Genomic DNA, 288,358 nt, shown 5'->3' with positions numbered 1-288,358 from the left:
GGCTTTATGATATTCTGAGAGCTGGGACAGACTTCTCCTTGGCAATTTTTAAGGTGAAAGGATTACTGCTCATTTTCCTCTGTGTAATAAATATCGTAACTATCCAGCAAAACACAAGGCTTCATGGGCCACATACATAGGGTTACTGATATGATTCCATTTCTTGCACCTGTGCATTAAAGCCACTGAAAAATAATAGAAAAATCCCATCGTGAAAAATGCATGCAAGGTGAAAAATAATGTTTAAGCAACCTTTTAACCCATGCAATGATAGCTTTGAGGAAAATCATCAAAAAATAAAATTTAAAAATTTAAATGATCTGTCTCTGCTGAGACACATATCATAAAATTCTGTCATATTAGTGCAAGTTTCTTCTGAAGTGAGTTTGTTATTAATTTTATTTTTGATAATTCCTGTCACTGGATCAACAGTAGAACATTCTCGGTCCAAATTAAAACTAATTAAAAGTTATTTAGGGAACACAAGTGAATAACAATGTTTAACAGTTAGCACCTCTCAGAATAGAAACTCAAGCAGCTGACAAAATGGAAGCTGAGAAACATTCATGGCTTTGACTCTTCTGGATCACAGCAGAAACTGGTTTGCTTATATAACCGATGTAAACCCGGGATCCAGCATGGTCTAGTCTTGGCACTGGTTCAGACCTGCAGAAAGATATACTTGAAAGCAATTGGAATCTTTCTGTCTCTTGAGAAAATGCCAAAGGTAGGAGCGTGTTTTAAATATCCAGCAAACTCCTGAAAAATACTGTTTGTGCTTTTCTCTCAGTCTCTGACCAGCTCTCCCGCTTCGGTTTCCCCTCGTGCTCCAGAGACCCAGCCTAAGGCTTCTCTCCTACCTCCCTCTTTTTCTCTGCCTCGACTCTTGGTCTGTCATTCAGCCCGGCCTCCCAGGCTTCTTTGGTTTTCCTTCTGGTTGCTATCACCCAGTATCTGTGTGAGGTGTATCCCAGACACTTTTCTTGGGTCTGTCCCAGAGACCATGAGAAGCCGGCTGCAGAAGAATTTTGTCACCAGAGCGTTTCCTGAGTCAGTTAAGTGGTTAGTCAGGTGGGTAGACCCTGGAGCTGCAGGGGCCAAGGTCCTGCTTCAGTTCCTGTGAACTTTGCTTTGTCTTTTAGCTACAGCTCACACTTCTCCGTGACTCAGCCGTGTCATAATGTACCAGGCAACATATACTGTGAGAGGACGCTCAGATATTTTTTCTTCTTGTGCTTTATATATTTATAAGATATTTCACTTAAGCTTTCCTTTTATTTTTTAAGCTTTCATTTTACAAGTAGGATACACACACATCCATATATATTTTTTTTCTTTTTCTTTTTTTAGTTTCTTTCTTTATTTTGAGGTGGGGGGCCAGGAGAGAATCCTAAGCAGGTTCTGTGCTGTTAGTGCTGAGGTTTGAACTCATGAACCATGAGCTCATGACCCGAGCTGAAACCAAGAGTCAGATGCTTAAGTGACTGAGCTACCCAGATGCCTCTTTATATTTTTTTTCCTTGAAGTCAAAGTGCAGTTGCTCTAGATGAAGCAAGGGTGGGGACCAAGAAGCACCACCCTAGGGCACGTGTCACCTTCCCACCTTCTCCCCTCCTTCCCTTCTCTTGTGGCCACCTCCGAGGGGCTTCTTGAGGCACAGTTTGGACTATTAAGAACCAGGCATAGTAGACTCATGTCCTGACAAGCTCTGCTACTTAGGACCTAAATGAGTTCGGCCACCATAACACGACACCCACATACCGGGTCTCTGTGAGTGAACTGGTAGACAGTGGGGTCTCAGCAAATGGTGATTTCCTCCCTACAGTCAGTCTCAAGGGAACAGAGGAGAGATTAAGGGTGGATGATGGCAAATCCATGCCCTCGACTGGAAGAAAAGCACCAAGATGGGGTGAGCCCATGGTGAGTGGGCCACCATCTGGATGGTATGTCCAAAGAAGCAATTATGTAATCCAATGATCACAGATCCAGTACAGCTGTAGGAAAGTATCAGCCTGTCTGCATGGCACTGAGCTGGGCTGGAAACAACAACAACAACAACAGAATTAAAAGAAATTGATTATTTCAGACAGACTGAGACAACAACAGAGGTAGCTCAGTGGGTATGAACTGGATAAAATCTCAGAGCCTGAAAGGGCGCCTGGGTGGCTCATCGGTTGAGTGTCCGACTCTTGACTTCAGCTCAGGTTATGATCCCAGGGTCGTGGGATCAAGCCCTGTGTTGGGCTCTACGCTGAGTTTAGGATTCTCTCTCTCTCCCCCTCTGCCCCTCTCTCCCACTTGCGCTTTCTCTTTAAAATAAAATAAAATAAAATTAAATTAAATTATTAAATTAAAAAGTTTAAAAAATCTCAGAGCCTGAAGAAGTCTAGATTTTCAAATGAATTTCATTTGGCTCTTGAGCTGTCCAGTACGGAGTCCTTGGAAATGTAAACCCTGTAACATGGAAAAGCAGAGCTGGGGCTGAGAACTGACCCCTCTTTCTTGACACTTCTGAGGGAATACCAGGGCTCCAGGGGCCCCCGAGAATGCATCCGAGCAGCCTGTCTCCCAGGAAAGAGACTGCTGGGCCGGCATGCAGGGCATTTTCGGGTGGACAGTGCCCTGCCAGAGCCCAGGGACAACAGGTTACGCTCCAGCCCACATAGCCTCCACCCGGTGGGCCTCTGGTGCTCTGCTGTCTCTTCAATAACCGGCTGTCGCCACCTGCTGGCCACTGGAATAAGGCACTCAGAGCTGGAAAAGAGAGGATTTGTTTGGCTAAGGGGTGGCCAGGCTACTGAGAGCTGCACCAAAATAGAGACACAGACTGAGTGTTTTCCCCAAAGAGACCTTGGGAGGATCCATTACTATTTCATTAAGTTACACAAGAAGGTGGACTTTTATAAAAGTGATAACCTCATTCATGCATTATTTAGTCAATTACAAACACTTTTATAGCTATACACCAGGTATCCAGCAAGGCAGTGGGGATGATTGGTAATCACACCTCATTCTACCCCAGCATGACATTATCCAGTGCGATCTTCTACCCTATTCATTGAATTAGCCTTTACATTCATTCATTCATTCATTCACTCACGAACCCTTATTGACTGAATGCCTACTCTAATGGCAGCCTCTGCGCCAGAAGCTGAGGAGACAGCCAAGAGCAAAAACAGGTACTGTCTCCCCACCCACTGGTCTGCCGTCTAGCAGAAGAGGCAGACATTAATCACATAATCACACAAATAAATGTAACGGTACGGAAGAGGCGTAGTAGAAAAATATAACTGTGACGAAGGGTGGCCTAAATGACTTGATCAATCCTAAAATGGAAATCTGGGCTATTTGATATGCATTAAAATTATTTAAAATGTTCCATTCTTAGACCCAGCACTTCCAATTTCAGGAGCTCATCCTAAGGCAATAATCAGAAAAATAGGACTGATGTTTCCCTGCATGACTGTTTGTAAAAATGAAAAAGTGAAAATAAAAAAGGAAACCATCCAAAGGGCCAATGATAAGGGGTTGGTTAAACAAATTATGGCACCATCAAAAACCAGAATATCCCAGAGCCGTTAAAAATGCCAATGTAGGGACACCTGGGTGGCTCAGTCTGTTAAGCGACCTCCTCTTGATTTCGGCTCAGGTCAGGATCTCAGTCATCAGGCTCCGTGCTGGGCATGAAGCCTGCTTAAGATTCTCTCTCCCTATGTTCCCCACACCCACTCATGTGCATGTACTCTCTCTCTCTCTCTCTCTCTCTCTAAAAAAATTGAAAATGTACAGCTACACTATTTGACTAGGAACATATTTACTATATATGTTGGAAGTTATAGAAAAGTACGTATAGTAAATCTCATTTTTGAAAACGTTTTATGGGTGTTTTTTTTCCAGCTCCCTACTACATAATCAATTTATTTATTTGATTGTTACTGTTGGATCATTATGATCATCATGCAAATATGCTGTTACTTTTCCCAACCAAAAAAAGAAAAAAAAGGCACACAATTTCTGTTGGCCCTATCTCCCCACCACCTCATTTCTCTGTCACCCTTTGCAATAAAGCCACTCCGATTCCTCCCCTTGTAAACCTACTCTAGCCAGGTTTGGTATGCGTCAAGGTCACCAGCGGCCTCCATATTGCTAAACCCATAGACATTCCCGTCCTCCTGTCATGGACTCCATCAGCAGCATTTAACACAGAAGTCACTCCCTCCTCCTTGTAGAGTTCTGCCTCTGGCTTCCAGAACCCCACCCCTGGGGTCTCCCGTCTCACTGCTTCTGCCTCCTCAGGCTTGTCTGCGTTCCTCCTCTTCCCAGATTGTTAATGTTAGCTCTCTTCTCTTTCCTGCCCATCCTCACTCTTTTGACGGTATCCAGCCGTGGCTGTACACACCATCTGCCTTAGCCTAGACCTCTCCCCTAAACGCCTAGCTCCTAAATCCAACTGTCTACTCAGGTTTCTCGAGGACCTGTCAAACTCAGCATGTCCGTAGCAGAACTCACGACCCTCCTCCCCATTTAACCAGCTCCAGCCATAGCCTTCCTTCATCCACTTGTTGGCACCTTAGCACCTAAATCCTTCCTAATGCTCAAGCCAGACCCCTGCAAATCATCTGCAACCATCATCCTCTCTTCCCTTTGCATCCAGATCCACTCCTTCAGGAAATCTTCTGTTAGCCTTGTATCAAAATGGGTTTCCCAAATCCAGCGACTTCTCGTCACCCTCACTGCAACCACTGTGGTCCTGTCTGCCACCACCTCCCACCTGGGTTACTGCAGTAGCACCTCACTTGTTTCCCCTACAGTCTCTTGCCACCACCGGAGCCAGAGTTGTCCTTTAACAACGTATGTCACATGACATCACTCCTGGTCAAAACCCTGCAGAGGCTCCCCATCTTGCAAAGAGTAGACATCTGAAAGACATGCTGGGTCCCTTCTTTCCCGGCTGCTCTCAGACATCATCTCTTAGCCATCTCCCTGTCGCTCACTCTGCTCCAGCCTGGCTGGCTTCCTTGCTAAGTTGTGAGCACACCAGGTCCACTCCCCTTCGGGGCTTTTATTGCTGTTCACCCCACAGATATCTGCACCTCCTTCAAGTCTTTGCTCAAATGCCTCACCCTTGCTGAAGCCTGTCATGTTTGCCGCTACAATCCCCTCTCCAGCCATCCTAGTTCCCCTCACCCTGCTCTACCTTTCTCGTTTTTAATTTATTATTTTATTTGTTTTAGAGACAGCGAAAGAGAGAGCACTCTAGCAGGGGGAGAGGGGCAGGGGAAGAGAGAGAGAATCTTAAGCAGGCTCCACACTCAGCATGGAGCCCAACTCAGGGCTTGATCCCATGACTCTGGGATCATGATCTAAACTGAAATCAAGAGTCAGATATTCAACCAACTGAGTCACCCAGGTGCCCCTACCTTTCTTTTTTCCATAGCATTTTCACAATAAGATACTACAAATTTTATTTTTTAAATATACATATATTTTTTATTGTTCATTTTCACTAACTGTAATTCATTTTCCCCGAGGAACAGAAATCTTTGTTTCATTTACTGATGTATCTCAAGTACTTAAAACTGTGCTTTGTACAAAGCAATGCCCAAGAAAAAAAATTGTTTTTAATTATTTTTATAAAAAGTAATCCCTCCACCCAATGTGGAACTTGAACTCATGATTCTGAGGTCAAGAGTGCACAATATACCAACGGAACCAGCCAGGTGCCCCAGAAAAAAAGTTTTAATAAATGAATTTCACAAAGTATATGTATGTCAAATCATCACATTGTATATTTTATTTGTCCATTGTACCTCAATAAAGCTGAACAAAAGTTTAATATTCTCCTGAAAGTAGTATTTCCTTAACAGTAGCTAATCCATGAAAGCCTAAAAATTAAAGAAGCTCTTGACTTTAAGTGACATGAAGCAAGGATTTGGGATAGTGAAAAATGAATGGATAAATAAATGAATGCATGCATGCAAAGATAAACATAAAAATTAACCCACAAACCATGAAAATTTCTAGGTAAAGGAATAACAAGGCAAACATTTTTCTTTTTGTTCATCTGGCTTTAATTTTCCATAATAAATGTGAATTACTTAAATAAACATCTTGAGAAAATAGGCTGACTACTGAGGATAATAGCAGTTTTAATAATTTTCTTCTTTTGGTCTACAGTTTCCACTGTTCATCTATAGACAAGAGTTGGCAAGATGGTAGAAATGTGGGAAAGGCACCCATTTACATGACTGTGAAGCCACTGGGGAAGCCCCTGCCCAGACAGTGGGAGAAACTCTGTCTTGATTTGAGGTCCCCCCAAAAGCAGACCCTACAAGGGGTTTATGTGAGAGGTGTAGCATGAACAAAGTGAGGCAGAGAGGAGAAGGAAGCCAATGAAGGAAGGGCTGTCAAGCCATTTCTACCACAGGCAGGAACTCAATCCCATGGATGAACTCTGAGTCACAGCATAGAGCGTGCCTCAGTTACCCCATCTGAAGGGTGAGGAAGCTGGGGTATTTCTCCACCTACGGCAGCTGAGGGCTGTTTCTGGGGCCATTAACTCTCTTGCACTTCCTGCTTGTCCCATGCATTCCTATAGCCAGAAAACAAATCGCTCGGGCAAGTGTGGGCAGTAGGCAGAGTTTTCGGAGTAGAGGTGAGAGACGACGGGATATGGGGCAGGGGAGGGGGCCCTGAGAGGGTCTGCTACAGTTCCTTGATTCAACCCTGATTTTGCTCTCTGGGAGGAGCTCCCTCGTCTATTGTTCTCTGTGGCCCCTCGCTATGCCCCTGCGAGGTTCTCACCTGTCCATTCACCTCCACGGCCACATCTGAAGTGGGCAGTGGGGAGAGTGCCCTCCTTGGGAGCCTGTGCAGATATTGTAGCCTGCTTTCTGTCAGTGCATGTTCCAGCAGCCAAGGACTATTTTAAGGCTTGCACAACCTAAGTTTTTGTAGTCTGAGTTCAAAAACTCTTTGGTAATACAATTCCTTCCAACTTAGTAAGCTTCTGAAATACAGCAAAACCTTGGGTTGTGGGTAACTTGTTCTGCGAAGGTTCCACAAGACAAGCAAACATTTCTAACAAATTTTAACTTGATAAACAAGCCTTGTCTTGCAATACGAGTAGTATGTGATGCTGAATGTCACATGATCACACTGAGCCAATGGTTCTTCTCTCTCCCTCCCTCTCTCTCTACGGGATTGTGGGTGATTGTCTCCCATGCTCCCGTGGTGTTTGGCAGAAATCAGTGATTTTTCAGAACACTGGAAGGTGCCCACAACTGGAACTAGTCTATTTTTTTTTTTTTGTCACTTCAAAGCACCTATGGACAGTCCTTTGCTTTTCCATACAAGAGTAAGCTTAGGAATGCTTTGCTTCATTCTAGGTCAGGCTGCCTGCGGATATAGACCCTTTCCTCTGCTGCCTTACTGCCAGTTACATTAAATACAGTATATAGCAAGTACAGTTTATTAATACTGTACTATAGTCAACATCTGTGTGAGCATGTACAATGACCCCCATGCAGACAAAGATTCCATTGAGCCAACGGATGGCAGTGATTCCATTATGGTGAAAGTCGTCCTACACAATAATCCTCCTCTCTCTTGTCTCCCTCACACCCACCATGAAGGTTTTCAAAGGTAAGTGAAAGTTAATTTATTTTTCTTTATACTTTGTATTTTTTAATTATTTTGTATTATATCACAGTATTGTAACCATTTATATAAGAATATTTTTGGGTTGTGTAACCAATCATCTGAGTTTCCATGATTTCTTAGAGGGAAATCCACTTTGACATACACGTGCTTTGGATTACAAGTGTGTTTTTGGAATGAATTATGCTCGCAAACCAATGTTTTGCTACTTGTTTGCAGTCATTTTTTATGTGCTAGTATGCGCACATAGGGTTCTTTACTAGATTTAACTCTCAAACCTGATTTACTTCTCTGCATCCCAAACCCCATATCTCTCTCCTTCAACTTAATGGCAACCATCTTGAAGCTATCTGGAAAAGAAGAGTCCTGAGTGTGAAGAAAACATCCTTTAATGGCAGTGGTGAAACTATCTGCTTAATAAGAAGTCTTCATGAGTTTTGTTGCTCAAAGCCTTTTTTCTATGTTATCACTTATATTTGGGGGTTCAAAGCAGAAGACTCCAAATTTCTGGACTCATTCTATTTCCTTTCACTTGTCCTCTTGAAACAGCCAATTCTTGCCCGAGCTTGACTCTTATACTGACACACTAAGCAAGGCAAATAACTGATGGGGGCTATCTTTGGGTTTTCTAAGCTCTTTTAGAGCCACAGGCTCAGTAGACATTTTGCTCACCAAGTAATTGAGGGCAACAGTTTTATTAAATAATTCGCTATTTTATAACATGGGTTTTCATCTTTTCAGCCTCCAATACCAATCGTCTTGCTTTCCTCTGCAGTGCTATATATTTTAGGGTTCATTCTTAACCACAAGACCTCAATGGAGGGGAGTAAATTTTGTATTAATACTAATAACGCTAGCTGCTGTATAAATAAACCCAAGAATTTCAATGGCTTAACTCAATGAAAGTTTTGTTCTTACTCATGAAATAGAGCCGAGTGATGACCAGGTCAATGGGGTACCCTCCTCCATGAAGTCATTCAAGGATGCAGGATGTCAAAAGTAAAGTCACCTCCAACATGTGGTTTCCAAGGGGGTCATGTCCATTCTGGCTAGTCAAAAGACTAAAGAGCGTGAGGTTTGAAGACGGCAGAACAGGAGGAGCCTGAGCTCACCTCATCCCATGGATATAACTAGATGACACCCGCATCAGTGTAAATAAATTGGAAAGTGACCCGAAGACTGGCAGAACAGACTCCACGGCTAAATGTAGAGAGGAGGCCGCATCAAAGAGGATAGGAAGGGCAGAGATGTGTTGAGAGCCAAAGGGACCCTTGGGAGTACCCACAGGAGGTAAAGATGCTGCTGGTGTGGAGAGAGGAGAGAAACAGACTCTCACACCAGGGACCTCAGGCAAGGAACGGGGAAGACAAATCCTCATAACATTTGGCTTTGAAGGCCAAAGGGGACTGGCTTCATGAGTTTTTTACAGTCAGTGGGACTTAACACCTGGAACTCTGGGCCAAGCCAAGAGTGGGCTTGGCTCTGGCAGAGCCAGGAAAGTGATAGGAAACTGAGTCTCCACCCTCAAAGAGGCAACAAAACCAACAGCCCTGAGGAGACACAGTACAGGAGCAGCAGTTTGAAAATGCCTGGGGTACACAGAAAGGAGATTTGTTTATAATCTCATAGCATGTGCTGGAGGGGCAGGAAACTTAGGGAGACTTCTCCAAGAACAAAAGAGCTGATGGGCACCATTTCCCTCCCCACGCCCCCCAGCCTAGATACACAGACACCTGTGGGAGCCAGTGCAGTGCCAACACTTTCCACCTAGCTTGCTAATGACACGCCCCTGCACCCCACACTTTCCCAAAGACCTGCCCCTCCACCCCAGCTGGGCACTTTTCCCAGGCAGTTGCAGCTCCCCTCACAAGGGGATCAGGCAAACCTTCTGGCACTGCCTGCCCTGCCCCGAGTTCTCCTGGGGACCTGCATCCTCCAGCATGGCCATAGCCCATGCAAAGCAGTGCCACAAGCCTGGAAGTGAGCAAGCAGCCACACCAGGGGCTGGCTCCACTGCAAAGGGACTCCTGCCCTTGGCAGAGGGGAAGATAACTACACACACCAGTCATACTGTGGCCCCAGCAGTGGGCTGTGGGCAGACCATTGCTCTGATTGCAGGCCTGGTCCACCAACAGAAGCTTCTCAGGGGACAATACAGGGAGAGTTCCCTGCAGTTTGGTGCTACTGCATCTCTGGAAAAGAGTTGGTCTGGCAACTCAAGCCGAAGGTGGCCCCAGACTGACCCACTAGCAATATAGGGACCAAACTCTACCCACAATAGGCAAAGAGCCATTGCAGATGATTGGACTAAAGGCAAATACAGCTCAACCACAACAGGAGGGTGCACACAGCACATATGGGAGAAGCCCCTGAAGTGCCAGGTTCTGGTGAAGAGGGGACACTGCACTGCAGGGCACTGCAAGACCTCTTCTTCATAAGGCCATACTTTCAAGAGCAGGAGACACAGGTGACTTTCCTAACACACAGAAATAGATACAGAAAGTTAGACAAAATGAGGAAACAAAAGAATATGTCCCAAATGAAAGAACAGGCCGAAACACAGCAAAAGAGCTAAATGGAATGGAGATAAGTACTATTCTTGACAGATAATTTTTTAAAAAAGATTTTATTTTTGAATAATCTCTACCCCCAACATGGGGCTCGAACAAGAGTATCAAGACTATCAAGAATAACATGCTCTTCTGACTGAGCCAGCTAGGCGACCCAGACAGATACTTTAAATTAATGGTCATAAAGACACTCACTGGACTTGGAAAAAGAGTGGAGGACTCAGACCCTCAACAAAGAGAAATAAAACATAAAGAAGAACCTATCAGAGATGAATGACTCAATACCTGAAATTAAAAATACACTAGAGGGAAAAGCAGACTAAAGGAAGCAGGAGAATGCCCCAACAACCTGGAGGACAGACTAATGGAAAGCAATCAAGCTGAACAGGAGAGAGAAAAATGAATAATAAAAATAAAAATAGATTTAGGGAACTCAGTTACACCATCAAGTGTAATAACATTCACTTACAGGGATCCCAGAAAGAGAAAAGAGAGAAAAGGGGGCAGAAAATTCATTTGAAGAAATAATAGCTGAAATCCTACCAAATCTGGGGAAGGAAACAGAAATCCAAAGCCGGGAAGCACAGAGAGCCCCCAACAAAATCACTCCAAGGAGATCCACACCAAAACAAATAGTAATTAAAATGGCAAAAAGTACTAATAAAGAGAGAGAATTTTAAATGAAGTAAAAGAAAAGAAAACAGTTATATAAGGGAAAATCCAATAATGCTATTGGCTGATTTTTCAGCAGAAATTTTGCAGGCCAGAAGGGAGTGGCATGATATACTCAAAATGCTAAAACAGAACAAAAACAAAAACAAAAACACCACCAAAACACAGAAACAAACAAAACCCCTGCAGCCAAGACTACTCTATCCTTGCAAGGCTATCATTCAGAATAGAGGTAGAGGTCAAGAGTTTCCCAGATAAACAAAAGTTAAAGGAATTCATCACATCAACAAGAGAAAGGACAGGGATGGCTGGCTGGCTTAGTTGGTACAGCATGTGACTCTTGATCTCGGGTCATAAGTTCAACCCCATGTTGGGTGTAGAGATTACTTAAAAATGAAATCTTAAAGAAAAAAGAAAAAAGAAAAAAAAGAGAAATGATTAAAACAATATGATATACCAGCCCTACAAGAAATGTTAAAGAAGACTCTGTGAGTATAAAGGAAAGACCATAAGCAGGATTAAGAAACGTAGGAAACACAAAAGTAGTAAAATTAATTATATCTATAAAAATCAGTCAAGAGATTAACAAAATAAAAGGATATAAAGTATGACACCATATACCTAAAACATGATGGGGGGAAAGAGTGAAAACTTAGTGCTTTTAGAATGGGTTCAAACGTAAGCAACCATCAACTTAATGTAGACTGCTACAGGCATAAGATGTTATATATAAACCAAATGGTAACAAAAAGTAAACCCGTAATAGATATGCAAACAATAAAGATAAAGGAAACCAAGTGTATCACTAGTAAAAGCCTACAAACCATGAGAGAAAAGAGCAAAAGAAGAAAAGAACAGAGATCTATAAAAACAATCATAAAACAAGTAACACAATGGCATTAAGTACATACCTATCAATAATTACTTTGAATGTAAATGGACTAAATGCTCCAATCAAAAGACACAGGAAAGGATAAAAAAAGCAAGACCCATCTATATGCTGCCTAAAAGAGACTTATTTCAGACCTAAAGATACATACAGGTTGGAAGTGAAGGGATAGGCAAGCATTTATCATATAAATAGGAGTGAAAAGGAAGCTGGGGTAGCAATACTTATATGGACAAAATAGACTTTAAAACAAAGACCATAACAAGGGACATAATCATAAAAGGAACAATCCATTAAGAATATATAACAATTGTAAATACTTATGCACCCAACATAGGAATGCCCATATACATAAAGTAGTTAAAAACAAACATAAAGGAAGTAATTGACAGTAATACAATAATAGTACAGGAGTTTAATACTCCACTTACATCAATGGATAGATCATCCAGACAGAAAATTGATTAAAAACAACAACAACAACAACCACACAGTAGCTTTGAACCAGATGGATTTAACTGATATTTCAGAACATTCCATCTTAAAACAGCAGGACACATTCTTTTCAAGGGTACATGGAATAGTCTACAGAATAGATCAGATCTTCGGCCACAAAACCAATGTCAACAAATTCAGAAAGACTGAAGTCATACCATGCATCTTTTCTGACCACAACACTATGAAATTAGAAATCAACCATAAGAAAAAATCTGCAAAGAACACAAATACATGGAGGTTAAATAATATGCTACTAAACAATAAATGGGTCAATCAAGAAACAAAAGAAGAAATCAAAGAATACGTGGAGACAAATAAAAATGAAAACACAACAGTTCAAAATCTTTGGGATGCAGTAAAAGCTGTTCTAAGAGGAAAATTTACAGCAATACAAACCTACCTCAAGAACCAAGAAAAATCTCAAATAAACAACCTAACCTTATACCTAAAAGAGCTAGAGAAAGAAGAACAAACAAAACCCCAAACCAGTAGAAGGAAGAAAATAATAAAGATTAGAGCAGAAATAGATGAAATAGAAATGGAGAAGAAGAAAAAGAAGGAGGAGGAAGAGGAGGAGGAGGGAGAGGAGGAGAAAAGTAAGAAAAGACTGATGAAACCAGGAGTAGATTCTTTGAAAAGATCAACAAAATTGATAAACCTGTAGACAGATTCATAAGAAAGACAGACAGACAGACAGACAGAAAGAAAGAAAGAAAGAAAGACTAGCTAGCTCAAATAAAATCAGAAATGAAAGAAAAATAATAACCAACACCACAGACATACAAAGGATTATGAGAAAATATTATGAAAAATTACATGCCAACAAATTGGACAACCTAGAAGACCTAGAAGAAATGTATAAGTTCCTAGAAACATATAACCTGCCAAAACTGAATCAGGAAGAACTAGAAAATTTGAACAGACCAATTACTAGCAATGAAATAGAATCCATATTCAAAACATTCCCAAGAAACAAAAGTCTAGGACCACAAGGCTTCACAGGTGAATTCTAACAAACACTTAAAAAGTTAATTCCTATTTTTCTCAAACTATTCCAAAAAATAAAAGAGAAAGGAAAGTTTCCAAAGTCATTCCAGGAGGCCAGCAGCACTCTGATAAATACACTGCAAAAAAAAAGAGAACTATAGGCCAGTATCGCTGATGAACATAGATTAAAATACTCACAAAATATTAGCAAATTGAATCTAACCATACATTAAAAAAATCATTCACTACAATCAAGTGGGATTTATTCCCAGCATATAAGTGTGGTTCAATGTTTGCAAATCAACCAATGTGATTCATCACATCAACAAGAGAAAGGATAGGGGGGCCTGGCTGGCTCAGTTGGTAGAAAATGTGACTCTTAATCTCGGGTCATAAGTTAAAGCCCCATGTTGGGTGTAGAGATTACTTAAAAATCAAGTCTTAAAAGAAAAATAAACACAAGACAAAGGATTAAAATGATATATCATTTCAATAGATCCAGAAAAAGCATTTGACCAAGTACAATATCCATTCTTAATAAAATCCCTTAACAGAGTAGGTTTAGAGGGAACATACCTCAACATAATAAAGGGCATTTATAAAAAAACCCACAGTTAACATCAAACTCAATGGTGAAAAGCTGAGAGCTTTTCCCCTAAGAACAGGAAAAAGACAAGGATATCTACTCTCACCACTTTTATTCAACATTGTACCAGAAGTCCTAGCCACAGCAATCAGATAATAAAAAGGAATAAAAGGCATCCAAATTGATAAGGAAGAGGTAAAACTTTCTCTATTTGCAGACAGCATGATATTATCTAAGGACCGAAAAACTACTAGAACTGATAAAGGAATTCAGTAAGGTCACAGGATACAAAATCAACATACAGAAATCTGTTGATTTCCATACACTGATAATAAAAGAGCAGAAAGAAAAAATAAGAAAACAATCTCATTTACAATTGCACCAAAACTAATAAAATATCTAGGAATAAAATTAACCGAGGAGGTGAAAGATCTGTACTCTGAAAACTATAAAACATTGATGAAAGAAATTGAAGTTGACACAAACAAATGGAAAGATATCCCATGCTCATGGATTAGAAGAACAAACATGTTAAAATGTCCATACTTCCCAAAAGTCATCTACCAAGTCGATGCAACCCCAATCAAAATACCAACAGCATTGTTCACAGAATTAGAATAATACTAAAATTTGTATGGAACCACAAAAGACCCCAAGTAGCCAAAGCAATCTTGAAAAAGAAGAACAAAACTGTAGGTATCACAATCCCAAGTATCAAGATACACTACAAAGCTACAATAATCAAAACAGTATGGTACTGGCACAAAAGGAGACACATACAACAATAGAACAGAACAGAGAGCAGTAAACCCATGGTTATATGATCAATTAATCTTCAACGAAGAAGGCAGGAATATGCAGTGGGAAAAAAAAATCTCTTCAAAAAATGGTGTTGGAAAAACTGGACAGCTCCATGCAAAAGAATGAAACTGGACCACTTTCTTACACCATACACAAAAATAAACTCAAAATGGATTAAAGACCTAGATGGGAGACTTGAAACCACAAAAATCCTACAAGAGAGCACAAGCAGTAATTTCTCTGACATGAGCCACAGCAACATTCTTCTAGATATATCTCCTGAGGCCAGGGAAACAAAAGCAAAAATAAACTATTAGAACTACATCAAAGTAAAAAGTTTCTGCACAGTAAAGGAAACTATCAGCAAAACTAAAAGACAAGCCAATAAATGGGAGAAGATATTTGCAAATGACATATCCAATAAAGAGTTAGCATCTAGAAAATATAAAGAATTTATACTCAACACCAAGAAAACAAATAATCTAACCAAAAAATGGGCAGAAGACATGAACAGACATTTCTCCAAAGAAGTCATACAGATGGCCAACACACACATGAAAAGATGCTCAACATCACTCATCACCAGGGAAATGCAAATCAAAACCACAATGAGATATCGCCTCACACCTGTCAGAATGGCTAAAATCAAAAACACTGAAAAGAAAGAGTTGGCGAGGATGTGGAGAAAAAGGAACCCTCTTGCTCTGTCAGTGGGAATGCAAACTGATGCAGCTGCTGTGGAAAAGACATGAAGGTTCCTCAAAAAGTTAAAAACAGAACTACCCTACAATCCAGTAATTCCACAAAAACACCAATTCAAAAAGATATATGCACCCCTGTGTTAATCACAGCATTATTTACAATGGCCAAATTATGGAAGCAGCCCAAGTGTCCATCAATTGATGAATGGATAAAGAATATGTGGTATATTTAAACAATGGAATATTAGTCAGTAAAAAAAAGACTGAGATCTTGCCATTTGCAACAAAATGGATGGATCTAGAGGGCATAATACTAAGTGAAATAAGCTAGCCAAAGAAAGACAAATACCATATCAGTTCACTTATATGTGGAATTAAACAAGCAAAACAAAGCATCTGGCTGGCTCAGTCAGAAAAGCATGTGACTCTTGATCTTGGGGTCATGGGTTTGAGCCCCATGTTGGTGTTGGATTACTTAAATAAATAAATAAGCTTAGGGGCTCCTCGGTAGCTCAGTCAGTTGAGCGTCCAACTTGATCTTAGCTCAGGTCTTGATCTTGGGGTCATGAGTTCAAGCCCCAAGCTGGGCTCACACTAGACCTGGAGCCTACCTAAAAAAAACAAAACAAAAAAACCCAGAAACACATGGCTCCTTCTAGAGACAAGAATTCAGTAGAAGGATGTATTTTCTGGCTAGGCAGTCACAATGCTATACTCCGGAAAGGAGAGAACCAAGTTTTTAGTGGATAGAGAGCTGACCTCCCACAAATTAAACAGAAAAAAAATATATATAAATAATGTGAATTTGCAGCTATCTCCTGTACCTTCCAAGCCTTTTCCCTAATTATTCGTTTTGACTCACCAGAATGGGTGGGTGTGTCAGGATACTGTCCTTGGACTTGAGACGAGGGACCTTCCTCACCTGATTCTATCTGGGAAAAAGGAAAGGAGCAGGCAGGGTCTCCTTTTAAATAACTGCTTCCTTCCCTGTTTTGGTAAAAATACTTTTCAGACTGAGCAGTCACTAACTGCTGGCTTCTAGGGTTGTTGTTGTTTTTTAACAAGGAAATTGAAAAGCTGAACCACTCTGCTCTTTGCTTGCCTGAGTGAGAGTCCGCTCCAGGGGGGGCAATAAAACCAGTTTTATGGAAGAAGCCATCTTTGTTAAAAACCAAACCCAACCAAACATGGAAGTCTCCACCAGCAGATTCAGCACCAACCACACTCTTCTCAAAGTCATTCAGCACAAGAGCCCCATGCACTCTCAGCCCAGAACGAGCCACAGCAACTCAAACTGTCCTACGTGTAGAATGTGGACTTCTGTGACTCAGGATGATCAGTGTTTTACACTAACAGCTGACTATCTACTCAGACCTAGTGACCCTGATCAAATCAATCCACATAGATGGGGGTCTGGTTTACACAAAAAGGAGGGGATTGCTCACCATTCAAAAGAATTCATTCCCTACCATAAATTATTTTAACTGAACCTGACTCATGGTGCATTTAAATATACAGTGCGGTTCACAGTCAACTTGTCAAGGGTATAGCAATTATGTAAAGTGAGGCACCCTGTAATACTGTTAGGCCCTTAGCAACTCCTTGGGCTCCCAGGGCTCTGGGCAGCCCAGCTGTCACTTGCCACAAACAGGTGGTATGAAACAATAGCTCCACTGAGCCGACTCACTTTCCAAGCCCTCTAACGGCCAAGCTTCCAGCCAGACAGTCCCCACGAGCAGCACCCATCCACACCAGCACCCACAGCCCATGGAGCCCTGGCCGCTCCTCCTGCTCCTTGGGCTCTGCTCAGGTAAGTGCCAGGGTCGAGGGGCTCTCCTGTGACGCTGAAGCATTGGAAGCCCCCAGACCAGTACGTTGCTTGTCTGAGGGGAATACGGGGTGGTAGGGCTTTGTCAGCCTGAGGCAGTATACTCTGTCAGTTTCTCACTCCTGTTGGCTTGATTCGGTTTGTGGATAAAGATTTCTAATTTGTGTTATCCAATTAAAATAGGAGCTGCGGGCTCAAAGCCTGCAAAGTAGATGTGCGGGTCTCTGCCTCCATCAGTGCCTGGCATCGGACTTGCCCTTATGATCAGATTCAGCAGCCTTACCACCCTCCCGGAGCAGCTTTCATATCTGAACAACTGTAAGCACTTAGGGTGGCATCTTATAATTACAGACAATTTGGTTAACAAGTCCTTTTACTGCTCTGGGAGAATTCTGATAATGAAGAGATTGATTGACAGCTCCATGTGCTGGAAAGAGAATCCTATTAATAATTGTAACTAAACTCTTTCCGTGAGAGATTACATATTTGGTCTTTCTTTCTTTTTTTTTTTTAACTTCCAAAGTTAAAAACCAAAAGGCCCTATGAATGCGTTTCTGCCTACTTTTTTACCATATGTAAGTTTGGGTTTGAAATGAAACTATAAAACCTTGCACAGCCCTTGACCTGCATTCACCTCTGGAATGTGTCACAACACAGCAGCTGAAACCTTAGCCTTGATCCCAAACTTCCGGTAGGGGGAAGTAGGAGATGCTTGCTGATTGCTTCACATAAAAGTTTACTGGTGATATCATCCCAGTGGAGAAACGAGACGGCTGACATTCTGTGATTTCTCTTTTCTAATATTGCTCCGACAAACGCAGGCCTTCTGGGCAACAATGGTGAAAAGCTTTATTATTCATGTTTTTCAACAGCAGAATTCAGGGAAATTGCCTGAGCTCTGATAAATTCCAGTCTGCGGGACTTGGACTTGATCCAACCCAAACTGGCCTGGTGGTGATAGCGTTGGTGATAGCGTTGGCGACGGTGGTGCAGTGGGTGTGCCACATGCGTGTGTGTGTGTGTGTGTGTGTGTGTGTAAGCATGTATGTGCCTGCAAACGCTACACTCAATGAAAATTCTTAAGTGATATGCTTACATGTGAAAATCCTCAGGTGATCTCTTAGGATACCAAAGACCCCTGAAAATGCGTGTTTACCCATCTAAAACAGCATGTGATATATATTTAGATCAAACCTAGAATTTCCTGGTATCAGTTCACATAGGACTTCAGAGAAATTCAGAGCTAGATGAGGCAAGGCCCACAACTTAAATTTGTTATTGTAGGGAAACTGAGGCTGAAAGACATGAACTGACCTGCCTGAGGTCACCTAATTTATAAAGGTTGGAATGAGATCAGTCGGAGACTGTTTATTGTGGGCCTCATTAGAAAACACAGCCTGCAAGCGTCAAAGGTAGCAGGAGATACGGCACCACGTTGAGACAAGAATTACCTAAAGTGACTAGTAACATTTCAGAACTCCTTTTGCCCAATCCACCATACTGTTCCTCCATAAAAACTGCAAATTGAGGGGCGCCTGGGTGGCTTAGTCGGTTGTCTGACTTCAGCTGAGGTCATCATGATCTCACAGTTCCCGGGTTTGAATCCTGCATCCGGCTCTGTGCGGACAGCCTTGAGCCTGTTTCAGATTCTGTCTCCCTCTCTCTCTGCCCCTCCTCTGCTCATGCTCTGTCTCTCTCTCTCAAAAATAAATAAGCATTAAAAATTTTTTTTAAAAAATGCAAATCGACCCAGTAGAGTACAAAAAGAACACTTGGAAATTGTGGCTGGGTTCCCCTAGTTAGAATCAGTTCTTTGTGGCCAAAATTCTCATTCACATCAGGGACATAATGATCTCTGTTCTACTTACATAGCACCTTTCATCACAACCTTTTCCTCTCTTCCATCTCCAGAATCCCAAGTACTTCACTGCCACTTTTCTTACGCCGTATTACTTTGCAACTTGTTCCTAGCTCTTTGGGTAAATGACAAATGTCAATCTTCATGAGGGTAGAAAGACAAGATTCGTATAATTCATCTCTGAATATCTCAAAGCTCTTAAAACAATGCTTTGCATATAGTAAGTGCTCAACAAATAATGAATTAATGTTACTACCATCTGAATACAGATTACCCCTATGATTTTGCTGAAAAGAAAGACTTTGACATTATTTCTGTGTGTGTGTTTATTAATTTATACCCTGTCTTTTTAAGAAAGTATCTGCTGTGATTCATTGATTCCATGAAGAGCTGGTCCAATTAATTACACGGACCACATTGGAGCTGGGAACAGAATCACAGAATTCTGACTTCAAGTCCTGTATGTTTTCTATTACTCCACCCTGCTTTGGGCAGGAAAAAAAGAAACAAACAATGAACCCAATCTAAGAAATGGAGACCTCCTTAGAAATTCCTTAGGAATGCATTACGGAAAGAACAAGGTTCCTTGTTATTAGTGAGACTGAGAGAGGAGGAAGCGAATGTCACTGGAATGCTGACCGGGCCTGTCTCCCAGTCCTTGCCTTCTCCCCAGTGGACCATAGAGTTGGCCTGCATAGTTTTCCTGCTACATAATGTAGACCATCTGCTCTATCTGTTGCTTTCTAGTATGGTCTTCCTGTCAAAGGGGAATAAACAGTCACTTAAAGATAAGCAGCCCAGCCAGTGCCAAAGCAATAGCTTCACACTCTGTAGCCAAGGCACTCAGTGACCCATGACAGTGCCCTGCCCATGAGCCAGGAGGGGCCCAGGAGAGACAGGTGTGGAAGACAGGGCATTGCTGTGTCCCAGGTGCTCAATGGGGTGACAGCAAAAACTGGGTCTTTGGACAACACGCTCCCTTGAAGCATCCTTGAATGCAAGTGGTTTGGGTGAGGCGTGGTGTTTAAGTGCTGCATGGACGCTTTGGGATTCAGAAAATTGGGGAAACTAGAAATGAGGTAGGCTAGGTCAGGGGTTCCATACATAGAATCCAGGAAGGTCATAATGAAGACATTTAACAAGCTACGCGGAAAGCTTCAAAAATCCAAATGGAAAAGATACATTCACCCTAAGGGAGGTGACAAAGAGCACAGACCCTGGGGTCAGATTGCCTGCATTTATAATCCCACTTCCAACTACCTGGGAACCATGAACACATGCTTCGACTGTCCGAATGTCCATTTTCTCACTTGTAAACTAGGGGTAAAGACTTATCTCATAGGATTATTATAAGGATTCAATAAGGTAATACAAATACAGGGCCTTCAATGAAGCTCTCCTAACAAAATACACATTTTTGTGGGGATGAACGTGTTTCGACTCATTGTGTGACACTGGTTATTCCAAGCTGGTCCAAAGTTCTGGGTGAGAAATAGTGGTGGAGAGCATGGTCGCTGGGCTTGAGTCCTGGCTCCACCGTTTACGAAATCTGGACAACTCACTCAACCTGCCTATGGTTCAATTTCCTCCTCTGTAAAGTGAAGACAAGAACCGTGCCTACCCCACCCAGTTACGAGAAAAGAAAGAGTCAATACGTATAAAGCGTGTCTGCCACATAACAGATTGGATACGCTAGTTATTTTTATTAATAAAAATAGAAAGGTAATTGGTTAACTTAACAGTTATTTGGTTGACAAACTCTTTCAAACCTAGGATTCAAGGAGAAAAACAGTAAAGAAAAATAATAACCTGTCTTAGAGGCAAGAGGTTAACATTACTGGGGACAAGGGAAAGGATCTCACTCATGCGATTTTTGAAGTTGTCACGGCCCAGGGAAAAGGTATGGTGGCTTCAGGAATAACCTGCGGAAAGGGGAGATCTGCTTACATGGATTAGGGCAAATGGATCATGTGTCTGCTTCCTCTCCTGACCCTGAACAGGCAATCCCCAATCCACGTAAGGCTGGAGTTACAAAGATCCTTCATAAGGCACTTGATGGAATTTGGAACGCTTTTTCTCACTGTTAGAACGGTGGGTGCATTCGTGCACTTTCTAAGACAGCCCACGGCACACTCGTGACCTCACGAGTCAGTGCAGGAGCACAGCGCAGAATGACAGGGCTCCTCCCAAGCCCCGCCCCAGCCTCTCAGATCTCACGTGAGAATGACCGTCTGCCTGCCTTGTCGCAGGCTGGTGAGAACTGCATAACATTGGATATAGAAAAGCTGTGGGGTCCAAGAGTAGTAGATACTATTTTTCATCCACCTGAGGGAAAATGCAGTAAAGATTCCTAAGAAGTCACTCGTGCTCCAGACAGGAGGAGCTCCAAACCCAGGTCAGAAAAGCACGTGGTGTTTACTTAATGTTAAGTTAACAGGGACATGGACCCACCAGCAGTACTTTTTTTTAATTACAAGAAAAAACACTATGTAGAATTTGCCACAGGAAAATACACATCACATAAATCTACCATTTGGAGTGCGTGATTTAGTGACATTTAGTACATTCACGGTGTTGTGCAACCATCACTGCTATCTAGTTCCAGAACGTTTTCGTCACCCCAAAAGGAAACCCTGTACCCATCGGCAGTTACTCTCGCTTCCCCTGTCTCCTCAGCCCCTGCTAACCACTGATCTGCTAGCTCTATGGATTTACCTCTTCTGAATATTTCATATCAATGGAATCATACACTATGTGCCCCTTTGTGTCCAATTTCTTTCACTTAGCACGTTTTCAGGGCCTAACCATGTTGCACCGTGAGTCAACTCTTCATTCATTTTTATGGGTGAATAATATTCCACCGCATGTATATGGCGCAATTTGTTCATCCGCTTATCTGCTGATGGGCATTCAGGTTGTTTCCATCTTTTGGCTATTATGTATAATGCTGCCGTGAACACTGGTGCACGAGTTTTTGTGTGGCCAGTTCTTTGAGGGGATACACCTAGGAGTGGCATCACTAGGTCACAGGGTCACTCTGCACGCACCTCGTGTGAAGAACCGCCAAACGCTCTCCCACGGTGGCTGCACCATGCCCCAATCTCACCAACACTCGCCGTCTTCAGTTCTGTGAATGGCGGCCATCCCAGCGGGTATGAACCGGCATCAATTTTCGGCTGTTCAGCGCATCATGAGATCTGACGCCAGCCAACCTGAGATTTCATCGCCCCATGAGTAGACTCTGAAATACAAAGACGGGCTTTTGTGTGGACTTGTCTTCTTGTGTGTGCGCAACGACAAGCCTGATTCAGCCAGAGGCTGTATTAAGGAATGTCATCTGTTCAGAGCACAAGTGTCAGGATAATCTGGCACACCCCGCCAGGCAAGGGACCGCACCGGCAGCTGCGATTGGAAAAGAACTTAGGGCAATAGAAGCTGCACTGGGAGCCCTTCAACAAGGGGGCCTGTGTGCCTTCCATTAGCTGGTCACGCCTCAGTTACTTATGCGAGTGTTTGTAGAGGGCGGGGAGCAGAATCTGACAGTGTGTGTGTCATTTGCTGTCTCAGCTGGCCTCGTCCTAGGCTCCGAACATGAGACCCGCCTGGTGGCAAAGCTGTTTGAAGATTACAACAGTGTGGTTCGGCCCGTGGAAGACCACCGCCAGGTTGTGGAGGTCACCGTGGGTCTGCAGCTGATACAGCTCATCAATGTGGTGAGACAGCGGCACTCTGGGCTCCCCACCCCTCTCACCCTGCAGCACCCTCCCCCCTCCTCCCGTCCTTACTCCTAAAGATGGGGTCTTCTCTTTTTTCAGGATGAAGTAAATCAGATTGTGACAACGAATGTGCGACTGAAACAGGTATTCAGCTAGATAACTGCATTGATGCTGCCGGTATTCACCCCGGAATTTAACCTGAGCCCAAAGGGAATCAATCTGGGTAACACGGTTTACATACCAACATCGTGGAAGTATAAATATTTTGGTGTAGTGAGATTGTGGGTCATATTTGTTGGTATGTGTGTGTTTGTTTTTTACTTCGTGTTTTGTGCTTGTATATTAGTTTGCTAGGCCACCTGTCATAAACAAAGCCACAAACTAGGTGGCTCAAACAAGAGACATTTATTCTCTTGCAGCTCTTCAGGCCAAACGTCCAAAGTCAAGGTATCGGCAGAACTGGTTCCGTCTGAGGGCTGTGAGGGACGAACTGCTCCAGGCCTGTCTCTTTTTGCGTGTAGTTGGCCAACGTCATGTTCACATGGCATTCTTCTTGAAAATGTTTGCCTTCCCATGTCCCCTTCTTTAAGGACACCAGTTGTGTTCCATTAGAGCCTCTCTTAAGCGCCTAATTCTAACCTAATTAGGCCCTATCTCCAAATGAAGTTATATTATGAGGTACTGGAAACTGGGGTTTCAACACGCGAATTCCGGGGGAGACGCAGTTCAGGTCATAACACTGTGTCATCTGAATTTGCTACGTTGGGCATTTATTTCTTTTATAAGGTAGGAAAGAAATATACCACTTTTATAAAATGATGTTGCCTGCTTGGGAGAAATGTTTACCAGAAGGTCATGCTCCTTTCCTGGGGTGGGCAGGATGGCATGGGAGACGGGCTACCCTGAAGTACCTTTGTTTTCTCATCTGTAAAATGGGGTCAATAATTGCTCTTCCCTCATAGGACTATTGTGAAGACCACGAGATGAATATGGGTAAAATGCTTGTAATAGTGTCTACATGTAGTCAGTACCATAGAGGCGTTTGGTGTTATCGTTTGCTAGCGTGCAAGCTGAATTCTGAATCAAACCTCTTTTACTGGAGCACAACTCCCGTCCACATCTGAACTATCATACCCATCAGAACTCTTAGGTTTTTGAAAAATGTGTTTAGCTCTTTTTATTAGCAAAATGTCGTCTCCATGTTTTAGCAATGGGTAGACTACAACCTAAAATGGAATCCAGAGGACTATGGTGGCGTGAAAAAAATTCACATTCCTTCGGAAAAGATCTGGCGCCCAGACCTCGTTCTCTATAACAAGTAAGCAAAACAGACAGGCTGGGGAGGGCGACATTCCTGGGGCAGGTGGAGCCCAAGCCCTATAGGAAGGGCTGCTACTCTCAGTACGCTTCTCACCACCGTTCACATTAAATAACCCTTAAAAACCAAGAGCCAAGTTGACATGCTAGGGGTGCCATATGGTGTCTCATGTTATGAATAGAAACAATTATCAGAGCCAAATTGAATCAGGGCTGTGGGGTGGGGGACATTTAATCCCTGAGAGCTCCTGAAGGGTGGAGGGCAACCATCCAAGGAACCCAAATTCATATAATTGAGTTCCTTGGAATTAAACGTCCTTCCTACCAATAGGTCTGAACCTCCCGGGGTTGTTATCCATCACGTCGTCACGGCTTCCCAGGGCGTCGCGTGCTGCTGATGGCCTGGGATGCCTGCGTAGCCCATCCACCGGGCTCCGTGACAGACTGCATGTTGTGAAATTATAATGTGATTCAAGACACTCCGGTTTAATGACAGGTTCATTATCATACGCCCTTCATTTGTCAGGGAACGTTCGTTTCAAAGAGCATCCTTCCCAGGCAGGAGCATTCGCCATCGGCCGAGAGGATGTGTGGCCTGACATTCTACAGCATGTGTCTGTGTGAGCAGGCTGTGCCTTCTCGCAGATTGACCAGGGAGGGCGGCAGGGGCTTGTGAATGGAAATGACACCCTCATTTAAGGCTGGCCCTCCTCCTTTGATTTTCTACTACATATTTCCCAGTGGCACCTGAGATTCAAGCTTGAGCCAAATTATCCAATCATTTGTGTAACCTTTTCGGACAAATACGCTGATGGAGTGTCTTGTGTTAGTTTTCTCGTTCAGCAAGAATTTAAGAGAAGAGCCATTAAAATCCGCTCCTCCTTTTGACAAACTCACTCGGGAACATCCTGGTGGGGGGAGAACCCTGTTTTACTTATCTCTATCTATAGAGATGGACCCAGATGACCCTGTGGCCCTCTGCTCTTTGGGTCTCTTTTGGGAAGGTCCAAAACTGCATAGTTTTCTGGATAGAGCTCTACCTCCATCCCAAGGAAAAATCAGTGGGAAGAAAATCTCTTGGTTAATGAAGTGAGACTCCAATATATGCCATATGTCCCCGAAAGCCCACCAAGGCAGACCCCCCCCCCCACTTGTTCAACATCTATTCTAAATGCCTTTGGCCAAGGCCCCCAGGACACAGGCCATTTGGGGTCATGTGGACTGCCCACTGAATGAGGCCTGCAGAAGTGGCTTGTTATTTTTTAATATCTACCATGTTGGATTTTTGTAGTGAGAAATCAGTGCCAACTTTCGGAAATTTAAAAATATCACATTAAACTCTGGAGTTTTAGTCCCTCTAGAAAAATCCAACATTCAAAAATATGGAAACTTTGTATTAAAAAATCTAGATTTCCCGCTTCCGAGGAAAAATCCAAATATCTGGCAGTTTGGGGCCTTCACTCACACAAGGAAGCCACAGCAAAGCGGAGGGTCACCTTCTTTAGAGGAGAGAGGGCTCTCCCCTGCCCTTACCGCCTTCCTCACCTGCCTGGCCATGGAGGCATCTGGGTTTGTAGCCCCACCCTATCGAGTTCTAAATAGTTCTGAAAGAGGTAACAGAGCCTTTCTTAACCTGCTTACCACAGTAACGAGCCACTGGACCTGTTTTTATTTTAAATTCCTGTTTTTTTCCCCCAGTTAACTTTCAAGGTATATTGGGGGAGGAATAGATGGAAATTAACATTACAAATACTACTGAGGACTGGGAAGGAAAAAAAAATCTGGTATACAGTGTTACCTGTTATTTCCTTAAAATTAGATTCCTAGGTTCTTCCCCAGATATTCTGATTTAGTGCTTCAGATGGTGCTCGGAAACCTGTATTTTAAACAAGCACCCCAGCGTTTCTATTATCAGACAAACCTGGGAAACACTGCTATGGATAAAAAGTGACACTGTCCCAGTGAAAGCGTCTATAATTAGCACCTGAATAATTAACAGCTGTCTCCTGCTAACATCCCCGAGCAGAACTGAAGGCTCATCCGTCACTTGGAGTCATGTTCCTCTTTGATCCCAATTGCAGTGCAGATGGTGACTTTGCCATTGTCAAGTTCACCAAAGTGCTCCTGGACTACACTGGCCACATCACGTGGACGCCTCCAGCCATCTTCAAAAGCTACTGTGAGATCATCGTCACCCACTTTCCCTTTGATGAACAGAACTGCAGCATGAAGCTGGGTACCTGGACCTACGATGGCTCTGTGGTGGCCATCAACCCGGTAGGTGCTGCCCTCGTGTGATGCGGCTGGTCTCAGGAAACGCGTAATTCAGGTGTCCAACTCTGCGCCTCCAGAGTCACAGGCTCTCAGCGCCCATTTGAACTTTGGGATCGTCCAGTTCAGTGGTTCTCGATATGGGGACGGTTCTTGATGTGTGCCCATGAGTACCACCTGGAAGCTTATGTAAATTCCTATGCCCAGGCTCCGTCCTAGGAATTTTGGCTTAATCGGTCTGGGGTGGGACTAAGGCACCAATATGTTTTGAAGTTCCCAGGTGACTCGAATGTGTAGTCAACATGGAGGATCCCAATAGTCCCAGCCCCCTTATTTTACAGGAAAGGACTCTATGGCCCCAAACCGGAAGTGGCCCTCGTGGGTCCTGTCCCGGGTACACGACAGCACCGCCTCCTGTTGCTTTACTACAGCTGATTTTGAAACCCACCCCTCCTCAGGGTGATGTGGCTGGGTTTTCAATGTTTCATTTCATCTTCTCAGGAAAGCGACCAACCAGACCTCAGCAACTTCATGGAAAGCGGAGAATGGGTGATCAAGGAGTCCCGAGGCTGGAAGCACTGGGTGTTCTACGCCTGCTGCCCCTCCACCCCCTACCTGGACATCACCTACCACTTCGTCATGCAGCGCCTGCCCCTCTACTTCATCGTCAACGTCATCATTCCCTGCCTGCTCTTCTCCTTCCTAACCGGCCTGGTGTTCTACCTGCCCACGGACTCAGGTGGGTGCAGGGGCCATGGCTGCTGATGCAGGCAGATCTTGTGCCGTATTTTGGGGAAAACCAGAAATAATTATGGGCTAACAAACAAGGATGAGCAGACAGGCCCACATCATCATCGCTGGGAGGATGCATTTACTGAGCGGCCATGTTAAGTGGTGAGTCACTGTTGGGGGAGCTCACAGCTAGAGCAGACTACGGAGCAGGCAGAGAGTTGACCGTGACCCTGGAGGTGCACAGACACAGCTCAGTGTAGTTAAAGCGAATAACCATCAATGCTTACTTGCTGAATACCTACTGTGTGCCCAGAGACATGCTGGGTAAGGCTTGGGTCACCCCTCATGCCACTTCCCCTATGAAGCCACTTGCTATATCCTGACCAAGCCAGGTCTTGCCTCTTTTAAAAAAAAAAAAAAAATTATGTTTATTTTTATTTTTGAGAGAGAGACAGAGTATGAGCGGGCAGGGGCAGAGAGAGAGGGAGACAGAATCGGAAGCAGGCTCCAGGCTCCAAGCTGTCAGCACAGAGCCCAACGCGGGGCTTGAACTCATGAACCGTGAGATTGTGACCTAAGCCGAAGTTGGACGCTCAACCAACCGAGCCACCCAGGCGCTCCCAGGTCTTGCCTCTTTTGCTCACTGCTTGCCATTTGAAAATCGCTTTTGCATGTCTGTTTTCCAGGTGGCACAATCTTTACACACAAGACCATACTTCCCAAGTGGCAATTCTTTCTCACATATCAGCCTGGGCAACTTCCTTACTTCCTACTGAGTGATCACATCTGTGACATAATTTCAACAAACACCAACAATCCCCAGAAAAGGGGAAGAGGGCACACAAGTGCCTGTGACAAGTCACTGCTCATAAACAATCTAGGGCCGACAAGTGGGGACAAAGAAAGGATACAGACAGTCCTCAAACTTGTGACAGGGAACAATTATATCAAAATGATAAACACAAATAAACACACACACACACACACACACAAAGTCTAAGTCTAACTTTATAACAAGGGGAAAAAAAGATTATGAATTCACTCATTTGACACGTATTTGTTGAACAATTGTTATGTGGCACGGATACAGTAGAGAATAAGGCAGAACTTGCCCCACAGAATGCCCGTTGTTCTTATGACTGTACTTATTTTTAAACAAATGATCACAAACACAATTTGTTTTTGACTTTCTGACAAATTAAGCTTCTTAAAGTGAAGAGACTACTAGTTAGGGCAATATGGAAACTAGCCAGAATCTCTATAAATGTGCGATGGTTTATGCTTGAAAAGCATGCAGAACAGTGAAAATGCTTGATAAATGTTAGCTATTATCATTATTACTCAAGGAATATGATGTAATTTGATCAATGTTTCACATTTACATCTTATTTTTCACAAAAAATTACCTATCTTTATTTTAGTTTATTTATTTTAAGAGAGAGAAAGAGTGAGCATGAGCAGGGGAGGGGCAGAGAGAGGGAAAGAGAGGATTCCCAGAAAGCTCAGTGCTATCAGCTCACAAACTGTGAGATTATGACCGGAGCCGAAACCAAGAGTCAAATGTTCTACCGACGGAGCCACCCAGGTGCCCCCTCTTTTTCACTTTTAAAGACTTTCCTACCCACCCGGTAGACTTCTTCTCACTAGGTGGAATTGATCATTTCTTGTTTGCATCCACTCCATATCCTGTATACACTCCTAGCATCTGGAAGCATCCAGTACGGGAAAAAGCTCCATACTGGAGAACGGGACAACACAAGGGTCTCCCGAGACAAACAGCAAGACCAGCCCGAGGGAAATCCCTTCCAAAGGCTCTCGAGCTGCCTCCGAGGCCGTCAGTCCCCACAAAAATATTCCAGGGCCATTCAGTCCCCCACCCTCCTGGCTTGCCATACCAAGACTCGAACGGGGAGTTATCCACCCTGAAATGATAGGATCTGGTGAGAAGATGTCAGGGCAGGGGAACCCCTGGTCCCTTGATATGAAAGACAAAACAAGAAGAAAACCAAACTGTCCTCTAAATGAATGTGCAAAGTTCACTGGTTTTGTCCTTTTCTCAGTTTTGGTCTTGCAGCCCCCTCCCATACCGAGAAAAGTACGCATGCGCTCCTGGGTTGCCCATCCACCTGCTGGGTCACGAGCAGCTTTGTGAGGTTGATGATAGTCTGTTGCAGACAGAAAAACTGCCACCTGGAGGCTAGCTTGTCACTCAGCTTGGTGTACCTGGCTCCCTGAGTTCCACCAAGCAGTGGAATGCTGGGACAGGAGACAAAGCAGCCCTTGGCTGCTTGGTGGCCTCTAGTGGAAGTGTCTGTCACTTGCCATGGTCAGTAGAGCTAAGGTGCTAAGGTCCCAGAGGACGAAATCCTGCCCCCCAAATGTCCCCAGCTGTATGCGGGTCACATGGTTCTCACCCCCTGGGTTTTGTGGCGTATTAGTCTGCTACAGCTGCCCTAATAAAGTGCCACAGACCGGGTGGCTGAAACAACAGGAATTTTGTCCACACAGTCCTGGAGGTCACGGTGTCGGCAGGTCTGGTTTCCTCTAGGCTTCTCTCCTTGGCTTGTGGATGGCCGTCTCCTCCCTGTGGCTTCCCCTGGTCTTTCCCCTCTGTGTGTGTCCGTGCCCTAATCTCCTTCTTTTTTTTTTTTTTTTTAAAGTTTATTTTGAGAGTGATAGCACAAGTGGGGGAGGGGCAGAGAGAGAAAGAGAGGGAGAGAGAGGGGATCCCAAGCAGGCTCCACACCGTCAGCGCAGAGCCAGATGCGGGGCTCGAACTCACGCATCACGAGATCGTGACCTGAGCAGGAGTCAGACGCTTCACCGGCGGAGACACCCAGGCGCTCCCCAATCTCCCTTTCTTCTCAGGACACCAGTCATTGGAGGATCGCCCTCCCTGATGAACTCATGTTGACTTAATTGCCTCTTTACAGGCCTCATCGACAAATACTGTCACTGAGGCCATGAGGCTTAGGACTTCCATGCAGAAAACCGAAGAGAACAATTCAGCCCATAAAACCAGTGAACGGGTTGTATTTCTTTTTCATTCCGTGCAGGAGAGAAGATGACTCTGAGCATCTCTGTCCTGCTGTCCTTGACCGTGTTCCTCCTGGTCATCGTGGAGCTAATCCCTTCCACCTCCAGTGCCGTGCCCTTGATTGGGAAATACATGCTGTTCACCATGGTGTTTGTCATCGCGTCCATCATCATCACAGTCATTGTCATCAACACACACCACCGTTCCCCCAGCACCCACGTCATGCCCAACTGGGTACGCAAGGTGAGCGAGCGAGGGCCCTGCCACCTGCCCCCCCCCCCCCCCCCCGCGTGGGGCAGCACTGCCCTCATGAAGGTCTCTCCCTCCCCTTGGCTTGTGGAATTCTGGCTGATGCATGTGGGCCCTTAGGAACTGTCCTTTCCGGGGATTTTTAGAGGATTTCCGGAAGAAACTTTCTTTTAGCCTCTTGCTAGGGATAAGTAATTCCTATAGCCTTCCCAGACACAGAAGAAAAACAGAATTAACAAAGCCCACTCCAGATTCACGTTTAAAGAGTCTCTTTGATTAGAGAAGGTGAATATATCACTTTTTATTCAGAATCTGTGAAATTCCTGAGGTCTCTGTTTGTATGTCTCCCAATCTGTGAACAGACTGCTTATTTTTTGCTGGTAAAATCATCTGCTGAGAATAGAATAAGGGCTAGAGATAGAGAGGATGCTTGACGAGAAATTGTCAAAAAGTGAGTTTTCGTGAGGAACTTGGTCTCAGATATTTGCATTATTGAAATTTAAAAAGTGTTAGCATTTCAAATATGTCAGTTTTTAGGTAAAACTTCACAGAGACACCGACGTCAGGGTGTTTTCTGCAGAATGCAAAAGATTTGTCATGAATTAACAGAGAAACTACTGCTTGCAATGTATTCTTTTGGGAGGATAATCAGTCCCTGTATCTTAAAGACTTACGTGACTCCTGGCAACGCCCATGTTGCATTTCTTCAGGAATAAGAAATGGGGAGAAAAAAACACTGTGGCTGTTTTAGAGGCTGGACCCTCATATATTTTTTTAGCCAGAAGGGCTTTTCCTTTAATCATATTATCCAACTAACACAAGGCTTTGAAGGAAGCCGGTTCCTTGAAGGCTGGAAGCTTAAACTTCATTGGTTTCTCGAGCCCAACAGCTGCGCACGGGCTCCCTCCCGTGGTGAACTGTTCACATGACAAAATCAGCTCTATTAACCATAGTAATTTGACAGGCCACGGGGTAAGTCTGGAGGAAATTTTGAGAAAATCTAGTATCGTCCTTGTGTTTTAAGGACAAAGACCCTAAGGTCCAGCGAAGCTGACTGATTTGCCTAAAGTCACATGGCTAATTCAAAGTCAGAGTTTGATACTTGCATTACTGGCGTTAATTCATGCATGGATTTCTTTTTCGTGTTAGGTTTTTATCGACACTATCCCAAATATCATGTTCTTCTCCACCATGAAAAGACCATCCAGAGAAAAACAAGACAAAAAGATTTTTACAGAAGACATTGATATTTCTGACATTTCTGGGAAGCCGGGGCCTCCACCCATGGGCTTCCACTCTCCCCTGATCAAACACCCGGAGGTAAAAAGTGCCATTGAAGGAGTCAAATACATCGCAGAGACCATGAAGTCAGACCAGGAGTCCAATAACGTAAGCTTCGTGACTTGAAACCCACACCTCCGGGTTTAAATGATCCAATACGTGAACACAGATGGATGGGTTTGTCCTGAGGAGTAGGCTGGCATTCAAGAGGCAGCATTGGTGACCACCTCTAAGCCACCTTAGTGAGCCAACACATTGTGAATAATCTATTCGAATAATAAAGACCACAATGCCAGCCAAGGGATGTTACGGGCTTTGAGTGGGTCATAATTGATGCATAGCATGAACATGGTGAGTCCAAAAACCATCGTAAGGAAATTCTAACACTTTTCTCTCTCCCAGGCGGCTGAGGAATGGAAGTATGTTGCAATGGTGATGGACCACATTCTCCTTGGAGTCTTCATGCTTGTCTGTATCATTGGAACCCTGGCTGTGTTTGCAGGTCGGCTCATTGAATTAAATCAGCAAGGATGAGCAGAGCTGAGGCCACCTCTGCTCCCAGCACCAGGCAGAGCAGGGAAAGGCAGGGAAGACAGGAAGACTTGGCTATTTTGATACAGCTCACTTATCAAACATCTCATTTTCTGTATTTATGATTAATGATAATGATTCGTATTTACATAAGGTGATGGCCTCAAGTATTTTCACATCATTTCTCCCTTTAATCCTGCTCTGGCTGCCTGGAGAGTGAAACCATTTTTAGTAAATGAAATGGGGTCACTAACGAGACATATTCACATCCAAAGGCGTCTGGAAGAGTTTTGCCCAGAATAACTGAGGTTTTCTGTTGGTTTGTTTTTATTTTTTTTTTTTAAGCAAAGAATGTATCCCTTGTTTAAAGTCAGTTTTGTACCTACAAGTAAAACCCACCTGCCAGTCCCCAAAAGACGAAGCGTTTGATTTGGAGAGAAAGGAAGCCGTAGAAAGGCAACATGTAAGTTCTGGAAATGGCCACCAAAATGCAAAGCGCATCAAAAAACCCATGCTTTAAAGCAGATTTCTAGAACTGGGAGGTGAGGGAAGGGCTTCCCACTCTGACACAGCGCCTGAGTAGTCGGGGCTTGAGGAACACAGCCAGCTGGTTTCCTAAGCTGTACTGAGTGTGAGGGCCGGCACTGTGCGAATGGCGCCCCATATGTGGTTTTGTTTTATCTTCATAACTTTATGACGTCCCTATTTTACAAATGAGAAAGCTGAACTTGAGAAGCTCAAGTTCACTGCCCACACTAGCAAGCAGAAGAACTGAGATGTGAACCAAGACCCAGTCTGAGTTCAGCAGCTCGGGGCTGGGTGGGATCTCCTGCTCCCTTGCTCCCCTGGACACGCCCCACGTGATCTAGGCCATCCTGTAACTCCCATCAGGGTTTTGAGAGCTTCAGTCTTAGTGCCAACCCCCTTCCTGCCTTCCCAATTAGGTCTTCTGCCCTCTTCCCCAGTCCTCGTCCAGTCAGGTGTGGGGGGCTTAGTTCTAGCAATGAAATCAGAAATGTATGCACATATCCTCACTGTTTCTGAAATTCCAGGCAAGTGAACAGGACAGAAACTTATTTCCCTTCGGAGCCACTTTCCAGCCACAATGTAGTTAGTTCACCTCAGAAGGAGAAAGCGTGCAGCCTGGGCTCGTTGTGGCCTTCGGAGCATTGGAACACGCCTGACCCATATGAGTACTGGGGAGAGTGGTAAACTGCACTGCTGGGCAGCCTCTCTGAACCCAGCTGGTTTCAACCTACTTCCCGAAGTAATTCATCAGCACAGACCCGTGGCACGGCAGAGTGCCCTCACTTTAGAGAAAACCCAAGGGAAAACAGTCTGGTGGTTCCTCAAAAAGCTAAACACAGGATTGCCATAGGATCTAGTAATTCTGCTGCCAGGTATATACCCCAAAAGAACTGAAAGCAGGGACTTAAACAGAGAGCTTACACGCCAGTGTTCACAGCAGCAATAATCACAACAGCCAAAAGATGAACAACCAAAAGTGTCCATCAGTGGAACAGCAGTGTGTACATATGATATTACTGAGCCTTAAAGAGGAAAGCAGTTCTGATGTGTGTTACAGTATGTGTCAACCCCGAAAACATGTTTGATGAAATAAGCCAGACGCAAAAGGACAAATCTTGTGATCCCAGTTAAACGAAGTACTTAGAATAGGCAAATTCATAGAGACAGAAAGTAGGATAGAGATTGCCGAGGTTTGGAGGGAGGGGTGAGTTATTGCTCAATGGGTAGAATTTCGGATCGGGATGATGGGAAAGTTCTAGAAATGGACAGTGGTGATGGTTGCACAACACTGTGAATGTACTTAATGCCACTACGCTTAAAAATGGCTACGACGGTACATTCTGTGCATATTTTACCACAATTAAAAATAAAGAATGAAAACAATGGTAAAAATGTAAGTTTCGTGTTATATATACATTTTACCACAATTAGAAGGACAAAAAAGAATCTGCTGCTTGCCTAATCTCCCAGGACTGATTATTGACTCAGGGAAGGAACTTAAAAGTCATTTCCATTCTCATTTTAAGGATAAGGAAACTAAGGCTTAGAGAAATGACCTCCCTCTGGTCACAGGGCAATTTAGCGACAAGCCGGACCTCCTCACTCTGCTCTTGTGGTATTGCCATTACCTCAAATAACGACCCCAGCCCCGCAAAGCAAGGCCCTGTGTGTGACACATTCCCTCCTCGCCCAGCAGAACTAGTGTGACTGGACACCACAGTGTTACTGCGTGTAGCTCCATCGGCCCTTAAATATCTGTTCCATCAATCTGTCACCAAGTCGAAGGTTTCCGCCTTTGGAATCTCTTCCCTTAGTTCCGGCCCGCTCTCCAGAAGACCGCTGACTAGTGGGAGGAAAGGCAGGGGGTGCTGGGATCTGTCTCCCCACCTCCAGGTGTTTGCTGAGGGCTCGACCCGCCTGCCCCATGTAGCCCCATCCATGAGATGGGCGTGTCTGCACAGCAGGAGGACTTCTTGGGATGTCAGGAGCATCCTGGAACCACAACACAGGCAGGTAAATGTGGATGGGGGTGCATTTATGACTGCCGGTGCAAACAGAAACGCTTCAGAATTCAGATCTCTAAGCGGTCTCTTTTTCTGCCCCTGGTTGTCACAACCGGGAGTTTTGTTTTGTGTAGAACCGCAAGTTTTGAAAAATTAGAAATTATGTTAACGTTTAAACCAATCAGACGGGGTCATCCAGGAGAGTTTTTGAGTCTGTCGGGAGGTAGCTGTGCTGGCTCCAGCCACTGGGGACCATGATGCCACCCTTGCCCGCTGCCCAACTTTTTCCGCCAGTCTTGCCTTCAAGCCTGAGTTCCCTGCTCCTGGTTCTCAAACCACCATGTTCAAGGTCGTTTCTCACCACAGCTGCTGCTTGAGCTCTAGCCCCATGACAGTTCTTGGGCAGCCACAGCCACCTGCGGTCTCTCCCTCCCCACCCCCGCATCTACTTAAATTCCTCAAGCCCCATCACTCAATGCTGTCCTTTGCCCAAGGGAGTGTCTCTGCTTCCTGGGTTTTCCACTCAAACCTCCTCCCTGCTAGCTAAGGTCTTTCCCCACCAACATCCATGGTCTGATCACTGCTGCCGAGGTTATCTTCCTACAGCCCGGGTTCTCCAATTCTTGACCCCCAAGGTCACCCCACACTGCCTCCTCCCACTGCTTGTGTTTACCAGTCACCACAACCATGCTCTTTTCTACACTTCTGCCTGGGTCCCAGCTCTGCCATTGCCTTAATTTCTTCCCACTACCCCTGCCTAGGTCTGTCTTGACTGCAGCCCGAGTGCTGCAACTGTGGCAGCCCAAGGTCAGTCTCAACGCTCTGCCCCAGAGCTCTTCTCCCCTTTCCTGCCTGCTGGTCTACCCTGACCCCCCAGCCGGGCCACCCCATCTTTCCTCCTGACTCACACCCTCATCCCCACTGTCACTGTCGCTGTTGTCACTGCTGCAGGAGCCAGGCTTGCTGCCCTCCTCCTCGGGCTCAGGGGCTCTGCGTGTGCAGAGGAGGCCGGAGAGGATGGGGTGGCACCAGACAGTGGTGCCGCCCCATGGCATACAGCCACGGACATGGCGACAGCGGGGTCTGAGCCTGCCCTCAGGAGACTCTCCAGCAAGTCAGCCGCGTGGACCTCCACTGCCAAGGGCAGGCTGCACCCAGGCTCTGGTTTGCTGAGGTCAGCTGGGGCCTCCTGGAACAGCCAGACCAAGTCTGCCTCTTCCAGGATGGTGGCCACGTGGAGTGGGCGGGGGTCCTGGTAATTTCCAACCCGCAACTGCAGCTTCCGGTCCTCCTCAGTTTCCTCTAACTTCTCTGGGCTGGTTCTTGGGTCGGTGTTGGGGGTGTGTTTGGGGCCCGCGGGTCAGGGGCTCCTTGGGGCACCCAGTGGGGGCTGGACCGGCACCGTGCGGCCCACGCTCTGCCATGCAACCCAGTGCGTGCCACACACAACCTCTGCACCGTGGAGCCTCCCTAGGCTGTCTGCCAAGTGCCGGGCTGCTTGGCCCAGCTCATCCTGCAGGTGCAGGGACTCGGTGCCAGCTGCAAAGCCCAGCAGGAAATCCGGGAAAGGCTCGTGGTGATGAATCACCTCCGAGCGCGGTGCCGGTCCCCATCTTCAGGGGCACAGCCAAGGGTGAGCAGTGCCCACAACAGCCCCGGCCCGCCTCCGCCCCGCGCTGGTGCTCCCAGAGTCACAGAGTTCGACCCCGACAGCCGAGGCCGCTGTCACACCATTCATGGGCATCCACAGCCTTCCTGAACTGGTGCCCCGGCCGTAGTCCCCCAACCGTGGCCTCTAAGTCTTCTTTTGGATTGGTGTTTCAGCGAGGAGGCGGCCTAGAGGAGCGGGGAAGAGCCTTGCCTCAGTGCCCCAAGGCTGCACAAACACGTGCCGCAAGCTGGGTGGCTTCAAACAACAGAAACTTATTCTCTCCCAGTTCTGGAGGCCTGTCGTGAACTGAAGCGTGTCCCCCTAAAATTTATACACTGAAGCCCTGAACCCCAATGGGATGGTATTTGAAGGTGGGGCTTTTGGGAGTTTAGGTTTAGGTGAAGTCATGAGAGTGGGATCCCCACAACAGGATTAGTGCCTTTTTTTTTAAAAGAATAATATTGATTTTTTAAACTTTATTTATTATTTACTTTTTATTTCAGAGAGAGAGAGAGAGAGAGAGCACATGAGCAGGGGAGGGGGCAGAGAGACAGGGGGAGAGAGAATCCTAAGCAGGCTCCACGGTCAGCACAGAGCTTGACAGGGAGCTCGATCTCACGACCCTGGGATCACGGAGCTGAGCCAAAAATCAAGAGTCGGGCACTCAGCAGACTGAGCTGCCCTGGTGCCCCAAGATGAGTACTTTCTAAGGAGAAACACTTGCTGTCTCTCTGCTCGCTGCCTTGTGAGGACACGGTGAGAAGATGGCCGTCGGCAAGTCAGGAAGAGGGCCCTCACCCAAACCCGGCCATGCCAGAATCCAGATTTCCAGCCTCCAGGACTGTGAGAAGATAAATTTCTGTTGGTTAAGCCACCCATTCTGTGGTATCTAGTTATGACAGCCTGAGCTCAGACAAGGCCAGAAGTCCAAAATTAGGGTGTTAACAGGCTGATTCCTTCTGGAGGTTCTGAGGGCGATTGGTTCCGTGCCTCACTTGTAGCTTCTGCTGGCTGCTGGCAGCCCTTGGTGACCCTTGGCTTGTGGCAGCATAACTCCACCCTGTGCTTCTGTCTTCACATGCCTTCTTCTCAGCGTCCTCTCCTTTTCTGTCCTTTATAAGAATACCTGGAGTGGCACCTGGGTGGCTCAGTCGGTTAAGTGTCCAACTCTTGGTTTTGGCTCAGGTCATGATCTCACGGTTCATGAGTTCAAGCCCCGTGTCAGGCTTTGTGCTGACAGCACAGATCCCGTCTGGGATTCTCTCTCTTCCTCTCTCTCTCTCTCTCTGCCCCTTCCCTGCTCGCGTTCTCTTCATCTCTCAAAATAAATAAATAAAAACTTTATAAGAACACCTGTCATTGGATTTAGGGCCTACCCTAAACCCAGAATAATCTTATTATAAGGTCCTTAACGTAGTTACAACTGCAAAGACCCTATTTCCAAATAACGTCACATTCACAGGTATTAGGGATTAGGACTTAGACACAGCTTTGGGGGCCACTAGTCAGCTATAAGCACAAACCAGGAAGCAGTGCGGCAGAGAGAGGCTGTGGGCAGATGGGAAATCCTTCCAGGAAACCCCAGAGGAAGCTACGAGTGGAGAGGACAAGGCGAGCTAGACTCCCGCCACCTCCCAAAAGAGACTCGACGCTACACCCCTGCACCTCAACCCGCCACCCCTCCCCTACTCCAACCAGGAGAGAATCGAAAGCAGCTGAGCCAACCCATGGTTTGTCCTGCCTCTGTGGCCTGCTGAAACTGCACTGGTCATTTCAAATGCCCGGGAGAGAGCAGCATCTATAACTTCCAGCCTCCTCCCCCCCAAAAGCTTGAAGCTACCGGCACCCAGGGGAGCTTCCGGAACACACGGGAAGCACTCGTGGGAGGAACCCCATCAAAGCCCTTGGTCAGCCAGGCAATGTCCGCTCCCCCCCAATCAGCCTACAGGGCCTGGAGCACCAGGAGTGCCCCGGCCAGGGCAGGCCTAGTGGGAAAGCCTCCTCCCCACAGCCCATGGCAGGGAGTCAGCAAGAGTCCCAGATCTAGTGCAGGCCGCAGGGTGGCCAGTGGAGAGGAGAGGACACTGCAGGCTTCAGTAACGACCCTTTACATTGGCAGGAAGCTGCACGGCCCACAAACACCCTCGCCTCCCCTACCCCCTCCAATCCTCACTGCACCCTGTGAGGTAGAGGTCACACTAAAGTTGTCCCCGCTGGACACGTGAGAAAACTGAGGCTCAGAGAGGAAAGTGTCTCAGCAAATACAAAGCAGAGCGGCTCACTGCAGTGTAGCACGTTCTGGACTTGAGTTCTGGAACAGGAAAAGGACCTTAGTGGAAAGGAGGTGAAATCTGAATAAAGTCTAGTATTTAGTTAAGAGCGTCGTACCAGTCTTCACGTACCGTGGCTACGTGAACATTGAGGGGTGCTGGGTGAAGGGCATTTGGGAGCTTTCAGTTCTATTGCTATGGTCTGAATGTTCGCGTCTCGCACAAACTCATGTTGGAAACCTAATCCCCAATGTGATGGTATGAGGAGGTGGGGCCTTTGGGAGGTGCTCAGTCACCAGCGTGGAGCGCTTCTGAATGACACTAATGACCTTGTGAAAGAGGCCCCAGGGAGCCAGCCCACCCCTTCTACCACGGTAACGCAGCAGGAAGCCTGCAGTCCGCAACTCTAACGAGGGTCCTCCCTGGGACCCAGGGACGCCAGCACCCTGATCTTGGACTCCCAGCCTCCAGAATTGTGAGGAACAAATTTCTGTAGTTTATAAGCCACCCAGTCTGTGGTATTTTGTTACAGCAGCTTGAACAGACTCAGACATCTATCTTTGCAACTTTTCTGGAAATCCAAAATTGCTCCAAGATAAGTTTTGTTAAAAAGCAAAGCTGGGAAGGGAGTGGAGTAAAAAACCAGAAACAAAACAGAAACGGTACTTGACTTTTTTCATCTCGAGTTCAGGAGTTCACACTCTTCTGTGGTGGCTGTTGACAAGGACATGAAGAAATTGGAACCCTTGGGGCCCTTGAGTGGCTTAGTCGGTTAGCGGTTAGCATCTGACTTCAGCTCAGGACATGATCTCGCTTTGGGAGTTCAAGCCCCATATCAGGCTGCCTGCTGTCAGCAGAGAGCCTGGATCCTGCTTCAGATCTTCTGTCTCCCTCTCTCTCTGCCCCTCCCCTACTCACAGATGCGCTCTCGCTCTCTCAAAAATAAAAATAAAACATTAAAAAAAATTGGGACCCTTGCACATTGCTACATTGCTATTGATAATGTAAAATGGTGCAGCTGCTGTGGAAAGCAGTTTGGTGGTTCCCCAAAAAGCTAAATCGAATTACCATATTACCCAGCAATTCCACGAAGGAATTCCACCTGAAGGAATTTCAAGCTGGGACCTGTACACCAATGTTCACTATTCCCAATAGTCAAAAGGTGGAAACAACTCAAATGTCCATCAATGATGAACGGATAAGCAAAATGTATATACACACAATGGAATACTACTCAGCCTTGAAAAGGAATGAAATTCTGACACATGCTTCAACGTACATGAGCCTTGATAACATGGTGCTAAGTGAAATAAGCAAGATGCAAACAAACAAATATTGTAGGATTCCATTTATATGAGATGCTTAGAATAGGCAAATCTATAGTGACAGAAAGTAGACCAGTGGTTAGAACAGGGGCAGGGGGGGAAGGGTGAGTTATTATCTAATGGTACAAAGTTTCAGTTTGGCATAATGGAAAGTTTGGGAAATGGAGAGGAGGGATGATTGCACAGCCTTGCAGACATACTTAGGGCTGAATTGTATACTGTATGGTGGTTAAAGTGATACATTTTGTGCAGATTTCACCACAATAAAAAGTGTTTGTTTTTTTTTTTAATCACAAACTGCCCCTTTCTTAACCTTGAAAATGGTCCCTGGGTGAGGACTGGGTGAAAACAGGGCACTGACAGAGAAATGAGTTGCCTCTTGGAGGAATGTTAACACCTCTCTCCACCAACATCCTTAAGGCTCCTAGCTCCCTCCTTGAACCAACCCCCAGCACATTTGCCTTCAGGAAGGAAGGACAGGGTAGAACAGGGGAATTGCCCCACTTCAAATTTAAACCACTTTGAGGCAAGTGGCCACTCAGCACCCAGGGAGCCTACCGTGAGGGGAGAGTGCTCTTTGAGCACCTCTTCCCCAAATCTTTCTTCTCGCTTTATCAGCCAGCAAAGACCCTCCTACAGTACTTTGTAACAGAGTGTATTTTTTAGTCGGGAAAATAAACCTCTTGAACAACATTTGTATATATATATATATATATATATATATATATATATATATATATATATATTTATATGTATTTATATATATATATTTATATATATTTATATATATTTATATATATATATATAAATATATATATCTTATTTATTTTAGTTTGAGAGAGACCGTGAGTGGGGAGGAGCAGAGAGAGAGGGAGAGAGACAGAATCCCAAGCAGGCTCCATGCTGTCAGTGAGGAGCCCGACTTGGGGCTTGAACTCATGAACTGTAAGATCATGACCCAAGCCCAGATGAAGAGTCAGATGCTTAACCGACTGAGCCACTCAGGCGCCCCACACGACCTTTATTTCTTGAACATCCGTTTGATAAAGGGCTTTTAAGCCTATGGTTCCATTCCCTTTCCTAGCTTTTTGCTAGATAACCACTTACCACTTTATAGTATTTTCTTGCATACCTGTCTGCTATCAACTCCTACCTTGGAATCCTCCCAAACAAAATACCAAAAGGTATTTTATTTATGTTTATATTCTCAGGCATTGGGTACGTGCTCAAAAAATTTGATTAATCAATTAGGAGATAAGGGAGTGAAAGGGTTAGCAACCTAAATTGTCTTTAGATTGCCCTCACTCTCTAACATCCTGCCCTGGTATAACTAGCCCACACAATGCCTATGAATTTCTATATATATGCATGTTTGTGAATATGCACACCATAAGACTTTTCGGCATGAGCATATACATTAGTTCCAGGAAAAACAGATCTATGAGCCCTTCCTACACATCTCTAAGGACATCTACCCGCACTGCAACTGATCTGCATCACTAACACCAAATCCACCTGTAAAGGCCCTTTCTCAAAGCCCTTTGCTTCCAGGAACCTACACCCCCCACCCCACCACCCCCGTCTTCCAGCTGGTCAAGACCTATGCTCTCCTTTATTTTCCTCATCACATATAAGGGGCCTGATGATCTCCTGTGATGTCTGTTTCCCTAATTACTTTATGGATGTAAATCATCTGTCCTCAATAAGACTGCCCCTACCTGAAGAAGGTAGTTGGGTTCCTGCTACCCATACTTCCTGTGGGACCTTGGGCAAGTTACTTAACCCTTCTGAGTCTCAGAGTAAAATCTGTGGATAGCAACGTCTTCTCCAGGGTGCTAGGAAAAGTGGCCAATGCTCTGGAGGTGCCCCTGAAGTAACACCCTCCGGGGCAGAGGCTATGTCCTGAAATGCGGTATTTCCTCCACCAAACCCAGGAGACGGTTGAGTACAAATATTTATTGAATTTGTCTTTATTACATTTTTTTACTGAGCTATAATTCACATACGATAAAATTCACTATTTGAAAGTGTACAATTCAGTGGTTTTTAGTATATTCATGAGGCTCTGCGACCATCAATTCCAGATATACAATTGCAGAACATTCTCATCAACCCATCTCCTTGGCTTTTAATAAATCAAAGTATATCTTGACTATTTGTCAGTAAATATAATTATTCTACTTTATAATTACTAATAGTGTTTATGACATTACTATGTGCCAGTCACTGTTTGGAATCCTTTATACACAATAAGTCCAACGTGGTAAATTTACAGCAGCGGCATCATGCCACGTTACTCATGAAGAAGCGGAGACGCTGAAGGGCAGGAATCTTGCCCACGGCCACCGAGCTGCCACTTGAACCCAAGGTGCCTGAGTCCAGGTTCCTCACCATTCCTGCTACCTCTTCGCTGGAGCATTAAGATTTAACAACCAACCAACCAACCAAAAACAAGCAACAGACACAACCTTTAAGTATGAAGACCCCGTTTCTTCCTCCTTTATCAATCACCCATGGCTGTGATTTTTTTTCTAAACACAAATGAATTGTCCCCTGCTGACCTTGGACCTTTGTGTCGCTGCGTCGGCGACACAAAAGTCTGGAAGCCCTGATCCTCACCCCCCAGAAGTGAACAGTGTGGACCCACAGTACAGGGAGAAGGGGACACATAAACACGGCATTCAGAGATGGGAGAGTCTGGCTATTGGTGATGGCGGAAAGCTGGGACTTTCTGTTCCAAAAAGAACCATAAGCAATGAAATAGTTCTGGAAAGACCAATGGCTTGTTTTCTTTCTTTAAGATGAAATTCAGCAGCGGGAAAACCCGCTCATGAATTGAGCAAATGCTCCTTCCCTTTAAGTCATTTTATTCTCTGACAGCTAAAAACACACTGATCTCTGTTCACCTTCATAATACCACCTCCCACATTAAACTATCTATGCCCTGTCATTTACAGAGGGGCTGTTTTCAGATAACAGCACACACTGTATTTGATAGAAATGCTGTCTCTGAAAAGTACCATGTGGATTCGGTTTTGGTAATTCAAGTTTTTTGGTTTTTGTTTTTTAAATGTGCCATGGGGAAAATTCTGTAGAGCATCCTGTAGCAAAAACTCCTTCAAAATCGTCATTACTTGCTAGCTGTCCCCTAAGTTCTGATAACTCTCAATATCATGTGTTCTTATTCAAGATATACACCTGGATTTAGGCTACCTCATAGTCTGTCCTTTGCACCTCTTGGCAACAGAAAATGTACATATCAAGTTTGAAGGCCAGGACTCAGCCAACATCTCAGCTAGACTTTGACCCTCAGGAAAACTTGGGCACCTGCAAATATCTGTTACCTCAGATTTGTGGTCTACATATGGGGCCCTCAGGCATGATTATAAGCATAACTGCCGATACCGGAAAGTGCTGAGTTTACTTAGGGTTCTGAAGAAACTTCCAGCTTGGTCTGAGGTATCTTGTTCATAACACATTTTAAATGTTACTTTTTTCCCCCCTACTAATCATGTAATTTAGGAGAAATTCCTTTCAGAAAATAACGCACCATTGATAATAACTGTATTGTATTGTGATAGGATTTTTTGGTTGGTAGGGTATTTGGGGGAGGGTGGTTAAATGGCACAATATACTACACGGTTAAGAAGATAGGGGCAAATCTAGAGAAATGCTATTTCAGTTAAATAAACTAGGCAGCAGCTCCCTCTTGTGCTGAAAAGTAAGTACTGCAGCCACTGAATTAAAACCTGGAAAATCATCCCTCAATACACATAAAACTTGCTTAAACAAAGAGCTGTTCCCAAATATTTTAAGTCTGAGAAAAGCACGGTACTTAGTAACTCTTTATTTTAGCCAGAACACCCACTGCCATTAATATTTAATTAATTCTTCAAACATTTATTGAGTACTTACTGGGTGCCAGTTACTAGGGATGCTAGGGTAATTAACAGTTACTGCCCCCAAATTGCTCACAAGGGCTGGTCCATCAAGATGCCACATTTCTCATCATGCTTTTTCTGGTCCCCTGTCAACTATGACCTCTGTCTCCTCTGAACTTCCCCCGATTCCCACCCTAAGATTGAGTCTTCTCATGCCTCTCCCCTCTTCTTCCCATTATCAAGCAGTTTCTTTTCTTATCATGCTACTGGATTGGAACTTCTTTGAAAGAGCAGCCACATCTGATCCACTCGGTTTTCCTCATTCTGCACGGGTCCAGTTAGTATCCAAATGCATATCTGTTCAATTTAATTCAATTCAACAGAACCAGGAAGCAATAGAGATCCACAGCTAATTAAAAACAGGTTCTAATGGAGAAGTGTATTTCAGCTGCTCTATGCACATAACTCTCACAAATGGAAATGTAGCCATTGTTTCATTGCTGCCAAAATCATGTTGATTTTTTCTAATCATTTTTCTGTGGTGCAAGGATGCCAATGGAAAATAAGACTTATATTATCCTAGAATCCATGATGTCAGAAAGAGTTTGCTCCATCACTTTCCTACCTGTCACGAAAAGATGCTGGATGGCGCAGGTGTTCCCTGTGGGCACCGTGTCAGAAATGTGAAAGGTCGCTCTGGCCAAGCCATCTGGGGTGGACAATGTTCTAAACCAGTGGTTCCCAGACTTTGGGATGTCACATAAAAACTTAAAACAATTTTTTTCCTTGGGACTGACTGACATGAGGTTGCCAATATCTTATTTTGCTAACTATGAATAGTTTTTAAAATCACTTATCATCTTCATTTTATGGGGGAAAAAATGAACTTTAACACCAAGAAGCAAAAAAGTCATAATCTCAGAATAAAGAATTTTCCAAGATTTCATTTTTAAGCAATCTCTGCACCCAACATGGGGCTTGAACTCACAACTGCGAGATCAAGAGCCGCACTATGGACGGAGCCAGCCAGGCACCCCCCCCCAAATTTTTTTGTATTGAATACTTTTAACTCTAGATTTGGACCAGGCACTTGGATCAAGGAGTTGGAGAATGTGGAGGGTGGACTTGAAGCCACGTCCCTGACACCCCTCCTCTGCCCACCTTTTTCCTCTCTTGGATTCAAGAGCTTCTTTTCATTTGACCATTCTCTCACTCAGGTTTGCCTTGCAGTATGTGAGAATGAGCACGAAATCATATTCCTGAAGAACAGGAACTAGAATGGAAACCAGCTGGTGCCAAAACCCAAACGAGGGAAAAGGGCAGACGATGGGGTCGGGCACGTGCCCTTACGTCCACCCCCACCCCACCCCCCCACCCCCCCCCCGCCTTCCCTCGTGTCTGGGTCCAAGGCTGGCTGGGCGGAAGGGGAGTTTGTGGGATGGCCTCATGTGGGTTAAGGGGAAGATGGGGAAAGAGAGACAAAGAGATCGGCCCTGCTTTTGGGAGCGGCATTTCTGTCTTCTCCTGACCACAAGGTAAACAGCAGAGTAGAAGCGTGCAGCAGTCTCATGCTTCGGTTTTTCAAAGCCTTTCAGATAGCTGTTCCATCTGATCACCTCCACACGACCCAGCGGGCTGATTTCAGGAAGGGGCTGAGATTGGCTTTGTCTCCCTCCCACTCCAGGACTCAGATGAAAGAAGGAAGGGCTCTCAGGGGCTCGTCTCAGACCCAGACTGAGGGGATGCTTGCATCTGTGTGTGCGTGTGTGTGTGTGTGTGTGTGTGTGTGTGTGCGTGCGCAGGAACTTAACCCAGGTTGAAAGTCTGTGGGCAGCAGCAGGAAAGAAACCCACTGAGAAGCACTAAATGACCTTAAATAGCTTGCACCCTTCAGGTCACTCCTTAAATCGCCTTGCATACACTACCTCCTCCCCAAGAGAGGGAGTCCCTCTGGGAGGCGGTCAGAAGGGGCTGACAGCCCCAGCACCCCCCGCCCCCAGGGCCCTTCTCCTGACAAAACGACAGTCTTGGCACTCACATTAGTCTCGGCTCTGCTGTGTCCCAGAAAGGACAGGTGTCCCTCTGACTCAGAAAGACAGGCCTTGGAGCAGCGGCCCCTCCCCAGGGTCCACTCCTTCCCGCAGCCTGCTTCGCAGATGTGCGCGGCCGAGGGTGTGGGTGGCCGTGGCTCATCTCCCTCCTTTTCTCACCATCTTTTCTCACGCCAACAGGAGAGAGAAAACTCTTAAATCACCTTTGAGCTGACAAAAAGAGAAGATGAAGAAAAAGGACTGCCAGTCTTCTCTGCCCACCTCTGATGCGTAACTTCTGCTGAGAATGTCGGGTTTCGGAGAGACAACACCCAAACTTTGGTACCAGTTACCAGTCTATACCTTCCCGCCTCCAGGGCACTGAAAATGCAACTCATCGCCTTGACCCTCAGCCTTCCAATCTCCTCTTCATCCTTCCCCCCAAAGGGATCATTCTCTCCTCAATCTAAATAAACTTCCAGGCCCCGAGGAGGTCTAAGCGGGTCCTCATTTGCTCCTCAGCAGGACCTTAGCCACCTTTCCCTCAGTTTTCCCAGGCCCTCCCTTCCTTCCACCATCCTCCCTCACCCTCATGGGCTGCTCTTCCCCTTCTCCAAAGACCAGCCTCAAAATAGCACCCGCGACTATTGTGGAGAAAAACACCAAGGCCAACAGTTTGTTACCAGGAGGCCATCCTTTGGTGGCATTAGTTGTAACAGAGTTTTACCTTTATCATTTCACTTCCTGTGACCCAGTGCTCTTAAAGTACAGCATATCCACTTAAATTGGATAACTTCACGAGTTATGGTCCCTTCAGGACTTGGAACCAAACTTAAGCACAAGATTCTTCTCCAAGCAATGGATTCTGCCCACCCACCACTCAAATTTAGCTGAAACAGATGAGGGATTGTCCACTAACCTCACAGAAAAAACCCCGCTGGGGACTGGGCAGACTGTTCCTACCTTTAAAGCACATGCTTCTCATGGCGACAGCAGAGTCACCATGAGGATCTGTAAGAGGGTGTTAGATAGAGGCAGCAATGAGATGCTTGTCTTCCCGTCAGTCTTAATATGGCAGCTTGGCTGCCCAGGAAAGACAGAGGACAGGGAAGGGGTTCCCCTTGGCCACCACACTTATAACTATAGTATTCTTATTTTAATTACTTACACAACATCTAGCATATGCACCTATTATGTGGCAGGCAAAACACTAGACACTCCATAAACTTGATGGTGAGCCAGACAGAAGTGGCCCTATCCTCACAGGGCTAAGGTCTAGCGGGGAATCAGGTGAGTGTCCTGGGGAGGGGTTAGGCTGGTTTACTCCCATGGCCCAGCCTGCCTTCAATCCCTCCTTTGCCTCTAAGGGTGTACATCCCATCCTCCTTGGTACTTGAGTTCTAGCCCAGGGAGGTCCCGCACCTGTTGGTTGGACAGAAGGCACAGACCTCCCGCAGGACAGGGACACACTTGAGCCTGAAGTGTGGCCTCTAATCAATGCACACCCATCGATAAAGCCGAGATGTGCTTGCAGCACTAGCCTTGGCCTGGCCCCTTGGGGCACACCTTGCTCAATGCTTCAGCGTCCCCAAGAGCTAAGGCACAGTCATTGTTACAATGTTAACACACAGGAAACGGAGACTTTGAACAGCGAAGTGACCACCTAGGCTGCACAGGCAGAACTTGCTCCGGGTGTGGGAGCTGGTGACTGAGCCTGGCAGTCTGGCTCCTGCTGAATCCTGGCTCACGGGGCCCCGTGAGAGGCCAAGGTGGCACAACCCCGGGGCTGGGGAGCAGGGACAGCAAACCCTGAAGAGCACTTACAAAGCGCAGGAGCCATCCTGGGCTCTGGGCACAGACTGTCTTGCGAGCACCACCTCGACCCTACAAGGTAGGGATTTGCAGATGACAAACACAAGGAAGAAAAGGAACATGCCCAAAAGACACAATGAGCAAGTGGCAGAAATGTCCATGCTTCTGCCTCAGCTCTTCCAGAGTCTTAACCTGCATGTGAGTCACCTGGGGAATCTGGTTAAACTGCAGGTTCAGACTCTGGGGCAGGGCCCCAAACTCTGCATTGCTAATGAGCTCCCCGTGATGCTGATGCTGCTGGTCCATGGCTTCAAGTAACAAGGCTGTATGACACCTTGCCTCTTGGTAGTTCAGCTGTTTTGTCCTCAATTAAGCGTTTCCAAAGGACTCCGTGTTAGCAGTAATCATTTTAGCTAATTTTCATTGAGTGCTTACTCAATCAGGCCCTGTATTAAGAGCTTTTTCTGTGGATTATCTCCTTAATTAAATGAAGTAGGATAGGGACGCCTGGGTGGCTGTTGGTTGGGCATCCAACTTCAGCTCAGGTCATGATCTCACGGTTCGTGGCTTCGAGCCCCGCGTTGGACTCTGTGCTGACAGCTCAGAGCCCGGAGCCTGCTTTGGATTTTGTGTCTCCCTCTCTCTCTGCTTCTCCCCTGCTCACGCTCTGTCTCTCAAAAACAAAGATTAAAAAAACATTTTTTTAATAGAAGTAGGATCCAATTAGTGTCCCCATTTTATACATGAGGAAAACTGAGGCCCAGAAAGTTTAAAGACCTCGCTCAAGGTCACAGAGCCAGCAAGTACCAGAGCCGGTTCCACCTGTTCCTGAAGTGTGTCTGTGAAGGAAAGAAGGCAGGCATTTCGGGCTCCTTTTGTCTGTGGAGAACACCCAGGTGGAGAGTGTTCAATGTTTTAAAACGAGGCCTAGAATCCATCTGGTTCTCGTAATACAAGTTCCATCTTTCCTTCCTTAACCACGAGCAAATGATTCTAATAAGACATTTCTTCCTTCAGACAGAACTGAAGGAGTCCTTAACCAAGCCATCATCATCCCCCAGGGACTTGAACTAACTTTCCTGGCTCAGCTGTCCCCCTTTTCAAAGGCCATTATGTTGGTTAGAGTCCCTGGAGACCCGAAGCATCTCAGGAGTAATCAGAAGCCTCCAGGGCTCCTGGAGAGGCCCTGCTATCCACGCAGGCCAGGGGACATCTAACCAGCTACCCACCACTAATTCAACCCAGCAGCAGTGGGGCCAAGGCCTGATATCAACTGTCAGCGACTCTGAGGTGTTCCTGACCCGACCCCCCTCGACTCCCTCCCTCGGTCCCCAGCTACTGTCTTCTCTCCTCTCGGGTATCAGCTCCCTCCCTTTATTAAGAACTCCTCCCTTCTTTTCTGAAACTGGCTTTTTAGAAAGGATCCTTTGAATTCTAAACCGATGCCTGATAAAGTTCAAACAATTGCATCAGTTAAGCCAGGAGCTGGGAGAGGGGAATGGGGACAGAGGTTTCAGAGATTGCAAAGATTCCTGCCCTTGGGAAGTTTACAGCTTGGCGGGGGTAACAGATACAGGAGGAATTTCAGCAGAGAGAGGGAATGTCTCAGATGTAGGCACATCAAGGGCACTGTGGGGGCCCAGAGGCATCAGAGGAGATGCCATCACAGGTGAATTCTGAAGACTGGGTCAGAGGCAGCTGGTGCAAAGGTATTCCACGCACAAGCAACAGCATGAGCAGAGAGAGCTCAGGTATTTTAGACTTTGGGGCATGAAATATAAAGCAAGGAGTGGCCAGAAATAAGATGGGAGAATAAAATAAGGGCAATGTCAAGGAAGTCCCCAAATGCCCCATCAAGGGGGCTTGGACTTGCTTCTCCAGGCAGTGGTCCTGTAATCATGCCCCAGGGCCCATTTTTGGAAGGCCAAGCACGGACAGACCTCTGGGCGCCCACCCTTCAGACCCCATGTCTGCTTTACATATTCAGTGCTCGGCACAATGTTGTGCGAAGAAAAAGTTTCGTTGCCAAGAGACCCATGCGTGACATCTGTTCCTGATGGGACACCGACTCAGAGAACTCAGGATTTCAGGAATTAGGAAGAGGATGCCTTTGGGGTTTTGTCTAATTGGTGGACGCCCCGGAAACATCCTCTTTCCACAGGCCAGGAAGTGGCTGTTTCATTTTCTAATTCCATTCTGTCGTGAGTAAGGAAGCGGGAGCTGCTTCCTTCCTTCCTCGCTGGACCCCACAGGCGTCAGTCCCCAACAGCCCTCCACGTCCATCCTCTCCACGCCAGCCTGCAGGGTCTTACCACTCCAGGGACCTTTGATACGAAGCTGGTGATTACAGGAATTGTCAGGCCCCACCGTGCTGCCAGCACTGACCTTGCTGACAAAGTCTACCCATGTTAAAGCTTTGCTGGGCCTCCCGGTCGCCCAGGAGCTTTGCGCCCTGGTCGCCCGTTGCTTACCTCCTGTATTAACAGCAAGCTTCAGCCAGTCTTGCCGGAGGACCTGGCTCTTCCGGGCTCCAGCCCCGCTCCCCAGCTGTCTGTCACTCCGTCAGGTCATGAGCATTCCAATTCTTTTAATCTGGCCACATAAACCAAGTCCCGCAGCCCCTAATCATGGCCGCTGCTTGGCCAGACTTCCCCCAGTCATGCTGCCTGGTTGGTGCTGCCTGGGCCCCGGGAAGGCAGCCGCAGTAAATCACCCCCCAGCACCACCCTCTGAGGGTGCCTATCAAGCCTCCACCAGGGATTCACTGCGCCAGCTGACGCTTACTTTCTCTGTGGGAAAGCATCGTCCAGACGGCAACACACATTCTGAATGTGCACAGTTATCAATAAAAGTGTCTGAGAAGGCAACCCTCCCCACAGACTGAGATTGATTTACTTACAAATTATAATTAGGTATTACTGGAATAATCTGTTACGGACATTATTAAATATACACAAATATAAATGAAAGCAAATGAATTAAACAATATTTTTACACTTTTATTTATGGTACCTTTCTGCTGTCACTAAAAGATGGAAATGTCCTTAGAGGTCTATAATTAAATATGCCTCATTAAAAAAAAAAAAATTAACAGACGTTAGCTTGGGGAGCAGTTTTAGGTTTATAGAAAATTTGAGCAGAAAGTATACAGAGTTCAGATGTACCTGCTCAGCGCTTTCCCCTCCCCAGTGGCCCCTATTAATAACGTCTCATATTAGGGTGATGCATTTTCTATAAAACTTGAGCCAATGTTGATACATTATCATTAACTGAAGTCCACAGTTTCCTTTAGGGTTTCCTCTTTATGTTGCACATTCCACGGACTTTGATAAATGCCCATTACAGTCTCCTTACATTACAGCATCATATAAAATAATTTCATACCCTAAAAATTCCCTGGGTTCCGTCTAGTCATCCCTCTTCCCGCCTCCCACCCACTCATCATTTGCTCCATTAAAAAACCTTGGTTAACCCTTTATGGAAAAAGTGGATTTAAAGGTCCAATTCTAAGTTCATGCCTTGCTTTTGTTTAAGTTTGTTTGTTTGTTTGTTTGTTTGTTTGTTTGTTTGTTTAGAGAGAGCAAACACAAGCTTCAGCAGGGGAGGGGGAGAGAGAGAATCCCAAGCAGTTTCCTCACTAGCAGGGGCAGAGCCTGATGCATAGCTGGAATTCATGAACTGTGAGATCACGACCTGAGCTGAAATCAAGAGTCAGGTGCTGAACTGACTGAGCCACCCAGGCGCCCCACACGCCTTGCTTACGAGCCACCTGACTGGCATTATAGAAGATGTGGCCTCACAAAGGTTAGTGACTACAGGTGGGGAAGGGCAGCAATGGGTGCATTTAGCAAATCACAGTAATTGTTTCCGTGCCGTTCATCTGTTATATAAAGGTCTTTATGAAATTTGGCTGGTAAATTTCTCTCCTCCTGAAGTCAATCATTTACTCATACAGGCTTATTAGAAGCTGATACATTTTACAATTTTAATAAAGGGCCTAGGTGCCCCCCATTCTAAAATACTTGGGACGATTTCAAGCAGATTCAAAATTCCTCTCCAACTTTTTAAAGTAGTACAGATATAGGAGTTTTTATAAATAGTAAAACTTGTTTTCTTTAAAACTAAACCACTGGCTGATACATTTCTAAACATTTCTAAAGTATTTTCAACAATACTTTTTCCATAGTACAAATTTCTTTTCAAAGTCTGTTTCTCTCTCACATTAAAATATCACTGTACGTTAGAGTGACAGATTAAGGGAATTTATTCTTTTCTAAACTATTGGATAGGTAGCACAGTGCTAACTGCCACTCATCACAGAAAAGATGAGCAAATTTAGAACACGTGCCTTTCCGAAAAAGAAGAGTATACATTGGAAGGTTTTTTGTTTTTTGTTTTTTTTTTAATGTTTATTGTTGAGAGAAACAAAGGGCACACAAGTGGGGAAGGGAAAGAGACGGAGGGAGACAGAATCTGCAAAGCAGGCTCCAGGTTCTGAGCTATCAGTGCAGAGCCTGACATGGGGCTCGAAACCACGAACTGTGATATCACAACCTAAGCCAAAGTTGGACACTTAACTGACTGAGCCACCCAGGTGCCCGTGAAGGTTTTTTTTTTATTAAAGATTTTATTTTTAAGTCATCTCTACCCCCAGCATGGAGATGGAACCCACAACCTGGAGATCAAGAGTCATACACTCCGTGGGGCACCTGGGTGGGTCAGTCAGTTGAGCGTCCGACTTCAGCTCAGGTCATGATCTCATAGTTCATGGGTTCGAGCCCTGTGTCAGGCTCTGTGCTGGCAGCTCAGAGCCTGGAGCCTGCTTTGGATTCTGTGTCTCCCCCTCTCTCTTATCCTCCCCCGCTTGCACTCTGTCTCTGTCTCTCAAAAATAAATGAATTAAAAAAAAAAAGTCACACACTGAGCCAGCCAGGCATACCTATATGTTCAATGTTTTAAAAAGCTTTAAGTTTAGTGATATCTTTAAGTACTTTAACACAGATAATAAACAAGTCTTTGCAAATTAAAGATTTTCAGAGTCTTCCCCATCTCCTAGATTCTGTTTATGAATTTTATTATTGTTTTGACATATTTTACATTTTATATATATTTAACTTTTGTCATTTAAAAAATTTTTTTAATGTTTTATTTATTTTTGAGAGAGAGACAGAGTGGTGGGGGGAGGGGCAGAGAGAGAGACAGAGAGAGAGAGAGAGAGAGAGAGAGAGAGAGTGGGGGAGGGGCAGAGAGAGAGGGAGTCACAGAATCTGAAGCAGGCTCCAGGCTCCAAGTTGTCAGCACAGAGCCTGATGCCAGGCTTGAACTCACAAACCGTGAGATCATGACCTGAGCTGAAGTAGGACACTTAACTGACAGAGCCACCCCAGGCACCCCGACTTTTGTCATTTTTAAGACCATACTGCAGAATGTTGAATTCGTGACTCGTTAGGGTCTATGACACATCATCAGTTTTCAAAAACACTCTTGGGATATTTTAGCAAGTACCCCTGTCAACTTTTAAAGAACGGTCTTCCAAAAAATAAAATAAAGAGTAGTCTTCCAATTCAATCATGTATGTATTTTTAAAGTTTGTTTATTTTTGGAAACACAGAGAGACAGAGCGCAAGCAGGGGGAGGGGCAGAGAGAGCTGGAGACAGAATCTGAAGCAGGCTCCAGGCTCTGAGCTGTCAGCACAGAGCCAGACACGGGGCTCGAACCCATGAACCACGAGATCATGACCTGAGCTGAAGTCAGATGCTTAACCGACTGAGCCACCCACGTGCCCCCAGTTCAATCATATTTTTAACAGCATCTTCATAAAGTACTTATTTTAAAACTAAAGAAATTAATCAGGAAATGTAGCCTTTCCTGCCCCCTTCCAGTGTCCTCCACTTCCGCAGGCTGAAAGCATGGACACATTCACAATTAACCAGATCCCACAGGGGTTTCCTGTGGGTGCAGAGACTAGACAGGGTCAGGACCACCTGAGTCTTTGGGTTTACCCCACTTCCTGGTTATGGCATTAGGGTCTCACTTCTCCAGCTGTACTGCCTTGTCTCACTGAAGTGAAATTCCTGGATCTCTTTTATAGGAGGGGAATGATGTTTGGAAAACCATTTGCCTTTGGAAGCACCTAAGGTCTTCACAAGGTAACCGAACTGGTACCTGACCAATAAAGCAAGGTTTAATCATCAGTCAGAGCCATCAGACAGAGTGAGCAGAGCAAACACCTTCCATGTCATTAAGTTCATTCCCTGAATAAATAAAACCTACAGCCCACATGAACTTCCCCGAGACACTTACTCTGAGCTCACCTGCCAGCTATGAATTTAAACTGCTGTGCCTTCTTCACTCGCCCAAATGAAAGCTCCTTAGGGGCACCATAAACCAACAATTACATCAAACTCCTCTGGAACTGTGTTCCCTTCCACCACCTCTCTCTGACAGTTATCCTGGAAACTCATGATTAACTGACTGCCTTTCAGTTCCTCCTTTATATGAAGAGAACACAGCGTCATGTTCCCAGGAAGTATCCCAACGGAGAATAGCTGTGCCTGCCCATATTGGATATTTTCCATTCACCCCTCTAGTCCCGGGGGCTGACCTGTATGGGCAGGAGGGTGGGTTTCCTTGTCCTATGGCTCCTGACTGGGCTCAGATGATGGGTGGTACTGGAGGGAGAGGAGTAAAATCAGGATATTCATTCTTCACCCCACTGGGTCACCACGGCTTCGCATCATTCTGCCTCTGAAGGTCACAACTCCTGCCAGAGGTCTCTCCTGGAACCAAAGCTACCCTGCCCTGGTTCTGGCTCATATTCCTTCACCTTCAGGCTCAGAAGCAGTAATAACTCCGTGCTGTTTCAGCCTTGGGGCATGGCACCATTCCTTGTTCCTCTTCCTAAACACCTTTGCAAATAATTCCTTTTTTGGGCTTTCCTATATGATCTCATTTGAGAAGATATGTCTCCTGATGAAACTGCCTGATATCCTGGCCAAACAGCAGCTATGGTGTGAATGCCACTCTTTGGAAGTTGATATGACACTAAAACCAAAGAGGAAAATGCATGTGAGTAACGGACGCGCTGCCGCTGCTGCCGCCAATAATGACAATGAGCTTTTCTCGAGTTAAGAGTCCGATACCATGTGCGTTATTTTACACAAATGAATTCACTTTAACCTAGAACACCTTCATGAAAGTGGTGGGTTAAGATGATCCAAAGATGAGCCCAATGACCCCTGCCTACTGATATTAACACCCTACGTGACCCTCACACTGGATGGACTTAGTGACTTGCTTCTAATGATGAGAATATGGCAAAGTAATGGAATGTCACCTCAAATAACAAAGGCCATATATGATAAACCTAAAGCTAACATCATACTCAAAGGCTAAAGCTTTTCCTCTAAGACCGGGAACAGGATAAGGATGCCCACTCTGGCCACTTTTATTCAACACAGTCCTGGAAGTCCTAGCTGCAGCAATCACATGAGAAAAAGAAATCAAAGGCATCCAAATTGCTTCGGAAAAAGCAAAACTGTCATTACTTGCAAGTGACCTAACACTATACATAGAAAACCTGGAAGACTTCACCAAAAAACTATCAGAACTAATAAATGAAACCCACCAAGTTGCAGGACACAAAGTTAATATACAGAAACCTGTTGTATTACTATACCCTAATAATGAACTAGGACGAAGGGAAACTTAGAAAACAATCCTATTTACAATTGCATCAGTAAAAACAAAATACTTAAGAATGGATTTAACCGAGGAAATGAAAGACTTGTACTTTGAAAAATACAAGACACTGATAAAAGAAATTGAAAATGACACAAACGGAAAGACATCCTGTGTTCATGGATCAGAAGAATTAATAATGTTAAAATGTCCATACTGCTCAAAGCAATCTACAGATTCAATGCAAACCCTATCAAAATACCAACAGCAATTTTCATAGAACTAGAACAAATAATACTAAAATTTATATGGAACCACAAACAACCCCAAGTAGCCATGGCAATCCTGAGAAAGAAAAACAAAGTTAAGGTATCACAATCCCAGATTTTAAACTATACTGCAAAGCTACAGTAATCACAACAGCATGGGACTAAACCAAAAATAGACACATAGATCAATACAACAAAACAGACAGCCCAGAAATAAACCCAAGCTTATGGATGATCAATTACTCTATGACAAGGGAGGCAAGGATACACAATGGGGAAAAGACAGTATTATTAGTAAACGGTGTTGAGAAAACTGGACAGCTACATGGAAAAGAATGAAACTGGACCACTTTCTTACACCATACACAATACTCAAAATAGATTAAAGACCTAAATGTGAGACCTAAAACCATAAAACTCCTAAAAGAAAACATGGCAGTAAACTCTTAGATATCAGAGTATTGCTAACAGCAATATTTTTTGGATCTGTCTCCTCAGGCAAGGGCAACAAAAGCAAAAATAAACAAATGAGACTATGTCAAACTAACAAGGTTTTGCACAGTAAAGGAAACCATCAACGAAACGGAAAGGCAATGTACTGAATAGGAGAAGATATTTGCAAATGACGTATCTGATAAGGGGTTAGTATCCAAAATATATAAAGAACTTACACAACTCAACACCAAAAAAACAATCCAATTTAAAAAATGGGCAGAGGACCTAAATAGACATTTTTTCAAAGAAGACATACAGATGGCCAACCTACACATGAAAACATGCTCTACACCACTAGTCATCAGGGAAATTCACATCAAAACCACAAGGGGCGCATGGGTGGCTCAGTCGGTTAAGCATCCGACTTCGGCTCAGGTCATGATCTTGAGGTTTGTGGGTTCGAGCCCTGCATTGGGCTCTGTGCTAACAGCTCAGAGCCTGGAGCCTGTTTCAGATTCTGTGTCTCCCTCTCTCTGCCCACCCCTCCCCGACTCATGCTCTGTCTCTCTCTCTCAATAATAAATAAGCATTAAAAAAAATTAAAAAAAAAACCACACAATGAAATATCACTTCACACCTGTCAGAATGGCTATTATCAAAAAGATAAGAAATAACAAGTGTTGGCAAGGAAGTGGAGAAAAGGGAACCCTTGTGCACTATTGATGAGAATATAAATTGGTGCAGCCAGTGTGGAAAATAGCATGGAGGTTCCTCAAAAACTTAAAAAGAGAACTACGGGGGTTACTGGCTGGCTCAATCAGCAGAGCATGGGACTCTTGATCTCAGAGTTGTAAGTTCAAGCCCCACGATGGGTGTAGAGAGTACTTAAAACAAAAATCTTGAAAACAAAACAAAACAAAACAAACAAAAACCCCCAGAACTATGGTATGATCCAGAAATTGCACTTCAGGGTGTTTACCCGAAGAAAACAAAACACTAATTCAAAAAGATATATGCACCCTTATGTTCATTGCAGTGTTATTTACAATGGCTAAGATATGGAAGCAACCTAAGTGTCCACTGAGAGTTGAATGGATAAAGCGATGTGGTATGTATATATGTGTGTGTATATATATATACATAAACATACACATACACACACATACACATGCACTGAAATATTATTCAGCCATAAAAAGAATGGATCTTGCTACTTGTGACAACATGGATGGACCTAGAAGGAATTATGCCAGGTAAAATAAGTCAAACAGAGAAAAACAAATACCATATACTTTCACTTATTTGTGGATTCTAAAAAACAAAACAGAACAGAAGCAGATTCATAAATACAGAAAACATACTGGTAGTTGCCAGAGGGTTGAGAGGCAGGGGGATGGGCAAAATAGGTGAAGGGGATTAAGAGATACAAACTTCCAGTTTTAAAACAAATAAATACAGGGATGTAAAGTACAACAAAGGAAATGTAGTTAATAATGTTGTAACAACTTCATATGGTGACAGATGGTAACTATACTTATCGTGATCATTTTGTAATGTGTATAAAAGTCAAATCACTACCTTGTACATCTGAAGCTAATAACCTATGTTAACTATATTTCAATTAAAAATAAAGATCAAAAACATTCTAGTAAATCTGCAGCCCCAGATGTAAATTTCATCATATTCAACTTTTACTATTTTAAGTTGTTTTCGGATAAGGTGTGGTACAAATAAGTAAAATATTCAGCTTTTAAGAGCTGAATCCTTTCAGGGGTGCCTGGGTGACTCAGTCAGTTGAGCGGCCTTGACTCTTGATTTTGGCTCAGGTCATGATCTCACTGTTCTGTTCAAGGGATCAAGCCCCACCTCAGGCTCCACCCTGACAGTGCAGAGCCTGTTTGGGATTCCGTCTCCCTTGATCTCCGTGCCGCCGGCCGCCAGTCCCCAACCCTTTCAAAAATAGACAAACAACAAAAAAAGCTGAGTCCTTCAGTTCTGGAAGCCAGTAAATCCACTAACTATGCACTGACCACCCACTGAGTGCAAAGCTGTGGACCAGATTTTTTCCTCCCCACATACACCCTAATTTCCAGTACAATCCCCTGGCCAATCATGTTATCCTACATAGCATTCCCTTTCCTCCCTGCATTAATTCAGAAGAGAGAACCCAAATCATTCAAGGTAACATACAGCCTTTAACCAGATCTACCTGAACTTCAAAAATTCTCTACAAAGGTAAGTATAATATTTTCTTCTTTTGCTATTTGGCACCACGGAGTCCGGATGCTAGTTAATTGAGGCCATTCACACCAGCAGAAGCTCAGGGGTGGAGTCAACTCGGGAACAAGTCAAGAGACGGCATGCACACCAGAGCAAGGGTGTCAGTGTCAGGATAATCTGGGTTCTGGGATTCCCCAGCTGAGTGATCTTGGGGCAGGTTTCCTAAGCTCTCCAAGTCACAGCTCCCTCACCTATAAAATGGGGACAATTATCTATTTCGCAAAGTTGCTGTGAGAATTAAACGAGATTCTATATGTGCAAGGGCCCAGCCTAGTCATGGCATTCACTTTATCACGTGGTAATCAGTACGAAGAATGTGCCAACACGGTGGTGAAGCAAGCAGTTCCTGCCACGTGCCTCTCCCTCTAAACTGGGGCTACTACAGTCTACGGGCCAAGACAGGTGTTAAACGAGTGCTTAAGGTACATAACTAATCGTTATAACAAGGGAAGTTCTAAGCCACCATAGCCTAGTTTCGAGTTCCCAGCACGGTAGCTAAGAAATGGTAAGCAGATATATGGATTAAACAATATTCTGCTCTGCTAAACTTGTCTTTATCTAGTCAATCTCCATGTCCTTCTACCTCCCTCCCTTCTCCTTACTTCCCGCATCATGACATTTCTAGACCACCTTCATCTTCAAACAAAATTCAACGAACCATTTTCTCCTATTAACGCATTTATATCAAAGCATACATGACGGCAAAGGTTTATTAGCAGAGTACCTTTGCCTACGACTAACACCAGTATCTTCATTTTAAGCTACACCTTGGCATTACCCAAGGAAGAGGGTATCTCTTGTAGAATTTTAGGTTTTCTTTTTTTTTTCTTCTTTTTTGTTTTGTTTTGGTTTTTGGAGAGACAGAGTGCTCGAGGAGGGTAAGGGGCAGAGAGAGAGAGAGAGAGAGAGAGAGAGAGAGAGAGAGAGAGAATCCTAAGCAGGCTCCACGCTGAACACAGAGCCTGACACAGGCTTGATCCCACTACCCTGGGATCACCACCCCAGCCAAAATCAAGAGTCATACGCTCAGGCAACCAAGCTACCTAGGCACTCAGGTTCGTTCGTTCTTTCTTTCTTTCTTTCATTTTTATTTATTTATTTGTTTATTTATTTTTGAGACAGAAAGAGCACACACGAGCAGGGAAGGGGCAGAGAGAGAGGGAGGCAGAGGATCTAAAGCAGGCTCTGTGCTTACAGCAGACAGCCCAACGTGGGGCTCGAACTCACAAACTGTGAGATCATTACACGAGTTGAAGTTGGACACTTAACCACTGAGCCACTCAGGTGCCCCCATTGTTTTTAAGTTTATTTATTTATTTTGAGAGAGAGAGAGAAAGCACAAGGGGGGGGGGTGGAGGAAGCCAGAGAAAGAGAGAGAGGGAGGGAGGGAGGGAGAGGAAGAGAGAGACAGAGAGAGAGAATCCCAAGCAGGCTCTGCATTGTTGGTGCAGACCCAACATGGGGCTCGAACTCACTAACAGTGAGATCATGACCTGAGCCAAAGTCAGATGCTTAACTGACTGTGCACCAAAGCGCCCCATCATTTTTTTTTTAATTAAAAAATATTAGGAAGTTTTTCAGCTTCAAAGTATTTCAAATTTACAACTAAGTTGCAAAAATTAAAAAAGAATGTTTCCAGATACAGTTCACTCGTCTTTCCCAAATGTTAACATTGTACACAATTATAGCCCACTTACTGAATCTAGAAAATTACCACTGATGAAATATTATTCAGGTTTTGACTATTGAGAGAAGTATTGGTGACCGAGAGAGAGCCAGACGCATTCTGGACACTGGCCTCAAGGGCGATTTAAACCAGTGGACAATTCAGGATATCATTAATTTTGGGTTTCCAATGATGAAATAATGGGTGGGGGCATGTATGTTACCTTCATAATTTCCTTTTGTGTATACCAATGCTAAAATTTACGTGGATCTCTAAAAGATGCAAACTGAAGAGAGTTCTTTTTCTGGCAAGTATTGGTCCCAGGGCACAGGTACTCTGCTGAACTTCTCGAAGTCAAAGATAAGATTCCTGTTCTACTCGTGTGCCACTACTCTGCTCATCTTTAGAGGGATTATCACATTTAATCTTTACAACAACCCTAGGAGGTAAGAATTCTCGTTATGCCTATTCGAAGCAAAAAAAAAAAAAAAAAAAAGAGGCTTTAGAGAGCTTGCAAGGAAACCAGGCAGCTCCTCGGTTTAACTTCCATGCCACACTGTGATAACTGCTCTTGGTATGTTTTCAAGTCTGGAATAATATATTGATATAGGAAATCACTGGTCCCTGTTTTATATAAAACATAACCCGTGCATATTACCATAGAAATGGCTTAAAAAGAAAGACAAATATATAATAAACCTTCAAAAGACGGGTATACTTAGGAACCAAAGTTTGTCAATAGGACGGGTTTACACGTTACTTCACCTTTTTCCAGAAGCACTGTTGTCCCTGTTAAGAGTATGTCAAGATACAAATGTGTGTATGGGAACGGTGGAGGAACAGAAACAGCCTAAAGTCAAGGAGGAACGACTTCCTCAGCCTAGGACATCAATCCCTGAGAGTGCATATTCCCACCCTTTTTGCTTTTATTCAGAGGGATACACAACCTTGATATTTTAACCTATGGTCAAGTGGTTATTACATTGATCATACCTTGTGGTTGTTTTCAAATGCACACATTCTAGTACCTGGGGCGTCTGGGTGTGTGTTAACTTTTCTTTAAGAGTCCTGGCGCTTTCTCAGCTGGTCCAAGCCTGGTAAAGAGAGTTAGCCTTGGCGATGGAGTAGAACCTTCTTCACTTTCTCCAAATGTTTACTGTGATCCTACTGTGTCTGAGGATGTGGGTACCTGATAAGCCCATCCCCTCTCGAGGCGAAACTACTGAAAGGACCCCACCCGTGTGGAGGGGCGGAACGGCATCTCCCCACGGGAAGAGCCGCACCGTTGTCCCCACACAGGGGACGGGGAGACGGATGCACTTGCACGTGGGCCCCTGTGGGTTCCACTCTCTTTTGAAATTCATTTTTAACATGAATTTTAATTTAAGGTGTCTCAAAGCTGGACCCCCTCTTTTGAGAACAGAGGAGAGGGCGATGGGAGAAGGCTTTCCTTCGGACCCCCAGCGGCGGGGAGCTGGCGAGCGAGGATGCGGGGTCCCGGGGAAAGGGCCCTCTGTCGTACACACCTTCTAGTTCCCGCTCCTCTGCAGCAGCCCGTCCTGGACCCCACCGCCGCGTGCCTTCACTGCTCAGGGAGCGGACACAGGGACCCACGAGCCCCAGCCACCTAGCACCCCACTCTCGCCACGCTCCTCTGGGCGACCGGGGGCGGAGAGGGGCGCAGAGCTCGGGAGAAAGGCGGGGCGGGCGCGGCGCCCGGAGGAGAGGGCGAAGGGCCGGCGGCGGCCTCGCGGCGCGTCCACATGTGGCGGGGCCGCAGGAGGCGGGGGGGACGGGGAGTCGAGGGGGAGGGTTTACATCTCCGCGAAGTTCCCGGATGGTCGCAGCCTCCCGGCGCTGAGCACTTTTCCTGCCCGGCCGGCTCAGCCCTACGGACCGGGGAGAAGTTTCCCGGAAAAAAATGCCCCGCGCGCCGCGGGGCCCTGGAGCCGCCCGGAGCCGCTGCGCGGTAAGGGACGCGCGACCGGGGCGCGGGGTCTCAAGGCGGCTCCCGGGGAGACGCCCGCGGCCGCCGGGGAGGGCAGGGCTGGACGGCGGGGTGGGGAGCGCCGCGCGGCAGCGGCCGGGGGCGGCCGGAGGCGTCGGGGCTGCGTCCGCGGCGGGCGGTGGGCGCGGGCGCGCGGCCTCGGGAGGGGCCGGGCCGGGAAGGAAGGGGCCGCGGACGGCGGGGCCGCGGGCGCGGGGCGCCTCCCGCCTGGGCGCGCGCGTTCCTGGGCTCCCCCGACCCCGGGGCCGCGGCGGGGAGGAGTGGGGTGGGGGCTCGGGACCCGCGGCGGCCGTAGTTCCCCGCGGCAGGGGCTTGACGGGGATGCGCTGGGGCCGCATCTACACCCCCAGCTCGGGCGGATGGGGACTTTCGGGTATCCCCGGGCCGGTTCGTGCCCAGGAACCGCCTCGCCTTCTCCGCTGGTGGAATCGAGCTCATCTCGCAACGCGGCTCCCCAAACTGGGCTCCCGCCTGCAGCCCGCTGCTCGCTCTGTGGTCGGTATAGACGCGCGGGTTAGATGTGCGCATTGACCTTAGAGGCGCTTCCAGTCCCCGTCAGCGCCTTTCCCCTTGCCCGGGGCCTCTCCCGGACTTTCCGGACAGCCTGACTTCAGTCTCACTCCCCCTACCTCTTTCTGCGAACACATTTTTCTCTCTAAAAAAGAACCGTTGAAGAACGTTGCAAGCGTAAAAGAAACCAGCTGACCCAGTCGGAGGCGACTTCGACTGGTGGTTAGACTTTGAAATTAACAAAGGGTGTGTCTGTGCCCGCTCTTGGTCCTGCGTTATCCCAGAGGAATATTCCTTCCTGGGCCTCTGGCTTCTGGCCTTATCTCCGTTCTGGTGAACGCTCTCAAGTTGTTAGCAGTGACCGGGTAGACTTTGTCCCTTTTTCTTAAAGTTGCATGTAACGGCTGTCCCCCGGATAGTCCCTGGACCCCACCCTCAATCGCTGGCCCTGCGTGTCGAGGCAGTGCTGCCGCGGAGTCCCTGGACACAGTCCCACCCTGGGTGGGTTTTCTTCTGCCAGTCTCCCAAGGCAATTTCAAAACAATACTTTAGCTTCACTTTGAGTCATTGGCATATTTTTCCTCCTCAAAAATGCCTTTTCCTAGAACGGATGAAGTAACTCCAAGGAGGTTTTGTTTGGTTTGGTTTGTAGTTTGTATAAATTACCCTTTGACTTTCTGAGTTGAGAGAGCCCCGTACGCCATCAGCATTTTGCGTCTTGCCTCTTCTTCTGGTGCTCACAACACTGCCTTCTGCTCTTGCTCTGTGTCTTTACCTGCCTGTTATCCCCTCAAGGGAGAGGTTCTCGGGAACCAAAAAACCCCCATCTATCTGTAGGAGCCCATTAGCTGTTACGGAAGTGTGCAGGCTAGACTTTGCAGATTTTTAAAAAAATTTATTTAACTCCAAGTTAGTTAACATATAGCGCGGTATTGGTTTCAGGAGTAGAATTTAGTGATTCATCACTTACATATAACACCCAGTGCTCATCCCAGCAAGTGTCCTCCTTAATGCCCCTCGCCCATTTAGCCCATCCCCTGACCCTACACCCTGCCAGCAACCCTCAGTTTGTTCTCTGTATTTTTTTTATTTTTTTTTTAAATGTTTATTTATTTCTGAGACAGAGAGAGACAGAGCACAAGTCGGGGAGGGGCAGAGAGAGAGGGGGACACAGAATCCGAAGCAGGTTCCAGGCTCTGAGCTGTCAGCACAGAGCCTGACTCGGGGCTGGAACTCACAGACCGCGAGATCATGACCTGAGCCGAAGCTGGACGCTCAACCGACTGAGCCAACCAGGTGCCCCTGTTCTCTGTATTTAAGAACCTCTTATGGTTTGTCTCCTGGTTTGTTTTTATCTTATTTTTCCTTCCCTTCCCCTATGTTCATCTGTTCTGTTTCTTAAATTCCACATGAGTAAACTATGATATTTGTGTTTTTCTGACTTATTTCACATAGCATAATACACTCTAGTTCCATGCATCTTATTGCATATGGCAAGATTTCATTCTTTTTGATCGCTGAGTAATATTTCAGTGTGTGTGTGTGTGTGTGTGTGTGTGTGTGTATGTGTGTGTGTGTATACCATGTATATATGTGTGTATATACCACATCTTCTGTCTCCATTTATCAGTCATTGGAAGATGTTATTGAACATTTTAGTCATGTCATCTTCTTCCTTGGGACCTACCCAACCCTGCCATCACTTTGGCTCCCTGGCGAGCACATGAACTCTTTTGGGTTTGGTAATATAGAGCAAAGTGATTTGTAAGCAAGGTCAGATAAAATTCTGGGACGTTTACAGACAAGGAAATTACTTACAACTGGAGACATTCGTGCCTTCTTCCATTTGTTTATTTCCCCAATTAAATCTCTTGTGGGGGTTCAGCCACTTTCGTGTGCCCTTGGCATATCATGCAACTTGAGACTCAACTTACCTCATCCAAGAAATGGGGTTGATAAACTTTGCTCTTTGTCCATCACATGGTGTGAGGATCAGGTAGGGTGATGAAGTAAGAAACAGCAAAAGGCAGCACAGCACAAGGCATCAGAGGGACACCATGCAGTGTATAGCACCAAGATAAAAGAGTGATAAAGAGCTCAAGTGGTAAGGGGGGGAGAGAAGTTGGTATGCTCTTACCTTTCAAATGTACTGTCTCAGGTGCTCTGGCCAGGGATGAGCTTACTTTTGTGGGAAGTATTCATTCCTGGGTCCATGTCACTGTCTGATATTTCAGGGTGTTCCTAACTATGGTTGTAATTTTAGGAAACATATGGTTTCTGCAGTGCACAGCAGGAGAACAAAACGAAAGAAAAGCACCTTTTATTTGTTGGCTATAATCCCTTTGTTTTTAAGCATCTCGTATTCAGGATTCTGTCTCCCAGAGTTATGGTCTTCCTGAAGCCTGCCCTCCGGTGAGGCCCACCAAATTCCTCATGATTCCCATACAGAGGTCTCTCCACCAGTGTGTCCCAGCAGTCCACAGTTACACCAAGTGTTGGAAGGTTGGGAGGCATAGCCTGGAGAATAGCCAGGACCCACATCAGTGAAGATTCCAATCTCAGTTGGAATCCAGCCAGATACTCATTTAGCATTGAGGGTCCCTGCTAGGGGTCGCCGCTGTGCCATAGGGCACAGCAGTGGAGTGGGAGACATTGCTCAGAAAGAGATGGAGTTTGCCCCTGGACCCTTACCTTCTGGTAGAGATGAGGCAGCTTTCAAACAGTGAAATGCAAGTCAGAATGTGGTAAATAAGGTAAAAAAAAAAAAAAAAAAAAAAAAAGATACAGGTCAAATACAAGGAATTTTGAGGAGAGTGAAATTGCTTCCAGCTGGGGGGAGTCCATCCTTCACTGATTTGCCCATTTAACAAATACTGCTGGGCCAGGCATAGGAAGGCTAATGGGCCCGTCGCCATTGCGGTCCCCCTTCCCTGCCCCAGTGAGGAACAGTTCTGGTTCCACTTCGCTGTGACAAATTAATGCTTCATCCCTCAGCCTCATTGTATCACCCAGCCCAACATTTGTCACTTGTTCCTACCCTGTAGGGATTACTGTCAGGTCAGAATAATTCTGTCTCTTGAATACTTTGTAATAATACAGTTATTTGATACAGTCATACAGTTAGTTAAGTCATGCTGTTCTGCTTAACACACATGGACTAGTATTGAAATATTCTGGTCCTTCGCCATGGGTGTCACTAGAAGCTTATAAAAACTTGATTCTGTAAATCTGGGTGAGGCCCAGAATCTGTTTGCTGAGAGCCGCCTCCCCTAGGTTGTGCTGATACGCTGTCACGTGCAAGGTTAAAGCATGGGTCTGGAGGTTGGGTCGATCTTGCTTCTGGTGCCAGCTCTGTCTTCTGCAAGTTCTTTGACCTCTGTTTCTTTGCCTTTAAAATGAGAGTAACCACCTCATCCTGTAGGGCTGCGAGGGTCCAGTGAAGTCATGGTCGTGGATTGTTTAGCAGATTGTCCGGGACTGTGCTGCTGCTGCCGCTTGGTATTTGTGAGCCATTATCATCACTATTACCAGTGTTAGTATATGCAAAACACTGTTGGCATTCCTTTTGTCAAATGGAAATACAAAAACAGCCTAAACATGGCAACAGCCTTTTGTATAAATTAACATATAATAATCCCTTAACAGTCTGTAATTTGTTGAGTGTTTTCACCCCAATCACCTCGTGTATTCTCTTAACAGCTGGAGAAGGAGGAATCTCACAGAGCAGAATCTCAGTGTTTGGGGGCCAGCAGCCTGTGATCTGCTTACCCAGTCAAGCCTACTCTGCTGAAGTTATTTGGGCAGATAAAGGGTGGGAAAGCAAAGACAAGACGCACTATACCCTGGTCCCTTGGCACTAGGAAGTGGCACATAGTAACAATCATGGTGGCCATCACCAGTGTGAGGGTGACCAGTGGATTAGACTGCCTGCCCAAGGCTGGGCTGCTTAGGTCACAGGAATAGCACCTAAAACCGTGGGGTGGCCCCTGTGTGGATTCCTGGGATGCATGCGTAGCATTACAGTCCTCAGATCAGTCGTAAATACTTGCTGAGAAGTCAAAAAATAGGCTTTGCTAATACTCAATAAAAGAACTTAGCTAAGATAGACAGGAGACACAGTCACCTACAATTTTAGTTTAGAAGCTTCAGTAAGCATGGCTCACATTGTAAAAACATGTCACTGTGGTGTTATGTTATTTAACATTTTAGCATTACTCACTATGGATGTATTTTTTTTCCTCTTCTAGTAAGCCATCTTTCCAGTATAACACAGTTTCTTCTTTTCAATTTTCTTGTATGTCTTAGTTACATTAAGACAATCAAATTCTTTAAATTTGGCCTAAGCTTTAAAAAAATCTCTCCTTCCTTCCTTTCTTCCTCCCTGTCTTCCTTCCATTCTCCCTCCTTCTTCCACTTGCTTTCTTTAATGTTACCACTTACTGTGTGTCATTTAATTGAATCATTTAGTAGCTACACAACCCTGTGATGTAGATTCTGCTCATATACATGGAACCTGAGGCTGAGAGAAGTTAGGTAATGTGCCCAAGGTCACATAGCTAGTGAGAGAGCTAGTATGTAAACCCACGCCATTCTGATTCCAAACTCTGCACCCTTGACCCTCAATTTCACCTTCATCCATATTATATACTGCTTTGCATGTGGTGGGCTCCATCTAAACTATTATGTTCCATTCCCATCTGGATGCCTTTGCATTGCCTTTTCTTCTCCACACTGCCCCTTCTCTTCACCTGATGTTGAATCCTGTAGATTCCTCAACTTGGCCACAAATACTTGTTAAGAAGAAAAATAATAGACTTTGCTAATAGTCAATAAAAGGAGAGTATTCTAAAATAAAGAAGAGACCACTACAACTTAAAAGTTTATTTTTATTTATTTTCTATTTTCTTACCTACACAATACATACTCCACTTAGTATATATCTATATATGTTTATATTATTTAAATATATAAATTGTTCTTTCATAATACTTGACTACTTTAAATATGTGTAATATGTACACCTTACCTCGTTACAACAACTAAATGCAGTTGGTTACATTTCTCCTATTCTCCCTCTTCTGCCTCCCCCCCCCCACCATCTACTTGCATATTTGAGACTGTGTTACATGGATATTGTTTGCATTTTGTTTGTTTTACCTTTTTAGTATTTCTTGGACATAGTACTACTATGTTTTAAGTTTATTTATTTAGTTTGAGATGGAGAGAGCACCATCAGGAGAGGGGCAGAGAGAGAGGGAAAGAGAGAGAATTCCAAGCATGCTGTGTACCATCAGTTTAGAGCCCAATGCAGGGCTCAGACTCACGAACCGTGAGAGCATGACCTGAACTGAAATCAAGAGTCAGATGCTTAACCAACTGAGCCATCCAAGTGCCTCTAGGACTACTGTATTCTCACAGCTGCATAGAATTCTACTGTAGCAATAATGTATATATCATATATATACATTTTATGTATTCTATATGTATATATTATGTATATATAAAACATAATATATATACTGTATGTATATATATATTATGTATACATATAGCATATATATATATGATTGGTGCATTATTGGTGTCCACAGTCACTCATTAGAGTTTGCACTCTTATTGCACAGTTCAGTGACCATCAGCTCACCTGCTGGCTTTTGCTAATGATGCCCAAATAATTAATCCATTGAGTCAAGTCCAACAACCATTCATTCACTAACAGAATAACTATAGTCATTTAATTGGCGTACACAGACCAAATGGGCAGTTGGTTGAATTTCTTGCTTTTCAACCACTTGTGTCTCCCCAACCCATTTCTGAAACCCTCCATGCATTTTTCTATAGACATATGCAGGAGATTATGTCTGTTGACTGGAGAATTTAGGCCTGAGAAGGACCACACGAGAAATGTGGCCACATCCCAGAGTGACGCAATGTTGAAATGTTAAACATGTTACCAAGTAATATTTCAAGAAATGCTGAGACTTCCCTGCTCCCACCCTCACAGCAGAATAGATTTAAAAGTAGAGAACCTTTAGACCTTGGAGAAGATCTTGAGAAAACATGTACCCTAGCTATTTTTTTTCCTGAAAATGTAAACAGTGAGATCAGTGTCTTAACCACAGTAGTCTTGTGTTGTGGGGATGGATATTTAGATAATGGAGACAGTCAGATCAGCCTGAGATAAAAGAGGGAAAAAATGGGCTCTTCTTGAACAGGCCCCTGTCATAAGCAGCACATGTAGGTGGTGAGGGAGGGACTTTCTGGAAGGACTGTGGTATGGATTTGAGAGAAAAAGGGGTGGAGAGGGAGAATGAGAGAAGTCTAAGCTGTTTGCTTTCCCAGATCCCAGAAGGCAGGCTGAGAGACACTAAGACAGGATTTCAGATGCTACTGAAATTTCCAATTCAGTTTTTGAGGGTCTGGAAAAAAGGCAGAGTAGTTGAAGACCTTTTAAAAACCTTTTTAGGAAGTAGTATAGCAATTTATGTTGAGCAGTGCCTATTCTTATCTATGAGAGCCAAGATTTGATTGCCATGCATGGGTTAAGAAATAACCCACAGAGTCAATTTAAAATATCTCAGGTTTTTTTGAGTAAAATTTCATACTGTTCTTTTCCCTAGAGTTTTAAGCACTGTTTTAAAAAAAAAATTTTTTTTTTGTGATTTGAGACACATTCAGAAATTAGATTATTGTTAAAACTAGGGCAAGTCTTGAGTGACATTTTATAAGATGTTGGAACTAAAACCTCTATATTTAAACATCTCTCTCCTTTAATTTTCTTTCTTTCTTTCTTTCTTTCTTTCTTTCTTTCTTTCTTTCTTTCTTTCTTCCTTCCTTCCTTCCTTCCTTCCTTCCTTCCTTCCTTTCTTGATAAGAAAGTGGGAGAAGCAAAGGAAAAAAATTCTCAACTGGTTAAAGGACAATGTGTTACTGTGGTATTATTTAAATCATAAAACCCCTTTCTGTACAGAAGTTCTGTGTGCATCACCTCTACGTTGCTGTGATGAAGTGGTGTGTGTCCTGGAGCTCAGAAAGCCACCAGACCAAATGCTCAGTCTCTGGCTCAGTTAAGCATCCGACTTTGGCTCAGGTCATGATCTCCATGGTTCACGAGTTCGAGCCCTGCATCGGGCTCTGCACTAACAGCTCAGAGACTGGAGCCTGCTTTGGGTCTGTGTCTCCCTCTCTCTCTCTGCCCCTCCCCTGCTTGTGCTCTCTCTCTCTCTCTCAAAAAATAAACATCAAAAAAAAATTTTAAGACAAAAATGGAAGAACTATATGAAGAAAAGGCTAATAGTTTTTCTCTTATCTCACTCAGATTCTAACTCCTCAAGGTAGTATTATCTGTTCACGATGTGTCCTTCCTCTGTCTCTGCTTATATAACTATATACAAATGCATGTGCACATATATTTTTTTTCTATTAAAAATAGGAACATACACATTAGGCTACAAGATTTTTTTGTTGAGATGCAGTTGACATATAACATTGTGTAAGTGTAAGGGTACAGTGTGCTGATTTGATACAGTTATATATGGCAATATGATCACCACCATAGCTTTAACACCTCCATCACTGTCACATAATTATCATTTCTCTTTTGTGGGGAGAGCATGTATGATTGCAAATATATACTTTCAAGTACGCAGTTTCACTATTGCTAACTATAATCGCAATGCTGTGCATTAGATCCCTAGGACTTACTCATCTAATCACAAGTTTGTACCCTTTGACCAACATTTCCCCATTCCCCCCCACCCCCAACAGCTCCTAGTAACCACCACTCTACTTTCTGTTTCTACAGGTTTGGCTCTTTAGATTCCACTAAGCCAGATCATATGGCATTTTGTCTTCCCCTGTCTGACTTGTTTCACCTAGCATAATACCCTCAAGGTCCTTCCATGTTGTCACAAATGGTAGGATGTCTTTCTCTCGGCTGAGTAATACTCCATGGTGTGTATATAGTACATCGTCTTTATGCATTCACCTACCAGTGGACACGTAGGTGGTTTCTCTCTCTTGGCTATTGTGAATAATGCTGCAATGAATATGGGAGTGCGGATATCTTTTTGAGGTCCGCAGATTTTTTTTTAACATACCAAAGCATCATAGACATTCTCTCCAAATCAAAAAACTCATTAAAAAAAAAATTTAAAAAAATTAAAAAACTCATTTATTTATATCATGGCTGCTTCACATGCCACAATTTAACCATTCAGGTTGTTTCAAGTTTTGTGCTATATATAGCAACAGTTCTTCTCTGAACATCCATGTGTGTAAATTTGAACGAGCTAACATACAGAAGCTTTTATCTTTGTCTGTCAGAGTCCCCAAAGTGGTATTACTTTCCAAAAGTTGTAGTAATTCACGGTCCCACTAACACTACTTGAAAATATCTGTTTCCCCCATATCCTTGCCAGCATAATTTATTTTAGAAGGATAAGCTTTCTAATCTGTTTCCTGTTTTGTTTCAAATGATTTCTGCAGGGAGCACTTGTCACTATCTTTACTTTAAAAAATCCCATTCATTTGAATTATTCATGTCTTGTCTTTTCCTTAATTTTCTAATGTTCGTGTGATTTGTCTTCTAGAACTGGAGGAGAAAAATTTGAGCCTAACCTCACTGAGCCTAATCGTTCTGTATTGAAGTGAAACAAAACACTTGATTTCTCTTTATAATAAAGTCAATGTAGACTCTTCAGTCCCAATTTTCTCCTCGTAAAAGTATATTATTTAAGAAATTGTCTCCGGAAATATAAATGTTTTAATAAAAACAGAAATTTATGAAATACAAAAGATGGGAAATTTTAAAGGAGTTTTGAGCTCGCAGAGCTAACGGAGTTTCCCTTTCGAGTCCAGAAATCTGAAGACAAAGGTTCTTTGAGAGCATTCGTTCTAAGTTATAGCGGATTACATCAAGAGGAAAAAGTGAATCACAGCAGATAGGAATTTAAACCTGGAACATTGCTGAAAAGCCCCTGCACCGTTGCTCTTGCTTGTTTTTCTGGGAGGTGGGACTAGATCCCACGTCTCCTGTTCTGCTAGTCGCTGAGTTCATTAGAAAATTATTTGTATATAACTCCAGCAGTACATTGGTTAATCAGAAACATCTGCACAACTGGGGTCGTTTATAGGAACAGAATAACTAAATCAATCAGCACAATTTCTTGTATTCGGGGAGGTCGGGCCAGCATTGTGTAGCCCAGAATAATGACAGGGCTTTGTAGCTAACCTGATGCAGATGCAGAAAGATTGTGTCTGGGCAGCAGAAGTCCGAACTGAAAATGAAGAAATCCTGTGAGTCCTTGATGTTTGCCTTCATTAAGTTTTACTCTGTTTCTAATGTTAGTGTTTTAAAGGCTCAGATGCTTCAGAAAGGGATGTCCTGTTCAGAAAAAGAACACATCCGAGTCATACCTTCGAAGGACGGAGTCTCCTGAACGAGTCTGAATTGTCCAGATCAGAGTCCCCTGAAAGATAAGTCTGTATGTTCTGCCCAAACTGCCAGAGCTGCGACAAGCCAAGGGCCTCATGCTGGGAAAGCGGCCCCAGACCAGACAGGCGAACTGACATGTCTGACTAGAGGGAGCTAAATCGGGCAGAGGACGTGAGTTCCCAAGAGAGGCAGACGCTGGAGTCCTGACCTGATGTAGCCAGAGCAGTTCCTCAGGGTGGGTGTCCTTGTGCAGAGCCCCAAAGGTCCATGAAAGTTGAGTGGGTTCAGAGAACGCAGTCCCGTGTTCTGGCTCTCGCAGTCAGCCTTGCTGGAGACTTTGCTATAGGAAGACAGGGCGTCTGAGGAGAACGGGGAAGTCTCTAGACCCAGTGTCTCCCCGCGTGGCCCAATCTGAGGGACCCTGAACTCTCCCTCCACCACTTAAAAATACAAGTCGTGCTCAAGGCCAGAAGTCCACTGGTCCAGACTCCCAGAATCCTGAGGTGGGATTGGGTTCCTGTTGCCTGGGTGGCTTCAGGTAGGGCTAACCTTGGTAGGCAGCTGCCATTAGGTTTTAGCTGGTGAGTGGTCAATGGGGAGGGAGAGTAGTTCCCCCCCACCTCCCCCGGGGAATTGGCAGCTTTTCTCTCGAGATCTACCATAGTCTCAGCGCTGGGATTTGCGAACGCTCGCATCTTCTGAGGGCCCCCATGTACTGATACACGTGGCCCCTGTGCTCTCCTTTCCTTTCGCTCTGCCTCTGCCTTTAGATGCCTTTCAAGCCTCAGAGGCAGTGTGGACTCTTGAAAATTAAGCCACTTTCAGGTGAAGTCCTGCTATCAACCAGCTCATTTATTTGATGTCTTTTACATTGGATCCTCTGGTCAAAGTAGAGTGGGAAGGTGGACAGAGCAGAAAGATAGGAGCTCAACACTTCCAGTTCCGGCTTGAATGCCAGTGGTCCTGTGACCTTGACAACAATAAAACACTATGTGGAAGTTGAGTGGAGAAAGCTGTAGGGATGGGGAGACTGAGGCTCGGAGGATGTCTGGGATGCCTGTTCAGGGGCTTACAGCGGCTCCCCATTGGGCACCGTCTATAAACAGTGCACTCAGAAACATTTTAACTTATCAGTCAGAGGCCCAATGACTCTGAAATTTCACCTTGCCTGTTTTTGACTAAATGTTTGATAAACAAGTGGCATCTCTCATTTAGCTAAAATAGTGTATGTATGTTATGTGTAATATATAAAATCGAGTTATATTTCTGCAAACTCCCTGAGTTCTTATGCTTGAATCTCATTGTGTACTTGCTGAAGAAAGACCATTAGCTATTACCCTGAGATTTTCTTTGTAATGTCATTGGTGGAGGTGGGATTTCCGCTAGACGCTGTCCAGGTATGCCTAGCAGATCTTGTTTTATTTACATCCAGTGAAAATCACACTACCTCACTATATGCGTATACACATCCACTATACTGACCCTTATTTTCTATTAGGACACACACGGTCATAACCCTGAAACCGCCTGTCCTCACCATCTACTATACACGTGTGTATGCATCATTTGCTTACCCTTTTTTAAAAAAAATTTTTTTAACCTTTATTTTTGAGAGGGAGGGAGACAGAGCGCAAGCAGGGGAGGAACAGAGAGAAGGGAGATACAGAATCCAAAGCAGGCTTCAGGCTCCGAGCTGTCAGCACAGAGCCCGGCGCAGGGCTCGAACTCACGAACTGTGAGATCATGACGTGAGCCGAAGTCAGACGCTCAACCCACTGAGCCACCCAGGCACCCCCATCTGTTTACTCCTTTTATGGAGCACTTCAGATATAACCACAAGGCACCAGTTCCAAACTTCATTAGGAAAGTCCACTGCTGGGGCTTAAATTTTTAAATATTTATTTATTTTGAGAGAGAGAGAGAGCATGCATGCATGTGCCCAAGCCGGGCAGGGGCAGAGACAGGGAGAAAGAATCCCAAGCAGGCTACACACTGTCAGTGTGCAGCCCAGTGCGGGGCTCAAACCCAGGAACCGTGAGATCATGTGACCTGAGTGGAAATCAAGAGTCAGATGCTTAACCAACTGAGCCGTCCAGGCGCCCCCATTGCTGGGATGGTACACGCATCAGCCTTTGTGGCTTTTTAGAAGGCAGAGGTCATTGCTCACTCAGGTGCTTTTTGTATAGGCTCAGACAAAAACACCATACGCAGGTGACTGTGTGTTGCTTCACTGTGATGGTGGTGATTCCTGGGAACGGATAAAAATACCCAGATGGGGCTTCACCTTAAGAGTTCTGTCATATGCTCATTGGTTGGTGGTTGTGAGCATTGCTGGTTGAGTCTCTTGTTTGCATTTCTTACTCGTGGCCTGAGGAACAACACGTTGCTATTTTGGCTCGGAGGCAGACCATCTTGGATATCTTCCAAGAAACTGTGTGCTGCTTTTGCTTCTTGAGATTGGTGCTAACGTTACAGGATCTCCAGTTATGCATGGAAAGATCCTGGGCCAACAGGCTGGCCAACGGTGCCCCTGTGGACTTTCTGCTTTACAGAGAGGTTAGACAAACTTGTCTACCCAGGAAACTGAACCTTAGGACTGGTGCCCAAGAGAGCCTAACCACCATCTTAGATAAGGTTGTGACTAGGAGAAAGTGTTTTTGAGTTTCAGCCCCGAGGCCCAAGAGAGGATGAAGTCCTAGTGGAAACTTCCCCTGTGCTCCGCTTCAGCTCTGGCTCCAGCAACACAGAGGGGGAGAGGAAAAGGGAAGAGGCTTCTGGTGGTGGACAGAGTGCAGAGGTCAGCAGTGACAGCAGGGAAAAGAATCTGGTGGTTTCAAGCTGCAGGGAGAAGCCTCAGCTTGGGGCCGGGAGCCATGGAGTGAAAGGAGTGAGATCCTTAACCTCCCCCACCCGTCCAAGAAGGTCCCCTGTTAATGAGGTTTCTGGGCAGGGGGCTGCAAGTATAGGGACTCTTGGTGAGCTGGCCTAAGCGATGGTCTGCTCTTCGAAAGAACTCCTTAGGAAACAGAAACAGAAATAAGAGGTTGCCTGCTTTTCGCATGCTTACTCGCAGAAGTAAAAAATGAATTATTCCTCCAGATTTCCAGTCATCATTTTTACAAGTGATAATCATAATAGTATCTAACATAGATATTGCTTACTATGTACCAGGTAATGTTCTAAACGCTCTAATAAATTAGCCCACTGAATCCATATGATGATGCTATGAGGCAGGCACTGTTGTCTTCATTTAGCAGATGAGGAATTTGTGGGGAACAAACTTGCCCAAGTTCACACCATTCACTTAGCAGAGTCCAGATTCGGTCCAGTTCATGTGGCTTCAGAGCCCGCTCTGAACTGTGATGCCCACCCCGCCCTCTGGCTCTTCAGCGAGGGGCAGAAAATTGGAAAGGACCTAAATGGCCCCAGCTTTTTTCAAGCAGATGACTGATCACTGGTACAGTGTTCTGGGAAAATGACCCGAGCTTTCTGTTCCTCTGTTTTCCCTCATGTGTCTGGGTTAGGGGCACCAGCCCACTGGGAAAGGACAGCCTGAAGCAGTGAAGACCAACCTCCTCTTCAGTGGTGTTTTGGGTCCAGCAGTAACTTCTCTCTGAATCATCCACTTTGACACCTGACTCCCGTCACAGACATACATTCTAAATGACCCTCTAAGACTGCAGTGTCTCTAGTGAGGAAGAAAATCTTCATAGAGTGTCACAAGTGCTGCCTAAGACTGGTGTCATTGACTAGCATCACATTATTTTCTCAAGAATAAAATGAATAACACAGGTTATATTTAGCTGAGGGGAAAGGAGTGTAATACTCAACTGTAGGGGCACCTGGATGGCTCAGTCGGTTAAGCGTCCAACTTCAGCTCAGGTCATGATCTCGCGGTTTGTGGGTGCGAGCCCCGAGTGGGGATCTGTGCTGAGAGCTTGGAGCCGGAAGCCGGCTTCAGATTCTGTGTCTCCCCCTACCCCTGCCCCTCCTCCACTGCTCATGCTCTGTTTCTCTCTCCCTCAAAAGTAAACATTAAAAAACATTAATACTCAACTGTAAAACATAGAACCTCTTATAAAATAACAGAATATTGGAGTTAGGAAACAAAGTGAAGATAAAGATCTTTTTGCCCGTCCTCCCACTTCACAGGTGAAGAAACAGAACCCCAGAGAAGTTAGGTGGCTTTCCCAAGGCCAAGGCTGGTTGGTAGCAGAGTTGACGCGAGAACACAGGCCTGCCGAGTTCCAGCCCAGTGCTTTTTTCCCTGCCCAAGATTGGATAAAATAGTCCCTAAGTGATTTTCTTTTTAAGTTACAGGTGGAACATAGAATGGTCCATTTCCTTATTGGACAAGGCCAAAGCTAACACTGCCCTAAAGTGTGAGGGGTGCAGCTGGAAACCTCCTTCAGGTCCAAACCACAGTAAAGCCCAGCTGAGGAAAGGCAAGGCAGTGTTCAGGGCAGGGACTTGTGTGGAGTTCACAGGGCCAAGCCTCTGCCTTCTAGACTGTCCTGGCCAGGAGAGCAGTTATCTGTCCCCACTACTCTGCTCAAGTCTGTTGTTTTGAAGGTGAAGGAATTGAACTGGCTCAGTTTATAGCAGAGTTCAGTGAGAGGGATGGGGAAGAAGAGGGAAATGGTCACTTCTTTACCATAAAGGAAGATGTATCTCAAAACCCTTCTGCTGAGAGTGACTGTCAGGCAGTCAGGTCTCTACCAGGCTTTGGGTCCCAGAGGCCTGCAGGCTGCAGGGCTCTTGCTACATTACTGAGATGGAGAATTTTAAGCCCTTCCTGGAAGAAGGGCTTCCTTGGGCAGCCTGTGGTGGCCTCCCTGCGGACCTCTGCACCACTGGCAACCTGGACAAGACTGCTGACGTCTGGGGTCAGAAGCACAGGGGCCCAACAGACACTTCTGCTGACAAGGACAACTATAGGTAACCTTCGTACCTGTGGAGCAGTGGCCTGGGAATCCCCACAGGCAAGAATGGAGAGGAAGTCAGCTCTGCATCAGGGAGAGACAGAAACCTGAGACTCAGAGGGCATCCAGAGCTGTGTTTCCCACTTCTGGGCTCTTCTGCCTCAAAATGGGCCCAAAGGGAGCTGTAAAGTAACTTTGTCTGGGGCTGATTTCATCCCTGGTCTTGTGTGATCCCACCCACAACAAGAGCATTTGGGGGGAATTAAAACTACCTTGACCAGCAGTTCTCAAAAGCACCCTCTTGGTGGACCGCCAAGGGGTGTGGGACAAATTATTCCTTCCCTCCCTTCAAGCAGTTCTGTCAGTCCCCTTGGGGACTTCTGTGGCAATTTATCTGGCCATCTTTTCAAGCCCAGGAAAGACAAAATAAAAAAAGCTGTCCCCAGAAACAGATAAAACAAAACCAAGTTCATTCTTTTCTCTTCTTTCTTTCTTTCTTTCTTTCTTTCTTTCTTTCTTTCTTTCTTTCTCTTTCTTTCTTTCTTTCTTTCTTTCGAGGTGGGGGAATAGGGATGGGCAGAGAGAGGAGGACAGAGGATGCAAAGTGGGTTCCATGCTGACAGCAGACAGCCTGATGTGGGGCTCAAACTCACGAACTATGAGATCCTGACCAGAGCTGAAGTCAGACACTTAACCTACTGAGCCACCCAGGTGCCCCCAAAACCAAGTTCATTCTTAAGCTGGATGTGATCTGGAAGGTTTTCAGGGAGGGGCACAGCTTACCAGCCCCATGGGGCCTTTCTAGCCTCAAATCTGTAGGTCCTTGTTCTTGGCCAGAGGATAACAGGATCTTTTGTTTATCTGGTATGACCTGGAACCCCCCTTCTAGAATTAAGCAAGAAACCAGAGGCAGAGATAGGATTCAAAGTTAGAAGTTTTGGGGGCACCTGGGTGGCTCAGTCAGTTAAGTGTCCGACTCTTGATTTTGGCTCAGGTCATGACCTCACGGTTGTGAGATTGAACCCTGCGTCGGGCTCCATGCTGAATGTGGAGCCTCCTTAAGATTTCTCCCCACCCCCAATAAATAAATAAACATTTTAAAAAAATGAAACAGGGGCATCTGAGTGGCTCAGTCAGTTAAGTGTTCAATTCTTGATTTTGGCTCAGGTCATCATCCTAGGCCCACGGGATCCAGCCCCGCATTGGGCTCCATGCTGAGTGTGGAGCCTGTTTGGGATTCTCTCTCTCTTTCTGCTCCTCTCCCCTGCTCGCATGCTGTCTCTAAAAATAAAAATAAATTTAAAAAATACCAAGTTATAAGTGTCTGCTCCCATGTCTGTGGTTTCCCTGCCTTGTGCTTGATTAGAATGACACTTTTGGTGACACGTCCCGCCTTTGTGCCGTGCCAGTGTCAGCCAGCCTCCTGTGATGCCGGACCCCTCTGGCTACTCCTGCCCCCTTGCTGTTCGTCTGCCTCTGTAAGCCTAGATGGTGCAGAAAGTGGTTTCCAGCTCTCCTCCGAGGGGTCGGGGGGTCCTGAGGGGGCTGCTGTGGGCAAGCGCCAGGCCAGGTGCAAAGCGGGCCCCACTTTCTCCTGACCTTACTCTCCCAGCAGCAGTGTGAAGGGATGAACTCTCATGAGACCAGTATCGGCCTGCTTGCTTGGAGGAACTAGGGGGCAGAGTGTGCCGTAACTAGCCCTATTGCATAAATCGGCCCAGCCAGTTCCTCCTTTCGTCCCCCACAAGGTGCAACACAAGGGCCCAAAGCTGAAGAACTTCACGAATGAACTCAGTTCTAATACAGAAGCCACAGGTGACGAAACTTCCCCGTATAGATCCAGGGGTCTGGTGGGTCCCTTCTTTCCAGACTCAAAATATTTCCAAACGGTAAAATTTCAGAGGCAACAAGTGGTGTTGAGTTTGAAGAACAACAAGAGACATGCTCAGAGGGTAGCCCTGTTCCTATACTTGAATAACAGACGTGAAGGGATGTGGCATCTGGGCAGTATTTGAAAAGCAATCTCTCTCTCTGTGAACAGTGAGTACACCACATAAAGAAGTGTTGTCCGAGCCAGCGTTTTGAAACCTTGTTTGACCATGACTCACAGTAAGAAGTACATTTTTCATTGAGATCTAGTACACGTAGATAGATAGATAAGAGAAACAAATGTTTTATAAAACAATTCCCATTCGTACTAAATGCGATACATTGTGTGTGTGTGTGTGTGTGTGTGTGTGTGTGTGTGTATGATATGTGTTTTAAAAAGCACATTTCGACCCACTCAATTGACTCGTCTGTCCGAGAATAGGCAACAGCCGGCAGTTTGAAAAATACTGATTTGAACAGAAACATGTCAGACATGTAGAAACTGGTCTCATTGGCTTCCTGGCCCCAGAAGAGGTTTCCCTCACTTTTCTGATCACTAGAAGCTGGTGGAGAAGTGATGGCGAGGCAGGAGCAAGGAAGGGAGAGGAGGTCATGGCTGAGGGAGGGGCCGGAGGCAGAGTTGTGCCCCGCTCACACCGCAAGCGCTTGAGTGCATGTGATGTGGTGTCCTGGCACGGAGAGGACCGGCCGTGCTCACAGTGCACGGGTCCTCGTGGAAGGATTTCTGTCCACTAAGGTTTGTAGTGAAAAGTGGAAGCATAAACTGACACACAGGAGCCTGAGACACCCCTTCGTCCCGCGTTCCCTGAAGGAACTATGTTACAGGACTGTGTTCAGCGTTACATCCCTAGTTCTGGGTCTCATTTATATTAAGTATTCAATGTTTCTTCAGAGACCGTGTTATCTCATTAGTACTTGCAACTAGGCTAGTAAAAATCCTAATTATGTATGGTAGTATTTAAAAAAAACGTGATTTGGGGGCACCTGGGTGGCTCAGTCGGTTAAGCATTCGACTTGATTTCGGCTTAGGTCGCGATCTCACGCTTCGTAAGATCAAGCCCCATGTCGGGCTCCATGCTGAGGATGGAGCCTGCTTAAGATTTTCTCTCTCTCTCTCTCTCCCCCACTGTCTTTCTCTGCCCCTCCCCCTGCTCTCAAAAAAAAAAAAAAAGGTAAAAATAAAAAAGCAAACCCACAACATTATTTGGTATATGTGCTGCCGAAGCGAGCACCCCACAACATTATTTGAAGGGCACTTTAACACACTTGAGTCATAATGTCATATAAATGGGACAGGACAGGTAAGAAAGGCCCAGAAAAGTTTGGGCTGTGTAGCAGAACTGCTAAACCCCATCTGAGTTTCAGGTCCTCCACACAGCAAGCCTTTAAAAAGTTGAGGTTTGTCTGGTTTGACTCTTAGGCAGGCCTTGGGACGAATTGCTCTGGCTCTTGGCTTTGAGAGAAGTTCAAGTGGCGTGGAGCAAGCTGACCCTGGCCGACCAGGGAACAGGAGAGAGGGCACTCAGACTTTCCACGGCTGCGAATCTGAGCCTGCCCTTAGTTTACCTCTTGGGTCAGGCAGTCCAGGAAGATGTGACTTAGGCTTAAATCACCCAAGTTTCTGTAGAGAGGAGGGTGCTCGGGGACCACTCTTTATTGGATCCTCCGTGGAGTCTGTTTTAAGTTCCAGAGCAACCCAGCACTAATGGAGCACGGAGCTAAGTAGTGGTCTGGGGCTGTGGAGACCCTGACGTGGGTCCTGATGCAGCGAGTGAAAGGAGCCCCCTGAGCTGGGTTCCGTGTAAGCTTCCAGCCCCGGGTGGGGGCCTTCAGGACCTGAGTCTGTTGGTCCACATCCCAACTTCTTGCCATTCCTGCTGCTGTACTAAATCAGCTACAGTTCTGGGAGGGAGGAGGGGAGTAGGCATGGAAGCAGGAATTCGCTTCCTGAGAGAAGAGGCAAAGACATGATATGATTTGGGAAAGATACTCTAAAAGGGTGGCTTCCCTCCTAAAAGTGAGCAAATACAACAAATATAACCCCAAGATGACTGCTGTCAATTTTAGACATGTGCTCAAGTTTCACATAGCCCAACCCCAGAGGAAATAGCTAGGAATGGCTGGGAACTGAGGATAATTTGCACTTTTCAAAAGATCCCCTGGGATTCTGCCTTAAACAGGTAGCTCTTTGGCTCTGGGACATGGACATAGGCTTTGGGACCTTGGAGATGTGTCTTCACAGACTGGCGGGCCCACCTAGCAGACTCTGTCTGTGTTTTTAATACATTGCTCAGTTATTTACTCCTATTTAACGCAAAGAATTCTCTTGGATAAGACCAAATGTAAATGCAAAAGAGCATTCAAATCACAAGGCAGGCAGGGAGCCCCAGATTCTAGTTTTAGCTCCATCATTGGTCGCTATGAACTTGGGCCTCAGTTTCCTCATCCATTATTTGGGGAGGTTGGAGATGCTCCCTCTGACCTCCTTCAGCTCAAACACCCTGTGGCTCTCTTCAGCCTGAGAAACATTTTCTGGCAGGAAAGAGAGGCTGTCCAGAGCTTCCTTCTCAGGCAGCCAGTGAGTACATTCTTTCCTGTGCCCACATATGGAAGCAATTTCTAGATTATCCAAGGCACTTGTGCTGCTGAGCTCAACCGAAACAGAGGAGCTCGGTGGTGGAAAGTGGAAAAAAGAAAAAAACCTGCACATGTTTTCTTACCACCGTGCCCTGTCCTATCTGCAACGGTCCCTGCAGTTTGCCCTTCCCTGATATCTCAGGGGTGTGCCAGTGGGATTGGGGAATTTCACAGATAAAACCCTGATAAAAACAAAATGAGTGTTGAGCTCACTGCTTCTCCTCGGAAGCCAAAGGCCACTCTCTGCCCTTCTCCCCTGGAAACGGTAAGGCTGGGGGCTGGGGAGGAGCGTGAATTCCTGAGTTTTGTTCCCACATTTCTTGTAATCTTTCTCTCTGGTCTGGTAAAATGACGACTATTAATGGCTGCCTTCAAGGTTCTTTGTAAAGTTGAAGTGGGAAACATTAGCCAAGTGCTTTGAAGGGGAAAATGTTTTATTAGTTCCTCTTCTGAACTCCTGGGGGTTTTGGTAGCAGTTGAGTGGTAACTCTTACAAACTGGAGGCACTGGGGCATTTACTCCTAGATTCAGGTCAGGAAAATGATTTTTCCTAGAGCATTACCTTATTCACAAAGCCTCATCTGTGGCCCTGGTCCCCATAAATGGTCCTAAGGACCTTAGTTCCTCCCTCCCTCTTTTCACTCCTGACCGTAATTCTTGGGGAAGGAGATTACTGAAAAGGACATGTTTATATGAGAAATGCTTTTTGTTCCCCTTTCAGTCAGCCCCTAACTTCTCTACTGCCTAACCCCCCCACTGACACAAACATTTAAAAATTCATTTGTAAAACGGAAATGCTCTTCCTAGAAATGAGGTCTGAGTGATTAGGGATCTATGAATGTACATACTGACCTTTAGTAAAGCTGTTGTGTCTGTGTTCTCATAAAGATCTGAGGTATCCCTTCCAAATACTTGCTGGAAAAATCTCTCAAAATCAAGACAGTAGGCTGAGAAATGCCAAAAGACACTTAGCAGAGACCACATTTTGTTTTGTTGCCGGGTCTCCAGTGCAGAGCCTTCTCTGGTTAAAGCATACCTCTCATTCCCGGAGAGCGCCTGTGCACCACTGGTTTGCTTCGTCTCGGGTTGCCGCCGTGGAGGGCTAGAAATCAAACATGACACGAAGATAGAAACACTTATCGGAAACTCGCTTGTCTGCTCGCCCTATTTCAGGACACCCAGATTAGCTCCACCGGCTACAAATATGATTATAATTCCATACATACATTTCCCCCCTCGTGGGTTTCTTGCCCGTTTCAAAGTGGCTAAACTCCGTGGAACCATAGTCGAGAATGTTTGAGCCCCATCTCTGTAGGACTCTGTGCTAGCTGTTCTTCAGTGCTGGTCAAAGAAAGTTCAACTGACCTGCCTCCTGTCTGCTAGATGCTGACGGTCTGAAGCACCAATCCAGGAGATGAGTGACAGCATGTGGGCCTGTTCCTGCCACGGGTATCACTTGGGGCCAGGTTGGGTGCTCTGCACCAGGCAGGGTAATTCAGCTCCCGGCTCCCCAAGAAGACGAAGACCATTCATGTCGCAGCCACATCCGCACCCATCCAGACACCAGGCTCCCACTGGCCCAGGAGAGTTGAACTCCCCCCTCCTAGGCAGTTGCCCCCAAACCTCACTCCTCTGCAGCCTTCACTCTGGGAACACCCACCACCTGCCAAATAACAGTCAGTGATGATAGTAGTAATAATGGTAGGAGCAAATGTTTATGGAGCATTTCCTGTGTATCTGGCTCTCTTTTTATTATTCTTGTTTTACCAACGAGGAAACTAGAGCACAAAATGTTAGTCAGCCTGCCTACCATCCCAGAGCCAGTAAGTGGCAGAATCAGGATTTGAACCCAGGCAGTCTGACTCCAGAGACTATTTAAAGTACACTTCTTTTGGGACGCCTGGGTGGCTCGATTGGTTAAACGTCTGACTCTTTGTTTCGGCTCAGGTCACCATCTCATGGTTTATGAGTTCGAGCCCCACATCGGGCTCACGCTGACAGTGCAGAGCCTGCTTGAGACTCTCTCTCTCCTTCTCTCTCTCTGCCCCTCCCCCTCTCACTCTCTCTGTCTCTCTCTCAAAAATAAATAAACTTAAAAAAAAATTAAAATAAATAAATAAAGTATACTTCTTTCTACTGAAGAAGAATTCCACCCCCGTGGTTTCCATGTGGTGGTTCACGTTCTAGTCCTGATAGTCACAGAACTATGTAATTTTATTAATATAGGACAGACATGTAATATTTGAAGACAGTTATCATATCTCTCTTGGTTCTAAACCACCACACCAAGCTCTTAGGGCCAGTTCTACCCTGGGTCTCCTTCTTGCTCCCAGAAAAGCACAAAGAGTGCTTTATAATTTTCCATCCAAATCAGACACTTGTGAGAGGCAAGGGAGCACTATTAATAATTATGCTGGGACAACAGGCATCAATGGGGACTGTCCTAGGCAAACCAGGATGTGGTTCACCCTACCCCCGGGCCACGGTAGAGATGCCACCACTTGGAATGCCTTCTGAAGCCTGTCCAAGTGGATTATGGGAACGTTGAGCTAATGGTATACAGATATATTATTGATGAGAGATTAGGTTTTAGGAGTCTGCCATGATCAGTCAAACTTCCTGCAGTGGAAAAGTGCTGGATGTCAGGTTGTGTCCCACAACTGCTAATGTGTGTGATCTTGGAGGAGTCATTTCCCCTCCCAAGTTCTTAGTTTTCGCAGCTGTAAATAGAGGTTGGTAATCTGGAAGTCCCTTCCAGTGCTAAGCCTCTGATCCTGTGTCAGCCTTCCTGATGCAAGCAATGCTGTCCATCCTCGCTTGAAAGCCACAAACACGGAGCATGAGGTTTTTCATCCATTCTCTGTCAGTTTAACTGTTCTCCTGCCGGCATTATTTGTCAAGCCCTAGAGGTAGATTATTAGAGTGCCAGAAAGATCCCTTTAGCTAGCTTACTTGCAGATAGTCAGTGAAATTGTGCCAAGCACCAAGAATCTTCTTTAAATAATGCTTTTCTTCTCAGACAGCCCTAGATTTTGTGAGTGTAAATATAGGAAACAGAAAATGGCCCCCATTAAATGTACCTGTTGACTTAGAACTTTCTTTAAAAAAAAAAAACAAAAAACTTAGGGGCTGCTGGGTGGCTCAGTCGGTTAAGCTGCTGACTTCAGCTCAGGTCATGATCTTGTGGTTTGTGGGTTTGAGCCCCAACATTGGGCTCTGTACTCACAGCTCAGAACCTGGAGCCTGCTTCAGACTCTGTCTCCCTCTCTCTGTCTCTGCCCCTCCCCCGCTTGTGCTCTGTCTCTGTCTCTCTCTCTCAAAAATAATAAAATAAACATAAAAAAAATTTACCGGGGCACCTGGGCGGCTGAGTTGACTGAACGTCTGACTCCTGATTTAGGCGCAGGTGGTGGCCCCTGGGTCGTGGGGTCGAGCCCTGTGTCGGACTCCACACTGAGCATGGAGCCTGCTTCAGATTCTCAATCTCTCTCTCTCTCTCTCTCTCTCTCTCTCTCTCTCTCTCTCTCTCTCTCAAATAACAATTTTTTAAAATATTTTTTTAATTTACCTTTTATATTTCACAGTCCATTGCATCTGTGAAATAATTTCGAAGTATTTTTCCACAATGTATCTCATTAAATCCTCAGAATGGCTGCGTAAGATGGGTATTGTCTTCGTTTTGCAGATATTGAAACAGAGGCCCAAGGAGACGAAGCGCCTCGTGGGAGGACCCACAGCTAGTTAGCGGTGGGGCTGCGGCTCTGACTCCTGTCTGCAGGATCCTTGTCCAAATGTCCTCGTGCTGCACCGGTAGTTTGTGTTTGTTAAGCAGAGGACTCTTTTTTTCCAAACAGAAGCAAAGCTTTTCTAGGTGAAGTGGAGTGGACCGCCCTATGTGGTGCCCTGTGAAGGGCTCCGTGAACCTCCCCCAGAACGGGGTTCGAACAACCGCGCGCTTCTCAGAGGTGCCTCACGCTGTCTTTGCCCCTTTCAAGGATACAGGTTGCTCGCAGGATTCTGCAGAAGCTCATTCTACTTAACGGGTTGCATTTAATAAACTTCTTGGTGATTCTCAGTCGCTTGGTCTAACCGTCACGGGGCCTGTGTCGGTTGTATGAACACGGTTGTCTCTAGCAGCGTCGTCTCCCTCCTTCTCCCTTCTCTCCTCTGACTCCCGTGGCTCAGTCAGGACCCTCTCCACCTTGTCCTCCCACCTTGCCCTGCTCCTCCCAGCCCCACCTCTACCACCAACAGAACCGTGTGTCCTTTCTGGATATTCCTTCATCATTCAGCCCCTTACCCGCTAAACACTAAATACCTATGAAACAAAATCATGTGAGAAGGCTCAGCCTAGTGACTGATGAGCCCACATCATTACTGCAAAGTATGGTGCCCCTTCCTTGTGTCTGAGATGTTTGGCTTCACCAAGATAATCTCCCAGGTTTCTTCTATTGCAAAATCCTATTGTTTCTATGCCAGCCTTTTCTCTTCCCTGGGTTGCTTGGCTCATTTTCACTGCCTGTGTATCCTTTACTCTCCCTCAAATCGAAGCACAGTCCATTGCCTCCGCCAGGAGTTACCCCCTGGAAGAGGAAAAGTTAAAAGAACAAGATTTTCCATTCTCCGGGGGCGCTGGGTCCCATCGAGCTGCCGAGTGCCATCTATTCAAAGAGCACCCTTACCTAGGGAAGAAAAAAAAGAATGGGAAATATTTCCATTTTTTAGTTCTTTATTTTGTTCTCATCAGTGTCGTGGTTTTTTTTTTCTTTTTTTTTTTTAAGTTTAAGAGACAGCACACTTGAGCATGTGAGTGGGGGAGGAGCAAAGAGAGTTGGGGGAGAGAGAATCCCAAGGAGGCTCAGAGCTATCCACAGTGAGCCAGACAAGGAGCTTGATCTCACCAACCATGAGATCATGACCTGAGCTGAAATCAAGAGTTGGACGCTTAACCGACTGAGCCACCCAGATACCCCTCTCAGCAGTGTTTAAAAGGGGTTCATGGTCAGATGCTGGGGTGGCTCAGTCGGTTAAGCGTCAGACTTCAGCTCAGGTCATGATCTCACCGTTTGTGAGTTCAGGCCCCACATCAGGCTCTGTGCTGACAGCTCAGAGCCTGGAGCCTGCTTTGGATTCTGTGTCTCCCTCTCTCTCTGCCCCTCCCCTGCTTGTGCTCTGTCTCTCTCTGTTTCTCAAAAATAAATACAAAATGTTTAGAATTTTTTTTTTAAAAAAAGGGGGTTCATGGTCAGTGTCACCAGCTGACAGGACAGTGACGTTTATGCTTCAGGTTCTGTTTCTCTCTGCTTAGTGTCTGGAGCTCTGTAAACACTGAGAACAGCTCCTTCTCTTTCTAAACATATATCATTCACACTGCCAGATTTTTCCTAAATCTTTACTCTCCATCACGTAAGGTTTCTTTTTTTTAAAATTTTTTTTCAATATATGAAGTTTATTGTCAAATTGGTTTCCATACAACACCCAGTGCTCATCCCAAAAGGTGCCCTCCTCAATACCCATCACCCACCCTCCCCTCCCTCCCACCCCCCATCAACCCTCAGTTTGTTCTCAGTTTTTAACAGTCTCTTATGCTTTGGCTCTCTCCCACTCTAACCTCTTTTTTTTTTTTCTTCCCCTCCCCCATGGGTTTCTGTTCATCACGTAAGGTTTCTTAATTAGGTATCGTTTTAAAAGAAATGATACATTCCAACCAATACATTGGCAGTTTTACCTACTAAAAACCATTCAGAAAATTCAAAGTATTAGTGCAGTATAAACTGTTAGAAAAGATAATTGGCATTCCATTTTGTATTTTCACAAGAGACATACTTTGCTAAGGCCATAGTTCTTATATAATGTTTTTTTTTTCTTTCTGAAAGAGCAGCAATTATTAGAAGTAGCAATCCAAAATTCCACTAAGCCAGTATAAATTTAGTAGTCTTTCTCCTCATTCTGCAAATGTACATGGGTTTATTATTTTTTTAAATAATCTTGCCATATCCTGGATTATGTAACAGTGTGTGTCAGCTGTCTCCATGGGGCATCAATATTGTGTGTGTGTGTGTGTGTGTGTGTGTGTGTAATTGATTAGATGCCTACAGCTAAAGGCATGAGTAGCTATTTACTTCAACTAATTATATTAGCCTACCAGTAAAAATTGGCCATTCTGTTCTTTGGGTGATTTTTCACAGTGAACATTTGATGCCCAGTCTGATGCCAGGAGCCCCCACAGCATTCCAGTGCCCCCTAAACACAGCAGCCCCCCTGTACTCATCCACAGCTGTGGATCTGCCCTGCTGGTGACTAAGAGGAAATGGAACAGCGGGATGGGTTGGCCATGGGCTACTTTCCATTCATGTGGTAACGTTCACATTGCATCCTTGGTTGGACTCCTTAACTTTAATGTCAGACCAGGAATCCTTTAAAAAAAAAAAAAAAGTAGGAAAATCTTTTCATTGGAAAATATCTTAAAACCAAAGAAAATGGCAGAGGAAAATTGTGATGTGCTGTAAATGGAAGCTGGTGATATGAGTTCCTCTATATCCTTTAAACTCTATTGCTATAGTCTTGGATCTACCGGTTAGAAACATTGACTTGCCTTCACATGAAATGTATTTGTGAAATCATTCTTTATTCCCCTTTACTTATATATTTAGTTTATTATAATTACATGCTGTTATGTAATAAACCACCCCAACCATAGCTGCTTAAAGCAATAGGCATTTAATTGCTTACAAAGCTGCAGTGTGGGCTGAGCTCAGCTGGGGAGCCTTTCTGCTGGTTTTGGCTGTGGTCAGACTGAGGCTGCTCTCAGGTGGCAGGTGAGCTGGGTCAGGACCTAGCTGGAAAGCAGAGATGGCTTTCCATAGTATAGTATCGGAACCTCTCTTTCTCCAAGTGGCCTCTCCATGTGATCTTTCCATATGGTCTCTTTAGCAGAGTCTCCGGACTTTTTATATGGTGGTTAGGATCACAGAAGTGGAAGCTGCCAGGCCTTCTTAAGGCTCAGGCCCAGAACTACCAGGGTGTCACTTCCGCAGCCTTTCTTTGGTTAAAGCAAGTCACAGGTACAGCCCGACTCAAGGGGAATACAACATGTGAATACCAGGAGGCATGCTTCATTGGAGGCCACCAGTGGAACAGACCACGCGAGTCATTCTTCAGACACATGATACTTCTCGGGTGCGTGCTATGTGCCAGGCAGTGAGTATACAGTGGTGAACAAACAAAGCATGGTGCCTGCCCTTATGGAGTTCATAGTCTGTGGGGAGCACAGGAAAGTAAGCATCAGAGCTGTGAGTGCAGGATGGGAGGCAGGCTGGGCACCTCGGGAGCCACACCGAGGGTTTGCAAAATAAAAGGCCTGGGAATTAAGCAGGAACCTCATCACATATTGAAGGCCTGGTAAGCCGTGTTAAGAAGATTAGACTTGATCTCAGTCATGACGGGAAGAGGATTTGAAGCAGATCTGCCTTCCAGAGAGATCACAGCTACAGCAGGCTGAGAATAAAGGGGCCTGAGCTGGAGATCCCCAGAAAACTGGGGGTCAGGCAAGAGAGAATGGTGGGTGCACAAGGGTATGGAGCTCAGGGCATGGATTCCAGAGATACTAGAAGGTAGAATCTCCATGTCTTGGTGATTGATTGGTTACCGGAGTGAGTGAGAGGGAAGAGGCAAGGGTGACCCTCAGGATTTTGACTTTGGCAGCTCGTGATGGTCTCCTCCACTCCAGTAGGGAACCTTGGAAGAGGGGCAGGGTTGGGTCCCCTTGGGATATGCAGGAAGTACCAAGGGGAGCCAAGTGGAACATACCAAGTTTGATTCCTTTGGGTCCTAGTTCCCTGCGGACCTTTTTCAGACTAATATATAATGATATCCTAGGTGCTTCTTAATTTCTCAACTTCCACATCTCTGTGACACACTTTGTTCCTTTCTACTTCTCCTCTGCATCCCATGGACTTGGTCTCAGGCAGGAGTGTCCCGGGATGTCACCTTCTTGAATCTTTTACTTTGAGGGTGGTGGGTTGGAGACACTGGTGTTGGAGAGTTACAGGATTTGGGGTTGAGGGCTTACAGAGAGCAATTCGGGTCACAGGGTTGAGAAGTGCAAAGGCAAGGGATTTGGGAAGAAATTGGGAAAAGGAGAAGAGAGAAAGACCCAGGCCAACTAGAAGAAAGTTAAGAAGTGACTAACAACATAATAAAGGCAAGGAAAATGAGTCATACAAGAAGGGGGGAAAAAAGGAGCAAAATTAAAAAGGAAAGAGAAAAAGATGGCTCCACAGGCTGTGATCTCTATCACGGAAGATTCTGGAATCTTTTTTTTTTTTCATGCCTCCTTTGTACATCTGCATTCTAAAAGCTAGGAAAGTAAAGTAAACCTTTTTTATGAAAGCCTCAGCGGGCCTTCAGATAAGCTTTCTTGCTATATAAAAAAGGAAATGAGCAGTTAATACACTAAGGTAGTCCTTTTGTGGAAGAAAAGGAACCCTAAGAAAAGAAAGGGACATACAATTGTTAAAGTGAATTTTTTAAAAAATTGTCTATTCACAAGTGATCTGACAAAGAAATATCTGTAGCCTGAGAGAATGGAGAGAGAGCATGTCCCCATGATCAATTTTTAATAAACATAAATGGTATAATAAATTATGCATGGAGGAATGGTATAAAGCATTAAACAATGAAGGATAAATAATTTAAATGATTAAAAACTGCCTCTGTCATATGTTTGATGTATGAGAACTCTATCTGAATTTTCTCTGCAAGGAAATGGAGGGTTTTTTAAAGGGGATTTTTCAAAACCAATTTTTAAAAGAAAAAGTCGTGTCGTGGTCTGCCAGAAGAGGTTGTTAAGCACAGAAACGTCAACTTCCGTGATCCTGTATCTTGAGCTTCTCTGATTAATGCATGAGTAGTGCCTTGTTGGTAGATGATATTCTATCAGGCTATCAATGGTGCAGGCACTGCCCATGTTCTAGAAGGCTGAGACTCAAGGTGTCTTTTCAGGTATCCAGAGGAACTTTGTCAGGGCGCAGGAGTACAGTGATCTCTGTTTCTTATATACTCTTAAACTTCTCGTATTTCTGGGTAAGAAGTACTGTCCCTGCATATCCATTGCTTCAGGCAAACTGCCATCTCCATCCCCAAATTAGAGTAGCTAGATGGGTTACAACCAAAGAAGCATCTGCAAAGGCACGCCTCCTTCTTGTGGGCCACCCCTCTATAGTTGAGGGGAGCCATCTTCATCAAAACCAGCACATTATAACATGCAGTGAGGGGTCAAACCTATCCAGGTATGAACCCACTCTACCATTTACTAGCTTTATCACCTTTGTGCCTGAAGCTCTGTTTCCTTATTGGTAAAATGCGTTCAGTAATACCCCAAAAGACTGTTGAGCATTAATTAAGATACAGATGTCATTAGCTTAGTTCAGTGTCTGGAACATAGTAAATGCTTAATAAATGCTTATTATTAACTACAGAAATATATACTGAGTGTGTATTTTCCAGTCTCGGAGGAGTGCAAAATAAACCAGTGGGACCAGGGCAAAAAACCATAAACCTAGGAAATAGCCATCACGTAACTAAATCAAAGATCATAAGCTGTGGTCTAAGAGCCAATTCTAGAAAATTCAGTATTAAAAAAAAAAAAAAACAAATTCAGATACCTTAAGGCAAGGACACATGTGCTCTAGTTAATCCCAGTCCCCAATATTTCCATTGTCTTACCCCAGCCTGCTTTCATTTCTCTACCTTCCTAACCCTGACAGGAATTTGAGTTTATCACCTCAAGCTGAAGAGTTCGTTCTATGAAGTTAAATTGTTTCCCCCTAAGTTTCCTAGCTTCTTAAAAGTTTTAATTTAACTGGGGCATCAGATTGCTATATAAACTTAATGGAGATGGGGGAAAAAAGTCTTTAGTTTTTTTGCACCACTGAATAATTTTCATAAAATTAAGAGCCAAACACGCCAACAAATCTTCCCCCAGTTGTTTACTTTGCTGTTATCCCAAATTAATATTTACCTAACACCCACATAGGCATTTTATTGCCCTGGAACTATGACCTCTCACGATTCAGAAGCTGATTATCTACAGAAATAATTTCAGCCATTTATGGTTGACACTCTGTCAACATACATGCTTATCAGTAAAAGTTCAAGTTCAAACTGTTGGTGCACCAGACAGTGGGAAACTGAAGACTCACTGTAGGTGTTTGAAAACATGACCGCAAATACATTGGTACTTCTCCCAATGAGAGGTGAACCTGTGTCTTGCTCCTTTAAATCTGATAGGAGTAAGGGATTGTGACTACTCCGAGAGACAGTGTGACGAGGGTGGCCCCATGCAACTTCCAAGGCGGGGCCCGAAAAGGCCATACCTCTGCCTTGTTCATTGGGAATGCTTGCTTTTGGAGGCTTGAGCCACCAAGCAAGAAGTCCAACACATAAGTGCTCTGGTTGACCCTTTCCTTTAGCCTTCCCAGCCTTGTATCAGAAATAAAGGAAGAAACCATCTTGGAAGTAGATTTTCCAGCCCCAGTGTTCTAGCCTCTAGTTTATCAAGGATCCCAGCTAAGATAAGACCACAGGTGTTGAGGAACATGTCTCCATCATGACATTTCTGAATTCTTGACCTACAGAATCCATGAGGATAATGAAATGGTTGTTTCACGCCAGTAGGTTTTGGGATCATTTGTTACACAACAATGGGTAACTATTGTACTCACCCAACAAGTCAGCTGGCTTTGTATCTTGGGTAGTCACCGTATGACACATCATATTGTTTGTGAGATCTTGACTGTAAGAACCACCTGGTTCCCATCAAAATGTGTCGTATTACTGCTAGGTTTTTTTTTTTTTTCATACAGGATAAACATGGGAGAGTTAATGACTTAGCAGATACTTACTGACTGAAGGTGAAAGATGACAAACTGAGCTCCTCTTGATTTTATAGTTTGCTTGGAAGGGTGTGTTCCTGTTGTTTTTCATTTAGCAGTAACTCTGTGTCACCACCGCCAAAGTAGAAATAACAGCTCTCCTCGATGATGAATTAGACGTTGCATTAAAAAGCACTTAGGTGTTGTTTTTTTTTAAAGATAACACTGTTGATACATGCAAGCGTTTAATGTAGTAATTATTTTAGGTTAATGGGTAACACTAATAGTTTCTGCTATTAAGAATATTTGCAAAGCACGGGGCGCCTGGGTGGCTCAGTCGGTTCAGCGTCCGACTTCGGCTCAGGTCATGATCTCACAGTCCGTGGGTTCGGGCCCGCGTTGGGCTCTGTGCTGACAGCTCGGAGCCTGGAGCCCGCTTCAGACTCTGTATCTCCTTCTCTCTCCGCCCCTCCCCTGCTCATGCTCTGTCTCTCTCTGTCTCAAAAAAAAACAAAAAACAAAAAAACATTTAAAAAGAATATTTACAAAGCAATCTGAGCAAATACAGAAAGGTTAGATTATTAGGGCCTGAGGTAGCTAGTGCTGTAGAAGCAACTGAACTGTAAGTAGTCTTCGTACTTCCATTCCAACTGATTCCATTTGGAATCAGTTTAGTGGTCTTTTAATGAACAGATAATTCAGTCTGAATTTTGAAAATCAAGGAGTGGCAGTTCACAGGGCAGATCCCTTCTGACAGGGTGTATGGAGAAATCTTTATTCTTTCCAATTGCTGCCTTTTCAGCCCAGCCAGCAACATTGAAAGCCAGCCCCCTGTGGTCAGAAGTCAAGTTCCTGGGTTAAGGGTAACAAATCCACAGCACATACGACACCAGTTAATTAGGCTGCCTCTGTACACATAAGTTCACCAAGGTTTTGGTTTCTTCCAAGTTGTGTAGTAGTCACACATGAGTTCCCACAGCAGATACCTGCTTGGGGATTTCTCACTTACCCATCCTTCTAAAGAGAGCCCATGGGCATGTTAAACCAGAACAAAAGACCCCACAGCCCGGGTATGACTGAAGATAGATTGGGTGCTTTCTGTTTGTCAAAGACTTTCTCTCTTGTCTGGGTACCTAGCTCTCTGTTAAAAATATTGTCAGGAGGTGTGCTGTGTGTGCTTAATCCTACAAAGAAAACTGAAAAAATAGAGAGAGTCCATGCATTTTGAGAAGAGCAGTCAGGATGGCGTCATGATTCAGTGGACGTAGAAAGGCCCGGAAACACCTCTGTTGTAGGAGATTGTAGATGTAGGGACAACAGGAGTTTCAGATCCAGTTTCAGCCTGAAGATCGTCTTTATAGATTATATAAATTACTAGACTAGTTAATTTGGAGTCGGAATAGCATTTTTGTATTTTGAAGCTCTTCTACTTTGTGCATACACAGTGAACCCTTTATAAAGCTGGTGAGCTGGACTATGAATTTGAGACAGAGGGATTCCCCTGCTCTTTATTGTTGGGAGGCTGTAATCTCTCATTCATTCGGTAAACACCCACATGGTGCCAAGCCCCTTTCTCCAGGAGGAAATGGGCGCGTGAAGGTGTATGTAGTAGGCAGTTGGTACAGTGGAGTTGATGGGGCATGGCTCCATCTGGGAGAGTCTGGAAGGGAGAGGCTGACCCCTGACCCAGGGCCAAGATTGGCATCACAGGAGACAATGCCCTAGGCGTCAGTCTTTACTTCAGAGATGTACCAAAAGATGGAATGCGATGTATTTGTTTTGCTACATATTGTTCTCTACTTTTTAAAAGAGATGACAAAGCAGACTGTGGTGGGGAGCATGTCAAACTCTGCCAACATGCTGCCATACTCCGCGCCAATAATGCTTCAACTTCCTGTCTCCTTTAGAGAGACTTGAAACTGTCACAGGTGTGGACAACAATAAAAGAGTTTTGTTCCACCCCCCCCCCCCCCAAAAAAAAATCTGTTTCAAATCTTGACCTCATCAACTTGGCAGGAGAGCATGGCGGGGGAGGGACTGCGCAGAAGGAACGGTGGTTTATAACTGAGCCTTAAAGTCACTCCAGCAGCAGAGTTTCTGAGCTACTGTTGTCAGAGCTGGAGCAGCCATGTGGAGACAAAGACTTATCTGGTACAGTGCGGTTGAGTAAGGTTAGGATTTACAGTTGTGACTAAGGTAGAAATTGCAGCTGTTCAGAATTACTCCTGATCGCTGTTTCCTTGCCTGACGTCCAGATGAAGTGGCTGGCTGCCATTTATGGGCCCTGGCGAATGAAAAATACGTGTTTTTAAAGACTGGAATCACACCCACTGTGACATGCTGGTGACAGCCACAGATCCATGCCTCTCATCTGAGGATACTCTGGGGGCGCACTGGTGCAGAATGCTGGAAGAAATGGCTGCCGCTATGTAGATAATTTTATAAGTCTGTTTCCCCTTCAAGCATTAAGACTTGGATTCACGTAAGATGTGCCTGCTATGCAACCACACAAATGAGAGACGTAATCCCAAGGTGTGCCAGGCCACAGTTTGCAGTCTGGTTGGGAGCGCCTGGGTTTTGTTGTTGTTGTTGTTGTTGTTGTTGTTGTTTGTTTTTTGTTTTTTTTTACAATTTGGATAATATAAGGCATTTATCATTAATGAGAACCCAGGGCGGTGGTGGTGTTGCTTTGCTCGCTTGTTTGTTTTTGTTTTTGTAACCTTAAATCCTTGTCTTGTATCAAGCCAGGTGAATTTTTTTTAAGCTGAATTTATATATTTAGCTGTACAATAAGTAGCACACTACTTATCACAACCCCTCTTCCCCCTGCATAATCCTTATTGCTTAGGAAGGCGTCACGCCTATGAAGTCTAGTTACTAAGAATTTCAGCCATGCTTTGATGAATTTTACAGTTTTGGGTGGTAATTTTTCAATAAAAAGGGAAGTATATTTTTAAAAAATCAACTTATTGTAATATACCATTAATTCCTATTTAGCCTACACTTTCAGTAGTGTTCTTAATGATCCCCAGTGCCCCTAAGGTTAAATCACAGTTTATATAAGATGTTAAGGAAACCTATGTCAATAAACACATGTATTATTAAACACAGAGAGATTTGATCATTTTTGTACATAAATTTTTCTTGGAAGTTAATTGGTGGATATCACGTTGCTTTCAGCACTGTAAGTCAGTATATCATTGAGAGATACGCAACGGTAGTTTAGTAAATAGCACCTTGTTTTAGTTTAGGTACCTCCCAGAGCACCAACTTTATTTCTAGAAGTTGCTCAAAGGCAAAGAAAGTAATAGATACTGAAATACAAAATGTAGAGTTACCTGTTCAGAATGACTGTGAGTAATTAATCAATAAATCTTGAGAGATGTTTATCTTTTGAAAGTTTGCCTCCTTTACAGAATCCTGTAATTCATCGTGTCTCCAGGCACTTCAAAATCCAAATCATAATCCAGAAAATATATGATAAGCACATGTGGTTGAGTTTGATGTTGCTCAGCTGGGTATTACCAACACTCTAATTATAACCTGAATAAATCTTAAGACCCCACTTGGTCCAGATTCTGCCCAGAGTCTCATTGAAAGAAAACATCAGAAATCCAGAAAGCCTTGAAGAGTAACATCTCTTTCACTGAAATTTTTCTAAAAGGCACAGCGTAAAGGTTTTACACTTCATACCACATAAATAGCTTCTCCAAAATTCCATATGGACTAGTCTTCACCTGCACTCATGGCTGCTGCAAAAACCCTTTTGTCTCTCTCATCCACATCATTTTTCACTGGCCATGAAACTTTCCTTGTTTTTAAAAAAAATGATGGAGATAAAATTCACATCCCCTTTTCCTCCTTATTTTTGATCAGACACAAATACATCCCACTCTTCCAAATTTAGAAGCATACGTGCTATCCCATGTCCAGGCTCAAAGTAATCATCTAGATTTTCTGCTCTGCTTCCTGGATGGACTGTGCCTCTTTAGGATGACTGGATGACCTGTAGCTCTACTCCCTGAATCCTGAATTTTATTTCCTGCCTGCACAGCACCCTCAGAGATAAAGCTCATTGCTTGACTCCAGTTGCATTCCTTATGAGAAATTCTGATATAGAATTTCCTAATAATAAAATTTCCACATACTGACAGCAATAGAAGCCACCATTTACGTCCCTCACTGGCTAAGCTCTTTGAGTGCAGCATCACATTTAATGCTCATAAAATTATCCCCATGTTACAGATGAGAAAACTGGGTCCTGAAAGCATAATTCACTGCAACTAGTAAGTAATGGATCTGGGATTTGAACCCAGGTAGTTTGATTCCAGAATCCCTCCTTTTAGGAGTGACATGATCTTGTTTGCCAATTCTCCCCTATTCTCTGTGCTCTTAACTGTACAAGGGAGGGATGCGTCTGAATAGGAAGATTGTGCAAATAGCCAATTAATTAGGTGTTCTCTTGGTCCCATGTTATGTGTGTGTGAGAGGGAAATGCAGATCCTGAATCACAGCCACAAATCTGCATAATACCCATTCGTGATCTCTCCCAATACGCTTAGTACACTTTTGAATTGTTTACATAGCCTTGTATTCTTCTATTTTCTATTTGGCCTAGAAGGAAGGAGCAACAAATGTGTGAGAGTATCTTGGTTCTGTCCACTACCTCTGGAGTTCTGTATTTATGAGGCTTCTTCATATTTATCCTGGGTGGGGGCGCCTGGGTGGCTCAGTCAGTTGAGCGTCCGACTTCAGCTCAGATCACGATCTCGCGGTCTGTGAGTTCGAGTCCCGCGTCGGGCTCTGTGCTGATAGATCGGAGCCTGGAGCCTGCTTCGGATTCTGTGTCTCCCTCTCTCTCTGCCCCTCTACTGCTCATGCTCTGTCTCTCTCTGTCAAAAATAAATAAACTTTAAAAAAATAAAAAAAAATTCATCCTGGGTGAATGGCAAGGCTTCCTATGTGTCCCTAGCCAGTTCTTTTTATGAACAAGGGAATTTTCCAGATCCTTTCAATGTTTTGATCAACAAAAAGATGAGCGAGGAGTTATTTGGAATTTAACTGCATGATGTTGGAAAGGGCCAGTTTGGTTGTTGGCATCAGTCCCTGAGGTATGCCAGAGAAGAGTCACTATGCTGGGCAGGGCTTTGGCTTTGAAGACACATCTTCAGGGGTCTTGATCATTCTGCCTTAGGTTACATTACAGTGGCATAAACAAACGTACCAAAGTGCAGTGCTTCCGCAAGAGAACTTTCTTGACCTTTCATCTCCCTTTAGCTGCTCCAATGGCTCAGAAACATGGTGCATGGTATCTTTTTGCATGATTGCTAATGAGGAGAGCCTTTGGCATGACATAATGCTCCCCACATCCCCCAGGGTCAGTGTAGAAACAATTGCTCTGGGGTCTGGCTGGACTGCTTGACCTACATTGTGAAACACCTACTGCCAAGGGCGTGCCTCACTGCAGTTCCTCCCTGGACAACACACGTGTGGTGTGCATGTGTTACGTTTCTTTCAGAGACAGAGCAATAAGGAGACGGTTTTGGTGGATGCTGGAAATGACACTGGACTTGCAGTCATAAGCTTTGGGTTTAAATCCCAGTTCTATCACTTATTTACTCGTTTGAACAAATCCTTTCAACTCTTGGGAACTTAGTCTCCCCTTTGATTTATGAGAATAATTACAAACAATATTTAACTCATAAACTGTTTATGAAGCTAAATTAATTTTTTAAAATATGTTACGTTAGAACAGAAACACTTTGGGATGCCTGGGTGGCTCAGTAGGTTAAACATCTGACTTCAGCTCGGCTCATGATCTTGAGGTCTGTGGGTTCAGGCCCTGTGTCAGGCTCTGTGCTGACAGCCCAGAGCCTGGAGCCTGCTACGTATTCTGTGTCTCCCTCTCTCTCTGTCTCTACCCCACTCATGCTTTTGTCTCTGTCTCCAAATAATAGCTAAGCATTTTTTTAAAATAACAAATTCAGCCAAGTAAATTTTTAAAAAAAGAACAGAAATACTTCGATATTTTATCACTTTTTTGTAGTCCAAACCAGGATCTTAGTCTAGTAAACTGAGAGTCACGGGCAGATTTTGAAACAGTTGCTACAGCTTTATGCCTGTTCCCTCCTTCACGCTATCCTGCGTTTCTCCATGAGAAATTAAATATGGAACTTTATTTTTTTTTAATGTTTATTTATTTTTGACAGAGAGAGAGACAGAACATGGCGGGGGAGGGGCAGAGAGAGAGGGAGACACAGAATCCGAAGCAGGCTCCAGGTTCTGAGCCGTCAGCCCAGAGCCCGACACAGGGCTCGAACTCACGAACCGCGAGATCATGACCCGAGCTGAAGTCGGATGCTCAACCGACTGAGCTACCCAGGTGCCCCAAATATGGAATTTTAATGTTAACCTTCATTCAAACACATACACATATACAAATACATAAAAACAATGCCAACTTAGATATTTTGTGGACAGAATTTCCCCATCAGCCCTGCACTGACATCAAGGCTTTAAAAAAGTAGAAACTACCTAATTTTCAAAAGAAGGAAAGATGTAGATTCTTGTTGATTTCTGTGCTTTGTAACTAGACATTAGGAAACAGAATTATTGCCTCTAAGCATATCTAGCAACGTTATTTTCTCCTTTGAATTCCTCACTTCTTTAGAGGATATCTTTACATTCTTGTGATCTTACTGTTGGACTCTTACCTAATTCTAGGATAGATTCCTTAGCTAATGATGAAGTCCAGTGCTTGGAAGTGAGGTTGCTGGAAACCCACACTGACAGCCTCCCTTCTATAGATAGGTTCTACAGATCTCCAAAATGCCTGCATGTCTCAGATCCCTGCATTTGCAGAAGCATTCCCTGGGATATTCCTAGCTGTCTCCCAGACACTGGGTTCTTGGCTGCCCCACCACCCCACATTTACCCACATGATTTGTGAGAGCTATGGCTAGCTAGTCCTTCTTATAGGAAGGGTGGGAGGAAAATGAATGGACACCTGGCAACATACTCTTTTAGAAGGGTTTCTGATATCTGTGTAATGTTATCTCCCTCCCATACACACAAATTGCTATTATTAACATGAAACTCCCTCCCATACACACAAATTGCTATTATTAACATGAAACTACCATTAAATTTCCCAGAACAATGGACTGACCTTGCCAATTAACAGGGTTCTACTATGGAGTTCTCTGATGTTTACCGGGAAAGGTCATCTATACTTGATTTTTAGAGCAAAGTTTATAGGTAGGATTTTTCAACCATTACACATTAAAACACACACATATGTAGCCAGGAGTAGAGGGTACTGTAATAATAAAAAGCATGGTCAATCAAGGAAAGTCAAGAAAAGAGGAAAAAACAAGAAGAAAACAATGTAACAGAATATAAATGATAAAATGGCAACAATAAGACAAACATACAACAGTAAAAGTGCCTAGCTTAAATTCCTCTATCAGTGGCTCTCACATTGATTAAAAAGATAACCTAGCTATATGCTGTCTCCAAGAGTCACATGTATAGCAAAATTACACAGAAAGGAAGAAGATAAAGGGATACAGGCTGGTGAATGCTAAGTAACAAAACAAAAATAGGGATGATAGCATTAATATTAAAAAGTGTAGGATTGGAGCACCTGGGTGGCTCAGTCGGTTAAGCGTCCGACTTCAGCTTAGGTCATGATCTCACGGTTTGTGAGTTCCAGCCACGCTTCTGGCTCTCTGCTGTCAGCGCAGAGCCTGCTTCGGATCCTCTCTGCCCTTCCCCCTGCTTGTGCACACGGGCGCGTTTTCACTCTCTCTCCCTCTCTCTCAAATAAGTAAACTTAAAAAAAAAAATCTTAAAAAAATGTGTAGGATTAAATGTAAAAAGCAATACTAAACAAGACATAGAAGAATAAGAGATACAAATCAGAGTCCATAATAATGAACCTTTATGCACTGAACATCTTAGCACAGAGTTAGAGAAAACAAAATCTGTTAAAAAAAATAAATAATGCAAATAAAACAATTAACAGATAAAAATTTCAAAACGTAAACTTTTCCATGATCATAGTGGGAGACTTTAACAAAATGCTTTCAGAATTTAATCAAGTAGGCAAAAATAAGTAGGAAAAGAAGATTTTAATAACATCATTATCATTATCAACCTAAACCAACAAGTAGGAAAGACACACAAATATTTAGAAGGACATGAACCATTTACAAAAATAGATGAAATATTAGACCACAAAGAAACTTTTTAATTAACCAAAGAGTAGATGTACTAGCCACATATAACAAAAAACATAGCATCGAAAATTAACACAAGATGGCTTCTGCCCTCACCTCCATCCAAGCACTTGGAAACTAAAATAGGACCCTTTTAACTAACTCTTGGGTCGAAAAGGATATCACTACTGAAACTATAGGCTATTCTAAAATTAACGGTAAGAATATGATGCCTTGAAATGTGTGAGATAAGATTAAAAATATACTTAGATTAAAAGTTAAGGATTTTATTTAAAAGGACTGGAAATAGACAAGCTTGTATTTTAGAAGTTAATAAGTGAAACATAAAGTAAAACAAAGTAGTGGAGGGAAATAGAGAAGGTAAATTATTTACCTTTATTAGAAAAAGTCTAGCGGTGCCTGGGTGGCTCATTCGGTGGAGCGTCTGACTCTTGAATTCAGCTCAGGTCATGATCCCAGGGGTCGTGGGATTGAGCCCTGCATTGGGCTCCGTGCTGAGCATGGAGCCTGCTTAGGATTCTCTGTCTCTCTCTGTCTCTGTCTCTCTCTCTCTTCTCTCTCCTCTCTCTTTCCCTCCCTCTGCCCCTCTCCCCCCCCACCTCTCTCTCTTCCTCAAAAAAATCAAAATTCAAAAAAGAAAAAGTCTGAATTTTCTGATAAATTAGAAAAAAAAAAAAAGATTGGCAGGACAGCAAAAGTACAGGATTAACAGGAAAGCTACTGGGCTAAGGCTGGAAAGCTGAGTTAATAGAAGACCCTGTCCCTGCCCTCATTGCCACTTCAGTTTAGTCAAGGTGAAAAGCATGTGCAGAAAATAATTAGGAAACAGGACTATGTTGAGTAACGTGCCTACTTATGAGTTATTATAAGTGGTACACCTGTCTATGGCAGAGTAGCATTAGTCCCTGAGTCTCTGGCTTCAGGCAGAGCTGAATTTACATGTTGGCTTCAAAGTTATCAAGGGGCCCTGGACAGGCTATTTAGCCTTTCTAACTTGGTTAGCTTGTCTGTAAAGTGGGGATCTGGGAAGTGGCTGGTGGCAAGGGCTTAGTCTATGGCTGACTAAAAAAAGTCAGTATAGCATCTCTTCCAGTCTCTTATGGAAGCTACTGAGATCACTAGGGCACCATCAGTTTCTTAGTACGTGGTACCCAGGAGTGGGACGGAACCTAGTGTTTAGAGTGGCCAAGTTCTGCCTACCTGGATGGAGAGATGGGACATTTCACCTGTGACTATTTGGGAACTATGCCCATGGTGAATGGTTGAACAAGTCTCCATCCATTAAAAGGAAAAAAACAAATCTGTTAAGAATGGTACTGCTAATGCAGTAGTGGTTCTTGAGCTGGAGAGAAGATCCTAGGCACAGAGAAAGAAATGGTCAGTTCTCCATTCTGCAGTTGGTTGGCTCCCCTGAGTAGGAAAGGCAGAATCACAGCATCCTTCCTGACCTGCCTCTGACCGGTAAGCACCATTACCCATCATCACCATGAATGTGAAACCTCATCCTTCCCACCCCTCGGCATCAACATTGGGCTCCTCGGGAACGATGATGGATTTGAGAAGTCTTGAAAAAGTGACATGGTAAACACAAAGGGGGTCAGAGAGTAAACCCAGAGAAAAAAATGGGAACAACCCCCCCCCCTTTTGTCTGTATTTAGGACTTGATGAGATTTTGTGGTTTGATGTAAAGTTAGAATGCGTCCAGGAGTAGATAAAAATCTTGGGTTTTTTAAAAATATCTTTAGATGCCAAAATCAAACCACTTTAATCAGAATATTTGTTCAGTGGGGGGAAGAATCTGTGAAAGTCATTAAATGATGTCTGTGGTCCAAACAAGAACTACTTGATGGCTCTGCTTCCTCCATTCCCAAGACACCATCAACTATAAGGTGTACCATCAAATTAATGACAGGTGAGGAGGCAGGGAAAGAAGACATGATATTAATGTACACTTGGATTCCAGGAATGTTAAAATCTGAAGGAAAAAAGCCACTACCAACACAAACATGCATCTTGGAATTAAGGAAATGCAGAATTTCACTCAGTTGGTGTTTTGGTGTTTTCTTGGCTGGTAGAGGCGAGGATTAATTTTATGAAAGCAGTTAAAAGATTTTTACTAATACATGGGGCAGAACTAAGGAAAATTGAAGGCAAAAAAAGCTTTTCAGGGCCATAGATGTATTTTCTTTCATTCTCTTGTCAAGACAAGAACAAAATTCAAAAAACACTGATAGGAGTATGTCAGAGGAGCCCAGTATGCGACTGAAAGAGCTCCCAGTGGTCAAGAGTAGAACGCTTTGAACAACAAAATAAATAAAGTGGTGCTGAATTGTAACCCAAAGTATAAAATCAGTATCTCTGAGTCCATACTTATATAAATAAATGATTGAATAAATTAGTAAATGGGGAGAAGAGACAAATCTTCCATGCAGAAGAATTCCAAATAATTTATGTAGATACTCCTCAAGATTTTCCTTGCAGAGCATCCAGTAAGGAAGGAGGAGAAACCCAACAAGTAATCTGTAAGTACGTTCTTATCGTGAGAAAGACATCAGATAAAACCCAATTGTGGGACATTCTACAAACTACTTAATCAGTACTCCTCAAAACTGTCAAGGTCATCAAAAATAAAGAAAGTCTAAGAAACGGTCTCAACCAAGAATAGCCTAAGGAGATGTGATGAGTAAATGTAATGTGATGTCTTGGATGGGATCCTAGAACAGAAAAAGGACATTAGGGAAAAAAAAAAACTAAAGAAATCTAAATAAACTGTGGGCTTCAGTTAATAACACTGTATCGGGGTGCCTGGGTGGCTCAGTCAGTTGAGTGTCCAACTCTTGATTTTGGCTTGGGTCATGATCTCCGGGTCGTGGGATGGAGTCCCACTTCAGGGCTGAGTGTGGAGCCTGCTTGGGATTCTCTCTCTCTCCCTGTCTCTTTGCCCCTCCCCTGAACACTATCTCTCTCTCTCTCTTTCTCAAAACAAAAGTGACCCACATAAAAAAAAAATTCAGTACTGTTTTATTGTTACTTATATACCATACTAAATATAAGATTTTAATAGTGGGGAGACTGGGTGCAGATGAGTGGGAACTCTGTATTTTTCTGTAAATTCACACCTGTTCTAAAAAACAAAGTCTGCTAAAATTTGTTAAATGCCAAAACAAATGAAAAAAAAGAAATTCACAGACAGGAGGCCAGGTTAGGGATTTTAAAGGAATATTATAAAGCATTTTGTTAAGACCTTTAAAAATTCCACACAGCATGGCTTAAGTAGAACATATGTCACTGCTTAGTTGAAAAATGGAACTGGCAGTTTAACGCACAATGCGACACTTCTAAATATGACACTTCTGAATACTTCAAATGAAGTCATCGTTGTTTATCATCTGTGTAGTATTTTGTTTTTTCTAAGATAGCAAAATTGTACCATCATTCCCATTTTAAAACCACTGTCATGCTTATAGCCGTCTTGACTCAACTGGCTACTCTAACTGCACAGTTCAATCAGAAAACCAGCCATCAGCTGTCAGACCGGTGGGCCAGTTAATGCGCGTTTTCAGAGCCAGAAATGCAATCAAGTGGTGAGACATAAGAGCTTTGCAGTTGTCCAGAGTCCTGATCCCAGGACTCGTTTCCTTACTCTGTGTTCTCACATCAAAAACTTCACTGGGGAATTAGAGGGTAATATTTTCAAGACTTGGAACAGTGAGGTTTTCTACAATTACCTTTCTAAAAAACAAAAAATCCTCTTAAAAGCATTTTAAAGAAAAGAATTATGCTAGGGTAGCCAAATAGAAACAACTTTGGGGTTTCTGTACTGAGTCAGGTTGTACAAATTGCAGAATATTCCGCTCGGTCCAGGACATGGTTTTAACTCCCACACACCACTTCCTACATCCACAAATTCCATGTGTGTGGACCTCCACAGAGCTAGAGGAATCATGGAAGGAGAAAGGAAGGCACTGACCACAGGAACAAGAAAGCTAGAAACGGCACCCTGGCTTCTGGCACCGTCCTGCCTCAGCTCTTCTCCAGTCGCCCCTCTGCTGGGGGCACAGAGGTTCACACCAGGGCACTCGCCTGGTGCTCTTGCCTGGCCAGCATCAAGGCCCCCCCACTGCCGGGACTCACATACCTGCAGGAACCCACCACCATCCCACAGGGAAGCCAAAACCCTGGCATATTTTGGAGACAATCGGGGGGGAGTGGGGGATGTCTGCCAGTTAGTTCGCCTGGGAGGCAGAGAGGACCGTGGCTTTGTTTGCTGAACCAAGAATTAGGGCACACCGCCTGACAGCAGGACTGAAAAGACTGGATGTGAACTTGAGACTGGCTGGGGAGATTCAGGGTGAGTGGGTCTTGTCACTGCAGGATCCAGAAGTGTGAACTGAGCCCTGGGTGTGCTTCTCCGTGGTGGTGCCCTCCGGAGAGGAGCCTGGGGACCTCCTGGGCTCAGCACCATGGCCCAAAGCTGGCCCTTCCTGGGGAGTCCTGAGGGCAGCCACAGCGGGGCCCTGTCCAGATGACTGGAGAGCCCCCCGGGGCTGTGCTGTGAGCAGTCTGCCTCTTCTCAGCTGCTGCCCCAACCCCGCGACTCTGGGGCTCCAGACTCCCCGTCTCTCCCTTACCCCTGATCCTTGCCAGATCACAAGTGCCAGGAGTCCAGACATTATTCTTCTCTGCCTTTCTTCCAAGCTTATCTCCTCTTTACCTGTGTCCTAGGGATGCCTCAAGCAAGCTGGGGGACCCCTTTGGAGTGACAAAGTCTCCTTTAGAAGCAGGGTTACCCCAGTGTGAAGCAAGCAACGAGACGATCTTATCACATGCCTCTGACCACTTAGAGAGGCAGGCAGAGACGGTGCAGTGAGGAAGTATAATGTCACATGCGACATTTACAGGAAACTGGCTAGAAGATTGCAGGGGAACTTGAGAACTTGTCGTTTTCGGCGGATTAAAACAACACAGGTTAGTGCTTTTTACCCCCCCTGAAAAATCTTCCATAGCCACTCTAAACTACCTAACTTGTTCTCTTTCCTTAAACTGTCTTTCTGTAATGCGAAGAAATTGCTCTGGCTTTGAATGTGAGAGCCAGGGCATAGCTGAAAGCCACACTTTGTTAGAGGAACAAACATCGAGCCATTACTGTGAAAATGAAATTCTCAGAGTCTCTTGCTTCCCTCTTTACCTTTAAAAAACAACCTTCAGATGTTCATGCAATAACTTATTTCATGGAATTCAGCTATAAGCCTCTCCTCACGTTTACCTATTAGCATAAAGCTGAAACAGGACAAATCAGCTTGTGTTTGCGGGCACTCGTGGGGTGTTCAAAGGGCGGTGGAAAATACTGAAATATTATGTGTGGAAACATGCTGCGAGTCTGAATACAAAAATGTTGTTTTTATGTACTTTTCATCTGGTAAAATGAATCTTTTGGCTTGTATTTCCTGTTACAATGCATTTCTCATATTTTTATACATCTTAGTTCCCTTTTGTATTTTTTCTGCCCTCTTCTTTTCTTCCTTCCCTTTTTTTTCTTCCTTTCTTTCTTCTATTAACTTTAAGCAAGGGTAGAGAAGAGGGGGTCGGGGACAGCCTGAATGTGAGGTGAGGAAGTCCCCTGCCTGCGCGCGCATGGCCCCAGGCTCCCACCGCGCGGTGCCCGAAGAAGCCATGCGGTGGGGACCATCACTAGAGCTGTGTGTCTTCACAAGCCATGCTACTTGTACGAAGGAGGACTTGAAGAGTCTAGAGCCGAGCCAGAGGGACAGTTAAAGCACTGGAAATTAGAGCCTAGAAACAGCTCAGTGGTCCAAGGTTATTCATCCTCTGGCCGGTGTGGGACAGTTTAATGAAGAGCGTCAGGTCAATAAAAGGCTCTTCCGCAAGGGCCTGATACTTTCAGACCTGTACGAAAAAGGAGAGTGTCTCGAATCTGAGTTAGAGGGAGGAAGTTGCTGCATTCTTGGATTGTTATCAAGCACTAGAACAGGTTGGCCAGAGAGGGTGCTGAGTCTTTTTCTGGATGTTTTTGAAAACCTACTAGATTTCTTCCGTGGCTGCGTTAACGTGTTGATAGAGGTGGGGAGAGTAATGAAGAGAGGTTGAGTTGGGAGCTTCTTGGTTCCTCTTGTCGTTCTAGCCCACGGTGTTCTCCAGAGTGTCTGCACTGAAAAAACAACAAAGGGGTGAGGGGTTAGAGGACTCACGTGTTGTTTACATCCCAGTAGTGCAAAATAACCAGAACAGTGATGAAAGAGAAAAATCATTGTTGATTATGTCCTCAGACAGCCACATTTTTTTCATTTTTTACTACCATGTTGTGCAAGAAAATGGAGGGGAGGCTCACAGAATAGGGCTGGATTCCAAGTTGGAGATCTCGGCCCCAGTGGCTTCAGAACCCCTGCACTCGCTCGGAGAGGCAGCCCACCTTTCCATCGGGGTTGGGGGTGGAGGGGAGGTTGGACGCCATTGGTGTTTGGAGCCCTGTGCACAAATCAGTGCCTGAAGGAGACGTACACACACCAGAGGGGAACTGCACACACACCAGGAAGGTCTCTTGCACACGGCACTAGGAGTGCCCCTGAGATCAAAAAGAGGCTCACGACTTCGTGGTGGCTGGACATCCCTAGAAGGAGCTCTTCTTTCAGTTTTGCTTTGCTTTTTCAGTTGGTCATAGAGCTTTGTTGCTCAGGGACTTTTGCATTCTGCTAATCTGCCGCACATAGTAGAAAAGGGCTTTTTTTTTTGTTAGAATATTTTCCAGATGGACCTAATGTCTCTTTTATTAATGCATCCTTCCAAAAGCTGTTTCCATTTATTCTGGGGGTGTCTGTTCTCTCCCTAGCCAATTTCTCACCCCCTTCTCCAGCTTTCCACCTTTGGGGTGTTCCTTTGTGCTGTAAATGCAAGAAAAGGTTTATGATGTTATGATGTAGTGCCTCTGAGCCCCAAACCTGGAAGTGGTTCTGGAAAAAAAGGACATGGAACAGCACAGGGTGGTAGATCATGTCAGATGGTGGAGAGCACCTGGACTATTATTCTAGCTTGTCATTTTTAGACAGGAATTACTGCCAAGTTGAACACTGAGTTCAGTTTGAAGGTCAAAAGCAGGAAGAGATAAATAGTCACCTTTTATCTGGAGAGAAAATTGTGAATTTTATGAGGAAGGAGGACTGTATAGGCATGTTACTGAATTCTCTAAATAAGAAGAAGGGGACTGACTTTGCAAATTCCTCTTCTCCTAGACCCTGACATATAGGCAGGCTTCTTCTCCCCAGGATGCCGGGTAGTAGTAGAGTAACACTTCAGAGCCAGCCTCCACGGATAATGGGGTTGCCTGGGTTCCAGAAGGAAAGCTGGTGAGCTATACAAAACATTCATGCTGGAAGGGAAAAGAAAAGAAAAAATAAAACTTTGATGAGTGCAGCTTTCACAGTTGAATTCATCATTGGTCATCTTTTTGAGTTGTCACCACCAAGTCTGGAGGCCCAGCCCCCCGGGCTTCTCAGAGAGATGTTTCTGGATGTGGGTAAAGTATCACAGTTTTGTCATCACCATTATGCTGGGAAATATTGGGAGCCACAGGTGGTGGGTTTTTTTAATTGTGTTAAAACAGACATCACCTAAAATTTTCCATCTTAATCATTAAGTGTGTAGATGGAAATTCTGTAAACCGTTAAACCGTTAACCGTTAAACCGTTAAACCGTTAAACAACTTCCCATTTCCTTCTCCCCCAGCCCCTGGCAACCACCATTCTCCTTGGTGTTTCTGAGTTTGGCTACTCCGAGGACCTTGTAGAAGTGGAATCATACAGAATTTGTCTTCTTGTGACTGCTTTATTTCACTTAGCGTAATGCCCTCCAGGTTCACCCGTGTTGTAGCATGTGTCAGAACCCCCGCCCTTTTTTGAGACTGAGTAATACTCTATGATGTGTATACACCACATTTTCTTTACCCATTCATCTGTGGAGGACATTTGTGTTGCTGCCGCCTTTGGCCTTTGTCGATCACGCTGCCGTGAACCGGGTATACAAACATCTCTTTAAGACCCTGCTTTCAATTTGTTTGTATACATACCCAGAAGTGGTATTGAAGGATCATCTGGTAATTCTGTCTTAAATTTTTTGATGAACTGCTATGCAGTTTTCCATAGCGGCTATACCATTTTACCGTCCCCCTGACAGTGCACGGGGGTTCCAATTTCTCCACATCCTAGTCAGTACTGGTTGCTGGTTTTTTTCATAGCAGCCATCCTAATGGGTGTACGATGATATCTTGTAGTTTTGATCCACATTTCCGTAACAATTAGCGACATTGAGCATCTTTTTATGTGCTTGTTGACCATTTGTGTATCTTCTTTGGGGAAATGTTTGTTCAGTCCCTTGCCCATTTTTTAAATGGGGTTGTTTGGTTTTTGTTGTTGAGTGATAGGAGTTCTTTACATATTGTAGCCATTAGGGAACTATAAAGTATAAATAGTTCTTTAAAGTATTGTAAGTGCTCTAATGTTCACATCATCTGCTACAAGCCAGTTGCTCTCGTGGTATACACTCTTGAAAAAGACCAGGAGGTTCAATAATGCGATTTTTTTCAACACCATTGATTTTTATCTTGACTCTGGAATGCTTGACAAAATCTCTGTGATTTTCAGCTTATAAGCAGTTCAGTTTTCAAGAGCTGACAAGGATGAAGGCAAGGAAAATAAAGGAAACAGAAGAGATAGCATGGGGTAATGCTTTTTATTCTTTCCATAATTTATACTTTTTGACTACGTAATCTTCAGGAAAAAGCCTTTTCCTCAGTTCTGTTGACTAAAACCAGACTTCATGCAGGAATAAACACACTTCCTGAGAATCATCCAGTAATTATGTCTTCTTATACCACCCTCCCTCTAAACCCACAGGCTTGAAGATACCTCAGATTACAAGATCAGTATCATTTTCCTTCATGAATGCCTCAAACAAAATGTTGTATTTTTCTTCTGGGTCATAAGGACCCAAAGACGACTTGGCCTGTTGTCCCAGAAAAGAAGCAAGGCAGTAAGACTATTCTGGAGCCATGGCCATGCTGTTTGTTTAGATTATAGATTTTCTGGAAGGAAATGGTAGGGAAGTTATGATGGACAGCCTCATGCACTGCTCTGTGGTCTTCTTTGGCTGAAGGTGCTGTCTTCTAAATACAACATCATTAACACTTATGTGTACTCTGATGTTTCTGAGGAAGGGATTGCCCACATGCTTGGTTGATTTTTCACTGTGCCCTTTCAGTTTCCCATTTTCTTCACCAGTTGGAAAGTTGGTGCTGTTTCCCCCCCCCCAAAAAAAAAGCCTCTAAGTGTCCCCTCCCCACCAAAAAGGCATCAGAAAATGACAAGAATGGGTTGCATTTATTTGTTTATGAAAGGACAGAGAAGGCTTTTCCTCAAAAATAATAAACTACCGGGTGGGGCGCCTGGGTGGCTCCATCGGTTAAGCATCGATCGACTCTTGATTTCGGCTCAGGTTGTGATCTTGCAGTTCATGAGTTCGAGCCCAACATCAGGCTCCACACTATCAGTGGGATTCTCTCTCTCTCTCTCTCTCTCTCTCTCTCTCTCTCTCTCCCTGCCCCTCCCCTACTCATGCTCTTTCTCATTCTCTCTCTTGCACACTCTCTCTCTTTCTCAAAATAAATAAATAAACTTCAGAAATTAATAATAATAAACTGGGAAAAGATGAGTCCTTGAATGGAACCTTGTATGGTGCACTCCACACAATTTAAGAGGCACCTATTCCTGGCTTACAGGACTCTGCCGGTTCCACTACCAGGTACTTACATATCACTAACACTGTAATTTCTCAATACTAATTAGAAGTGACTTACCAGAGTCTGTTTTGATGCTTTCTGGTAGGAATTAGGCTTCCTTTCTACTTTTGTTTGTGTCTGGATTTTAATAATATGTCATGTTTTAAGCTCTCGCATTGTACTGTTTTGTAATCCTAGTGTGGCTTAAAAACAAAGAGGTTTTTCTTTGCAGTAGGACACATGTTTGCACACACACATGCACAGGTACATACAAATATATATATATTTGCACACATGCACAGGTACATACAAATATATATATATATGTATATATATATGCACAGGTACATACAAATATATATATCTATATATATATATTTTTTTTTTTTTTTTAACAGGGCAAAAATTCTTTAGGGCATATATTTCCTCAACCAAAAGTCATTAGATGATATCGTGGGACCTACAATTATTTGGAATATGCAGCTAATCTTAGACCAGGAGGTTGTGCATATATTATACCTATAGGTTCATTTGGAGGTTTGCTAATGAACTGCTACTCTTTGGGTAAATCACTGATTTACCCAAAATGGTGATTACATGGTGATTTGGAAGCCACTTCTTTGATTTCCAGGCCAGCTGTAGAAAGACTTGGTCTTTCTTATAGGCTTTAAAGGCCTGTAGAATGATCCAGAGTCCTGAAAACGGGGTGTGGGGTCAGTAGAGGGGCTGCGTTGCACCTCGCCAGCTTGCCATGCAGAAGGCTACACAGGGAGGAAGGGAATTGGAGTTCCAACTCTGCCTTCTAACTGCGGTGTGGCTTCTTAGGAAAGTCCCAGTTCCAGAAGTCATTTAACTAAATGAACATTCTTGATGAACTGCCACGAGGGCTTCGCCTAAAACCTCTTTCAAAGCCAGCAATGTGTGCCTTCACTCTCTCTCTCTCCTTCCTTCTGCCTTTCCTCTTCTTTCTCCTCTCACTCTCCTGCCATTCCCTGTCCCTCACCTCGTGAAAATTCAGGCCAGCACTTACCTGTATGGACAGCTTGCTTCCTTCTCTAGCCCGGTCTCTCAGCTTTTTGTTCCTCGTCCCCAGAGCATTCAATAACCTTCCTGCAAAACAGGGACAAATTGGGGCTGAGGCACACAGTTACTGGACTAACAATGTTGGAGAGGTTTTATATAGGAATACTAAAGTGGAAAAAAAAATAATGCTGTTACAAGATAAACCCTGACAAATCAGGAAGAGTAGATAGTTTACTTTTTTAAAACTTCTGTTAAAGATTCATACAGAGGGAGCAGTAGGGGAAAAAGAATTGAAAAGGCCAGAGGATAATTTGCTCTGAAAGACAAAAATGTTAGGTTATTCAAAAACTATTTTTTTCTCCTAAGTCAGTGCCAGGAACATCTGGCCTTGGGAAAAGTTTAGGAAAAGAGGCTTTCAGATGCCGTTGTCATTACTTAAAACTTAAAGAGGTAGGTCAGAAATAGAACCCTGGGTTTTTCGAAATAGAAGGGACCTTCAAGAGTTCAATCTTCTTGTTTTCAGATTTGGAAGCTGAAGCCCAGAAAGGTTAGAGGTGATTTATCTTGGTCAAAATAGCTAATTAGTGAGAGTAGTGAGCATAGACCAAGGTTCCTGACTGCAGCATGGGTCCACCCGCTGCAGGGTTGAGAGGCCCCAAGGACGGGGAGTCTGGATGTCGGTGCCCTTCTGGGACACCATCTACAGGGACCACACTCCTGCCAAGTAGGAGTGGACCAAGAGACTGAGGAGTTAATGAACTCCCAAAACTCCAGTTAAGTGACCTTTATGTAATTCCTGGAAAACAGCAGAGCAACATGGATAATGTATAGATAAGCATAATATAAGTATTATAGTACAGATGAGATATATATATATATATATATATATATATATATATATGTAAACAACTAATCCAGCCTACCCAGAGAAAGTTTGTGCCCAGTGAACAGTGAAAATCCTCATAGAGCAAAATCCATAGAGGAAAAATTCCCAGTGGTTGCCCACGATTGACCAGGAGGAGGGATTCTGAGTCATGTGGACATGAATATGGATTGAGAGGGGTTGTCCATTGTGAAGCGTAGATGAAGACCATGGCTTACCGTGGCCCAAACTGAGTAGCCCTCGGGAGGCTTACCCGTCCTTAGCCCTGATTCCAAAATCCGTAAACCGCCTTCTTCACACTGAATTAGTTTCCTGGGTACCATCACCTCAGAAGAGTATATTCTGGAGAGTGGACATAGCCACTGGGAAGAAATGCCATTATTTATAAATTCCAGTGTGCCCGGCAGCCTCCTGTGAATTTGTAATGTGGGTCAGTCATTTTGGGTCTGATCCCTCTAGCTCTCAGATAAAAGAGAGGTTTTAGGGGGCACCTGGGTGGCTCAGTCGGTTAAGCGTCCGACTTAGGCTCAGGTCACGATCTCACAGTTCATGGGTTCGAGCCCCGTGTCGGGCTCTGTGCTGACAGCTCAGAGCCTGGAGCCTGTTTCAGATTCTGTGTCTCCCTCTCTCTCTGCTCCTCCCCTGTTCACACGCTGTCTCTGTCTCAAGAATAAATAAACATTAAAAAAAAGAAAAGCGAGGTTTTAGGACTTCTGTGACAAAGTCCCTGTGCTCAAAGTGTGGTGCTCTCCCCCTCCCCTGTAATGCCCCTCTTAAGGGTCTTTCCTGAGCAAACCAGCAACCTCTTCCCAGTGCCGGTCCTACTTCTTCATTCCTCCTCCTAAAGCCACAAGCATTATAAAAAGAAAATGATATATAATATGTGGGTCCTATTGGACATTGTAAGACCCTTTTTGGATACTGGTTGTTTTATGGGTTTGTTGTTGTTGTTGTTTTCTTTTGGCCTTTTTTGTGAGGAGGGCATTTTCCCTTAATTCGGAAATATTTACTGAATGACTTCCATGTGGATCTTTTGTTCTCGTTGGAAACGTGGGCAATAACAATACATTTAATGAAATAGTATGTTATGTTAGGAAGTAATGAGCACAGTGGGAAGAGAAGTACAGCAGGGCGAGGAGAAGCAGGAATGCCGTGGTGCATGCGGATCAAAGTGTGGTGGTTAGGGGTGGCACTTAGCAGAGGTGAGAGAATTCGCCTTGCAGATACCTGGGGGAAACACAAGGGCCTCGAGGCGGGAGCGCGCCTGGCATATTCCAGGAATCACAGAAGCCAGTGTGATGAGGACAGAGTAAGTGAGGCGGGGAGAAGAGGACGGTGAGATTCTGGAAAGCCTTGTGGCCTTTGTAGGAGGGAGCTTTGGGAGGACTTCAGCAAAGGAGGGCAATGATCTGGCTTTTACCCTCCAGCTACTATATTGAGAATAAACTGTAGGAGAGCAAGAAGAGAAGGTACAGACCAGTTAGGAGGCTGTTGCAATCTTCCCATGAGAGATGATGGTGCCTTGGACCAGGGTGGCAGCATTAGCTGTGGTGAGGAGTAATTAGAGTCTGGTTATTTTGTGTTTTTTCAATTTTTTCACTAAAAGTTTTTTTTAGAGAGTGTACAAGAGGGGGAGGGGATGAGAGAGAGAGAGAGAGAGAGAGAGAGAGAGAATCTCAAGCAGGCTGCATGCTCATCACGGAGCCCAACACAGGGCTCAATCCCATGACCCTGGGATCATGACCTGAGCTGAAATCAAAAGTAGGTCGCCCAACCAACTGAGCCACCCAGGTGCCTTGAGTTTGATTATTTTGAAGGTAGAACCAACAAGATTAATTGTTAAATTGAACAATAATAAGCATGAGAGAGGAGTCAAGAAAGACTACAAAGAAGCAAAGGAAGAAAGGAAATGCCACCCGACTGGGGGAGGCTGTGAGTAGAGCAGGTAGGGGTAGGGGAGAGATATATGGAGTTTATTTGGGGATTTGTTGGGTCCGAGTGGTTTGCTAAACAGACATCGCGTGGAGATGTTGAGTAGGCAGTTGGATATACATGTATGAACGTAGGCGTTAGAATCCTAGAAGAATTCATCTTTCTTAATGGTCTTAATGGTTTCATTTTACTCCTGAATACATCTGTAGCTTCTAAAACTCCTATTAAAAATGCAGAATGGGGGGCACCTGGGTGGCTCAGTCTGACTTTAGCTCAGGTCATGATCTCACAGCTCGTGGGTTCAAGCCCCGCCTCGGGCTCTGTGCTGACAGCTCAGCCTGCTTCGGATTCTGTGTCTCCATCTCTCTCTGCCCAACCACTACCACCCCCCCCCGCCCCCGCTCACACTCTGTCTGTCTGTCAAAAATAAACATTAAAAACAATTTTTTAATTAAAAAAAAACACAGAATGAGACTCTGCAGAAGGACTTATTCAGTGACTGATTTCTGGGACTGAAATCAGACAATGTTCACTTGGGTAAACAAGAGTGGAAGGGTCAGTTTTGTTTCAGGCCTTGCATTTCGCTGCGTAAGCCCCAGTGATTTCATAATTACTTTAAGAAAAAAAAGTTAGCAAAGTGGGCAAAAGCAAGGTTTATTTTTTCAGATGCTCAATATCTAAACAAATCAAGCTTTTCTTTGCATATATGTCAAGACAATTAGAGAATGGTTTTCATCTTTTTACATTTACGTAAATATCTTGATAATTGAAATTGCATTTATTGTCATTGAGACAGATGTTAGATCGTTATGTAAGTATTAATGAATTAACCTATGCTAGCTATTTTCCTGGGGGAAAAGAAGGTATGTTATCTTCATTCAATAGGAGGAATTCTGAGTTCTTATGAGTTGGCTGTAAGTCTGCGCAGAACTTCCATTTTAATCTCTAAATTCACTTTTTGTCTGCTTTTTAGTCAGCTTGAGTGAACAAAAAGGATCTATTTTTAATTTACGTTTTGTTTTTTTTTTAACGTTTATTTATTTTTGAGACAGAGAGAGACAGAGCATGAACGGGGGAGGGGCAGAGAGAAAGGGAGACACAGAATCGGAAGCAGGCTCCAGGCTCTGAGCCATCAGCCCAGAGCCCGACGCGGGGCTCGAACTCACGGACCGCGAGATCGTGACCTGAGCTGAAGTCAGATGCCCAACCGACTGAGCCACCCAGGTGCCCCAAGGATCTATTTTTAAAGTACCTAGATTGGTACACTGGCATTTCCTACCCCAAATACACGCTAAATGTTTTTATTCTTGATCTTGTGCTCGGTTTATAAGAAGAGCATCTATCAAATATGTCTTCATCTTATTAGACTTTTGACCAGCCTATGAGGGAGGCACTGTATGAAGTGGACATTGCCTCAGAGAGGTGAAGTGACCAGACCACAGCCCACAGAGCCAGAATGCAGACCCAAACCTGTCTGTATCTAAAGCCTTCCCTAATCCACTTTCCAGAAGCATGGAGCAAAGTAGAACAAACCAGAGCGTTTTAGTAAAATAATGTAGACCAAGAGACAATGCAGAATGACCTCTTAGGTGTATCCAAATACACCTAAAACACTGGGGCTCCAATCAGGAATTTCAGGTAGCTGTTAAACTAATCCTTGCAATGAGAGGATACATGGAAAAAAAAAAAAAAAAAGAAGTCTCTTTTTTTTTTTTGCCCTATACTCCATACAGTGGTGGGACTTCTTGGGTGGTATGAAACCTGTGGACAGAGAACATGCCCCTCCATCAAACCTGCAGGGAAACACCCAACTTGCACAGAAGTCTTTTGGTGCCAGCTTGACACAGCTGTCCCAGGCTGTTCCTAGCAGGTGCCTGAGAGCTGGGATACTACAGCCAGCGAGCCTTGAGGAGACCTGAGTGGGGGACTCCAAGAGACTCCAAGACCTCAGCTCAAGGCTCAGAAAGCAGGGTTGGGCTCTGTCCCCACAGTAGAAGCCACATGGAGTGCTGAAAGGTGACAGAGTCAACTCCCACACTAGTAACCCTCCACGGGAACCCGGGGGGAGGAACAGTTCCCACCCACCTCAGCAGTTGATACTCTTTGCAGTGGTACAGCCATGCTGGTTATTAAAATATTGACAAGCTTCAGTACCAGTTGATGAATCATCACTGATCTCAGAAACTTGAGTGCACCCTTCAACCCCTAAGACCTGTCTCATAATTCAGTAGTTAAGCATTAGTGCCTAGTACAGCATGGGGTGCCCAGGACTGTGAGACATCCTTCTGATTGGTTAGTGACTGTGCCTTATTGGCTGTTACATATTTTGAATATAACTCCTGTCCCACCCCACCCCCCCAAAATGGAACAATGAAGGCATTTCTGTGAGCAGGTGATGCCAAATTTCATTTGGGGTCCAAGAGGGTAAAATTTAAATGTATAATTGGGCTCCACGTTCACTGATTCTCTGATATGGGCATGTTGATAGCATCCTTCACTATCTAGAAGGAAAAACCCCCACAGTAGTTATGAATGGAAAGGTAATAACAAGCAGAGGTCAAGCAAGTGGCCCTGGAAACATAATTTTGATTCATGTTTTCAGAGGCCTCCAAGTTTAAGAAGATTGAATTTTGCAGGAATACAATATCTCCCTCTACTTGCTTTCTACTCGAGTCCTACGTAGCATTAGAAAAATGGTTATTACCTCAAAGCATGGCTTATTTGTTCCCATAGATCAGTTGGTGACCACCTGCCCAGGGGAGGTGAAGGGTTCATTATAAGCCAAGCTCCACTAATCCTGATTTATTAGTGCCAAACACTTGCCTTTTGCAGCTGTGGGAACAGTTTTTAAAGTCGATTTATTTCTGAGCTGGACTAACAGTACCGCATGGTTTAAAAACAAACAAACAAAAATGGAATCTTTTGCAAACACAGTAAATGCCCACACATAGTGGATTCCAGGGGTATGTGAGGAATCCTTGTGCCTATCCACAAAGCATCAGACTGATTTTTAGATGGTGAGAGATACGCTGCATCCTTTAACACAGGAGTTCTTAACCTAAAGTCTGTGAGTTGGCGGTGGGGGGAATAAAACGTCTTTATTTTCACCAACCTCTAACTGAAATTTTGCATTTCCTTCAATTGTGAATGTACCCACAAACCACAATAGTGTTAGCAGCACTTGTGGTATCATCACTGATAGAAGTCATAGATATTTTGTCATTAGGTGGTAGGCAGCTGCTGCTTCTTTTTTTTAATGTTTATTTTTGAGAGGAAGAGAGAGCGTGTGCCCATGCAGGCAGGGGAGGGACAGAGAGAGGGATACAGAGGATCTGAAGCAGGCTCCACACTGATAGCAGAGAGCCCGATGCAGGGCTTGAACCCACAAACCATGAGACCATGACTTGAGCCGAAGTCAGATGCTTAACCAACTGAGCCACTCAGGTGACCCTATGGTAGGCAGCTTCTAAGATGGCCCTCAATGTTTCCTACCTCCTGGAATTAAATATACTTGTGTTTAAATCCTTCCCTTTAAATGTGGGCTAGTTTTAGTGATTCATGTGAATGAGATGCAGCAGAGAGGATAAGATGTCCTTCTGAGATTTAGTTATAAAAAGACTATGGTGTCCATGATGGGGGCTTTCTGTCACTCTCTTGCTCACTCTGAGGGAAGCCAACTACCATGTTTTAAGCTACCTTGAAGAGAGACCCACATGGCAAGGACCTGAAGGAGGCCTTTGACCAATAGCCAACAAGTAAGTTCCTCTTCCTCTTGCCAACACATAAATAAGCATAGAAGCAGATTCTCCCCAGTTGAACCTTCAGATGAGGACACAGCCCCAGTTGCCACCTTGATTGCAGTCCTGTGATAGACCTTGAGCCAAAGACACTCAGCTAACCTGTATTCAGATTCCTGACTCACAGAAGCTTTGGTATAATATATTTGTTTGTTTAAGCTACTGAGTTCTGGGGTAATTTGTTGCATAAGAATAGATAACTTATGCTATGACTAGTAAATAGTCGTAGAGATGTAATACTCAGTATGGTGAATATAGACAATATTCTCTTATACTTATCAAACTTGCTAAGAGACTATTAATTATTCCAGCTACTAAAAAGAAAGGATAATTGTATAATGTGACAGAAGTGCTAATTATTACTGCAATGGCAGTTATGTTACAATATGTAAATTAACATATTGTACACCTTAAATTTATATAATGTTATATGTCAAATATGATTCAATTAAAAAGTAGGAGTAGCTTTTATATAGTACAATTTCAGATATCTCCAAATATCATTTGCCCTCATTATTGCTTCAAAATCATAGTCATTATTAGACTGGCCACTAGATTGTACTGTTTAGTGCATTAATAAACAAGCACATATTTTGATTTATAATACATTTGTTTTAGCCATATTGATGCCATGCATCCCCACCACAGAAATCTACCAGTTCTTTTTTTTTAATTTATTTATCTTGAAAGAGAGAGTGTAAGCACGAGCAGGGGAGGGACAGAGAGAGGGAGAAAGAGAAAATCCATCCCAAGCAGGCTCCACGCTGTGAGTGTGGAGCCCAACACAGGGCTGAAACCCACGAACCATGAGATCGTGACCTGAGCTGAAATAAGAGATGCTTAAACAACTGAGCCACCCAGGTGCCCCCGAAATCTACCAGTTCTTATCTCTTAAAGTCATCAGGCTTTTCAAGTTCATAACTGAAAATTGACCAGTTAACAAGAAATATAAGCTCCTAATTGAAAATTGACCAGTTAGGGGTGCCTGGGTGGCTCAGTCGGTTGGGCATCCGACTTCGGCTCAGGTCATGATCTCGCGGTCCGTGAGTTCCAGCCCCGCGTGGGGCCCTGTGCTGACAGCTCAGGGCCTGGAGCCTGTTTCAGATTCTTTGTCTCCCTCTCTCTCTGACCTTCCCCCGTTCATGCTCTGTCTCCCTCTGTCTCAAAAATGAATAAACGTTAAAAAAAAAAAAAAAAGAATTGTTTAAAAAAAAAAAAAAGAAAATTGACCAGTTAATAAGAAATATAACGCCTCATGCTAGGTGTTATAGTTGTTTCTGCCTTGTGGGGTTTGTAGTTAAAACCCCAAATCACAAACTTATCAGCTCTGTAACCTCTGGAAAATTTAAGTGAAGATAATAATGTCTTTATAGGCAGAGGTGATATCTAAATATCAAACAGCTGATAGGCACAAGTGCTAACCAGTCAGAATATACACCAGCCTAAGAAACATCCAGTGAACAGCATCAGTCTGCTCATAGGAGAGTGAGGGTTCGATGAGTTCAGGTGTGCAGCCGCCATGTTTCAGGCCCATCCGATGAGCAGCCTTGACTGGGATGCTGTTCTCCCCACCCCGCCCAGTAGACTACTTTCAAGCACAGGCATAGCTCATGTGTCAGCTCCTCTGTGATGTCTTCCATGTCCATTGCTCTGCCCCCTCCCGCGGCACCTTGTGTAGCCCGTCACCGCCCAGTCACATGCATTAGCATTTGCTCACATGCCTTCCTGCCCACTTCCCCCGCAGAATAAATCCCTCATTTCTTACCTTGGTTCTTTCCCCCCTGCTGCTCCAGTACCTGGCGTCGTGCCTGGCCACAGTACATTCTTAGTAAATGTTGGCTCGATGAGAGAATGGTAGATCAATGCTGAATATTTTAATGGTTCCAGGAGAAAAAAATATCTGTTCTAGATGTAAGCAGGGATCTTAAGAATAGAGTAACACTCACATGTGAGTTTTTGCCTTTGTCTGTAAAACAGCTTATTCTCACTTGGTGTCATGAAGATAAAACAATTTAGAACAATAACGGTTTCGTTTTCAAATATATTCTCATACTATTTTTCCTTCTATTTTTTCACTCTCATAACAATGGTTTGTTGCTTCCATAGGTTATCAGCCCATTCTAAAGAAATGGCTTATGGGTCAAGACCATGGGTCCAGACAACTAGATTCTAGTTCGAACTCAAATATGTTTCCCAGGTCACTTATCTCTCTGAGCTTTGGTTACTTTATTTATAAACTGAAACAGTTTGCTCAGTGACCTCTAAAGTACTTGCCATTTCTAAAATTCTAAAGTATTTTATGGCTTCGAGGGCTTGAGGTGGGGACTGTTGCCCATAGGCTCTTTTGCTCCTGTTTGTAAGTGACCCATCTGCACTTTTCTTAGGAACGTAGGGTTTAAATGTAGGCTCTGTTACGGCCCACTGAAGAAACCAAATTAAGATAAAGATTTTCTAAAACTGTAATATTCGGTGTTGGCGAGAGTATGGTGAATGGGGCATTCATTCTTTCATGAGGCCAGAGGGAGTATAAGTCTTCCCCATGGACCATTTGCACTGCGTATCAAGAGTTTAAATTGTTCAAACTCTTTGATCCAATACTTCTTTTTCTATTGCATAAACCTAACTGAACACAAGAATTTGTGTATAAGGATGTTGATATTAGCACACTTATAAAAGCAAAGTAAGAAATAAAGTAAATGACCAGCCATAGGAGAATGTTCAATAAATTGGTGTCGAAATTCCATGCAGTCATTAAAAAATCATGTTTTCAAAGAGTATTTAGCGGTAGGAAAGGCTAACAGAACCTGGGTTCAAAACTGCGTATTTATCATCTTCATTTTGAAACATTTTATATGTATCAAGACCAGAAGGAAATATTCCAAAAAGTTAACGTGTACTTCTAGTAGGATTATACGTAATTTCTCTCCTTTAAATTTGAGTTCAGCATTTCCCACAATAGACTGGTGCTGGTGTAATACTGTTACAAAACGGTCGTTTAAAACGGGTTAAAGACCTGTCAGGTGCAAAGCAGCGTGCTGGTGCTGTCGGTTTGGAAAGATGAGAAGAGTGACACCTGGTGTCTGAGAGCACCGTCTTGCAAGTACCATAGACATAAATAAATACCCACTTGGCGGGAATGGGGATTGATGCCGTGAACAAGTTGCCAGCAGTGAAATATGATCGGACAGAGGAGGAGGCCATGGTTCGTATTTCTCAGGCACCTTCAGGCTCTGGGGGACACTGCAGCGCCGCCTATAGGTCAGCCAGTGTGCGCATGGGTGTTGCCATCCCCTTGGCCTGACTGACACAGAATCCTGGGAAGACCTTCCAAGAAGCCATCTTTGCCGTGTCTGTTTCTATTTTGGTGATATTTAAGATGTTCTTTTGAGGCGTTATTTTAACGATGAGCTCAGGATACAATATATCATTATTCAAAAATAGGACACAGTGTGTTTACAAAGACAGTATGTCCCGTAGATTCTGCAGAAGGTCGTAGAAGTATGACTATACAGTATAATTACTGGAAGCTCTTTCTGGCGTGGTGGTGTGTGCAGACCGAGTCTTTCCCTACTTAGTAGAGGTTCCTGAGAGCTGGAACGGGCGGATTCTTCGTCAGCTTCCAGAGCTCAGTAGTAGTTCCTGGCACACAGTAAGCATTAAATAGTTCTTGAATTAATAAATGTATGCTTACGTTACTAAGATTCATAATGAGCGGAGCCAAGAAAAATGCTAGTTGTGAGGCAATAGGGAGCAAGAAATAGACCCCCTGTCAGGCCTCCTTAATAGGGGAGCTTTATTGTAAGGATGGGCAATAAAGAACACAGGATACTCAGGACTACCCCACAGGGAGGCACACGCTGGATGGGCTCTGGAACCCTGCCATTTGAGTTCAAATTGTGTCTGGGCCACTTATGAGCTGTGTAGCCTTGGTCAAGTTACTTAGCTTCTCTGTGCTTCAGTGCCATCATCAGCATCATCATCATCATCATCATCATCATCAAGAGTCATTGTGAAAATTGAATGAATGAATACTTGTAAAATTCCTAAAATGATCCTTAGCACATGGTAAGGGCACAATAAATGCTAGCTATTATTGTTACCGTTAGCTTCGCTACTGTTAGAGTTATTAAAGACTACAGTACAGTTTAGGTACCTGAAAAATCACGATGTGCCCTCAGTCCCAGGAGACGGATCATCTCCTCTCTTATGTCCACCAGTTAACTGGCTATTCCTGTCTCCTCTCATTTCTCTGGTATGACTGACTGCCTACCTGTCCCCATGATTCCCAGTTCATACTTCTGAGACGAGGAGGAAACAGACTGCCTTGTTCGAGCAGAGCAGGCTTTTTCACACCCAGCCATCTCACAGCGTGCTCTCCAGCAGGAAGACTTGGGCTGGGGTCCTGCCCTCATCCAGTTGGCCTTGACTGGGGTGGGGTCAGCTGCATCTGATCTCAGCAGGGGAATGTGGGCACAAAGAAAGCCCTTGTAACCGTGAATTTTAAATTATTCAGCAAAGAGGGCTTGAAGAATAAAGAAAGGGTAGAAAAACAAAACGGAAAAGCAGCTTAACCCTTTGGAGAGACAAGATGACTTTTGGCATTTTCCACCTGGCACACTGATTCGTTTTCTAAGGCCCGTTTGTTACTGTTCAGATCCATAAAGGAAATTGTGTGACTAAGAACTGTGGAGATGAGGTGAAACCTCAGAGGCCTTCACCGAATCTCTGCCTTTGTGGGCCATGACCTTCCCACCTCTGTGGCGTTCACATTGCAGCTTGTCTACGTCGTGATGCCTTACTCAATTCCCTTTGTGCCACGGACCGGCCAAGAAACCACAGTGTGGTGTGTAAACTACACATGGAAATGCCGATGGGCCTTGTGATTAGCTCCATAGCTAAAGGATACCTTTGGGGAAAGCTCACAGGGAGGACATTAATGTCCAAGTTTCACGTTCTCCTAGACGATACTCGTCTCGCTGTCACTGCCATGGATCTGCATCTTTTCACCCCTCCTCGCATCCTCAAGGTGATCAGGACAATGCCATTTCATTTCCTGGAACAATACTAATAATAGTTAACATTTATTGTGCCATTACTGTGTGCTAAGGATCATTCTGGGCACTTTTATTTTCACTTTAAGACCACCCTAGAAGTTGAGTTGAGTCAAGCCTGGTAGAAATGGCTGTTTGCTCCAATGCCTGTGTAGCTCTGCGTGAAACACACAGCAGGACACAGGTAGATGAACCTTTGGGTGGGGATGGGGGGTTAGTCCGCACTCACAGACTATGCAAGATCATTTCTGGGCCACCTCTCTTTTTTGTAGATGCCTATGATTTGGTATTTCTTTGGGCCAGAAAATAGCACTGGAAACACTGAACAGAAAGCATTCTATCCCTTATTACCCAATGTGTTTTTTCCAGAGCATCCCAAAAGGTTATGTTGGGTTTTATGAGCTGCAGAGGATTGCTGACTGGTGCACCACCTAGAAAGACAAATGGCAAAAACTGCAGAGCTTGGAGCTGCCCTTGTAAGTCGGCTACTGAGCTGAGACAAAATCTCTGCTTCCTGTGCCCAGCTTGAATATTATGGCCAGCACTGGAAGAAGGAAAAGCATCATTTAAAACATTTTAATTGTCACCACATGTGATCTGGGTACTGAATGTTTTGAACTGAAAATCTCACTACCCAACTGAAAGTCAACAACACACACTTCTGATACTAAAGGTCGTCACTCTTTCCTGTCTTCCCTTCACAAAACTGGAAATCAAATAAAATAACTAGGTCTTCTGCTGTGAGGTGCATTTCCTCGAGTGATCAAAACCAAAGGGCTTTTGGGCATCCTGACCCAATTAGCAACAAAGATGTCAAAATAGCAGTACAAAACAGGACTGAGAAAACAGTTTTAGCCTTCTGCTGATACCTACCTCTAGTGACCTTCTCAAATAAGGTTATTTGAAAATAAAATAAGGATCATTTTAAGATTTTGGTAGCAACCATTGCCTATTCTTTCAGAAAAGTAGCTGTTTTTACAGAAAGCTCCAAGTGGTTTTTAAAACCAAACAGAATGTGATCTTTGTCGATGATGTGTTCACTTCATTTGAAGAGTATTGTTAAATGCCCGGGAGTTGAAAATTCAGTATTGGTCATCTTTTAAAGATTGTAGATGGATTTCAGCCCACGATGTACACAGGAAACAACTGTTTTAGATGCCCTGCTCCTCCCTTAGCTCTGTAAAGACACACTGTGGAAGAAAAACCCATGGAAAGGCTCCAGTGATGGAGAGACCATGTGTGAGAGGCTCAGAATTAGCTTCTGATCTCCCAGTGGCTTCAGGAAGGAACATCAGACTTACCATTCCGGCCAAGGTCCAGGGCGCCCCTCCCTGTCTCAAGGAGAGAACAGTGTGAAGAAGTCCTCTTATATACACGTCATTCTGTGTCTGAAGCATTGTGGGGCGGGATATATTCTGTTATTCCATCCTGACCCCAGGATGGATAACCCTGCCCTTTCATCCCCTTTGGCACAAAACAGAATCACTAGATAATCGCCACCCTTCAGTTTTCCGGTGTGTGTGTGTAGCTACAGCCAAGGTAAACTGGTCTCTCATGTTTCTTTTGAGTTGAAATTAGCTGAGCTGTTTGTTTCCTCTGAGCCATATACAGATGCTTTTTGAACTATCTTTGTGTTTGAGGGATTTTTTTTTTCATGGTATCAGCACACCACTTCCTCCAGGTCATTACTTTGAAACAGTTTTGCAGAAGGAGCTATCCCTGCTGGCCAGCAGCCTAAGCAAGCAAAGCAATGATGGAGGGATGGCCGCAGACCTTTACAGTGCATTTCATGTTTGTGCATGACTTCATGAAATGACTTCTCATCCACTCATCTTGGCAGATAGGGTGGTGGGCTGGCATCTGAGCTTGCCAGCCAGAAACTGCACTTTGTCAATATCGGGCACTGGCTCCCCCGTTTGAATGATTCTCAAAGTTTAGGCTAAAATAATGTCCTCAGATGACCCTTTGCGACTCTCTCTTTCTGAGAATTCCATGGAACTCTTTTTTGAATGTGGATTTCTACTTAATCTTTGGTACTTTCAGATGATACCTTTTGGAAAATGCAAGTTTGAGTAAAACCACTCTTAACTTTCCTTTTATTATACTTTAAATATTTTTATTAATGAACGACCTTTGAATGTCAATACACAAACATATACAGTGCTTTTACTAATATGTTTTATAAATATTATTCCCTTTTCCATAGATTCATAAGTTTCTTTTATCATGAAGATAATAATAGTTTATAGTATCTCAAGGGTAAGTCCTAAACCTTTAAGTACTTTACTTTTGTATTTATGTTAAGGAAAATAGAATGAGAGATTTAAAATATATAATCTTATTGGGGCGCCTGGGTGGCTCAGTCAGTTAGGTGTCCGACTTCAGCTCAGGTCATAATCTCACCATTCATGAGTTTGAGCCCCGCATCAGGCTCTGTGCTGACAGCTCGGAGCCTGGAGCCTGGAGCCTGCTTTGGATTCTATGTGTCCCTCTCTCTCTCTCTCTCTCTCTGCCCCTCCCATGCTTATACTCCGTGTCTCTCGCTGTCTCTCAAAATTAAGTAAACATTTAAACAATTAAAATATCTAACTTTGTTAAGTTCATAGTGATTTTTAATATTCCCAGACTTATGCATTACAAAACTGATTTCACTTTTATTAAATTCTGAACTTCTATTTTTAAGAGTGCTTTTGCGGGGAGTAGCAGGGGTGGGAGGAGTTACACTTAAGGAAAATAATTTCTGAGGTGGCCTAGTCCTTTCATGGACTTTATTTTTGTAAAAACCCAAAATTCTAGCAGCGCGGTAATGTGTACCGGTTACTTTCCTGAGTAACGTTGTGTACAATACAGTCATATTATAATTTAAATCTTTTTTAAAAGCTGCATTTTAAGTAAAAAAAAATTTGCAAGATTGTATTTTTATTTTTAATTTTTTTAACGTTTATTTATTTTTGAGAGAGACAGAGACAGAATGAGAGTAGGTAGTAGGTTAGGGGCAGAGAGAGAGGGAGACACAGAATCTGAAGCAGGTTCCAGGCTCTGAGCTGTCAGCACAGAACCCGAAGTGGGGCTCGAACTTACGAACTGAACTGTGAGATCCTGAGCCAAAGTCGGACACTCAACCGACTGAGCCACCCAGGCACTCCAATGTTTATTTATTTTTGAGAGAGAGAGAGAAAGAGAGAGAAAGCACGAGCAGGGGAGGGTCAGAGAGAGAGGGAGACACAGAATCTGAAACAGGCTCCAGGCTCTGAACTGTCAGCACAGAGCCCGACACGGGGCTCGAACTCACGAAGCACGAGGTCATGACCTGAGCCAAAGTCAGAGGCACAACCAACTGAGCCACCCAGGAGCCCCTCAAGATTTTATTGTTAAGTAACGTCTATACCCAAATTGGGGCTCAAACACACAACCCCAGGATCAAGAGGTGCGTGCTCCACCGACCGAGCCAGCCAGGTACCCCTTCAAGTCGGCATTTTTGAAACTGAGGATATACACGTCACCAACAGTAATCTTTAACGACTCCAGAGTAGAACGTGTACTGCTCTTGTTCTCCATTGCTTAACCTTTTGTGTGTTGCTTATGCCTGTAAAGATTTTGAGATGCTTCATCTTTTTGTATCTCTCAGTATTATTTAGAAGCTCATCTATATTTTCAAGATATGAGGGGGGAACAAAGCCAAAGAAGGAACCCTTATCTCGGCGGTGTGCAGTTAGAGGTTGAAGGGAATTCAGCGGACACTGCTAGGGAAGAATGCTAAAAATGGGCCTCCACAGAGGATTTTGTACGAGGCAGGAAGGAGTTTCAGAGGAGTAGAAAGGTGTGTGTACAGAAGCCATTGTACTTTGGAAAATGAACTTTCACACCGGTCATCTTTCATATTGGTTCTCCGTGAGCTCCCTGCCGACGAGAGCTGGATACTCAGAGCGCGTTCGGTGTGGTGTTCAGTTCTGCTGCAGCTTCAGTTGACTCTTGGCACGGCTGTCTTTCGCGTCACAGTGCCATCCTCATCTTGTGGTGACCGAACTTGGGCATAATGATAGGTATCGTGGTTTTGTTTTCTCACTTGCTCAGAGAGAAATCAGACCTTGCCTCAAAGCCTGTTTTCTTTCAGTTCACTATGCACCTGCTCCGAAAACATTCTCAGACCATTGCTGTTCTCTCTGTTTGCTCCTTAACCGCGAGAATAAAGCAGCCTGGAAAATCAGCGCTGTTTTCTACTCCCCAGGTGGGTGAGACCACCCCCAAAGGGCTTTGGGGCATCTTCTTAGTGCCCTAGAAGAGAAGTCCTGTTCTCTGCCTTGGGGGGTTTTGAGACTAGTGGCTTCCTATCCTCCTCCTGGGAGGGATGGCGACAAGCCTACTGAGAGGCAATGAGCCCATCCGGGTGAATGAAAACAAAGCAGTGAGCATAAAATCTATTTACTAATCCCTATTTCTCTTTAAATTTTAGGAGAAACAGTATTTTTAGGAAGTTGCTGGGGCATTTTTTTTTTTTTTGAATTTGTGTTCCTTGAATCTAGCGATGTTTGGAAATGCACAAAAATGCGGCAGCACTGGTGAATGAGAATGGGACCGGCACAAATCAGGTGGATCAACACCAGCTTTTTGAAATGGTCCTGAGGGGATTTGAAACCTAGCTGTAGAATGATATAAAACAGAGTTACTGGAATTACTGGTACCCAACTTTTCTCAACTGTCAAATAGGGTAAATTCTTCATTCTCACATTGCATTGAATTATCCCTCTGTGAACAGAAAGAGCCACTTTTCCTGCTCTGTTTCCTCCTTTATGAAGCAGCACGAACCATGGAGACACTTAGCTCACTTAGTAATAGTCATGATAGCTGACACTGTTGAGTGTTGAGTATGCTCCAGGCACTTTCCCCCAGAGTGGCTGCCTTTCTCACTTAGGTGCATCAAACACCTTCTGAGTGGAACTGTAGGACATTGGCAAGGAGAGGGAGAGGGAACTGTAGGAAATGGGCAAGAGCCTTTGACTTGGGAAGACCCAGTGGAAAGGAGGCCAGAGGATGGCATGCCAGCCCAGGTCCTCGGGTGAATCATCAGGTACCGAACTGTGGTTACTTTGAATGATCTATGCTCAGAAGTGGTTTTGGTCACCAAGTTTTTAATCATTAAAGAAAAAAATTCTGAATTAGATTTCTAAGTGTTTATTTATTTTGAGAAAGAGAGAGAGAATGCAAGCAAGCAGGGGAGGGGCAGAGAGAGAGGGAGGGAGAGAATCGCAAGCAGGCTCCACATCATCAGTGCAGAGCCTGACGCGGGGCCCAAGCCCATGAACCGAGAGACCATGACCTGAGCCGAAACCGAGAGTCAGACGCTTTACCGACTGAGCCACCCAGGCGTCCCTCTAAATTAGATTTGACTTCTTCCGAAATATTTGTTTAATGGCTGGTGAAGACAGTGAAGATAAAGGAAGCTTTGGAGACTCATTGGGTCAGCCCACATCGCTCCTTAGTTCCTGGGAACTTTTGTCTTGTGAAGATGGAATTAGGTGACTCAGGGTCATAATGACTGTTTTCTGTACTCGGAGTTTAGAGCTTCGCACACGGATGCATGTGTGTAACAATAAGCAAGCATTCCTACTTCTGCCTTTGAGGTAGATGTGTCACAGTGAGATGGGCCCAGACTTCCTGCACCCTCCTCCCGACTTAAGACGGAGACATTTCTGGAAATGGTGAAAATTCTCACAGGCCACACAAAATTAGCCACTGTAGCCATCTCAGAAAATTCTTACGAAAGCGTGTATCTGTCGGCAATAGAGGCCGTCCTTAATTTATGAAATTTGCTTTATTGGTGTACAGAAAGGGTCACTGTTTACCCATCCAGTCCTTCAAAGGTTAGGACATTTTATTTTGTCTATGGAAAGTCATGGAACTTTTAAGTAATCTTTAGGTTCAAAAATGGAAGAAATAAGGAAAAGAATAAAACCTTGTGATTAAAAAAATCCAGATAACAGACAATTAATGGAGGAATATATGCTAATAATGGAGAAGACAAGAAATATATGAAACACTGCCAGCCTCACTAATAAAAGAAATGAAAATCAAAACTGTCCGTACATATAATTTTCATCTATCAAATTGGTAAAGATTTTTACAAGTGCTAATAATAGAACATGTTGAAAAGAAATGAAGGCACCCAAGGGGGGTGCCTGGGTGGCTCAGTGGGTTAAGCATCTGACTTCAGCTCAGGTCATGATCTCATGGTTTGTGGGTTTGAGCCCCGCTTTGGGCTCTGGGCTGACAGCTCAGAGCCTGGAGCCTGTTTCGGATTCTCGGTCTCCCTGTCTCTCTGGCCCTTCCCTGCTTGTGCTCGCTCTCTCTCTCTCTCTCTCTCTCTCTCAAAAATAAAATAAAAACATAAAAAAAATTTTTTTAAGAAAAGAAATGAAGTAGGTACTAATGGGAGAAGAAATGCTACCGCTGTGAGAAAACAGTTTAACAATATGTATCAAGATCATTAAAAGAGAAACCTTTGTATCTTCCATTCCAGTAATTGTACTGTAACACATGTATCCTGAGAAAATAATCTGAAATGACTACAAATATTTAGTCTGTTAACCTGGTAGGATTTGTAACAGCGAAACTGGATGCAATTTAAATGTTTAACAATGAAAATTAGCTACACAGGTAATAGACCACACATAAAATGAAATATTCAACTATTAAAATTGCATTAGGAGAATATTTAATAATATGAGCAAATGTGAAAAGAGGATGTAAAACTACATATATACAGTAGGATCCCATTTTATTATTTTTTTTATTTGAGAGAGAGAGAGAATGTGAATGGGAGAGAGGAGCTGAGGGGGAGAGAGAGAGAGAGAGAGAGAGAGAGAGAGAGAGAGAGAGAGAGAATCTCAAACAGGCTCATGCTCAGTATGGAGCCCAATCTGGAGCTCAATCCCATGAGCCTGAGATCATGACCTGAGCTGAAATCAAGGGTCAGATATTCGACCGATTGAGCCACTGAGGCACCCCAGTATGATCCCATTTTAGACACACACACACACACACACACACACACACACACACAGAGGAAAAAAAGACTGGAAGCAAATTCCAAAATGTTAACTGGTTTCTTTGAGTACTATGGGTCACTTAAAAATTTATTTATATTTTCTAAACATTTCCATGTATGAATTTTTAATAAGGAAAAAGATATATTAAGTGAAGGAAGGAAACTATAAAAGGTAAGAGAAACTTAAGGAAATTACCCCCCCAGACAGTGTGATTCTGCCATAGGATCTCACTACAGCCCTATATATTTTTTCTTTTTTTTTTTTAATTTGAGAGAAAGAATGATGGGGTGGAGGAGGAGAGAGAGAGAGAGAGAGAGAGAGAGAGAGAGAGAGAGTGAGTCAGTCTCAAGCAGGCTCCACTCTAGGCTCAATCCCACAACCCTGAGATCATGACCCGACATCAATCAACTGAGCCATGCAGGTGCCTCTGTATTCTTTTGTCTCAACAAAACGCCCACTAATTCAACGTCATTTGGGTGAACAGCTCCTCTTTCTTTCAAAACAACATGTTTCTTCCTTCCATGTTGGTGAGATCATCTTATCGTGGGGAAGGGACAGAAGCCACTCAGGGTCCTGAGTGGGGAAATTGCAGGGCAGCCTAGCGGCAGGGGGTAGAGGCTGAGGCCGGAGTGCACCAGAGTAATGAAGCCCTCACCCCTCCATCATCTCTGAGGCCTTTCCTTTGAAGACTTGGAAATGAAGTCTGGTTAGTCACGCTATGAATTAAGTAGACGTTTGTGGGCTGGCCTGGCAGGATGCCATCAAGTATGATTGTATGGAAATGGTTCTTAAACCAAAATGCCTATCCCCACCTAAGGACCTCAGAGCGCTGTGCACTTAAATTGGAGTGGGCCTGAATTAGGCCTCCTTCAGGAGGTCAGCTTCGTGAGGCTACTCTGTGTAAGGTGAGCCGGGCTGAAACGAACACCTGGGCTGCACGATTCAGGGGATAAATTCGTTTTCCTTCCACCGTGTCATCAGCTCAGATACGAATGTGAACTCCACGTGCGTGGAGAGCTTTGTCTGTTTGATCGCTCTCGTGTCACCGGCAGCCCTTGTCACGTGATGGGTAGAAGGTCTCTGTTGGATGACTGCTGTGCATCGGAGCCCTAGCGATGGCCCTGCTCACCAGGTAGCCATGCAGGCAGGGACACACACGTAGTGTAAGCAGATAAAAGGATTGTAGAAAATATTTTTTATTTCTAGAAAGCAATTCCCTGTTTCGTGTCTCTCTTTTTGGCTGAGAAGACTGGCTGAGATGTTGCGTGTGGGGCCAGGTCAAGGATAGGAAAGGCGGTGATGGCACAGGGTCAAGTTGGAGAAGCTAATCTGAAGGAAGACAGCCCCGGGGCTGGAGAGGGGCCGCGCTCAGCCTGGCAGGGGCTGTTGGCAGAAGTGGAGGTTATGCTAGCAGGCTGTTCTTGACCTTAGCCACAGTCCCCAGGCAGCTACTTATTTGCCTTGCCTAAAACACAACTGCCTCCTAGGAGCCAAGAGTAACAAACAAGCAGCCTGGGCTCGGGGTGGGGGGGCGGGGGGGGTTGGCTGTTTGTTTTATTTTATTTTTTATTTTTTTAATGGTGGTCGGGATGAGGCAGGGAGAGGCCATGGAGATATTTTTTTTCTTTCTTAACTCTGCCCATTTATCTTCCTGAGGGTGTCCTACAAAAATATAAACCACATGTAGTTCTTATACCTCAAATCTTTGTGGTTTGTTATTCCCAAACTAGTCATTACTTATTTGTTTTTTCTTTCACTGAAAAATAATTGATGTGCAATCTTGTAACCGTTTCAGGTGCACTAGTCGATATTTAAATGTAGTTGTGGAGTTGCTTTTTACATAAACCGCCAACTGATCAATCATACTGTCAGAATGGTCCTGAAGCAGAATAAAATGGTCCAAGGCCGAGTTAAGCAGTTCCATGAGGCAGGAGAAGGAGTCATGTGGTCAGCACTGAGCAAAGGGAACGAAACAAAACAAAAGCAAAACATGTGCACGCACACACCCCTTGCGATCATGCCCTTTCCTGATCCTATGGCCCCTGCACCCATATTTGGAGTTGAGAGAACTACGTGCATGCACTTGGTCCCATAGGAATCACTTTCCATTGTCTTTCCCATGTCCTGGTAGGGTAGCCATCCCACCAGAGACAACCTGGACGTGTTTTCCCGACAGTCTGTTTTCCCAGGCATTTGGAGAATCCAGAGCAGCCAAATGGGAGGCAGAAAGTTCTTGGAGTAGCAGAATCCCCCCGGGAATCTGGGGTCACTGAAGTAGAATAAATTCTGTTTCAGCCAAGCCACTGAGAGAAGCAGAGTCAGCTAAGAAACAGGAGAAGGAAGCACCGTGCGTCTGTGACCTGTTTGGAAATAAGTGCACAATTCCCTCCCTGGACTGTAGGTGAGCGGCTGTGGTCCCCGTGGCCCCTTTCTCTCCCTCCTGGGCTAGATGAGCAGAACCATCAAACTGCATCCCTGACTATAAGCCCAGGAACAGTGGCCCTCAGCCTTGTCTGACTCTGCACCCACTCCACTATTTTCCAGTGCCGACTTCACGACCTTCAGTGAAACTGCATCAGTGAAATAATCTGACCTGACAGATAATTTCCTCCAAAATCTATATTATCTTTACCTGCAATTAAAACGAGAACTAGGGGCGCCTGGGTGGCTTAGTCAGTGAAGCGTCTGACTCTCAACTGCAGCTCAGTTGTCATCTCACGGTTTGTGAGTTCAGGCCCCGAGCGGGGCTTCATGCTGGTGCCGCAGTCAGTTTGGGATTCTCTCTCTGCCCCTCCCCCACTCGTTCTCTCCTCTCTCTCTCTCTCTCTTTCTCTCCTTTCTCTTTCAAAATACATAAACTTTATTTAAAAAGGAGAGAGAAATAAAAGGAACATAATTTATTATTAAATAACTTCAATTTGTAAGGGATCGGATACAACTCATTAGCAAACAAAATGAAGTAATTGGCTGGGTGCTTACATCTCCACCTGTAACCACCGTCAGTGGGCAACCGCACCTTCACACTAACTTGGATAAGGCCTAGAGAACTACGTACCTCCAGGGGCAATGCCTTTGGGCACGTGATCTGCCAAGAGGGGTGAAGACCTGTTAGTAAAACTGAGCAAAACATAGTATTTCATTTATAGGATGGTTGTGTTACTGGAACATTCAGGGGCTAATACAACAGTGCCATAATTACTTTGAGTTTATATTTAACATGGAGCCAAGGTCTGGGATCAGATCACTAGAAACACTTTCTTTCCTACATCAGTCTCTAAGAGGACCTTTGAAAATCGTATGGGACAATTCTTCACTGAGTGGGACAGTCGGGGACACTGCAAATTGTCTAGCGTCTCCGGTCCCCAGGTGTGAAGTCCCCAAAGGCCCCCCACTATTTTGACACCCACAAATGCCTCCATTTCCTGACCACATGCAGAGTGGTTGGGCGTGCCTTTTCCAGGTAACAGCTGCACCAGCCAGGCCTGGCTTCTGTGCAGTCAGGGGTCCCAGGGGAAGTCTTGGGTCATGGAGCACTTCCTGCAGTGTTCAGATGGGTGACGTCAGGCCCAAAGGTGCAGAGTTACATAGGCTCTTGTTTCCCGAGTACCCCGTGGAAGGCTCTCCTGTCCCCGTGGTTTCTGTCCTTCAGCTAGACACTGGGTAACCATCTAGAGAAGTCTGAATGAGGAACAATATGGCTATTGTCCCACCCCAGAAATAATCGTAAAGGCCCCAGCCTGGGCTTTATGCTTAATGATTAGCAACCAAAAGGAACCGAGGGCTATCCATATGGCAGTAGATTCTCCCTATTGTGTATACAAGTGGATACACAGCAGGATGTGAAAATGGGGCTTTCCACTAGTTTTCCCCTTGGGTTGAAAGAAACTTCTCTCTATATTTCACATGGGTTTTCCCCTTGGGGGCCACTTGTATTGGATGTTGGTGACCAACTGGGAAATTTTTGCATCTTAATTAAATTACCTAAGACGAGACAGTGCTTTCAAAAGAAACCTGAATGGTCTTTCCACACATAAAAAGCATTTGTCCGTCAAAGACATAAAATCAGTGATGTTCCAATTTCAGCATTTGTTGTTGTTATTTGCTGAGTATAAAACTGTCAAACTGGGGGCGCCTGGGTGACTCAGTTGGTTGGGTGTCCAACTTTGGCCTAGGTCTTGATCTCGCCGTTCCTAGTTCAAGCCCCACATTCGGGGTCTGTGCTGATGGCTCAGAGCCTGGAGCCTGTCTCAGATTCTGTGTCTCCCTCTCTCTCTCTCTCTGCCATTCCCTCCCCCCCCCCCAATAAATAAACATTAAAAAAAATTAAAGAATAAAAACGTCAAACTGTCAGTGTAGAGAAACAGGGCCTTCCGTTTTGTCCTCAGAACCTAATGTACTGGACAGCTGGTCTTTGGGGATAAAATACTGATTGGTTGAGTATGAATATATGAAACCATTATGGGAATGTTCTTTCTGGATGGTGCTGGGTCTCTTTCTTCCCACTCCGGATGTGGTTCTCCTTTTCTTCTTACCAAGGGAGTCACCTCGCCATTTTTTAACTTAAGTAAGAGGCTCTGTCATATCCCTGACACTGGCAAATAGCCCTGCTTGAGAAAGAGCTGTTACATGTGTTGGCAGGTCCCCACGTTGTCTTTGTAAATGTCTGTCCTGTGTCACCACATGACAGGAGAAGTAAGAGCCTTCCCAGGACCTTTGGGAGGAACAAATCCAGCACAAACCTACCCCACCCTGGTGCTTCCCGACCTACACCCAAACCTGTGGCAGCCTAACCCCAACCTTAGGTTCAATGAGGGATGAAACTAAACTTGGACTTGGACACTTTTATTTAATTTTTTAATGTTTTTATCTATTTATTAAAATGTATTTTTAATATGTATTTATTTTTGAGAGAGAGAGTGCACGTGAGCGGGGAAGGGGCAGAGAGAGAGGGAGACACAGAATCCGAAGCAGGCTCCAGGCTCTGACCTGTCAGCACAGAGTCCGACGAGGGGCTTGAACTCATGAACCCTGAGATCATGACCTGAGCCGAAGTTGAACACTTAACTGACTGAGCCACCCAGGCTCCCCTAATTTTTTTTTAATGTTTTAAAATTTATTTTTGAGACAGAACGCTCGAGCAGGGGAGGGACAGAGAAAGCAGAGGCTGGGGTGGGCGGGTGGGGGGCAGACAGAGGATCCAAAGCAGGCTCCACACTGGCAACAGCAAGTCCAATGTGGGGCTCATGATCTGAGCCGAAGTCTGACGGTCAACTGACTGAGGCACCCAGGTGCCCCTGGAGTTGGACGCTTTTAAAATCCACTTACAACTATTTTTCAAGCCCCGGTGATATGCCAGATAGTGATCTAAAGCAGCTGGGGGGACAGCAGTGAACAAGGCAAACACTATGCTCCATGGGCTCCTTCTCTAGTTGGAAAAGCAGACCATGCACAGGCAACACAGAATGTGAACAGGTGAGGGGAGCAAGCCACAAAACCAGGAGAAAATGGTCCTAAATGCCCTAGGACAAGGGATGGGGGACGGGGTGGAGCAGTGGTCCAGGAAGCGGATCAGTGGGCGAGTGTCAGGTCCCCGTGGGCCTTGCTAGTCACTTCAGGGACTCTAGATTTTACCTGGTGAACAGTGGAAAGCCACGGAGGCTTTTGAGTCTGTGGATCTTTTCTGAGCCCCCACTTTGAAGGTATCATATGCAGTATATCTTGGCTGAGGATTCAAGTCCTGTGCTAGGATTGTCAGCGCTAAGAGTCTAGGAGGGAGAAGCCAACTGGGGTCTTTAATTCTTCTGGCCACAAGCCCGAGAAGTTTTAAGAGATGGCTCCAAGCAGGACAAACTCTTGTTAGCCCTGAATCTAGAGCCCGGGGCTGTGTCTGGGCAGCCCCGAGACTTCCCCAGGACTGACTTTGATTATGTGTGAAAGTGTCATCAGTGTATCCTACCGAGGAAAAGGAGGAGTAAAATAGGGGCTCCTTCCCACCAGGCTGCACCATCTAGAGCTGTGTTGTCCAGTATGGTAGTGGCTCTTGAGCATCTGAAATGTTGCCAGTGTAAAATATATATTTTTGAAGACTTAGTCAAAGAAAAGAATGCAAAATGCCTAGTTAATACTTTTTATTATGAGGACATGTTATAATGATATTTTTGAAATAGTGTGTTAAGTAAATTACTATTTTTTTAATGTTTATTTTTTGAGAGAGAGAGAGAGAGAGAGAGAGAGAGAGAGAGAGAGACCGAGCACAAAAGGGGGAAGGGCAGAAAGAGAGGGAGACACAGAATCCAAAGCAGGTTCCAGACTCTGAGCTGTCATCAGAGCCTGACGTGGGGCTCAAACTCAGGAGCAGCGAGATCATCACCTGAGCCCAAGTCGGACACTCAACCTACTGAGCCACCCAGGCACCCCTAAATATATTATTATAATTTCCCATTTTAAACTCTTTATAACGTAGTTGGTAGAAAATATAGAATTGCCTGTATGGCTCCAATATGGTGTGATACCCAGCGTACAATGGCGGCGGGGAGAACAGTAGAGGAATCTTGTGGTTAAATTCCCATTTGGGCAAGGAGAGAATGAGACATCAGTTGCCAGTCTCTAGAATATTTTATAACCCACCAGGCAAGTTCTCCCCATGCTGTCAGTGGGATGAGAACTTTGGCCAGCCAGTGGCTTACCCTGCTTCTGCTCTCTGCGAGGATCTTCCGTTTCTGCCGTCTTCCAGAGCCATCTCAAAGAGCAGGCCTCCCCCTATTCCTCAACCCACCTATTGTCATCAGAAATCTAGGGATTGCCTTAGGGTTTGAGCAATCATAATATGTTTTTTTGTTTTTAAATTTATTTATTTATTTTGAGAGAGAGAGAAAGTGAGAGCAGGGGAGGGGTGGAGAGAGGGAGAATCTCAAGCAGGCTCCTCCCTGCTCAAACTCATGAAACTGTGAGATCATGACCTGTGCTGAAATCAAGAGTTGGTTGCTCAGCTGACTGAGCCACCCAGGTACCCCAATCATAATCTGTTTTTAACTAGTTTTGGACTTTATCCTCTAGTGTAGTGCCCTTAAAAATTTGGTAGGTGTCTCCAATCCCTGAACTCCATGTAACCAAAACTCAAGATTGTGTTGAGTCATAGTCTTTGTTTTCGTTTTTGTTTTTAGTATTTATTTACTTATTTATTTTGAGAGAGAGAAAATGCTCACATGTGCATACACAAGCTAGGGAAGGGCACAGAGAAGGAGAGAGAGAATCCCCAGCAGGCTCAGCACGGAGCCCAACCCAGGGCTCGATTTCACAACCAGGAGATCATGACCTGAGCTGGAATCAAGAGTGGGACACTTAACTAACTAAGCCATCCACAGGCCACAAGTCATAGTCTTTAAATGTGGGACCAAGTCTGGGCACTTCTGTCTCCCACCAAATGAACCATCCTCCACTCTCCAACTTTGTGGCCTCAATCTTAGTCTCTGATTAGGTACAATTTGAAACAATGGCCTGAGCTGGTAGAACCATTCATAATTTACTCCTCGCTCTTGAAATGGATCCCAGTGTATCACAAAGAAAGTAACTGGCCGTATGTTCAGATGAGAGGACCTAACAGAATGTCTTTGGAGGGACACTGGGGTATCGGGCTTCTGTGTTCCAGATGTATTTCTTGATAGGGTTCTTACCTTTCGACCCTACTTTATCCAATGTTAGCATAGCATAGACATTTTGAGTTTTCCAAACCACAAGGTTCCAGATTATTTGACCCTCAACCATCTTCGTTACAGATCACAGGCAAAAAAAAGGCCTCTAACAGAGAGTTGTATTTTTTGCCTCTCTGTGCCTTCAGTAAGCTTCAGCCTAAATTATCTCTCTTCTGTGGTTCTTACTGAAGACTGCAAGAAACAGCCCACACATGCCAACATTCTACATGTTTCCTCCAGATCCTCTAGTGGTGCACCATCAGTAGGCTCATGGACGTATTAGGCCAAGGATTCAACAGGTGGCAGTGGTGGTGTTTGCCATCACATAACAAGGACGCCAACTAGCCCAGGAGAGCCTGCACTAGCCTGCACCTGACCTTAAATCGGTACCCGCGCATTTTAGGGTTAGCCACATGCAACACTCGCTTCTAGTACCGATTTCCACATCCCAAGAGTGTTTGTATTGCCAGTGATAGAAAACCTGACTGTCCTATCTCAAACAAAATAGAGAATTTGTTTGTTAGTATAAAATAAAAGCCCAGAAACAGGGCTAACCTGTGGTACAGATGTATTCAACCAACAGGATCAGTAGCTGATTTTCCCCCACCCCCAGTTCCCCACTCGTTGGTTTCACTTTCAGACCTCATGTCGTCAAAGGATGAGTGTGGCTGTTCCAGCCCCCGTATCCTCACAGATCCAACTCCAGCCCATCCAGCCGAAATGGCCTCGCCTCAGACCACAAGCTCCCTTGGTTTTAATGAGTTCACTGGCCGTCACTAAAAAAGCATGTGGGGCCAACTGAATGCAAGGCTCTGATTAGCTGACCCTGAATCACATGCTCTTCCTGTCTCTGCAGTGGGAGCACACGCCTCAGACCCACAGCTCTGAGAGTGAGGGAGAGAGGGGTCTCCAAACAAAAATTGAAGGGCATCAGTATAAGTAGGATGAATGAATGCCAAACTGCCAAAACGTATGGAAATATATTGCAAATTTGCCCCCAGTAAGATTACACTAATTTATATTGATAGGGTGTAGAATGGTACAAAACTTGTTTTTAATTTCCCTGTATTTCTGAGATTATTTTTACATGATCAGACCTCTGGGGTGCCTGAGTGGCTCAGGTGGTTAAGCGTCCGATTCTTGATTTTGGCTCAGGCCATGATCTCACAGTTCATGGGTTTGAGCCCCGCATCAGGCTCTGCGCTGACAGCATGGAGCCTGCTTGGGATTCTCTCTCCCTCTTTCTCTGCCCCTCCCCATTCACACACACTCTCTTTTTCAAAATAAATAAATAAACTTAAAAAAATAAATTTGATCAAACCTGTGTAACTGTACTCATTATTTTGGGGGAAGAGGGAAATTTCTTTGTTTCTGCTGTTTTAAATCATGTAATTCTCATATTTTAACATTTTGAAAGTAGATTTCCTCACACAATAAATGCGCACGTTTAATCTGGCATGGTTTCTCTTTCCCCCTAACAAGCTATAAGGGAGGGCATGTTGCTATTGAGGAAGGTGTTTGAGAATTGAGGAACCAGTATTCTAAAACATCTTTCTACTATCAGGGCAAAAACTATACTATAACAGGTAGTCATGGAAACACGACTTGGAAAACCAGAATTATAAGCAAACAAGGCTTCTCATGTCTTATACATGTTGCTGTTCCCCTGATTCATTCTGTGTTGATTTGGGGTTGCCACGGGAGGGTCGTGGGCTGTGGTCCTTTACTGCTTTTCCCAGACTGGTAAAAACTGTGCTGTTGTTTTATAATCTTCTGTCTGTTTGTGGTGGTGTTTTTTTTTTTTTTTCCTGTACATTAATATGGAGGATTCTTTACCTGATTGGTTCAAGAGCTTATTGATTTTGTTTTACTCTACTGTTAAGCTCAGTTGGTCTGTGTTTTGAATGGGGGTGAAATACACATTTAAAATTCTCAGGGCGCCTGGGTGGCTGGGTTGGTTCAGTGTCCCACTTCAGCTCAGGTCATGATCCCGTGGTTCATGAGTTCGAGCCCTGCATGGGGCTGTGTGCTGACAGCACGCAGATTCTGTCTCGTCTCTCTGCCCCTCCCCTGCTCACGCTCTATCTCTTTCTCTCTCAAATATAAAACAAAACATAAAAAAAAAAATTTTTTTTTTAATTCTCTTTGAAGTCCAGAACTATGATTGTCTTTCTTTGCTGTGGATTTTTAATCCATTTACCTTTGGCCTTGGATTATAATAATGGCCCCGACAGCAACACAAATCATACCCTCCCTCACCTTCTTCCCTCCATACCACAGCCTTCTCCCTACAACTTTTCTTTCTGCTGTCTCCTTATGCTTATAGAAAGGAAGTAAGTGAAATCCTCCTTCAGAACCTAAAATGAAGCTTACGGTGGTAATGACACTGGACTGCAGAGCAGGAGACCAGGCTGTGGCTCCTGCTCTGCTACTGCCAGCTGTGTGATACGAGCAGGTCGCTTAGCCTCCCTGGACCCCCATTTCCTCATCTGTAAGTGACAGTGAGAACTTCGATCTCTGCAATCTCATGCGGTCTTAAATTTCCTTCTTTCAAGAAGCTAATACCCATCTGAGACCGCTCACTGAGGAGGAAGGGCAGGAAGCACCTTCACATCCCACACTTGTGTGTCATCATTGCAGTGTGGCCTTCAAGTCTCCTGTAGCCCTCGATGCAGCTGGAACTCTCCCTAGTCCACCACACAACCTCTCCCTGATCTTTTCTGGCCTCATTTCCTTTATCTTATTTCTTCCTCTCCCTTTCTGATCGGATTGTTTACTTTTGACTTTTTAAGCCCATTTTTCTCTCCCTACTGCCCAATTACATAAGCTACCTGCACTGCATCCACTGGTGGGCTAACAGGCTTTGCTGAAGATCTGTGGCATCCTTCCTCTGGAAAAGTTCCCGTTACATGTCCTTTTTTTTTTTTTTTTTTTTTTTTTTGAGACAGAGAGAAAGAGACAGCGCATGAGCACATGCGTGGGCATGCCTGTGTGCACAAGCAGGGGAGGGGCAGAGGGAGAAAGAAAAAGAATCGCAAGCAGGCTCCACACCCAATGTGGAGACCAACACAGGGCTCAGTCCTACTACCCTGGGATCATGACCTGAGCCGAAGTCAAAAGCTGGACACTCAACCCACCGAGCCACCCTAGAAAGTTCCCTTTTAACTTGAACTTTCCCAAGAAGAGGGTGCAAGTCTCGTCTTGGCATTTCTCACTCACTATTTGAGAGGAAACAATCTGAAGCTCTTAAGGGAATGTTATATTATGGAAGAATTTTTAGGAGATATTGATTTTTTTTTCACTCAACACATTTACTGAGCACCTACCAAGTGTCAGAGGCTGTTGTAGATGCTGAGGTGACCATAGGAAAGAAGGTCCCCGTCCTCATGGAGTTTGAATTCTAGTGGGGACGCACAAGTACATAAACCATTAAATAAAAGAATGTCAAGTGGGGACATGTGCTGTGCATAAAAGAAAATAGGCACAGAGATGGGGCATGAGGAGGAGGATTTTTGCTGACAACTGAAGAATGAGAAGGAACCAGGAGATGAGTGTAGGAGGGGGGAGAGGAGGGCTTACAAGTGTAAGGCCCCAAGATGCAAATGAGCTTAATGTGTTTAAGGAACAGAAAGAACTGGAAGGTAAATTAGCAAGAAGGGCTGTTACTTGAGAGGAGGTCAGAGGGCTAGGGCAGGGCCAGATATTGTGGGGTTTTATGGGCCCAGGGAAAGAATCTGGACTTTCTAGGTGAAATGGGAAACCACTGCAGGATTTTAAGCAGGGGAGGAACATTATCTGATTTATGTCCTAGGGTACCTAATAGATACCTCATAAATGTGTCCAAAGTTGACTGTATTTATAAGTTTTCATTAAAGATGAAAACAGACCTGAAATCTAGACACCTACTCCCTTGTGCGTCTTGGGGGCTGAAGCCTTCTAAGTGATTCTCCCTAACAACTGAACCATCCCTGACGGATGGGAATGGACGGGACTGCCTGTGTACTGAGCAGTTGTGGGTGTATCTGTGTGCGTGTGTGTATTTGCGATGCCTTACTTAGAGACCTTCAAAATAATTCTGAAAATACAGAGAGAAATCATCACAATCCCCATGTTCCCTTTTTAGACCTAGTTAGACTATACTTAGACTTCCCTAAGGTTCACTCAAGCATTTACTTGGTAGCTGACCACGTTTTCTATTTTCCTGAGGTTAGTGGAGAGGGAAGGAGATGCCAGCAGCAGGCCTCCACCTCTGTCTGGTGCCCCATACCTGCATGTATTTATTCCCATACTGCATGTCCCCTGGACTCTAGATCCTATATTAGGCAAGACCGATGCACTCCTGCCTTTAGATGACTCCAGGCAAAGTGGAGGACTCTCCATTACTAATCCTTGAGTGCTCTACTTCCAGGAATTTTGCCACGGCCCAGTGTCATAAAACTCTACTCATACAGCTAGATTCATATCACAAAGAATTTAGAGTCTGAAAGAGCCTTAGACATCAACTATCCCAGTACTCCTCAGTAGGAGCACTGTCAGTATCTTGGGTAAGACCATCCAAAGCATCATAGGAAATTCCACATTCTGGGCTCTACCCAAGAATCCCACAGGGCTCCCCATTCCAACCCACTGCTTCTCACCCCCGACTAAAAATGAATCCACACATTTCCACCCGCCTCCTGAATTGAGAACCACTGGTCTACCCAGTCCTGTCATTTTACAGGGAAGGGAATATTAGGCAACTTGTGGTCTTTTCATGCCTTTTCCTTCTGAACCCAGCAGAATCAGGATCCAAAGTTCTAATTTTACAATGAAGTTAGTTTCTGAAATATGCCTCTGTTTTTCATTCTTTCTACAGATATGTTTTTGTTTTCAAAGTTTTTCTTCTCAGAGTTACATGCTATGTGTTGCAAATATAAGTCTGAACCTTCCAGATGGATCAAGCAAGAATTATGAGCATTTTCAGATTATTTATACATAACTCAAGATTTTGGCATAGTATTTTCTACATGCGGCCCGTTGCCTATCCGCTTCTTAGAGACCTTTAATAATGAGAAATCTGCTTTTCCTCATTCTGCACTCATTATCTCTGCTTTCGTCAAGCATCTTCTGGGAGAGTTATTGTTATCCCATTAAGTATGAAGGGCAGAAACAAAACATTTTTGAACAGAAAGCTCTGGATCTTCATATGACTTGAGCTGAGTATCATTTATCCTGTCTTGGGCACCAGAATCACATTTTAGAACTCATTTGCCTTCATACACCTGACCAGCTCTCTTCACCTGCATCTCTGACTTTCTCTCTACACACTTGAATGCTCTGTAGATGAGGAACAATCACTTACCCTAATCATTGGTGTAGCTGAGAGCTTCTAGTGCTTGGGTGACTCTTTTCCTTAATACTAAATGGTACAGTCAATGAGAGTAATACCAAACGATATAGTCCTTGAGAGTAATACTTTCAAGCGGCATTTTCCTGAAGGAATCTCAGGCTCTGTGAACAATTATAATTGTGCAGGTGTCCAGAATAACATTGGCCTGCCAACTGGATGGACATCCTGATCTCTTGTGACTGTACCAAACAGACTTGTTATACCTTGTGGAAAGAGAAACATTTAATTTTTTAATTTAGGGTTGTTGTTTTTTTTCCTTGCTTGCTTCTTAAGTAAAACCAATCTAGTTTCTTTTTCTGAAGCAAAGGAGGAAGGAACAAACAACAAATTAATCAGACAGGAAGCGAATAACCACAGAAAGACGTCTGCCTCTGACTCAGTATGTCACATTTAACAAGAGGCCAGAACTTGTCCAAAATGGCTGTTTAAAAACGACCCCACACTTGCGTTAGAAGATGATGCCTTTTTCAGGGACCGTTTTCTCTCTGGGCTCACATCTTGCTTGTCTGTCTACCTGTGTCCCCGATCATGCCTTCCTACGGTATCCTCTAACGGTAAGAAAAATTATATTCAAACTAAATGTATTTCCTTTATCAGCTAGAGGGAAGAACTAAATGGCTTTTAGTGGGCCGTAGTATGTTGGGATAGTTTGATTTCTCAGTAGAAGACCACGTAATCGATTCCTGTTGCACAGAATGCTAGTTTCAACACTATTGTGACTGTGGGCAATTTGTAACTTGTGTTTTGTGCCAAAAAATAATCGAGATTTTCAGTAGAATTTTTCCTGACCCCTGGACAAGTTTGAATCTAAAAGAATTTTTTTTTTCCATTTAAAATAAGGGTTGATGTCTGTAAGTATATCCTTTCGGTGTATGGTACAGTTGTCCACACGCTGCTTTTGAGTGATCGCTTTGGCAAGCAGCAGTTAGGTGCTTTTAACGTAAAGGGAGTCATTGGAAACTTCAAAGGAAAGTACCATGGAACTAAGCTGTTGCCATTCTATTGCTACAGATATGTCACTTAAGTTCAAATCCCAAATTAAACCATTTCAAAGAGGAGTATTTTAGGAAAAAGACAGTCTGTCTTTAGAACCTTTCTATTTAACACCTTAAATACTGCTAACCAAATTTTGTAGCATTCATTATAACTATTTACAGTTAATATGATTAACACTTTGTCATAAAATACTGTAATTTAAAATTTTCAAGCAATGTACCTAGAGACCTATAGAACAGGATTAAGGAAACTTTGTATAAAAAAAACATTTTCCCCCCTGTGGGGCACATATGAAAAAGTGACCTGACATATTCCTTTTTCCCCATGGAGAAACATAAAATAAAGCTTGAAAATATTAAGAGGGCCCATACAGCTTTAGTTGGACAATAAGGACAGGTTCTTTTAAATAATTTAATGGTATAAGTAATGTGTGCAGTAGAAAATGGAGAAGTGGTAAAATGGAGAAAAGGTTCAGGAAGATTGTGATTAAGAAAAGTAGAACAGGGGGTGCCTGGGTGGCTCAGTCGGCTGAGCGTCCAGCTTCGGCTCAGGTCATGATCTCACCATTTGTGAGTTCGAGCCCCACGTCGGCTCTGTGCTGACAGCTCAGAGCCTGGAGCCTGCTTCAGATTCTGTGTCCCCCTCTCTCTCCACCCCACTCCTGCTTGTGCTCTGTCTCTCTCTGTCTTTCAAAAATAAATAAACATAAAGAAAAAATTAAAAAGGAAAAAAGAAAAGTAGAACAGCTTGGTACACAGAATGACAGATAAGTGAAAAGGCAAGAGAAAGAAGAAGACAGGATAGTGAGAGAAGGAGGTGAGAGGCTGGAAAGGCTGGTCAGTCAGTGTGGAAGCCACGTCCTTCCAATTCATTTGGCTTGTGGGTCTTAAGTGTTACCCATTAACTTCATAAAGTTATGCTGCTTCTGAACTGGCACATCATCTAGTCAAAACCCTTCCTTTTGTAGTCTAAAGAGGTTTAAATGATTTCTCTAGAATCCCAATCAGGCTTTTTGCTGTTCTTTGAAAAGTTCATACATGAGTTCATTGTTCACAGCTCTTTAATTACTCTAATATTTAAACTTTTAAGGATCATACAGACACCGGATAAAGTGCAGTGTTCCGAGAACTGTCCATGATAAAAAGGATTCCCTGGGGTCCAGCAGCAATCTCACCCTGCTCATTGATGAAATCAGATTCTAGATCTGGCCCATAGGCTGGAAGTTGTCCAATCTATGCTAAAATGTAAGAGGAAGTGAGCTCCCTAATTTCTGGAGCTTTCAAGTTTTATGCCCTTTGGAAGTCTGCTTAACATTTCATGAACATGTCATTTTACTTTGTAAGTTTCTGGCTGTTTAAATTGTGAAACATTTCGCTTTTGTTTAATTAAATTGCCATACATTTATGTCTTGTTGAAAAGAGCATTTCTCTTGAACTATCATAAATACCTCTGTCTGTATTTTGCAACCCTCACTGCTAAAAATTAAAACTGAAAAAAATACTAGAATAAGGAATGCCTTAATTAGTATGCTTTTTCTGAGAAATTTAAAATGCACTCTATACACATCTCCCTTCACCATTCATTTGTAATATGGAGGTTTGCATGGATATGGACATGTGGGCTAAGGTTTCAATCAACTCCTGGTTTCTTTCTTATGGTTAAATAGAGTGGGGAGACAGTAGCATTTATTGAGCACTTGCTACATGTTAGGCTTTTTTACTTCTTTTATTTTTAACAAAATAGTGAATATTGTTACGCATTTGCCTTATTTCACTCTTGAATAAAATGGATCTAGTCTAAACTGGATTTAGACTATGCAATTTGCCCAAGGCCACCTAACAACTAAATGTGAAGTTTTCTATAATTTCAAGAGCTTCTTTCATAAATGCAGTGTAGAGGCCATTAGGTGCCCTCTTGCAGTTGTAAGACTCTGAGATTACAAATGCTTTGTTTTAAATGTCACAGCAACAGGGGCACCTGGGTAGCTCAGTCAGTTGAGTGTCTGACTCCTGATATTGGCTCAAGTCATGACCTCCTGGTTCGTGGGTTCGAGCCTCACATCGGGCTCATGGGTCATGCATTCCAGCCCCACATAGCTTCAGATATCTGTCTCCCTCTCTCTGCCCCTCTCCCACTCACGCATGCTCGCTTCTCTGTCTCTCTCTCTCTCTCTCTCAAAAATAAACAAACATTTAAAAAAAAGGTTTAAAGGGGACACCTGGGTGGCTTAGTCGGTTAAGCGTCCGACTCTTGGTTTTGACTCAGGTCATGCTCTCACTTTGCACTGACAGTGCAGAGCCTGCTTGAGATTCTCTCTCCCTCTCTCTCTGCCCCTCCCCCACTCGTGCTCTCTGTCTCTTAAATAAATAAGCTTAAAAAAAAAATAGTAAAATAAAGTGAATAACCATAAGGAAGACATTTTCCTTCCTAGGTCTTTTGGCCTTTTTAGAAGTAAATTTGGTGATACTTTTGCTTGTATTGTAAGACTACACTTTCAGTGATAACATGAATAAAATATATTGAGTGTGTTGACATATATGCTGGGGGTAAGGGCGCATGGGTAGATCTTAATCCTCCAGTGAAACTAAATATGCTGGAAGATTTAGGAAAACTCTGGCTTTAAAATTTGATCCCCTTAAAGAGAAAACTTAGAAGAGACGGGAAGTAGTGGGAAGAAACTCGATACCTTTTAGTTATGTGGATAAGGCAGAGAAAGGCTTCCTTTCCCTTTCCCACAGCTAAACCATGACAGGTGGAACGTTCAACTTATCTTCATTTTCTCACTTTTAAAAGGGCTTGGATGTCTATAAATTTGCATTCATTTTTAAATGAAGCATGTATGACAGTGGATTTAAAAAATTATTTGACTTCATAGCAACCTTTATTTCCCTACCAGTTACTCTTACAGTGAAACTGTGAATTTGTGTGCTACTGATCATAATGACATCGTAGATGTTTCAAAACGTCTTCTCTGAAAAATGCCTTTCCCACTCCCCCCTCCAAAATTAACTGTTTATCTAAAAGAACTCTAAAGGAAGTATTTCTGAACTAGCCAAGGACGCTCTAAATACAGCAAGACACAAACCCTTACCATTGAGAAGACAACCCATATGCAGAATTCACTTATCGTCTTAAATGATGATCAAGAAAAGAGCAAGTACATTTTGAGAAATGACGGGTTCCGTGTACAGACAACGTGTGGTCCAGCTGGGATTGCAAATAACAGAGACCACTAACTAGATGATGCTGCTGCTTTGCTTAAAGCTCCTTTCTTTCCTCTACCTTTTGCTTCCTCTTGAGTTGAACAGTCTTTTGTTTTTCCTCTTTGTGTTAATTGCCTCATTGCCTACAGCCCTCTGAGCCTGGGCCTGCTGGAGGGTGGGGGGGGTGGAGCACAGAGATGTTGCGCTGTGACTCGTATCAGAAAATAGAAACTACACAGGCAACTGCAGCTGTGAAAAGATTGTGCTGAAGAAACAGGATGGCTGTGGTTTGCTGTGAGCATCAATTTTCCTGTTGAGCATTTTTACAGGAAGTTGAAGAACAAAGCCAACTTCATCTTAATTAGTTCTAATGGTCTTCACATCTTAAGCACATCCAACTAAGTTTGCATCATGCAAGAGTCTCTAAAGAATAGAATCCATAATAATTATGATAGGCATCCCCAAACTATGGGCTTTTTAAAATTCAGGATTTTAGTAGCAATTTGAGTTGGCTAAATGATTTTATTTCTACAGTGTAACTTGGAGTGGATTCATTGCCTTTATAATGAATGCTTCTACAATAACTTTTTATGGTTGTAATAACTCAATATGAATTTAAGAGCCTTTTCTTATTAAAACACTGTTGAGTTATATATAACTTAATATTTATTGGTCAAACAAATGTGCATCTGTGTATATAGAGACAGAGGGGGAAGGGGCATTATGTGTGTGTTCACAAGCTGGACGGACCTACATGAAAATGTTTAGAATATCTATAAATTATCTGCCTTATTATTAACCCCAACGCTTTTTCACCTATAATTTAATGATTATTATTTTTTAATTTTATTTATTTTGAGAGAGAGAAATACAGAGCATGTGAGCCGGGGAGGGGAAGAGAGAGGGAGAGAAATTCCCAAGGAGGCTCTGCACTGTCAGTGCAGAGCCCGATGCAGGGCTCGGACTCAGGAAGTATGAGATCATGACCTGAGCCGAAACCAAGAGTTGGACACTCAACCGACTGAGCCACCCAAGCTCCCCACCTAAAATTTAGTTTTTATCGAACGCTTCTTTCAGTGGTTAAATACAACTGTCATGTTTTATTTTCATCTTTGTGTTGTCACTCTTGAAACTAAAACAGCCGATTGGGTTTATTTGGGAAGAACTGCAGTTGGGCACATGCAAGCTATGGCAAAATCATAGGCAAACCGTGAGATCAAAGGAGAGGAAGGTTACTTTACAGAGAAAAAGGAGGAAGTTGGAAGGGGCTGCTTTGATCGAAAGCCCGCTGGAGGAAAGTCACAGTTCAGGTGGTGGCAGTTTTTCATTGGCTGGGCAAGAAGAAAATCTTCCTTCTGCCTGCTGGGGTAGTAAAGCAGGCTTCTTCCTATTGAAAAACGCTTCTTCCTGTTGGGGTCTGCAACTGAGGACATGTCAGTAGGGTCTGAGAGCTCCCTTTTCTGGCCTCCTGATTCCCTTTTATTTTTTTTATTTTGTTGGTTTATTTATTTATTTCTTTATTTATTAGTTTTTTTAAAGTAGGCTCCACACCCAGGGCGGAGCCCAACATGGGACTTGAACTCACGACCCTGAGATTAAGACCTGAGCTGAGATGGAGTCAGACACTTAACTGACTGAGCCACCCAGGTGCCCCTGACTCCATTTTAAATGAGGTTTCCATTATTTGATTCCACATTTCCCCCCTTTTGATCAAGATCTTTCCTTAAAAGTATCGCTGATCAAGAGTTGCCTCGTCCATATCCCTTACTGCCAGGAAGGAGCTTTCCTGGGTGTTGTGTCCCATATCAGAAGGGAAGTGCATAGCAGTTGGAAACCATTTAAATCCACATTTGAGTAACAAGGAAGGTTAAGAGGGAGAACTCACAGGCATTTCCTGTCTCTTGTCAAGGTTGTACACATCGGAGACCATCTTGCAACACTGGGTTAGCATCACCTTCTTGCATATCGTTACTACAAAGTTTTGACAGGCATCAGGTACGAAACTTAAAAATAATTATACAAAACACAAAAACGTGACAATTCCAAATTGTATGATTCTGCACGCTGACCCTGGGCCTGAAGGTAGCCAACTGAACAAATCAAAGGAACATGGAGAATTAGACAAAGCTCATGGTAGCCAATGTGCTTGTTTCCTAATTTTGTGCAACTGGGTTTCTACTTGCCCAGAGGAGTTCATCCATGTGCGGTAGGTGGTGTTTGCTATCACACAAATGCCTCCTTGCTCAGCAGGTAGGTCATCGAAAGCTATGTGATTATCCAAAACTACCTTAGCCAGCAATTTACGTGATCATTGTTGGGCTGACCCTGCTTTGACTATGGAACCTGGCAGCTCTCCTGACTTTAGGGAGAGATGTCTCATCAAGCATTCATTAGCACTTACTCGACCAAAGGGTGAAGACTGTCTCTATGGAGACAAATCCAAGTCATACATGCCTCTTAGAAGTTCTCATTTTTAAAAAAAAATTTTTTGAAGTTTATTTATTTATTTTGAGAGAGAGACAGAAGAGAGTGAACAGGGGAGGGGACAGAGAGAGAGGGGGAGAGAGAATCCCCAGCAGGCTCCACACTATCAGCATCAAGCCCCATGCAGGGCTTGAACTCACAAACCGTGAGATCTTGACCTAAGCCAAAACCAAGAGTCGGATGCTTAACCAACTGAGCCACCCAGGTGCCCCTAGAAGTTCTCATTTAATGAGCCATGAAGGTTGAGGGAGGTGGACCATTGGGAAGCTGCTCTTTTGTTATGAGGAGAAAAGAGAGTGGTGAATACAGCCAGGACTGCACATAGGGCTCCCTCATAAGGATTAGCATTTATGAACTCATTCGTCAGTGTGCAGGCATTAGCAACCAAGACTCAAATACCATGTTATCATGTATTGAAAGTCTTCCTAAACATATGGGTATGACAGCCAGCTTACAAATGGTCTGACTTACACTGGCTGTCCACAGTGTCTTTCTCATATATATGTGTGTGTGTGTGTGTGTGTGTGTGTAGATATATATATATATATATATATATATATATCTACACACACATATATATGTGTGTAGATATATATATATGTATATATATAGTAAAACCTTGGTTTGCAAGCATAATTAGTTCTGGAAACATGCTTGTAATCCAAAGCACTTGTATATCAAAGCGAATTTCCCCATAAGAAATTATGGAAACTCACATGATTCATTTCACAATCCAAAAATATTCATATAAAAATGATTACAGTACTGTAATATAATACAAAATGATAAAGAAAATATAAAATATAAATAAAAATAAACAAATTAACCTGCACTTAACCTTGAAAACCTTCCTGGCTGGTGTGAGGGAGTCCAGAGGAGGGTTATTGTGTAGGACCATTTTCACTATCACTAACAGAATCACTGCTATCTGTTGGCTCAATGGAATCTTTTTCTGCATGGGGGCCATTGTAGATGCTCCCTCAGATGTTAACTACAGTATCGTATTAACAAACTCTTGTCACATACTGTATTTAATGTAACTGGCAATAAGACAGCAGAGGAAAGGGTGTGTGTCTACAGGCAGCCTGACCTAGAATGAAGCAAAGCTTTCCTAAACTTACTTTTGTATGGAAAAGCAAAGGACTGTCCATAGGTGCTTTGAGGTGACAAAAAATACACGAGTGCCATTTGTGGGCACCTTCCAGCGTTCTGAAAAATCACTGATTTCTGCCAAACACCGCGGCCTGAGACCAAGTGTCTGAGCATGGGAGACCGCCACCCACAATCCCACAATGAGAGAAAGAGAGAGAGAGAGAGAGAAAAGAACCATTGGCTCAGTTGTGATCATGTGACATTCGGCATCATGTACTACTCGTATTGCAAGACATCACTCGTTTGTCAAGTTAAAATTTCTTAGAAATGTTTGCTTGTCTTGCAGAACACTCACAGAATAAGTTACTCACAATCGAAGGTTTTACTGTACATATATATACGAGAGAGCTCATTTCTCCAACCAAAGATTGGGTTAGATTGAGGCAGGGAGCAGTGGTGTATGGATATAATAATCTAACCTTATGAAAGGGACCTGAGGAACAGTTTAGGCATGCAGTGGCATTTGGGATTCCAGCAAAATTACTTACAGGATAAGCTAAGGAGTCACGCTGTCCTGGCAGATAGAAGGTTCTGGTGACAAATCCAACAACCAGAGGAGTTTCCCCCTTTTGTAATGGATTGGGAAATGTAGATAAGAACATTATCTGTCCAAGGAAGAAAGGGAGAAGACAGAGTAAGAAGCAACAATGAGAAAAGGACCTACAGGCCTGGTCCAGCCATCTTGAGAAAGCTGTTGTCAGTTTCCATGCCTCAAAATCTTAGTCCGACCAATTGGTGTGCAGCTCCAGTCAGGGTTTGGTGCCTTTAGATGTGACATGAGAATCTAGGGGTCTATTCCTTGAAGTTTGGTGACACAGGGTTGGTTAAACAGTACTTAGTAGGGGCTCTTCGAGTGAGGTTGGAGACACTTTTGGAGGTGTCTTTTCTAATAGATGAAATCTCCAGGTTGTAAGGTGTGATGTTTAAGGTCTTCACCTCCTGGGAGCATGCAGTGAAAAAAACATTGTTCTATTAAAACATGGTCCTTTTCAATAGAAGCAAGTAAGCCTTTACAGTATTGGAGTGTATCTCCTTTTATCAGCTGTCAAAAGACATGGGAGCCAGATGCATCAGGCACCCTGTGACATTCTCAGAGGATGAGAGCTTATGAGTCTCAAAAGGTTGGATCTGAGATCTAGAAGGACCAACAGCAATGCTTTTGGCCAGGTTATTTGAAAGGTCTCTACAAATTTTGCCGATCGAGTCTTACTAATGCTGTTAGTGCGTTGGACTAGCCCTGAGGATTGACGGTGTTTGGCACCACGGAAGAACTACAGAACCGGGCACAAAGCACAGACCTGTTGAAGCACTCGATGAGTGAAGTGAGTTCCTGGGTCACTGTGAAGCTTGAGAGGGGCTCCCCAGGTAGGGATAATCTTTTCTAATAGGATTTTAGCCACAAAAGAGGCCATAACCTGTCTACCAGGGAAAGCTTCCAGCCCAGTGAGAAGACACACAGATCAAGACTAAAACACATTTTTGTCCATGAGATGGGAGGAACTGAGTAAAACCCACTTGCCACGCCTCTAACGGTCCATCGGGCAGTTTAAAATGCCTAGGAGCAGCATGGACGTATTTCCCAAGCTTGTATTTTACACAGGGAGGGCAATCAAGGTAGGCACTTTTTGCAGCCTTATTAATATTTCCCCACCAGTATTGTTTCATAAAGCCTATCATCTTATCAGCAGGCTAATGATTTCATGCACGTACAGTGGTTAGTAATGGAAATTTGAGACTCTTTGGCAGGACTGCATTGTTATTTGGTTCAAGCCAGAGTTCTCTCTTTTTACTGAACCAACAATTATTAGATTTCCAATATCGTGTTTTCCTCTCCGGGGCCAATTGTTGGGCATCTCTTGTCAATTTTGGGGATTTTCTTTTGGAGGAACATCCTTTTGGACCATGAGACGTTTGCTTATTTGTTCCCTGAAGACCGGCATTTTTGACAGAAACATCGGTTTTCTTCAGCCTCCAGGGAGTCAAGTCTGGAATGCCCAGTTATCTTAATACTAGCTACGGCAGCTGGCAAAAGTATGGCATCTAATAAAAGTGTTAGTTTTGTTCCCATTAGAGGTAAGGAAACCTTGCCATAACCTTTCCATAACATCCCAGTCATGGGCCACCCCAAAGGCATACTGACTGTCCGTGTAGATGTTTGTTGAGTTTGCCTTTGGCTAAGGTTCAAGACTGAATAAAGAGCCTGTAATTCAGCCTGTTGGGGTAAAGGTAAAGGAACTCTTTTAAAAAGGGTTGTAATAGTGTGCTTGGCATATTTACCATTTTCATCCCTTGAATAAGACCCATCAGTAAACCATGAAAGATCTGCGTTGGTGTGAGTTTTCTGTAAATTATCACGGGGAGTCAAAAGGTGCTGTGTCAGCCTCACGCAGTTGTGAGAGGCTCCATCATTGAAGAGGGAGAGGAGAGTGGCATGGCTAAGGATATTGCAGCAAGAAAGAGGTACATGATGAGCGGTTAGTGGGGAATTTCACGGGAGATGAAGCGACTGGCTGAAAGGTGTTGTGTGGTGAGAATTCAGGAGGGCCTCTGGTGCATGGGACAAAGATCATTAGAGGGGGTCCCATGATTGTTTCTTCAGTGGCCTCAACCAAAAACGCAGTGTGGCAGGAATGACTCCGAGCAAAGGGAGGTATCCTCATGCCTGAGGGTCCAGTTATTGGCTATACTAATGCCCTATAGATCTATGACGGTTTCCATATTTTTTGGTGAGTGTTCCAAGGGCATTCTCTTCTCTCTCACAAAAAGGGGGAAAAAAGAACCTCCCTGATATCCGAGGGCAGGGAGCTTTATCAAGCTTTTCTTTAAGGTCCCCAAGTCTGTGTTTTCCTGATCTTCCCAAATAATAGGGTCAGGTTTGTTGTTGTTTTTATTTGTATGTTGTTTATTTATGTATATGCTGTATGGTGTTGTTGTTCATTTATTTTGAGGAGGGGAGGGGCAGAGAGAGAGGGAGAGAGAGAATCCCAGAATCCCAAGCAGGCTCCGTGCCGTCAGTGCAGAGACCGATGCAGGGCCTGATCCCATGAACTGTGAGATCATGACCTGAGCCAAAATCAAGAGTCTGATGCTTAACCAACTGAGCCATCCAGGCACCCCCATGGTTTGTTGTTTTTTAGTAAAACATATAGGGGTTGGGCCACAGGAGAAAAGTTTGGAATCCAATTTCGATAGTAGCCAGGTAGCCTGAGAAAACCTCATAATGGTGCTTCGTTTGAGGTTTTGGGACGTTGAGGATACCGCTCAGCCTATCTGAATCTAAATGTAGCCCTTTTCCGAGATTTATCTGGGGTGGCCGGGGTGGGGAGCACAGGGGAGCAGGGAGGCTGAGACTCTGTGGTCCACAGGTTTATCTATAAGTCAGTGCACAGACAGAAGCATAATAGCAACAACAGAAAGTTGTAAAACAACTAGATGAAAGAAGCCTGACAGGGTGGCAGTCCCCTGAAAGGGTCCCTGTACCACAGCCTGACCCCTGAGAGGTATCGGACAGAAGTTCAGTGTGATCTTTGCAACGGGGGACTGACTCACGAGAAGGGTTCCTGGTAATTGACCAGAATCTAGCCCTTCCTTGCTCGGTGTTAGGATAATGGGATGACAGGTTAGCTGGCGAAGGGGGAGTCTGATACAATGATTTTGAGGCCTGAGGGGCATTTCATCCACCAAGCACACAGATGATCTGTTCCCTGGAGAGCATCTTTGGGGCCCTGTGGGCGGACCTGGCCACCCCCTTCCTTGGTAAGCTGCTTTCTCCGGCTCTGTTAACACCATTGCTTTGGCTGCAGTGTCTTTCACAGTAAGTTGCTCCTGAATCCAATTTCCGATCCCCATCCTTCCTCCTGGAGCTAAGACACATGTGACACTGAGGCCTCAGAAGGTGACTCCTGCCCCAATACAGGCATCATAGCACAGGCGCCCAGCGCTGGCTACGCTGCCCACTTGGCCCCACAGGTGACTGGCTGGTGTCATCCAGAAAAGGCCAATTTAAGGAACACATTTTAAAAGAATCTGAGACCGTCTCTTATTGAAAAACAAATTCTGACCTAGTCTACAGGTGTCAGCCCTTTACCTGCCTAAAAATGCTTATCTAAAAACAGCAGGGATTGAAAGGATTGGTTGTGAATGAATTTCTGTCTTTTGGTGAGTTCCTTAGACTCCCTGAGTCTCAGTGTCCTCTGGAAGGTGTGCGGAATCACGCTAGTTTGCAATGTCACTGTTACAAGTTAGCGATGTTCTAAGTGCCTTCGATCCACTTGATGGTCAATAACCGACAGCTATTGTTGCTGCTGTGGAGGCTCTAAAAATTCATTTTCTCAGTGGTCCACTTGGAATGGAACTGTTCCAAACTGTCTTCATTCCCGCCATCCAGCGCCTCTGATACGTCCAGCCATGTCCTTTTAGCTCTTACATTCCCTTTGTGCTCACAGAAAGCAAGCCATCTAGCGACACTTTAAGAGAAAGTATTTGTTTCAGGGTGTAAGTTTTACACACTAACCTTTAGTGCCTGAACGGAATTAATTTTTTTAATTCTAAATAAATCGTTTTCTTCACTTAAGAAACATTGAGAACAAGAGCGCCTGGGTGGCCCTGTCAGCTAAACACCTTACTCTTGATCTCGGCTCAGGTCACCATCTCACAGCTTGTGAGTTCGAGCCCCACGTCGGGCTCTGTGCTGACAGTGTGGAGCCTGCCTAGGATTCTCTCCTCTCTCTTTGCTCCTCCCATGCTTATGCTCTCTCTCAAAATAAGTAAACATTTTAAAAAAGGGAGAGACATCGAGAACAAAAGAAAGAGAATTCTGGTGTTTGAAATTCAGGACACATGTTCCATGTAGTTCAGGTGGTAAGTGTCCCAGGCTGCCCACTGGTTTAAGGCTCAGATTCTGCAACAGGCATCTCCTATTTTAGTGCACATGAATCACCTTGGCATCTTGCTAAAATGCCGAAACAAATTCAGTGGTGGGGAGAGGGACTGAGATTTGACATTTCCAACAGCGCAGGGTGATGATGCCCTTGCTGCTGACCTAGGACCGCACTTGAGTAGCAAGGACTGGGTGGGAGAAGCTGGGATTACTTAGGGGCGAGAAAGTGGGTGAGGCCGGCCCCGTGCTTGGGATCTGGGGCTTTGGATGAGACTCCGGAATGGGACTCCAAGGGGGGCGGGGAAGGGAGGTGGGTTTGTGGCTAGGGAGCTCCTGGGAGACTTCCTTGCCCCGTAGTTTCTTCAGCTCCTAATGTTTGCCAGGCTTCCCCCTTCCCACTGCCACTGGCCGGGTTTTCCCCGCACTCTCCCACACCATCACAGAGTCTGGCTTTTCTCTTGTTCCCAGAGCTGTCACACTGTGCACAAAGTTTTTCTAGTGAGGTGTATTTCTAGTAAACAGCCTGGGAGTCAGAGTTTGGGACCTGGTCTCTTTTTTCCCCCTCTTTTTAAAAACTTAGATCCTGTAAGGAAATGCCAGGTAGCACAAAGATAGGAATCCAGCCCCCTTGCCCATCTTCCCTGCCTGCTTTACTTGATCCCTGTCCTCTTTCTTGGAAGACTGTAAGACCTTTGCAGGCAAAACCAGAAAAAGATTGGTCTTTGCATTTCCACAGTGTGTGCCCAGACCCAGGCGAATGCCAGGCATCTGCAAGAAGACAAGCAGTGATCAGGAGCAGGAGAGCAAGATAGGATGTCGTCATGGAAATGAGTGGGGATGAGGAGACGCTTGAACATCAGATTTGCCAAGATTCATTTCTAGCAGTTTTAAGACCACCTTCCAGCTCACTCAGGCCCCAGGCCCAGATCCCTCCAGGTGTCATTCCCCCGACCTGTTCTGGCGGGTGGAAGAATCAAGAAGTGTGAGGGGCCAGTTTTGCTTCCATTGTCTTTGCCCATCTTGGCTCAGAAACCTCCTCTGCTAGGATCCTTCCAGAAGGGTAACATCTTAGCAATGTTGTAAAGGTAATTCCCATCCCTTATAAAACTTGGCCTATGTGAATAGCTGTCACTTTGGTGGTGGGAAGGAGGGAAGGAAGATTAGGACAGAGTGTTACTAAAAAGTCTAGGGGCCTGGGTGGCTCAGTCGGTTGAGCTTCTGACTCTTGATTTCAGCTCAGGTCATGATCCCAGTGTCCTGGGATCAAGTCCCGTGTCAAGCTCTGCACTGAGTATGCAGCCTGGTTAAAATTCTCTCTCTCTCTCTCTCTCTCTCTCTCTCTCTCTCTCTCGGGCACCTGGATGGCTCAGTCAGTTGAACAGATGACTATAGCTCAGGTCATGATCTAATGGTTTGTGAGTTCGAGCCCTGCATTGGGCTCAGTGCTGTCAGCAAAGAACCCTCTTCGAATCCTCTGTCCCCTTCTCTCTGCCAACCCCCCCACCCCGTGCTCTCTCAAAACTAAATAAAACATCTAAAAAAATTCTTGGGGTGCTTGGGTGGCTCTGTCGATGAAGTGTCTGACTTTGGCTCAGGTCATGATCTCACGGTCCGTGAATTTAAGCCCTGCCTCGGGTGGGCTCTGTGCTGACAGCCCAGAGCCCCGGAGCCTGCTTCGGATTCTGTGTCTCCCTCTCTCTCTGCCCCTCTCCCACTCACAATCTGTCTCTCTCTTTCTCAAAAATGAATAAACATAAAAAAAAAATTTTGTTTTAATTCTCCTTCTGCCCCTCTCTCCTGCTTGCTATCTCTCTAAAATAAAAAAAATAATAATAATAAAAGTAAATAAAAAGTCTAATATGTGACCATATTTTGTTCCTGTTTGTTTTGTTTTTACAGATTCATCGGCAAGGCTGTTGAAAGTGTAACTGTCCGAGATGCCCGTCCCTCCCCCTCCGGCGCCCCCACCCCCACCGACGTTTGCTCTGGTGAGTAGCTCCTCACCATCCGTCACTGGTGCGCAGAGCAGGCCAGATTAAGGCAACCCTGCCACGCATGTATTTGTTTTCAGTGTATTCACATTCTGGGTAAGTGCTGTGCGGCAGGTTTTCCCAGTGCAGGGTGAGCCAGACCCTGAGATCCCAAAAGGTTGGTTGTTAAAGGTCCCAGGCAATGCCAAGTACACGTGTGGGATGTGCATTCACTGGGTTTCCTTCCCACACACCAGCCCGAGACGTGTTCACAGGGGTTCTGCCAGGTGTGCACGGTTTCCATTCAAATGGACTCGACTTCTAGCCTTTAACTTCTGGAAAGGACAGTCCAGAAACCCAGGTCTCTGTATGAAATGCATCCGTTAAAGCTTCCTGCAGACTCACCCTTTTCTTTTTCTCTGCCTTTTCCCCTTTATTCCCACCTGTATTTTTAGCAGATATCATCCACCACCCCCTATCCCCGCTTCCCCCATACTCATATCCTGCTTTAAAACTGTCCTTGCATTTAAATGTCCACTTTCCAATGGAATATCTTCACTGGGCTCCTCCTCATCTCTTGATAGACCTATCCTCAGAAATTAGTGCACCCTCTTACAGGAAACCGGCAGCCCTCCACGTGGTGATACAGAAAGGTTCACAGACACACCCCATCGCCCCATTAACTCCCTCAGCTTGTGAGGCTTCCTCCCCACTAAGGAGCCTCACAGCGATGGGTCCTTCATTTCTCATTTGGGGAAACTGAGGCTCGGGGAGGAAAAGTCTCTTGCCCAGACTTCCACAGGACACATTTACAGAGTCCATCTGAAGCTGGAACCTAGTTGGAAGAACAATTAGTTGGCTTGTTGCTACTCTGTATGGTCCTCTGACTGCTGGTTAGGGGCTCCAAGGAGATAGTTACAGAAATTGAGAGTAAGCACGAAGATACAGAGCAATTTGACAATAGTATTGTGTCTGTTGTGTGTCTCTTGTTTTAACTAATTCATGTTTCTACAAATTAATTGTTACAAAAGTTTCAGTCCAAGATGCATTGGAAAAAAAAAATTTTTTTTTAATTGGTCCCGCACTCAGAGAAGTTTGAAAAGTTCTGATCTGGCTAACATAGCAGGCTTGTTTATCTGTATTTCCCCCAAAGAGTGGTTTTATACCACTAGCTGGGTAAGTACATGGATTAATTATTTTTTTTTATTTTAATGCTCATGTAATGATTTTAATGCATGTTCTAAAAATTATAACTAGCACATCAAACTGAGGGTTTAATAGTGAGTTAATTTAAAAGAAAATATTCACCTGAAAAATAGTATAATAGTATAGTGGACTGACTTAATGAAAAATACTAAATAAATAATACAGGTAGCTGAGAAGATACACAAGTTATACAAGTTGTACCAGAGTGACTGAAATGTATCCTATTAACTCATTTCCACCCATTATTCTGTGACTGAAAGCAAGATCCTAAAGAAATCGGATATAGAGATGAGGAAAGGGAAAGGGGGGTTAGTGGCCATCCTAGGGCACTGTCTAGTGGGACAGTTCAGTTAAGGGTTCTTGACTGCAGAAGTAGCACCCAAGGAGGTTGGGCACCAAGATAAATTCGGAGGCATAACAGGAGGCCGGTGAAAATTGCTGACCCCAAGGTGGTAAGAGAGCCAGTGCTTAACCTCTCTGGGCCTCAGATTGTTTTTTGTTGTTTTTTTTTTTTTTTTTTTCATCCTTAAAATGAAGACAGGGAATTTTAAAAGTTCTTTCTAAGGGGAACCTGGATGGCTCAGTTGGTTAATAAGCGTCCGACTTCAGCTCAGGTCATGATCACACAGTTTGTGGGTTCGAGCTCCACATCAGGCTCTGTGCTGACAGCTCAAAGCCTGGAGCCTGCTTCAGATTCTGTGTCTCCCTCTGTCTCTCTGTCCCTCCCCTGCTCATGTTCTCTATCTAAAACAAATAAACATTTAAAAAAATGTTTTTAATAAATAAATAAATAAAAGTTCTTTCCAAGATGTGTTGTTGAGTTGAAAAAAACAGTTTCAGAGGAATGGAAGGTGACTCCATTAGCAAAAGTGAACTGTACACATAAAAAGCACGTCTGGAAAGGAGCACTGAGAAGCTGCTGTTAACAGGCTTGCTTCAGGGGTGTGTTGGAGGCAGGTGGGGAAGGGGTACTTTGTTATTTTTTTAACTGAGATTTATAACTGGCGAGGAACGTTGTGTACGTTTAAGTCATACAAGGGGTTGATTTGCTACAGTTATGTATTGCGGTGTAATTGCAACCTTAGCTTTAGCTGGCCTGTCTTTCACATCACATAATTATCATTCCTTGTTTTCTGGTGAAAACATTTAAGACCTAGTCTCTTAGCAACTTTGAAGCTTATAATACAGTATTGTTAACTGTAATCACTGTGCCGTACAGTAGATCTCCAGGATGTATTCATCTTGTAGTTTGATTTTGTGCCTTTTAACAGCATCTCCCCAATTTGGGCAAAGGGGCATTTGTTGATCCCACATTTACCCTTCTGCCAAGTTACAGGGAAGGCTGTGGGGTCAGACAGCCAGGGTTTGAATCCTACCTCCTCCCCCTCTGACTAGCTGGGTGACTGGGGCAAATGATTCCACTTCCCTGTGCCTCTATTTCCTTGTCCGTAAAATGGAAATAATGACTCACAGGGTTGATGAGGACCAAATGAATTAATACACATAAAAGTTCTAAACGCAGTGCCTGGCCCGGGGGAAAAACTATATAAATGATAACTGCTGTTATTATGAGCAAATAATACTCTGTAATTATTTCAAGACCCTTCCAGCTTAACACAGAGATTCCATGTAGCCTGCTTCCGGGTTTTCCTTAGCTTTCCCTCTGCCTCCGACTCTGATACTAAATCGCTGGGTGAGGGCTCCAGCTAAAATGCCCCAGCTTTACCTCTTGTGCCCCTCGCTGGCTCCTCTGGAGTCAGATCCTTCAAGAAGGGCCGGGGCCAACCTAGAAGGTCTCTTAGGTCTGCTGGAAGGACCTTTGGGTTTGGGGAAGCCAAGTGTCCCTGGGGCCAGGCCAGACCAAGCCAGTTTCTACATGTGGCAGACACAGGCACATGCCTACTTCCGAGTCCTGTGTGCTGGGCTCCTCGTGTCCCCACTCCATCAAATAACCCTGAGAAAGTGAGATCTCAATTTCACAGCGAGGATCTTTCCTAGGAATTCTGGAAAAGGGAGAAAATACCTAAACATTTTAAACCACCACCTTTGTCTACCCTGCAATCTCTGTGAGCCAAGCTTTCAAAGGGATTGAACATTAGAAACACCTCCAGTAAGGGACTTCTGGGAACTTTTTGGGATTATGGGCATGTTCTATATCTTCATTGTGGTGATGGTTACATGACTGTGTATGGTTGTCAAACTGGTGGAACTCTACACTAAAAGAGTGATTTTACTACATGTAAAATACACCTCAGGTCTGGCTTAAATTAAAAAGAAAAAAAAAAGTCTTCGGCAATGTAGAGAGAGGGAATTGTTTTCTAAAACTTTGGTGGATTTAAAGAACAAAGAGCTGACCCTTTGTGCTACAGACCATTTGCCCCTTGCATCAGGTTAGCTCTAAAAGATGTGAAGGAGAAGCTGATCTTCAGGGCACGTTCTGGAGGGTGAAGCTTCGTAGTATCCAGCAGAATCCTCTTAGACTTAAAATTCCCTTCTCGTCTCTTCGCATCCATCCCTGGCTCCGTTGGTTACGGCCAGACTGTGGTCTGAATTTTTAGAGACTTTTATCAGGGACTGACTCTTCCTGCATTAAAAATGAGTGTAATTTATTGCTGCATCTGTTCCCAAATGTCTGGGTCTTAAAAAGAATGACATCGGATCTAAAACTTGTGGAGAATTTACAGCCTATTGCCAAGAACCTCAATAACAAGCTTCCAATACTCTAGCTGTCCCCACCGAGTGTTGTGGTACATGATTTTTAATTCAAGAGATGAATACAAATGTGCGTGCTCTCCTTTTAGGCCAATACAGAAAAGCCTACCTTGAATAAGTCCGAACAGGCTGGGAGAAATGCCCTTCTGTCTGACATCAGCAAAGGGAAGAAACTGAAGAAGACTGTCACCAATGACAGAAGTGCACCGATATTGGACAGTAAGTGAAAAAAGCTGTTTTCCATGGAGATACATGATTTATGGCCTAACCATCAACCCAACCCTACCCTTCCAGAAAGATTTTTTTTTTTTTTTTTTTTTTTTTTTTTTTTTTTTTTTTTTTGGTTAACAACAGCTGCAAAGCTAGCAAAATAAGGGACTTGTATCACTCAGTGTAGCCACAGCTCCGGCTTGGGTTCCCTCTAATGCTGCAGGAAGCCAGTATAATAACTCTTTGTCCAAGGCACACACAGCAGCGATTCTCTGAATTATTCACAACACTTTCTGGAAGTTAACCCGTTACTGTTTGCACCGCAGATCAAAAGGCAGCGTGCAATATGGAAAGAGCCCTAGAATCGGAGGACGTAGGTTTGGGTTCTGGCACATCCACCCCTTACCATCTCCGAGCCTTACTGTCTTCAGTTGTAAAGTGGAGATAATATGTGTTCTGCTGCTCTCGCGGGCGTGCCGTGAGCATCAAACAAGACCATGCAAAAGTGTTTTGTGGTCTGGAATGTGTCATTCAAGTGTAAGATGCGATTTTCAGGAGCTGGGAGAGAGAGAGGAAATGAGATCACAACTTTGCTTATCTATCCATCATAAGTCTGAGATACTTTCTAGAACAAAGCAGGGTATGTATAAACAAACAGGGCTCCTGTTAACATTTACAACAGAATGAAAATGTACCCATGACTAGAATCCACTGGTAGTTAATAACCAGGCCTCGAGACCGTCTCCTCATGTTCCTAGACCTCTCCACTGCCAGCTAGATGTCCCCAAAATACATCCTACACACACATCCCGTTTGGACTCCATAGGAAATAGACTGACTTTCCAAAATCACCAGAGGGAGCCTTGTAGACACTGGAAAGTGATACAGGATTTTAGCCAAGTAGAGGATCAGAAGTGTTTAGGAGGAAGTTCTAGGAAAAGCACCTAATGGGTAGAGAAGAAAGAAGGCGAGAACATGGGTGTGGAGAAAATGGAAAAGAGGAAGGCCAAGACAAGGCTTTTACATGTTGCTCTGTTACCAGGCTCTGTGTCACAGAGGAGAGAACACCAATCTCCAAAAGCCACTATGGGGTATTTTACCCTTGACTTGACACAGTTACCTCTTAGTCAAAATGCCCACAAAACTGATATGGTATTTTATAACCCCTTAGTCCTCTTGATTGGTACCACAAGATTCTCCTTGAAGGGAGCCCGGCACCACTCATCTCTGGGAAGCCTTGGTCCAAAGCTGTGTGAGTCATGGTGCCTGTTTGTGGGGCCAGAGGAGCTCCACAAACTGCCAACCTCTGGGACAGAGTTCAGTTTTTCTCTCCACTCTGGGAAGGGGCCTAGGGCTCGAGAGAGGTAGATGTGAATTCCCCACTGATGTTGAAGAAGACTGCACAGTCTAGTGCCTATTCCTGAATCCACTATTGGAAACTAATTGTGTTCTTCAAGGTCCTCTTCTCCTCCCATTAAATGGAAATAAATATTAGTTCTTCTCCTTTCCAGCTGCTCAATGATGTTTATGAATGCACTTTGCTAGGTGGACACATGATGCAACCCAATGCATGCCCTTGTTGTCCATGCACTTAATGGTCTCCTATATTGTTCCACAGGCTCTTTGCAAGTGGCAAAATCCATGTATAGTTTTTTATTTGTTTCCAACAGAAATTTCCCTGGGTCCTATGTCAAAATGTGGACCATGGTTGTATATAACTCTTTTTTTTAAGTTTACTTATTTTTATTTTGAGAGAGAGAGAGCATGCACGCATGAAGCAGGGGAGGGGCAGAGAGAGAGGGAGAGAGAATCCCAAGCAGTCTCCATGCTGTCAATACAGAGTCCAATGTGGGGCTCAATCTCACGAACCATGAAATCATGACCTGAGCTGAAATCAAGAGCTGGACACTTAACTGACTGAGCCACCCAAGTGCCCCATACATCCTATAACTTAATTCAGCCTTATTCTGCAGTGTGATTACTAATGAAGTAACCTGGAGCCAATTAGTTATCCTCAACTACTTCAGCTTCTCTATCTGGAAGGTGCACAAATGTTTCTGGTTAAGAAGACTGATGTATGATGTCTGATAGTGATCATCAGTCTCTTTGAGTGCCATGTAAAGGCATCCTATGTAAATGCAATATTCTAAAATGTGTCATTAATTAATGAATAATATTTAAATGATGTTATTATTGGTAATAATTAAAATTAATTAAAATGTGTACTTTTATATGGAAACAATTTTGCATACACTTCTAGAAATTATTATTGTAATTTTATTTGTTAGGTGAAGTAATCAGTTCACTATCAGACTATTTCTTCTATCAGCAGAGCTCCCATAGGTAGCCCAGAAAGCTCTACATCTAGAAAATATACAGAGCTACACAGACTTATGATCAATCTAATCGAGAAAAAAGGAAAACACAAATGAATAAAGTTTAGGACTCAGAATGTAGATTAGTAAGAGATTCAAGCAGGTTTACTAAAATTAAGGATGCTATGATGAATTTATATGCTAAAACATGTTAAAATCTTAAAGAAATTAAAATTTACCAAAATTCACTCATGAAGCTTCATTGAGCAAGAGAAAAGTTGAAAACTTTATCAGGCTACTTTCTCTCTCAAAAGGTTTAGAGCCAGACAGTTTTATCAGTAAATTCTTCCAGATTTTAAGAAACAGCTCATTCAAGTGCTATACAAATTATTCCCAAACATAGAAAGAGATGGAGAGCTATCTGATAGACTTAATGAGACTAGCATGATCCTAACCTCAGACTTGACCAAGGCAACGCAAACACAAAAAGAAAGCTATGTATCAGTGTCCCAGGGGGCATGTGCAATGTTTGGCGGCATTTTTAGTTGTCACAACTTGGTGAATGAGGGATTCCTACTGACATCTAGTGGGTAGAGGCTATGGATGCTGTAAACATTCTATAGAGAACAACATAGCCACCCACCACAAAGAATGATCTGAGGGGTTCCTGGGTGGCTCAGTTGGTTAAGTGTCCAACTCTTGATTTTGTCTTAAGTCAAGCCCTACATCAGGCTCTGCACTGACATCAGAGAGCCTGCTTGGGATTCTCTCTCCCTCTCTCTCTGCCCCTTCTCTGCTCTCTCAAAATAAACAAACATTTAAAAAAAATTATCTGACCTAAAGTGTCAGTGGTTTCAAGGTTAAGAAACCCTATTATGGACTTATGATCATAGATGAGAAGATACTAATTAAAACCAAAAACATCTAATTCAATAGTATATTAAAAGAATAATTCACCGAGACCAGGGTTTATCTCATTTTTAACATTAGAAAGTCTATTAAGCCATCATATCAAATCCATATCAGATCATGAATAGGCATTTGATAAAATTCCATGCCATAAGAAAGTCATTTTTTGTTTTTAAGTTTATTTATTTGAGGGGTAGGGACAGGGCAGAAAGAGAATCCCAAGCAGGCTCTGTGCTGTCAGCATGGAGCCCAACACGGGGCTTGAACCAATGAATTGTGAGATCATGACCTGAGCCACCCAGGCACCCCCAAGAAAGTCTTAAAAACCTAAAATAGAGAATCCTTGCTGACTGTGAATACTTAGAAGGGAAAAAAACCTATTTCAAACCAATAGTTAGAATGTAACTTTGAAACATTAAAGGTGTGCTCATTAAAATCAAACTGTGGTTGTCTTTAGTTTAACAGTATTAATAATTTATATTGCATGGAAGTCCAGTCATCAGAGTTATTACTTACATAAACTAGAACTAAGATAAGATACACCGCTATTAGAAAAGAGGAGGCAAAACCTTTATTATTTGCAGACCATATGTCTAAACTACTAAAAAATCCAATAAATGTTTTATAAATTTTAATTTAGAAAATATAGCAAAATGGTTTCTTAGATGTCAAATGAAATTTTCTGATGCCAGTGATAACCAATTACAAAAGGGGAAACAATTTCAACAAACAAAAATGTATCAAAGGAACCCTAACAAGAAGATATGTGACCCATATCATGAAAATTACATATCTTCACTGAGTAAACCAGAATCCATGGGAGAATCTACCATATTTCCAGGTGGTCTAAATATCATACAAGTATCAATTCTCCCCTACTAATTTGTAGATTTCATATACTACTCTAGAAAGTTTTCCAGGGATAGAACTTTCAACAATGTTTAACCTCATAAATATAGACATACATACATAAGTATTTTGTCATGAGATCCTTTTTTAAAAAGAGAGTATAATCATGGCTCTCATACAGATATAAAAAGAACATAAGTCAGGGGCACCTGGGTGGCTCAGTCAGTTAAGTGGCTGACTTAGGCTCAGGTCATGATCTCAGGGCCTGTGAGTTCGAGCCCGGCATCAGGCTCTTTGCTGACAGCTTGGAGCCTGGAACCTGCCTCAGACTGTGTCTCCCTCTCTCTCAGTGCCCCTCCCCTACTCACATTCTCTCTCTCAAAAAAAAAAAAATAATAAATAGACATTAAAAATTTTTTTTAAAGAACATAAGTCAGATATTTAACTCATTAATTAATGAGGGAAGCAGTATAATGTTACCAGTTCAAAGGAGAATTCAAAGTACCACACTCATTAGGCAGATCAGAGGGGAAATTTACAAATAGGTGCAAAATCCATCAGTAATCAATTTCATGCCACTGAATACAACTAATTTATGTTTCTATGGACAATTATTATCAGTTTTCTACAATTTAAAGAGTTGTAAAATAGCTGAAAGACCTGGAAAATAACCCAAAAGCCTAGACAGGATACTTAGTAATCTTTTTCTTTTTCTTTGTTGTTGTTGCTGTTGTTTGTTTGCCCATTTCAGAATCTTCCACAGTTTTAGGGACATAAATGTAAAATAAAACAAAATCTTTGTACCATCTTAAATTGCAGGGATTGTTTTTTTTTAATGTTTAAGCCTCCTGTTGGGCTTTATGATATTAAAAATTTGAAATCAACCCATAAGGCCATCAAATAAGTAGATGGTCAAATAAACTACAATATATTCATGTTCTAAAACGCAACGCAGTCCCTTAAACTCATGTTTTCAAAGATAACTTAATGACACGGGAAATGCTAACAAAAAAGTGTTAAGTGAAAAGAGTGGGCTAAAAGCTTTTTAGTGAATCTGGTCCTAATTTTAAGAAAAAAATCCATAAAATGGAAGAGTACTAACAGGAAAGAATACGTCCTAACAAGCGCACTAGTAAGTAGCTAACAAGAAGTAAGTACTCACAAGAAAAATACTTAACTTTTTAATTTCTTAACAAGTACTTAGAAATAAGTACTAACAAGAAAAAATACAAAATAACCTCCATTTCCAGGGAGTAAAATTATGAGATATTTTATTTTCTTCTATTTTTACAGTTTCCTTTCTTCTCACCTCTCATTGTATCTCTCCCCTCCCCCTTTGGACTTTCTTTGAAGATTCTTTTATTTACCAAATCTTAAGATACAGATGTTAACTCTGTAGCAGCTCGCCAAGGTGGGGTGTGGGGGTAAGTCATCAGCTATTACTGATTCTTCGGCCGGGGAGCCTGTGACTGCCCTGGAGTGAACAGAAACCCCACCCTTTTCTGACCAGGGGTAGGGTGAGTCCTTAAAATCCTGCATTTTAATGAAATCCCAGTAGGCCCCCACAGGCCCAGTTTGAGCTGGCTCCCAGTTTGGTCCTCATTGTTTATTGTTTACTTGGGCTCAGGCTGTGAAGGACTCCAGTGATGTTTTCGTACATGGTGAAGAGACTGTGTTTTCTTCCTTCCGCAGAGCCCAAAGGCGCTGGTGCTGGTGGCAGTGGTGGCTTTGGTGGTGGCGGAGGTGGCGGTGGCGGTGGCAGTTTCGGAGGGGGTGGACCGCCTGGTTTGGGAGGACTGTTCCAGGCTGGGATGCCGAAGCTGAGATCCACAGCCAACAGGGAGAGTGGTAAGGACAGTTTCTTTCTCACTTAGTAACAAGATGAGGCAGAGTTTGGTGGTTGGAAGGCTTGGCAGCCCTTCTCAGGCACTGTGCCCTTTCAAACATTTTAGGTGGCTTGAAATGTTAACACTGTTTTATAAAAAAGACTCTATGTAGCATCTTTTTTTTTTTTTTTTTTTTAATCAAAATCAGACAGCTCCATTGAGCTGTCAAGTATTTGCCCAGTGTCCTTGGGGTAACTTGTACTTTTTTGTACTTTTCTAAAGGGTGAGCTAGAGTGGGAAGAAAAAGAAGGAGCAAATGGAACTTGCCGTCCCTGGAAAGTCTGCCTGGTGACCTGGCAAATTCACCTTTCTTTGTGAGGTAGCCTGACCCAGCTGTCTAGTATAGTAAATACTTGTGGGCCACTTTTCAAACACACTATGGAGCATGTTCTATGCAATATAATTACATATTGCACTAAATCTGAAAAGGTGTTTTGCATGACAGACATCTGGCATTTGAGGGCCAGTGATTCTAAATATTCTCTGCAGGGACACAGGGAAATGAGTCCTACAGGACTGTCTTTGAACCTGACGGCAGAGAGAAAAATTGAAAAATCTGGTCATGACCAAATAAAAAACCCTGCAAAGTGCATGAGGCTTGATACATTTTACCATAAAACTTTCTGTATTAATGTTTATTATGCTGGAAGACTTTTCTTTCTAATTCTGTGATCGTTTAATGTCTGCTGGGAAAGTATGAAATTCTCACAATCATATGAAGATAAAGCCACTGAATCCTCAGGGTTATCTGACTAGTTAGTAGTTGAATGGTCAATATCGAAAAACAGGCTTGATAACATGAGAGATTCTATCTTGCCAGACCTGCATTTACCTTTAAATTTACTTATTTAAAACCCACTTCAAAAAGGAGGCAGCTGACAAATGCAGACATTCAGTACTTTAACAAAGTACTGAATGAAGTAGGTGAAGAAATTAAGGCAAAAGATAACTGCAAATAAAATAAGAAAATGAAGGGGTGCCTGGGTGGCTCAGTTGGTTAAGTGTCTGACTTCGGTCCTGGTCATGGTCTCACTGTTCATGAGTTCAAGCCCCACACTGGGCTATCTGTTGTCAGCACAGAGCCCACTTTGGATCCTCTGCCTGCCCCCATCCTCTCTGCCCCTTCCCTGCTCACGTGCTTTCTCTCTCTCTCTCTCAAAAATAATAAATAAAATTTAATAATAAAATGAAGATGGAATTTAAGTTTGTGCTCAAAATGGTATACCAGATGTATACATCATCATAGTATACCATCCACATAAGGAATACTAGCTGTGTGATGTATACATGCCTAATAACTGCAGCTTTAATCTGAACTTGGAATTCCAACAGAATTTATCACAAGCTGGTGACACAGAATTATAGCACACAGTCAAGGAAAATACACCTTTTTTCTAGTACCAAAGTTGAAATTAAAAATTCTGTCTAGAGTTCATGTTACTCCACTGTATAAATCCATCCAAATGTTTCTTACTGTGCCTTGGATAAAACCTGAACTCCTCTGGTTTTCAAAGTTCCTTATGACCTGACCCCTGCTGGCCACTCAGGGTCCATATGCTAGGTTCTCCATGTTCACTGTGCCGCAGGCACATAGGCCTCAGTTTTTCACCTTGAAGCTCATTCCCGCCCCAGGGCCTTTGCACCTGCTGGTCCTCTGCCTAAAGCACCTCTTCCTCACCTTTCTATGACTGGCCTCAGCTCAAATGTGACATTGTCCGAAAAGCCATCCCCACTCAGCCACCCCATCTATCCTGGCCTCTCCATCTCATCAACCTATTTTAGTTTCTTTTTAATACTTACAACTATCTGAGAATATTTCTATGTTTGCCGGCTTATTATGTATCTCCCCCCACAAGAATGTAAACCACAGGACAGCAGGATCTTTTCTATTTTGTTTACTCCTCTGTCTTTTAGCATGTAGAATAATGGCTGATATACAGCAGGTCCTCAATAAATATTTAGTACCTTAATAAGCTTATGGGTGAGATGGTGGAAGTTTTTAGACTAATCATTTTTTGAGAATTACCTTGGGTTCCAAGAAATTCTGGGGTGGTAGTTTGAATTTTTTCCATAACTTTGGCCCCTTTTGTTGAACCGAAGAAGTTTAATATTAATGATATAATAGAGTTGTTCTGACCTGCCACTGCTGAAATGGAAGTTGACTCAGTAAGGAAAAACACTTGTGTAGTTTCCTCCTCCTTTGCAGATCAAGACCAACCCCTGGTGTTGAGTCTTTCAATTAAACTTTGACAGTTTCTTTTTCTTGTGTTAGTTCTTTCTTATTTCCGTTCTAATTCTTCCATTACATTTTTACACTTTCTCTTGGGAATTCTGTTCAAAGGGACTAGGTAAGCCCACCCATATGGAGATTTATACATTGGGAAAACTGATTTTTCACCCAACATGGCTAAGTTATTTTTTCAAAGCGGAGAGGTGCAGGCACAGGAGGACAGGGGTGGGGATGGAGAGAAAGAAAATCATTAGCAGAAATCCCATGTACCTGCAGCATCTTCTGATAATGAATAGGGCTATCTCTCTGGAACCCTTCCCAACTTTCTCCTGGTTCTTGTACACACATAATGCCAAGAGAGCTCTCCAAAATCCTTTTGAAAGCTGCCAGGTTGTAGAACCTGGAAGTAGCAGGTACACAGGGACCTGGGATCCGTCTTTCTGACTCCAGGAAGGACCACACAGAATCTGATTTATATAAATGATAGTTACCTGTACTTTATGGCATCTAGGAAAGGACTTCCAGTAGCTGAGAATACACTCTAGTTCTCTGATTTTCTTTAAGGGGAGGTGTCCTAATTTCCTAACTGGATTTTTTTTTTTCCTGTTCTTTAGATTCTGGAGGAAGCCGACTCCCAGTTTTGCCACCGGGAGGAAGATCCACATCTGCCAAACCTTTCTCACCCCCAAGTGGCCCAGGGAGATTTCCTGTGCCTTCCCCAGGCCACAGAAGTGGTCCCCCAGAGCCTCAGAGGAACCGAATGCCTCCCCCAAGGCCCGACGTGGGCGCAAAGCCTGAAAGCATTCCCCCTCCAGTACCTAATACGCCAAGACCCATTCAATCAAGTCTGCACAACCGAGGGTCCCCACCAGTGCCTGGGGCCCCCAGGCAGCCCAGCCCTGGGCCAACTCCTCCCCCTTTCCCTGGAAACCGAGGTGCTGCTTTTGGAGGAGGCTCCATACGCCAGACACCCTCAGGCTCCTCCTCACCCTTCTCCAACAGGCCTCCCCTGCCCCCTACCCCCAGCAGGGCCTTGGATGACAAACCCCCTCCTCCGCCTCCTCCAGTGGGCAACAGGCCCTCCGTCCATAGGGAGGCAGTCCCACCCCCTCCCCCTCAGAACAGCAAGCCCCCAGTGCCTTCTACCCCGAGGCCTTCCTCCTCCTCACAGGCCCCACCGCCACCGCCACCACCAAGCAGACCCGGCCCTCCTCCCCTGCCTCCGGGTTCCAGTGGCAGTGATGAAACCCCAAGACTCCCACAGCGGAATCTGTCCCTTACTTCTTCGTCTGCACCCCCCTTACCTTCACCAGGACGTTCGGGCCCTCTTCCTCCCCCGCCCAATGAGAGACCCCCTCCTCCAGTGAGGGACCCACCAGGCAGATCAGGTAAGGCAACACCTGGGGTGAGTTGTCTTCCTACAGCCCAGCCTGCCCCCATGTCACTAATCCTCATATAAGTGAGTGGAGTCCAACAGAAGCTTAAGTGAACTCTCTGGCCAGCCACTCGGATCTTTTAAGTGACGCTTATCGCGTTTGATTTCATCCTGACCTCATGTAAACCTCGGAGGAAGGCGGGGAGGGGGAGCTGCTACTTCTGTTTGCATTTTAGAGATGAGGAGACTGAGTAACTTACAAAGTCAAATGATCACAAGCTAGTTAATTGGAAGAGACCAGAACCTTCACCTTCTGTTCTGAAATATGCTCATGGCTCTGCTACCCTGCCTTTCCTAAAGTGAATTTCAGCTGTCTTAATTGGGCAAATAAATTCCCACCTCCTGCAAGAGGGACCCATTATTCCAACAAGAAGGGCAGTTATTTAAGAGCTAATGACCTTTTCCTGTACTGCTCTCTTCATCGGTCAAACTTTGAGGCCTCCTCCCTGCTCATTAAAGACAAACATTAGAGTCCATTTTGCTGTTTGTTAACATCTCTGGCACATTAATCCCTTGGAGAATCAGATAAAGGTATAGGCCTTTGTTCATAAAAATGCTCATAAGCGTAAACTCACAATCTGCGGGCTGTTTCGTGGATTGAAAGCCCTTCTGAAGCTCATCTGTGCCCACCCCCCACCGCCCTGCCCAGAGCTGAGAAAGCTTGATCTAAGGGAAGAACTTTGAGACACCATGAAATGAAATGAAATGAAATGAAATGAAATGAAATGAAATGAAATGAAATGAAGAAATGAAATGAAATGAAATGAAATGAAATGAGGATTCCCTAGAGCTTGTACTCTCTCCTAATTATAATAGGTGCTTTATATTACACAGTGGCTATTGATGGGTTCAGGAGAACCATCTACATTTTAAATTTAACCTTATTATATATACAGGATGCCTGGAAATGGGGCATTTTGTTGTTGTTGTTCTAATTTTTTTTAATGTGTACTTATTTTTGAGAGAGACAGAGTGAGTTGGGGAGGGGCAGAGAGAGAGGGAGACACGGAATCCAAAGCAGGATCCAGGCTTCGGGGCACAGAGCTCGGGCATATTTTTCTTTAGGAGAAGCTAACCTTTTGCCCTGTGACCTCAAAAACCTAATAAACATTCTTTAAACCAGTAGTCCGTGAACATGACCACATTCTAGAATCACCTGGGCAGCTTTAAAACGTGGATGCCTGGGTCCCTTCCCCACGGTTTCTGGTTTCATTGGTCTGGGTTACAGACAGATCATCAAGATATCTGGAGGCTCCCCAGTGACTCTAATGTTCTGCGAAGTCTGAGAACCACTACTTGAAACCACCCTGCCACAGAGAGTAGGCTACAAATCTGAAAAGCTACTAGTAGTCCCTTCAGTCCGATCCCTGCACATCATGGCATCTCATTAAGTATTCTTCAAAGAACAAACAAGAACAGTCCGATGAATGAAGTGCAACGTTTTCTTCTTATCTAACCACTACGGGTTTTCCCCCAAGGTGATTGAAGAGCTGTTTGCATGACTCTACCAAATAGACAAATCAACAGATTCATTCTTCCCCTAAATAGGATAGTCTGTGACATATAGCTGTAACATTTATTATTTCTTTCTTTCTTTCTTTCTTTTTTAGTGTTCATTTATTTCTGAGAGAGAGAGAGCATGAGCAGGGGAGGGGCAGAGAGGGAGGAAGACAGAGCATCCCAAGTATGTTCCACACAGTCAACACAGAACCCAAGGCGGGGCTCAAACTCACCAATGTGAGTCATGACCTGAGCCGAAATCGAGAGTTGGATGTTTAACTGACTGAGCCACTCAGGCGCCCCTATTTATTATTTCCTTTGATTACCTAAATCACATCTGTTTATTATGGAAAATACAGAAAAATATAAAGACAACAAAAAAGATCTGTAATCCTTCACTACCACCACCCAGAAATAATCATTTGTAACATTTTTTATTATCTTTTCAATCTTTTTATTTTTTTTTAACGTTTATTTTTTGAGAGACAAAGTGTGAACAGAGGAGGTGCAGGGAGAGAGGGTGTCACAGAATCTGAAGCAGGCTCCAGGCTCTGAGCTGTCAGCACAGAGCCCAATGTGGGGTTCAAACTCATGAACCACGAGATATTCACCTGAGTCAAAGTTGGATGCTTAACCAACTCAGCCACCCAGGTGCCCCTTTTCATTCTTTTTAAAATGTATGGTTTATAGGGGTGCCCGGCTGGCTCAGTCAGTAGCACATGCGACTCCTGAACTTGGGGTCCTGAGTTCAAGCCCCATGTTGGGCATAGAGCTAACTAAAACAAAAAAGGAAGAAAGAAAAATAAATAAAATGTGTGTGTATATTTATATATACACATATATATGTTTACAAAATCAGTATCACACTATGCATACTATTTGATAGTTTGTTTTTATTTAACAATCTCATTAACATTTTCTGATAGGATTAACTATTCTTCTACAGCCTAACTTCTAATGGCTGCATAATAATGGCCTACAAATGTACCTTAATTTATTTAATCATATGGACCATCTCTAGATTTTTGCTGTTGCAGATAATGCAAGGAATACATTCTTGTATCTAAATATTTTTGCACATTTCTATGTGTTTCCTTTGGATTAAATCCTTGAAATGCAATATTTTGGTCAGGTATTCAGGACAAATTATAGATTTCATAGGTTTTGCCAAATTGAAAATTCTTACCAACTTACATTCCTACAAGGATCCTATGAGAGGTCATCAAGGACCATCTGTATTTTGAGAGGTGGGTTGGCTTGGTGTGGGCTTTAGAATTTGACATATTTGGAGCCAAATCCAGACTCTTGCAGTCATTAGCCTCCTGACTTGAGCTTTTTAACCTTCCGACATCAGAGGCCTCATCTGCTGTCCCTACACTTCTCAGGGTTGTAAGAGTTAAATGAGACAAGTATGTGGTTATCTTAATCCCTAGCACGTAGTACCATTCAGTGATGGCTTATTATTATTATTTTATTATTAGAAATTGAAATCTGTTTTTTGTTATGCATGCTGAGGGTTAGAGCAGGGGGCCTAGAAGGTTGGAGAGTTAGGAACATGAACATTTACATTAAAAAAAAGAGAGAGAAAGATACCAGGTTGATCAAGTTAATAGCACCAGGCCCCATAATATTGGAAATCTAGTTTGCATTTAGTGACAGTTATGTAGCGATAGTACCAGTGAAGTTCACCCACAGTATGTGAGACACTTGCCCCCCAATAAATCATCTCCTCCTGACTGGGACTCCAGCAATTGCAAACAGATGGGGCAATAAATAAACCCTGCTGGGAAAAGCACTGAAGACTCCTTGAGAGGCCAGCCAGGGCTGGGCACGCCTCTTACTCCCATCAGGGGTTTGGGCCAAGACTTCGGGCAGGGATACCTGCAATGGCTGGGTTGTTCGGTTTAAGGCCCTCCAGTTGGTTTCTGATTCTGTAGTTAATAAGAGATATTTACATTTATAGAGCTATAACATGTATTTACATAAAATGCCAGCATCTTGCACGCAAAGCATGCTGCTGAAGACCAGGAATAATTACTAAGGCCATTTTGATTTGCATCAGAATGCTCAAGTTTTTTTTTTTTTTTTTTTTCATTTACTCATAACCCAAATAGTCTCTGAATTTGGAAGATGGGACAAGCAAGAGAGGTTTCTTTTGTATTATCAAAAAGAAGAATTTTGCTTTATTTTTAGGAAATTAAAATGTTCTGATTCTACCATACCACTGAATTTTTTAAATGGTTTCAAATACTTAAAGAGTACTTTTTATTTGATTTTTTGGCTACTTATTCCTGGCAAGAGTGCTGTGAGATGACTATCAGGTGATCTCAGGTATATAGTAATTAAGTTCCATGTAGTAACCAGCTTGCTCAGGGTCAGGGCTCTATGCCAGCATGTGTAGCCATGCACAGGGACTAGCTGTTTGTTGCTCCCTGTTAGTCTGCCACCCCAAAGAGGAAGAACCAAGAAGGAACTCCTGCCATTCTCAGGATGATTGGTATCTGGCTTCCTGATGCCACTTGTCTGGAAACAGATTGTATGCATCATGGAAACATGCATGTGTAATTAGCAATACCAGTGTGCATTTAAAGAATCTAGTCCCTCTAAAGACCTAAAATAACTTCATAACTATCTTACTCTTTTTGTAATTCTTTTTAAAAATTTTTTTAATGTTTTTATTTATGAGACAGAGAGAGATAGAGCATGAGCAGGGGAGGGGCAGAGAGAGAGAGGGAGACACAGAATCCGAAGCAGGCTCCAGGCTCTGAGCTGTCAGCACAGAGCTTGACGTGGGGCTTGAACTCACAGACTGTGAGATCATGACCTTAGCTGAAGTCGGGCGCTTAACTGACTGAGCCACCCAGGCGCCCCAGTAATTCTTTTTCAAATGGCGTTTATTTCATAATTGTCACAGAAACTAGTCCAGTAGCTATTTAAAAGGATTATAAAGTGGTTTTTAAAGTATACAGCTGTCAGTATACATGGATTAATTATCACCTGTTCTCAACCTAACTGTATCAGTACTGTCTCAAAACCAAAGCAGCCATTTAACTATCAGTATGCACTCTTTATACACAGACATGTGTATGTAAGTTCAGTTCTGTTTATATGTGCTTACTCAATGCTTGACGAAAATCTCTTAGAAAGTCTCCACCATTTCCAATTATAGGGCATGTATCCAGCAGGTGTTCAATAATTGCACATTGATGGTGACATAACGTTAGTAATGTAGGATGTAAGGTATTGCACTAAATGTTGTCCTTTTTTTTGTTCCAGGCCCTCTCCCACCACCCCCTCCAATAAGCAGAAATGGCAGCACATCTCGGGCCCTGCCTGCCACCCCCCAGTTGCCGTCCAGGAGTGGAGTAGATAGTGCCAGGAGTGGACCTAGGCCTCCTCTTCCTCCCGACAGGCCTGGTGCTGGGGCACCTCCCCCTCCTCCACCATCAACATCAATTAGAAATGGCTTCCAAGACTCTTCAGGTGAAGGTAAGGTGGGGTCCCAGCTCCTTGGAAACATTTTCAGGCTATGGGACAACTGAATGGTAAATTTGTGTTTGTTGTTTGTGTGCTTGCGTTAACATTTCTTGTTTCTGTGAACCTCATTCTTATCACACTGCACTGCTCTGATCTAAGTAACCATTAGAGACCACTATAATTTCAAATTAAAAGTAGTAATCCTCCCTCCTCCACTTTTCAAAAAGGCAGTTCATTTTTCTCTCTCGTTGTTAAAGTCTCATTTTGGTTAACTTTCTAGAAGATCCCAGGACTCTGAAAAAAAATTTTTTTTTGTAGTTTACCTTATTACCTACCTTATGTACCTTTCTCAACAGTTGGCTGTAGGCAAGAGGCACCATGGTTTACAGTTCATAAGCCAGTTTCCCCTGCCTTTGTTATGAGAGGGCCCCAGTTACTTCTTTGCCCACTGGTGGGAAGAAAGGTATCTCGGACTTTAGCCCCTAGCTCCCGAGAGGGACTGGCTGGGTCCTAATCACTCTAATTAAAGTCACTTGGATTATTTATCTGTCTTTGCTTTGATTTGCTTTGTATTCCACTGACGTGCTAATCAGTGACTTGTAGCATTTTGAGCTTTAAACTTCTAGGCATACAACTAGAAGTGATCTCTGCAGTTCTCTCTTTTCATTACATAAATCTTTATAGCAGATTGTTACTGAAGATACTGTTTGTTTCTCTCTCTCAGATGAGTGGGAAAGCAGATTCTACTTCCATCCGATTTCTGATTTGCCACCTCCAGAGCCATATGTACCAACGGCCAAAAGTTATCCCAGTAAACTGGCAAGAAATGAAACCCGGAGTGAGTATTTCTGCAAGGACTTTTGGTGGCTTCATACTGGAATAGCCTGGGTTATATACAACTCAGGGTTGTATAGGAAATCCTGGCCTCTTGCCTAGAGTGGGGCAGAGAGCCCCATATGGAGCTGTCTCCATTCTGGTAAACTCCCCTTCCACAAGCAATAGGGAAAAATGGAGATATCCAGAATGCATATGAGAAATGATCATTTTAATGTGTCATTACAAGCTCAAAATAACTGGTTTGCTAATAGGTTAAATTTTATTGCTTTGCTTGTTTGAACAGCCTTCCCGATTTCGATTTTCCTAAGATAGCACAAATAGAGCCATCTTCTATTACTACCAGTTTTGAGACTAGCCAAATGTCTTAATAATTATAACAAAAACTCACTGTAACTGCTCTGATATTTTCAATATATTAGGATTAGGAGCACCTGGCAGGCTTAGTCAGTAGAGCATGTGACTCTCTTGACCTCAGGGTCGTGACTTCAAGCCCCATGTTGGGTGTAGAGATTACTTAAAAAAATAGTAAGGGGATGGGGCATCTGGGTGGCTCAGTCTGTTAAGCGTCTGACTCTTGATTTTGGCTTGGGTCATGATCTTGCAGTTTGTGGGTCCAAGCCCCTCATCAGGTTCTGTGCTGACAGTGTATGGAGCCTGCTTGGGATTCTGTGTTTCTCTCTCTCTCTCTCTCTCTCAAAATATAAATAAGCTTTAAAAAATTAAAAAATAAATAAATGAAAATATTAAGAGGCACCTGACTGGCTCAGTCGGTGGAGCATGCTCTTGATCTCGGGGTTGTGAGCTCGAGCCCCACCTTGGGTGTAGAGATTACTAAAAAAATAAAATCTTAAAAATAATAATATTAAAGTAAAATAAAATAAATTTATTATGATTTTAGCTTCTAGAACATTACATGAAAATTTTAAATACACCCATAATCTTTCTACATAATCTTCATAAAATCTCCACATAACATCTATTTTCATTTTACCAGGTCCTCTGCTCATTTTTATCCATATAACTCGAATTGATTTGTAGTTATAATTATAGAGTGCAGTTTTGCTTAGTAAAACACGTGCCCATTCCATCAAGTCAGCATACAGTAATTTAGTTTACCATTATTGGACATTTAGATTGTTTCTGGGTTTTACTAAAATATGTAATGCCACCATGAAGAAGTGAATCTCCTTTCCCCTGTTGAAACAAAAAGGTGAACAAGAAGAAATAGTGAAACTGAAATTTCAACACAATAAGTGGTTAGAACTCAGAAAGAATTAGCATGAAATATACAGATTCAGTGCTGAGGCTCAGAGGTGTGACAGTCTTAGATTTGGAACCAAACTCCCAAACCAGAAATGTATGGAGAAAAAGTGAGCATTTTCAGATAAATGCCAAAGCATCCCTAGCCTTGTCCTCATTCCTTAGATGGAGCTCCTCACACATACGTGATGCCTGTTGACCCTTTAACACACAGCGCTTTTTTTTTTTTTTTAAGTTTATTTATTTTGAGAGAGAGCGCATGCACACACGTGCATGTGCCAGGGAGGGGCAGAGAGAAAGAGAGGGAGAGAGAGAGAATCCTAAGCAGGCTCCATGCAGTCAGCACGGAGCCCCACTTGAGGATCGAGCTCACAAACCATGAGATCATGAGCTGAGTCGAAATCAAGAGCCAGAGGCTCAACCAACTGAGCCACCCGGTGCCCCAACACACAGTTCTTAAATAATTTTTGGTTGGTTGTTTCCCAGCCACTGAGCAGATTCATAGCTGAAGTCAAGGCTGGTTAAAAGCAAAATCAGTGGCTTCAGGGAGACGTGATAGGTGGGAGTCCCAGGTCCTGAGAGGGACTGGCTGTGTGACAGGGGCACAGAGTTGTACTTTGTATCATAGCACAGGACAATACAGGAGTTTCCGCGGGGTTGTGAAGAATAGGTCAAACTGTGCTCTGTGCCTCTGCTGAAGAATTCAAAGAATTAGAAAATATTTTATTTTATTTTTAATGTTATTTATTTATTTATTTTGAGAGGCAGAGAAAGCGAGAGCAGGGGAGGGACAGAGAGGGAGAGAGAATCCCAAGTGGGCCCTGTGCTGTCTGTGCTGTCAGTGTGGGGCTCGATCTCACAGACCGTGAGATCATGACCTGAGTCATAAGTCAGATGCTCAACCGACTGAGCCACCCAGGCACACTAGAAAATATTTTTTAAAAATTTCCATGAACAAATGCCAGAAGTAAACAGAATACTGCTGCTTGGAAGGGAAAGTGTATTTACTAGAAAAACTCATTTATGTGGAATACTCTATTCCTAGAAGATAACTAATAAAAAAGGTGTAAGTGTAATACATTTATACAAGAGTGGAAAATAAGCCTTTGTGTGGGACAGGTATCTTTGTTCTGTGTGTGTGTGTGTGGCGTGAAGAGGGGCTTCTCTCTGATAAGAAAAACAGCTTGTTTCTCTTCATTTGGGGGACACTAAGAAATGAATTCACTTTAAGGAGCTGTTCACATAGACTCTAAATATTTTTCCTGGTTTCATGTAAGCATTCTTAATCTACTTGAAGTGCTCTTTGTGTATTTAAGTCAGTAACAGAATCAACCTCCTTCCCCTAGGTTTTTAATTTAATAGCTGAACACATTCCCTTCCCTACCCTTCTGTCTTTAAGACTGAACACAGCCTGAGGACTGGAACTGTCCTGCTTATGATTGCATCTTCCTCAAGTGGCACAGAACCTGAAATATAGTAGGCATTTCAAAATGTTTCTTAAATTGAATTAACGTCCACTGCCCCCAAAAATGTTTTTGTAGATTTGCTTTAAATATTCCAGCATTCCGTGTGTTGAATGGATTATCTCTGGATCATCTAACTAAAATACTACGGAGTGGTTTTATTGTGCTCCTATAGCTGCCGTGGCCTCCAGGTAGGGCACCAGCCTGGAGGGCACCCAGGCGGCCCTGAGCTGTGCCACCTAATTGCAGCTTTGCATAAGGCCAGCCCTCATTTTTCTAACCACCTGTGGTATGTCAGCTGATGGTCAGGGCTCCATGATAGATGACTGGTTTCCATCTAGATGAGTCTTTGCTTGGGTATGGGCCCAAGAAAAAATGTGGTCGGGATGCAGAAGGAAGAGGCAAGGTAATGGGGTGCCAGTGTCTTCTTCTAACTCCTCCCCTTGCTCAGAGATTTGGTTCTATCTCAGAAATCCCTGCTGATCTGCCTCCTGAAGAATCTGTCAGTGCCAGCCCACCTTGAAGTCTCTCCAGAGCGGTGGCCACAGCAGCCTTCCTCAACTGACATGTGCCCCTGCTACGTCTGCTCACAGCATCAGAGCACCTGGCTGCATGCCTAACACCTGTTAGATCCTAGAAAAAATGTATCTGAGATAAATGAATTTTAAAAATTGTGAATGGATTTTAAACTTGGTACTGAGAGCCCAGAATATGCATAGTTTTTAAAAGAACACTGTCAACGGAGTGAAGAGGCAACCCACGAAATGGGATAAAATATTTGCAAATCATATATCTGATAAAACATTAATATCCAGAATACATAAAGAAGTCCTACAATTCAGCAACGACAAAAACCCAATTTTTAAAATGGGTTGAACACTTACATAGACATTTCTCTGAGGAAAATATCCATATTGCCAAAGAAACACATGAAAAGATGCTCAAAATCACTGATCATTAGGGAAATGCAAATAAAACTACAATGAAATACAACTTCACACCTTTTAGGATAGTTACTATCAAAAAAGCATTGTTGGGGCACCTGGCTGGCTCAGTCAGTTATGCATCCGACTCTTGATTTCGGCTCAGGTCATGATCTCACGGTTCGTGAGTTAGAGTCTCTCTCCCTTTCTCTCTGCCCTTCCCCTACTCACACACGCATCCTCTCTCTCTTTCTTTCTCAAAATAAGCTTTTTTTTTTAAAAGCATTGTTTAGAAATTAGAAGATACCTAAATGCCCAACAAAAGGGATTGATTAGATAGAGTATACTGTATAATAGAATGTAATGTGTCATTAATAATTATATGTATAAACAGTAACGACTCTTGAAAAAGATTCAGACCAACTACATATGATCCTATTTGGGGAAGAAAAAAGGGAACTGTTTATGTAGAGAAAATAAATGGAAAATATTTACATAATGTTATTGGTTATCTCCAGGTGGTACAGGCATTGGTGAGATTTTGTTTTGTTTTTGTTCGTCAGTATTTTTTGAATCTGTCATAAATACATACTATGTTTGTGGCAAGAAGACAAGTACTTTTTAAATTTTTTCTTGGGGCTCCTGGGTGGCTCAGTCAGTTAAGCGTCCAACTTTGGTTTAGGTCATGATCTCACAGTTTGTGGATTTGAGCGCTACATAGGACTCTGCACTGACAGCATGGAACCTGCTTAGGATTCTCTCTCCCTCTCTTTCTGCCCCTCCACTGCTCGTGTTTTGTTTTGGTTTTTCCCCCCTCTCTCAATAAATAGGTAAACTTTTTATTTTTTTTTAATTTTTTAATGTGTTTTTTTTTTTTTTTTTGAGAGAGAAAGAGAGCACAAGCAGAAAAGGGGCAGAGAGAGAGGGAGACACAGAGTCTGAAGCAGGCTCCAGGCTCTGAGCTGTCAGCACAGAGCCCAACTCAGGACTCGAACCCATGAACCACAAGATCATGATCTGAGCTGAAGTCTGATGCTTAACCAACTTAACCACCCAGGCACCCCTAAATAAGTAAACTTCAAAAAACTGTTTACAATTTTTTTCCCTTGATTTCACAAGTACTCAGTAGCCAGTGGTGGGTCACCCATCTCTAGTAATGTTCATTCAGATCCTCACTTGCTTCTTCTCCTCACTTGTTACTTCTCATTCACATAATGCCAGTTATTTACAGCCTTGGTCATAGAGGGTGAGGTAGTGGGTACTTTTGCAGCCATCCTTCAATTTGTATAGTGAGATCACAAGCTTTCTAACCAAAATTTGTATTTTGTCTATGTTTTCATCAAGGTGGATCCAACCGAAGAGAAAGGGGTGCCCCTCCACTCCCTCCCATCCCGAGGTGATCTTTACCTGCTCTTCTCCATCTGAGCCCAAGAGCTACTTCTGTTGTTACTATCCAAGGGCTGCAAACCCTCCTCCCCTTGTCTTCCCTTGGCCCCTTCATACTGGCAATAGGGAGGAAGGTAGGGTAACATGGGAATGTGTGTGTGGGGGGGGGGGGTGGGGGGAGGGGGTGGGAATGCAGGAAAGAATGCACCTGGCTTTTTATGTTGTGTATATTCTCAAAGCTATTGCTTGCTTCAGCTACAGCCCGCCAGCGTTGGTTGCTTAGGGGTCAGTAGGCTTTTGTGGCAAGGTGGGAGAGATGAATTGTGTCCTAGCTCTCAACCAACCAAATTCAAACATTCACTGCTTATTTGCTACAGACTGTAATATTAAAGTCCCTGAGAGCTATTTGCTTCCATGCCCTTTTTGCATGCTTGGCTTTCTGTCCGATTGCATGCACCACAGACCATGGAAGCAAGTTGCTGCATCAGGGCTCATGTAACATTTTTCAGTTACAGGATGTCCAATCTTTGGCAGTCTGAGATAAGCTCTAGGATAGAGCTTTCCAATGGAAATACAATGTGAGCCACCTAAGCAGTTTTTTAATTTCTAGTAGCTACATTAAAAAAGGACAAGGGGAAATTAATTTTAATATATTTTATTTAACCCGAATACCCAAAATATTATCATTTCAACCTGCAATTGGTATAACAACTATTAAGGAGATATTTCACATTGTGTTTTGGTACTAAGTCTTCAAAATGCAGCTATATTTTACATTGAGAGTACATCTCCTTTCCGACTAGTCACATCCCAGGTGCTCAGCCACATGTGGCTGGCGGCTACCATATTGGACAGCACAGGCCCAGAAGACAGAGGATGGTACAAAACCTCTTATTTCAAAAACAGACAAACAAAGAAAATGCAAGATGAGCTTTAGCCATTCAAAAAGTAACTAAAAATGAGGTTAGGACCTAACTCCTTGTTTGGCAGACAGCTTGATCTTAGATTTTGCTCCCTTATTCCCCCTCTTGCCTTAACATCTGTTGCTTCACAATACCAAGGTCAGAAATTGATCTCACAGGGTGTACAGTCACGTGGAATAAAGCCATGGGAAAGAAACCGAAAGCCAGCTGGGGCTTTGGGGCTCAGAGCCAGCTGCCTTGAGCTCACCTATCAGTTGGATTCCTGCCTTGCACTTCATTTCCTCCTCTGTCTAGCTTGCACATCAGGGCAGGGAGGCTCGTAGGCTCCACAGTTGTGCGAGAAAGTTAGGAAAAGGTGGCAAATTGGAAATGTGGAGGAAGGAAGCAGGTTTGGGTTGATGGGCAAAACTCTAATCTAAATCTGATGTTGATGGGGTTGAGAGACATTGCTACTACAAATCCAAGAGAATTTGTCTTGACTCTGCCGGGGGAATCACTTGCCTTGGATCTATACAAATACAGCTCCATGGGAAGGACCATAGGGATGAGCCAGCCTTGCCCTTTTTTTGTATGATTTTTGTTTACAAAACTTTACTGGGACTTTTAAATCTAGCTATATAGATTTGGGGAGGGGGGGAGTATTTCCATTTAGATGTTTTATATGGTTATGTTTAAAATTACCATTACTTATTTTTTAAAAGCACGTGGCCACATATATATATATATGTATACCTAAACTTTGTATCCTGGTTTCAGTGTATTCATGTATTCCTGGGAGATGCTAACGAGAAATCAATCCAAAGAAAAATTTGAAAGACACATTCCTATTTATAGAATAAATAATTGTTTCATTTATATAAAAGCAAAAGAACTTAGAGTTCTAATAAATGGGATATCTAATAAATTATGAAGTTGCCCATTTGAATATATTGTATTTTTGTAACTTTCCTTGCCAAAGTCTTGGGCTTAGAACATTAGAGAACTTGGTTTTTCTAACTCTCCTCTACCATTCATCTGTCTGTCATACAGTCATTTGGGGCCCTTTACCCAAAGAGAACTAAGAAATATAAAAGTGTAACAAACGTGGCAAAGTATTTTCGAAAAAACATTTTTTTTAGGTAATAGCATCATTTTATTTTGGATTCTTTGATCAGATATCAGTAGTTGATACAAATCCTTATGATAAAACCTTATGACCCACTTTAGAAAAGGCGGAATCTGGCCTTAATAGCAAATATGGCATAGAAAAGTCTGATCCAAAGGATTTTGGATCTGAATTTTATAAGGGGCAGTAAGAATGGCCAATTTCCTTGTATATCCCAACCTCATAGTGCCCTCCTAACGTCTGAAACAGAGCCACAGTACAGAGTTGCTCTTCATCCAGGACAGAGAAGTTTTAGCAGGTCTTTTTTTAAGTAAATGTTTCATTAATACACCTACACCCTTTCTTCGAAAGTTGGTGACCTAATTGCAGCCCAAACTGAATAATTTCTATGCTAAAATCTTCAACTATGGCAAATCACAAAAATGAATATTTTCTTCCCTGAAATCAGGGCTCACATTTGGTTTTTTTCCACAATATTTCCAGATAAATGTATTCAAGATGCAATACAGTATTTTAATATTCACATATCATTTTATATTGAAATGTATTACAGTATTAAAATTCAGTGTTCCATATTTATTTCACTATGCATTTTATTTAGTAGAAGCCGAGAGAAATGTTTAATCCAATGGTGCCTTACTTTGTGATTTGAAAGAAATAGACTTTTTATGTCTAAGTAGCAGATTATTTGCATATTTGTAAAAACTGTTAGGCTTTTATATTTTAACTTGTAATACCAATTTTGTTATTTTAGTAGCAGAAATGGGATGATTGTTAAAATGGCCAAAATTTTTTGGCATGAAATTAATTTTTCCCTGTTTATAGTCAGGGACAGTAAAGGAAAAAAAAATGTTTTTCATACCACTGCATTATGTACACATGCACATTTTGGTATCGATGTCATTAGGACAGTTTAAATGGTGGGGTAGAGTCTACCCTAGACATCTGCGTCTTTGTAAGTTAGCCAGACAATAAATAAAAGCAGAATGATAAGAGTGTCAACCGGTGGTTTTTATTGAAGTATTGTCTATGTAAATACAAATGAAAAAGCAAGTGTCTGTTTTCTGTTTCATACTTTGGTAAAGAAAGACAAACTCAAAGAAAAGAAAAGGAGAAGGTAGTCGTGGAGGTTCCTGGTGTGTGTACCTCACATCTACTTTCTAATCCCTTGTTTGTTTTTCCTGAGAACCTGCATCATAGCCAAAGTCTGCTGTCTGTTTACTTGAAGAAGATGCTTTAAGACTCTAAGGTACAGATGGATGGTGGGACCAATGGGCCAGGAAACCACAAAGAATAGAATTGACACTGAGAAATACAGGAAAGGCCAGGGGGAACTTAGGGGGCCCGATAATTTTTTTAATTATCTGCTGCGCACATGTGTGTATGTATCTTAATGCAGTATAATGGTTAAGAGATTAGAAGACCTGCGTCCATCTCTTACTTGCAAGTTGCAAACTTTTCTAAGCCTCCACTTCCTTATCTACAAGGTAAGTAACTATCTTACAGGATTAATAAATGCATTAAATGAGATAATACACTCAGTACTTGGCCTGACTTATTCTGGCACTCAGTAACTGGTAGCCAGGTAGCCACTCTTGGTGAAACAACAAATATTTACATAATGATCCCAAATTTACTGGAGCCAAACTGCCCGAAAGGGAATTTCCTAGTGTACCGGTAGAGGAAGAGGCAATAGCAGGCAGACTATCCGTACCAGAAATGCAAAGCAACCTCCAGACAGAGGACACCTCACATGATGTCCCTTCGACCTCACAGGCCTGAAAAATGAAAATTCATGCTGCTTTGGTCATCAAGGAAATTATTAGATTCCATTTGGAAGTAAGACCTGGAAAGAACCTATATATAGGGCAGCCTCAGAATTTATGATCCACGAGTAGAACACTTTTTGAGAGTAGGAGGGAATACTGATAATTGTTGCTTTGGCACAACAGGTACAAATTGGGGCTGCCCTGGAAAACTGGGCTGTGTGGTCACTCCACTTGGAGGTCATCTAGTCCCACCCTCTGGTCTTACAGATGAGTATATAAGACCCCAAATCACATACTACTGATGCACAAGCAGCCTGGCCTGTCACCTCACCACCACATGCCTCCTTATTTTTTCTTAAGATATCATTTTTAAGTAATCTCCACCCCCAACCTGGGGCTCAAACTCACAACCCAGAGATCAAGAGTCACACGTTCTGCCAACTAAGCCAGCCAGGTGCCCCAACGCTCCCTTCATTATGATCCTCCCCACCTCTAGCGCAAGTCTCTGCTTCATGTGTCTTTCACATCTGCTGGAAAGAAAAGACCAAATGACAAGCTACAGGGTCAGAGAACAAGCCCAGGACATGCAAATTTGGATCTGGACCCTAGCTCTGCCACTTGTTCCCTGGAAGGCCAATGACAAGGTATTTAAGCCTTCTGAGTTCTAATTTCCTCAACTGCAAAATGTTTACAGTGCTTAAATATACAGAACATCAGGCAAAATAACTGGCATATGTCAGGCGCTCAATGAAAGTTAGTTCCATTCGATTTTCTAATCCCTTTGCTATCAAACTGAGGCCATATTCAGGAAGGCATTTTCAGTGCATTCAGAAGAGTCTGCTAAAGTTTGGGGCGCCTGGGTGGCTCAGTCAGTGGAGGGTCTGACTCTTGATTTTGGCTCAGGTCATGATCTCATATTTTGTGAAATCGAGCCCCACATGAGGCTCTGTGCTGACAGCTTGGAGCCTGCTTGGGATTCTCTCTCTTCCTCTCTCTCTGGACCCACTCTCTGTCTCAAAATAAACATTTTAAAAAAGAGTCTAATAAAATTTAATTGCAACACTCTTAGGATAAAAATTGCTTTCAAAACTGGCCTCATTTGTTAAAACTGGAATCATTCATTTGGTTCATTCAGCCATTCGGTACATTTTTATGTACCAGCCTCACCACAACCAAATAGTGTCCCCACTCTATCCGAGGAATGGTCTCAGAGTAGCAGTTACCCCTGCTCCCACCAGTCACAAGTGCCAAAGCAACAGAGAGTTTTCTATTAAGAAGAGAAAGTGAATACTTTATAATTTTCCTCCCTTAAGGGATTATTTGGTTTCTTTTCTCCTTTCATCTCAATGGGTGAATTAAATTTATTATTATTATTATTATTATTATTATTATTATTATTATTATTTTACAGAGGGAGAGAGAGCAGGATAGGGGGGACACAGAATCTTAAACAGGCTCCACACTCAGCAGGGAGCCTGAAGCAGGGCTCAATCCCACAATCCTGGGATCATGACCTGAGCCAAAATCAAGAGTCAGATGCTCAACCGACTGGGCCACCCAGGTGCCCCAAATTAAACTGGTTTAAAAATTTTTTTAAACTACAAGAAAACTGGAGGCGGGGGAGGGAAGGTTTTAGAAAAAGTTTTGATGGCCTATAAAAATGTCTTTTTACTTTTTGATTAATTTTTTTGAGAGAGAGAGGGTGCAAGTGAGTGAGGGGCAGAGAGAGGGAGGGAGAGAGGGAATCCCACAAGGGGCAGGGAGAGATGGAGAAGTAGGGCTCACCCGAAGTGGAGCAGGGGCTCACCTGATGTGGGATGCGGGACTCGAACTCACAGACCATGACATCATGACCGGAGCCAAAGTCAGATACTTAACTGACTGAGCCACCCGGGTGCCCTGCTTTTTTTTATTAATTCCTAAAGGATTCCCCAGTTCCCTGACATTCCGATTAACTGAAGGCTTCCTGGACACATAATTTAGAGTGGCCCCTTTCTCTGCTGTCTTCCCCACAGCCTGGCTTCCCTGCACTCTGAGCACTTGGTCCTTCATGTCTGTCTCTGGAGCTATAGTTAGCTGCAGGATTCCCCCACTACCCGAAAGCAGAGCGCTCCTATGAAAACTTTCCTAAGCCAAAATGGCATAAAGCAAAGAAACAATTACCGTGAACTCACATGGAAGATTTTTTGAGCATTCTCAGACCCAGAAAAACAATCTCTCTTTGGCTTCTCTGGTCCCTTAGGACACATCTTGCTAACAGATGTGCAAGATAAATTGAGATAAAGCACAGATGCTCAGAGGCAAGGTTCAAAGCTACAGAGCTTGACGCTGAGATGCCCAGTGTGGTTTCCAGGGAAGGGGCTTGGCGGTGCCACCCTCACGGCTTGGGGCTTGCACTGCTTCTACAATGGCTTGCTGCAAAACAAACACTGAACGCTATTTTCACTTTTTGCCTTTTTCCTAAAAGCAAAAACTCTCTTTGGATTTTTTTCAGTTAGCAAAAAGGTACAATGTAGGTCTTCCATAAAAGTGAAGTGGCCTAATGCAACCTTTCAAAAAATCGGGGGATACCTGTACACATTTCTCTTACTGGTAAATGTTTGAAATGTCCCATCAACACTCTACCACGAATTCCTTAGCATTACAGAGGCACATTTACAGGAAGCTAAGGAAGCTCCAGCTTTGGGACCTCCACTTGCAAGGATCCCTTCTAATAAGGAAGGACTCATTTTTACATCTAATGTTTTATTCATGATTTTATACTAATTTTCTTAATATAGCAGCCTAAATTGTCTAAAGCTCAGCCCCACAAAACGTGTCCTTGCCTTATTGCCCTTCCCAGCTTCTGATAGAGAAATCAACCAAAGTGCGTATCTTAAAAGCTTTCTTAAGCCACCAGCTTTCCATAACAGTGACAGGAGGGTCCCAGACAAATAGAAGACAGCAAAAGTGTGTGCTCCTTTGTACTCCCAGAGTGGTCAGTAGATATTTCTAAAATAATTCAATCATTGTACCGCTCACATTGCATTAGAGTCACTTAAAGGCCCCACAATGTGACCCATCTAGATAACATGTTTGACCTCTGAGGGGTCTGGGAAAGAAGTCTGGATGCTATTAGACATTGAGCTCAGATTTAGCTTAAATTTTGCCCAGGAAGATGCCTGCCAGAACAGCTGGTATATCCATCATGGACTCAACATAAATGTGTTTTAGTCATGAGGAACTCCCACCCTTTTCCTGTTTTCTGTCTCCAAGCAGTTTAGTAAGTTAAAGGTCGACTGTCAAAATGCTATCTATTTAAGATAGGTACCTGAAGCAAATATCAGATAATTGGGAAACCCTAATGCCTTATGGTGCTATTGTATTACCAAAGATCCATTTTTACATGTATTCATTCAAATAAACAACACTGATTGAGTAGCTACAATTTATTAGGCATAGGGAATATGAAGATACATATTATACAATAGGAAGCACTAGTCCTAGAATCAAGGGTCTACATTCTAGATTTAACAAGAACATCAGCCAGTAGGCACAAACCCACTCTACCACTGGTTCTAGAGACATGCTCCTCACCACCAACACAAGGCTGGTTGGCTGTGTGCATGAAAGGGAAATTCCCTCCCCCTTGGTGCTTCCTGCTTGGACTTACTCTTAGAGCAAAGGTATGGACAGGTCCCAGATGGGGCCACCATAGAAAAATGGAAAAATATATCTAACACAGAAGTGTAAACATAAGACCCATTGCCTAATTTACTTATCTAGATGAAAACATAAATATTGTTTTCATTTTCCATATAACCACCACCAGTTATTGATCATCTACTATGTACTACAAATTGTGCTAAGGTCTTTGCAAATATTATTACATATGTCATTGTTAGTCAATGTGACTTTACATGTGGAGAATTGAGGCCTGAATCGATTAGAAATTTGCCTCAAGCCACTTGCTGTGATTGGATCCAGAATTCAAACTCAAGGTTGAATAAATACATTTGAATGGGAAGTCATAATATTGTCAACTTTCCATATGCCAGTTTAAAAAAATTACTGACATTTCATAAAAGCAAGGACATTTTAATAAGCCAAACTCTTAGAATAAAAGATAGTAGGCTCAACTGAATAAACATAGGTTCGTAGGTACATTGCATTTATTTTCCTCACTGGGCTATGCACTAGCTCTAGTCCCAGACCCACCATTTACCAGCTGGGGCACATTGCCTCTTGTTAAGTGACCTAATTTCTTTTGGTTCTTTGCTCCTTTACAGTTTAAGGAGTGGTCATAACTACCATTTTGACACTGTCAAAAGAACGTACCTGTATTTATCAGCTCATCTTATCAGACACTTGCTACCTTTTAAGGTGATCTCAGGGGAGCCACTAAAATTCAGACATCATTTTTCATTAAGCACAGATTTCTGAAAGTCCCAAACTGCAATGTGAATAGTTAATGTGCTCTTCAATGTATCTCCCTTGCTTTCTACTGTTCAATATTTGTGGAGTATTTCTTCCAATCCTATTATAAACTTTTTGTATTGAATTTATTTTTTACTCTCCTTGAACTTGGAAAAGTTTAAATTCCAAATCATAGAATTTGCTTTCCCATAATGGCCAGAAGTACACTTTGTGTTCTTTGCCTCAGTCATACAACCCAGCGCTCATTCACAGGGGAAGTAAAGGTAAAGCAAAAGACAGTCATGTTCAAAAGAAGTCAAGTAAGTGGCTCCAGAATTTCAGAGTATTTTCACAAACAGTCCCTCATGTTTACCCACAGCAGCCCTGTGGTGGAGAAGAGACTGATCTCCCATGCTACAAATGCAGGGCTGACACACTGAGGGAGGAAGTGACCTCAAGGTCTTATCCCTGGTGAGTGAAGGGGCCAAGACTACTTCAGTCACAGTCTTCAAACTGCATTTTTGCCATTGTTGTCTGCATTCATCTGACAAATAGTATTGAGCACCTTCTCAGTAATGAGAAGGCATGGGGTGAATCCAGTTGAAGACACAAAGGTCAGGACCACCTAAATTCCGTGTTTCAGGGAGCTTACAGTCAGTCCTTTGTGGACTGAGGCAAGTACACAAATAACTTTAGGACAAGGCAGAATACATGACCTATTCAAAAGCTTGAAGTAATGCATCACCAGGACCCAAAGAAGGTACAACTCTTGTGAATTGGTTCAGCCTTACTGCCCCACATTCAGGTGTGTTTTCCTCATCTTTTTTTCTTCTTAATGTTTGTTTATTTTTGAAAGACGGAGAGAGACAGAACTCCAGCAGGGGAGGGGCAGAGAGAGAGAGAGAGAGACAGACAGACAGACAGAATCTGAAGCAGGCTCCAGGCTCCTAGCTGTCAGCACAGAGCCTGATGCGGGGCTCAAACTCATGAACAGTGAGATCATGACCTGAGCCGAAGTCGGATGCTTAACCGACTCAGCCACCCAGGCACCCCCCTCATCTTTCTGAGTAAGACTTCCAGTGTTTCTCAAAATGAAAGTTGTGGACCACTTAAGCACTTAAGGAGTGCTTGTTAAATACAGGTTCCTGGGCTCCACCTCAGACCTACCCAAATAAAAATCTCTTGGAACCCAGGAAAATGTTTTTAATATGACCCACTTCACAAATTTGCATGTTATCCTTGCACAGGGAACATGACAATCTTCTCTGTATCACTCAAATTTCAGTACCTGTACCGCTGAACCAAGAATGAGAATTTATATTTTTAACAAGGTTCAAGGTCATTCTGATGCACATTCCAGATTCAGAATCTCTTTTCTAAGGTGCTACCCCTGAATTTGGGCCTTTGAAAGAATATATATAAGAATATATTCATATATATATATATATATATATAATGAAAATTAAATCATGAGATGGCATCCACTTTTTGTCATACTAAATACTCCATTTAATACTACCCCCATGCATGCTGATTCATTACAATGCTATTTGTCTTAAAAATGCTTTTCTTAAAAAATCAGCTAGCTAGCTAGCTTATCTATTACCAAACCCAAAGAAAAAATTGTGTAACAAGAGCACTGCATAGTCCTGGCCAGGAAGCATCAACACTCTTTACTAAATGTATGTTCTAGTCTGTTTTCCTGAATTACGTACGCTTGCAATGTGTGGCCTTTCTCCATACTTTTTTCTGGTGAGTTCTGGTCAGTAATTTTGATCCAGAGTGCTATCAAAAGATGGTATCACAGATAGTGCCATAAAGAAATACAGAAGAGTGCCATGTTGGATGTTACCATTTTTTAAGTAGCCCAAGGTGACTTTAAGTAAATGGTTGTAACAGAGAAAAGGAATCAGCAAGGATCTGGGTGATGGAAATCTTTTGACATTATAAAAGGTATTACAAACTTCTCTTCTACCAAGGAAGGATGGACTAACAATTCTGACTGGTAATGGGAAGACACTAGGGCTTGTGACCTCAGGAGATCTAAAGAGAAGACCAAGGCCACATAAGAGGAACCTCTGGACTCAAGGACTTGACTGAAACAGCCTGTTCAATTAAGCTCCCCTGGAACGCACACTCCTGGAGTTAAGGGGGGCTGCCTACACTGCGGCTGAGAATGCAGCCTCTAGCACTGCAGTGGTTCACTGCAGCCAATGGAAACTGTTACAACCTGCTAGAAGGGTGGTTTCAAACCTCAGAGAATCACCTGGAGGGCTTGTCGAGACAGGGCCCTGTGCCCCACTTCTGGAGATTCTGATTCAGCAAGTCTAGGAAGGGGCCTGAAAATCTGCATTTCTAACAGAGTTCTATGTTATGCTTGGTTGTACTGGTTTTTAGACCACACTTTTTAACTGGAACTGATCACTGTTTATAATAACAGAATACTTTTTTTCTCTGCATTAAACTAATATGTACATATAGCATCAAACCTAAATACTGTGTCCATTGCTTGCATCGTGCTTTAAGAAACTTAGCTAAGTAGAAAACCAGTTGGTATGGCACTGTTGTACCTGAGACATAATGATGTCTTATGATTTCCCAATACTCTTTCTTTGGCCATTAATCATATCCATTACTCTTTTGTTGTTATTACTGTTGTTGCCTTGCCAACATTACCCGGGGGTGGGGGGTGGGGTAGAATCCAAATGTTAATAAGTGTTAATTATGGAGTTTTAAAAATCAAATCAAAACAGCAAAAATCATGAAAAAATAATTCATGAAAGCTGACAAGCCTTCACCCTTAATCATCATCTCAAGGTTAAATAATGATCGAATTCTTTCAGTTGAAGTACTTATGTTGCATCTTGATGTTTGACTATCATATAAATATAACTGTGCTATTAGGCTCTATTTTTCATTGCAGATGAAATTGATGCATCTTTGTGTGATGTAGTCTGACATAGTAAAATTGTTACTCCCTAGGTAGGATATTCATAAAAATGTAATTATCGTAATCAGAACAGTCTTTAAGCTCATGAGAGGGGATTGCCAGATTCATGATTGGCAGTTTTCAATCATTTCACATATAATAAATAAACTTCTTAAAGCAGCCTTGGGAATCACTGATGTCGTACACAGGGAAACTATTCTGATCAAACAACAAAGGGTGTTGGGAGATGGTGACGGGAGTTCCAGTTGGCTTCCTCTGCCTGGCTTTGGCCAGGACTAGATGGGACTTTCAACAGATTTCATTCGGTTTACTCACCAACAGGTGTAATTAACAGTGCCATTTGCTGGGAAGAAAGAGGTCACAGGAAGACTACCGTTACTGAATAGAATGCATTTATTGTTTTCCTTCTAGAATTCATAACCTGCTGCACGAGTAGCCCAGGAGCTGCTGTGCATGCACCATGCCATGGCGGGGGGGGGGGGAACTGTAGCAATGCCATCAGCGGGATTTGACCCTGGGTTAGTTGGGAGCTTCCAGTGTTCTTCATGTCCCCAATCCTGGTTTAGGCAATGTGCTTAATAAATGTAGAGACAGCACCAACAAGCCCATGTTGGTGGGCTAGAGAAATAAAAACCAACAGAAGAAGTCAACAGACAGTTCAATTTGAAGAAGAAAATCACCTATTCAAATTGGACAGTAACTTTGGTTTTGATTCCATCTCTTTTAGAATTACTTAGTGGGGACGAGTTCTTCCCCACTAAGGTTATGATTTTTCTCCTGCAGAAAAACCTCCATAATCCCATGACTTGTTTTGATTCATTTTTTGGTAATAAGAGGTCCTACAGCCATTTTAAATCTCCAACACATTCCCAATCAAGAAGTTAGAGATCCAGTCTTGCATAATAATCAACTCCTAGAATCCGATTTAAAGCTGACACTTTTCCCTTTACCCCTCTGGGGACTTCTGCAGCCGAGCAGCCAGGGAAGGGGGCAAGGTCCATCTGTTCCTTTCCTCCACCTACTGTTTCCAACTGTCTGCGCCCATTTCACTAACCAGCATCTGTTCCTGGGTCAAAGCCGGCAGGGGGAAGAGAAGTAAGTGAGGGAAGAGGGACAAAAGCTCCTCGTTTGCTAGTGGCCTCTCAGGGTGGCTTCTCTGCTTAGTAGCTAGGCTATGAAACTGAAGGCTGCCTCTTCCCAGTAAGGGGTGCTCTCACGGTGCTTCAGAGCCCTACCTTCCCTCCCTCCCCAGGCCAGGCCCGGGACCTCCTCGCACCTGAAGCTCCTTCCTCAGCTGAAACCCTCTCCCGCTGTCTCAGGCTGCTCCCTGATGAAGCCTAAGAGCTCCTCTAGGTGGCCCTGTTGGGCAGGAGCTAAGTTTCCCCTTTCCTCACTCCTCTCTTCCTCTCCCTCCCCCTCCTCTTCCCCCTGGCCCACTGCCTCCCCCTGCTCTTCCTCTCCCCCCACCATCCTCCTCTCCTCCCTCCCCTTCCCCCCACTTCCCCCAGTGCTGGCCCACTCAGTCGCCAGCCTACTCCAAGCTGCGGGAGATGTATGTAAAGCTCTCTAAATGAAGACTTTTCAGTGAGAAAGCATCTTTGGGGTGAGAAAAACCCTCTTCACAAGTCTTCCCTCTCAATCCTCAACCCCCCCTGATATTTTGCTATGGAGACTGGCTGTTCCCCACTTTTGTGGAGAGTCCTACACTAGCTGTTACACCCTGGGCTTTTCCTGGAGCCACTTACTGACATTATCTACTCACTGGGAAAGCTTAGCCTGGGCCCCCCCTTCTTCCTCTGGCACTGGTCCTACCCTCAGGTGTGTATCTGTTTGGCCTAGAAGGTCAGCCAAAACCTAGGGTTCGGTGAACAGCCACACTTGGTGCCACACTAAGCCCTACCCTCCAGTTTGGTGCCTTTTAGTAACAAAGGAAGTATTTTGGCCTCTATTTGCTACCTTGGGTTTTATTTCCCAGTCTGTTCAGAATCTGGGCGGGGTGCTATTAATTGAGGTGCTATTTATTGAGCCCCCTTTCTACCTTGAATGTAGGCCAAGGATTTGAGTCATGTTACCACTTTTTGGATAATCCCTCTGAAGATCTCTATCCTTTTATGGCTCCTCTCTTTTGCTTGTCATATTTTTTATCTTGATGTCTCCATGAGAACCTCTTATTTAATATCTTGAAATGTGTCATATGGGAAATAACTACCTAAAAGCTCTTAGAGTTTTTAGAGTTTTCTTAAGGACTAACTGATTATAACAACTATTTGAGGACATATATATATAACCCTGAAATGAAAATCTTTTAGATAAAACTTTAAAATACTTGAGAAGGAAAAATGGCTTTCAGGGAGATTCCAGTTTTTTCTTGGCTCTGCTGAAGACTAGCTATATGACCTTGGGAAAGTTGCTGCATCTCTCCAAACCTAATTTTTTCATGTATGAAACAAAGAATTTGGCCTAAAATTCTCTCAGGTTCTTTTCCCGCTCTTACCATGAATCTGTGATACCCTGAAAGGAAGTTGAGAGAACATTTCTGTTGCTAAGTATGGATGAAGGTTAACACACAGGCTCCCCTTGGTATTCACGAGGGCTCCCTTCCTCCACTCAAACACATTTACTGAGTGCGTACATCTTTTTTTTTTTTTAAGTTTATTTAATTTGAGAAAGAAAGAGAGAGAGCAAGCAGGGGAGGGGCAGAGAGAGAGGGAGAGAGAGAGAATCCCAAGCTGTCTCTGCACTGTCAGAGTAGAGCCCCATGCGGGGCTTGAACGCATGAACCTTGAGATCATGACCTGAGCCAAAATCAAGAGCCGGATACTTAAGCAGCTGAGCCATCAGGCGTCCTCTGAGTACATATATCTTTACACCAGGAGATACTTGGGTGCATAAGATTTCATCCTTGACCCAAGAAGCTTATGAATATGAAGGAGAAGCTAGACTGTTCATGAATATTGTTAAACAATACATGATGCTTTATTTACCCAAGAAACATTTCCTGAGCACCTACCATGGTAAGTACAAAACACTCTGGGATGGTGCTTGGAGTGCAGTGGGTGCAGTTTCCTCTCAGGGCACCATCTTTTCCTATGTGGGACATCCCTACATAGAAGCCATAATCAGGATGCGTTGAAAGCAGAGCTGTGGGCCATGTGACAGTCCACAGCCCCAAATCCACCCTCACCCCCTTGGTCCTGTGCTTCCAAAGACAAAAACAAAAGATATTTCTATTAGGAAAACGGTGGTGGTGCTTCTCTTCCCTCTCCCTTTCTCTCTCTTTTAAGACGTGATAATCAGTCAGGATTCACTCTGTTTACAGTTTGACTACTTCATAGAAAAATGTGTCTATAAAACACCTGGTAGTTGTAAAAAGGCTTGGGTAAGGCCCAGGGAGCCAGATAAATATATGTTATTTATTCAGCTGTCCCAAGCCATTACCAATCTCCTTACACCCAAGGGCTGTCTGTCCTCTCCTAAGTTTTATTTCTAATATTTTCAATACAAAGTCAGGTTTAAAAACAAAAACAATAATTAAAAAAAAAAAAAAAAACCACAGGAAAATCAAAGCCTTACCTCCCTGAAAAACTATCAAGTACAAACATTCTTCGTGGCATTTCAGGCATAGTCTGATACCCTGAACCAGAAAAGATGGTTGCAAATGCATTTATCCAGTGTAGCAAACATAGTCGATCTAAGTAAATGTTACTGGTCAATGCAGTTCAGCAAGTATCCCCTAAGCACCTGTGGTGGACCTGGCTCATGCTTTAAGTGCACAGACACCAGAGATTCTGGCATGTTCTCCAAGCCACATGGTCAGAGTAAATGGTGAGCACACTGCCTGGCCCCCACCTGCAGACAGCCTCACAGTGGGCTTTGAAGTTGCTCTTTGCTGTTATCTAATCTCCAAAACTGAACCCTAATCCTGACTTCTTCCTTTCAGTGACTTTTCCAAGATAAGTTATGTTCACCTACTCAAATGCATCACCATGTGCATTTTTAAAATGTTTGTTTGTTTGTTTGTTTGTTTGTTTGGAGAGGAGAGGAGAAGAGAAAACCAGCAGGGGAGGAGCAGAGAAAGGGGGGCGGGGACAGAGGATCCAAACGGGATCCAAAGCAGGCTCCGCACTGACAGCAGAGAGCCTGATGTAGGGCTCAAACTCATGAACCACAAGATCATGCCCTGAGTGAGCCACCCAGGCACCCCTCACTGTGTGCATTTTTAAAGGCTTTAATCTTTATTTCATTCGCTCAAATTCTGATCAGGCAGCTTTCCACAGAGAGGTAGTCTCCTGCCCTACTAACTGTAATATAATTTTAGAATGGACTGAGTTGAAATCCCTTCTAGGCAGGATCCCTAAAGAGAGGATATTTCCATTGAAGATACATGTGGAATTTTGCTTTTTGGGCAAAGGAGAAGGGACAGCACCTGAAGAGGTATCCCAAACAATGAGACATGTGGGGAAAAGCTCCAGTGGAGAGAGAAGTTAGAAGGGGTTGTGCCATACTTAAAGTGATATTTTTCTAATCAGGATGGAGAGCCTGACACATGGTCTGAAAACAGAACAGATTATTTGAAATCTGGGATGTATGATCACCATCTTCACAGTAAATGAAGCCAGCAGCTGTTCAGAGTGAAAGTCATTAACAAGGAGTCTCTGTACACTGAGGGATCCAGAGGAGTGGATGGGAGGCCGACTGATGTCATCCATTTACAAGCCAGAGCTTCAACACACAAAACAAAGAGCCTTTGTTACCCAGGGTTTCCTGGAACCACTTGCTGTCATCACCTTGTCTGCAAAGACAGAGGTGTAATCTACTCACCAAAAAACAATGAAGCTTTGCTTCCAAACGACACAGTCTGGGAATGCAAAATACAAGAAGCAGGGGCAAGCACAGGACAGATTGTCAGCTGTCCTTTACTTGTTCAGTTCTTAAACTGATTTCAAATATCATACTATTGTTTTTAATTAAATCCTCATCACTCTGCTTTCTAATCTCGTGCATTCAATTTGAAACTTGGGAACTGTTTTGTTGCAAAGGAGGAGATTCAGAAATTCCAATTTTCCTACTTAATAAGAATGTTATGTTCAGCATAATGTAACAGGAGAAAAGCTTCCCTTTGTTGCCAACACTCAAAGTCAACGCTTAGTTACGTACTTGAGGAATAATCCTTGGAAAATATTTTAACTCCAATTGCTATCACCAGTATAGAAGTTTTTAGGCTTCCATCTCTACTTTTTAAGTTGTCACGCACTTTTTCAACTTATGTCCTATCAACAGCTGATTTTACTTAAAATAAGACATCATAGTTTATTCTGACCATTCAATGTTTTGTGCTATCTGTATCATCATTTTAGTTCTCTTAGAATAGATAAGAAAGACTTTGACTTTATGGGAAACTCAAGGTCAAGGTGTATAGGTGTTTTTTTTTCCCCCTCTCTTTCTGCATCAGGGCTTTAAATAGTAAACAGAAACACAAAAAGAGATTTATTTGAATATAACTGGTGTATCAATTGTTTATAGCTAAAATCAACTAAAAGTGGATTAAATTTACAATCTCACATAATAAGAAATCCAGAGGTTGGCATTTGCTAGTGGTTGCCTATTTCAATGGCTCAATGCCTTGCTGAGGACTCTTCCCACATTTCCATCCCATCATCCAAGGTGCACTGGTATTAATCCTCAAATTTGGCTAACAGCTTACAGGAAGTACATGAAATGGAAGAACTTGTTAAATACCACCACAGGGAAGTAGTTGGCAAAATCCAGAAGAGATCAAGGAAATTTAAACCTGACTGGATATTTGATGATATTGAAGAATTTTTGTCAATATCTTTAGGAGTGACAAATGTATTATAGGTACATTTTTTTAAAAGAGTCCGTATCTTTTAGAGACACACGCTGAAATATTTATAGCAGAAATGATATGATATCTGAGTTTACCTCAAATGCCTCAAAACAATCCAGTGGGAGTGGGGAGTGAGGATGGGGGAATGACAGGCTGTGAATACTAATAACTGGGAAGCTGGGTGATATGCACATGGGGGCTCATTATACAGCTCTCTCTGTTTTCTGTTCCCTCTGTTTTTAATAGAAATTTTTATATAGTTAATTTTTTAAAACAACAAATGAGAAAGGAGTATAAAGAAGAAAAAAGGAAGGGTCAGGTAAACAATTCTCCTAACTAGTCAACCATTTGGGCCAATGAACCTCTACTGGGCTTTCACGGTCCAGGGCAGGAACTGACTGTGACATGCACCTGGGTCTTCTGGGAATGGACCGTCAGCTTCTGCAGAGTGGCCTCGCCAAGGATGTCTCAGGGAATACTCACAATAGCAGTCTGGGAGTAAGTACTCCTGCTATCTGCATTATTATTATGAGAAAATGGAGAAAAGCCTTCCTGGCTATTCTAAAGTAAGTACTCCTCCAAAAAGTAACTTAATCCCATCGAAATAAGTGTTATTAGGCCACAGTGTTAATTCTAGCCCATGTGGTCCTAAAGAAAATATTTTTAGACAAAAATAACATTCTAGTGATGTTTCATTGCCATTAAAGTTAGTGTCTGAAGCCTTACAGTTGTATGTTCATGTTCAGTAAAGCCTCTGTTTATTTTGAGAAGGTATAAATCTAGTGCACTTAGAACCAAGAAACTTATTTTTTAAACTTCATTTGCTTGCTATAAATGACAACAAAACCAAAAATCAAACCTCTTAACAGACATAAGCCAATTTTGACCCAACATGACTTCATTATCCCAACCCTCCAAAAAAACAAATACAAAACATACCCACCCACATGCACGCACACACTAAACAGCACAGGCCAGTATTCAAACTTCCTCCCCTCCCCCAAAAAAAGAGTGATGAAGACAACCTCCAAGCTCCAGACTATCTGTGAAAGATCCATGAGCATTGTTCCCAATAAGGCCTCTAAACAACATAGGACAAAACTGTAGTCTGATACATTTAACTATTTTCCCAGCTATATCTAAGCAGCTCCTAGACTTTTCTTTGAGTCATTTTGAAACCAGCTCACAAAAAACTAGTTTGGTTCTCTCTTGGACCAGGATGAAATAGTGACCAGAAGTGAAGAAAAGTTGGGATGCAAATTTTCCAGCACGACCCATAAGAGGCTGAAGGATATACTGTTTATCTTTGGTATATTTCTACCTCCACGATCTTCTAACTTTCTGGCTCTGTCAGTCTTCATCTCCTACCTAGGCTTATACTATGCTCATGTCCCTCTAGCTTCCCCAAACCTTTCTCATTTCTTCCCTCTCTCAATTTTCAGTGCTCCCAAATTCAATTACAAATTCCCAAATCAAGGTTTCAATTACAGCAATATGTAATAAAACATTACTAGAATGATAGATTGTCCCATCCCCCTGAGCCATCTTCCATCAAAATTCTAATTCCCATACTCTTCACGTGCTGATCTAACCTAGAAGCTAGGATTAAAGCTACTCCGTTTAATAGACATTCTCAGCTACCAGCTCACAGTCCTAAGGGTCTATCATCCTCATATATGCTCTCATCAGAATGCTCAGAGGGAGCATCTTCAAGAGGTGGGTATAAAGATGACTTCAATAACAGAAGCTACGGAGGTGATACAGAGAAAAGGTTTCAAGCATGCCTGATCATTCTAATGTACTTTAATGTAATAAAAACTCCCAATTAAAGGTGTAGCCTAGTAAAAGTGTTTGGGAATGAGGGTGATACCAATTACTCAAGGTACTGGTAGGTTTTGTTCTTCCTTGATGAAAATTTTGTCATGAAAAAAAAAATCAAGCCTTAGGCTTGTGACAAGGCTTGTCACAATGCACGTGACAAGGCTCATGTAATTTAGAGTGTTCCACAAAAGTTTTTTTCCTTCTGGGGAGCAGAGGTGGCTCATGAATTCCCCTGTCCTCTTTTTATGCCCCTGCTGAGATAATATGGAAATATTTTAAACTATTGGACTTTCAGACAGAAATATATCTTAGAAGACTAGCCTCCAAACCTTACTGATCATCAAGAACACCCCGGAGACTTTTTTAAGTAAACATTTTTATCTCCCCCCTGCCCTACTAAATCAGATCCTCAGCCAGGGTGAGAGAAGGTAAAGGACTGGGGTAGGAATGTTTTCACAGTGCACATGTAATTCTAACAATCAGTCATGTTCAGGCACTACTTTGAGGAGGTACCACCCAGTACCTCCTAAGTCATACCACTTACCTGCTCGGAACCATAGAGGAGGGGAGAAAAGCCTCTGTGAGCCCTACCCTGCTTCCCACCTACCTGGCAAAGTGCATCACTTCCCTGTTCTCAGAGCCCTATAATCTAGGCCACCCAACTCAAGATATTCATACTTCCGTGTATGCAATTCCTCCTACAGACAAAAAGAAAATAAAATACACTTATCAACACCCTAAGTATCAATCAACCTTTCAAATAGCTAATTTCATTACCTAATGACGATGTCCTTGTCAGGTTGGCATCAGCACCAATTTGTGGTTGAAGAAGTGGGCTGAGACTGTGTGTAATTTTGCCAGGTTCCCTGTGATTAGTCAGAGAGGGCAGATTAGGGACCCAGTGCTGTTGGGCAGGATGGATTATTGATGTAGTCACTTGTGCCCTGTTCTTTTTTTTTTTTTAATGTTTATTTATTTTTGAGAGAGAGAGACAGACAGACAGACAGAGCATGAGTGGGGAGGGGCAGAGAGAGTGGGGGACACAGAATCTGAAACAGACTCCAGGCTCTGAGGTGTCAGCACAGAGCTCGACACGGGGCTCTAACTCACTGACCGGACCGCAAGATCATGACCTGAGCTGAAGGCGGATGCTCAACTGACTGAGCCACCGAGGCGCCCCTAGTGGAGATTTGTTTGATCAAAAGAAAAGGTACTATTCCCCTTCTTTTCCTCTCTGGACAGAAACCTAGCTTTTTGTTCGGAGGCTCAGAACACTCTTATGCTCAGGTATAAGAGCTTTAAGAACTTCTTTGTGTTTTGAAAGCTATCCTAGAAAAAGCCCCAACCAGGACTTTGAGAGTTCTTGTCTCTTCAAGAAAAGAAGCCTAAATTATCCTAAAAAGAGAGAAGAGGCAAGGCAGTGTTTCACAGGGAAGACAGACAGGGTTCTACCCTGAGAAGATGGACTCCCCAGAGGCTGGAGGGAAGTGTGAACATTTATTGTACCCGAGTGTATAGAGCAGTTCAGACTTTTCCACTCCACCATAGTTGCAAAGGGCAAAGAATGTGCCACCCTCAACCAAACTCAGGCACTTGTCCCATCTTAAAACTTGACTTCTGGGGAACCCCAGAAAGGGAAAAGGAACTAACATGCACTTTACACCTGTAGTGGACCAGGAATGTTTACCCCCATGGCCCAGGGAGTCCTGAGAGCCTTCACAGGGTGTCGAGCAGATGGCAGCCCTACCAGGCCGTGTTTTTCCTCTTCTTCCCCATCCCCTGCAGCTGGCTACCAAGATGCATAGAAAGCTGTCCTTGTGTACAGACCCCTTGGGGGTCACACTTGGAGATCTTAGCTATCTAAGCCCGTGGAATGTGGTCATCTGCTTACAAGTTCATGGCCTATAATGCATTTGGTTCTTTATCAAAATAAAAACCAAACAGAATGAGTAAAAGAAACTGGCCATGAGAGAGCACAAACTGTATGTTCCGTTTACATGAAGTTCAAAAACAGACTAAACTCGTCTAATGATAGTGGTTGGTACAACAGTTACCTTTGACTGGGAGTGGGGCCCAGGGAGCCTTCTCGAGGGCTAGAAACTTGCTATATCTTGATCCGGATGGTGATTTCACAGGTGTGTACATATATGAAAATTCACTGAGTTATACACTTAAGATATGTGCACTTTACTGTTATATAAATATCACCTCTGCAAAATAAATAAAGCAAATAAGCCAACAAACACAGACAAAACAATAACCTACAAAGATCTGCTAGATCCAACTTGCCTATTGCCGGGACCACTTAGTGGTCCTCTTACTGGACCTCTTACTGACTCAATCCTTTCCCAATTCCTAAAATTAATCTGGCTCCTTTACCCCATAAATGCACAGGGAATTTAAAGAGCCAGAGAAGAGCATTTAGCCCAAGAGTCCTCACCCATGGGGTAAACTGTAGCATGGTGTGTAGATGCAGAGATGACAGAGCCAGACTGCGCAGGTTCAAATCCCTGCTCTGCCACTTAATGGTTAAAGCCTTAAGCAGCTTACTTAAATTCACTATTCCTCAGTTTCCTGATCTATATTAATAGGCTTTATAATGAGGATTAAACAAGATTAATTGATATGAAAGCGCTCAGTAAATACCCAATATTACTACATGCCAAGCCCACGGTAAGCACTTTACCAATCTTATCTTCGTTTAATCCTTGCAGCACCCCTGTCTGCTAGATGGTGTTGTCCCCCATATTACAAGTGCAGAAACTGCAGCTCACAGAGGCTAAACTTGCCTAGGTTACACAGTTAGCAATGAGCAAATCGGGGTTTGAATCCAGGTCTATCTTTTCTTTTCCTGTTAAGAAGCTTCCCTGATGCTTACCTGGATCCTCCCAATATACCTGTGTTCCATCTACTCCCTCTTGGACTTCCCTAGGGCTAACCCATCATGAATCTGCATTTCTACTATTACATGCTGCTGAAACTGGACTACATAGCCCACTCTTCAGGGAACTTTCTAGTCTTTTGGATTCTGAGCCCCCAAGTACAGAATAATCAACCTAAATAATAGGCAATGATTGGATCAACATGGTGAACTGAGCTCGTAAGACCATGTCCTGTTCCACCCCAATTTTCATACAATGATGGAGTCAGGAGGCATGTGGATGGGTCAGCCAGTTGAGCATCTCTTTTTTTTTTTTTTAATTTTTATTTATTTATTTTGAGAGAGAGAGAGCACGAGCAGGGGAGGGGCAGAGAGAGAGGGAGAGAGAGAATCCCAAGCAGGCTCCGTGTTGTCAGAGCAGAGCCCTACAAGGGATGAACCGTGAGATCATGACCTAAGCTGAAATCAAAAGTGGGGTGCTTAACTGACTGAACTACCCAGGAGGCCCTGAGCATCCAACTCTTGATCTCAGCTCAGATCTTGAGCTTAGGGCCGTGAGTTCAAGCCCCATTGGGCTCCAGGCCGGGCATGAAGCCTACTTAAAAAAATAATAATAATAACAACAAGGGGAAAATGTTTTTAAAGAAGAAATCCACACAGCTCTGGTAAACAAGAAAGGGTACTATTATCAGAAAAAATTTGAAATATCTGGAAGATAAAAGTTAAATGAAATCAACACCGACAAGCATGAAGCAAAATTACATCCCAAGAACTGGCTACAGAATACAAACTAAATAAGTGATTAAAATGGGAATGGGAAGGTAAGAAAAAATCCAGAGAGATTACAAATTCAGAGGGACATTTGCAATAATAGAGAAAAAGGCTCTGAATCAACCATGAGGATAATTTACTAAAGAAGTGGATCCAGAACATGGGCCCATTGCCTTCCTATGCCCCAAAACTGTGACAGAAAGAAAAACATCAGTAGTGTTTGGCCTGGGGAGGGAACAGAAAAGCAGGAGGAAGTGTTAGGAGATGACAAGGTAACTCTATAAGGAAGAAAATGTGCACAGTCTGCCACCGGAGCAAAATTTTACTTACTTTAGCATCATGGCAGGGAAATAGCGCAAACCTATGGTGTATTGGCTTTCTGTTGCTGTCATAACAAAGTTCTAAAGCTTGGTGGGTTAATACAATACAAATTCATTACTTTACAGTTCTGTAGGTCAAAAGTCCCAGGCTAAAACTGAGGTGTCAGTACTCTTTTTTGGAGACAAGGGGAGAATTTGTTGTTTTGCATTTTCCAGCTAGTAGGGGCCACCACATGCCTTAGCTCATGCCCCCTTCTTCATCCTCAAAGACAGCAGTGCCGCATCTCTCTGACTCTTCTTCCATAGTCACAGCTCCTTCTGATGACAGATGCAAAAGCTTCTCCACTTTAAAGGAATCACCTTAATAATTGGGCCCACCTCCATAATCCAAAATAAACACCCTTTGTCAAATTATTTAATTTGTAAAATCGCTTTTGCCATATAAGGGAACATGTTCACACGTTTTTCTGCCTACCACATGTGGTTATTGGGTACCTGGCAGATAACCCTGCTTTCTGGTTTGGCAGTTGGAGTACTGGCTGTTCTAGCTGGAACCTGAATCTGGAGTGATACTCACAAAGGCTGGCAGCTATGACTTAACCAGGCTATTCTAGTGGAGTACCCTTGGCTGCGGCCCCCTTGGTTCCTACTGGCTTTCCAAGCCCGATGTGCAGCCTTCCAGTCAATTCTGTGAGCTACTCAATAGCCGGCCAATAAATTACTTTTCTGCATAAGTTAGCCAGAGCTAGTTTCTGCTACTTACAATCAAGAATTCTGGGGGGCCTAGGTGGCTCCATCGGTTAAGCATCTGACTCTTGATTTTGGCTCAGGTCATGATCTCACAGTTTGTGAAGTCTGAGCCTCACTTCCTCGCTTCAGACTCTGCGCTGACAGTGGAGGCTGCTTGGGATTCTCTCTCTCCCCGCTCTCTCTCTGCCCCTCCCCTGCTCATTATCTCTCTCTCTCTCTCTCAAAATAAATACATAAACTTAAAAAAAAAAAAAAAGAATTCTGACTGATACAGAATTCTCTTAAATACAGAGAACTGGTGATTGCCAGAGAGGAGGTGGGTGGGGGATGGGTGAAACAGATAAAGGGGGTTAAGAGGTATAATTTTCCAGTTATAAAATAAATAAGTCATGAAGATGAAAAGTATAGCATAGGGAATACAGTGAATAATATCATAATAATGTTGTATGGTAACTACACTTAACTGTGTGTGGTGAGCATTGAGAAATGTACAGGATTGCTGAATCACTTTGCTGTAATCACTAATACAACATGGTATGTTAATTACAGTTCAATTAAAAAAAAGATAAGTTAAGGCAACATGTTCTTTTCTGAAGCTAGAATTTGATTTATGATAATACATTTCTAGAGATCTACAAAGAACTTGGAAGGAACAAATTCAAAGCAGTTATTTAAAAACTTTATGAATGTTTCATATAAATATAAGAAAAATATCATTTATTCATAACAATATATATGTATTCATAACACTGTACAGTAACTTCTAGATTTGTAAATTTAAAGTGATGTGATTCAATAAAGGTGTTCGGGTTAAAATCATTAAACACAGAGAATAAACTGGTGGTTGCCAGAGGAAAGGTGGGCAGGGGATGGGTGAAATAGATACAGGGGATTAAAGTACAAATTCCAGTTATGATATAAATGAGTCATGGAAATGAAAAGTACAGCATAGGGGAATATAGTCAATAATATTGTAACAAAGTTGTATGGTGACAGATAGAGACTACACTTATCATAGTGAGCACCAAGAAATATACAGAATTGTCAAATCATTATGTTGCACACCTGAAACTAATACAATACCGTATGTCAACTATACTTAATGATAAAGATAAAATAAAATAAAAATTTGTAATCTAAAAATGAAAGAAAAAAGATTTCCGACTAATAAAAAATATTCTACACCCATTTATCTTTAAGCAAATGCTTCCTGAGGACAGTCCTCACCTACCTATGTAGAATTTATGTCAGATTTTGCATTCAGAGGAAAGGCCTGTCAAATAGCACACTCACACAAAAGCAGATAAAATCCATGCCACTTATGTTTAGTAATCGACCTAGTTCTTCCTTTTGTAAAAGTATAACACCGAATCACCAGACATCAAGGAAAACCAACATCATGGGAATCTAATAGACAAAACAAGAGAACAAACAGACCTGACTGCAAAGAAAATAAGATCAGAATAAAATTTTCATCTTAAGAAAAAGGCGGATGGGGTTCATGTGGTATATTCAGGAATATTTGGGAATATTTTGCCTACAAACCACAAGAGCATTCAGAGAGTAAGTTACTGGAACATAAAATTTCAGTATCACACTTCATTCACCACTGAATCCCAGCACTTAAAATGATGCCTGGACAGTAGGAACTCCACTCCCTACAATATTTGTAGAATGAATGATCCATGGAACCTATACATAACATTTACTGCTGTAACCATTTTCAAGTATACAATTCCATACCGTTTAGTACATTCTCAGTGTTGTACAACCACCTCAAGGTCTAGCTCCAGAACTTTTTTGTCACCCCAAATGGAAACCTCCATTAAGCAGTCACTCCCCGTTTCCCTTTCTCCACCCTGGCAAACACTAACCTACTTCCTGACTGTGTAGATGTGCTTATTCTGGATATTTCATATAAACGGAATCATACATGTGGCCATTTGTGTCTGGCTTCTTTCACTTAGCATGTTTTCAAGGTTGAGCCATGTTGTAGCATGTATCAGTATGTCAATCCTTTTCAGAGGTGAATAACATGTCACTGTATGGGGACACTACATTTTGTTTATCTATTCATCTGTTGATGGACACTTGCACACACCATTTTCTGCCACTGCACCACTGTCTCCCTCCCCGGTCAACTCTATCTCAGCTGGTAGCACCACCACTTACCCAGTTGTTTAGGCCCCAAACCTAGGAATCATCCTTGATCCTTTCCTCCCCTAAGTCCCACCCCACCCTGACATCTAAACCATCAGCAAGTCCTGTTGTATCATCCAGACACACCCCGGTTTTGGTCACATTTCACTACTTCTCCAGCTACCACCTAACACAAGCTACTGTCTCTCTGGTCACACCTAAATGTCTGTTCACTTCCTTTTTCCCCCTCTCCCCCATTCATTTCCCCACAATAATCAAAATTATCTTTTAGAAGTATGAATCAGACCATGCCACATCAGTGCTTAAGACCCTTCCGTGACTTCCCATTACAATATAACAAAATCTAGATGTCTTGCTATGAGCAACAAGGCCAGCATGATCCAGCCCCTGCATACCTCTCTGAGCATCAATCCTATACTCTCCAGCCATGCTGGCCCATCTTTGAGTCTCTCCCACACCAACCACTTTCCTGACCTAAGGCCTTCACAATCCCTGAACTTCTGTCTGGGACACACCTTCCCCTCAAACTTTGCTTGGCTCCCTCCTTCTCATCATGAAGGTCACCTCTGCAGAGAGGCCTCTCCTGACTCTCCTATATGAACTAGACTAGTCTCTCTCTGACCCCATACCTTCCCGGGTTTTTCCTTCATGCAACTAAAACCCTATAAAATTATTTTCTGTTTATTATCTGTCTCCACCCCCCAAGAATGTAAGCTTCAAAAAAGGTAACTTGCCTTCAGCCAAATCCCCAGGGCCTAGAGCAGTACCTAAAACATATGAGGCATTCAGTAAATACTTGTTGCTTGAATAATGAATGCATTGCATTATATACACACATAGAAAGAGGACTTTGTGTTCAATAAACAGAATATCCATTCTTTTTAAACATCCTTGAACATTTACATGAATAGGCCATGAAGTGCTCTTTAACCATGTTAGTGAGAGCATAAATTAGTGTAAGTTTTCTGGTGCATAATTTGATAATATATATCCAATTTTAAAATTCAAACACCCTCTGAACCTGTACCATATATTGGCACACTCGTGTTAAATCAAGTGATCCTTTATGTGTGGGCCTATTTCTGGACTCCATTCTGTTCTATTGTCCATTTGATCACTTTCAGAGATGATATAGACATTCATATGGATCTAAGAAAAGTTTCCTTTCCACAATATTACTGTTTTCTATTGTTCGATGTCCTAGAGCTGATTATTCTATACAGCAATAGATGTAGTAAAGATTTAATACTGAGGTCACATTAATATAAAAAATACTTTTTGGTTGTGGCAGAAAGATTTTCACCATATTTAGAAGAATATTCTGGGACACTGTCCTCCTGGACCTTGGTATCTCTCTGGAGGGGAGAGTAAAAATTTGTTTTAATTACAGGAATCACCACTTTGCCTTTTTATACTGTTATCAAATATTCTTCTCCCCTCCCAAAGTTCCTGAAGGATACTGAAATGATAGCTGTTGCAAATTGCTGAAAAGATGACATGTTTGAATGCACTCAGGTATTAGAAATGAAACATCTTCCCGCCTCCCCCCCCCAAATGGGGGAGAGACAGAGAGACAGGGAGAGAATCCCAAGCAGGCTCCATGCTTAGCACAGAGCCCCATGCGGGGCTCAATCCCATGACCATGAGATCATGACCCGAGCCAAAATCAAGAGTCAGATGCTTAACGGACTAAGCTACCCAGATACCCCAGAACTGAAATATCTTATAAAATCAACTACTATGGGTTTGAGAAATTGTCACTTTGGTCCATGGTGCTGAAGCAACTGGATATCCATGTGGAAATATAAATGAGATTCTTTGTTACATGAAGCACTCTAGCACAGTAGACTTTTATTTGTCCATTGTGCAAACAGGAAGGGCAGAGAGCCAAGGATCTTCTTCTGATTTGACAGAACAACTCTGACAATGTTTATACTACTTGGGAACATAAGTGTCAACTACAACATTATCACCAGAGCAACAAATAAGACTATCTTAACAAGTCTTAACAAGTAAGACAGAATGACAGGTGTCATTAAAGGTTATACTCACATAACATGGCAACAATTTCTAAGATATCTAGCATCTACAAGATTCCTTTGTTCAAATAATAATTCCAATAACATATTTGTATTACAGAGGACAGAATGAGCTGACAGCAGTTGTGAATATTTGTGCAAGGCTCGTATCACAGAGGAAGCAAGACTGATGTCCTTGTGAGAGTTCACATTTGACACCATATCTCATTGGGTCCTTTTACCAAGTTTTACCATGAGGAAGGTCATCTCTCTCTTTGTTGCAGAAGAGAAGAAACAACTTTTCATCTCTTTATTAGAGTTTGAAAAAAATTAGGAAGTTCCGTATTTTCAGAGCCAGGATCTGAAATTTTATTAGTCAGCATTAAAAGCAGAACACAGACCTGTGGGGTTCAGATTCACTGTGGAAAAATAGATTGTTAGAGGATTTGACTTGATGCCAGTGAAACTGAGACAATTTATCTTCCACATTACAAAAGAACAAGTCAAGCTGACATCAGACTTCTCTTCAGCAACCCGAGTACTAAAACACAATAAGATAGAGGGGTCCTATCACCAAAGGGGGGAATGTGGTAGAGCCCCTCCCTAAGGAAAAAAAAAACAAAAAAAGTCAAGGTAACCTGGCTATACACATACGTGACAATATCCCTCACGACCTTGTAACATGAGACCACTTAATCAGACTACATGTTTGTGTGTTATCATATATGGGAGACAAAGAAGTAAAATATATATAAAAAACTATGCCACGTGGTGTACGGGGCTCAGTTCCTTGGGTACAAACCCAACTGAGTGGTACCTGCAGGAATAAAGTTGCTTCCTGGAAAGAACAGAATGAATGAATGAATGAAATAAAACAAAACACAATAAGAAACCAGCTACCAAATGTTTTGGTAACATAGTTTTAGTTAAATTAGAATATTGTACCTAGGCAAACACAGTTTAAATGTGAAGATAAAGACATTTCCAACATGCAAGGACTTGGAACATTTACCTCTTACGTGCTCATTTTTGCAAAGTTGCTTGAAAATATTCTGAAGCAAAACGAGGAGAAAAGAAAGGAGACCACTGACCCAGGAAGCAAAGAAGTAAACCCAATGAGCAGGAAAGGGAAGTTCCAAAGTAACTCACTGTGGAGCAAGATGAAAGCACAACCAGGAGACACTGGAGAGAATGTGATGCCCACAGGAGAGGTCATCAGGAGAAAAAGGTACATGGAGGAAAAGAATGGCAATGGTAACAAGTGATAGGGTAATTCATAACATAAAGGCAAATGGCACAAGAGACAAAAAAAAAAAAAAGAAAGAAAAAGAAAAAAAGGAAAAACAAGTAGAAATAGGGAGAAAAAGCCACAAAATTTAAAAAAGGAAATGAAAGTACAGCCTGCCTTTTTGTTCTAAAGTAAACAGAACCCTGCCCTTTGGGGTGAAAATTTAGTGTTGGAGTGTATACCCAACAGATAAAGTCTGTGTGAATTACAGAAAACCTTCAAAGCTGCGGGGTGGGGGTGGGGGGCAGTTGGGGAGGGGGGTAGGCAGGGGAGGGAAGCTAGGCTCAGAGATTTATGCCCACAGTCTAATGAGCACAGACAACCATAACTGGTTCTTGAGGAAAAGAATGAAAAGTTAAAGGCAGCATTTTAGTAATATTAGCCTGACAATAGGAGAGGCGGGAAACCGAAGGACAAGTCTGTTGCAATTTTCCAGGAATGAGGTGGAGGAATAAACAGACAATAGAGAGGGAAGAGAGAACCTATCAGAAAGGCATTTCAAAAGCCGAGCACAGGACTCAGATACCAGGAGTGGGTAAAAGGGTGGGGATGGCCTATGAACTGGAAAAATGGTGACAGCTTTTCATCGAGAATTGCCATTTTATTATTACACACATACTTTTCCTCCGCCTCCTCTTCTTTCTACTTCTTTTCCTCCCTCCAAGTTAATATTAAGCTCCTTGATGGTGGAGATTAAAGCTTGTGTTTGTTTCCTTGACACTAGCACAGGATCCTACAACTAGTCTCTCAGCTAGTGCTTGTGATCATGACTGTGGGTGCTGGTGGTGGTGGTGGTGGTGGTGGTGGTGGTGGTGAGATGATGACGATGATGATGATGACGACACGACGATGTTTCAATGCCTTAAGTATAGGAGAATTGGAAGCAAGAGTGACTTGGGGTATAAAATAATGACGATAGAATCAGAGCTCTGGTGAGATGTCCGCTCCCGTTGGGAACTGGAGAAAATACTTTTTGAAAATATTGCTGCTGCTTCCTTAGTGAAATGCCTTCATTTTCCACTTCTTTAGCATTTTTTACTTAATTCCATCTATACCTATGCAAAATTAAAATCAAACAGTATTGAGAAGTCTGACTACTGTCAAAGAAACTCATTTCAAAATTCTTTCAAAGCCTTTTTTGACTGAAAACAAACAGACTTTTTTAGAAAGCAGAGTTATTTAAACAAGCTCTGTCCTGACAGTCAGGCCTTCTACATCTTGTTTTGTTCTTGTTTCTGAAGATTAAAAAAAAAAAAAAAAAAAAAGTTATTTTCAAAGAAAGCACTAGGTGGCACTTGTGATGTATTCAATAATTACCTCAGATTCTGGAAAAGGTTTGGTTGGGGTGGGGGTGAATGCAATAAATATTGAAACAGGAAAATCTTCATTACAATAATGAAGATCAGTATCTTATGATTGTGTTTACTATGTTATTATGTATGAGTAATATCTTTATGCAGTGTTTGCATTTAAAATCTGAGCTTCACTTCCTTATAAAAACTGTGAAAGGAACCAACATTTCTATAACATGTGAAAATCCCACATCACTAGCATAATAAATGAAAAAGTAGTGTTTGATTTGCAAAAATGGACTATATGTGTTTTTTTAAACAGCTGGGTCCGCTCTTCTACTTAAAATATTTCAATTTGTGGGGTACCTGGCCAGCTCAGTTGGTAGAATATGTAACTCTTGATCTTGGGGTTGTCAGTTTCAGCCCCACGTTGGGTCTAGACCTTACTTATAAAAAAAGCCAAACATTTCAACTTGTAAAAATAAATCTTTTTTATAAAATAAAGCTTTCCCACGGTCCAACTATTGTGTAAAGAAAAATGAATTATTAATTTTTAAAAAGACACTATAGTTAAATTTTTTTGAGTAATATTAACCAAAATAAAAAAAGAAATTGAAAACAGACATCTTGGCATATGTTTACCATCTTTAAACTGATAACATAGTGACTTTAAGCAAATGTATTCTCTTTTCTGGCATTTGGTTAGGCAGTTCCTATTTGGCAAGTTGCTTAATTATCTCATGACCCCATTATCTCAGTCTCCATTACTATGGAGAGACTGAAAGCTCTTTTAACAAAAATGCATGTATTATTTCAAGTAGAAAATATTGTTGCCAAATACCATGGCAATCTTACCCTGTAGACCCTGTCATATTATTGCATCTTGCCCCTACCTATTGTCTGGACCTTCACAGTAACCATTATGGATTAGGTTCACTCATGGCTTCATCTTACTATTCTATGCTTATTCTCTTTTGTCTCATTTCCACTTATTATTTTAAGTGTATTTTTTCTTGCTATACCTTTGTAGGATAATTTAACATAATGAAGTCCTTTTGGGACACGATGGGTTATAAATAAATTAATGAAAATGCTAATATGCTGTCTTTTAATTACACTAATTTGTAGGTTTGGGATGAAATTGACATTTTGAAGGTAGTATCTCATGTAGTCGTAAACTCCACATGTCAGAGCTCAGAGCTAAATATGCAAAATTGCAGCAGTACTGAAAACATCTTGGATCTCAGCTTAACAACTGTGAGTTTCACAATTAAGTTTCAGCTTAACAATTGATAGGAATGGATTCTGTCTGATTAACTCAAGCAAAAAGGGCCTTGAACAGAACGATAGCCAGGAGCTCACAGGATAGATGGGAGGCTGGAAGGCCAGGACAGAATGAGGACAGCTCCCGGAGTCCAGGCAACAAGAACAACTTCTGGATCTTTCCGAGGTGCTGCAGCTCCAGTGTATGCCCTCCCTCTATTTCCCATCCTGTGTACCTCTTCTCAAGATTAAAAGTTTCATGATCCAGATTGCTTAATGTGTTCTGTGCATTCACAGATTTCTAGAGCTAAAATCAAGGGAAATTTACTATGGAGTAAAAGTACATCTTGAAAGTTTGCCAAAATATAAGGAACTATAAATTCCAAAAAATAAAACATCCCAGGAGTCTAGCTGTCTTCCCTTGGGTTAGTCACATGTGGCTCCTTAGTTGCAGTGAGATGAAGAATACTAATTTACATCCCCACCAAGATTACCAACAGAGGGAGCGAGGGAATTCCCCACTAGGAAACAGAGGTGTTCCTGGTAAAGGAGGTTATTGCTGGTTACCAAAGAACAACCTATGTGCAATATACTACAGCAAGAGTGGACTATTAATTTCTGTGTTGTATTAAAAAACCCTGATGAGGGGTGCCTGGGTGGCTGAGTCATTTAAGCGTCTGACTTTGATTTCAGCTCAGGTCATGATCTCATGGTTCATGAGTTTGAGCCCCAAAGCAGACTTTGTGCTAGCAGCGTGGAGCCTGCTTGGGATTCTCTCTGTCTCTCTCCCTGTCTCTCTCTGCCCCTCCTCCATGCATGCGTGTGCTCTATCAAAATAAATAAATAAACATTTTTTTAAATAAAAAAATAAAAACCCCTAATGAATAGTGTCCCCCCCCCCAAATTCATGTCCATGCAGAACCTCAGAATGTGACCTTATTTGCAAACAGGATCATTACAGATGTAATTAGTTGAAAACCTAGATGAGCTCTTACTGGATTAGGGTGGGACCTAAATCCAGGGAGAGTGTCCACATCAGAGGCAGAAGAAAACACACCTTCTTCTCTCAGAGAGAAGGTGACGAAGGTGATGTGAAGATGGAAGCAGAGACTGGAATGGTGTATCTACAAGTCATAGAATGTCAAGGGTTGCCAGCAACCACTAGAAGCTGGGAGAGAGGCATGGACCGTTTCCCTCAGAGCCTCCAGAAGGAATCAACCCCGCCAACAATTTAATTCTGGACTTGTGGCCTCCAAAATGGTAAAAGAATAGATTTCTGTTGTTTTAAGCCATTCAGCTTGTGGTAATTTGTGATGGCAGCCCTAGGAAACAAATGTACCCCCTAAGAACAGTTTCTTTGTGCAAAACCCTAAGTGGTAACACTATGGAAGAAGGTGGTTAGCAATTTTTATGGGAGTGAATAAAAGTTCTCTTTTGCTATTTCAAAAGGAAATAAATCTACGAACGGTTTTGTTTATTCCACAAAGAGCTACCAAATACTTCTTCTGCACTGGGCATTGTTCTAGGGGCTGAAAATACAGTGGTGAACAAATTAAGTAAACTCGTGGAGCTCACATTTAGAGGGGAAACAGTTAAAAAAGTAAGCAAGACATAGTCTGTTGAGATCAGGGCTATGAAGAAGGTGAAACTGGATGATGTGTTCTAGAGTGAGATGTAGGAGGCAGGAGGCTGTTTAGGCTGGGTGGTCAGGCAAAGAGGAGAGAACTGAGAGCAGACATTACGAGGGGTCAGACATTTGTGTCATGGAGGGAAAATATTCCAGACAGAGGAACTGAGAGAAAGGGAAGCTGAGTGACCACTGACAAGTGAGAGAAGATGTGGGGGCGGGGGGGCGTAGATTTAGGCAGAGGCAGAACACAACTACTCTGAGATATGTCATGAAGGTAGAGGAGATTAAGTAGGAGAATAACATCACCTGATTTAAACATTTAAAGTCAGTCTGTTCACTGTGTGCAGAGAAGATTGTAGGGAGCCAGAAGGAACACCGGACACTTGGGAGACAGCAGCATTAGGCTGGATGAGAGCAGGTAGAGCTCAAATTAGGGTGGTATTCTGGGGATGCAAAGAAGTGGACTAATTCTGGATATGAGGTAGACTTTGACAAGATTAGTAAGTATTACTTAAGTGTCTTCTTGGTCCAGCATTGCTTGAAATTCTGTAAGGGATACAAAAAATATGATACTACCAAGATTCAAATATCCAGGAGTTTTGCATTTAATTGGACAGATAAGACATATGCATATATTTATAAAACATATATAGACTCAAAATGCATTATAGTGTGATGGAAATAATAAATGCAGGAAAGAAGGCTCCAGTGGGTTGAGGTCATAAGGAAAACTTCATAAACTTGAGATGGGCCTTCAAAGACATGTTAAGATTGAAGGAGAGCATTCCAGTTTGGATAAAGCACGAACAAATTTAAAAAGTAGAGATTGAATGTGCACTGTTTGGGGTGGGTGAATAAACTAATCTGGATGGATTAGAGTTTGTATACAGTGAATAATGCCAATTAAATTAGATCAGTAAAGTGAGGATAGATGATAGAGGGTTTTGACATCGAGAATGAGTTTAAATTTAATCTTCTAGGGCAGGGGTCAGCAAACTTTTTGAAAGGGCCGAACAATAAATATTTTAGGTTCTGCAGGTCATATGGTCTCTGTTACAACTACTCAACTCTTCTGGGGTGCCTGCATGGCTTAGTTGGTTAAGTGTTGAGTTTGGCTCAGGTCATGATCTCTCTGCTCTCGAGTTTAAAGCCCCTCCCCCCTCACTTTCCCCTTATCCACCTTCCCTTCTCTTCCTTCTCTCCTCCCTCCCCCACTCACAGGCACACCCTTTCTCTCTGTCTGTCTCTCTGTCTCTCTCTCTCTCTGTCTCTCTCTCTCTCTCTCTCTCAAAAAACCAAACAAAAAAACATTCTACACAACTACTCAACGCTTCCACTGTGGTCTGAAAGCAGCCATAGATGATACTTTTCAAGTGAGTATGGCTGTGTTTCAATAAACATTATTTATAAAAACAAGTGGCAGGCCAGATTCGGTCATTGGATTACGGTAGCAGAGCAAAGGAATAAAAATGGTGTTTTACGAATTTTTGAAGTAACTAGGTGCAAGGGTAGGGATCATTTCTTTGTCACTTAGCAATCCATTTCCCCTATCCTCCTTCCTCACAGTTTCCAGACTTTCAGTCAGATGTCAACTTCTCTCACATGTTTAGGGAGAAGCCAGATGAACTTCTAGTTCTAGGAGTAGTCTCATATTAATCTAAATTCATCTTAGATTCATTAATCTAAGGTCATCCCATTCCCCATTCAGCAAGGGTAAGTTCAGGTAACCTATACCTGAGCCACATAGTGCATGCCATTTCTCCAGCATAGAGGGAGGTTCAGGAAGGACATCTGAACTAAATTTGTCCAGTAACATGCACTGTATCCTTTGTAGTAATGGAGCTTCTAGGAAAGCAACCTTCTGACTCTGGAAGAGCCAATAAGAGGACACTCTCCCTTTCTGGGCAGGGTGGTATATATAGACATAAAACTTGGATTTCTGGATTTGGGTAGTTGGTTAGTTAGTTCGGTTTTTGAGAGAAGCCAGGTTTGGACTGACGCTGACAAGACTGAAGGCAGAACAGAGAAAGGTAAAGAAGCCAGGTCTTTGATGACATGGTTGGACTACTAAATCAAACTAACCCTGTGGCCTATCCTACCTTGGTCTTTTTAGTCTTAATAGCCAATAAATCACTTTCATTGTTTAAATCTGTCTTGAGTTTTCTGTTACTTGAGCTTTTGGTTTTTTTTTTAAGTATTCCATTGTTACAGAAAAATAATATGGAATGGGGAGATACTGAAAGGAGATAGACTAGATGGAAGATGAGGCATGAAGTGGTAAGGTACAAGGTGGCAGTGAGAAAAATGTCATTGAAAAAAGAAAATTAATATGTGAGGTGAGGCTAGCTCTTCAGCCACCATTTTAATTTTTTTTTAACATTTATTCATTTTTTGATAGAGACAGAGCGTGAGTGGGGGAGGGGCAGAGAGAGAGGGAGACACAGAATCTGAGGCAAGCTCCAGGCTCTGAACTGACAGCAGAGAGCCCGACACGGGGCTCGAACTCACGGACCGTGAGATCATGACCTGAGCCGAAGTCAGACACTTAACCAACTGAGCCACCCAGGAGCCCCATCTTCAGCCACCATTTTAAATCCAGCTCCTTACAATGCTCTGCTGCAGCTGCTGCCAGGCCTGGCCTGCACTCCAGCACCCTCCCTCCCCCCAACCCACCCTCCCACTTATTCCGCCACCATGGAGGACATGAACAAATACAGCAACACAGAGGGATTCGCAGAGGGATCCAAGATCAACGTGAGCAAAAGTCAGGATGGTGGGTACTGGAACTGAAAGAACACAAACTGGATGGCAACTTGATAGACCTTGAAAGGGCCAAAACTTTAAAAGGGAAGAAACCCCTCTCCACCAAATAGGTTTTTGTGGGTGGATTGAGCCTAGATAGTTCTTTAGAACAAATTAATTTTTTTTTATGTTTTATTTTATTTATTTAAATTTTTTTTAATGTTCATTTATTTTTGAAAGAGAGACAGAGCATGAGTGGGGGAGGAGCAGAGAGAGAGGAAGACCCAGAATCCGAAGCAGGCTCAGGCTCCAAGCTGTCAGCACAGAGCCCAACGCGGGGCTCGAACCCATGAACCATGAGATCATGACCTGAGCCAAAGTCGGACACCTAACTGACTGAGCTACCAGGCATCCCCTGAAGAACAAATTAAGGAATATTTTGGAGCTTTTGGCGATATTGAAAACACTGAACTTCCCATGGACACAAAAACAAATGAAAGAAGAGGATTTTGTTTTATCACATATACAGCTGAAGAGCCAGTAAAGAAATTGTTAGAAAACACATTGTAACAGATGAAAACAAACTGGTTCTGGGAAGTGTGAAATCAAAGCTGCATAACTCAAAGAGGTATATAGGCAGTAATAGCAACAACAAAAAGGAGGAAGCTGGTGGATGAGGTGGTACTAGGGGTCATGGATGAGGTTGGGGCCAATACAGGAGCCAAGGATTTAATAGCTATTATGATCGAGGATATGGAAATTACAATAGTGCCTATGTTGGTCTCAAAACTATAGTAGCTATGGCGGCTATGGTAATATTGGGTATAACTTTGGGAACTATGGATATGGACAGGGATGTGTAGACTACAGTGGCCAACAGAGCACTTATGGCAAGGTGTCTTGAGGGGGTGGCAATCACCAAAACAATTACCAGCCATAGGAGGATGTTGGAGAAAACAGTGGGAACTTCACTGCAGGTTGTGTGTCACCCAGACTACGTCTATCTCATGTTACAGGCAGAGCACAAGGCACACACCAGAAAATGTTGTCCTGTAGAGGAGATCACGAGAGTAAGCTATCTTGCAGGACGATTGATCTTCCGTTGATCTAAGGTGACTATTTTGTAAAAGACTTTCTAATGTACAAGACACACTGGGTCCAACTGTATATAGCCACCAATTAGTTTTCTTTGTTTTTACTTTGTCTTTTGCTGTGTTATGACTTGATGTGGATTTGTGTTTATACAAACTTTATTTGTATGATTTATGTTAAACCTCAAATAAATGCTTCCTTATGTGGAAAAAAATATGTGAGGCTAACCTATATTGATTTGACCAGAATTCCTACATACAATAAAAAGCTAAGGGAAAAAAATAAGGAATACAGAAAGTGAGGAGTTTGAGCCCACTCACAAGAAAAGACATGAAACATAAGGAACTGAAAGATTAAAGATGAAAGATATTTATTTGCATCCTCAGCCTAACCACAGTCCAACAGATTATATCATCCTAAAAACAAAAGATGTAAAGCAACAAGTATTTAAAATCTATAAATGCTCACTACAAAAGGTACAATCAGGGTCCATAAAAGAGTATGCAAAACTATAAGTATGGTGAAAAAAACAAAAAAAAAAAATCTGTGAAAATAGAATAAGCTAATGAGAACTTTTGGGTTATATCATGGAATGGAAGAGGGGTCAGATTAAGAATCAAAGGGAAGAAGGGTAAGGTGACTGAATGACAGATTGGGAAACTCTCATTAGAAAGGGTAGGACTGATCAAGTCACTCCACTTACTCATATTTTCACACTTTTCATACATACTAGGGCACATTCTGCCAATAGAACATGTAGTCCATTGATATGTAACTTCTGTGAGCCCCAGTGAAATAATAGAGAGAACCAAAAAAACAGATGAGAACTGCTAGGAGAAGCTTAGCAATGATTCACACAGAATCACTGAGTCTTTAATATTTCAGTGATGAAAAGGTAAATAAAACACTTCTGGTTTCCAGTCCAGCTTACAAGAAGCTTGAAAGTTGTCACTCCAAGTTAACAAATAAAAAGCTGAACAAACTGAAAAATCAACAGCTCTCCTTACATCCAAAAGACAAGTGAGGTCACAGGGCAAAATGTTGTTCCCAAATTTGGAAAGATCAACAGGCAAATACATAGAATCACAACTTACTAGGGCAACAAGCTGTGCAAACCAGTGCCAGGGTAGGGAAACCTGAACAGTAATTTACGAATTGCTGGGCACTCAATGTAGATAACTCTGAGATTTAAAAACTCCAGCGGGACCCAGTCAGTGGGGGCTCCCACACTTTTGTGAGTTAATTCCTGGATCTCTATTACATTCTCACACTGAATATCGGAGAAAAATCCACACTCTTTCTTCCCCACCACGTTTTTGGCAGGGGAAGAGGAAAAGAAACCATTTAAAAATATACCAGAGCATTCTGTTCTTAACAAGGTCCGCCTTCAGAAGGTACTATTTAATCACAGCTTAACCGGCTGGGGTATTATCAGAGCCTAACTAACCTGGGGGAAGGGAAAGATCCACTTCCAGCCCCCTCTAGCCATCCTGTCTCACTTAAGGGTATGGAGGGACGAGGACTGAGAAGCACATTAGAAGTTCACAGTCCAAAGGCACAGGCACACTAAAAGACCAGATCATAAGATTATAAAACTTCCCTTCCCCTCCACCTTACCATCACATTACTAAAGGCCTATTTATAGCAGTTCCTTTCACTCTGTACATCATAACCAGCTTCCAAGAAAAAATTACAAGATATATGAAAAAGCAAAAAACATAAGTGGAAGAGACAGAGGAAGCCTCAGGACCAGGCTCAGATACAAGAGAGCTGTTGGAATTATCACATCAGAAATTTAAAACAACTATAATTAATATACTAAGTTCTCTGATAAGTAGACAGCATGCAAGTACAGATGGGCAATGTAAGCAAAAATATGGAAATTCTAGGAAAGAATAAAAAGAAATGCTAGAGACAAAAAACACTGTAACAAAAGTGAATAATGCCTTTGTTGGACTTATTAGTAGACTGGACACAGCTGAAGAGAGAATCTCTGAGTTTAAAGATACTTCAGTAGAAACTTCCAAAACTGAAAAGCAAAGAGAAAAAAGACTGAAAAAAGAAACAACAAAATATCCAAGAACTGGGTACAAAAAAGGTAACATATACACAATGGGAATGCCAGAAGAAACGAACAGAAGAAATATTTGAAACCATACTGAATTTCCCCCAAATTATTGTCAGACAACAAACTGCAAATCCAAGATGTTCAGAGAATACCAAACAGGATAAATCCCCCTGCAAAACTACACTTAGTCATATCAGTTTCAAACCACAGAAAATCCTGAAAGAAGCCCAAGGATAAAAATCCATTACCTACAGAGTAGCAAAGATAAGAATGACATCTGACTTCTCAAAAACCATGCAAGTCTGAAAAAATGGGAGTGAAACGTTTAAAGTGTTGACAGAGAGGGGTGCCTGGGTGGCTTGGTCGGTTAAGCATCTGACTTCGGCTCAGGTCATGATCTCACGGTCCGTGAGTTCGAGCCCCGCATCGGGCTCTGTGCTGACAGCTCAGAGCCTGGAGCCTGTTTCAGATTCTGTGTCTCCCTCTCTCTCTGCTCCTCCCCTGTTCATGCTCTGTCTCTCTCTGTCTCAAAAATAAATAAACGTTAAAAAAAATTATAAAAAATAAAATAAAATAAATAAAGTGTTGACAGAGGGACACCTGGGTGGCTCAGTCAGTTAAGTGGTTAAGTGTCAGACTCTTGATTTCGGTTCAGATCATGATCTCACAGTTCATGAGATTGGGATTCTCTCTCCCCTTCTCTTGCTCTGCCCTCCCCCCTCCCACCGCAATAAATAAATAAATGAAATAAAATAAAAAACAAAGTGTTGACAGAAAAACTCACCAACCTAAAATTCTGTAGCCTACAAAGTTATCCTTCAAAAATGAAAAAGAAATAAGGACTTTCTCAAACAAATAAATATTAAGGGAATTCGGTGCCAGTAGACCTGCCTTTCAAGAAAGTTTAAAAGAGGTTCTGTAGAGAGAAGGAAAATGATATATGTCAGACACTTGTATTTAAATAAAGAAAGGAAGAGCGCTGGAGAAGAAATAAGTGTAGGCAAAATAAAAATTTTTATTTCTCTTCTTATTGATCTAAAAGATAACAGTTTGTTCAAAATAATAACAACACTGAATTTGACGATATATGCTTCTATATGTATATACGTATACTTACTTATAAGTATGGCAATAGGAGGAAGAAATTAGGATTATTTTATTATGATAAGGTATTTGCACTACTCATGAAGAGGTTATAGTGTTATTTGAAGTGGATTTAGATTAGTTGTAAATCTATATTGAAAATTCTAGGGCAAACACTTAAAAAAGGCAAAATAGAAGTATAGCTGATACGCTAAAAAAAAGGATTAAAAATGGAATTATATAAAATGGTCAGTTAAAACCACAAAAGGCAGAAAAGAGGTAACAAATAGAAAATAGTAACAAATGTGATAGCTATTTATCCAACTACTGATTATATCAATAATCACTTTGAATGTCAACAGTCTGAATGCACTAATTAAAAGACAGAGATTGTCAGAGTGAATCAAAAAGCATGAGCCAGGAGGAGAATGATATCACCAAAACGGCAGCATAGGAATTTCTAGCACTCATTTCATCCCAGAAGCATCAATCTAAACAACTATGCATGTATGAAAATACCTTCTCAAGAGCCAAGGATTCCAGGTGATAGATTACAGAATCTGGGTGAAGCAGAGAAGTAGGAAAACACTCACTGAGGATGATAAGAAATACATTCATATTGTTCCCATCACCCCTCCTCTAAGCCAGGACAGCCTAGGCTGAGAGAGACCCTCCCCATGGGAGGTGAGTGAAGTGACTATACGATTTCACTGTGGACCCCAGCCAGAGCCACCTTGCCCCAGCACCCAGTCAACACCTACAGCCTTAGGTGCCTCTTTACAGGCTCTCACAAACCCAAGTCCCCACATCACTCCAGTGCCTTTAGGCCCCAGTGGTCCCAGGGGACTCCCTTGGCTCCAGGTTCCCAGGGGGATGCTACAAACCTAGACCCCTGGCTCATCTGAGTGCTGCCCAGTTCCAGTGGCCCCAGAAGGCTTCCATAGCTGTAGGCTCCTGGTAAGATCCTAAGAACCCAGACTCTTGGCATATCCCAGCACCAGCCACTGCCCATGGCCCTGGGTAGTTCCTGTGGCTCCTGGCTCCCCAATAGTTTGCACACACCCAGGCTCCAAATGAGTACCCACAAACTTAAGCTCCTGGCTGGGCCCAGCACAAGGGTGACCGGCACAGGCCCAGGCTTTCAGTCCACCCCAACACCAGGCCAAACCCTGTGGCCTCAGGCCCCTTACTACCCCCAGCACCATGCTGGCCTCTGTGGATCTAGACTCTAGACAGGCTGCCACAGACCCAGGCTCCTAGCTCATCCCATCACCAGGGCAGTCCCCAAGGCACCAGCCTTAAGGCTTGCTCCAAAGACCCAGGCTCATGGTCTGTACTAGCACTAGTCTGGACCTGTAGACCTAACTTCCCGGCTGGCCCCCCAAGACCACAGGTGACAGGATGACTCCTGCAGCCCCAGATTCCAGGCTCACCCTGGTGCCAAGCTGGCCTCTCTGACCCCGGTCTCCAGGCCGGCTCCATGAAATCAGGTTCCTGGTCCATCCCAGTTCTAGATCAGCCCCCGTAGACTCAGATGATAGGCCCATCCCAGTGATCCCTGGTAACTGGTTGGCCCCTACAGGCACAAAAACGGACCAGTGATGCAAACAGAAACAATCTCTCTAAATAAAATAGGTTGTTTTAGGGGCGCCTGGGTGGCTCAGTTGGTTAAGTATCTGACTTCGGCTCAGGTCATGATCTCCCAGTTTGAGTTCAAGCCCCACGTCAGGCTCTATGCTGATAGCTCAGAGCCTGGAGCCTGGTTTAGATTCTGTGTCCCCCAGCCCCAGTTTCTCTGCCCCTACCCTGCTCTCTCTCTGTCTCAAAAATAAACATTAAAAAAATCCTTTTTAAATAGGCTGTTTTATGTTTGCTTTCTGTGTGTACATACATATCCATATCCCTATCTATCTACCCACTTACCTCCATATGTTTCTTATAAACAAAATCCTGTTGAGAATTGACTTTATACAGGGCACTGAGCTAAATTCTAGGAACCAAAAATAGGGGTTTATAATCTAGTTGGGAAGACATATATTAAGGGTAATTATGCTATTACAGAATGGCATTTATTCAGTTTGTGAATAGTCTGGTTTGTCAGTGTTCCTATGAAAAAAAAAAGTATGATAGACTGAATAATGACCTTCCTAAAATATCCATGTTCTATTCCCAGAACCTGTGAACATGTTATTTTACATGACAAAAGGGACTTGGAAAAAAGTACACAAAGCTATGTGTGATTAAGTGAAGGACCTTGAGATGCAGAGATATTACCCAGGTGGACCAAATCTAATCAGATGAGTCCTGAAGAATGAAGAACCTTCCCAAACTGGGGTCAGAAGAGGCATGTGACTACAGAAGAGAGGTCTGTAATTGGTTGGCCCCTATGGGCACAAAAAATGACTAGTAATACAAACAGAAACAATCTCTCTAAATAAAATAGTTTGTTTTAGGGGCACCTGGATGGTTCAGTTGGTTGAGTGACTGACTCTTGATTTCGGCTCAGGTCACAATCCCAGGGTTGTGGGATCCAGCCCTGCACTGGGCTCCATGCGGAGAATGGAGCCTGCTTAAGATTCTCTCTCTCCCCCTCTGCCCCCTCTCCCCAGCTTGCATGTTCTGTCTCTCTCTATAGAAAAGAAAAGAAAAGAAAAGAAAAGAAAAGAAAAGAAAAGAAAAGAAAAGAAAAGAAAAGAAAAGAAAAGAAAAGAAAAGAAAAGAAAAGAGAAAAAAGATCATAAAATACACTTACAGTACTATACTGTATTTATCAAAAAAAAAATGCATTATCAGTGGACCCGCATAGTTCAAATCCGTGTTAAGGTTCAACTGTATTTTATATCAATAGAAATGCCTTGTTTGCTGGGATGATAGTCAATTAGACCATCTGAGTATATGGACAGTATCCAAAAGGTCTGGATTTGCGAGTGCAAGTAATAGTCTCCAACAGGTAACAGCTGGAAGGTTATGGTTGGAAGCTTATTCTCATCAGCTTGAAATGATATTAAGGATCCTATATGGAGGCCCTATGGTTTTGATTAGACAGGGCAGAGTATACAAGTGAGCCAAATCAATCACAGGTAGGCAGAACCAGGTGTCTGATGCAATCCTGGAGGCAGGCAAAAGACAGTAGATAATAGATGTTCATAAAGGACTTCAGGAATTGGAGCCCAAATTCCAACAACCAGTGCTAAAGTGAAGCCAAGGACCTGAGGAAGTAGGTGGGCATGGGAGGTCAGAGCAGGGTTCAGATGTGGAACACCTTCTAGGAATTTAATCAAAATTTTACTTTCCTCTAGGTGGTTGGGTTTTTAACAGAGCCGACATGGAGCTGTAAAGTGACTTTTGCTCAAGGGTATCCTAAAGGCCCCGCCAGACATTTGACGAACAGATGATAAGTACATCCCTGCTAGACATTTGACAAACAGATAAGTATATCCCTGCTAGACAGCCAACAAACATGTGATAAGCATATCTACAGGATGATTAGCAGCCGTTAGTTCACACATCCTGCATTTGCTCACTCTTCTCAAGGCTAAGGCCTCACCTCTTTGGTATTGCTAAGGGAAATATACACAGACTGTAAGGTAATTTATATCTCCATTAGCTGATACTGCTCTGCTATCTAATAGATATTTATCTCTTTGTACGTTCCTATTTCATTTTACTCTCCAGTGAGGGTTTTCTGATCTAGGCTCTATAGCAGGAGCTATGGAAGTACTCTGTATTGCACAGGAATTTTCCACACTTTCAATCTAGAGAGGGGCTTTAATAATATATACGAATCTGAAAAATAGTACAGAGAATAACAATTTTATTTTATTATTTTATTTTTTTAATGTTTATTTCTGAGACAGAGACAGAGCATGAGTGGGGGAGGGGCAGAGAGAGAGGGAGACACAGAATCTGAAGCAGGCTCCAGGCTCTGAGCTGTCAGCACAGAGCCCAACGTGGGGCTCAAACTCATGGATGGCAAGATCATGACCAGAGCCGAAGTTGGCCTCTTAACCAACTGAGGCATCTAGGCGCCCTGAGGGGAGGATTTTTTATTTATTTGTTTGTTTGTTTTTTTAATATAATTTATTGTCAAGTTGGCTAATATACAGTGTATACAGTGTGCTCTTGGTTTTGGGGGGTAGATTCCCATGATTCCTCGTTTACATACAACACCTAGTGCTTATCCCAACAAGTGCTCTCCTCAATGCCCATCACCCATTTCCCCCTCTCCCCCGCTCCCCTCCATCAATCCTCAGTTTGTTCTCTGTATTTAAGAGTCTCTTATGGTTTACCTCCCTCGAGGGGAGGATTTTTTAAATAAGACACCAAATGTGTAAACTATGAAGGAAAAGATTAGTAAAGAGCCGTATTTTAGAAAATAACATCTCTGAAGAAAGCTAAGAGGAATTATGGTTATTTCTCAAAAACTGAAGTTTTAAGAGACAGTGAAGTGACCGCACTGGGGTTGCTACCTAATCCACAATACAGTAAATGTACTGGCTTAGTTATTGAGTGTGTCATAAAATTACTTCATCTAGTTTCACCCACAGCTTTCTGACTGGGATTTGATAATGGCACTATAGTGAAGAAATGGTATATATACACAAGACACAAAGACAGTGATCAGTTTTGTTTTGTTTTGCTTTTCTCTACAAAGGACAAACAAACAAACAAACGGTTTTCACATGAGGAACAACGTCCTGATAGGAATTTGGCTATGGAAATGGATTTCTGAAGGAAGCTGTCAGATTCAGTGTCTCCTTTTCTATATCATGAGAACATATTTCTTGCCACAGAGCACTGAGACTCCAGAAATTTTTTTCTGCTCTCCTCTAAGACAAATATTCTTGTCTGTCCTTGAAAGAGATATATAACTTCTAGTTTATTCCCTAAATGAGTAGCTCTTGGACAGTAGTTTGCATTAGAATCATCTACAGAATCTAGAAAAAAAAATTCACATCTTGGACCTGATCCCAGTGATGTTGACTTAGTAAGTCTGGCTGGGGCCCTGGCATCTGTATCTTTAAAATGCATATTCCCCAAGTGGTTCTGGTGTGAAGCCCCGGTTGAGAACTATTCCTATAGATCTTTGGACTACTGACTATGATTAAACATTCTGCTTTTTTACACTCTGTACCTCAATCCTAATGACCGATCCCCACCCTTGTGTTCTTCCATTTATTTGATCATTTGACTCTCCCATGTCCTTGATCAGTAACCCATACTAACATGCAAATCGTATTAACAAATAATGTATACAGCAAGCAGATAGCCTGTTAGCACCAACTCTCTGGCTTAGCATAATGAAATGAGAAGACTGAACACATGAGAAAATGCTGAGAAAGAGAAAAATGACACAGTGTTGAAAACACAAGATTGAGGCCTAAAAGAGGAAACAATAGAAAGCTCTGGTCAGATTGCAGGAAGTGTCCAAATCCTATCCCTCCTCCCTTTATCCTTCTGTAGAATATTACCAATAGCACCATCTCTGCACCAGTTGTCTCCTTAGCAACAGCTTCCCTGTTGGTTGCTTAATCTCAGTGGGACTGATACAAAAGTTCCCTATTTCCCTTTCTAGGAGCCAGGGAAGGAGACAAATTTCTCTTACTTGAGTTACTTTGTAATTACCTCTACTAATGCAGTACAATTTTTTGAAATGTCTAGCTACTCCCATGGAGGCTTTTTCTTCTCCAACCTCCCAACACAGGCTAAACTCCCTGTAACAAAGGTCACCTTCCCTTCATGCTCACCACCTTCTGAAGTTAGCACAGGAATTTAGGACAAATAAGAAAACTGCCCATTTCCTTCGTACTGTAATTTTTGACACATGTGGTTGGATCAGCAAAATTACAGTGGTTGAAAGAGATATTCAAACATGCTTCTTCACTGGGACCACTGCTTGTAGTTTGAAGATTTCTAAAAACTGTTTCATTTGCCCTCAGGGATAATCTTCTTTTGCCTCTAAAACAAACAATTCCATGGATAAAGAAGATGTGATGTATATACAATGGAACATTACTCAGCAATCAAAAGAAATCTTGACAGTTGCAACTGTGTGGATGGAGCTAGAGTGTATTATGCCAAGCAACATAAGTCAGTCAGAGAAAGAAAAAGACCATATGATTTCACTCACATGTGGAATTTAGGAAACAAAACAGATGAACATAGGGGAAGGGAAAATAAAGAGAGGGAAGCAAACAATAACAGAGTCCTCACTTATAGAGAAATGAACTGAGGGTTGCTGGAGGGGAAGTGGTTGGGGAGATGGGTTAAATGGGTGATAGGCATTAAGGAGGGCACTTGTTATGATGAGCACTGGGTGTTACATGTAAGTAATGAATCACTAAATTGTACTCCTGAAACCAATATTACACCATATGTTAACTAACTAGAATTTAAATAAAAATTTGAAAAAAAAATTCAAGTGGTATATCACAAAAATAAAATACATACATACATAAATAGGTAAAATGAAATGAAATAAAATAAAACAAACAATTCTATTCACTATGGCAAATATTGGGCTTAAACTCTTAATACTAGTTCTTGGTTTGATGAAGACCATTATGTTAAAAAAAAAAAAAAGTCCTTGACCAGCTACTGAGGCAACATATGAAATGAAATTTCTAAGAACCTTGTGGGAATTTTATCAAATTTTAACATTACTATAAACATCGTCTCCAAAATATTTGAGCATAATAAACCCCTGTAAGGGCATTTGAGTTAGGCCATTAAAACTAATAAGCCAGACTTGAGGATACAGTTAATCATGCTATTAGATATAAAAGCCAAATTGCAGCACACTTAACACTGCACTGAGAAGCTTACGCTTATCAACTTTATCCTCCAAGAACAACCATCTCCAAATCTAGTGTCCAGGTCTCTTTCTGACTAGGTTCCTAAATGAGTTTTTGAATTCTGGGGATATTTAAATATGTGTAGAATTCACTATTGGGACACTATCATAATTAGTCTATGTCACGAGCAAAAGATGATACTCCCATGATTTATTGTGTTTCAGCCATTGTCAGTCACAAAAATGATCACAGAGACTTGAGTTCTGATACTTGTTCTCTGTCAATTATGTTGGTTGACAGTTGAAAGAAGCAGAATAAGAGCAGGTGTTTCCCTTTGAAGTGATTCTCTAAAACCAGAAACTTTACAAACTTATACAGCTGGCATTCCAATAGTTAGGAGGTCAACAGATATTTATCAAGGGTCTGCTATGTGCCAAGCACTGTTCCAGGCACTGAGGATACTATGGAAATCAACACAGATAGAGAACCTGTCCATCAAAAGAAGGAAGAGGACAAGAACTCCTTAAAATACATACTCTACTGGGAGAATGTTTCTGATGTTTGTGCTTAATTGTTGTGCTGAGGAGGTGTTAGATTTCTCTTGAGCTCGTTATTTACTCAAAAGTTCCACCCATTTATTTTGTTTTGTTTTTATTTTCTTTTATATTTTTTTTAATATATGAAGTATATTGTCAAATTGGTTTCCATACAACACCCAGTGCTCATCCCAAAAGGTGCCCTCCTCAATACCCATCACCCACCCTCCCCTCCCTCCCACCCCCCATCAACCCTCAGTTTGTTCTCAGTTTTTAACAGTCTCTTATGCTTTGGCTCTCTCCCACTCTAACCTCTTTTTTTTTTTTTTCCTTCCCCTCCCCCACGGGTTTCTGTTAAGTTTCTCAGGATCCACATAAGAGTGAAACCATATGGTATCTGTCTTTCTCTGTATGGCTTATTTCACTTAGCATCACACTCTCCAGATCAATCCAAGTTGCTACAAAGGGCCATATTTCATTCTTTCTCATTGCCACGTAGTATTCCATTGTGTATATAAACCACAATTTCTTTATCCATTCATCAGTTGATGGACATTTAGGCTCTTTCCATAATTTGGCTATTGTTGAGAGTGCTGCTATAAACATTGGGGTACAAGTGCCCCTATGCATCAGTACTCCTGTATCCCTTGGGTAAATTCCTAGCAGTGCTATTGCTGGGTCATAGGATAGGTCTATTTTTAATTTTTTAAGGAACCTCCACACTGTTTTCCAGAGTGGCTGCACCAATTTGCATTCCCACCAACAGTGCAAGAGGGTTCCCGTTTCTCCACATCCTCTCCAGCATCTATAGTCTCCTGATTTGTTCATTTTGGCCACGCTGACTGGCGTGAGGTGATAGATCTGAGTGTGGTTTTGATTTGTACTTCCCTAATGCGGAGCGATGTTGAACATCTTTTCATGTGCCTGTTGGCCATCTGGATGTCTTCTTTAGGGAAGTGTCTATTCATGTTTTCTGCCCATTTCTTCACTGGATTATTTGTTTTTCGGGTGTGGAGTTTGGTGAGCTCTTTATAGATTTTGGATACTAGCCCTTTGTCCGATATGTCATTTGCAAATATCTTTTCCCATTCCGTTGGTTGCCTTTTAGTTTTGTTGGTTGTTTCCTTTGCTGTGCAGAAGCTTTTTATCTTCATAAGGTCCCAGTAGTTCATTTTTGCTTTTAATTCCCTTGCCTTTGGGGATGTGTCAAGTAAAGGTTCTACCCATTTATTAACGAGCATCAAAGATCTTCTTACTCCAAAATCAAAGTTAAATCTGAAGTTTTCTCCACTTCCTCTTTATATTTTACAAAGTTGCTTAGAGTTACAGGTTTTCATCTTAGAGATTACTTAGATTACAAAATTCTCTACACACTTATGAGTCTTTCTTTAATAATAGTTTATAAAATAAATGTTGTCTAGGAGAACATTTTTAAATGAGCAAACTAGTAATAAAAACAGGTGTAATTTTTTTGTTTTTCATTTTTATGTTTCTGATCTCTAACCCCTTAACAACAACAACAACAAAACAGTGGTTGAAACAAAACCACAAGTATCAAGAAGCTAAGTCCTTCTTGTTGGTTGGACCTCCAAAGCCATCATGCTTTTATTGTATGATTTCTGCACCCTATCTTACCTAAGTAGTTTAGCTTTCAGTTTTATAACCTAGTAACTCTGGTTTTATCCTTTTCCTGCTTAACTTTTTAAATGCTTGCCCAGAAAAAGCCTCTGCCTATTTAACCACATCTGAGCCTTACCCGAGGTAAATAAGACCAATAACAAGGTGAGAGGTTTACATTCCACTTCCCTCACTGGTTTAAAAATATATATACATATTATATATATCTTATATATAATATATATATTTTTTTACATTTACCAGTTCATTACAAAAGGATATGATAAAGGGGGATACAGATGAACATCCAAATTGGAAGAGAGGCGTAAGACAAGGTATGTGGGACTGGGTGCCAAGCTCCATGCCCTTTCTGGGAAAGCCACTCTCCCAGCACCTCCACGTGTACACCAACCTGGTAGCTCTGTATGAATATTTTACTGGCAGATTGAAAGGGGGGTAGTTATTATGTAATTGCGAAAACACAAACACACATACATAATATATGTATGTGTATATTTTTTTGTATGTGCATATTAAAAGGTACTTTTAAGGGTTTTAGCTTGATAGTCCAGAAATTAAATTATTTAATTATAGCATTTAAAGTAACCAAAAAACTCCCACAATTTGGGAGAATATTTAAATAAGGCTATAAACCTGGGCCAAAGGAAAAGCTGGAAAAAATAAGAAATCCAGCTATTATAAAAAAGCTATATGACAGTTGCTTATATCAAATAGTTCCCATTGAATAAAAGAACATTTTAACATTCTGATAGCTGGTAGGCCATTTGGGTTAGTCAATCACTGAAAAACCATTTATGGAACATCTAAGGATACAAAGATTAACCTTATAAAGATTAAGCCTTAGCCTTATATAAATTCATATATTGCACGGTATCAATGTTCTTATTCTATTTTATGTGTGGATTTTGTATACCTAGTTTAATATACAGTAGTGGCTTTTAAATTTGTTTTAGAAAAATATTTACTATTAGGTACCATTCACCATTTCCATATGGCCAAAATATACACTTTATGACTTATTCCATGCTTTTTCTTAATAAAATTAATGCTTTTTTTTTTTTTTTTTTTGGTAGAAATTTTGGGAACTATTCTACACAGAAAAAAAAATCATGGCTATTTCTACCACTCAGAGATATTTACTGTTAACATTTTCTTCTAGAATTTTTTTCTACACATTTGATTGTAGGTAACAGAAAACCCAATTCAAACTTGCTTAAACAATAAAGAAAATTGATTGGCTCACATGAATGAGAAGTCCACAGGCTTCAGGCAATCATGGCTTCAAGTGAAGCTTGATTCTATAACTCAATATGTCATCAAGGACCGTTTGTTTCCTTTTCTCTGCTGTGCCTTCCTTGGTGTCTGCATCATTCTAAGACTAGCTCCTCTCATGGTCCCAAGATGGCCACCAGTATCTTCCTCCTGTCCAGCAAGCAAGAGACAGCATTCTCAGCAAAAGTCCTAACAGTCATTCATCAAACTACCTTAGAGCCAATGCCCACCCTGACTAAACCACCAAGTCCAAAGGGATGGAAAGTACTGATTGGATAGCCTAGGTTAGTCAACCACCTCTGAAGACACAGTGAAGATCGCTTCTCTGGAATCATATGTATCCCTAAAGAGAAATGGAAAGGTGATATGGAGTTTTAAAGAAACTAAAAAAAAAATCATATTAGACATGTCTTCCTCTTTGCACATCTTTGGTAAGACTCTATGGATGGCCCAGAGTGCCACTTTTTCAAGGAAGATCATACTCAAAATTTCAATAGGGAATACCTGATAGGTAAAAAAAATTATGTAGATCTACATATATGGATAAAAATGTTAATTATACATTATTATATTTAAAAGGTTATTAAAAACCATGCATATAAAAAATCATATGATCCTATTTTCTTAATCTACATATGCATAGAAAAAAGGTACTTACATAATAAAATGTATGTGAAAGCATACAGAAAATTATCTGTACGTGTTGTGATTTTTAGTTTCTTCATTCCTTTCTCTATTATATTAATATTTCATAATTACTTACTACATTCAAAATCAGAAAAAAAAAATTAGAGCTACTTCATTACAGAAAAAAGCAAAATTTGCCAGGAATCTACATTATATGACACTGCCTCAACATCTATCCTACATGACCCTTGTCATTATACAAACCACTTGGTTTATTCCTCCTGTCAATCTTGATCGACTAGAGTTGGGGGAAATGGGGGTATCGTGTTGCAGGATTTTTTTACCTCAATACCTAGGGTTTGTTGTCTTGCTGCTTCGAAGAATGAAGAGGTGGACACGAAATGAGCAGCAGGCAAAATTTATTAAAGTACAAGATTAGAAAGTAAGGATAGTATGAAAGCTCTTTTGACAGATGGGACATTTGAAAGTGAATGCCTGTGACTGCAGGCAAGGGTTCTTGTTTTATAAGGTACTGGTCACCCCCTCCCCCCCTTTACCCTCCCTTTTGTTCCTCCTAAGGTTCTACCCTTATTGGCTTGATAGCTCTAGGTGCTGGTTGTTTCCTGATTGGCTCATTTCTAGTGTATGAGGGGTGGTCTATGCTACACCTTTCCTTGTGGATCATCCATTTTATGGTCTACTTTTTTTTAGTCAGATCTTTGTCAAATTACTGAGGGAAACCTGAGGGGGAGGAGGTAATGTCTGTTACATTCTTTTTTTTTTTTTAACGTTTATTTATTTTTGAGACAGAGAGAGACAGAGCATGAACGGGGGAGGAGCAGAGAGAGAGGGAGATACAGAATCAGAAGCAGGCTCCAGGCTCTGGGCCATCAGCCCAGAGCCCGACGCGGGGCTCGAACTCACAGACCGTGAGATCGTGACCTGAGCTGAAGTCGGACACTCTACCGACTGAGCCACCCAGGCGCCCCAATGTCTGTTATTCTTAAGAGGAACCTTACACCTGAGGGGCTTTGCTGTGGTCAGATCCTCCCAGCATTGTTCCAATATGTTTTCTCCACCCAGGGACCTCAGGTCCTATCCTTTCCCTCTCCCTACTGAATTGTATCTTCTCCTACCATATCAGTGTGTGTGAAGGAACAGGTCCTGTTTATTCGTAAGTAAGAATTAAGATTAATTTACAGCTTCCCTCCATTAGTTTGAATAACTTTTAGCTTTTCTGCCCTTCTTTCAGTTAATAGTATATGTAGGTCAGCATCTTACAGACTGATTAGCAGATATGAAAGTGAAATTGAATGGTTTTCTTCTGGCATTCAGTAATTACCTATCTAAGAATGATTTTTTAATGAAGTCTTTCATCTCTGTATACATTTTATTCCTAGAATTTCCCTGTACAAGCTGCTCTTCTCAGAAAACTCATCCACTCCATACAGGTATCTCCAAACTACATGTTTAGCTCTATTCTTTTTCTCTCTTGAGCTTCTGTTTTCTCTCTAGGTGTCTATAAGCAATCTCTACTTACATGTGTTGACACCTTCAGGAGCAGTTAGTTTACAGGACAGTGAGCACTTACATTCCCAATCCCTTGCACCAACTAGCTGGGCGCTCTTAGACCAACTGCTGAATCTCTAGGACCTCCGATGGGATGGAGAGGATGATGACAACTCCTTCAAGAGAGGAGACTGAACTAGATAATTTATCAAGGTTTTAGATTTTAGACCTAAAATCAAATTCATTATTTTCTTCTTGTAACTGCTTCTCTCATTTGAAATATTTTTTCCTTTCATCTTCAGATAGTACAACAATAGAAAATAAAGGAACTTTAGAACTAGGAAGGCTATTAGAGGCTGCCTGGCTCAATTCCTGTTCCTTACTGTAATGGAGTAAGTACTTGGGTTCATTATCTCTTTACTCTTCTTTGGTCTTATCAGTAATCCAGTCCCCTCACTTCTCCTTTTGTGATGTCTCTCAGGCCATTTCCATTCTTTTCATTATCATCACTCCAGAGTATGTATGTCTTTACTTCCTAGAGTCTAGGTTCTTCCCAAAGTCTTCTGCTTTTCTTGCTTCCAGTCTTTCAACTAATCCTGGGAAAGCTTCCAGATTACATATCCAAAAACAATGTGATCATCATGACACATTCCTGTCAAAACATATTTAATGGTTTTACTGTGGTCAGAGGATAAGGCCCAAACTCTAAGACCAACCTAAGGAACCTCCTAGAGGTTGACCTTAACTTACCTTTCCAGGTATATCTTCATGTAGTCTCCTAAAAGTCAAAACTCAGTATGTATTTAGTTGAACGAATCTTCATACTTGCTAAACAGAAATCCTTTTAGTCTTGAGATAGTATATTCAGAAGATTAAAAAAAAAAAAAAAAGTAGCCAGGTTCAAAGGGAAAATATAAGGCCATTAAGAGTGAAGGTAGAGAACAAAGGTGAAGTGAGAACAGGAGTAGAATGCATGACTTTTCTATAGTTTCAGTTTCCACTCATTTTTCCTGCTTAGTTTTCTGAACTTTTAACCAATCCTTAGCTTACTGTGATTTTTCAAGTTGAGCCATACAAATTTGTTTCTTTGCACTAAAACTACCAAGATGATAGGAAGACACTGAAGTTGCCAGACTGAAAAAATTTAAAGATGCAAAGTAGAGCCTGTGGAGATATTAAATGTAATATTATAAATATCTTAAATTTGAAACAATATTGACTCTGAAAGACTAATACAAATACAAGCTTTCATCAGGTTTAAAATGGAGCTCTATATTTGGGACCACTTCATTTCAAGCTCAGGAAGTTTTCCACCAATATAAGGAATTTCCTCTCACTACACTAAGGGAATATGCATGTAGTTTTCCCACACAACAAAAACACAAATAGAGACTGGGCGCTTGCTTATTGTATCTAAATTAAACACAGTGCCAAAACTACATTTTAAGCTCTGATTTAGGAAGGTCAAGGTCGCACTGCCTTGGGAAAGGGGAAAGGCAAGATTCTAACCCAGGTCCTCTTTTAAACTCTGTGCTATCAAATGACTAGTCAAACCAACACATGAATTAGCGGGTCACAAGAAGTTGGGAGTTAGGCGGTAGGACGAGATGCTTCCACACCTGAATTGAAAACGACGAAAACGAGACTGGAAAGGCGCCCACCGCAGCCGCCATTTTGCGAGAGCCGAGTACCGGAAGTCTCGCCGCGGGAGTCTAGCAGTTGGGCGGCTAGCCGCCGGCGGCGCGGGGGCGGAGCCAAGGACCGAGTGTTTCCCCCACCTCTCGGCGGCCGAAGGCGGTGCCTGAGGGCGGGACCAGAGACCCAGCGTCTCGGAGGCTCGCGGCGAGGGAGGAGCCTAAGGCGGGGCCGAGGACGTGTGCTCGGCGGCTCGTGGCGAGGGGCGGGGCTTGAGGCGGGTCCAGGGGTCAGGAGGCTCGGAGGTTCCCAGGGCGGTGCAGCTCTTAGACTTGAGGCCGGGGGCGGAGCCTAAAGGCGGGGCGAGGCGGGGCCGCGCGGCCGGCGCGGGGAGGAGCTGACCTGGCCACCGCACACCCGCACCTCACTTTCTCGGAACGTGACAGAGCTGCTGTAGTCGGCCGCCAGCAGCCCGCAGCTCTCAGTGGAGAGGGCTGGGGTGGGAGATGACGGTGATTTCCTCCCTGGTTGGCCCACCACGAGCATCGACTCCCTTCTCGTGGCCCAGGGGCTGCAGACATAGCAGGTGAGATGGGGCCCCGGGACGCGAATCTGCCCGGCCCAGGCTCGGCCTTGCGTACCCTTGGTGCCCCCATCCCCGCCCCTCGGGTCTGGGCAGGTGGGCAGTGCCCCGCCCTTGGCACCCTGGCTGCGTGCAGTCAGCTGTCGGCGCCTGTCCCGCAGCGTTCGCTTTTAGGACCTCCGGAGCCACCCAGGAAGACTTAACATAGGGGAAGGGACAGCTTGTCCCCTCCAGTGACAGACAGAACTGCCATACCCCAGTTTGAGGAGCACCTCATTGCACGTACGTCCACGCTGTCATTCTCGGACTCTTCCTTTTATCCCGAGGGGTGGCCTCAGTATCTGCTCTGGGAGCTCCTGCCCAGCTACCTAGAGCACTGCACCGAATTTTCTTCCTTACCCCGTTTTGGAGCATGTCAGTTACCACGACGTTGTTAATCCCATGTCCTGAGGAAGCTGAGGGACCAACTTTTTATCCCAGGCACAGACCCCATTCTGCCTTTCCGTTTCCAGTACCGTCTGCCCAGGCAGCTGGTCTCTGGGCAGCCTGTTTGGTTAAGGTCCCTCCACATCCTTATCTTGGAGGGCCAAAGTCTGTGCCTGCTGACAAGGGAAGAGGCAGTGCTCAGCGCTCCCCACCCTGGGTCTCTAGGGAGGACATTTGGTCCTCTGCAAGTAGGTGGGAGTGGGTGGATGGTGTGACTGTTGATGTTGAAGAGTGCTTTAATAGTACCGTAGTATATTATGCTTTTCCCACAGGATCGTGGATATTGGGTGTGTGAGAACAGACAGTCTAAGAGTTTAAAGCTTTCTCTTGGAAATAAATCAGAGCCCCCTTCCCCATTTTCACTTAATAGTGGCAGTTGTTTACAGTCTCAGTGGTTCCTTCACGTTGTCAACCAAATATCAGTGGCTAGAAGTGGTTTGTGTATATAGCATTTCTCCACTCCCCACCCCAGTGAGTGGCCAGTGAGCAGTCTTTTACTATGACAGGTCAACTTGTTTGTTCTGTTAGCAACCCCTGTTTTTAATGAGATGAAAAGACTGGATGCGATTTTTTAAAAACTTCCGTTGCTGTGGTTCCTGTTCATTTTAAAAGAATGCTTTAAAGAGCATATACTCTTCCCACTGCGGGGGGGGGGGGGGGGGGGGGGGAGAGGATGAGAAACCTTTGTAAGTGCTTTTTGGTGGTTTTGACCTTACCTCTGTTAGCAAGTATTGTTTTTATAATATGGAGGAACATTAAAGGAATCTTTATGGGTAGGGGCAGATTACTTTTCAAAGTTTTTCTTTTAATTTTTGACTAACTGAAAGTTAATCATGGGCAGTGCTACAACTATTTGACCATCACCTTGAGAAAATGAAGAGCTCTCCCTTCCCTGCTATAAACTATTTGAGATCAAACTGAATTAAAGTGAACTCCTCTTAGTTTGGAATTAAACAAAAGTTGATAACCTATGACCCATCCCATTCTCTCTATTGTTTTTTTTTTCTTTTAGTTTATTTTTATATATTTTGAGGAGGGAGTGGGGTGGGGAAGAGAGCTAGAGAGAGAGAGAATACCAAGCAGGCTCCACACTGCTAGCACAGAGCCTGACTCGGGGCTCGATCTCACAAACCACACCCATCTCTCTATTTTAGTTGGAGAATCTTTAATACCAAGTCTGAAGAACTGGCCTAAGACAATGAATTATATTTAATTTGTTACTGTTCTTAGGACCACAATTCCTGATAGCAGTTGCTACCATTTCTTGAAGACCTACAGTGTGATAAGCTACTGTGATAAGCTGGGTGAACTTACAAATTCTGAAGTGTGAACTTATAAAATCTGTGTGAACAATAAAATCTCCACTCCTTACAATATCCCTTTAAGGAAGTGTTTACTCTCATTTTACAGTTGAAGAAGCTAAGGTTCAGAGAGGGCACTTAACTTGCCCAAAGAGTTGATAAGTGAAAAGGCTCAAAATTGGGTTCAGGTCTATTTGACTCTTTTAATCGAACAGCCACTATTTGGGGCGCCTGGGTGGCTCAGTCGGTTAAGCAGCCGACTTCGGCCCAGGTCATGATCTCACGGTCCGTGAGTTCAAGCCCCGCGTTGGGCTCTGTGCTGACAGCTCAGAGTCTGGAGACTGTTTTGGATTCTGTGTCTCCCTCTCTCTGACCCTCCCCTGTTCATGCTCGTCTCTCCCTGTCTCAAAAATAAATAAAACGTTAAAAAAAAATTTTTTTTTAAAAAAGTTACAGCCACTATTTTAGTTAAAACTGTTAAAAAAATTATTGTAATACATCAATATGTGAGTGTGGTACAAATAAGGGGTAATGACCAGTATGAGTTATTAATATTCCAGGCAAAGAAATATAGGGAATTTTAAAGAAATAACATAAGACTGGACAAGTTTGTCATCTTATTCTTTGGCATTGCCTTTTCAAGTCCACACCTGTTAGGGGCTCCAAATGTTTAATACCTTTGTTTACCAGCTCTTTACCTCAACTAATGGTACCTATCCCAACCATTAGCTTTCCCAGAATATAATTTGATGCTTATTTGGTAAACTTCAAGTATGTGATTATTATCGGTTTTGTGGATATTGACCACTCCTATCTAATCCTGGTAGAACAACACTTGTCTGGATCCAGATTACATGTAAGGTTTTTAAATGGTTCAGTTCATATGAGGGTAGCACGGAGAAAATTGCCTTGTCCACACCCCGTGTATTAGTTGTTGCTGCTCTCTGGCCTGCTATCTGAGTCTTTCTGATGTCGTGTGGGTGTTTGAAAACTTACCTCTTGGCATTGTAAATTTCAGAAATCGTGAGCATTTTTACTTTCTACCTTATATAAGTCCACTTTAGATGGTTAACCCAGAATAATCACTTAGAAATTGGCAATTGTCACCATATTAATTTTGAGTTACTCATGAAAGCTGATTAGTTGCAAAGTGGCCCAAACCTCATGTTCATTGTGTCCCTGGCAGCAAGAGGGGAGTCTAAGTATTGTAATGCTAGCATAACAAATTCTTTCTAGCTTTAGCATTTTCTGACCATCTTTAGGACATTTTACAACACACGTTGTGTTCTTTAACATTTTAGCATAGTTTTGGAACATTTTAGAACATATTTTGTGGTCATGGCCTGTTGCTATAGTGAAAAACTTAGAATACTTTATCATTCAGAAAAAAAATATATTTCTGTCCATGAACTAGATAGTTCCTGAAAGAGAACATTGGTCCACTAAAAGGCGAAGGGTTTGAGGTGCCTGGGTGGCTCAGTTAAGCGTCTGACTCTTGATATCGTCTCAGGCTGTAATCTCACAGTCATGAGATCGAGCCCCACATCAGGCTTTGGGCTGAGCGTGAAGCCTGCTTGGGATTCTCTCTTTCCCCCTCTCTCTCTCTGTCCCACCCCCATGCATGCTCTCTCTTTCTCAAAATAAATATTAAAATAAATAAATAAATAAATTTATTAAAATTAAAATAAATAAATAAACATTAAAAATAAAAGGTGAAAGTTTTAAGAGCAGATTAATATTTTAGTCATTCATCAAAATAATATATATATTATATATATAAGTATATATATTTATATGTAAATATTTCAGTATAAATATATTAGTGCCTCCTGTGTGCCAGGCACTGTGCTAGGCATTAGGTATACAACATTGAGCAAGAACATGCAGAGTCCCTACTTGTGTGGCACTTAAAGTCTAGTGAAAGAGATAGACATAAATCAAATAGTCACTCTAATGCATAGCGTAATTACAAACTGCAAAAAGTAGCCTACGGGTAAGGAATCTGATTCTATTTGAAAAAGACTTGGCTATGGGGTTAGTGAAGCCTTACCTGATGAAGAAACTCCTGAACTATATGATTTAGAGGGTGAGCAGGTGTTACTACATAGAGAATGGCAGGTAGAGAAGAGAACATTTTAGACTGAATAACATGTACAAAGTCCCTGTGACACAAAGGGAACTATGGGGCATTCAAGAAGGCAAATATCTGATGCTAGTATAAAAGGAACTAAGGGTAGCCTGGTAGGATGCCATCATTTTTTTTTTCATTCTCTTTTATATACTACCAAAAGTTAAGTGATTACTTTGTGCCAGATGTGATTATAAGGGACTTGAATCATCTCAAATCCTAGTGAGGTAGATAGAATTATTGCCATTTCACAGATGAAAAGATAAAGTTGTTATGTGGTACTGTACCATATTTTTCTTCTTGTCCTGTACTCAAGTATGACCACAGGCTAGGCAGTACTCTCCTGTCCAGTATGTAGCCTTGAGAACTGAAATTTCCAGGGAATTTGGATGCAGGTGGACATTCAGGAGAGACTCTGTGGGCCCCAAGCTCTTACCCACTAGGTGGAGCTCAAGTGTGGATCATGGGAGAGAGCCATGGGGTATCACTGCAGCTCTCGTATTTGTGGATCTTATCTTAATCATGTCTGATACTGAAAATAGGACAGCAACATAAGTATTTTGAGCTGACCCACCATTGAGAGTAAAGAGGTTATCGTTAGCAAACACTCTCGCCCCCTCCCCCTGTTTTTTCATTGTAATTTTTCTCTGTTGGTTGTTGAAGAAAGTGTACATATTTGGCCATTTGATAAGTCTAGGTTTGCCAGTGTAGGCTTTCAACTAGAATTCGTCTTCTGATTTATTGTCACACTGAATCTTTTTTCCTTTCTTTCCAGAGATCTGGTTGGAGTTGGAGGGTGAACGAAAATGAATTCTTTTTCCAATTTACCTGCAGAGAACTTAACCATTGCAGTCAATATGAGCAAAACTTTTTCCTCAACAGTGATGCATAGATTTAATTCCACTAATGACCCACCTTCAATGTCAATAACAAGGCTTTTTCCAGCCTTACTAGAATGCTTTGGCATAGTCCTTTGTGGCTACATAGCAGGAAGAGCCAATGTCATAACATCAACACAGGCCAAAGGACTGGGAAATTTTGTCTCCAGATTTGCACTTCCAGCTTTATTATTCAAAAATATGGTTGTACTTAATTTTTCCAATGTGGATTGGTCTTTCCTATATAGTATCTTGATTGCCAAAGCTTCTGTATTTTTCATTGTATGTGTCTTAACCTTACTGGTTGCCAGTCCTGATAGTCGATTCAGCAAAGCTGGACTATTCCCTATTTTTGCTACACAAAGCAATGACTTTGCATTGGGATATCCTATAGGTAAGTTATTGTACTTTTCAACCTTTTAAAAAATGCAAATATTTTAGGAGGTAGCAAAATTTAATCCTTTAATGTATCTAAGCATTTGTTAGTGATAGATATTTATTCTTATATCTAAAAGAATCTCTCGGGGCACTTGGCTGGTTCAGTCAGTAGAGTATGCGAATCTTGATCTTGGAGTCATGAGTTCAAGCTCCACTTTGGGGGTAGAGTTTACTTAAAAAAAAATCACAAAGCCTCATTCCAAACCACTGTACTTTGTACTACCCCACAGTGCCTACACCCAAAAAGGAATAAATCTTTCAATAAAATTTTAAAATCTCTCATATTTTTTCTTAACTATTTCTTAAATTAGGCTTAATTCTATCTTTCTTCAACTTCAGAGTTTGAAGTTCCTTCAAGAGTCGACCTAAAATAAGTAGTCATATCCAAATAAACTTTATAAATCATCTTTCTAATATATTCTTTTTCTTCTCAATAGTCACATGAAAGAAGTTCAGGTCCAGAAGGGATCAGATTCTGATTTAAATTATATAAAAAAGATAGACATATGTGTGTATAAAAATAGTTATTGTTAAATGTTATCAGTGGAAATGTATGAGTGACTTTTTCTTACCATCTAGAATACATATTGTTTTATATTAAAGCTTGTTTTTGAGCTTGTTATTCAAAATGTCAATTTACTTCAATTGAGTTAACTTCTTGTTTAAGAACAAAAATGGTGAAGGCTTTTTTACCTTTTCAACTCTTCCTTCGTAACCTTTCCAACTCTTTAGGCTGCCTAATTTTATGTTTCTATGTGTGTTTTCCTGATAAAACATACCAATTTGGGATATTGAGTTATCTTGAACATATCCTTTTTTTTTTTTTTTTAGAACACCTACCACTAAGCAAATACCTCCTTAGTAGCTACTTTTTATATTTTTATTTTTAAGTTAAAAGTTAATGTTGTGCTTTGACCATGTATCATAATGTGAGGACCTGAGTATTGTGGATAGAGTCATTCATTCATTCACTCATTCATACGGACCTGTTAGGTTCCAATGGTTGTGCCAGCTGCTGCAAATACACCTGTCAACAAAGTTCTTGTACATATTGAATTTACATTTTAATGTGAAAATAACATTAAAATTAAAATAATATCAAGTAATGGCAAGTACCATAAAAACAAAGTTGTTTGGATAGGAATGAGGGGGTCAGTAAAGACGTCTCTGATGGTATATCTTCTGAGCAGAGACTGAAAGAAATGTAATGAAACAGACAACTGAAAACTACGATTAACTTTCAGATTCCTTATTCAGTAGTTTTAAAACTCTCCCCACCCCCCAAATTGTTATTATTTTACCACTGGCACCAAAAGGATATATTTTCCTTTTTCTCCTCCTTTGGCCCTCCTTCATCTTGCTTACCAGGAATGGAGCTAAATCTTCGAAACTAAATAACTGTGAGTAAAGCAGGAGGTTTGTGAGAGAGGGAGAGTAGGCTCTTCGATGACTGGGCTATAAATAGAAACTATATAGGTGTTCCTTTAAGGATACTGAATTTTAAAATTAAGGATGAACCAAGCATTAAAATAAAAACTGGAAATAAAAGAGCAAGGAGTTAACATGTTTGTCCATCTCTTCAGGAGCATTAATAATGTAAATTTGTCAAGGTATTTATGGCATAAGGACCTTACAAGTGGCTTGGTATCATAGTGTTAAGTATTTAACAAATATTACATTATCTTAATTTAACTATAATCTAGAAGTATATAGTTTCATGCTCTCATAGATTAGTAAGTCCATAACTAAACAGAACTAACGTTTGTAACTTTATAGAGTATTTTCTCATATATTTATCTCATCTGAGGTAGGGCAGATATTTGTAATCCTCATTTTCAAATAAAGAGACAGGCTTACAGGGATTTGATTGTCTTATCCCAGGTCACACAGCTAACAGGTGACTGAGATCCAAACCTAGGCCTCTTGATTCTAAATCCTGGGGCATTCTCTTATGCCACACAGTTATATAACATGCCCATGTAATCTTCAGATAGACCTAACTAGCCTGTGTAACCCGTTAATGTCAGAGAGAATCAAAGATACATTTGACCATGTATTATAATGTGAGGACCTGAGTATTGTGGATATAGTCATATATCTAAAAGTGTTCTATAAAATGAATAGCAGTGGAAAAAGACCTATTAGATGAGCTTATCCATTTTTTAAAAATATAACTTATTGTCAAGTTGGCTAACATACAGTGTATACAGTGTGCTCTTGGTTTGGGGGGCTCATTCCAACAAGTGCCCATCACCCATTTTCCCCTCTCCTCCCCACCCCCCCCCCCAGTCAATCCTCAGTTTGTTCTCTGTATTTATGGTTTCCTTCCTCCCTCTCTGTTTGTAACTATTTTTCCCCTTCCCTTCCCCCATGGTCTTCTGTTAAGTTTCTCAAGTTCCACATATGAGTGAAAACATGATATCTTTCTCTGACTTATTTCACTTAGCACAATACCCTCCAATTCTATCCACGTTGCTACAAATGGCAGGATTTCATTCTTTCTCCTTGCCAAGTAGTATTCCATTATATATATAAACCACATCTTTATCCATTCGTCAGTTGGTGGACATTTAGGCTCTTTCCATAATTTGGCTATTGTTGAAAGCTCTGCTGTAAACATTGGAGTACATGTACCCCTATGAATCAGCACTCCTGTATCCCTTGGGTAAATTCTTAGTAGTGCTATTGCTGGGTCGTAGGGTAGATCTATTTTTAATTTTTTGAGGAACCTCCACACTGTTTTCCCGAGCAGCTGCACCAGTTTGCATTCCCACCAACAGTGCAAGAGGGTTCTCCATTTTCATTTTAAGACAGAATCTCCAAATCAAAAATGTAGTCTGCTATTTTCATCACTGTTTTCCTTATATCCTACACTAGATCATTGAATCTGATAATAATCATGTTCCTAGCAGTGTGCTAGTCCAATTTTACTGATGATTATCCTTCTAAATTTTGAGTTCTCATTTTTTGTTTTCAAATTACAAATAATATAAGATCTCTTGTAACATTGGGTTGTAGACAGTACCTTTCCAGAAACCAATAGCATAAACAAAAGTGCTTTCTCACATATCTGCAGATTGGAAGGTAGGATACAGAACTGTAGGGCTGTGTATGTGCTCCAATGGGCTTATTTATTACTGCTTCATGCCCATCTGCCTTCTGGACTTTTTCAGGATAAACAGAGAAGACTGTGTCTCTACAGAGAAGACCCTTTCTTTCTGTTTGTTATGTGGTGTCCCCCAAGGTATTGCCACTCTCTTGTTAACAGATAAGCATCATAGGTTTTAAAAAATGTCCTTTTAAAGACTGCTTTTGTTGCACAATACCAGTCCAATTTACAGGTGATTCAGGAGAAGGTGGATAAGTTAATGAAAGAAAATTAAGGACAGTCATGTTTCCTTTTTCTGTATATTATGACAATTATAACAGTCTATGAAATTACATTAAAATGATTTATCTATATTCAAGTGACAGAATGCTACAGTACATTTAACAGACTAAAAGAGAAGCTTGCCATTTTTAGAACAATTCTTTTCAAAGGTACTTTAAGAAATATGAGTCTCAGAGGAAACCAAGAATCTACCAAGAAGAAATGTTGATTTCAGCAAATCAGAAGGTTCCCTACCTCTGTCATTACAAGATACTAATAATGCATAGTTAAGTCCTATAATTTATTCTTCTAAACAATGCTGATAGTGTAAGTACCCCAACTAATCATAATTATGCTCTAGTGCTTGAGCTGTAAACAAAAAGGAGATGAAGCATTTAACTATATGCCATTAAATAATAGAATGATCTTGTCTGGGTCTTAGTGTTATTTGCTAGGGATTGAAACCTGGCAGGAATCAAAATAGGAGCCACAGTGGGTGGCTAATTTTGTCTTAGTTCCTCATAGTGGGATTCTCTCCTCCCGCCCAAGAGCCTTATTTGTAAGTATTAATTAATTAGAACTTAATAAGGGATATAATTATTAGAAATCGAATTTGTTAGTATAGTTCACTACTTTCATATATGTTTTTCAGATTTGAAAAACCATCTTTCAAAAAAAACCATCTTTCAATTGGTAACAAAAGCACTGCCAGTTCATAGATAAATATATAACTTTAATTATGCAAATGAATGGCAGAATTGGACTGAAATTTCCATGTTGAACCTTATTCTTCTAGTAATTTAGCAATTATTTATTCATTCCCAATTTTTTGCTCTCTCCCACTAGATTGTACCTTTTTTTTGCCTTCATATACCTGTTCAACTGGTTTAAAATAATAGTAATCTGCTTTATAAATACTCGGAATAAGAAAAAAGAAAAAAAAAACCTGTGTACAAAAAGAAACAGGTTTAAGAGATAACAATTAGATATAAATTGCTGTGTGTTACAAAATGCATTTTTTAAAAATTTATTTTAAGAGAGAGAGCACAAGTGGTGGGGGGGCAGAGAGCAAGGGAGAGAGAATCCCAAGCAGGCTCCAAGCTGTCAGCGCAGAGCCCGACGCGGAGCTCAATCTCATAAACCATGAGACCATGACCTGAGCTGAAATCAAGAGTTGGATGCTCAACTGACTGAGCCACCCAGGCACCCCTACAGAATACATTTTTACTTTGAAAATTTTGACATTCATTGATATGTTAATTCCATTCAGCAAATATTTTTTGGATTTGTTCAGCACCATGCTGGGGACTGGGGGTTATGACAATGTGCCTTCAGGGAACTTGGAATGTGGTGAGAAACAACTTCTATGAAACAAGGTGCCAGAGCCATCCAGAGAGGAGACCCAGGATATAGACTGAAGACCTGGAGGAAGCATTGGTACCTGAGACAGGCCTTAAACTATAAGTAGGATTTAGGTAAGGAAAGAGAGACTTCAACAAATTGGGGAATGATGATCAGCATGTAGAACTTGTAATTATGACCCTGGTGTTTGTCTGGGGAAACTGTGATATTAATCGCCGGTGGAGGCTTTGCACGAAAGAATAGTGAGCGATGAGCTGCATGAGGAAGGGACCCCTTGTGGAGACTGGACTATGAATGCCAATAGAAAGGCTTTAGAGTGATTCCCGTGGAAGGTGAACACTGTGGGAAAATCCTAAGTTTTGAAAGGTAAGATTTAGAAGATACTGTCGACAGTGAATAAAATGGATCAAGGGAGTGGTCAAGAAAAACCAAAAAAGAATATAAGTTGATAAACACATTAATCCAATTCTGAGATTTTTGACTAGTGGTTCAAGAGGAGAAAATACAAAAGATCCTGCAAAAGAAGAAAGTACGTGGTCATTGCTTAGCCATAGATAATGATAGGCTGCTGCTCAAATTCGTATTGAGCTCTTAGTTTTTATTTTTGTTAATGTTCTTTTATTCATTTTGAGAGAGAGGGAGAGAGCAAGAGACCGTAAGCAGGGGAGGGGCAGAGAGAGGAGAGAGAGAATCCCAAGCAGGCTCTGTACTGCCACCGCAGAGCCCAATGTAGGGCTTGAACTCAAGAACCATGAGATCATGACCTGAGCCGAAATCAGGAGTCAGACGCTTAACCGGAAGGAGCCACCCACGTGCCCCTGCACTGAGTTTGTTAAACAATCTAAAATCCATTTTCCTATGGTGATTAAGTGCAAGCATGCTGGCAATGGTAAATTTCTGGAAAAAGGCCTTTACTTAAGGGGATTTGTGTGATAAAAGTTGTCAAAGGAAACACTTTGTGCATTTTAGTGGCCACTTGGGAAAACTCTTGTACGCAGATTGAAAATACAAGGCTTTCCAAAATGTGCTCTCTGTTTTAATCATTGAGTGGTGAGCAGGTATGGAAGCCTTTCTCTTTGAGACGCAATATCTAAGTAGAAGTGTAGCTGTCTAGAAATAGTTATCAAGAGTGCTTTTTTTTTTTTTTTTACTTAAAAGATAAAATCTTATGAAATGTGAAAGAACACCACTAAGAGATACAGATAGATCTCGTGTATCTAATTTGGAAATTAGTGGACAGAATTTGTGATGTTTTATGTAATCAAATATGTTTTGTTTAGCCACTGCTTCATTTCAGAGGTATTATAGACCTCTGTAAGTGCTTAGCTAAAAAAAAAAAAAAAAAAAAAAAGGAATGGAATCCTACAAAAAAGTAGGTATTAGCTCATGAGAACCAGGTAGGCTTCTAAAGGTTATACAATCTAGTTATGTAACTTTAACAGGAAAGGTGCATGACATTAACTGAACTTATGTATCCTGAGTAAGTAAACAAATATAGTTTCCTACCTGTGAAACTTTATCTTAATGTAAGTTGAGAAATCTAATCTTTTACATTTTTGCACATGATTGCCTCTGTCTTTGCGAGTGATTGTGGCTGTTCATTTTTTTTTTAATCTTTCTTTCTCAACCTCAAATCATTTATGAATCAACCTTTATATGTGGTAGGTTGAATTTCAGAACTCATTGCCAAATATGTGCCTGGAGACCGGGTTGCTTATTCTAAGGCTCTGTGTTGGTCCGATCACCCCCAAACCGGACCACTATCCCTCATGTCCACCAACAAACTGCTTGAAGTCTGATCCAACCCACCCACCCCCTTCCAAGGAGACTCATTTTATGCACTGGTTAGGTTCTAAAGTCATGCAGTCAAACTCTTGAAAATCTGTTAAGTCACCCGCAGAATACAGCACACATACTTTGTATATATTGTACCATTTCTCATAAGTCTGACACAGCCAGATTTTTTTCTCTAGCATTGTTGTTCATCAATGAACAAGTGAAGTGATTAGTTTGCATTTGGGAACATGCTCAATGGGGGGAAAATGAAGCCTTTGTTTTCCTAAGGGAGCATAGTTGAATTTGTGTTAATTAAATGTGCTCTACTGTGTACTCAACTGTATTCTCCTCCCAAACATTCCTTAGATCACCTTTTCATTCCTAATTCTTCAACATCTACACTGGGTTTTCCTAAAGGCATTCATTCATTCCTTCTTATTCCTCTCAAATGGAGACCACTTATTTTCTCTTCACCTGCATCCTATATGAGCAATGGGAGGCAGAGCTGGCATTCTCATAGGCTCCTTGTACCTCTGCCAGGCCATTACTCTCTGCTCTTTTGCAAGAACTGCTTCTTTGGGGTTCATGCTGCCTGCCTCAACCGTTCATCCTCATTGCTGTCATCTGCCGACCTCATTCTGATCACTCCTCCTCATTTAGTGAAGACTTTAATATCTGGCTCATTGTCATCCTCTCCACTCCCAAGTTTTGCCATTATCTTCTTTGACTTTAGCATCTGTGTGAACTACCCATTAAGTTCTCTGCCCATTCAGTTCCCTGACTTCATTGTCTCCAGTGATGTTTACACCCTTTCAGCCATCAATTCCCACGCCACATCTGGGATCTAGTCTTCTGGGAAATACTAAGTTCAGTAGCTCACTATCTGACTTACTCTGAACTCCTAACCTTCCAACTACTTGTCATTCTAGGACTTCGTAGGGACCTCCAGTCCCTGATTCCTCAGCTTTTTATCTGAGAGCCATCTCCCATCTTTACTTCTTTTCCACCATAGCTTGGACTCTATCCTTTCATTGCTCATATTTTTGTTCACTGTCTCCTCCCCTCTCCTCCACCCTCTGTAGTCTGGCTTCAGTTCCCCACTCCAGTGAAACTCTCTCAAGGGAACCAAAGTACCTTGTTGCTCTTATTACTTAAATGTTTAATCTCTTACTAGATGTTTTCTTTTAATAATTCTACAATTCTGTCCTTTTATCGAGACTACTCTTAGCCTGTACATAATAAAAATTAGTAGGTCTCACTAATGATAATTTTTTAAAGTTGATTATCATTTTATAAGCTAAATATCATTTAATATAGTGTGTTTTTCTTTTCAGCTTTATTATTAAAATTTACTTTTCCAAAGTAGGCTAATGAGGTCATTGTGCACTATTTAGATTAATTTAAAATGTTATAATTAATCATGGAAAACATTATATGAATAATTTATTCATGCATTTCTGTGGTAATCATTTTTGAAACAATTTTAATTCATGTTTTGCAGTTGAAGCCTTATATCAAACTACATACCCAGAATATCTCCAGTACATTTACTTGGTGGCACCAATATCTCTTATGATGTTAAACCCTATAGGGTTTATCTTCTGTGAAATCCAGAAGTGGAAAGACACTCAAAATGCTTCTCAAAACAAAGTGAAAATTGTAGGACTTGGACTTCTGCGTGTTTTACAGAACCCAATAGTGTTTATGGTTTTCATTGGCATTGCCTTCAATTTTATTCTTGATCAAAAGGTGCCTGTATATATGGAAAATTTTCTTGATGGACTTGCAAACTCTTTTTCTGGATCAGCTCTATTTTATCTTGGTCTTACAATGGTGGGAAAAATAAAGAAACTGAAGAAGTCAGCATTTATTGTACTGATTCTTCTCATCACAGCTAAACTGTAAGTTTCACTTACTTAACTTGGGGACTGTCCTCTGTGAAAGCCTTATTTAGTCAATTCATTAGATGTGTCTATGACTATTTTCTCCTTTAAATAATCTGAGAGTAATAATGCCTCCTAACTGAGTAGTTGTGATTTGAAGGAAAATGTGATGTTGGTATATTGTGGAAAGTTATTTCCTTATTCTGTGTAGATTATTCTTCCCATTTTCCTGACAGAAAATGAAAACTATTGGTTTCTCTTTAACTTTTATATAAATTTACTTAATATCTACTAACGTCCCAGTTGATCATATTTTTAAAGGAAATTTTACAGGATTTCTAAGTTTTCTAAATCTTTTAAAACCCTATTACTCATGAGGAAAACAATGATTTTGAATATAAACTTTTTTTTCATGAATTTGGGGAAAATATAATTCTGTGGATGGTTGAGCTTTCTAAATATAGGTAAGTCAGTACAAATGATTATTACCAATCCTCTGATCCTAGCCTATCAAGTAAAGTTTCTTTTATCAGTTTCTTAGTCAACAGTTTTTCAGCTTACTTAGCTCATTGGCCATGGAGTTATATTTCATGGTGCGGGTGACATAATTTTACTGTGACACTACCCCAAGGCACTTGGGGCATACTTAACTATTGAAATCAGCTCTTGTATAGACAATTAAATTCACAAGAGCAGTGCAATATGAAATAGCATCTATATTTTCAAAATAATAGAAATGAATATAACTTTTGAAAATTATTTATGGTGTGGTATTCTTCTTGGAAATAAAGAATTAATTAGTATTGCCACAGTAATAAATATGGTTCTAATGATTGTCAACTTCAACTTATAAGTAGAATTTAAATATTCTCATTTAAAAAGTCTTTTTTTTTAAGTTTATTTATTTATTTTGAGAGAGAGAGAGAGAGAGAGAGAGAGAGAGAATCCCAAGCAGCCTCCACACGGTCAGTGTGGAGCCCAACATGGGACTTGAACCCACAGACCGTGAGATCATGGGCTGAGCTGAAATCCAGAGTCAGACGCTTAACCAACTGAGCCACCCGGGTGTCCCCAAAATCTTTTTCCTTAAAAAAATTTTTTTTTCTTGGTCTTTGATCCCTATTAGATATCTTTATCTATTTTTTCTAATTAAAAAATACATGTAAGAGCAGTTCTTTATTCTACATAGAGCATATCTCTAGGTGCTACTAAGACAATGTTATCACCTGCCTGGCTTTTTTTTTTTTTTTTTTTTTTTTTTTTTTTAATGTTTATTTATCTTTGAGACAGGGAGAGACAGAGCATGAACGGGGGAGGGTCAGAGAGAGGGAGACACAGAATCTGAAACAGGCTCCAGGCTCTGAGCTGTCAGCACAGAGCCTGACGCGGCGCTCGAACTCACGGACCGCGAGATCATGACCTGAGCCGAAGTCGGCCACTTAACCGACTGAGCCACCCAGGCGCCCCTGGCCTTGTTCTTTTTAAGAACTTCATCAGCTCAGCTTCCCTTACTTATATGGTCTTTCTATGGAATCCCGAAGGATCTGTTTAATCACTGACTCTTCACCAAGTCTGGATTTCACCACTTCTCTGCTCTGCTTCATTGTTTCAGTTCCCTTTGCCAAACCCTTTTGTCTCTACAATGATGCAGAAGTAATTGTAAGATACTTATTTTTCTGTTGGCTTTCAGAATCTAATTGAACAGCAATGTTATCAATACCTGAATACGTTTAAACCCCAAATCATAATAAAGATCAGGGTTTTTTTCCAAAAAGAAGTTTAGTAATTTTCTTGAAAAAAGTTTACTCAGGTTATCAATCTTTTTTCTTTTAACATTTCAGTTTGTTAGTAAAGAAAACAAGAAACAGCAGCTACAGCTACAACTTTTACACATTTTTTGTAAGAAAATTATTTGTAGAACAAAAACTGAGTTTTCTCCTCCTAATCTCTGATGTTGAAAATATTTTTATTTTTTTATTAAAAATTTTTAATGTTTTTATTTTGTTTTTGAGAGAGAGACAGACAGACAGACAGAGCATGAGCTGGGGAGGGGCAGAGAGAGAGAGGGAGACACAGAATCCGCAACAGGCTCCAGGCTCTGAGCTGTCAGCACAGAGCCCGACACGGGGCTCCAACCCATGAACCCCAAGATTGTGACCTGGGCAGCAGTCAGATGCTTAACTGACTGAGCCATCCAGGTGCCCAGAAAGTATTTTTAGAATGTTGTTACACTTAGGGGCATCCGGGTTGATGCCTAATCAACATCAGTTGATTAAGTGTCCAACTCTTTTTTTTTGTTTTTAATGTTTATTCATTTATTTTGAGAGAGAGAGTATGTTTGAGCAAGCAGGGGAGGGGCAGAAAGAGAGAGAGAGAAAGAATTCCAAGGGAACTCGGTGCTGTCCGCGCAGAGCTCAACTCAGGGCTCCATCCAGTGAACCACGAGATCGTGACCAGAGCCAAAATCAAGAGTAGGACACTTAACCAGCTCAGCCACCCAGGCGCCCCAAACATCCAACTCTTGATTTCAGCCCGGATTATGATCTCACAATTGGTGGTGAGGTTGATGGAGCCCCACATCAGTGGCTGTGCTGACAGCATGGAGCCTATTTAAGATTCTCAGGGCAGGGCACCTGGGTGGCTCAGTCAGTTGGGTATCTGACTCTTGATTTCAGGTTAGGTCATGATCTCATAGTTCTCGAGTTTGAGCCCCGAGTAGGGCCCTGCACTCTCTTCCTCTCTCTGCTCCCCTGCCCCCTCCCCCGTGCACACGTGCTCTCTCTCTCTCAAAAATAAATTTTAAAACTTATGAAAAAAGACTTTCTCTGGCCCTCTGCCCCCTCCATACCTTGTACAATCTCTCTCTCTAAAAAAATTAAAAATAGGGCACCTGGGTGGCTCAGTTGGTTGTGTCCGACTTATGCTCAGGTGTTGATCTTATGGTCAGTAATTTCAAGCCCCACATCAGGGCTCTGTGCTAACAGTGTGGAGCCTGCTTGGGATTTTCTCTCTCCCTTTCTCTCTGCCCCTCTCCCCCATGTGCTCTCTCTCTCACCTACAAAATGAATAAATAAACTAAAATAAAAGAGAACATTATTACACTTAAATGGCTCCAAGTTGAATTCTTGATTCTTTCAAAATGTTCACAAGTAGGCATGCAGAGAATATATGCATGCAAATAGATACTCCTTCTGGGCAGGAGAAGAAGAATAACTTAATGCCAAGTTCACTAGAACAATCTCCCCCTTGGGGACCAGCATGCTTTGATGTCAAGTGAATGACACATTTCTTGTTTTTTTCAGGCTGGTGCTGCCACTTCTGTGTAGAGAAATGGTGGAACTCCTGGACAAGGGCGACAGTGTAGTGAACCATACAAGTTTATCAAATTATGCATTTTTGTATGGCGTCTTTCCTGTAGCGCCAGGCGTGGCTATCTTTGCAACACAGTTCAACATGGAAGTCGAGATTGTATGTATACACTGTTCTCTAAGTTTGACTGTCCAGTTAGGAGAAAAATGAATTTTTAAAACACAGAAATCAGCATTCTTTTATGAGAATTTGATATGTGTAAGCTACTTCATTGTAAATAAGGAGGCATCGTGTAACATCCTGTAATAATAGTTATTTAATGCAGGGTCTTTTCTCAGCCGTTGCTTTTTTCATTAGTCTTTTTAAATTTCAAATATTTCATTGTTGTACTTATACTGAAGCCTAGAGGTTATCTACAGAATGGTAACTTTTGAAATTTTGGGTAAAAAAAAAAAAAGATGTTTCATTCACTGATAATTCAACCAGCAGATGTAAAACACCACATAATGAATTGCAGTAAATAGCTAAAATTAATTAATACCAAATTATTAACCTTGTCTAAGCATATTGTACATGTTACTTACAGTATTAGACTAAATGTTTTTGAAATATAACAAAGGAACTAAATTACTTAACAAAGGTTAGTTCCATTATTTAATCTGCATGGTAATTTTTTTTTTTTATTGCCCTATATTTTATGAAATAGTGTGGAAGGAAACTGGTCATCAGTTTAATTAGATCATTAATATGGTTTACTTTCTAGAACCTAGAAGATTACCATCAGCGTGGGATGTCTAGTATTGGTTATGTACAAATACTAATTGAGCATGGATTGGAAGAGCCAAAGGAACTTAACTGTGTTTTCTTTTAAGGACTCTCAGAAATGGGGAATGCAGCATTAGAGAATATGCTGGAATTTGTGATGTCTTTTTACTGACTCTTTTATTTTAGAATGTCTTCGTGTGGTGTGGCTATTTAAAGTTTAGAGTAATTGTTTATCGACAGCGTGACCCTCAATTTGATTTCATTTTTTGCAGATAACCTCAGGGATGGTCATAAGCACATTTGTGTCTGCACCAATCATGTACGTTTCTGCCTGGTTATTAACCTTTCCCACTATGGACCCTAAGCCATTGGCGTATGCCATCCAGAATGTTAGTTTCGATATAAGTATTATCAGCCTTGTCTCCTTGGTAAGTATGTCTCAGTGTAAAAATGAATGAAAAACACAGAATGAGTTTGAGAATAGCTTGGTAACAGGAAGTTAGGGATTTAAAATGTATTAAAAAAAACCTCTTAGGCAATAGAGAAAGCTAAAGCTTATGCATAAAATGTACATATCAGCCTTCCGAGTTGTGTCTTTTGTTTTGAGAGTTAGTCATACAGCAGACAAGGCATGAGATTTAGTCAGACCTGGATTTGGACTGTGGCCCTGTCGCAAACTAGCTGTGTGTCTCCAAACTTCAGTTTTCTCAGCTGTGAGCTGGAGATACTAATTTTACCCATTTCCATGGATTGTTTTAAGGATTACATGAGACAATATATGTGAAAAGCCTCTGCAAATGACAAATCACTATACAAATAATAGCTGTTGTAGAATCATGGTTGGAAGGGATCATCTGTCCATCCATTTAATGTTAATGAAGCTTTCTGGATGAATCTAGTTCAAATTAAATACTTAAACATTTAACGGCTAGAGTATCCTGTAGCTCACGTTGCCTATGGAATTCAAGCAGTATTCTGGATGGGGGGGAAAAAAAGACAAGTTTTACTGTTAAGGGAAAGGAGATAGGGATGAACATGTATACTGACAACAAATAAATGTGTGATTAATGTAATTTTTAGGAAATTTCACTTCTGTTACATATTGTTAAAATCTGTGCCCTTTGGTAAGAGGATTGGGGAGAGAGATGATATAAATGTTGATTGAAATGAGGGCAGAAGAAAGAAGGAAATTTACCAGCATCCTTAGCTGGCCACTTTAGAGGGAGAATAGAAACCCAATTCTTTTAAACATAAGGGATGCAAGACAGTTCATCTTAAGGTGGGCAATGTGTGTTGTTCCAAATAAGACTACCTTCAATTTAGTTACTTTATGAGCCAGTATGGTGGAATTTAAAAGAGGAAAACTTAGAATAATGCATTATAACTGCATCTCCTGCTAAAGATCTTTTCCTGAATAGTTGGTGAACCTGTGTGCTACCCCAGCCACCAAAAGTAGGCAAAGTTAGGACATGGCCGTGGTCAAGGCATTAGTTCTTAAAGACCCTGTCATTTTTGAACAGTTAATTTGTGATAGGATCTCCTCATTTTTTTTTTCAAAGTATAAATGATATATAATTATGAATTTCAGGAGTACATCATAGTGATTTGATATTTTTATACATTATGAAATGATCGCCATGATAAAACTGGTTACCATTTGTCACTATTCAAAGTTATTGCTGGGGCGCCTGGGTGGCTCAGTCGGTTAAGCGGCCGACTTTGGCTCAGGTCATGATCTCACGGTCCGTGAGTTCGAGCCCCACGTCGGACTCTCCTGACAGCTCAGAGCCTGGAGCCTGTTTCAGATTCTGTGTCTCCCTCTCTCTGACCCTTCCCCGTTCATGCTTTGTCTCTCTCTGTCTCAAAAATAAATAAAACGTTAAAAAAAAAAATTAAAAAAAAAAAACAAACAAAGTTATTGCAATGTTATTGACTATGTTTTCTATGCTGTACATTAAGTCCCCAGGACATATTTATTTCATAACTGGAAATTTGTACTTTTCAGTCCCCCTGACCTGTTTCATCTACCACTCAACTCCTCCCCCTTCTGGTGGCCAACAGTTTCCTGTATCTATGAGTCTGTTTCTGTTTTGTTTGTTCATTTGGTTTGTTTTGGGGATTCCATATGGAAGTGAAATCATTTACTATTTATGTTTCCCTGTCTGACTTATTTCACTTAGCATAATACCTTCTAGGTCCATCTATGTTGTTACACCTCCATGCTATTTATATAGCATGAATATAGTAATTTACCTTAATATTTTGGGGGGGAACTAGGCAGATTAAAGTAAGTAAAATACTGGAATTTCTTTTGAACCAAGATAAACAGAATCCTTTAAAGAAGCTAATAAGGGGTATCTGGGTGGCTCAGTCAGTTAAGCGTCCAACTCTTGATTTCTGCTCAGGTCATGATCTCATGGTGGTGAGCTTGAGCCCCACATGGGGCTCTGCACTGGTTGCAGAGCCTGCTTAAGATCCTCTCTCCCCTCCTCCCTCTGCCCCTCCCCTGCTTATGCACACCAGTGTGCAGTCTCTCTCTCTCTCTCAAAAAAGAGCTAATCAATGAGTTATTTGATAAGGAGTTATTAAGGTTTTAAAAACCTAAGTAACTTTTGAACCTTTTGTCTTTAAGATCTGGTCTCTGGCTATTCTTCTTTTGAGTAAGAAATATAAACAGCTCCCTCATATGCTTACAACTAATTTACTCATCGCTCAGGTTAGTAAACATATAGATATTTGGAATTATGCTTTTTTCATTGATTATTCTACTGTAGAGGAGAAAATTATTTCACTGGGTTTTTCCAGTTATAAAGTCAAAAGTATTTTTTACTGAATGCAGTCAGTTACAACTTGATTACAATTAATTCATGCCTAATTTATTATATACCACAGTAGGTCTTGAACTGTATATAAAGGCTGATAATGGTGGGCAGTGATAATTTTGCATTTTTAATAGAAATAACTGAATCATTAAAGATTGAATTCTCTCACATTTTTAATAGAAATAATTGAATCATTAAAGGTTGAATTCTCTCACAATCTTATTCTTCTAGTCAAATCTTTGCATATCTCAAATTATAATGGAAAAAAGTTTAGCATTTTTTATGTAAACCATTAATAATTATAAGGTTAGTATTTAGAATGTTGTCTGTTTCAATTATGCACATTGTTAAAGACTGTGTAAAAGGGTTTTATCATAAAACTTGAAGCTTTAGTATGGCTAGCATAATTATTCAGCAGTCCTTTAAAGTGAATAATTATATTTGCTGTGAATAAAAACATTTATGTGACTCATATGGATATGACTGACTTTGTTCATAATTTTTTCTTCAGTCTATTGTCTGTGCTGGAATGATGATATGGAATTTTGTGAAAGAAAAAAATTTTGTTGGACAAATTCTGGTGTTTGTTCTATTGTACAGCTCCCTCTATAGCACCTACCTGTGGACAGGTGAGTTGGATCATAAATGGAAATTTAAGTCTTTTGTCATTAGAAGCTCTCAGCTGAGAGCTGACCTTTTTGAAGTCTAGTAGGATGGGATTAAGGCATTCTCTCGGCCGCTACTGTCACTAGCACAGGCCGTCGGCAATGCTGTGCTCTGTTTCCTGGTGTACTGTATTCCTGACTGGATTCAGGGGGTTTCCAGTCACGTGGTCTTTTTCCTCAGGATCTTTGGCTCTCGGCTCCAGTCAGCACAGCTCGCCTTTGGACACACCAAGAGATCAGGTACTGGAGGCAAGTGGAGAAAGGAGGGAGGGAATGGCAGAGAAGTATGAGGCATGTGAGGTATGTCCCCGAGATCACCAATAGGGTCCAACAGAACTGAGTGAAAAATGCTGGCTCTGCCTTCAGCGAATGACTTAACTTTTACAACCTCAGTTTCCTCATCTGTGAGACTGGGTTATCACACCTTGCAGAGTTACTTTGAGAACTGAATGAGATATGGGTATTTATGCCTACTACATATTAGGTAGTCAACAACTGGAACTATATTATTAAATAGAAGGAAAAGTGGTTATATGAGAACAAGAAAAGTAAGGAATAAAAGGATACGGAAATACAAGAGTACCCGGTCAGAAAGACTGTTTCTCATTTCAACTAGCTCCAAAAAAGGTATTCAACTATTTTAGCATATTGTCATTTTGAAGTATATAATATTTATTTGGATGCATACATTCTGGTATGTTTGTGAAACATTCTGTCTGACTGTATTGTATTCATAGCAAAGATGTGAACCCATAGAATGGCACATAAGAGGAAAATGGTAGAATGGAAGCACTGGTTATGGTCACTGTTAGGAGGCAGGTGTCAGGAAGTGGCTTCAAGGGACAGGCCTTTGATTTCATGCCTTTAAGATCACAAGTAGGGCCCTTCCAAGTCAATAGCCTTTTGAAGTGAAGCAACAATGTGAGGAGAAATTATAGAATGAAAAATTCGGTGCTAACAGGAGAAGGTGTGCGCTTTCTAAAGGCAGTATATCTGTACCTAAACCAAGGTGAGTTCGCCCCTTGGTGAGTCACAGATAGAAACTACACCTGGTGAGTCGTCGCACAAAGGAAACTTTATTTGCAACAAATAAGGAGATCATAACTTTCAAAGCTGTGACTCCGTGCAGGCGTGAGTGGGTTCCTTTTATTTAGGGTTAGGATGCATAGATAGGGAAGCCTTGTCATGGTATGTAGAGGCAGGCACATGGTCACACCTTCAGGAGACGTGTCTATACGTACATTGTATGTTATGTAAATGAGGCTGTGCTCCTTCCTGGGTGGAGATTTTAATGTTAGGACGAGGTAAAGGTAAATGTTGATCATCCCAGAGGTCACTCCATGGTCCATCTGCGCAGGTGAGAGTCAGGGGTTTCACTCAAACTGGTCTGGGTGGGTGGTCTGGGTCACCAGAGCAGTCATTATTGCTTGAGTGGTAGTTTCGGTTTGCATCATGGGATGTTAGGCCTGTAGGATCCTTTGCCCGAGTTAAGAGGTAAGTTGGAAAGAGGAGTTTAAGGAAAAATGTGGGACAAATGTGGGTAAGTACAAGCATGTGAGCAGTAAGGTCAGGTCTTGGGATCCAGCTGGTGCACATCTTGCATAGCCTAAGAGTTTTCATGAGATGTCAAGTAAAAGAGCCTAAAGATTTCTATTTACAAATACAGATGAACCAACTTGATCTTGAATACTTAGGTTTATTAATGGTAAACTTATCATATGAATAGGAGAACAGCAAATAGATCAATATAGAAAAAATCCCAAGTGTCCTTGAAATCCTATTTAAGCATGCATGCCAAAATCTATCCAGAGACCTTGTTCTGAATTCCTGGATCCCAGTGAAGGTGCCCCTTACCCTTGTTATTATTATGCCATAACACAATTTTAAATCTAAAGTGTCATTGTAAATCATCTGTTCAACATTTCCAATTTCATTCATGTGCATACTGTCTTTGCAATTTTTTTTACGTTTATTTATTTTGAGAGAGAGAGAGAGCAAGCAGGGGAGGGGCAGAGAGAGAGGAAGACAGAATTTCAAGCAGGCTCTGCACTGTTGGCACACAGCCTGATGTGGGACTTGAACTGACAAACCACGAGATCATGACCTGAGCCAAAGTCAAGAGTCAGACCCTTAACCAACTAAGCCACCCAGGTGCCCCCATCTTCACAATTTTTGCCATATCTGCATACCACTTGTCCTTTTTTTATTTTTCCCTAAAAATTTACTCACTTTTTTTACTTTAATAAATTGAGCCTTATATTAAAATACCAGGTTTTGGCCGCCTGGGTGGCTTAGTCAGTTAAGCATCCGACTTTGGCTCAGGTCATGATCTCGCAGTTCGTGAGTTCAAGCCCCACATTGGGCTCTGTGCTGATAGCTCAGAGCTTGCTTGGGATTCTCTCTCTCTCTCTCTCTCTCTCTCTCTCTCTGCCCCTTCCCTGTTCGCACTCTGTCTCTCTCTCAAAAATAAATAAACATTAAAAAGAAATTGAAAGTAAAATAGAATCCCAGGTTTTGGCCGCCTGGGTGGCTTAGTCGGTTAAACATCCGACTTTGGCTCAGGTCATGATCTCACAGTTCGTGAGTTCAAGCCCCACATTGGGCTCTGTGCTGATAGCTCAGAGCTTGCTTGGGATTCTCTCTCTCTCTCTATCTCTCTCTCTCTCTCTGCCCCTTCCCTGTTCGCACTCTGTCTCTCTCTCAAAAATAAATAAACATTAAAAAAAAATTGAAAGTAAAATAGAATCCCAGGTTTTGGCCGCCTGGGTGGCTTAGTCGGTTAAACATCCGACTTTGGCTCAGGTCATGATCTCACAGTTCGTGAGTTCAAGCCCCACATTGGGCTCTGTGCTGACAGCTTGGAGCCTGCTTGGGATTCTCTCTGTCTCTCTCTGTCTCTCTCTCTCTCTGCCCCTTCCCTGCTTGCACTCTGTCTCTCAGGTCATGATCTCATGGTTCATGAGTTCGAGCCCCGCTCAGACAGCTCAGAGCCTGGAGCCTGCTTCAGATTCTGTGTCTGCCTCTCTGTCTCTCTCTCTCTGCCTCTGTCCCATTCATATTCTTTCTCTCTCTCTCTCTCTCTCTCTCTCTCTCTCTCAAATATAAATAAACATTGAAAAATTAAAAAAAAAAAACAACCCAAAACTAGTCAAAAAATTTCACCTTCGTACCACCTATAGTCTCTACAGTTTGGAAACACTAGTTTAGTTGAAGTCCTTTGTTTTTCAAATGAGTTTAAAAAAGGCCTCAAGAGATTAACTGATTCTGGCAGGAACTCTCAAAGCTTCTGCCAGAAACTCAAGAGAGATCCAGGGCTAGCCTGGGCCTATTGGTATATCCATCGTTTCATAAGGCAGGAAGGATGACCTTTAGAACTTTAAAGAGTACCCTCATGACCGTAACACAGCTGGCACACTATTGTGTACCTTGTTTCCCTGGCACTTTGAAAACCTAGAACTATAGAGTGTCCAAATATACTTAGGAAGGAGCAGTGGTATTAAGGTAGCTCTTGAACTTGAGTAAGGTGTGGGTTCCCCGTAAAGGAAAACAATTCTCAAGAACCTCGGTGTTGATTTGTATTCTTGTGGCATAGTGTTACTTAATCTGTACCATCTTGGATCGGGGTCTGGATTCCTTATATACAGCTAATATACAACTTTAAAACCAAAGCAAATTCACAGATGAGAGTCCCAGTTACAAACTCTGTGAGTCTAATTAGCAACGTTCATTGACATGACAAAGGATGTTGTTTTGCTAGTCTGAATCACAGCTTGGAATGTAAAAATGGAACTCATTTCTCTGGTGAGGGTTTTGTTTTTTTTGGTTTTGTTTTTGTTTTTTTTTTTTTAGTGTGGCTTGCCTTTACTTTCATGTTTGGATTTATGACCTGGTTCATCTCACTGCTTTTCTCTCTTCAAACTACCACAGAACCTTCCCTTGGACCATGCATTGTGATATCATTTGGCCTTCATTTGGCTCAAACTTAATGTAAAACCAAATGTAAGCTCTAAAATCATGAGACTGTACTTTGGTTATTAGATGGTCATCTCGATGATTATTGATGAAAATATATCAGATAGACTTAAAATGTCCCATAAAAATTTCTAGACCCTGCAGGATATGTCTTAAGAGCCCTAGGGGTCCATGGATCTGAGTTTTAGAAACTGATGGAGTTGGACTTAACCTTGGATCAGAAGGCTGGGTTTGTAGTCCTGCCCTGCCCTCTGCTGGCTATGTGGCTTGGGCAAACCTTTGCTTCCATAGCTATAAAATGAAGGTGTTAATTTAAAAGTGGTCCCTTCCAATTCCCAAGTTCTAAGATTGTATAACCATGTAGGATTGATTAAATTTTACTTGTATAAATAATTGGATTTATGGTATAAGGTATGCTCAAGAGTTTTAAAACATTTGTTTTTGTTTTAAGTTCATATTATATTTGTATTAAGATCTGTCATTTAGACTTGGGTCATTTTCCAAAAATTAAACCTGTATGAGAATTGCCTATACTTTCTTACCACCAGCAGAGTGGGGGTGTTTTTATTTTTAGACTTGTTCTGTATCCACTTACATTTTTTTAAACAAATATACTTAGATTCCAAACAGTCAAAAGAATAAAATGATTTGGGCTTTTGAAAAAATCCTCATGTATAAAACAAGAAGATCTGAGCAAAAAAAAATGACACAGGAGGGAAAACATGAATGATTTTGAGGAAATCTTGCTTCAAAATATTGGGGACAGCATTTCTTTAGAAAGAGTAAATTCTTGGGGCGCCTGGATGGCTTGGTCAGTTAAGCGTCCGACTTCGGCTCAGGTCATGATATCACGGTCTGTGAATTTGAGCCCCGCGTCGGGCTCTGTGCTGACAGCTCAGAACCTGGAGCCTGTTTTGGATTCTGTGTCTCCCTCTCTCTCTGCCCCTCCCCTGTTCATGCTCTGTCTCTCTCTGTCTCAAAAATAAAATAAAAAAACGTTAAAAAAAATGTTTTTTAAATTAAAAAAATAATAAAAAAAAAAAAAAAGAAAGAGTAAATTCTAGGGCAAAACCCACAGACTACCATTGAAATAAGTTTGGTTAAAGTTCTATGAAGTCCAGTCAACATCAAGAGTAATTGTCTGCCTTTCAATCTCTATTTCTTGTTCATAGGCCTTCTGGCAGTTTCTTTGTTTCTTTTAAAAAAGAGAGAGAGTGTACAAATTCCTGTTGGAATCATCATAATATCTGGCTGGGGGTAAGTCGATAGTTTTCTGTTTGCTTACGTGTTTCCATATATACAGTTCCTATTCATCCTCTTTTTCTCTCTCAAACCCTCATTAAAGAATCCCTGCTCTCCTTGTTGGTGTTCTTCTGATAACTGGAAAACATAATGGGGATAGCATTGACTCGGCCTTCTTTTATGGAAAAGAGCAGGTAAGAGGAGTTTATGGACAATTCTGTTCTTGGGAATGTCTCTTTCTAGCTTGTTACTGTGTTTTGCTCTACTTACATTAAAAGTTATTTTACAAAACTGTTTATTTATTTATTGCACATCACATTGGTGCTAAGGATTTCCAAATGCTTCAAACTTATTGGGTCTTCTTCTTTTTTTAAGTTTATTTATTTTGAGAGAGAGTACGTGAGTGCTCATGTGAACAGGGGAGGGGCAGAGAGAGAATCCCAAGCAGCGTCAGCACAGAGTTCAACACGGGACTTGAACTCACACACCGTGAGATCATGACCTGAGCTGAAATCAAGAGTCGGATGCTCAACCAACTGAGTCACTCAGGTGCCCCAAAACTTATTGGGTCTTCTTAAACTCACTTATGAATTATGTTTCCTCTACTGGAGGAGAGAGTGATTAATGTATCTACTGATCAGAATTCTCTAGGGCTAGGGCCCAAAGATGTGTGTTTGTAAATAGGTTTTTTGTTTTTTTTTTTTAATGTTCATTTTTGAGAGAATGCAAGTGGGAGAGAGGCAGAGAAAAGGGGACAGAGGATCTGAAGTGGGCTCTGTGCTGACAGCAAGCCAATGTGGGGCTCGAACTCACAAACCAAACTGAGGTCATGACCTGAGCCGATGTCGGAGGCTCACCTGATTGAGCCATCCAGGTGCTCCAAGGATGTGTGTTTTTAAAAAGACCGTCAATGGGGCACCTGGGTGGCTCAGTCGGTTGAGCAACTGACTTCGGCTCAGGTCACGATCTCATGGTTTGTGAGTTCGAGCCCCGCATCCGGCTCTGCGCTGACAGCTCAGAGCCTGGAGCCTGCTTCGGATTCTGTGTCTCCCTTGCTCTCTGTCCCTCCCCCACTCATGCTCTCTCTCTGTCTCAGAAATAAATAAACATTAAAAAAAATGTTTTAAAATAAATAAATAAATAAATAAAAAGACCATCAAAAGATTTTGACTTCCTATCTCCTTTTTTCTTTTTTGTAATTTTGAACTTTATTGGGTTGTTGTGAGAATAGATAAGATTATACATTTAAAGGACTTAGACTAGTGCTGGCATATAGTTAGTACTCAATAAGTATTAGCCAGAATTATTTATGTTTAGTATTATTACCATAACAGAGTCTCCAGCTGAGGTACCCTTGAACTTAGGTATTAAAACAAGCAAAAACTTTAAATTAAAAAAGGCCTGTGAGTAGTCATTTAGATTACCTATAGAAGAAACCAAGATATTGATGTACAGTGAAAGAAGCATCTAGAAATCTTACATGATTACAAGCAAATCCTAGTTTCTCTACAAGTAACCTATATCCCTTTCATACTCTTAGTCTTTTTTTGAGAACTACTGTTCTAAAGCATTTGTAGCTGTGGGGATATTGTATTTCCCACCAGAAAAAGTTCCCTTTACCTATTCTACTAAGATTATCAAAGATGGGATTACGCAAAGTGTCCTAATGTGTCTTTGCAACAACTGGCAGATGATCATCACGGCAGTCACCCTGTTCTGCAGCATCGTGATAGCGGGCATATCACTCATGTGTATGAACCGCACCACCCAAGCGGGACGCTATGAAGGCTTCGACCAGTCTCAGAGCCACAAAGCAGCAGAGCCTGGGAACACCGCTTTTGAGGAGAGTCCAGTGCCGATAAACGATCCGGAACCTTTTACAAGCTCTATCCCGGAAACAGGTACGATCCTTAAATGTAAAGAAACGCTTCCATGCCTGTATAGCGTGTATCCTGAGTGTTTTGTTTCAGAAAACGCCCTTGAACTATCTGGAATATCACAGGTATTTGTCAAATGAGGGACTTGAATCATAGTCAAGAGCAGAAAGAGCTTGCAGGTTCTTCATTAGATTCGCGTTTGTAAGTCTCTTGTGAGGATCATCTTGTGTTAAATCCTGAGACTTCTTTGGACCTGAAAGTTTAGGAAAAAGTAACAACTGAAGGAAGTCCCCTTCCAGGAAACCCAGCACTTAAAACATTTGTTAACTTGACAGTCTTGTATCAGGCAAGCACCGTAATAAAATGAATTAAAGGAGGCCTGATGAAACAGAGTTAGTAGGAATTGGCAAACTGTAGTCTGCAGGCCAAATCTGGTCCCTTGACTGTTCTCGTATGGCCCAGTTCTTACATATTCCGTGTTCATAATGTTTTGTTCGAACACACCTGTGCTCACTTATTTGTGTATTGTCCATGGCTGCTTTCATGCTGATGCTGGTAGAGTTGAGTCATTCACCAGAGACCAGGGACCTGCCAAGCCTACAGTATTTATCATCTAGTCCTTTATAGAAAATGTCTGCCAATCCTTGGTATAAGTGAAAGTATGATCTTAACTAGTAACTTTGTTAATAAGTGTCAACAATTGTTGTGAGATTTGCTTCAATTCATGAAGGAAACTCAGCAACAGAGTATGCATTTTGGATTCATTGCTGCATGTGGAGATTTCATAGACGTAAAACATTGTGCCAGGAAGTGTCAGTGACAGTACCTATTTTGTTCAGAGACTTTGTGGAGTAGAGGGATGACTAATCTCAAAACTGTTAGCTGTAGGGGCGGCTGGGTGGCACAGTCTGACTTCAGCTCAGGTCATGATCTTGTGGTTCTAGGGTTCAAGCCCGCATTGGGCTCCCCGCTGTCCAGGCTCCGGGCTTTCTGGGCTCCCTGCTTTCGTGCCCTCCATCCTGTCCACTGTCAGCACAGAGCCTGCTTCAGATCCTCTGTTCCCCTCTCTGCCCTCCCCTGCTTGTGCTCGCTCTCTTTCTCTCTCTCTCTCAAAAATAATAAACATTCTAAAAAACCTATTAGTTCTAAATATCAATAAAAAGAGAGAGAAAGAGATCTTAAACATTTAACTATTTTTGTCTTAAAAAAAAAAAAGAAAATCCCACAAATCTTACCGTTTTACATTGCCTCCTTCTCCCTCTCTTCCTTCCTCCATCCCAAACTGGAAGTATATAGCACAGTAGCTAAAAACAGAGATGGGAGCCAGACTGGCTGGGTTCAAACCCTGACTCCACAGTTTCCTGCTCTTTGATCTGGGGCAAAGCTCCCGGTGCCTTGGCTCCCACATCTGATGCTGCCAATGTTACTACATAGCACGACAGGGTCCTGCCACACAGGACCGTAGTTTGCCAACTCCTCACTTACACACTATCCCTGCCTCACTCGGGACTCATTTAGTTCATATTATTAATGGTGCTCACTAATTTTTTTTTTGTTAGAACCTTTGTGATTACAACATCAGAATTTCATTCTTTTGAGCCTTCTTGACCTATTTCCTTTTAAAATGGAGGTTCAAGGATTCTATTTATGTTTTCACTAACATTTTAAAAGCTGCTTTCCCTAAGTCTGCAGTATTTTCTGATCCTGCCCATCACCCTTTCCTTCCTCATTTTCTTTAGGGACTCTTTCAGTGATCCTATAAAGGATCCTGAAGACCACCACTCTGGCTGGCTCTCTATGCCTTCTTTCCCCAGGACTGTTTCAGAACTGGCTACAGAAAGCCTGACAACTTGTGCGGGGAACACGAAACCAAGTGTCTTAAGCCCAGAGCCTTTTGCTGCTACCTCTACCTGTATTTTAAAATTTTTTTAAGTTTATTTATTTATTTTGAGAGAGAGAGAACCACTGGGGGAGGGGCAGAGAGAGAATGGGACACAAGATCTGAAGCAGGCTCTGAGCTGTCAGCACGGAGCCTGATGCAGGGCTTGAACCCACAAACCATGAGATCATGACCAGAGCCAAAGTCAGACGCTTAACTGACTGAGCTACCCAGGTGCCCTCACCACCCCCCGCCATGCCTGTATTTTGAAAATAACTAGTAAAGTGTACCATAGATATTCTTTAAACCTTGTCATCATCATCTCTGGCAGGAAAACTAACTTGCCCTGTAATGTAAATAAATGAAGAGCCAGAGGACAACTATTGCATGGTTCCATAGGAAACCGTCCCCAGTGTTTATATTTCCCTCTCCTTGTATCACACCGTTTTATAATTGCCTTTCAAATTGTCTGTATAACCCACTTGACGGTAAGAGCTGTGACTGACCTGCCCAACGTTATGGCCTCAGCACCTAGCATGGTATCAGGCTTACTGTAATTGTTTAGTAATATTTGCGAAATGGGTGGGGTGATGGATGGGTGCGTAAAACACACCACGATTTTCTGAAGCTGCCCTACAAATTGCCATGGCAAAGTACGTGTTTATTTACCTATTCATGGATGTTCGCAGCGAAAAGGTTTTAAAATCCACGTGGTTATTCTCCTTCCCCAAATCCTGCCGTCTTCTGCTTCGCTAGTAGTGTTAACACATAACACATTACGTATCCAGCCTGGCCTCCCAAACCTTAGTAGTCCAACATAGATCGTTCACCTCTACCTCTTGCCACACATTTGCCCAAGACCCGTGATTTGCACGTTATAAATGTAGAATCATGATTGAAAGGAAAATTAACCTATTTTAATACGAGCTTGAAGGTTTAGTTAGAAAAGAAAAAGCTAACAGGCTGGTTATACATCCTTTGTATGTTAGAAGATAAAAACGGCCATCGCACTTTCTGTGGTGGCTGCGATATTATGCATGTACATTCACGCCCTACGTGTATGTCACTGGAACCGGCTGGCTTTATATCTGTCTTCTGGACAATGTTATCTTAGCTGATAGAAGCCTTCAAGTTTCTGAAGATAGGAGGGCCAGGCCAGATGATCTCTGTATTTTCTTTTCTATTATGCTGTGTTCTATTTTCACCTTGAGAGGTGGCATCATTATCTTAAATTTAGAAAGACGCTTGTGATAGTTTATTCTACATTGTAGTTTTTATACTTCGACATTTTTTTTTTCGGTTAAGAACATTACTGAAGAATCGAAACATATTGTCAATGAAAGTTTCAGCCTAGGCATTATTCCTTTTTCTAGCATATTAAATTTTAATACAGTTTATCACGAAATTATTACTCAATTCGAATCCATTGTCACGGAGCACCACGTCTTATATATGTGTGAAATGTTGAAAGGACACTGCATGTGTTCTCTGGCTATGTAGAGGAAAAGTTACAGCTCTATAGCAGGTGTCTCGGTTGACTTCTGTAAACCAGTCTACCTATAAAGCAGCAAGAGATTTTCAGCTGTATATATTTAAAAAACAAAAGAATATAATTGTTTTTACTGCATCTTCTAGACGCATAGAAAACACATTCTTGAAGAGAGGACTTCAGTGAATTAATAAGAGTGGGAATTGTATGTGTTTCTAACTAGGTCCGGAGACTCAGATAGACATGGGATTTGTGGAGGACACTGAAGAATTGTCCTGAGAGAAGGGAAAGGCCTTGTTGAGTAGTGGGGGCAGTTGGATAGGGAGAGAGGGGCCAAGTCCTCATGAGCCTTTTAAATTCAAGCTAATGAGTTTGAATTAACTACAGTAAACAATAGAGCATTCGTGCATGTTTTTAATGAGTGATGGAATAAAAGCTCTATTTTAAGAAAGTGTTCAGATGCTTAGTTCTCAAAGCACAGTGGTAACTCCTGAAACAACATGAGTTGTCTCATACCACAAGGAGACCATATATAAAGGAGCTGAGCTTTTGTCTGCCACCCTTTAAATGTTAACTTCTGTATAAGCACGTGCAAATTCTTCTTGGTAGATCCCATGTGAAAATATTGTGGCTGCGTGGGAAATGTATGTGTGTGTGTGTGTGTGTGTGTGTGTGTGTGTGTGTGTGTGTGTATGTGTGTGGGAGAGAGAGAGAGAGAGAGAGAGAGAGAGAACGGGTTGTTTTTTTTGGTTTGGGTTGGGTTTGTTTTGTTTGACATCTCTCGAAGCTGTTCATTTCTGCTGGGGTTGGTCCTTATTCTCGAATGCTGTCTTATTTATACAGGTTGCTGCTCCTGCTCCATGGGAAATGGTGGATTATGCTGCCCATCAGCCGAGCCGGTAGCAAACACAAGCACCAGTGGGCTTGTGACTCCTTCGTCTGAGAAAAGTAAGTGCCTCCAGGCTGTGAGGATGCGCTTAAGGAACAGAAGATTCCTCTCCTTAGAAAGCTGGACTGATTATGCATTCTCAAATAAGATGGGGAAGAGTGCTAATAGGATAATAGTTGTGCGTAGATAGAATATTCATGAAAAAAATAAAGTTCTTATAGTAACTGGTAGAATTATACATTTTCCAATAAATGTAACCCACGTGATAACTCCAAGAAGTTTGCCCCAAGTGCCATTTTTTTTCTCAGATGTTTTTCATATTTTAGCAGCTGAGACTCCCCCCTCAACTCATTTCCTCCAGGGCCAGTGCTTAATTACATTTTAAATCTGTATACTTTAAATATACCCTTTCTCATAAAATAAGAAAAATCTTTAAAAGTAATAATCTTTGACATATAGACTAAGAGACTGAATTACATTTGTGGTCTGAATTTCAAGGTTTTGTTTGTGCCCAAATTGGAATATGACATTATATTAGTAGAAGGTGTACAGCATAATAATTCAATATTTGTATACATCACAAAGTCATCACCACAATAAGTCTAGTTACCATCGCTCATCATTGACCCCCTTCACTCTTTTCACCCTCCCCTAACCCCCTTCACTTCGATAACCACAAGTCTGTGTTTGACCCTGTCCTAGCTCTTGGTGGTCTCTAGAACCTTTGTGATTGTCTAAGTAGCCTGATTTATTCTTGAGAGTCCCAGTTGTTGAGGGTGTGGTAGGTCCCGTCAGCATTCCAAAGGGAGGGATCTCGGTCACCACCTAGATTCAGGCTGATTGGAAGCCAGACCCTCAGGCAGCAATTTTTCAAGTATGCAAATGTATACAGTTCTGTGAGACCACAGTCATAGACCCTGCTGATCTCTAGACCAGGAGATCTGAAGGTATCCTCTGGGCAGCAGGTGCCAAGAATCAGAGCTTGAGACCAGTGTAAAAGATCCTGTCTAGGAGACACTAGCAAGCTGTGGTGAAGCCAAGTAGGGGGCGGGGGTGGGTGCAGATGGTGTCTCCTTGCCTACATCCTCTGAGAGTGCCTTTAGGTGTGTGGCCAACCTGAATCCTATCCCTCAGGTTGAAGTTCCGGGGTAAATAAATGAGTCTTTGCCACGTGCAGACTGGGGGTGTGTTTCAGTCTACTGTCTGTGTGTTGTGCAGGATATGGTGTCCTGTCCAGAACTGTCTTCCCAATTGTTATAGACCCATAGAGCCCAGGAGTACAGGCCCCTCCGGCCACCAGAGCCAGGCAAATGAGACTGGCCTCTCTGTGGGCTGAGTTCATCCGTCAGCCTTTAGCAAGGCTGCAGGAGAGTGTTGGGTGTGGGGCATGCCTGTGCCAGGAAGGAGCATGGAGGGGAGGGGGGGGGGACACGCTTGCAATTTTAGCGATGCTAAAGAAGAGCATTCTGGGAGAGACATGCCTTGGTTTTAGCCATACATGCCTGCCCTAGAAAGAGGGAGAGTGCAAAAACTGGCACTCTCCAACAGCACTCTCCCCCTCAAGGAAAATTCCAGTAAATCTTTAACAATTGAATCTCCTTCACATATAATCCAGTCATCTCTCAAACCAGTGCTGGTTCCCCAGACGGGTGAGTCCCTGCTGAGCTCCCCATAGCCCTTGGGTCCCCTGGACATACGCCCCACTGGTTTCCAGAACCAGACTTTGTTGGGGCCTCATCTGTCTGGTGTAGGTCCCCAGGGTCAGGGTACCTGATATGGAGCACAGACCCCTCACTCCTCAGGGAGAAGCTCTGAGCCTGTGAAAGCCTTCCCTATTGTGGGTTGCTGCACCCTGGGGTGAGGGTTTTGGTAAGACTATAGCTCTGCCTTTCCGACCTGGCTCCATGGGGCCATTTTTCCCTCATTGCAGAGGAAGCTACTCAGCTAGTTTTCAGCTCTTTTCAGGTGGGAGTTATCGCATAGATCATGGTAGATTTGGTGTGTCTGTGGGAGATGAGTTCAGGGTCTTCCCGTGCCACTGCCTTGGGCCATCCCCATGCATACACAATGGAATTCAAATTATTTAAAACAACCGAGCACACTTATATGAAATTGCAATGCACTGTCAACTAATTATGCTCATTTATAATCAAGTTAGAAAGGGAAACCCCCCAAAGCCCTCTCTTCATGATGAAGCATATGTCAACTGTATTGTTGCCAAAGACATTTCATTTCTATATAAAAGCTGTGAGGGTTATAAATAAACATGTGTGCAAATCACCTAGCACAGCACGTGGGGCACATAGTAAACGCTCAGCAAACAGCGGTCGCAGTGGTAACAGTTGCTATTAGTCCAGCAGGGTTTATGTTTGGCTGCCAGCTGCTGGCTAGGAATGGATTTTAAATCATGGAACTCCCGTTTCTCCAGAAAGAAGTGAAAATATATCAGATGTTGGGCCTTCGCTGGCTTTCTGATAGGAAACCCCATTGGGCATTCAGTTAAACTGTCTTTCAGTTTTGGGGTGCCAATTCTGTAAACTAATGTTTCTTTACATCATAATTCCCAAGGCTTTCCTTCTTATTTTTCCTCCCTACACAATATACCTAATAGTAAAGTCCATAGACAAATTCAACATGTAATTTAATTTGACATTTCTTTTGTCTCTGAAAATTGTTTTGCTTTGCTTATCTGTCATGTTCTTCGTTAATAATGCTCATTCCTGAAAAACTCTTTTATAGGAGCTTCTTACATTTTCTGATCCTCTTTTGCAAAACTTACATAGAAGGAAAGCCATCATCTATGGACGTTGTCTACTCATCCAATTTAGTATCATTCCTAAGCCTGAAACAAAAAAAGGGGAAAAGAAATCAGACCACGGACAAGTGAGAATTCTTCGAGTCTGATAGTATAGTTAGTTCCTCATCCCCAAAACACCGGTACAGCACAAAGGCAAAATCAATATTATGATGTGTAAAAGGGGCAAATGGAAGATAGTAAAATTCATTTTTATCCATTTTTGTCATATCGGTACACAGTATTTTGAGACCAGATTTATTATGTATACCGGTAGAATTTTTCTATACCAAGATATACACGAATAATTCTTATTAAAATAGGACCACACCACAGCAATGGTTTGGCAGCCTGCTTTCTTTTTACTTAGCACAGCACACTTCTGCATGCCATAGCTGTGATGTTAGACCGTGTTTAAGGACGCCATGTGTCTTTTTCTAAAAAGTGGCTGTGGGAAATACAAATTTTTATTGTTACCTTGAGGGTTGAGAGCTACAATATTGTGTTTTTCATCTTTCACTGTTTAAAATCAGACTGTATGTTAGGCTAGATATCCATTTGGTAAGAAGAAAATGTTTTCCCCTGCTTTTGAGACCATGTACATGGTGGAGCTGAGGCAGGAGAACAGAGGTTTCTTGGGAAAGGCCCTTCCCCTCTACTCTAGGCCACACAAGGGTCGTTCGTATCTGTGATTTGGACTTTGTTCTGTATGTGAACAGAACAGTGTATAACAGCTTTTATTTGCTTTCTTAAAGGTCTTTTCTAAGGCAGATTTTAAACTCTTTAATGAAAGGCAAAGGGAAATAATTAAGTTTGTATTACAGTTAGCCAAAACAGGATATTCGTGACCACTATGCAGATTTGTTATAGATGAAACACGAGTTATTAATTTAGTCTTAAAAAAAAGAAATTAAGATACATAGAGGGTTATATATAGCTAATGGCGGTAACAACAGCTAACGGCATGCATGGAGGAGGTGCATAGTGTTGCTAAGTAAAAAGAAAGCAGGCTGCCAAATTGTCTGTGTAGTATGATCCTACGTCGATGAAAATTATTTGTGTATATCTTGGTGTAGAAAAATTCTATAAGTATATACAGTAAGCCTGGTCTTTATGTATGTATGTATATATTAACACCGTTGAATAGCGTAGACGGGAACTATGGCATACTACTTGTAGTTTTCAGATAAAAACACTTGACAAGTACAACTCTCCTGAAACCACAAGAAGGAGCCTTCCTCAGATTTCATCTAAAATAATACACTGATTCTGAGCTGAATGTGCATATGTGCTGGTTTGCTTCGAAAGTCATTATGAATTTGAAATGCATTCAAATAAAAAGCTCTGATTACAAATTGTTGTACTTACTGTCTTATAGATGAGCATTGTGTGAGTCGCTGTAACTCCCAGAGCTGCATGTTAGTCCAGGAAGAGGAGCAGTATCTACAGAGTGGAGACCAGCAACTGGCTCGACATGTGTTGCTGTGTTTACTTCTCATTATTGGCCTGTTTGCTGTAAATGTTTCTTCTGATTTTGTTTTGGGGCCATTTCTTTAAATGTTTGGCAAAGATTTTATTCAGGCATCTGGGAGAAACTTAGTTCCTGCTTCAGGGCGTGGCAGCGAGGCCAATCTGAATCCCCATCTTGAGCAGTTTGGTGGGGAAGGGGGCAAGAAGCATTCACAGCACCCTGCCACCTAAATGGCCCAACAGCCTATGTTGCTTAGAGTCATTTCCTCATTGTATGCTCTGAACCTAGAATTTGGTAAAACCGGGTATCTCCACGCTGTGTGCAGGGCCACTCAGTGACTAAATGCCTACGTGGCCTCCCAGGAGATAAACTTTTAGAAAGAATTTTTAATTATGAAAAGAACATAACCACTTCATGCCATAGATATTTGCACAATCACTGCCTTCTCTTTTTTCATACATTTTTCGTGGTTCTAAACTGTACCTACCTAGAGATTTATACTCTGCTTTGTCACTTGTGTCAGTCATTTTCTTTTTGCTATGTAGTTGTTCGTAACTGTTAATTTAAATGGCTCCTCAGTAAACAGTAGAGGAGATACATTGTAATTTACCCAACCACTTCCTTATGGATGATTATTCCTAGTTTTTCCAAATGCTCAAATAAACATCTCCATGCAATATTTCATTATGATAGATTCTCAGACTTGGGAAACCTGGATCAAAGAGTATAACGATTTCTGTGCCTCTGGATGCATTCTACAAAATTGTGTTCGGAAGGAGTAGTATAGATTTGTAAAAGGACTCCCACCAGCACTGAATGTTATGAATTTTATTTTTTTTAATGTTTATTTATTTGAGACAGAGAGAGAGAGAGAGAGAGAGAGAGAGAGAGAGAGAGAGAGGGAGGAAGGGGCAAAGAAAGAAAGAGACAGAGAGCTTAAACCCACGAACCGTGAGATCATGACCTAAGCTGAAATCAAGAATCGGGCCTGTACCAGCTGAGCCACCCAAGCGCCCCTGAATGTTATGAATTTTAAAGTTTGATAACTTTATAAGTGAAATATAGCCCTTTATTTTCTAAATGCATTTCTTTGATTACTAAGGGATTTGAAAATCAGTTTTATGTCCTCTTGTGTGAATTATCATTTATTATATAATTCTTTAAGATGGTTCAAATGTAACTTGCCTGGGTCCTCCCTAGATGGGAGATGGACCATATATATAACCAATGAAGAAACCTTTTTACATTGGGATGTTCATTACATAGAATGCTGTCAGCCGGCACCATTTTAACTGCTGTTTAAGAACAAAAATCAAAAAGGGGCACCGGGGTGGGTCAGCTGGTTGGGCGTCCGACTTCGGCCCAGATCATGATCTCATGGTTCATGGGTTCAAGCCCTGCATCGGGTTCCATGCTGACAGCTCAGAGCCTGGAGCCTGCTTTGGATTGTGTCTCCCTCTCTGTCTGCCCCTCCTCTACTTTCCCTCTGTCTCTCTGTCTCTCTCTCTCTCAAAAATAAACAAACATTAAAAAAATTATTGAAAAAAAAGAACAAAAATCAAACAGTAAGAAATGCTGCCAAGAACTGCTGCTTAGTGATGTGATTGTTTTCATTGTGTAGAACTAATTTTAAAATCAGTCCTGTCTTAGGCTGGTTGGCAGTCCTGATATATTATGTAAGCTTCCGTATTATGGCGCATGTCTTCTTGCTTCGGATCTGATCAAATTAGATGCTGTTTGAGTGACATCTGTCAGGAGGAGAGGTTGAAACCTCTTGTTCAAAAGACAAAGCCTCTATATTCTCTCGGTGTTTTTCCTTTTAGTCTCCCCGCCCCCCCCAATTATTAAGCAGATAAGTTATTGTACTGTGTTCTGGATAGAAAGAAATGATTAGCTAGCTTCAATTTAAAATACTATTTTCACCTTCCTTTACAGAATCTTTCCAGTTGTTTATGGTGGCTCTTCAACCAAGAACCTGGAAGGCTATATGTTGAGCTACAGTTTTTCTGTGCTGTGTTTAACTTTGGCCAGGTATTTATGTACTGAGAACTTTGAGGGCTTTTTTGTTTTCCTGGATGGGTTGTTTGGGGGGTAGTGGTGCGGATGTTGTTTTCTTTTAAATCAAAAGGGTTTAGTTGGTTCGCCAGCTGCCGGCATGCGTGACAGCTGACAGCTGCATCCGATCTCCATGTTGGTTCTCGTCATCAGAATGCACATTGAGTGTTTCAGTCACAAACACCAAATCGTTTTTTGCTTTGGTGTTAAAATGAAGAGTGATCAGTTAAGCAGGGACAAGATGTCCCAACTTCTTTTGAAACTTTGTTATGGTCTTAATAAGTCACTTTGGGAAAAAGACTTCCCTTCTCTGAGTCCCTTAGTCGAGTCACTTAAATTGATGAACATCATTTCATTTACTTGTTGATGTTTCTCGAATGATAGGTGCTTAAATCTTTGTTAGAAAATCATGTGATGGATAAATACCTTTGGGCCAGGGATCGTAGTTACCATTCCTTGACAGTCTAAATGCCAACTATTATTAAGATTTTACATTAGTCCTCTTACTTAGACGTCACAGGAACACCAACCAAGTGACATTATCATTCCCGGTTTTAAAAATTAGGAACTAAAATTCCATGAAGAACTAATATGATAGGTGCTGTTGTCTTTATGTCACTATTAAAATGGATATTAAAGAATAAACGACATTTTACATATTGGGAAAATATTTTTATGTGAAAATTTCAAAGTGTGATTCTGTTTTCAATCTCTTACTTTTTAATAAAGAATGTTAGTCCCACAGATTAAGTATCAGGTTGAAAAAAATAACTCTGTTTGAAATCACTGGTTTTGCCTATTAAACCTGAAATAATCGACTACCTGAGTCAGTTAACATTTATTAGTAGACATTCCTGCACATTTTACCCTAACATTAATTTCTTGAAATACTTCCAGTTTGTTTTGCCATGATGGTGGGGGCAAAAGACTACGTCTAGATAGATAAGTGACCTAATCAGTTTATTACAGACTGGCTTGAGTATCCCAGGCTACATGATGCCCACCTCACTTTGTGAATCTGAGATCTGATTTTTGTACCCAAGAACTATAAAATCCTAGGTTCAGAACTCGTAGTCTCACTCAGCCTTTTGATTTCAAGAAGCCCACTCCAGGCTGTCACCCCAGGACTGGAACTGAGAAAGCTTCACAAACGAAGAAGCTAACGCCAGGAATGTTGCATTTGAGATGATGCCCCCATAGCTAATGGCCCAAGTGTTTCAAAGGAGAGAGAGAGAGAGAGAGAGAGTTATACAAACACTCCCACCCCCTCCCATATAGGTGTTATAGTAAGGTCATTCCTTTTTGGCTGTTTATAGTTTGGGGGTGAAGCAAGGTACATCCTTCTTGCAGTATATCGCATTGTCCACCCTACCTCCCACCAACCTGCACTGAGATCCTTAACCCACTGTGCCTGGCAAATGGCAGTTGCCAACCTTCTGTCTCCCCAGGCAATTCCAATCATCCTTACCTGTGGCCACTTTCTGGTGCCAGTTTTCCTCATCACCCCCAAATCCCTCAAACCCTTTCCCTAAGCACCTAGCCAATTTCATGTCACATAAAGTTTGTTCAGTGACTTCACTGTAATCAGACACTATATAATTCTCTACTTTCTGAAGTGTTAACGGAAATATAAACACTGAAGCACGACGGGAGATCACTTATTTTCTTTTTTCAAAAGGGAAAACGAAGACATGAAGCTCTTAAATGTTTTCGTTTTTCTTCAGTGAGCTAGAATACAGATGTGGCAGCTCAGCCCTGGGTTAAGTCAATGATCCAACCTAACTAGTAGGACACATGACTAAGAAGAGGCAGCCAAGTATCATACCTGCCTCCAGACACTGAACTTTAGAGGACCTGCCTTGTGTGGTCCATTTAAAATACTGCTCTAATCACTCTAGGTCAGCTTCCCCCAGCACTAAATATATGGTGGCTTCCATAATTCCTCAGTCTTAACATTCTACTGTTGAACTCATGACTGTAACCTTTCTTCTTCCATAGGGATTTATTTCCTTTGGCATCTTTGGATTGGACAAACATTTAATCATTCTACCTTTCAAAAGAAGGTAAATTTAGTTTTGAAATAAATCTACATCTGGGGACACCTGGGTGGCTCAGCCGGGTAAACATCCGACTTTGGCTCAGTTCATGATCTCATGGTTTGTGGGTTCGAGCCCTGCGTTGGGCTCTGTGCTGACAGCTCAGAGCCTGGAGCCTGCTTTAGATTCTGTGTCTCCCTCTCTCTCTGCCCCTCTTCTGCTCATGCTCTGTCTCTTTCCCTCAAAAATAAACATTAAAAAATTTTAGAAAGAAATCTATATCTGTAAAAGTAATGACAAGGCCATTCTATTAACATACTGATATTTTTAAACCTATAGTAATTGCTAGACCACAGAAAGGTTAAACTAAACATTGTGTTGATTCACACATTTGTTGTAAATAATTGCAGAGAAGGGGCACCTGGGTGGCTCAGTTAGTTAAAGCCTCCAAATCTTAGTTTCAGCTCAGGTCATGATCTCACAGTTCATGGGTTTGAGCCCCGCGTCAGGCTCTACACTGCTGGTGCAGAGCCTGCTTGGGATTCTCTCCCTCTGCCCCCTACCTGCTCGCACCTGTTCTCTCCCTCTTTCTCAAGATAAAGAAAAATAAACTTTAAAAAAATAAATAATTGCAGAGAAAACTTTAGAAAAACTCTTGTTACTCCCACATTGTCATTTGCGTTTCAACGAGAATTCATGGGTGAGAACTTTTTTTTCATGTTTATTTATTTTTGAGGGAAAGAGAGAGAGAATATCAGGGGGAGGGACAGAGACAGGAGGGCAGAAGATCCAAAGCGGGCCCTGCACTGACAGCAGAGAGCCTGATGCGGGGCTCGAACCCACAAACTGTGAGATCATGACCTGAGCTGAAGTCGACCGACTGAGCCACCCAGGTGCCCTGATGGATGAGGACTTCTATCTATGCCATTAACTACATAAAGTAAAGTGAAACGTGAAAAATATATTTAGGAATGGAAGTGGTAGATTGTGCATCCCCAAAGGTCTGTATTTGACAATATAGATTCTCCTCTGACAATAGGATTTCTCTTTCTATCAAACTGACAATTTATAGAAAATTCAAGTCCCTTCTTTCTAAATTGTTTTTATTAGCTTGGTGACGAGTTTCTTTGGATTCAGATTAGTAACTTCTTTAAAAGAAATAATGAGGGGGCGCCTGGGTGGGTCGGTCTGTTAAGCGTCCGACTTCAGCTCAGGTCACGATCTCGAGGTCCGTGAGTTCGAGCCCCGCGTCGGGCTCTGGGCTGATGGCTCGGAGCCTGGAGCCTGCTTCGGATTCTGTGTCTCCCTCTCTCTCTGCCCCTCCCCCATTCATGCTCTGTCTCTCTCTGTCTCAAAAATAAATAAACGTTAAAAAAACTTTTTTTAAAAAAAAGAAATAATGAAATGGGAATTCTGCAACCCAGGAGTGGAAGGAAGGGGGAGGCACCCATCTTTGTTACTCTCATTTGTTTTCAAAGTCAAAATCAGCAGAAACTAGAAGTGCTAATGGAATTTATCCTATCCACTACCTAAAAAGTGCCCAGTATGTGGTCACTGTTCTTTCTTCTACTTCTTTTTTGTCGTCATTAACATCATCACATTATTAAGATATAGTTGCTTCATTTCATGAAGGAGGAAAAGCGTAATAGGAGAGCCATTGAACTTAGTTATCAGCTCATAATGTTGATCAGTTAAAATGGTCAACACACGTATCGTCTGGGCTGGCAGAAACAGAATGATGCTGTATTCCAGAGCCCAGTATTTGTCTCTCTGGTACTGAAAGTGGAGAATGATTAAATAAAATACTTGATCTCTGTAAGTTATTTTTGCCACTTAAAACAGTAGAATGTGGAGTAAGGAAAGAACTTCATTTTTTTGGTAGAAACTGAAATAGATCAAATATGTTTGGACGGCTTATAAAATGTTCAAGTCTCCACCTGCTTGGACCAGGAAACCAAGTGCGGGTTAGGTCTTTGCTTCGAACACTAACAACATGTGGATGTTGTCGATGACCGCTTTGGAAGAGCTGTGTCGATGGGGTGATAAGCAGGAAGGGGTTCTCTCTGAGTGCTTTTCATTCCTTAAAAGTGACCTCCTTAAATTTTGGTTTTTAGACTTGAGTTCCTATGGAATAATAAAGATACAACAGACAACAGGGGTTCTCCTGTTCCTGAGGAAATAAAAATGACCTGTCAACAATTTATCCATTATCATCGTGATCTGTGTATCCGAAACATTGTCAAGGAAAGAAGGCAAGTACAAATTCTAGATAATTATATTTTAGATGATTAATTTTGTTTTGTAACAGGCTAAGTAATATGGTTGTAATTAACTATATGATTGTTTTTTTTTTTCAATAGCACAATTACATGTAAAAGTTAAAACAGTTTATAGTTTAAGAAACAGCATATACTGGGGCACCTGGGTGCCCAGTTGTTTGGGCGTCGGACTTTCAGCTCAGGTCATGATCCAGCCCCATGTCAGGCTCTGTGCTGACAGCTCAGAGCCTGGAGCCTGCTTCAGATTTTGTGTCTCCCTTGCTCTCTGCCCCTCCCCCACTTGCACTCTGTGACTCTCTCAAAAATAAATAAAAACGCTTTTTAAAAAAATTTAAAAAAAGAAATAGCATATACTGGGGTGCCTGGGTAGCTTAGTCGGTTAAGCATCCAACTTCAGCTCAGGTCATGATCTCACGGTCCGTGAGTTCGAGCCCCGCGTCGGGCTCTGTGCTGACAGCCTCAGAGCCTGGATCCTGCTTCAGATTCTGTGTCTCCCTCTCTCTCTGCCCCTCCCCTCCCCCCACTCATGCTGTCTCTCTCTGTCTTTCAAAAATAAATAAATGTTAAAAAAAATTGTTTTAAAACAGCATATGTAAGATTCTTACACTTTTTAGAAGTTATATAACTTCTGATTTCCATATAAAATGTGAAAACTAATTTAGAATGAACGAAAATGTAGTAAAATATTAACATTCACTTCATGTTGGCCGTTAGTGTCTCTCACAAAACCAGGAGATACACTGGATTTAGAAGTGACTTTCTATTCTCCATCTCCTAATGGTATGTTATTTCATATTATTAATGACATTGTCAGGAAAATGAAATGAAATCTGTCCTTTTATGTCTATAGCTGCCAATTTGAAATTGCCATTCAGGATGATATATGTACACATATCCTATGCCACTATATTTGTTTAGAAACAGGTAGCCTGGGACAGTTAGTGGAAAGGGGACTCACTGGGCAATGATACTAGAAGTCAGCTCCTAAATCTGCTACTTATTAGCTATGTGACATCATTGGGCAAGTTCAGTTGTCTAAACCTTAATTTTCCTCTTCTTTAAAATTAGATGGCATGTTTTTGAATCGGATAGCAAAATCTGTACGAGGGTCCTAGCCCGGTTTCTGGAAATGGTAAACTATGAAGAAAAGTTAGCTAAAGAGCCAAACAAAATTATTTCAAAGTTCCACTAATGGACAGTTTCAACAATTTACAGTTGCTTCTTAAAATTAAAGGGGGGCTCCTGGGTGGGGTGGCTCAGTCGGTTAAGCACCTGACTCTTGGTTTCAGCTCACGTCATGATCTCACGGTTTGTGGGTTCGAACTCCGCCTTGGGCTCTGTGCTGACAGCATGGAGCCTGCTTGGGATTCTCTCTCTCTCTCTCTCTCTCTCTCTCTCTCTCTCTCTCTCCCTCTCTCTCCCCTCTCTTTCTGCCCCTCCCCTGCTTGTGCTCTCTTTCTCTCCCTCAAAATAAATAAATAAACTTCAACAAATAATAATGAAATGAAGTGAAGTGAAGTGAAATGAAATGAAATGAAATGAAATGAAATGAGTTGAAGAAAGGGTGCTCCACGTCAGCTCTGCCAGGCCCACTGTGATTGCGTAGGTGGGAAGCACGGCGCTTGCAGTTGGCAGGCTGCCTCGCGCCCAGGTGGCCGAATGGGCGCTGGCTGGTAGTGGTGCTGCCCTGTGACCTGTAGGGTGGCACATTCTCTGCCACTCTGTGCAGTTCCGTGGGCTGTGGTTGTAGCTGCCTGATCAGTCATCAGGAAGCAAATATTCTCCAGTTGGTGTCAGGGATATAAGGTGTTGGGCTATAAATTAAAAACCAGCAAGCAGGGAGAAGGATCAGACAGAGGTCATAATATTCCAGGTGATGTTTGTAGTTGTAAAGCATAAATTAAGATATCTTATTAGTAAGCAAACTACTGATGTTAAAACATTTTGACTTATATACTTGAGAAGATCCTTCATGGATATTAGCCTCTTCTCTAATTTCTATGTGAAACCCTATATTCATTAGTGGTTAAACGCTTTAAAATTTTTGTCACTTACTTCTCATCTCGTCTTGATTTTCATTCACTGTTTCCTGTTGTCAAGCACTTTAGGTTTTACAGCTTGACTGATGCTTGTGGACAGATTCATGTTGTCTATTGCATATTTGTATGAAAATGTTAAGAGTTCATTTAATTGCTTCTTTCACACTTCTCTTCCTCTTGTTTATTTATTCGTACCTGAGGCACCCCACATTTGCATTGGGAAGACAAATTTTAAATAATCAAGAAATAGATTCATAATCAAAGCACATTTTAAAGACCTTAGATTTATGGCAAGACAGATCACACTTATTCTTTCCTTCCTTCCTAATGCGCCAAATTCCTGACAAATATCAGGAAGATTGTCTTGCTGATGAAGGCAAGAAGAAAGACTATTTGTGGGCAGTGTGATAAACAGAAAATAATGAAGTGAGATTTGAGTAGTTTAGTGAAAGTAGTCATTTTTTAAGAGCTCGTAAAAACGTATCATTTAATGTTCCTGAGACTATTCAATTACTTATTATACCTAAGAGTATATCATAAAATAAGTAATATTCAACTGTCTACAGAATAGATCTGGTTATAGCCGGCCAGCTACTATAAAACAGGATCCTTCTTTGTAGATGCATTTACATTGTCTCTTTTTTTTTTTTTTAACATGTTTCTGTTTTCACAAGCATTATTGGCATTTTTTTTTCCCCTGGTGGGTCTTTCTAGGGTCGGATGAGTTAACAAACCCTTTATATTCAGAAGAGTTTCATTCCTGCCACACTTTTAACTATCATGCTGTGTTTCCCTGTCTCCTGTTTTTCCTTGCTTGTCCTCTATCATGCAGTGCTGATACCAGGTTTACAGAACATATGGGTGAATCATTCCTTTGACATACAGGTGTGGTGCAAAGACATCTACTGGGACCTTCTGTGGCTGTGACCTGGTGAACTGGCTCATTGAAGTCGGCCTTGCCTCCGACCGTGGGGAAGCTGTGATATATGGAGACAGACTGGTGCAAGGAGGAGTCATCCAGCACATAACCAATGAGTATGAATTTCGGGATGAGTACTTGTTTTACAGATTTCTTCAAAAGAGTCCTGAACAGAGTCCTCCTGCTGTTAATGCCAACACTCCCCCACAGGAAAGATATAAAGAGATCGAGCATTCATCCCCATCCCCTAAGACCTAAATTATGAAGGAGACAACCCTGGGCCATATTCTGGCCCCAGATCTGTTTCTTAATAGCTGTCTGACCTTGGGCAAATCGTAACCTCTCCAAACCTCAGTTGCCTCTTCTGTAAAATTTGACGAGGTGTCTTCCTACCCCATGCTAACATTCTGTGACTTCGTGTGTTTGTAAAACACACAGGAAACTGACAGGAAAAAGAGAAAACCAAATCAAAATGTAAAGTTCTGATAATAAATATGATAATTACTGTAAACTAGTTATGCCAACATTTTAAAACATTGCTCCCCAAAGCCGTTTGCTATAATTTCAAGACGAACATCCAATTTATTATTGCTTTAAATTGCCAAATTTGGCAGGTATATTGCTGGCAGGAAATGGACCTTAAATTATGACAACTTTGCACTTATTGATAGCACCTCCTGAAAAAGAATTTTAGTGATTCTGATAAAAGACCTTCTTCTTCTATTTTCCCCATTTTCTTAACAAATAGTACTCATTTAAAAACTAGAAGCAATATTTTTTTAAAGTTCATCTTTTCCTGCTTTTCTATCCAAAGTACTAATCTGTGTCATTAGGAGGCGAATAAGAACCACCATAAATATTATCTCCAAAATCCATCCACAGAGGTATAATCTTTAACATTTGTACTGCGAATAATTTCAGCAGATTTGTTCAAATTTTATCAACAAATCTGTTGCCATGTATCGATTCTGGTGTTTGCAGAAAGCACCACGGTGCAGAAGGATAGCCCCATTCCCTTCTTCCCTTCAGTTAAAGAGAAAAAGCTATATAGTTCAAGCCAAGATTTAAAAATGTTAAGCCTAACACCCTACTTTTACATCTAGAATTTAGTCTTCTTAAAGTGTCCATGTATAAAAAATCTACAAACTTGAAAGTTATTCAGTGTTGCCCTCCGATAAGCTTTATCTTCAGTAAATTAAAAAGAGATCTATTCACATGACCTTTGAACCTCTACTTAATTATTAGGTGTCAGTGCTGGTTTACCTTATTTAAACTATGTTTCTAGTATTTATTTTTCTCATACTTTTAGTGTGTCATGTAAAAGCCATTTAGAAAATAATTTATAGACTTAAATCATTGCTCTTTTAATGCAACAAATATGTAATTTTTTAAAAAACCTGCATGGAAGCCTAGTGTATTTAACAAGTAAATTACACTTTATTGTGTAGTATTAACCTGTACCAACTTTACGTTATGATTAGGGAATGGGGATTTTTTTTCAGCAGAAATGTCTTGCTGCAAAACTTTTTTTTTTTTTTTTTTTTTTTTATGACTACATTATAACTCTCAGAACGCTCAGGAGTAAGCATAAAGCCTCATTGTTATACCAGGAGACTTTTACAGTTACAACAATACGGATATTAATTCACATGCATGCAGGCAACTCAAACTGGAGAATTTGTTTTGTGAACAAATCATACTACACCTGTTCTATTATTTGCATGAAGGGAATAAGCAGCATCTTTTTCCATAGGAAACACTAAGAGAAAACCCTGGACCAGAATGATCTGCGGTTTCAGATAACAAAGGCTTTTAAGGGATATTTTTAGGGTTATGGATACGCTAATTTTATTAAATGAAAATATTTGTAACTTTTACTCTCACTGACAAAGCAAGTTTCTCAATAAAATACCTATTTTAACTTGCATTGCCAACATCTTCTTTGAGTAATCTGAAAAACGCAGAAGCCATCATAGAGGTCTTTTCTGTAAGTTTTCAGTGTTTTCTTAAATGGGTCTCCTGAGATTGTTCTGTTCTTCATGACCTTCTGGGATCTATCTGCACAGGGCCTTGCCCAATTATGCACTCAGTAAGCACTTTTTATTAATGAATCAATATGACATTACAGTCCTTTTCACATATTTCATAATTTTTAATATGCAAGGTCACAGCTGGGAAAATTATCTGATAGAATTTTGATTAAAATCTATCTAAAATCTTTTAGGTGCCTGGCTGGATCAGTCGGTAAATCATGTGACTCTTGATCTTGGGGTCGTGAGTTTCAAGCCCCATGTTGGGTGTAGAGATTACTTAAAAAAACAAATCTACCCCTTTTAGGCTAATATTCAATACGGTCAGTTGTTCTTTTCTTTGTTCTGAATAATTCCATGACTAGCTTTTGTTTAAACTTCAATATTTTCAGAAAAAGGTAAAGTGTGCTTGGCATTTTAAGAATAATGACTAATGACAGTTTCTAAAAGCAAGAGGGATGTAAAACTATTATTTTACATGTTTGCTATACAGAATAGTGTTTGCCCCATCAATTCTAATATGATGTTAAATATTAAATTACTTTAGACCACTGGACATAGGTAGTCAAGTGATGTCTGATGGTTGGAAACACAGTTCAGGATCAGAAATATCATCACCATTCTTCAGGAAAATGCGGAATGATAAATTTCTATGATTGGTATGAGAAAAGCCTGAAGTAATTAATTAAGAAAAGAACACACTCTGTAGAACCTATTTTTCATAAATGTTACAAGTAGGAACTAAATTTCCAAAACTCGAGGCTGAATAATTATTTCTAGGGTAAAATTTTTGGTTGATCAACAAAACTAAAAGCCTACTGAATGGAAGAAGATATTTGCAAATGATATATCCAATGAAAGGTTAGTATCCAAAATATATAAAAGAATTTATACAACTTGACATCAAAAAACAATCCAATTAAAAATGGGCAGACATGAACAGACATTTCTCCAAAGAAGACATACAGATGGCCAACAGACACATGAAAAGATGCTCAACAGCACTCATGATCAGGAAATGCAAATCAAAATCAAAAGAGATGTCACCTCACACGTGTCAGAATGGCTAAAATCAAAACACAAGAAACAACAAGTGTTGGTGAGGATGTGGAGAAAAAGGAACCCTCTTGCACTGTTGGTGGGAAGGCAAACTGGTACAGCCACTGTGGAAAACAATATGGAGGTTCCATAAAAAATTAAAAACAGAGAAAAAAATTAAAAATAGAACTACCATATGATCCAGTAATCGCACTACTGGGTATTTACCCAAAGAATACGAAAACGCTAATTTGAAAGGATGTGTGTCCCTATGTTTATTACAGCATTATTTGCAATAGCCAACAAGAGTCCATTGATAGACGAATGGATAAAGAAGATGAGGTAGGGGCGCCTGGGTGGCTCAGTTGGTTGAGCGTCTGACTTTGGCTCAGGTCATGATCTCGCAGTTTGTGAGTTTGAGCCCCACATCGGGCTCTGTGTTGACAGCTCAGAGCCTGGAGCCTGCTTCGGATTCTGTGTCTCCTCCTCTCTCTGCCCCTCCCATGCACATGCTCTGTCTCTCTCTATCTCTCAATAATAAATAAAACGTTTAAAAAAAGAAAAAGATGTGTGTGTGTGTGTGTGTGTGTATACACAATGGAATATTATTCAGCCATAAGAAAATGAAATCTTGCCATTTGCAACAACATGGTTGTATCTAGAGAGTATAATGCTAAGCAAACTAAGTCAGAGAAAGACAAATACCATATGATTTCATTCATATGTGAAATTTAAGAAACAAAACAACAACAAACAAGAAACCAAAAGACAAACTGTTAATGATAGAGAACAAACAGATCGTTTTCAGAGGGGGAATGGGGGGGGGGGGGGTGAAACAGGTGAACGGGATTAAGAGCATATTTACCTTGATGAGCACTAAGTAATATATGGAATTGTTGACTCAGTCTATTGTATACCTGAAGCAAATATAACACTGTATGTTAACTGTACTGGAATTAAAAATAAAAGTTTTTTTGGTTGAAGATTAATATATAAATTGACGTTTTCAACAAAGATCAAACAAACTAGCTTTCTCTAAAGTACTCAGTTTAAGGTTCCCGGCTAGCTCAGTCAGTAGAGCATGAGACTCTTAAAGTACTCAGTTTATTAGTTATTCCCTTGGTTTATTACATCATGGTAAATAATAAACCATATCATTGAAGGATTAACCAAAAAAAAAAAAAAAAGCTTAATTTCAAAAAAAACTATATTTTTTACTCCTAAGAAACACCTGAAATTTAAGAAAACCTTACATTTTCAGGGTGCCTGGGTGGCTCAGTTAAGCGCCCAACTTCAGCTCAGGTCATGATCTCACGGTTCATGGGTTCAAGCCCCGCCTCAGGCTCAGGCTCTGTGCTAACAGCTCAGAGTCTGGAGCCTGCTTCGGATTCTGTCTCCCTCTCTCTCTCTCTGCTCTTCTCCTGCTCATCCTCTGTCTCTCTCAGTTTCTCAAAAATAAACATTTAAAAAAAAAGGAAGTCTTAAATTTTCTAAAATAGACTACAAGGCATTAATTACCCACACAATTACCAAAACCCAAATACCATATTGGATTTACATAGTGAAAGTCTCCTAAACTTAATTAATTCACATATCCTTATAATAATATCAGTCTTTAGGGAGTTATTATTCCCATTTTGAATATGTAAAAAAGCAACAGGTCGACCGGAGACTTAACAAAGGTTACCAAGTTGTACAGATAGATTGTCTAAATAATTTGCTCAACTTTACAGAGGACTGGGTACATTATTTCCATCAGCACTTCAATGTTCATTTAACAAATATTTATTGAGCCTCTAACTTGTGCCAACACAATGTTGAATACTGAGCACACAACAGTGGGGTTCCTAACCTCATAAAGCTTCTATTTTACTGTGAAAAACAGATGTGAAACATATAATTACACTTGTGATCAGGATCACATGTGGCTCTGAGGGTACGTAACAACAGACTTGACCTTGTGGTATGGGGAAAACTTTCCTGAGGAACTC

The 288,358-nt window shown here is 42.5% G+C and overlaps 3 protein-coding genes, 1 long non-coding RNA gene and 3 pseudogenes across 18 annotated transcripts; 4 read left to right on the top strand and 3 right to left on the bottom strand.

Moving 5' to 3' along the window:
* The first annotated feature begins 22,344 nt into the window (after positions 1 to 22,344).
* CHRNA1 (cholinergic receptor nicotinic alpha 1 subunit) lies at positions 22,345 to 32,280 on the top strand. Its single transcript, XM_015541212.2, has 8 exons — positions 22,345 to 22,762; positions 22,865 to 22,909; positions 23,974 to 24,083; positions 26,164 to 26,359; positions 26,855 to 27,092; positions 30,142 to 30,365; positions 31,521 to 31,760; positions 32,055 to 32,280. The coding sequence occupies exons 1-8, from the start codon at positions 22,553 to 22,555 to the stop codon at positions 32,184 to 32,186; spliced, it is 1,395 nt and encodes a 464-aa protein (XP_015396698.1). The 5' UTR covers positions 22,345 to 22,552; the 3' UTR covers positions 32,187 to 32,280.
* Positions 32,281 to 35,311: 3,031 nt separating this feature from the next.
* Positions 35,312 to 36,074, bottom strand: LOC122240807 (annotated as a pseudogene).
* A 25,788-nt stretch (positions 36,075 to 61,862) lies between these two features.
* On the top strand, positions 61,863 to 184,686 carry WIPF1 (WAS/WASL interacting protein family member 1). Of its 7 annotated transcripts, XM_042994724.1 has the most exons (10): positions 105,431 to 105,499; positions 132,346 to 132,451; positions 149,239 to 149,324; positions 157,744 to 157,832; positions 161,822 to 161,951; positions 167,708 to 167,863; positions 170,746 to 171,519; positions 176,343 to 176,555; positions 177,268 to 177,381; positions 182,371 to 184,686. In XM_042994724.1, the coding sequence occupies exons 4-10, from the start codon at positions 157,782 to 157,784 to the stop codon at positions 182,424 to 182,426; spliced, it is 1,494 nt and encodes a 497-aa protein (XP_042850658.1). In that variant the 5' UTR covers positions 105,431 to 105,499; positions 132,346 to 132,451; positions 149,239 to 149,324; positions 157,744 to 157,781; the 3' UTR covers positions 182,427 to 184,686. The 7 variants fall into 7 exon arrangements, with proteins under 7 accessions (XP_042850660.1, XP_042850657.1, XP_042850658.1 ...); XM_042994723.1 differs by lacking the exon at positions 132,346 to 132,451 and having other exon boundaries at positions 105,425 to 105,499; XM_042994725.1 differs by lacking the exon at positions 149,239 to 149,324.
* On the bottom strand, positions 105,911 to 236,755 carry LOC102957346. Of its 9 annotated transcripts, none has more exons than XR_006220781.1 (9): positions 236,577 to 236,755; positions 235,708 to 236,121; positions 235,341 to 235,609; positions 232,793 to 232,971; positions 151,454 to 151,570; positions 149,215 to 149,300; positions 113,702 to 113,769; positions 111,349 to 111,428; positions 105,911 to 107,915 (listed from the first exon to the last, which is right to left on the bottom strand). It is a non-coding gene; the product is annotated as an uncharacterized LOC102957346 (long non-coding RNA). The 9 variants fall into 9 exon arrangements; XR_006220782.1 differs by having other exon boundaries at positions 235,358 to 235,609; XR_006220785.1 differs by lacking the exon at positions 235,708 to 236,121 and having other exon boundaries at positions 236,577 to 236,751.
* On the bottom strand, positions 191,807 to 191,906 carry LOC122241704 (annotated as a pseudogene).
* LOC102963148 lies at positions 218,276 to 219,385 on the top strand (annotated as a pseudogene).
* Positions 236,756 to 236,989: 234 nt separating the features above from the next.
* GPR155 (G protein-coupled receptor 155) lies at positions 236,990 to 286,031 on the top strand. The gene is made up of 16 exons (XM_007074563.3): positions 236,990 to 237,178; positions 241,866 to 242,362; positions 250,416 to 250,815; positions 254,100 to 254,265; positions 255,144 to 255,299; positions 257,504 to 257,587; positions 258,205 to 258,322; positions 263,503 to 263,587; positions 263,676 to 263,766; positions 265,263 to 265,473; positions 269,661 to 269,765; positions 273,879 to 274,015; positions 275,907 to 276,002; positions 278,025 to 278,089; positions 280,177 to 280,314; positions 283,266 to 286,031. The coding sequence occupies exons 2-16, from the start codon at positions 241,897 to 241,899 to the stop codon at positions 283,555 to 283,557; spliced, it is 2,610 nt and encodes an 869-aa protein (XP_007074625.1). The 5' UTR covers positions 236,990 to 237,178; positions 241,866 to 241,896; the 3' UTR covers positions 283,558 to 286,031.
* The last annotated feature ends 2,327 nt before the right edge of the window (positions 286,032 to 288,358 follow it).

Source organism: Panthera tigris, chromosome C1, assembly GCF_018350195.1.
Source record: "Panthera tigris isolate Pti1 chromosome C1, P.tigris_Pti1_mat1.1, whole genome shotgun sequence".
In the NCBI taxonomy this organism is placed as follows: Eukaryota; Metazoa; Chordata; class Mammalia; order Carnivora; family Felidae; genus Panthera; species Panthera tigris.
Note: the sequence above shows the minus strand (reverse complement) of the source record. Positions and strands in the feature narration are given on the sequence as shown.

What these genes read in the sequence shown, in the direction of transcription:
- CHRNA1 (XM_015541212.2), top strand. Translation starts at nt 22,553, where the DNA reads ATGCGAGTGTTTGTAGAGGGCGGGGAGCAGAATCTGACAGTGTGTGTG. An exon ending in CTGTGGTGGCCATCAACCCG is followed by an intron (nt 26,360 to 26,854) that starts GTAGGTGCTGCC and finishes TCATCTTCTCAG; the next exon opens with GAAAGCGACCAACCAGACCT. An exon ending in TGCCCAACTGGGTACGCAAG is followed by an intron (nt 30,366 to 31,520) that starts GTGAGCGAGCGA and finishes TTTTCGTGTTAG; the next exon opens with GTTTTTATCGACACTATCCC.
- WIPF1 (XM_042994726.1), top strand. Translation starts at nt 157,782, where the DNA reads ATGCCCGTCCCTCCCCCTCCGGCGCCCCCACCCCCACCGACGTTTGCT. An exon ending in CCCCACCGACGTTTGCTCTG is followed by an intron (nt 157,833 to 161,821) that starts GTGAGTAGCTCC and finishes CTCTCCTTTTAG; the next exon opens with GCCAATACAGAAAAGCCTAC. An exon ending in GGCAAGAAATGAAACCCGGA is followed by an intron (nt 177,382 to 182,370) that starts GTGAGTATTTCT and finishes GTTTTCATCAAG; the next exon opens with GTGGATCCAACCGAAGAGAA.
- GPR155 (XM_007074563.3), top strand. Translation starts at nt 241,897, where the DNA reads ATGAATTCTTTTTCCAATTTACCTGCAGAGAACTTAACCATTGCAGTC. An exon ending in TTATCAGCCTTGTCTCCTTG is followed by an intron (nt 255,300 to 257,503) that starts GTAAGTATGTCT and finishes TTTGTCTTTAAG; the next exon opens with ATCTGGTCTCTGGCTATTCT. An exon ending in TCATTATTGGCCTGTTTGCT is followed by an intron (nt 274,016 to 275,906) that starts GTAAATGTTTCT and finishes CTTCCTTTACAG; the next exon opens with AATCTTTCCAGTTGTTTATG.